This window comes from Hypanus sabinus, chromosome 4 (assembly GCF_030144855.1).
Source record: "Hypanus sabinus isolate sHypSab1 chromosome 4, sHypSab1.hap1, whole genome shotgun sequence".
Classification (NCBI taxonomy): domain Eukaryota; kingdom Metazoa; phylum Chordata; class Chondrichthyes; order Myliobatiformes; family Dasyatidae; genus Hypanus; species Hypanus sabinus.
In genome coordinates, this window is record NC_082709.1 from 3,636,198 (window position 1) to 3,924,555 (window position 288,358).

Genomic DNA, 288,358 nt, shown 5'->3' on the forward strand with positions numbered 1-288,358 from the left:
TTTGGAGAGACATAATCTGATTAAGGATAGTCAGCTTGGCTTTGTCAAAGGCAGGTCGTATCTTATGAGCCTGTTTGAATTCTTTGAGGATGTAACAAAACACATTGATAAAGGTAGAGCAGTGGATGTAGTGGATGTGAATTTCAGTAAAACATTTGATAAGGTTCCCTATGTGAAGCTCATTCAGAAAGTAAGGAGGCATGGGATCCAAGGAGACCTTGCTTTGTGGATGCAGAATTGGCTTGCCCAAGGAAGGCAAAGGTTGGTTGTAGATGGTTCGTATTCTGCATAGAGGTCGGTCACCAGTGGTGTGCCTCAGGTATCTGTTCTGGGACCTCTACTCTTTGGGATTTTATAAATGACCTGGTTGAGGAAGTGCAGGGATGGGTTAGTAAATTTGCTGATTACACAAAAGTTCTGGGTGTTGTGGATAGTGTGGAGGGTTGTCAAAGGTTATACAGTGACAGCGATTGGATGCAGAACTGGGCTGAGAAGTGGCAGATGGAGTTCAACCCAGATAAGTGTGAAGTGGTTCATTTTGGTAGCTCAAATTTGAAGACAGAATATAATAAGACTCTTGGCAGTGTGGAGGTCCATGCCCAAAGGACACTCAAAGCTGCTGTACAGGTTGACAGTGTTGTTAAGAAGGCATATGGTGTGTTGGTCTTTATCAACCTTGTGATTGAGTTCAAGTGTCATGAGGTAATGTTATAGCTATATAAGAGTTAGACCCCAGTTCAGTTCTGGTCACCTCACTATAAGAAGGATATGGAAACACCAGTGTCCTGGAATGGAAAATTCTACAAAATATGGCAGAGTCATTGTCATTGGAGAGAATCCAGAGGAGGTTCACAAGGGTTATTCCGGGATGAAGGGCATATGAGGAGCATTTTGCAGCTTTGGGCCTGTACTCACTGGAACTTAGAAGAATGTGTGTCATCTCATTGAAACCTACCGAATGTTGAAAGGACTACATAGGGTGGATGTGGAGAGGATGCTGCCTATGGTGAGGGTGTCCAGAACTAGAGGCCATAGCCTCAAAGTTGTGGGCAACCTTTTAGAACAGAAGAGGAATTTTTTTAGCCAAGGAATGTTGAATGTGTGGAATGCTCTGCCACAGACTGCAGTGGAGGCCATGTCTGTGGGTATATTCAAAGCAGAAGTTGATAGATTTGGTGCATTAAGAGATATGGTGAGAGGGTAGGTGTATGGGGTTGAATAGGTTCTGGGATCAGCCATGATGAAATGGTGGAGCAGACTCGATGGGCTGAATGGCTTAATTCTGCTCGTGGTCTTATGGGGAAAGCCCTCCCAACCATTGAGCAGACGTATGAAACACCATCGCAGGAAAGCACTGGGGACCCTCTCCATCCAGGACATGCTCTCTTCTGGTTGCTGCCATCAAAAAGAAGGTACAGGAGCCACAGGACTCACCCACCAGGTTCAGGAACTGTTATTACCCCTCAGCCATCAGGCTCCTGAACCCGAAGAGATAACTTCACTTGCCACAATTTATGGACTCACTTTCAAGTACATTTTACCTCATGTTCTTAATATTATTTATTTATTATTATTATTATTTCATTTTGTACTTGCAGTTTCTTGTCTTCTGCACTCTGATTGAATGACATAATTGGGCAGCCTTTAGTTGATTCTGTTATGGTTATTATTCTACAGATTTATTGAATATGCCCACAGAGAAATGAATCTCAGGGCTGTATATGGTGACATATATGTACCTTGATAGTAAAATTTGCTTTGAACTTTGAACAATTTGATATGTCACATGGTCCCTCCATTCTGATGTGGTGATCAAGAAAGCACATCAGTAAATTCACTTTCTTCTGTTTCTGAAAAGATGTAGCTAATCCAGAAGGATTTTACTGAACTTTTACAGATGCGGTACCGAAAATACTCTGATGGTTGCATCACAGTCTGGTTTAGTAACCACTCTACTCTGGACAACAAAATCTGCAGCTAATCCTTCACAGCCCATCTCAGCTGGGTTTGGTAACTAGTCTGCTCTGGACAATGGAACCTGCAGCCAGTCTATCTCTGTCTCATCTCCTCCTTACTTCAAGTCTTCCTTCACTGTGTGTTGCTTCAGGAAGATTAGTAGCTGTGTCAAGGATGCTTCCCACCCTGGCAGATCCCTTTTCTTTCTGAAATTCTGAGAGAAGATGCAGAAGCTTGAAAATCTGGATATCAAGATTTAAGAAAGAAAGAAGAAAGAAAAGCTTCTTTTCCACTCCTATCAGACTCCTGAATCATCTGTAGCAACATACACAAAGTGGTGGATGAACTCCCCAGGTCAGGCTGCATCTATGGAGATGAATAAACAGTCGACGTTTATTCAGACCCTCCTTCGGGTGTGGAAAGGAAGGGGAAGAGGCTAGAATAAAAAGGTGGGGGGGGGGGTTAGGAGGATAGGCAGACAGTAATAGGTGAAGCCAGGTGAAAGATAAAGGGCTGGGGAGAAAGGAATCTGATAGGAGAAAGGGAAGGAGGAGGGGCACCAGGGAGACATGATAGGCAGATGAGAGGAAGAGGTAGGAGGCCAGAGTGGGGAATAGAAGAAGAGGGCAGAGGGAGGGGAACATCTTTTTACTAGAATGAAACATTGATATTCATGCCATCAGGTTGGAGGCTATGCAGAAGGAATATAAAGTGTTGCTCCTCCACACTGAGGGTGGCCTCATCTTGGCACAAGAGGAAGCCATGGACTAATATGTCGGAACAGGAATGGGAATAGGAATTTAAATGCTTTTGCCACTGGGAAGTTCACCTTTGGCAGATGGAGTGGAGATGCTCAATGAAGTGGTTCCCCAATTTGCGATGGGTCTCACCAATGTAGAGGAGGCTCCATCAGGAGCAACAAACATATAGCTGAACCCAGCAGATTCACAGGTGAACCATTTACTCTTTCCCACCCCCTTCCCAGTGGAGCTGCCACATTTTTGTACTCTTAACTCATTTTAGTATTGTTACAATACTTAAGATTGCACTACAATCTTTGTAATACTTTGCCTGTTTTCAGTTGTCATTGTATTGTTTTTATATTTATTATTACACTTACAGTCTATCTTGCTTATTCTGTGAGCTTTATGTGAACAATGAATTTTCCTGCATCCTGGTGTTTTATGACAATACACCCCTCCAATCTCATCTATCCTGGCAACAGGAATGACTATTACATTTAAACTTCCAAAGTTATTAGTGACAGGAAAAGTAATCATTTTTTCTGGAATATAAATTAGAATTTCAGGATGAAATTGAGAGGGCCCATTTTACCTTTGTTTATTTCAACTATTACTTCTGGTAATATTACACATTCAGCATCCGATCCTTTTTTATGTCTTAGAAGGTACTACTTTTGAGTTTGTCTCCTGACCATGTAAGCAGGTGGTGGAACACAGTAAGCTGAGTGATTGGATGCAGCTGCGACCGTTACTTCTCAGTACCAGCGTTAAACACAAAATCGTTTGTACCATCACTAAATAGAGTGTCGGTGTTTCTCTCAGATTGTGTAAAATGACCAAGGGATTCTCAATGAAACTGCTTTCACATTTCCTTGTCTTTTATTGCTTGTCGTGAGCAATAATCTGACTGGTGACTCAGTCATTCAGGAAATAAATGCTTCAACACTCTCCTCTTTCGAGTCTAGGTTCCAATCGAGCCTGGACTGGTGGAATGAAAGGCATGCAGCTGGTTCATACTTGGCACCAAACCACATTCAATTCAGGTATGTTTCACATTTTGGCGATTAAGCAGACTCTGACTCTCTTGTGCAAGGTGAAATGTGAAATGTGAAATGGAACCGTTGACCCATTGTAGTGCATTGTAACAGATTCAACTTGTTCAAATAGCTCAACCTGCAACATTTCTTATTACATTTGGTGCATTGTAGAATTAAGTTTGCAATGCCATTTGAGAACTTACTGGTTAGTTGCTACAAGAAAACAAATAACGTACTGACCTACTGCAACACATCCATGCTGGAAGGAAATCGTGTTGCTCAGATTTCCAGCATCTGCAGATGATCTCTTGTTTCTAATCTACTGCAGGCTACTTGGTAACAACAGTGGTCACAGCACAGTATTTTGAAAGAGAAGAGTGAGTATTTCTGTACCTTTCTTGTCAGTTACTATTACTCCACACTCCCAATGTAAAGCATGATTATTCCTCACCCCTGTTCAGTCTTGCTCAGTTTGAACAAATTGTTTGCCTTTATTTCAAAGACAATCTATTTTCAGTCTGTATTGTCTTCAAGTCCTCAAATACAATCTGATCCATCAACTGCAAAAATCATTAACCATGTCATCTTGCCTGTGTTCTCTGTGACTGATGGACAGCTGTACATTCCAAGATTCCTCTGCTTTTAGTCTGTCTGTTAGATCACACTGATCCCTTTGCTCATTGGCTTCTAGTCACCTCATTAATGAACTTTAATCTGTCTATCTCTGTAACCTTCCTCAGATTTATCACATTTCCCCCTGAAATTCTCTTTTTCCCTGTTATTGGATTCTGTCAGGGTTCCTTAATTTTGTCATAGCCAGGATGGCAGTTGGGATAAGCTCTAAATACCGATTAAATGCTTCTAATGTGGTGTATCTCAAAGAGCTTCCGACGACCAAGTCCCGCTCCTGGCCTTCACATGTGGCTTAGCTACTAAGCCCGGTGGAACCGTTTCTACTGACTGGAGGAGCAAAGGCGAGTTATGGGCATCTGAAAAACAAGTTGCTTTGGAAAGATAGGGCTTCCAGCTATGGTTGGCAGCTCATCCAAGAGAAGGAAAACTCTGATCTCAAACCTCTGCTGTCTTGTGGCTGTACCTACTCATGGGGAAAGATTTGGAAATAAACCCCAAGGAAGAATCTAGAATGGGAGTCTTACATAAGACTCCTTAAGGTAGTCTTGAGTTCGATGCCACCTGGCAACTGCTGTGATGCCACTGGTGCCAAACTGTATTGGTCTCTGCTGTCCCTTAAGATTCATAGAACATAGAATAGTACAGCACATGTCAGGCCTTTTGGCCCACAATGTTGTGCCGACCCTCAAACCCTGCCTCCCATATAACCCCCCACATTAAATTCCTCCATATACCTGTCCAGTAGTCTCTTAAACTTTACTAGTGTATTTGCCTCCACCACTGACTCAGGCAGTGCATTCCACGCACTAACCACTCTCTGAGTGAAAAACCTCCCTCTAATATCCCCCTTGAACTTCCCTCCCCTTAACTTAAAGCCATGTCCTCTTGTACTGAGCAGTGGTGCCCTGGGGAAGAGACGCTGGATGTCCACTCTGTCTATTAATACCTTGTACACCTCTATCATGTCTCCTCTCATCCTCCTTCTCTCCAGAGAGTAAAGCCCTAGCTCCCTTAATCTCTGATCATAATCCATACTCTCTAAACCAGGCAGCATCCTGGTAAATCTCCTCTGTACCCTTTCCAATGCTTCCACATCCTTCCTATAGTGAGGTGACCAGAACGGGACACAGTACTCCAAGTGTGGCCTAATTATAGAGCTGCATCATTACTTTGCATCTCTTAAACTCTGTCCCTCGACTTATGAAAGCTAACACCCCAGAAGCTTTCTTAACTACTCTATCTACCTGTGAGGCAACTTTCAGGTATCTGTGGACATGTACCCCCAAATCCCTCTGCTCCTCCACACTACCAAGTATCCTGCCATTTACTTTGTACTCTGCCTTGGAGTTTGTCCTCCCAAAGTGTACCACCTCACACTTCTCCGGGTTGAACTCCATCTGCCACTTCTCAGCCCACTTCTGCATCCTATCAATGTCTCTCTGCAATCTTTGACAAACCTCTACACTATCTACAACACCACCAACCTTTGTGTCATCTGCAAACTTGTGAACTCACCCTCCTACTCCCACATCCAGGTCGTTAATAAAAATCACAAAAAGTAGAGGTCCAAGAACAGATCCTTGTGGGACACCACTAGTCACAACCCTCCAAACTGAATGTATTCCCTCCACCACGACCCTTTGCCTTCTCTAGGCAAGCCAATTCTGAATCCACCTGGCCAAACTTCCCTGAATCCCATGCATTTTGACTTTCTGAATAAGCCTACCATGTGGAACCTTGTCAAATGCCTTACTAAAATCCATGTAGATCACATCCACTGCACTACCCTCATCTATATGCCTGGCCATCTCCTCAAAGAACTCTATCAGGCTTGTTAGGCATGATCTGCCCTTCACAAAGCCATGCTGACTGTCCCTGATCAGACCATGATTCTCTAAATGCTCATAGATCCTACCTCTAAGAATCTTTTCCAACAGCTTTCCCACCACAGACATAAGGTTCACTGGTCTATAATTACCTGGACTATCCCTACTACCTTTTTTGAACAAGGGGCAACATTCACCTCCCTCCAATCCTCCGGTACCATTCCCGTGGACAACGAGGACATAAAGATCCTAACCAGAGGTTCAGCAATCTCTTCCCTTGCCTCGTGGAGTAGCCTGGGGACTTATCCATCCTAATGTATATTAACAATTCATCAGCTAAGTGGCGGAGAAGCTTGCTCTCCATATCTTGCTGTTCTGATTTGTGTATCACGTAGACAGCTTGGACGCAACATTTATGCTAGATCCTGAACAACAAAGAAATCAGAAAAGGATTCTGTCCAATTTCCTGCTATTTCCGTACAATTATTATCACTCACAAAGGTCTACTTAGCATTTCTATCTCCATAACTACCTCTCATCCTTTAATATTCCAGCATTACCTTGGCTTTTTGTCTAAGCATTATTGCACCTCTACATTTTTGTGAACTGGAACAAAGTACTTTTCGATGTCAGAGGATTTCATTTTAATGTTTATCATAATGATCACATGAATTCAAATGTATGTAAAACATAAATTTGATGTAAGAAAGACCTTTCAGGAATGAAAAAAAAGGGTTATTTGGAACTTTATATGAACCATTTTACTCCCAGCTTAGAATGCACTACTTATGCCAAAATTGAAGAAAGTTTAAAATTTTGCATACAATATTATTACAATCTAAATAGGCACCACCAGAAGAATGAAGAATAAATGAACTCACCATCAAAGAACTTTTCACGAATATCAGCTGTATATACATGTGTATATGTGTACAGCTGTATATCAGCTGAACAGAGATGATAGAAAGGACAGGCAGGAGATGAGGCATAATCACAGAGAGTGGGATGAGTTACAGGACACTAGAAAGGCGTGTCAGAATGGCAATGTTTTGATAATCGTTGGGAATTTTAATATGAAAGTGGATTGCAAAAACTAGGTGAGTACTGGAACACAAGAGAGAGAATTTGTGGAATGTCTAAGGCAGGGTCGGCAACGTTTACCACTGAAAGAACCAATATGGACCCATTTCCCACAGAAAAGAAAACACTGGGAGCCACAAAACCCGTTTGACATTTAAAATGAAATAACACTGCATACAACAGTTTTTTTTGCCTTTATGCTATGTATAAACAAACTATAATGTGTTGCATTTATGAAATTGATGAACTCCTGCAGAGAAAACGAAATTACATTTCTGCATGCAACAAAAACATTTTGAACACCGGAAAAAAGACGTTGGGTTGAAGGTTACTCCATAGTTAGCCTACCTTGGATCGAAGAATTAAAAGAAAGTGCGCACTGGCGGGTGTCAGGCATTGGCTGTGGTGATGTATATTCATAGCGATAAAAAACACGTTGTAGCGGTGTAGCGCTACACGCAGCGCTAAAATAAAGACACTGCAGTCAAAGGTAACTTTATTTGAACTAAACAGCCTTGCTTTAAAGCCTCCCTCAACCCGTCCCCGTGGGCGCGGATGCTCCAAATGACACGTCACAAACCCCCGTAGGCTATCTCCCTTAGCCGGAACGGTGAGCCGGTTCGGATGTGCAAGGAAATGGGGTCTCCACAACGTTCTTAGATTGTACAAGATCACCATAATCTTCAAATTTCGAATTACATTTCAAAAACTAACAAACCACGGGGAGCCGCAGCACAGAGATGAAAGAGGCGCATGCGGCTCCGGAGCCGCAGGTTGCCGACCCCTGGTCTAAGGGATGGCTTTTTAGAACAGCTTGTTGTCGAGTCCACTTGGGGATCAGTTGTGCTGGATTGGGTGTTGTGCAATGATCCAGAGGTAATAAGAGATCTTAAGGTTAAGGAACCCTTAGGGAATAGAGATCACAATACAATCAAGTTCATTTTGAAATTTGAGAAGGAGAAACTAAATTCCAATGTGTTGCTATTTCAGTGGAATAAAGGAAATTACAATGGCATGAGAGGGAAACTGGCCAAGGATGACTGGAAAGGGACACTAGCAGGAAGGACAGCAGAGCAAAAATGGCTGGAGTTTCTGCAAAAGATGAGGGAAATGCAAGACAGATATATTCCAAATAAGAAGAAATTTTCAGATGGAAGAAGGACACTACTGTGGCTGACAAGTGAAGTCAGAACCAAAGTAAAAGCAAAAGAGAGGGCACACAAGGAAGTCAAAGCTAGTGGGGAGATAGAGGATTGGAAAGCTTTTAAAAACTTGCAGAAGGAAACTAAGAAGGTCATTAGAAAGGAGAAGATGGATTATGAAAGGAAGCTGGTGACTAATATCAAAGAAGATACTAAAAGCTTTTTTAAGTATATAAAAGTTAAAAGAGAGTTGAAGATAGATGTAGGACCAATAGAAGATGACAATGGAGATATTGTAATGAGAGATGCAGAGATGGCAGAGGAACTGAATGCATGTTTTGCATCAGTCTTCATAGTGGAAGACATCTGCAGTTTACCAGACATCCAAGAGTGTCAGGAAAGTGAAGTGTGTGCAGTGAAAATTACAACTGAGAAGGTGCTCAGAAAGCTTAATGGTCTGAGGGTGGATAAATCTCCTGGACCTGATGGAATGCACCCTCGGGTTCTGAAGGAAGTAGTTGGAGAGATATCGGAGGCATAAATAATTATCTTGACATTGAAATAAAGATTCTGACATTGTACTGGATGACTGGAAAATTGGGAATGTTACTCTGATATTTAAGAAGGGTGGGAGAAAGGAAACTATAGACCTCTTAGCCTGACATCAGTGGTTGGACAGTTGTTGGAATCGATTGTTAGGGATAAGATTATGAAGTACCTGGAGGCACATGACAAGATAGGCCAAAGCCAACATGGTTTCCTGAAAGGAAAATCCTACCTGACAAACAGGGTAGAGAAAAGAGATGCAATGGATGTGGTGTACCTGGATTTTCAGAAGGCCTTTGACAAGGTGCCACACATGAAGCTGCTTAGCAAGATAAGAGCCCAGTGGAAACACAGGGAAGTTACGCGCATGGGTGGAGGGAGGATTGGTTGATTGGCAGAAAGCAGAGAGTGGGAACAATAGGATCCTATTTTGGCCAGCTGCTGGTTACCAGTGGAGTTCCACAGGGGTTGGTGTTAGGACTGCTGCTTTTTACGATGAATGTAAATGTTTGGACTGAAAGATTAATGGATTTGTGGCTAAATTTACCAATGATACAAAGACAGGTGGAGGAGCAGGTAGTGTTGAGGAAGTGGAAAGCCTGCAGAGAGACTTTAGATAGCTTAGGTGAATTGGCTAAGAAGTGGTAAATGAAATACAGTATTGGAAAGTGTATGATTGATGCACCATCAATAACTCTCTCTGAGACGTGAAGGTGAGATATCGGCTTTTATTGACCAGAAGAAAGAACAAGCAGTAGTTGACCACCATACTGCATCCTGGAGACTGAGGGCCGGGCTCAGGCCTCAATCGCCTTTATACTGGGGTCTGTGAGAGGAGCCACAGGAGCAGTCAGCAGGGGGTGTGTCCAGACAGGTATATGTAGTTCACCACAATGGTCATGCATTTTGGTGGAAGAAATAAGCAGGCCGTAATATTTAGATGGAGAGAGAATTCAAAATGCAGAGATGCAAAGGGACTTGGGATTCCTTGTACAGGATACTGTAAAGGTTAACCTCCAGGTTGAGTTGGTGGTGAAGAAGGCAAATACAATGTTGGCATTCATTTTTAGAGGTATAAAATATAAGGGCAGGGATGTGATGTTGAGACTCTATAAGGCACTTGTGAGATCACACGGAGTATTGTGTGTAGTTCTGGGCTCCTTATTTTAGAAAGGATATACTGACATTGGAGAGGGTTCAGAGAAGATTCACAAGAATGATTCCAGGAATGAAAGGGTTAATGTAGGAGGAACATCTGGCAGCTCTTGGGCTGTATTCCCTGGAGTTCAGGAGAATGGTGGAGAGCTCTTAAATACATTCCAAATGTTAAAAGGCCTGAACAGTTTAGATATGGCAAAGTTATTTCCTATGGTAGGGGAGTCTAGGACAAGAGGGCATGACTTCAGGATTGAAGGACGTCCATTCAGAACAGTGGTGTAGAGAAATTACTTTAGTCAGAGGGTGGTAAATCTGTGAAATTTGTTGCCATGAGTAGCTGTGGAGGCCAATTCATTGGGTGCATATAAGGCAAAGATAGATAGGTTCTTGATTAGCCAGGGCATTAAAAGGTATGGGAAGAAGGCAGGGGAGTGGGATGACTGAAAGAATTGGAACAGCCCATGATTGAATGGTGGAGCAGATTCAATAGGCCAAATGGCCTACTTCTGTTCATATATCTTATGGTATGTTGGAGTTAACATCTCAACATCCACCTTCAATGGCTTGGCCTTCACAGACATATTCCACAGAATTACTACCCTTTGGCTGAAGACATTTTTCCTCAATTCTGTTCTAAATGGATGTAACTCCATTCTCATTTGGGACATCATGTTACAGTTGATCAACATGATTGTTAGGCTGCGTTTGGAATAGAAACATTGAAACATAGAAAACATACAGCACAATGCTGTGCCAAACATGTATTTACTTTAGAAATGACCTAGGGTTACACATAGCTCTCTATTTTTCTAAGTTCCATGTACCTATCCAGGAGCCTCTTAAAATACCCTATTGAATCCACCTCCACCACCATCACCCACAGCCCATTCCACGCACTCACCACTCTCTGCGTAAAAAACTTACCCCTGACATCCCCTCTGTACTTACTTCCAGCACATTACACTGTGCCCTCTCATGTTAGCCATTTCAGCTCTGGGAAAAAGCCTCTGACTATCCACACGATCAATGCCTTTCATCATCTTGTACACCTCTATCAGGTCACTTCTCATCCTCCGTCGCTCCAAGGAGAAAAGGCCGAGTTCACTTAACCTATTCTCATAAGGCATGCTCCCCAATCCAGGCAAAATCCTTGTAAATCTCCTCTGCACCTTTTCTATAGTTTCCACTGTTACAATCCTGCAACAATGAATATATGATTGAAACAGGGTTTTTATAACAAATAAAACATTTATTAAACACTGCTAAACAAAACCCAAAAAGTAAACAAACAACTAACAACTGGAAGTCAGCTGCAATACGGTAGCTCAAACAGTTCAAACAATAATGCAAAAACAGTTCTCAGAAGTAGTAATGCGAAAGTCCAGAATGATTTACAGTCAATTAAAGGAGGGGCTTTCCTTGATAATAAATTCTCTTTCGTGGCGTTAATGCTGAGCCCAGTCGAAGTATGCTTCGATCAGAGGATTTATGATGAAGAAAAATGAAACGGTCCTTTCTTTGGCGAAACTTTGCACCCAGCTCTTTCTGCTCTTACAGCTGGGACTAACATGGGCACAGCTGACGAATTCCTTCCGAATGAGGATCAAACAAGGTCGAACTTGTTTCACCATCGAAATCAACTTTCATTGATCTTTCAGCTTCACGAATTTTGACGAATCTTCACTCTCCAACTTGATTTTAACTGGCAGTATTGTGGAAAAACTGCCGGCAATAACCTTTGACTTAAGGCAGAAAGTAAAACTCCACTTTTAAATAAAACTGCGTCATAACATCAGAATATGCAGCAGCATAGAGTCACTACCAAATTCAACCACGGACTGCCCACTTCACAGGGTAGGGTTCTCCTTTTATACCCGGTTGAAAAAACTATCACATGACCTCTCACTGGCAGGAAAATGACGTCACTCCCCCATCACAAGATCATTACCTCAGCTCCAGCATAGCTTCAGTTACATCATGGTCACGTGACAGGTCCAAGATACCCATGGGTAGTACGTAGCACCACATCCTTCATGAAGTGAGGTGTCAGAACTGAGCACAGTACTCCAAGTGGGGTCTGACCATGGTCTTATATAACTGTAACATTATCTCTTGGCTCTTAAACTCAGTTCCATTGAAGGCCAATACACATTATGCCTTCTTAACCACAGAGTCAACCTGCGTAGCTGCTTTGAGTGTCTTATAAACTCGGACCCCATGATCCCTCTGATCCTCCACATTGCCAAGTGTTTTACCATTAATATTATATTCTGCCATCATATTTGACCTACCAAAATGAACCACCTCACACTTATCTGGGTTGATCTCCATCTGCCACTTCTCAGCCCAGTTTTGTATCCTATCTATGTCCTGCTGTAACCTCTGACAGCCCTCCACACTATCCACAACACCCCCAACTTTGGGTCATCAGCAAACTTACTAACCCATCCCTCCACTTCCTCATCCAGGTCATTTATAAAAATCACAAAGAGAAGAGGTCCCAGAACAGATCCCTGAGAAACACCACTGGTCACTGACCTCCATGCAGTATAAGACATGTCTATAACCATTCTTTTCCTTCTGTGGGCAAGCCAATTCTGGATCCACAAAGCAATGTCCCCTTTGATCCCATGAATCCTTACTTTCTCAATAAGCCTTGCATGGGGTATCTTACCAAATACCTTGTTGAAATCCATATACACTACATCTACTGCTCTACCTTTGACTTTTCCACTGTCAAACTTAATTGTCCTATTCTCTCATGTCTTATCCTCTTGCTCTTCACATACAGAATGCCTTGGGGTTTTCCTTAATCCTGCTCGCCACAGCCTTCTCATGGCCTCTTCTGGCTCTCCTAATGTCTTTCTTAATTGTGGACACTACAGGACAGAAGAGATGTGTTTAAGCTTGGCAGATAGAAGAGAAGCATCAGATGAATGGGCCCTTGGTTAATGGGAAGAACTTATAATGGGACATTAAGACCATTAGTCATAAGAAATAGGAGCAGAATCGGATCATTCAGCCCATCAAGTCTGCTCCATTCTAATAACATGGCTGATTGTGGATCCCACTCTACTCCATACACCTGCCTTCTCACTGTATCCTTTAATGCCCTAGTCCATCAGGAAACTAGGAAACTAGAAAATTTCCATTTTAAATTTCCCTTCGAACCTAGCCTCCTTCGCAGTCAATGGCAGAGCATTCCACAGATTTACTATTCTCTGGCCAAAACAATTCCTCCTTGCCTCTGTTCTAAAAGGTCACCACTCAATTTTGATGCTGTGCCTTCTAGTTCTGCATACCCCACCATAGGAAACATCCTCTCCATACCCACCCTATCTCATCCTTTCAATATTTGGTAGGTTTCAATGATATACCTCTGCATACTTCTAAATTTCAGTGAGTACAGGCCCAAAGCTGCCAAACGTTCCTCATATGCTAAGCCCTTCATTCCTGGAATCATCCTTATGAACCTCCTCTGCATCTCTCCAATGATAATCCATCCTTTCTGAAATATCACAAAACTCCAAGTGTAGCCTGACTAGTGTCTTATAAAGGTTCAGCATTATCTCCTTGTTTTAGTATTCTATTCCCCTTGAAATAAAAGCCAATGTTGCATTTGCCTTTTTTACCACAGACTCAACCTGTAAATTAACCTTCTGGAAATCTTGCATGAGGACTCCAGAGTCCCTTTGCAGCTCTGATGATTAGATTTTCTCCTCATTTAGATAATAGTCTGCACTATTGTTCTTTTTACCAAAATGCATTATTATACATTTCCCAACACTGTATTCCATCTGCCATTTTTTTGCCCATTCTTCTAATTTGTCCAAGTTTTTTTTGCAATCGCTTTGCCTCCTCAGCACAAATTACCCCTCCACCTATGTTTGTATCATCGGCAAACTTTGCCGCAAAGCTATCAATTCCATTATCTAAATCACTGACAACTAGTGTGAAAAGTAGCAGACCCAATACCCTGAGGGATAACACTAGTCATGGGCAGCCAACCAGAAAAGGCTGCCTTTATTAGCACTCTCTGCCTCTTGCCTGCCAGACATTCCTCTATCCTTGCCAATATCTTCCCTGTAACGTTATAGGACTTTATCTTGTAAGCAACCTCATGTGTGACACCTTATCAAACACCTTCTGAAAATCCAAGTGAATGACATTAGAGAGGCTCGGCTTGTTTTCACTTGGGTGAAGGAGCTCAAGAGTTAACACAACAGTGATATAAAGAATAATATGATGTGTCAATTGGATAAATAGCCAAAGTATGTGTCCATGCTACTGATATCTAGACAGCAAAAGTTTAGAGTGACAGGGAGAATGTCCAAGGGTATGAATCTGAGATTAATGAGCTGTTCGCACTTTCATATTTAGCAAAGAGCTCAGGAATATTTTGAGCAAGGAACCAAAATGCCGATGGTCTTGCCTATATAATCACATTCTTTTGACTGTAATACTAAAAGCCTTGTCCATTAGGGCAAAGTATTTATCATTGTTTATACAATGCAAAGTAGACAATAATGTTAGTATCATTTAAGGATAACTTCTCTCAGCCGTGGTCAATCCCGAGCCCAATTGAAGCAATACAAACAGCAACATTAATATTTTATGAAAGTAATGTAACTACTGCTGTTGCAAATCTAAGATTAAAATACAAAGTGTTGGAAATGCTTAGTTCATTAGTCATGGTATAAGAGAACAAAGACATACCAAATGAAAAGGCAAATCACAGGCCAGTATCTGAGATGCATAATCCACCTCCTGATGTCCTAAAGCCTGTACACACTTTCTTGATGCTTGTTGGGAGTATCATGAGTTACTCTTTGTTTGGTTTGTTAAGTGCAACTTTCAAGAAGCTTGGCACAATCAATAAACGTAGAAACCTATTTGAGTTTATCCACCATCCTGGAGACTCATCGCTTTACCGACAATTCAAAAGTGCAGAGGGAAAAGTATCACCACAAAGACTATGACCTGATTCGGCCCATTGCCCATTAGCTTTGCTCCATCACTTCCCTCCACCATTTTATACTTATTATTTGCCTTCTTTCATTTCAAGGGCCTTGACCCAAAATGCCCATGATCCATTTCCCTGCATAAAAGCAGCTTAACCTGCTGAGAACCTGCCGCAGTCTGCAAGCTGCTGCAGTTTCCAGCATTCGCACTCTCTTAGCTCTCCATTATACTAATCAGAGGAGTTCAATTCTGGCCCAGGCAAGGGTGGCCTTCTGGATTTCTGAAGGAAATATTTTTGATGACATATTAGTTTTTAATCAATGACATGCTCATAAGACTTCACTTTTCAAATATATAACCATATAACAATTACAGCATGGAAACAGGCCATCTTGGCCCTTCAAGTCCGTGCTGAACACCTACTCTCACCTAGTTCCACCTACCTGCACTCAGCCCATAACCCTCCATTCCATTCCTGTCCATATACCTTTCCAATTTTTTTTTAATGACAAAATTGAACTTGCCTCGACCATTTCTACTGGAAGCTCGTTCCACACAGCTACCATTCTCTGAGTAAAGAAGTTCCCTCTTGTGTTACCCCTAAACTTTTGCCCCTTATCTCTCAACTCATGTCCACTTGTTTGAATCTCCCCTACTCTCAATGGAAAAAAGCCTATCCACGTCAACTCTGTCTAACCCCTTGATAATTTTAAACACCTCTATCAAGTCCCCCCTCAACCTTCTACGCTCCAAAGAATAAAGACATAACAATTTGAATTTTAAAAACATAGAACATAGAACATAGAACAGTACAGCACATTACAGACCCTTTGGCCCACAGTGTTGTGCTGACCCTCAAACCTTGCCTCCCATATAACCCCTCACCTTAAGTTCCTCCATATACCTGTCTAGTAATCTTTTAAATTTCCCTAGTGTATCTGCCTCCACCACTGACTCAGGCAGTGCATTCCATGCACCAACCACTCTCTGAGTGAAAAACCTTCCTCTAATATCCCCCTTGAACTTCCCTCCCCTTAACTTAAAGCCATGTCCTCTTGTACTGAGCAGTGGTGCCCTGGGGAAGAGGCACTGACTGTCCACTCTATTTATTCCTCTTAATATCTTGTACACCTCTATCATGTCTCCTCTCATCCTCCTTCTCTCCAGAGAGTAAAGCCCTAGCTCCCTTAATCTCTGATCATAATCCATACTCTCTAAACCAGGCAGCATCCTGGTAAATCTCCTCTGTACCCTTTCCAATGCTTCCACATCCTTCCTATAGTGAGGTGACCAGAACTGGACACAGTTCTCCAAGTGTGGCCTAACCAGAGTTTTATAGAGCTGCATCATTACATCACGTCTCAAAATCTATCCCTCCACTTATGAAAGCTAACACCCCATAAGCTTTCTTAACCACCTTATCTACCTCTGAGGCAACTTTCAGGGATCAGGGACATGTACCCCCAGATCCCTCTATTCCAACACACTACTAAATATCCTGCCATTTACTTTGTACTCTGCCTTGGAGTTTGTCCTTCCAAAGTGTACCACCTCACACTTCTCCAGGTTGAACTCCATCTGCCACTTCTCAGCCCATTTCTGCATCCTATCAATGTCTCTCTGCAATCTTTGACAATCCTCTACACTATCTACAACACCATCAACCTTTGTGTTGTTTGCAAATTTGCCAATCCACCCTTCTACCTCAACATTCAGGTCATTAATAAAAATCACGAAAAGTAGAGTTCCCAGAACAGATCCTTGTGGGACACCACTAGTCTCAACCCTCCAATCCGAATGCACTCCCTCCACCACAACCCTCTGTCTTCTGCAGGCAAGCCAATTCTGAATCCACCTGGCCAAACCTCCCTGGATCCCATGCCTTCTGACTTTCTGAATAAGCCTACTATGTGGAACCTTGTCAAATGCCTTACTAAAATCCATGTAGATCACATCCACTGCACTACCCTCATCTATATGCCTGGTCACCTCCTCAAAGAACTCTATCAGGCTTATTAGACATGATCTTCCCTTCACAAAGCCATGCTGACTCCCTGATCAGACCATGATTCTGTAAATGCCCATAGATCCTATCCCTAAGAATCTTTTCCAACTGCTTTCCCACCACAAACATAAGGCTCACTGGTCTATAATTACCTGGACTATCCCTGCTACCTTTTTTGAACAAGGGGACAACATTCGCCTCCCTCCAATCCTCCGGTACCATTCCCGTGGACAACGAGGACATAAAGATCCTAGCCAGAGACTCAGCAATCTCTTCCCTTGCCTCGTGGAGCAGCCTGGGAAATATTCTATCAGGCCCTGGTGACTTATCCATCCTAATGTATTTTAACAACTCCAACACCTCCTCTCCCTTAATATCAACATGCTCCAGAACATCAACCTCACTTATATTGTCCTCACCATCATCAAGTTCACTCTCATTGGTGAATATCGAAGAGAAGTATTCATTGAGGACCTCAATCACTTCCACAGCCTCCAGGCACATCTTCCCACTTTTATCTCTAATCGGTCCTACCTTCACTCCTGTCATCCTTTTGTTCTTCACATAATTGAAGAATGCCTTGGGGTTTTCCTTTACCCCACTCACCAAGGCCTTCTCATGCCCCCTTCTTGCTCTTCTCAGCCCCTTCTTAAGCTCCTTTCTTGCTACCCTATATTCCTCAATAGACCCATTTGATCCTTGCTTCCTAATCCTCATGTATGCTGCCTTCTTCCACCTGACTAGATTTTCCACTTCACTTGTCACCCATGGTTCCTTCACCCTACCATTCATTATCTTCCGCACCGGGACAAATTTATTCCTAACATCCTGCAAGAAATCCTTAAACATTGACCACATGTCCATAGTACATTTCCCTGCAAAAACATCACCCCAGTTAACACCCACAAGTTCTAGCCTTATAGCCTCATAATTTGCCCTTCCCCAATTAAAAATCTTCCAGTCCTCTCTGATTCTATCCTTTTCCATGATAATGCTGAAGGTCAGGGAGTGGTGATCACTGTCCCCCAGATGCTCACCCACTGACAGATCTGTAACCTGACCTGGTTTGTTACTTAATATTAGATCTAGATCTAGTATGGCATTCCCCCTAGTCGGCCTGTCAACATACTGTGACAGGAATCCATCCTGGACACACTTAACAAACTCTGCCCCATCTAACTTCTTGGAACTGATCAAGTGCCAATCAATATTAGGGAAATTAAAGTCACCCATGATAACAACCCTGTTATTTTTGAACCTTTCCAAAATCTGCCTCCCAATCTGCTCCTTGGTATCTCTGCTGCTACCAGGGGGCCTATAGAATACCCCAAGTAGAGTAACTGCTCCCTTCCTGTTCCTGACTTCTACCCATACTGACTCAAAAGAGGATTCTGCTATGGTACCCACCTTTTCTCTATCTGTAATAGAATTTACTAGAATTTCGTTATGTATGTATGGCATCCGTTAGTCTCACAAGACCATGGATCTGTGCCTGGAAAGTCTTCTCCAGGGTGCAGGCCTGGGCAAGGTTGTATGGAAGACCGGCTGTTTCCCATGCAGCAAGTCTCCCCTCTCCGTGCCACCGATGTTGTCCAAGGGAAGGGCAAGGGCCAATACATCTTGGCACCAGTGTCGTCACAGGAGTTGCCAGAATGAGGTTGAAGACAATGTCGGACTGCCTTAGGGACTCCAGCTCTGGATTTGTCCTCAGGGTTTACTCTCGAAGCCTTTCCCATGAGTGGGTATGGCCCCAAAGGCCGTGGAGGTTTGAAATCAGAGTTTTCCCTCTCTTAGATGGATTTCCTTCCCAGGCTGATGAGCTCCGTCTACCCGAATTTCAGTAATTCATTTGCTTTAGATCAGACAACAGTTAGGAGCAAAAAATGACCAAAAACAAATTGTGAAGCAAAGTGTCTATATATTGGTTGGTACTAATTTATCAGCTCAGCTCATAATGACGTAAATTTATCATACAAACCTTTTTTAATTCATTACAATTTGCAAAGTATTCCCATTACAATAGTAATGACAACTTATAAATTTTAATTATTCAAACTGATGTCCTGGAGGCAGATAGACGACTTCTAAGGGATGAAATTAAGAAGGAAAACAAATTTGTGACAAGTAACATAGAGCATTTCCACAGAGACTGGACGAGAGAAGAACTATTTTGGATTAGCCTACTACAAAACTATCTGAATATACAGACACAGGCTGAAGTAGGTGTAGGACAATTCATTTATTTTATCTGTTCTGTGGCTCAAAAAATCATGTGTGGTCGTTTACTTTTGTTCCACTTCCATTTACTTACACTTTCTACTTTCAATTCTATCTCTTTGTTGATTATATCCAGCTTCAGAATCTCTACAATCAATCTTGAGTAAAGAATTTCAAAGCTTTATGACTTTGATTAAGGCATCTCTGCTGACCTCAGTTCTGATTGGTTGACCCTTTATTTTAAGACCAAGATCCCTTTTCTTTTACTGCAACTTTCAGGGAAACGTTATCCCTGCTTGCACCCTATCAAGCTTTGAAAGCATTTCTTTGTTTCTAAATTCTTTATTTTGTGATTTCCAGACAGCAAAATAAGTTAATTGGGAGTTGTGGTCAAAAATAAGACCTACCAAATTTTGAAAGACCTTGATAGAGTGGATGTGGAGAGGATGTTTCCTATGGCAGCAGAGTCCCAGAGGACACAGCCTCAGAATAGAGGGACATCCATTTAGAATGGAGATGAGGAGGAATTTCTTTAGCTAGAGAGTGGTGAATCTGTGGAATTCATTGTCACAGGTGGTTGTGGATGTATTTAGATTCTCAATAAGTTAGAGCATGAAGGTTATGTGGAAGAGGTAGGAGCATGGTGTTGAGAGTGAAATGGATTAGACATGATAAAATTGCAGAACATACTTGACGGACTAATTCTGCTTATGATTTTGCATTAGTCATTGACATTATCATTGGCTGTTCTAAACTACAGAATTTACAGGCTTAACCTCTTCTCAGCAGACAAAGAATCAGCTTGCATGCTCTTTGTTAGACATACTGTATTCTTCCTTAGGCAGGGATAACACCGAAACACCGTATTCCAGTGTTTCTTCAGCAGGGTTTCATATAATTTCTCTTACATTCATGTACTCAAATTCTCTTGCAATAAAGTCAGCATACAATTTGTCTTCCTAATATTTTCCATTTTCTGCAATTTAACTTTCACTGATTCATTTTTCAAAGATATTCAATTCTCTTTGACCACACTTTTCAATCTTTTACCATTTAAAACTTAATTTGTACTTCTACTTTTCTTGCCAAAGAGGATAATATCACATATTCTGTAGATATATACATCTGTCATTTCCCTTTTCACTCTCCTAAGCCTTTGAAAATTCTCTGCATACCCCTAACAGCCCTTTCTACAACACTAGCTTGCATCATCTATTTTATCTATCTTTATAGATTTGAAAAATCAAGCCCAGAAGGTTCCTTTTCTTGCTTAAGGTTACAGTTCAATGCCACTAAATGCTAAGAATTAATTTGCCCCACAGTTCACAAAATGGCCACTCCATTCCTGTTCGCAGAATTGTAGATTGTTGTTCTTTCTGGCCAACATTACTGAAGTAATGAAGGTCACTGTTGGAAAATGTAAGGCACACATAGAAAAGAACCCAGGTATCTAGCAAAAGCTGAATGGCCTGGAAATTAGGTGTCATTTGCAAAGGTACATTAGATCAGCATTTCAGAATCTCTAATTACAGGTTAAAGAATCAGAAGCAAGATTAGTACCTGGGAAGGGGCAGGGTTGACAGGAGCTGTAAGATTTTAGGTGTGGTAAGGTAAATGGAATAATAAAAGAAGAGGTAGATGATATGGAGAACTATTCTAATGGTTTTATTCTGTGATCTGAGGTCAGCATAGGGAGATCTTTTTCTTAGTAGCTGTGGGTCAGATCTACAGGGTTTACATCCTACATGGTTTCTGATATATCTTACAGTCTTTCTCCAAACAATTGGAATGACTTTCTAGGACCATTATACGTTAAAATATAGGAGCAACATTAGGCCATTCAGCCCTTCAGGTCTGTTCAGCCATTTGAACTTTGCGGATTCATGTTCCCTCTTGACTCCATTCTCCTGGCTTCTCACTGTAACCTTTGACATATATACAAGTCAAGAACCTATCAACCTTCGCCTTAAATATTCCCAATTGACTTTGCCTCCCTAGCCATCTGTGGCAATGATTCACCACCCTCTGTCTAAATAAATTCCTCCTCATCTCTCATACCTCGTTTTTATATATTTTAGATACAAATACCATAGCAGGTAATTAAAAGAGATTCAGTAGTTATATAGTGTTGTGTACCTCAGTATTTTGGGTGTGGCCAAAAGGTTCAATAAAACTATGCATTTACAATTGGAAATGTATATTTCTTGATCTTTTATCAGAATTTGGATATTTTCAAACTTATGCTGCAAGCAGATAAGAGTTGTTTCATTTGCTGAGGAGTTGTCAAAATTAAACTGGGCACTGGTATGTAGGTTATTAACACTTCGTAATACTGTTGGTGACACATACAATCACTTTGTTGATGATTTAAACTAGTACTTTGAAACGTAAACATGTAAGTCAGTGCTTGAAGGCAGAGTGCAGTCTAACGAGTGATTGTCTTGGTTACTCTTGTGATCGCAAGACCCTCTTGGACATTGCAAGTCTGATTCACCGATTTATTGGTGAACAGCGGTGGAGCTGTGTGGCCTCACGCTGCGGTCTCACCTGTTTATATCTGCCAGGAGAGAAGCATCAGAGTCCGTGTACTCCACTGGGGATCCAGGCTGGAGTTGGAGCTGCCCACCCCACCTATGTTCCCTCTAAGCAGTGCGCATCTGCACGCACACACGCATTTTTCAACCAGCGCACAAAGGAAGTTAATGTGCACACAAAAGGTTAGTTATCTAAAGTAACGTAGTAATCAATAATTATACTTATTGAAAATAATCTTTTAGATAATTTTTCTGTTAACTGATTAGTTGATTTTTCAAATACCACAATGCACATCACTAATTAATGTCAGCTCACCTTTCCCATTCCGGTTTGTACAGCCGCATAACGGTGGCAGCCATCTTTGGCGGACAGTGTTCATATCGTAAAGTCCACATTTGGCGATGAACAAGTTAATGCCTTATGTCTAAAATATCATGATTTTCTAGCTGAAAATTCTGTAACAGTTAGACAGTTTAATGATTTCATATTTTCCATGCAAGAAAAAATTAAATCTAAACTGATTTCAAACTTTGCTCAAATGGTGGCATTTGTACTTCAAAATGAACAGTTTTGCGACCTTGCACAGTTGATGGACATTGGGGGAACCTTTCTTGCATCTAGTGTGGACAGTGAGTCAGATTTTAGCCTAATGAATCAACTCAAAAACAAGCTGAGAAACCGTTTAGGTGAATGTCATTTGGTTATGTTAATGAGAATCAAAAGCTATCATTAGCTTTTGAAATAACCATAACCATATAACAATTTCAGCATGGAAACAGGCCATCTCGGCCCTTCTAGTCCATGCCGAACACTTACTCTGATATAGTCCCACAGACCCGCACTCATCCCATAACCTTCCATTCCTATCCTGTCCATATACCTATCCAATTTTACTTTGAATGACAATACCGAACTTCCCTCCACTATTTCTACTGAAAGTTTGTTCCACACAGCTACCACTCTCTGAGTAAAGAAGTTCCCCCTCGTGTTACCCTTAAAATTTTGCCCCCTCTCTCAACTCATGTCCTCTAGTTTGAATCTCCCCTACTCTCAATGGAAAAAGCCTATCCACGTCAACTCTATCTATCCCCTTCATAATTTTAAATACCTCTATCAAGCCCCCCCCCCTCAACCTTCTACGCTCCAAAGAATAAAGACCTAACTTGTTCAACCCTTCCCTGTCACTTAGGTGCTGAAGGCCAGGTAACATTATAGTAAATCTTCTCTGTACTCTATTTTGTTGACATCTTTCCTATAATTCAGTGACCAGAACTATACATAATACTCCAAATTCGGCCTTACCAATGCCTTGTACAATTGGATGGAAGTTCTGTTAGTCTAGATGGAGTTTACAAAGAATGGGTGAATGCCAAAGACAGGAGAGAGAGAAAATAACTGAGTGACTTAAATATGTATGTTATTTTGTTGTTGTTCTGTGTAGTTTTATGTAAAATATTTTGTAAACCTACATAAACTGTGCCATGTGTGCATTCAGTGCGCACATACTTTTGTCACAGAAAAAAATTTGCACAACATAAGATTTTTGCGCGCACTGACTACTAAAAGTTAGAGGGAACATTGCCTCCCACCCCACCCCAGTATTTGCTCAGCAGATGATAAACCGTATGGTGGTTGACTACAGATTTCTGCAACGTTCATGGACTCAGGTTCTTGAACTATATATTTTTGTGTGACTGTATTTTAGAACATAGAACACTGCACATTACAGGCCCTTCGGCCCACAATGTTGTGCCAGCCATGTACTGTAGACAAACAGCTACTATAGAAACTGTCTAGAATTTCCCTACCACATAGACCTCTATTTTTCTAAGCTCCATGTACCTATCTAGGAGTCTTTAAAAAGACCCTATTGTATCCGATCCTCCACCATCACTGGCAGTGCATTCCACACACCCACAAGTCTCTAGGTACACATCCCCCTTGCACCTACTTCCAAGCACCTTAAAACTATGCCCCTCATGTTAGCCATTCCTCTGGCTATCCACAAGATCGATGCCTCTCATCATCTTTTACACCTCTATCAGGTCAGCTCTCATCCTCTGTCTTTCCAAGGAGAAAACACCAAGTTCACTCAACCTATTATTGTAAGTCATGTTCTCCAATCCAGGCAACACCCTTGTAAACCTCCTCTATGCTCTCTCCACAGTATTCACATCCTTCCAGTTGTGAGGTGACCAGAAATGAACACAGTACTCCATATGGATTCTGATCAAGGTATTGGTTACTTATATCTTGTATGTACTTTCTGTCTTAAATGTGCGATAACGTCCCTTGTGCTGGATGTGACTGTTGGTACTGTGTTTTGCACCTTGTTCCCAGAATAACACTGTCTCATTTTGCTGTATTCATGAAAATTCATGTATAATGTCCTGGTTAAGATTTTTACTGCTAATGGTGTAGGGTATTTCCTTTTGTAGCTTTCTGTACAAGCAGTGAGGCCTGCTGATATCTTTCGATTTCAGTTAAAATTAAGGGGCTGCGATGTCCAGCTTAGGAATCCTGTGTCAGCCAGTCAGGATGGTGGAACTGGAAGAAGGTTCTAGAGAAAGCTGAATGGAGAAATATTTGTCATGGATACTGGTGGAGTTCATGGTCTTTTATGGGGAAGATAGAGAGAGGAGAAGGTCAGGAGTATCACTGCAGGATTTGATCTGACGGGAAGATGTGTTTCAAAGGAGTCCAAGATAGTTTTATCAGTAATTGGCGATGAGAAGTCGGTGCCTTGAAAAACAGACACACCCAGCTTTTGGAAGATATGAGCTCCAATATACGAACGTTCAGGCTGGTTTAGTTATAATGGGCCTAGCCTTTTAATTATTTTTTTCTTTTTCTTTTGTCCTCTTAATAACTGTTAGATAAAGCTGAAATTAGTAAACACACCTCCTTTCTAATTGTATGTTGTGTGCGATCTGTTACTTCTTGCCGATGGATAATTGTATATGGTCAGTATTTACACAGCATTCACTCAAGTCGGGGTTCCTTTAATCATAACATCACAACTTCCCTGTTTGGTGGGACCCAAATCATACCAACCCTAGACATACATTGGTTGAAAAAGGTGGCTTTCTCACAGCTGAGTCCAGTGGCTGTTAGCAGAGCTGGATAATGAGACAAGTTGCTGTACAAGTCCGGTGAAGGGGCTTCACAGACATTGTTGAATGATTATTAAACTTGAACTTGAACTTTAACTTAAAGCTCAACATGTTCTTGGAAGTTCTAATAGTCAACAATAAACAAAAAGGATCCAGTGCTTTCATAGAAACATAGAAAATAGGTGCAGGAGTAGGCCATTCAGCTCTTCGAGCCTGCACCGCCATTCAGTATGATCATGGCTGATCATCCAACTCAGAACCCTATGTATATAGGTGTATATAACAAATAAACTCTTCTCGGGCTTCCAGCTGGATACAGGTATCGACTATAACCATGGCAGTTTTGTTATTAAGATGTAGGTTATAATCAATGTCTCTGTCTGGCTTAAAGCTCGAGAAGAGAGTATTCATCAATAAACAACAAATAAAAATTCAGTATTTTATCCTGTTATAATGTGCATATAACCAAATTATTAATAGCGCAATATTACTATAAGCATAGAATTTCACATATAATACATAAGTGACAGCTAGCATGAACAGAATTTTTCCTGCGATTCTACAGTCAGTTTCTGCATTAGCACCACTTGTCAGGAGAGCAATGGTAAACATTTTGTTTCTCTCTCAGCTTATAATCCATGTTAAAATTCAATGTTGCAATGGGGACTGCAGAATGGGAAACCTGTGGAAAGCTTTCCTCAACCCACTAAATGCAACCAAAATAAAACAAATCTCTAACAAAGTGTTTGATGGAATATTCACAGGATACCTGATGAAAAGAAGACACACACTACAAAGCTGACCTACTTATCTTGGGGTTGAGCTACTGTGCACAGTTCCCACGTGTCTCCTGGTTTACCAGATTTCACTGGATCTGTGTGTGTTCATCGTCCTGCCGAAGGGTCTCGGCCCAAAACATCGACTGTACTTTTTTCCATAGATGCCACATAGGCTGCTGAGTTCCTCCAGCACTTGGTGTGCTACTTGGACTCCCAGCATCTGCAGATGTTCTTGTCTTTGTGAATATTGGCACATTGAGAAGTTGTGAGCAGCAACAGCACAGGAGCTCATCCTTCTGATCTTCATTTCAGAAAACTCAAATTGCCCATTGCAGTGGGTGTTACAGACAGGCCAGGATTTACTGCTCGTTCCATTATTACCCTTGGGGAGGAGATAATGAACCACTTCATCAAATCAGCACACACAAAATGCTGGAGGAGCTCAGCAGGCCAAGCAGTATCTATGGAAAAGTATACAGTTGATGTTTCGGGCTGAGACCCTTCATTAGGACACTATGTCAAATATCTGCAATGTTTCTGGTGGGAATTCTCTTGCTGTACTGTTTGGGAAGGAGTTTTAGGAACTAGGGCTTGTGTGATAATGGAATGTGATGTACTGTATTTCTAAGTCAGGATAATGAAGCAAGACCAAGCAAGTAGCATTCACTCCACACAACTGCCAAGAAATTACAATAGCCAACAAGATACTATACAGCTACTCTATCACCCTGGAGGCAATGACATTTTCCAACAAGAGAAAATGCAATTATTAGCCTCTGACATTTGATGGCATCACGCACTGTAAATACCCTAGGGGTTACAATCACCCAAAAATAGAGAGCCACAATTACGATGCAGCTCCAAAAACAGGTCAGGACTAGGAAACCCAAGGTTCCACAATCACGATGATCTACAAGAACAGGTCAGGGACTAGGAAACCCAATGTTCCACAATCACAATGATCTACAAGAACAGGTCAGGGATTGGGACACTCAACGATCTACAATCATGATGAGCTCCATGAACAGGTCAAGGACTAGGAAACCCAATGTTCCACAATCACAATGAGCTACATGAGCAGGTCAGGAACTGGGACATGCAACGTTCCACAACCACGATGCAGTTACAAGAACAGGTCAGGGACTGGGACACTCAATGTTCTACAATCATGATGAGCTCCATGAACAGGTTAGGGACCAAGCCACTCAACATTCCCTCTATTTTTTTCACAATTGCACGAACCAATCACTGTTCTGAGCAGGAATTTTTGACATGGCCTGAAAACTGTGTGGCACTTTAATAAAACATTATTAAATATTTTCAACAATATTTTTGATATTTATTCTCTTTATCTCATCAGAATTTTTGCTTATGTATTATTTATCATTATTTATTGATTTTTGTATTAGTAGTTTGTTGCATTCTGCCCTCTGCCTGAATGCCCACGTTGGTCCGATGTCTCCTTGATCCTGTTTTGGTTATTTTATTATGGATCTATTGAGAATGCCTGCAAGGAAAATGAACGTCAGGGTTGTATATGGTGACATTTGATAATAAATTTATTTTGAACCTCAATACAACAGAAAATTCCAACTGCGTAGCAGCAAAGGCTATGTGTACAGAGCAGTCCAGTTACTCTATGGCCGCGCACTTGCCAACCCAAAGAGAATAGTGAGGACACCTGTGGGGGGTAATTCACTTCCTAACTGCTCAAAACCTCTCTACCATCCACAAGACCCACATTCGGGGTGTGATGGAGTACTTACCACTTACCTGAATGAGTAGAGTTTCATCAACAATCCAGAAATTCAACACCATACAGGAGATAGTAGACCAACGAGAGGCATCTTACTCACCACTCACTCAGTATTCCACTAGAGCACAATAGCAAATGGTTTCCATCTGCAGCAACTCACCAATACTTTATTCAGCATTTTCCAAATAAGACCATAAGATGAAGCAGCAGAATTAGGCCATTTGGCCCATCAAGTCTGCTCCATTATTTCATCATGGCTGATCCATTTCCCTATCAGCCTTAATCTCCTTCCTTCTCCCCATAGCCCTTCCTGCCCTGATTAATCAAGTGCCTATCTAAGTGTCTTGAATATACCCAATGACTTGGCTTCCACAGCAGCCTGTGGCAACAAATACCACAGATTCACCTCTCCCTGACTAAAGAAATTCCTCTTCATCTTCATTCTAAATGGATATCCCTCGATTCTGAGGCTGCATCCTCTGGTCTTGGACTACTCACCACAGACTTCATCCACTCTATTGGGACCTTTCAACATTTGAAATTTCGCAGTGAGATCCACCCCCTCCCCGATCCTTTTAAATTCCTGTGAGCACAGGCCCCGAACCTTCAAACTTTCCTTAAATGATAACCCTTTCATTCCTTGAATCATGCTTGTGAACCTCACCTGAACGCTCCCAATGTCAACATATTTGTTCAAAGATAAAGGGCCCAAAACTGCTATAATACTCCTCACCAGTGCCTAATTAATCTTTGCTTTTATATTCTCGTCTTCTCAAACTGAATGCTAAGTTGGCATTTGCCTTCCTCACTACTGACTCAACTGGCAAGTTAACCTTTAGGGAATGCAGCATGAAGGGTCCCAAGTCACTTTGCTCATCAGATTTTTAAATTTTGTCTCCATTTAGAATAGAGTCTATTCTAAAGTGTTTATTTCTTCTGCCAAAGTCATGACTATATACTTCTTGACACTGTGTTCCATCTGCCACTTCTTTGCCCAGCTGCACCCCAACCTGACTTGAAACATATCTCCATCCCTTCACAGTCTCAGGAACAAGATTCTGGGACTCTCTCCCTAACAGTGTTGTGGGTACTCCCACATGTCAAGGACTGCAGAGGTTCAGCTTATCACCAGCTTCTCAAATGCTGGCTCTGACCGCAAAACCCAGACTGATTTAATGACTAAAACAAATCTGTGACTTACAGAACCCTGCAGAGAGTGATGTTCCCATGGGCCAAATACCCTTATCTTTCTTGGTTGGAGGTCACAGGTTGGATTTAACAATCTTTCTATTTATCCATCTGTTCAGCTATCGTTACAGTATTTGGAGAAAATTTCTTCAAGAATATATATATGTTATGAAATATATGTAAAATAGACATGCTCAAATATATAAACCGTAACTGTTGAAACATTCAGATATGGCCCAAATGCAGAGAGAGACCGAAGTGGGTTGACATTTCGCTGACTTTAATAAGAACTGATGCAGAGTTTAAAGGAAAGTAAAACAATAAATGTTAGGCCAGCAGGACCGTTAACTGAACCTCTCAGACTGAAAGTTAACTGCTACCATCATGGCTGGAAGCAATAATTGAATACATGAATAGCGTTCCTTTATGGTGTCAGTCAAAACAGTAGTCCTCTTTCCCGGACAAGGACGAGGGCAATCAGGGATGCTGCTTCTGGTCAAGTCTCAACAAGACTAGAACAAAGAGAAGTGAGTTAAACACCATCATAATGAAACAGTAATTATCTGGAACGTGCATTCTCATGAATGTGATTGCCAAACCTTTTCTGTAGCAGAGTCTGTGGTGTCACAGTATCATTGACAAATGCATATCAAGATGCATAAATCTTTTAAAAACACAAATAGGCCATAGGAATATTTTCTATCAAAAAGTAGAGTGCAGAATATATGAGTCTTTAGAATCAGAAAAGTGAGCAATTGAAGAAAAAAAATCTACACAACTTTATATACAATTTGCTGAAATCATTTTCCTTCTGTTCTCTTTTCTGTCGTCATTTGTTTAACCTGCCAGATTTTCCATTTCCTTGAACAACATCAAATCGAAGAGTACTACTTTTGTGATCTGTCAAAAAGGAGAGTTCTTCTTTGCAGCAGAGGCACAGCACTTCTGTCCTGTGTCCCGGTTGGCTTAGTTCATGCAAGTCAGACTTCAGAGATGCTGCAAATAGCAATATTTGCTTTGTACACACTTGAAGATTATCAGTCATAACATAAAAATCAGGTTTAATAACAGCAGCAGTACATTGCAAGAGATAATAATAAAAGCTGTAAATGATATTGCAGATTAAATAAGTAGTGCAGTGAAATAGTGTTCATGGATTCAATGTCCAATCAGAAATTGAATCTCAGAGGGGAAGAGTCTGCTTTCTGGCTCCTGTACTTCCTCCCTGGTGGTAGTGAGGAGAAGAAGGCATGTGCTGGGTGGTGAGGCTCCTTAATGATGGATGACGTTCTTTTGAGGCATCGCTCCTTGAAGATGGCCTGGATGCTGGGGAGTCTAATACCCATGATGGAGCTGACTGAGTTTACAACTTTCTGCCGGTTACTTCGATCCTGTGCAGTGCCCCGTCCCCAATACAAAATGATGATAGAGTTGACTCCATCATGAACACTAGCATGGGAACATGATCATAGGTCTGGAGATCATGGATTTAACTTTGTCTAGCAGACTGGTTCATGCATTATTTTGAAATATCAGGGCAAAAGTTGCATCGCAGGTAATTTACTGTTGAGATAATCATGAAATTGATGGCATACTTTTAAATTTGCTTAGAAACATTGAAACACAGACACATAGAAAACCTACAGCATAATACAGGCACTATGGACCACAATTCTGTGCTGAATATGTACTTACTTTAGAAATTTCCTAGGGTTACCTATAGCACTCTATTTTTCTAAGCACCATGTACCTATCCAGGAGTCTCTTAAAAGGCCTATTCATATCTGCTTCCACCACCATTGCCAGCAGCCCATTCCACACACTCACCGCTCTCTGTGTGAAACGCTTGCCCCTGACATCCCCTCTCTGTCTACTTAAAACTGTTCCCTCTCATGTTAGCTATTTCAGCCCTGGGAAAAAGCCTCTGACTATCCACACGATCAATGCCTCTCATCATCTTTTACACCTCTATCAGGTCACCTCTCATCATTTGCCACTCCAAGGAGAAAAGGCTGAGTTCACTCAATCTATTCCCATAAGGCATGCTCCCCAATCCAGGCAACATCCTTGTAAATCTCCTCTGTACCCTTTCTATAGTTTCCATACCTTTCCTGTAGTGAGGTGACCAGAACTGATCACAGTACTCTAAGTGGGGTCTGACTAGGGTCCTATAAAGTTGTATCATTACCTCACGGCTTTTAAACTCAATCTCACAGTTGACAAAGGCCAATGCACCGTATGCCTTCTTAATCACAAAATCAACCTGCACAGCAGCTATGAGCGTCCTATGCATTTGGACCCCAAGATCCCTCTGTCTCTCCACATTGCAAAGAGTCTTACCATTAATACTACATTCTGCGATCATATTTGACCTACCAAAGTGAACCACCTCACACTTATCTGGGTTGAACTCCATCTGCCACTTCTCAGCCCAGTTTTGCATCCTATCAATGTCCCGCTGTAACCTCTGACACTCCTCCACACTATCCACATGGCCTCCAACCTTTGTGTCATCAGCAAATTTACTAACCTATCCCTCCACTTCCTCATCCAGTTCATTTATAAAAATCACAAAGAGAAGGGGTCCCAGAACAGATCCCTGAGGCACACCACTGGTCACCGACCTCCATACAGAATATGACCAGTAAACAACCACTCTTTGCCTTCTGTGGGCAAGCCAGTTCTGGATCCACAAAGCAATGTCCCCTTGGATCCCATGCCTCTTACTTTCTCAATAAGCCTTGCATGGGGTACCTTATCAAATGCCTTGCTGAAATCCATATACACTACATCTATTGCTCTACCTTCGTCAATGTGTTTAGTCACATCCTCAAAGAATTCAATTAGGCTCGTAAGGCATGACCTGCCTTTGATAAAGCCATGCTGACTATTCCTAATCATATTATGCCTCTCCAAATGTTGTTAAATCCTGCCCCTCAGGATCTTTTGCATCAACTGAAGTAAGACTTCTATAATTTCCTGGGCTATCTCTACTCCCTTTCTTGAATAAGGCAACAACATTCGCAACCCTCCAAACCTCTGGAACCTCTCCCATCCCCATTGATGATGCAAAGATCATCACCAGATACTCAGCAATCTCCTCCCTCAATTCCCACAGTTCCCTGGGGTTCATCTCATCCTTTGCCGGAAATTTATCCAACTTGATGCATGCCAAAAGCTCCAGCACATCCTCTTTCTTAATGTCTATACGCTCAAGTTTTTTAATCTACTGTAAGTCATCCCTATAATCACCAAGGTCCTTTTCCGTAGTGAATACTGAAGCAAAGTATTCATTAAGTACCTCTGCTATCTCCTCCGGTTCCATACACACTTTCCCACTGTCACACTTGATTGGTCATATTCTCCTACGTCTTATCCTCTTGCTCGTCACATATTTGTAGAATGCCTTGGGGGTTTCCTTAATCCTGCCCACCAAGGCCTTTTTGTGGCCCCTTCTGGCTCTCCTAATTTCATTCTTAAACTCCTTCCTGCTAGCCTTATAATCTTCTAGATCTCTATCATTACCTAGTCCTTTGAACCTTTTATAAGCTTTTCTTTTCTCCTTAACTAGAGTTTCAACAGCCTTTTTACACCACAGTTTGTGTACCCTACCATCCATTCCCTGTCTCACTGGAATGTACCTATGCAGAACTCCATGCAAATATCCTCTGAACATTTGCTACATTTCCCTGAGAACATCTGTTTCCAATTTATGCTTCCAAGTTCCTGCCTGATAGTCTCATATTTCTCCTTACTCCAGTTAAACACTTTCCTAACGTGTCTGTTCCTATCCCTCTCCAATGTTAATGTAAAGGAGATAGAATTGTGATCACTAACTTCAGAATGCTCTCCCACCTAGAGACCTGACACCTGACCAGGTTCATTTCCCAATACCAGATCAAGTACAGCCACTCCTTTTATAGGCTTGCCTACATATTGTGTCAAGAAACCTTCCTGAACACACCTAACAAACTCTACCCTATCTAAACTCCTTGCTCTAGGGAGATGCCAATTGATATTGGGGAAATTAAAATCTCCCACCACAACAAACCTGTTATTATTACACCTTTCCAGAATCTGTCTCCCTATCTGATCCTCAATATCCCTGTTACTAGTGGGTGGTCTATAAAAAACCCCCAGTAGAGTTATTGACCCCTTCCTGTTTCTAACTTCCACCCACAGAGACTCAGAAGGCAATCCCTCGATGACCTTCTCCTTTTCTGCAGCCGTGACACTCTCTCTGATCAACAGTGCCACGCCTCCACCTCTTTTGCCTCCCTCCCTGTCCTTTCTGAAACATCGAATGCCTGGCTCTCTAAGTAGCCTTCCCTGAGCCATCCAAGTCTCTGTAATGGCCACAACATCATAGTTTTAAGTACTGATCCATGCTCTAAGCTCATCCGCTTTGTTCATGTTGCTTCTTGTGTTAAAATAGACGCATCTCAAACCATCTGTCTGAGCGCGTCCCTTCTCGATCACCTGCCTATCCTCCCTCTCATACTGTCTCCATGCTTTTTCTATTTGTAAGCCAACAGCCACTTCCTCCATCTCTTCAGTTTGGTTCCCACCCCTCAGCAATCCTAGTTTAAACTCTCCCCAACAGGCTTAGCAAACCTTCCTGCCAGGATACTGGTCCTTCTCGGATTCAAGTGCAACCAGTCGTTTTTGTACAGGTCATGCCTGCCCCAAAAGAGTTCCCAATGATCCTGCTCCCTGCTTGAATCCCTCAGCCACGCATTTATCCTACACCTCACTCTTTTCCTATACTCCCTGTTGTGTGGCACAGGCAGTAATACTGAGATTACTACCTTTGAGGTCCTGCTTCTTAACCCTTACTAACTCCCCATAGTCTGTTTTCAGGACCTCCTGCTTATGAAATTGAAATGTTGAATGAGAGAAAGTTGTAAATTTTGCAACTCACTTCTGGAGTAGAATCTAATGGTGTCCTTACATTGACACAAATGACATGAAATTGCTGATTTTGTTGATGAGAAACAAAACATGCCTCCAGATATAAATGCATGCCATTTACAATTAATAATTCTCCTTTCAGAAATATCTCATAGTCATAGAGAAGTTCATCACAGAAACAGGCCCTTTGGCCCATCTAGTCCATGCTGAAACATTTTCAAATTTTATCTTATCCTAATTCAATATTATTTTTCTTTTTTAATTACCTCTGTCTATACCTTTTCTCACATAGTGCATGAACCCATGAATACTATCTCACTAGTTTGCTCTGTTTATACACTGATTTTAACATATTTATATATTTCTCATTGTAACTTATTTTTATGACACTGCTGTTGTTGGCAGAATCTCAGATGGTGATGAAGTGGCGTATAGGGGTGAGATAGATCAGCTGGTTGAGTGGTTTTGCAACAAAAACCTTGACGTAATGTCAGTATGACCACAGAATTGATTGTGGATTTCAGGAAGGGGAAATTGAGAGACCACAGAGCAGTTTGCATCGTGTGGTCAACATTGAGCAGGTTCAAGTTTCTGGATGTCAACATCTCTGAATATTTATCCTAGGTTAGAATTATTAATGCAATTATTTAAAAGGAGGTGCATCAGCAGCTGTTATTTGATTAGGAGTTTAAGGAATTTGGTGTTTCACGAAGGACTCTAGCAAATTTCTACAAATGTACCATGAAGAGTATTCTGACTGGTTGCATCTCCATTGCAGAATGTTGTAAACTCAGCCAACACCATCACAAGTGCTAGCCTCGCCACCATCAAAGACATCTTCAAGGTAACGACACAAGAAGTTGGCATTCATAAAGGGACTCTTGCCATCTAGGACATGTCCTCTTCTCTTTACTACCATCAATGAGGAGGTACAGGAGCCTGAAGACAAGCACTCAATGTTTCAGAAACAGCTTCTTCCCCTCCACCATCAGGTATCTGAATGGACAATGAACTCATGAACACTACATTTCTGTTCTGCTCTATTTTACACAATTTATTTATTTTTTTAAAAATATATTCTTCTTATAATTTATAGCATTTTATGTATTGCACTATGCTATTACTACAAAATAACAAATTTCATGACATATGCCTGTGCTAATGAACCTAATTCTGATATATTACATTGTACTGCTGCTGCAAAACAAAACATTTGAGACATATGTCAGTGATAATAAACCTAATACTGATTCTTATTGAAAATTTCTTCCCAGTTGTTCAGCCTCATTGGCCATGAAAATGCAGAGGTGTAGTGCTTGTTCATCCTGAGCCCAGATGTCATCGGCTCAAACTGCCAACAAATTGCAAGAGTGAAAAATGTGTAAAATCATATGCAAATGCTTTAAAGTCATTAAAGACTTGTTTTATTCAATGATGTAATGCAGCAAAATTTAGACAATTCTCCTGATAAAAGTGTATGAAATAAGGAAACAATATTATACTATTTAAAAATTCAGAAGTTGGAAATAAAAAATAAATTGAAAGAGACACTCAGCGGGTAGAGTTGAAAGCAATGTGATGCTGAGATAGAGTGCCTATAAAAAGTATTCACACCCCTTTGAAGTTTTTCTATTTTATTGTTTCACAACACTGAATCACAGTGGGGTTAATTTGGCTTTTTTGACACTAATCAACAGAAAAATCTCTTTTGTGTCAAGGTGAAAACTTGTCTTTACAAAGTGATCTAAATTAATTACAAATATAAAACACAAAATAATTAATTGCTTAAGTATTCACCCCCTTTAATATGACACATCAAATCACATAATTAGTCAAATGGAGATCATCTCTGTGCAGTCAAGGTGTTACAATTAATTGTAGTAAAAATACACCTGTAGTTGGAAGGTCCAATAGCTGGTGAGTCAGTATCCTGGCAAAAACTACACCTTGAAGACCAAAGGACACGCCATGCAACTCCCCAGAAAGGTTATTGAAAAGCACAAGTCATGAAATGGATGCAAGAAAATTTCCAAGTCATTGAATATCCCTTGGAGTACAGATTCATCAAGAAATGGAAAGAATATGGTACAGCTGTAAATCTGCCTAGAGCAGGCAGTCCTCAAAAGCTGTGTGGCCATCAAAAAAGGGACTAGTGAAGGACCTATGACAACTCTAGAGGAGTGGCAAGCTTCAGTGACCGTGATGGGAGAGACTGTGCATACAGCAACTGTTGCCCGGGTGCTTCACCAGTCACAGCTTTATGTGAGAGTGGCAAAGAGAAAGCCACGGTTGAAAAAAAAAACTCACATGAAATCTCTAGAGCTTGCCAGAAAGTACATGGGAGTCTCTGAAGTCAGCTGGAAGAAGGAACTATGGTCTCTGAAATTAAAATTGAGCTTTTTGGCCGTCAGACTAAGTGCTACGTTTGGCTTAAGCCAAACATCACACATCATCAAAAACACACTATTCCTACCGTGAAGCACGGTGGTGGCTGCATCTTGCTGTGGGGATGCTTCACTGCAGCAGGACCCGGAAGGCTTGTGAAGGTAGAGGGTAAAATTAATGGAACAAAATACGGGGAAATCCTGGAGAAAAACCCAATTCAGTTTTCAAGAAAATTGTATCTTGGGAGAAGATTTGTTTTCCAGCAAGACAATAACCACAAGCATAAAGTCAATGCTACGCAGGAATATCTTAAAAACAATAAAGTTAATGTCCTGGAGTGGCCATTGCAATTGAGCATTTGTGGCTGGATTTGAAAGGGCTGTTCACTCACAATCCCCATGCAGTCTGACAGAGCTTGAGCAGTTTTATAAAGAATAGTGGGGGAAAATTGCAGTGTCCAGATGTGCCAAGCCCTATCCACACAGACTGAAGGCATTAATTGCTAGCAAAGGTGCATTTACTAGATGCTGACTTGAGGGGGGTGAATACTTAGCCAGTCAGTTGTTTTGTGTTTAATAATTGTAATAAATTTAGATCAACTTGTAGAAATTTGTTTTCACTTTGGCACAAGAGTCTTTTTCTGTTGATCAGTGTCAAAAAGCCAAATTGAATCCACTGTGATTCAATGATGTAAAACAATAAAACACTGAAGCTTCTGGGAGGTGTAGTGGGCAAATACTTCTTATTGACACTGTGCATCCTTGCACATCATCAGTGACATAACCTGGGGTCACTGGGTGTTTCATCTTTCAACATCAGACCTACTTCCCAAGGTGATTCAACTGGGGAGAAAGAAACAGATACAGAGTGTGTTGTGGAGTACCAAATTCTATAAAAATATTAGATGAACTTGGAGCAATCCCAAGTGACACTTAAACTCTTTGTCTGCCTGCAGCATGTAAGGTGTTTGTACAAGTTAAACACTAGATTTGTTAATATCAATTACATTCTTACACTGTAATAGCCTCTGGATTCGTTCTTAGCCTCAGGCACTAATGGCATGATAACAAAAGTCCAATGAATGTATCCGTCTCTGCATGTCTCTCAATGCTTGTGGATAGAGCCCCTATTTATTGAATGCATATGTTGGGCCCAGGGTAGATGCTCAGAGATGTTGACACCCAGGTACTTGAAACTGCTCGCCCTTTCCACTGCTGATCCCTCTGTGGACAGGTATGTGTTCCCGATAAACCCTTACTTACTCAACCACATTGGCCTCAGAGCTGATTACCTGCAGAGGTTTCATTGTTACAGCTCTCAATTCAAAAATAGCAATCAGAGTGTGGAACTAAGCCTAGCTCTCATAGTTATCAACCAATGTACAATTTCTTCAGTGGAGCCCTTCTGTCAGATGTCAAGAGTAAATAGTGCGTTAAAAGAATGAAAAACCTCCAGCCCAGATGAAGTAGCTGGCCAAGTATGGAAGACACATGCTGATCAACGGACTGGAGTGTTCACTGAGATCCTTAACCCCTTGCTTCAGCAGTCTGAGGCTTCAAGCAGGCCTCAATTATATCGGTGCCTAAGAAGAACGCGGTGACCTGCCTCACTGAGTATCATCGAGCGCCACTTACATCCACAGTGATAAAGTGTTTTGAGAGATTGGTGATGCCTTTTCTCCTTGGAGTGACAGAGGATGAGAGGTAACCTGATAGAGGTGTATAAGGTGATGAGAAGCATTTGTCATGTGGATAGTCAGAGGCTTTTTCCCAGGGCTAAATGGTTACCACAAGAGGACACAGTTTTAAGGTGCTTGGAAGTAGGTACAGAGGAGATGTCCCGGGTAGGTTTTTTACACAGAGAGCGGTGAGTGCGTGGAATGGGCTGCTGGCAACGGTGGTGGAGGCGGATACAATAGGGCCTTTTAAGAGACTCCTGGATAGGTACATGGAGCTTAGAAAAGTAGTGGGCAATGGGTAACCCTTGGTCATTTCTAAAGTAAGTACATGTTCAATACAACATTGTGGGCGAAGAGCCTATATTATGCTGTAGGTTTTCTATGTTTCCATTCAAAGACTAAAGCCAATTTATTATCAAAGTATGTATATGATAACTCCACCATGGACAGTCCCAAGCCCAGCTGCAAAAAGATGAGGGCTGGTCATAGGGCTGTTAACCATATTCTGTTAAAAACCCAGAGCACAGAAATGCCAACAGAAGCTCTAAAAGCCTCATTCCTAGGAGAGGATTTGCCAAGAAGTCCTGAGGACAACTTGAAAAACTGGCCCAGGACCGAGAATGCAGGCGAGTAGTTTTCAGTGGTCTACGCCCCAGCAGGGGTGATGGGCTTAAGCGGAAGAATGTATATTGCTGTACACTAGCTTGAGAATCATTTTCTTGCGGGTATTTACAGGGAATAAAAGAAATACAATAAAATTTTATGAAAAAAATATATACCCAGTGAATTCCAGCTAATTGGTACATCATTTAATCAGGGTAGCCATTTACTTGGGACAACTCTTAAAGAACAAAATCTCATTAAGCCATTACCTGGGATTCCCTTCAATTATTTGGGACATTTTGCTGCTTAACTGGGCAGGAGACTGTTGCTGAAATGTTTCTAACAAGCAGGAGTTGTGTGGCTGTTAGACACGACATCATGTTTAGATGAGCAGTTTATAAATAGTGTTAGTTGCAAATGTTTGTGTTCAAAAAGTAGTGATTTTTATCATTGATATTTGGTGAGAAATAAGCAATGAGGCGACTCAGAACTGCTTTTCTCACTGTAGTTTCAAATGTTCAGCGTTGAGGATGCTAGAAACAGTCAGGATTGAAAATGAAACAATTTCACCATTTCAACAAGTTAGGAGCTACAAAGAATTTGAAGGTATTGACAACCATCTTGAACGTTACAATGAAAACGAAGATTTGGAGTATGCAGTCATTGAAGGCAGTCGATTATCTGCACTAATTTTGTTCATTTACAGTCAATTGAAAGAGAATGGCAGTGCGCTGGTATCCAATGCTGACAGTAAAACCCATGAGGGAGAGTTTATGAAATGGAAAAGCAGTTTCACTGGGACATTTCCACTCTTGATCTTGGAAGGCCAGATCAAGTGGTACAAGTAGTCATCACACACCAGGGTCTTCCTTGGTCACAGTGAATGATCATGAGTTCTGTGCCTTGTCATGCCCTTGGAGTGCTGCAGAACTGCCTTCCTGGCCGTTGGATCTCCATTTTGATCTCATCCACCCAGTCCACTGGAGCTGACTTCACATGCTAGGGCAGGATGTCCTAGGCTAGACTAGGACAGATATCTCTGCAGTATGAGGTCCTCCAGCTTACCTCAACTGGTTTAGCCTGTGTGTTGAAGCAGTGTACTCGAGTGTGGCCACTGTCACATGCAAACAGCTTCTTGGAGCCACAGATGAGAATTGAGAGTCTGGTGGGGACCAAAGGTGAATGAACTGCCCCAGAATGGCACAACACCAGAAATGCTACCCCTCCCTGGGTACTCCATACATGGCAGTACACTGGATGAATTCCTCTGTCAATAACTATTAGGAAATAACACGTAGTACTGTAGTTGTATCAGTAGCATTCGAATTAGATCTATATTTCATTTAAGTACATAACTTGTTCTACAGTTGAAAGGTGGATTGTCTTTTTTATATCTTTTTAACTATTGCCATGAAATTTCGGCTAACTTGAGCAGCCTCTTAATTGGGACAAATGCACTGGTCCCTAGGTGTGTCAATTAACTAGAGTCTACTGTAAAGTACTGTGCAGAAGTTTTAGGCATATACAGGATATAGCTAGGAGCGTAAAAGTTTTGCATGGTACTATAGTAGTTTTATGTATTGCACTGTACTGCTGCCACACAAAAAAAAACAAATTTCATGACGTATGTGAGTGATGATAAACTTGATTCTGTTATGAATCTCCATTGTGGACTGAGAGAGGGATGGGGACAGGGAGAGGGGAATCATGGTTGGAAAAAGTAGAAGGGAAAGGGGAGGGAGTATGAAGCACCAGAGAGACATTCTGTAATGATCTATAAACCATTTGCTTGGAATCAAATGACCTTGCCTGGTGTCTGCACCCACACCGCACCCTCGCCCCAGTACTCCTTCTCTGACCCCTTCCCACATGGTACTCCACCCTTGCCATTCCCAACGTCCTTAGCTTCTGCCAATTTTATAGATTTCCTCTCTGCTCCACATTGAGATAAATATACCTAAGACTTCACAGTATTGCATTTATAAAGTCTGACAAACACCAATGTACAAAAGAAGACAAACTGTAAATAAAATTAGCATTGAGTACAAGGCTCACTCCAATGCAATTAATAGTAAATGAGGTGAAATTTCAGCTGCAAAAATTGCCATTGGATTGCTGCTATGTTTTTATAGAATCATCTGTACAAGTTAGTGCCTTAGTTACATGTGTGCTGCACGGATTAAAACTTACTATGCACTACATCTAATATATCTGGTGTTTTGTGTGGATAAGTGTCAAAATTAACATTGTGTCTGACAGTAGCACTGAAGCCATCCATTACCAGCACTCTCTGGACCAGACACCCATTCACTAACCTGTCAGTACCATTTATAGAAAAATCCATTATTCAAGGAGCTAACATGCGCAACTCATTTTCATTTTGCAGAACGGCAATCAGTTGAAAGTCAGTGTCAGGCCTTTTTTTTGTATGTAAACAAATTGGATTTATTATCGTGGTGACATGCGGGTGAGATCTGTGAACTGGGAATGGAAGAGGGTTCTGCCAAATTTATTATATCTGATTAATTGTGAAGAAGGCCATTACAGCGCAGAAATCCTTAAAATGTCTGCTGCCATCCAAAATGAATTGTGCTTACCTTCTGAGCATTGGCATGTAATGTCTTTAGAAGTACTTATCTATGAGAGACAAAAGCAAGAATGTAATATTGAAGTTTATAAAGCACTGGTAAGGCCTCACTTGGAATATTGTGAGTAGTTTTGGGACCCCTATCTTAGAAAGAAGGGTTCAAAGGCAGTTTATGAAAATGATTCTAGGATTGAAAGGCTGGTCATATGAAAGTGTTTTATAGCTCTGGGCCTCTACTCACTGGAATTCAGATCAATAAGGGGTGACCTCATTGAAACCTATCGAATGTTGAAAGGTCTCGACAGAGTGGATGTGGAGAGGATGTTTCCTATGGTGGGAGAGCCTAAGATCAGGAAACACAGCATCAGAAGGGAGGAGTGTTCTTTTAGAATGGAGATGAGGAGGAATTTCTTTAGCCAGAGAGTGGTGAATCTGTGGAATTTGTATCCACAGGCAGCTGTAGAGGCCAAATCATTTGGTATGAAGTGGCGGAGCAGACTCGATAGGCCAAATGGCCTAATTTTCTCCTATATCGTATGGTCCTACGGGTTTATTATCACTGATATTTGTCATGAAATGTGTTGTTTTGCAGCAGCAGTATAGTGTAAGATATAAAATTACTATAAGTTAATTACACAGAAATAAATAGTTCAGAATAAGAAAGGCGAGATAATGTTCAGTGGTTGAGAGACCATCTGGAAATCTGGTGGAGGATGGGAAGAAGCTGTTTCAAGCACTATGTGTCCTTAGGCCTCCTTCCAGCTGAAAGTAATGAGAAGAGAGCATGTACCGAATGGTGATGTTCCTTGATGATGGATAAAGACTTCTTGAGGCACCATTTCCTCTATGGTGGGAAGAATTGTGTTCATGATGGAGCTGGTTATGTCTACAACTCTCTGCAGCCTCTTTTGATCCTACACATTGGAGCCACCATATCAGGACCATACTACCACAAGATATTGGAGGAGAATTAGGCCATTTGGCCCTTTGAGTCTGCTCAGCCATTTCATTATGGTTAATCCATTTTTCCTCTCAGCCTCATCTTTTATTTTCCCCCTGTAACCCTTCATGCCCTGATCAATCAAGAATGTGTTATTTTCTGCCTTAAGTATACATAAAGACTTGGCTTCCACAACTGCCTGTGGCAATGAATTCCACAGATTTACCACTCTCTGGCTAAAAAAATTCCTCATCTCCATTCTAAAAGGACACCCCTCTATTCTGGGGCTGCATCCCCTGGTCTTAGACTCTTCCAGCGTAAGAAACATCCTCTCCACATCCACTCCATCAAGGCCTTTCACCATTTGATAGGTTTCAATGAGGTCACCCCTCATTCTTCTGAATTCTAATGAATACAAGCCCAGAGCCATCATACGGTCTTCATATTACAAGCTGTTTTTGTGAACCTCCTTTGAACTCTCTCCAGTTTCAGCACATTATTTTTAAGATAAGGAGCTCAAAACTGCTCACAATACACCACATGAGGCCTCACCACTGCTTTATAAAGTGTTTTTGCATCTTTGCTGTTATATTCTAGCCCACTTGAAATCAATGCTAACATTGCATTTGCCCTCCTTTCCACAGACTCAACCTACAAATTCCCTTTCCTGCACAAGGACTCCCAAGTTCTTTTTGCCTCAGATTTTTTATATTTTCTCTCCATTTAGAAAATATACAATCCTTTTATTTCTTCTACAAAAGTCCACGACCATACAAGTCCTGGCACAGTATTCAATCTGCCTCTTTGCTCATTCTCGTAATCTTTTTAAGTCCTTCTGTAGCCTCTCCACTACCTCAAAACTACTGTACATGCCCCTCAATTTATCTGCTTATCATCTACAAACTTTGCAACAAAGCCATCATTTCCATCATCCAAATCATTGATGTATATTGTAAAAAGAATTGATCCCAACACAGACTCCTGTGAAAATCCACTAGTCACTGGCAGCCATTCCTTATTCCCACTATTTTCCTCCTGCCGATCAGCCACTGCTTTATCCAACATGCGAGAATTTTTCCTGTAATACCTCGGGCTGATAACTTGTTAAGCAGCCTCATGTGTGGCACCTTGTCAAAAGACTTCTAAAAATCCAAGTGAACAACATCAACCAATTGTCCTTTGTCTGTCCTGCCTGTTATTTCTTTAAAGAATTCCAACAGGTTTTTTCTTAGGTACTATTTTCCCTTGAGGAAACCATGCTGACTATGGCTTATTTTATAATATGCCTCCAAACACCCTGAGACCTCATCATTAATAATTGACTCCAACATCTTCCTAACCACTGAGGTCAGATTAATTAGCCTATAATTTCCTTCCTTCTGCCTCTGCCTTCTTGAAGAGTGGAGTGACATTTGCAATAATCCAGTCTTCCGGAACGATCCCAGAATCTAATGATTCTTGAAAGATCATTACTAATGCTTTCACAGTCTCACCAGCTATATCTGAGGGTGTACACCACCTGGTCCTGGTGTCTTACTAACCTTCAGACCTTTCAGTTTACTAAGAAACTTTTCTCTGTATATGGTAACTTCATACTCTTTCCGACCCCTGCCCCCTGGAAGTTCTACCCTATTGCTAGTGTCTTTCTCTATAAAGACTGACACAAAGTACATATTCGGTTTGTCTGCCATTTTGTTGTTCCCCCATTACTACCTGTATGTATTTGAAGAATCTTTAAATGTGCTCTTTAATATTATTGTATGGTTTAATTTTGTATTCTACCTTCAGCTCCTTAATAACTTTCTTGGTTGCCTTCTGTTAGTAATTAAAAGCTTCTCAGTTCCTTTTTTTCCCCTACTGATTTCTGCTCAATTATCTGCCCTCTCTTTGGCACTTATGTTGGCTTTGACTTCCCTGGTTTGCCATGGTTATGTCATTTTTCCTTTAGGATAGTTCTTCCTCTTTGGGTTGTATATATTCTGTGCCTTCTGAATTGCTTCCAGAAATTCCAGCCATTGCTGCTCTGTAGGTATCCCTGCCAGTGTTTTTTTTTCCAGTCAATTCTGGCCAGCTCCTTTCTCATACCTTTGCATTTCTCTTTGCTCTGCTGTAATGCTGACACATCTGATATTAGCTCTCCTTCTCACATTTCATGGTGAATTCTATCATATGATGATCACTTTCCCCAAGGGTTCTTTAACCTTAAGCTTTCTAATCAACTCTGGTTCATTACACAGCACCCAATCCTGAATAGCTGATCTCCTAGTGCAGGGGTCAGCAACCTTTACCACTGAAAGAGCCACTTGGACCCGTTTCCCACAGAAAAGAAAACACTGGGAGCCGCAAAACCCGTTTGACATTTAAAATGAAATAACACTGCATACAACGTTTTTTTTGCCTTTATGCTATGTATAAACAAACTATAATGTGTTGCATTTATGAAATTGATGAACTCCTGCAGAGAAAACGAAATTACATTTCTGCATGCAACAAAAACATTTTGACCTCCGAAAAAAAGACGTTGGGTTGAAGGTTACTTTTAAGTAAAATACTCGACGTCTATTTGAGTCCTTCTTGTATTTATGAAAAACGCCAAACTTAAATTTGCCGCCAGCAGCAAACCAAAAATAACGTCAGCCAGCTGTCAACCTGAAAAATAAAAGGACTATTTCACTGAACAATGAAAACATATGAATATACGTTAAATAATAGGCAATTAAAATATTTATCATCCTTGTTCAGGTTGACTCACACCTGACAATGCAGTCGTATTCAGTAGGGATGGATCGATGCTTAGGGAAGGATAATGAACTCTCTGAACTCACAGAAGCGTTTCCCAAACGATGTTTGCATTGCGATGATTGCAGAATGTAAATACTCCGAATTTATCATGTCGTGACCTTGTTTGAACTCTCTCAAATTGGGGAAGTGAGACAATGTGCCTTTCTGTAAATCTCTGGCAAGCACTGTCAACTTGCGCTCGAATGCCAAAACATCCTCCAACATGTGCAGGGCTGTACGTCCTTACCCCGTTGAAGAGCTGTGTTCAGCGTGTTCAGGTGCGCTGTCATGTCTACCATGAAGTGTAGCTTTTCCAGCCACTCTGGCTGTTCCAGCTCAGGAAAGGTGAGCCCTTTGCTGCCCAGGAATGTTTTCACTTCTTCCAGACACGCGACAAAGCGTTTCAGCACCTCCGCTCTGGACAGCCAGCGATAAAAACACGTTGTAGCGGTGTGCTACAAGCAGTCAGTAAACTGCAGTCAAAGATAGCTTTATTTGAACTAAACAGCCTTGCTTTTAAGCCTCCCTCAACCCGCCCCCCATGGGCGCGGATGCTGCAAAAGACACGTACTCACAAACCCCCGTAGGCTATCTCCCTTAGCCTGAACGCTGGCTAATTGTGAGCCGGTTCGGATGTGTCAGGAAATGGGTCGCCCGCCACAACGTCTTATTTAGATTGTACAAGATCACAATAATCTTCAAATTTAGATTTACATTTCAAAAACTAACAAACTAACATAAAATACATTTTAATTAAATACTGACCATGTAGCGGTGTGCTACACGCAGCGCTAAAATTACGACACGGAGTCGGTAACTGCAGTCGAAGGAAAAAACTTTATTCGAAATCTTCAGCCTCACTTTTAAGCCTCCCTCAACCTGCCTCCCATGGCGCAGAGGCTCCAAAGCTCTGTGCTCGCAAACCCCCGTAGGCTATCTAATTGTGAGTCGGTTCGGATGTGCCAGGAAAAGGGTCGCCACAACCAATTATTTCCCAAAGCAACAGGGAGCCACAGCACAGACGTAAAAGAACCACATGTGGCTCCGGAGCCGCGGGTTGCCGACCCCCGTCCTAGTGGGTTCAACTACAAGCTGCTCTTTAAAAAAAAATCTCATAGGCACTTTGGAGATTCCCCCTCTTGGAATCCAGCACCAACCTATTTTTCCCAATTTGCCTGCATATTGAAATTCCCCATGACTATTGTAACATTGCCTTTTGGCATGCATCTTCTATCTCCCATTGTAATTTGTAGGCCACATCCTTGCTACTATTTGGAATCTGTATACAACTCCCATCAGGGTCTTTTTACCCTTGCAACTCTATCCACAATGATTTAACACTGCCTAATTCTATGTCACCTTGTACTAATGATTCAATTTCATTTTTTTCCCAACAGAGCATGCCATTCCCTTTGCCTTCCTGCCTGTCCTTTTGATTCAATGTGTATCTTTGGATGTTAAGGTCCCAGTTATAATCTTCATTCAGCCATAATTCAGTGATGTCTACAACATCATTCTTGCCAATCCATAACTGTACTACAAGTTCATCGAGCTTACGTTCCAGGATTGGAGAGCATACGTTATGAGAATAGGCTGAGTGAACTTGGCCTTTTTCTGGTTGGAGCAACAGGTGATGAGAGGTGACCTGATGGAGGTGTATAAGATGATGAGAGGCATTGATCATGTGGATAGCCAGAGGCTTTTTCCCAGGGCTGAAATGGCTAACATGAGGGGACATAGTTTTAAGGTACTTGGAAGCCGGTCAGGGGTAAGTTTTTCACACAGAGAGTGGTGGGTGCGCAGAATGCACTGCCAGCGACAGTGGTAGAGGCGGAAACAATAGGGTTTTTAAAGCAAACACGAGGAAATCTGCAGATGCTGGAAATTCAAGCAACACACAAAATGCTGGTGGAACGCAGCAGGCCAGGCAGCATCTATAGGGAGAAACACTGTCGACGTTTTGGGCTGAGACCCTTTGTTGGGACTAACTGAAAGGAAAGATAGTAAGAGATTTGAAAGTAGGAGGGGGAGGGGAAAATGCAAAATGATAGAAGACTGGAGGGAGTGGGTCCCCTCCCCCTCCTACTTTCAAATCTCTTACTATCTTACCTTTCAGTTAGTTCTGACGAAGGGTCTCAGCCCAAAACATCGACAGCGTTTCTCCCTATAGATGCTGCCTGGCCTGCTGCGTTCCACCAGCATTTTGTGTGTGTTGCAGGGTCTTTTAAGAGACTTTTAGATAGGTACATGGAGCTTAGAAAAATAGAAGGTTGTGCAGGAGGGTAATTCTAGGCAGGTTCTTGAGTAGGTTATGTGGTTGACACAACAGTGTGAGCCAAAGGGCCTGTAATGTGCGGTAGATTTCTATGATTATTTTGTATTGTGCACACATTTAAATATATCAACTTTAGACCTGTATTGAACATTTTTGATTTTGTCCATCTTTTACATTGCAAATCATACAGCTGACTGCAATTTTGCTTTATAATCAGCTTCTCCTAGCTAGGAGTCTCACTACACATTGCCTCTGTAAAACAACTACCTCACCTTCAGCACTATCACTCCAGTTCCCATCCCCTGCCAAATTAGTTTAAACACTCCCAAACAACTCCAGCCAATCTGCCCAGAAGGATATTGGACCCCCTCAGGTTCAGGTGTAACCCACCCCTTTTGAACAGGTCATACCTTCCCCAGAAGAGATCCCTATGACCAATAAATCTGAACCCCTGCCATCTGTACCAGTTTGTCAGCCACACATTTACCTGCCAAATAATCCTATTCTTACCTTCACTGCAACTCCAGTTCCTTAATCCTCTCAGTGCACTTGGTGCAGATGTGTTTATTTGGGAGACTGGACATCTCCCAGACTTCCCACATCCCACACAGAGTACAAAACACTGCCCCTGGAGCCATTCTCAGTAAACTACTATGTATTAATGAAGAGGAATGAACAAACAAGAACAGAGACAGAGTCACTTACAAGACAATTTACCTCACCCAAGCCTAATCTCCCCTAAGCCTGATTAATGTCTAAAGACTGGCACACTCTGTGGTGAACTTTGTGCCTGTCTGGACACGCCCCCTGCTGAATGCTCCTGTGGCTCCTCCCACAGGCCCCTGTATAAAGGCGATCTGAGGCCTGACGCTCGGCCTCAGTCTCCAGGACATAGTATGATAGACACTCACTCCTGGTTCCTTCTTCCAGTCAATAAAAGCCGATATCTCGCCTTACGTCTCAGTGTGAGTTATTGATGGTGCATCACACTCCAAGAATGGCCACTCTGCTTGCACCAGAATTATTCTTATTGGCCCTTTCTAATGAATCCCTCTTGCTGATTGGTTGCCCCTCAATTCAGCAGAACTGCCAGAAAACTGTTTTCAAAAATCTCAAACACCGTCCTGATTAAAAGGGAGCTCTTTTCATGCACCCCAAAGTGGATTGTCCAACTCAGAGAAAAGTGGTTCAAAACCTGCTTTTTAAATCTCGAACACAGATCTGACTGAAAGCTTGGACATGATGAAACTCATCAGAATGTTCTCTACTGCACATAGAAACATAGAAAACCTACAGCACAATACAGGACCTTCGGCCCACAAAGTTGTGCTGAACACGTCCCTACCTTAGAAATGACTAGCTCCATGTATTTTTTTTTATAAGCTCCATGTACCTGTCCAGGAGCCTCTTAAAAGACCTGATGAAAGGTCTCAGCCCGAAATGTTGACTGCTCATTTCCGCGGATGCTGCTTGACCTGCTGAGTTCCTCCAGCTTGTTGTACGTGTTGATTTGACCACAGCATCTGCCATGTGCTTTGTGTTTCTTAAAAGACCCTATCATATCCATCTCCACCACCATTGCTGGCAGCCCGTTCCATGCACTCAATACTCTCTGAGTAAAAAAACTTACCCCTGATGTCTCCTCTGTACCTACTCCCCAGCACCTTAAACCTGTGTCCTCTTGAGGCAACCATTTCATTCTCTGGGTCAAAGCCTTTGACTATCCACATGATCAATGCCGCTCATCATCTTATACACCTCTATCAAGTCACCTCTCATCCTCCGTTGCTCCAAGGAGAAAAGGCCGAGTTCACTCAACCTATTCTCATAAGGTATGCTCCCCAATCCAGGCAACATCCTTGTAAATCTCTTCTGCACCCTTTCTATGGCTTCCACATCTTTCCTGTAGTGAGGTGACCAGAACTGAGCACAGTACTCCAAGTGGAGTCTGACCAGGGTTCTATGTAGCTGCAGTGATACTTCTCGGCTCATGAATGCAATTCCACGATTGATGAAGGCCACTGCATCATACACATCCTTAACCACAGAGTCAACCTGTGCAGCACCTTTGAGCGTCCTATGGACTTGGACCCCAAGATCCCTCTGATCCTCCACACAGCCAAGAGATTTACCATATATACTATATTCTGCCATCATATTTGACCTACCAAAATGAACCACCTCACACTTACCTGGGTTGAACTCTATCTGCCACCTCAGCCCAGTTTTGCATACTATCAATGCCCTGCTGTAACCTTTGACAGCCTCCAAACTATCCACAACACCTCCAACCTTTGTGTCATCAGCAAACTTACTAACCCATCCCTCCACTTCCTCATCCAGGTCATTTATAAAAATCACAAAGAGTAAGGGTCCCAGAACAGATCCCTGAGGCACTCCGCTGGTGACTGACCTCCATACAGAATATGATCTGTCTGCAACCACTCTTTGCCTTCTGTGGGCAAGCCAGTTCTGGATCCAGAAAGCAATGTCCCCTTAGATCCCATGCCTCCTTGCTTTCTCATTAAGCCTTTCATGGGGTACCTTATCAAGTGCCTTGCTGAAATCCATATATACTATGTCTACTGCTCTTCCTTCATCAATGTGTTTAGTCACATCCTCAACAAATTCAATCAGGCTCGTAAGGCACAACCTGCCTTTGACAAAGCCATGCTGATGATTCTTAATCATATTATACCTCTCTAAATGTTCATAAATCCTGCCTCTCAGGATCTTCTCCATCAACTTACCAACCACTGAGTTAAGAGTCACTGGTCTATAATTTTCTGGGCTATCTCTATTCCCTTTCTTGAATAAAGGAACAACATCTACAACGCTCCAATCCTTTGTAACTTCTCCCATCCCCATTGATGGTACAAATCTCCTCCCTCACCTCCCAATAGACAATAGATAATAGGTGCAGAAGTAGACCATTCGGCCCTCCGAGCCTGCACCGCCATTTTGAGATCATGGCTGATCATCTACTATCAATACCCCGTTCCTGCCTTATCCCCATATCCCTTGATTCCCCTATCATCTAGCTCCTTCTTGAAAGCATCCAGAGAATCGGCCTTCACTGCCTTCTGAGGAAGTGCATTCCAGACCCCACAACTCTCTGGGAGAAGAAATTTTTCCTTAACTCTGTCCTAAATGACCTACCCCTTATTCTCAAACCATGCCCTCTGGTACTGGATTCTCCCAGCAGCTGGAACATATTTCCTGCCTCAATCTTGTCCAATCCCTTATATGTTGCAATCAGATCTCCTCTCAACTCCTTAATTCCAGCGTGTACAAGCCAAGTCTCTCTAACCTCTCTGCATAAGATAGTCTGAACATCCCAGGAATTAACCTCGTGAATCTACGCTGCACTTCCTCTACAGCCAGGATGTCCTTCCTTAACCCTGGAGACCAAAACTGTACATAATACTCCAGGTGTGGTCTCACCAGGGCTCTGTACAAATGCAAAAGGATTTCCTTGCTCTTGTACTCAATTCCCCTTGTAATAAAGGCCAACATTCCATTAGCTTTCTTCACTGCCTGCTGCACTTGCTGATTCACCTTCAGTGACTGATGAACAAGGACTCCTAGATCTCTTTGTATTTCTCCCTTACCTAACTTTACACCATTCAGATAATAATCTGCCTTCCTGTTCTTACTCCCAAAGTGGATAACCTCACACTTATTCACATTAAACGTCATCTGCCAAGTATCTGCCCACTCACCCAGCCTATCCAAGTCACCCTGAATTCTCCTAACAACCTCATCACGTCACACTGCCACCCAGCTTAGTATCATCAGCAAACTTGCTGAAGTTATTCTCAATGCCTTCATCTAAATCACTGACGTAAATCGTAAACAGCTCTGGTCCCAATACCGAGCCCTGTGGCACCCCACTAGTCACCACCTGCCATTCCGAGAAACACCCATTCACCGCTACCCTTTGCTTTCTATCTGCCAACCAGTTTTCTATCCATGTCAATGTCCTCTCCCCAATGCCATGAGCATTGATTTTACCCACCAATCTCCTATGTGGGACCTTATCAAATGCCTTCTGAAAATCGAGGTACACTACATCCACTGGATCTCCCTTGTCTAACTTCCTGGTTACATCCTCGAAAAACTCCAACAGATTAGTCAAGCATGATTTGCCCTTGGTAAATCTGTGCTGGCTCGGCCCAATCCTATCACTGCTATCTAGATATGCCACTATTTCATCCTTAATAATGGACTCTAGCATTATCCCCACTACTGATGATAGGCTGACAGGATGATAATTCTCTGTTTTCTCCCTCCCTCCTTTCTTAAAAAGTGGGATAACATTAGCCATTCTCCAATCCTCAGGAACTGATCCTGAATCTAAGGAACATTGGAAAATGATTACCAATGCATCCGCAATTTCCAGAGCCACCTCCTTTAGTACTCTAGGATGCAGACCATCTGGACCTGGGGATTTATCAGCCTTCAGTCCCATCAGTCTACTCATCACTGTTTCCTTCCTAATGTCAATCTGTTTCATTTCCTCTGTTACCCTATGTCCTTGGTCCATCCATACATTTGGGTGATTGCTTGTGTCTTCCCTAGTAAAGACAGATCTAAAGTACTTATTAAATTCTTCTGCCATTTCTCTGTTTCCCATAACAATTTCACCCAATTCATTCTTCAAAGGCCCAACATTGTTCCTAACTATCTTCTTTCTCTTCACATACCTAAAAAAGCTTTTGCTATCCTCCTTTATATTCCTGGCTAGCTTGCGTTCGTACCTCATTTTTTCTCTCCGTATTGCCTTTTTAGTTAAGTTCTGTTGTTCCTTAAAAATTTCCCAATCATCTGTCCTCCCACTCACCTTAGCTCTGTCATACTTCCTTTTTTTTAATGCTATGCAATCTCTGACTTCCTTTGTCAACCACTGTGGCCCCTTTTCCCCCTTTGAATCCTTCCTTCTCATTGGAATGAACTGCTTTTGCACCTTGTGGATTATTCCCAAGAATACCTGCCATTGCTGTTCCACTGTCTTTTCTGCTAGGATATCCGTCCAGTTAACTTTGGCCAGCTCCTCCCTCGTGGCTCCATAGTCTCCTTTGTTCAACTGCAACACTGACACCTCCAAGCTACTCTTATCCTTCTCAAATTGCAGATAAAAACTTATCATATTATGATCACTACCTCCTAATGGCTCCTTTACTTCAAGATCGCTTATCAAATCCTGTTCATTACATAACACTAAATCCAGAATAGCCTTGTCCCTGGTCGGCTCTCGTACAAGCTGTTCCAAGAATGCATCCCGTAGCCACTCTACAAACTCCCTATCCTGGGGTCCAGCACCAACCTGATTCTCCCAGTTCACCTGCATGTTGAAATCCCCCATAACTACTGCGACATTACCTTTGCCACATGCCAATGTTAACTTCTTATTCAACTTGCACCCAATAGCCATGCTACTGTTTGGTGGCCTGTAGACAACACCCATTAGGGTCCTTTTGCCCTTACTGTTCCTCAGTTCTATCCACACAGACTCCACTTCTCCTGATCCTATGTCCCCCCCTTACAAAAGTCTGAATCTCATTCCTCACCAACAGGGCCACCCCACCCCCTCTGCCCACATTTCTGTCCCTACGATAGCACGTATACCCTTTTACATTAATTTCCCAGTTCTGATCTCCCTGCAGCCATGTCTCCGTTATCCCAACAACATCATAGTTACCCATTTGCACCTAAACTTCAAGCTCATCGGCCTTATTTCTGACACTTCGCGCATTCAGATATAGAATTTTTTAGCCCATTTCTCCTCTCTCTGTTTGAATCGCTGCCTATTGTGCTTAACCCAGCTCCCTGAACTCCCATCGGGCTATACGCCCCTAGAATTTTGTTGTCCTTCCTAAATTTACTTATTCTTTCTGCACATTTAACTCCATGTTCCGTCAGACCTTCCCACTGTACATGTGTCCTCCTTATCACTTGTTCCGCCTCACCTTTCTCTACTACACACTTAATATTCCGGAACCGTGTAGTCCCCCCCTGTCCTTTATTCTTCATCTTGCTATCCTCTCTCTGATTCTGGATCCCTACCCCCTGCAAATTTAGTTTAAACCCCCCCAAGAAGCACCAGCAAACTTCCCTGCAGGAATGTTAGTACCGCTCCAGTTTAGGTGGAAACCGTCCTTTCGGAACAGATCCCACCTACCCTGGAACAAAGCCCAATTATCTACAAACCTGAAGCCCTCCCTCCTGCACCATCCTCTCAGCCATGTATTAATCTGTATAATCCTTCTGTTCCTTGCCTCACTCGCACGTGGCACAGGTAGCACTCCTGAGATTGTTACCCGGGAGGTTCTGTTCTTCAGCTTCGCACCTAACTCCCTGAACTCCCTACACAGGACCCCCTCACTCATCCTACCCACGTCATTGGTCCCTACATGGACCACAACATCTGGGTTCTTGCCCTCCCTCTCGAGAATAACCTGCACCCGATCTGAGATGTCCCGGACCCCGGCACCAGGGAGGCAACATACCATCCGAGACTCCCGATCTTTCCCACAAAATCTCCTATCCGCTCCCCTGACTATAGAATCCCCTATCACTACCGCTTTCTTCTCTTCCCTCCTCCCCTTCCTTGTCGAGGGTCCAACCTCAGTGCCAGAGACAGGACCACTGCTACTTGTTCCTGGTAGGTCATCCCCACCAACAGTATCCAAAACGGGATACTTATTGTTGATGAGAATGGCCACAGGGGTGCTCTGCTTTCTCTGTCTACTCCCCCTGCCTCTCGTGACTGTCACCCATTTGCCTCCCTCCTGACTTTTCGGTGTGACTAACTCCTGATAACTCCTATCTATCTCTGCCTCTGCCTCCCGAATGATCCGTAGTTCATCCAGCTCCTGCTCCAACTCCCTAACTCAGGCTGATAGGAGCTGCAGCTGGATGCACCTATTGCAGGTGTGGTCATCAGGGACAACTGTGTTGACCCTGACCTCCCACATACTGCACACGGAGCACACCACTGCTCTAACTGTCTCCCCCATTACCTGATCCCAGATTAGTCAGAATAAATGAAAAAAGAACCTACTGACCTTTCCTTTTTACCTCAGCAAGCACGTACTCGGCTCACTGATTTTCTCTCACTGAAGTCCCCTTGCGCCGAAGCCCGCTGAGCCAAAGCCCAGCACTCTGCTCCCATGCACTCCGCTGTCCGCACCTACGCTGCCCGCACCTGAAAGTGGGCCTCTTTTTAAACCCTGCGCTCGCTGCTGATGTCACCCGCGCCTGCACAGTTTTACCTTCCTCCTCAGGTGCTCTCCCATAGTAGCCTGGGGTACATCTCATCTGGTCCCGGCGACTTATCCAACTTGATGCTTTCCAAAAGTTCCAGCACATCCTCTTCCTTAATATCTACATGCTCAGGCTTTTCAGTCTGCTGCAATTCATCACTACAATCACTAAGATCTTTTTCCATAGTGAATACTGAAGCAAAGTATTCATTAAGTACCTCTGCTATTTCCTCCAGTTCCATACACACTTTTCCAGTGTCACACTTGATAGGTCATATTCTTTCACATCTTATCCTCTTGCCCTTCACATTCTTGTAGAATGCCTTATCTGTAGAAATTTATAAAAGAGTCTTTGCTGACATACCAAATCTTGTCAAACTATAATGAAATATAGCACTGACATTCCTCCTTCATGGTTGCATTAATTTTTTGGGCTCAGGATAGATCCTCAGAGATGTCGATGCCCAGGAGCTTGAAAATGCTACCCTTTCCACTGCTGATCCCTCAATGAGGATTGATGTGTATTCTACTGAATCCCCTTCCCAAAGTTTATTTATTGAGATACAGTGTGGCGTAGGCCCTTTCAGTCCCTCGAGTTGTGCTCACCAGCAATCCCCTATTAAATCCTAGCCTAATCACTGGATAGTTTACATTTGCCAATTAACCTACCATCTTTGGACTGTGGGAGGAAACTGGAGCAACTGGAGAAAACTCATGCAGTCACAGTCTCCTTACAGACTGCGGTGGGAATTGAACCTACATTGCTGGTACTGTAAAGCATCATGCTATCCACTGTGCTGACATGCTGTCCGATGCACACAATGTGAATGGATTTGAACCACTATAAATAATAGCATGCAACTCACTTTAGGAACATGAGAAAGCATCCTTTCTCACTTTAGTTTCTCCAACAGTTCTAACTGTTTTCTTCCTACATCGCCTCCTCCACCACCTTTCCCTTGAATATTTGATTTGATGAAGTTGTCTCAGGTTGTGTCTTACCTAGTTTCAACTGCTGATCATTGTCATAATGTGGTATAGAGCTTCTAACTGAAGATTCAGGTTGGAAAGCTGTGGATTTGTGGCACATTTCTAAATCCTAGCATAAGAATCGGAAACTGAACTTCCTGTGTAATATTGGGAAACTGCACTGATGAAGATGCTGTTTTCAGATATTAGACATTAGGTTCCAGAAGAACAAAGTGACAAAGGTTGACATCCTTCAGTCAGTTACCAGAACTACTTCTTTTATGTCTTTGTGTTCTTTCAAATATGGTTCTGCTACTGTCAGAGCCTGTGATCTTCATTTTTGTGGAGTGCTTTTGGGCCGAATGAGTGATCTGGTGCTTTTCTGTCTCCCAGGATGATCCATGAGGAGTGCAGCTTTGAGGCCAAGTAGCCTGGAGGAGTGTGAGTCCACGATTGCCTCCATTTCTCACAGATTACGCACTGAGGAAGATTGAAATCATCGAGGCAAGTGTGGAAGACAAGTAAGTGTACTACCAGCCTCTCACTTACTGTTGCCGGATCAACACAAGTGTGTTCGAATGCTCCCTCTGTCCCTCTGTGCTGTTGGAGGATGGTGCCAGAGTTCTGGATTTTGGGGAAGGTTTAATCAACACTGCTTGTGGATTGGACTCTAGTTCATGTTATGATACGTTTCTAGTTTCAGGTCACTCTGTTTTTTTGTTTCTATTTTGGGCAATTTTGATTGGGGCAATCTGCAGATAATGAAGACTCAGCGCTAGATTGGAATGAACTGAGCTGAACTGAATATGCCTGTACTCTGTCAATTACTTTGTGTTTTATGTTCTGTGTTTTGCACTCATTTTTGTTGACGTTTGTGTAATTCATATTTTTTTTGCATGTGGGGAATGTGATGTTTTTCTTTGAATGAGTTCCATGGATTTCTTTGTTTTGTGGCTGTGGTGAAGACAAATTTCAAGGTACTGTATACATACTTTGATAATAAATATACATTGCAGCCTTGAATCTTTAGATCTAGCCTCAATATGCTTTCTTAGATAAACAAAACATCCCATATGATTATTTTGACGAAGATGGAGGAGAGTAATTTCTGGCATCTAGGGAAACAAAAAAATGATAGGAGGTAAATTAGATCAGCGTTCTCAAGCCTGCCCCATCACTCAATATTATCATCGCTAATCAGCTCCAGCCCTCAACTCTTCCTCAGAACGTCCTCAATTCCCTCCCATAGCATCATTAAAACAGTTCGTTTTCTATTGCAAGGAAAAAGGGAATGAAGCAATACTTAAGGGTAGGTGACAGGCAATGATGGAGTATAGATGTTAAAGCACTTTATAAAGCACTGGTGAGGCCTCACATGGAGTATTGTAGGCAGATTTGGGCTCCTTATCTTTAAAAAGATGTGCTGAAACCAGAGAGGGTTCAAAGGAGGTTCACAAAAATGATTCCAGAATTGAATGGCTTGTCATATGAAGAGTATTTGATAGCTCTGGGTCTGTATTCACTAGAGTTCAGAACAATGATGGGTGGCCTTATTGAAAACATTCAAATGGTATAAGGCCTTGAAAGAGTAGTGTGGAGAGGATGTTTCCTATGGTGGGAGAGTATAAGACCAGAGGACGCACAGAATAGAGGGGCGTCTTTTTAGAATGCAGATGAGGAGAAAATTCTTGACAAAGGCACGAAACATTGACTGCTCATTTCCACGGATGCTGCCCAACCTGCTGAGTTGCTCCAGTGTGTTGTGCGTGTTGCTTTGACCCCAGCATCTGCAGTGTACTTTCTGCTGAGGAGTTTCTTTAGCCAGAGTGTGATGGCTTAGTGGACTTGTTTGCAACAGGCAGCTGTGGAGGCCAGGTCTTTATGTATATTTAAGGCAGAGTTTGATAGATTCTTGATGGCATTGACAAGAAGGGATAGGGGAGAAGGCATGAGATTGTGGCTGAGAGGCAAAACGAATCAACCATGATGGAATGGCAGAGCAGACTCGATGGGCCAAATGGCCTAATTCTGTTCCTGTATCTTATGGTCTTATGGATTTTAAAAGTAAGTCATTACAGAGGATTTCATTCTTAAAGGTATCATGTATATAAATAAAATAGGCCCATGTTTATTGTGATGTTAATAATTTTAATTTTGCTTTAATCACCACCATGTTCATGACAGAAGAAATACACATGTTAAAGAAAGATATTATTTTTATTCTTCAACTTAGCTGGAATATTATTGTAAATTCAGCTCCATTTCTTCCACAAATATAATCACTTTTGAATCAAGAAGATTCCATGGAAATGACATAAAATAAAATGAGCTCCAGGAATTGAATATTTGGTCATAACATTAGAAATGTTGATACCCAGGAACTTGAAACTGCTCACCCTTTTCACTTCTGATCTCTCCATGAGGACTGGTGTGTGTTCCCTTGACTTCCCTTCCTGAAGTCCACAATGAATTTCTCAGTCTGACTGACATTGAGTGGAATGTTGTTTCAACACCACTCAACCAGCTGATTTATTTTACTCGTCTGCACCTCCTCATCACCATTTCAAATTCTACCAACAACAGTGGAGTGATTGGCAAATTTATAGATGGTTTTTGAGCTGTGCCTAGCCACACAGTTATGGGTGTGTGGAAAGAGCAGAGCAGTTGGCTAAGGATGCATCCTTTAGGTGGATCAGTTTGATTATCAGAGAGGAGCAGATGTCATTTCCGATCTGCACTGACTAAAGTGTCCCGGTGAGGAAGTGAAAGATCCAGTTGCAGGAGGAAGTACAGAGGCCCAGGTTTTGGAGCTTGTTGATTAGTACTGAGGGTACGATTGGTGTTGAACGCTGAGCTGTAATCAATAAACAGCAGCCTGACTCGATGATATACATCTTCTGTGATGCAAACGTCTGATCCGATGACTCTATGACATTGACACCATTAAGAATTTGCCAAGATTATAAACACACAAGTGACAGTAATCAACTCTGTCTGTAATATTCCAAAACATAAATTTAAATTGTGTTTACCAGATTGCTTTATAATTTGTACACAGCTCTCTAAATTGATTTTATCTTAAAAATATTATGTTTAGAGGCACTGCTACAGAGCAAGCATCCCTATTATACCATAAAAACATATAGATATTTCATTTGCCAAGGGGTTCTGTCAATTAGTTTGACTGGGTAACCTTTGTACACGTACTTTTACAGAAATTAATAACACAGAAGAAGACTTTTGAGCCAATCATTTTTGTGCTGGTTCTTTGAAACAAATATTCAATTAGTTACACTTTCTTTCTCTTTTCCATAGTCGAACAAGGATATTTTTTCAAGTATTTATCCAAATCCATTTTGAAAATTATGAGTGAATCTACTTTCATCATCCTCTCAGGCAGTATATTTCAGGTCATGATAACTTGCAATATAACCAAGATCTATCCATCAAATTATTTTGCCAATTGACCTAACTCTGTATCCTTTGGCAATTGAGCTGGGAGAAAAACCCCCAACAATCCTCTAATCCTCGCACCACCTAGATTGTCGCACTGAGATGATATAACTATACAGCCAATACAGTCTTCTGTATTTATTTTTATGGGCCTGTTCTGGTTACAGTAGTATATAAAGAATAAGAAGAGGATGTCTATGAAGAAAGGCAGAATTAATTTGGTCTTATTACTCCAGAAATAAGAAAGCTGAGAGGTGAGTGATGTAAAACTTTAAGATGATGAGAAGATAAAGTTGATGTTGAGAACATGCTTTGATATGAAGATGGATTCGATGAGGTTGTTGTGGGGACAGGAGGAGGAAATACATAATGATAAAAGTGCTTTAAGAATGGGGAATGTGGGACTGCAAAGAGCTGTAAAGATAATGAGCTGAGGTACACTTAAGGCAGGGGTTCCCAACCTTTTTAATACTATGGGCCAATAACATTAAGCAAAGGGTCCATGGACCTCAGATTTGGAATCCCTGACTTAAGAGAAATCTGGATATGCACTTTATCCAAATAATGGAAAAGAAGAATTGGAAGGAGACTTGTTGGGATCCTAATTGCTGACATAAAGCAGTTAGTACTATGTTCTGTTCTGTGCTGTAGGCTACTGGTGGCAAGTGTGGACTTTTTCCCCAAAAGTGCTGAAGGTCCAGAGACATTCAGTATTGGGTTGATGAGTGTGTGTGTTTTCGTAGAATGATTCATGGTGGATGATATTACTCAGGGAGTTGGTGTGAATGTCAGCTGCTAGAAACCAGATCTGACAAAATAGGCAGATCTCAATAACGGACAAAATACAACATAGATTCAGCATGGGTGTGACCCTTTAGGTGTCTGGCATTTGTTATAGAGTCATTGTGAAGTATAGCACAGAAACAGGCCCTTCAGCCCATCTAAACCATGCTGATGTATTTAAACTGCCTACTCCCATCGACCGACATTGGGACCATAACCTTCCATATCTCTACCATCCATGGACCTATCCAAATTCTGTTAGACATTACAATCAAGCTCATTCCACGATCTCACCACCCTCTGGGTGACAAACTTCTCCCTCTTGTTCCCTTTAAATTTTTTTTTACCTTTCACCTTTAACCCATGACCTCTGGTTGTAGTCCATCCAACCTCAGTGGAAAAAGCCTGTTTGAATTTACTTCATCTATACCCCTCATAATTTTGTGTACCTCTATCAAATCTCCTCTCAATCTTCTACGTTCCAAGAAATGACATCTTTGGGCAATCTGACAATACCAAGCCACAGGAAGAATTCCACTCACCATTGCTATTTAAAATAACACCAGCTCTTTATAATAGTTAATTGGTATTTTTCTGGCAGTTGTGTTTTTTTGCACAAATATTTTCTGTTCCCTCTATTCCACAAATTTACAGGGACTGATTTTCGAGGACCTCTTGGTGAAAACGTTACCTCAACATGGTCCATTTGTTTCCTCAGACCAGAGCAACATGCTAAAAAATAACAGAAACGACATTAGAGCTGGTCATACATCTAGAAGCTCAACATGGAACATAGAGCATAAAAATAAACATAAGCATTAACATGGAACATGGAACACAGTACAGGCTTTTTGGCCCACAATATTGGGATGATGCTAATATTATTTTGTGACTCTATGTGCAACTCTAACTATATGTAAGTGCTGGGTGGTGTGTGTGACCATGTTTTGCACCTTGGTCCCAGAGGTATGATGTTTCATTTAGTTGTATACATGTATATGCTTGAATGACAATTACACTTGAACTTGACCTTTTAACCTACTCCACAATCAATCTAACCTCCCCTCTCTACCTATATGCCACTGTCTCTATCTACTGGGTGCCTCTTACCTTGTACACCTCCATCAATTCACCTCTCATCCTCTTTCTCTTCAAAGAGAAAAGCCATAGATTGCTCAACATATTACGCTGTCTAATACAGGTGTCATTATGGTACCCTCTCTAAGGTTCCATATCCTTCTTATATTGAGGCAACCAGAAGAAATCAATACTCTGTGTAGTCTAAGCAGAGTTTTATAGAGACACAACATTACCTCATGGCTCTTGAACTCAATCCCCTAACTAATGAAGGCCAACACACCATACACATTCAACCACCTTATCAACTTGTGAAGCAACTTTGAGGGATCTATAGTCATGGAACCTAAGATTCCAGCTAAGCGTCTTGTCACTAACCCAGTATTCTGCCTTCACATTGGACTTTACAAATTACATCACTTCATACTTTGCTGGATTGAACTCTATATGCAATTTCTCAGCCCACATCTGCATCCTGTCAATGTCCAATTATAATTTGCAACAACCTTCTACACTATGCACAAAACCACCAACCTTTGTGTCATCAGCAAATTTACTAACCCACCCGCCATTTCATCATTCAAGTTGTTTATAAAATCACAAAGAACAGTGGTCCCTGAACAGATCTCAGTGGAACACCACGGGTCACTGCCCTCCAGACAAAATATTCTCCATCTACTCCCACACTCCGCCTTCTACGGGAAAGCCAATACCAAATGTAGGCAGCCAACTTCCTCTGGATCATATGCCTCGTGACTTTTTAAATAGGAACATTATTAAACACCATATTAAAATACTTCATTGTGGAAGACACCAGCAGTGTGCCAGATGTTGATGGGTTTGAGGAAAGAGAAGTGAGTACAGATACTATTACAAGGGAGAAGGTGTTCAAAAAGCTGAAAGACCTAAAGGTACGTAAGACACCTGGACCAGATGAACTGCACCCTAGAGTTCTGAAAGAGGAAATAGTAGAAATTGTCAACAAATTAGTAATGATCTTTTAAAAACCATGGTGCTGGAGGACAGGAAAATTGCAAATGTCACTTCACTCTTTAAGAAAGCCAGGAAGGCAGCAGAAAAAAAATATAGACCAGCTAGCCTGACCTCAGTGGTTGGGAAGATGTTGGAGTCAATTGTTAAGAATGAGGTTATGGAGTACTTGGTGACACAGGACAAGTTACAACAAGTGGTTTCCTTAAGGGAAAATCTGACCTGATGTACCTGTTGGAATTCTTTGAGGAGATTACAAGTAGGATAGAGAATGCGGATGCTGTGGAGGTTGTACAGTGGATTTTCTGAAGGCCTTTGACAAGATGCCACACAAGTGGCTGCTTAACACGTTAAGAGCCTATGGTATTATAGGAAAATTACTACATGGTTGGAGCTTTAGCTGAATCATAGGAGGCAGAGAGTGAGAATAAAAGGATCCTTTTCTGGTTGGCTGTCAGTGACTAGTGGTGTCCTGCAGGGGTTGGTGTTGGGACTACTTATTTTTATGTTGTATATCAATGATTTAGATGATGAAATAGATGGTTTGTTGCCAAGTTTGCAGACGATACGGAAATTGGTGGAGGACAGATAGCGTTGAGGAAACAGGTAGGATGCAGAAGGACTTATACAGATTAGCAGAATGGGCAAGAAAGTGGCAAATGAAATACAATTTTGGAAAATGCATGGCCATGCACTTTGGTAATAGAAATACATGCGCACACTATTTTCTAGATAGGGAGAAAATCCAAAAATCTAAGATGCAAGGGGACTTAAGAGTCATTGTGCAGAACACCCTAAAGGTTAACTTGCAGGTCAAGTCGGTGGTGAGGAAGGCAAATGCCATGTTAGCATTCATTTCAAGAGGCCTAGAATACAAGAGCAAGGATGTGATGCTGAGGCTTTATAAGGCAGTGGTGAGGCCTCACCTTGAGCATTATGAACAGATTTGGGATCATTACCTAAGAAAAGATGTGCTGGCGTTGCAGAGGATTCAGAGGAGGTTCACATGGATGATTTCAGGAATGAAAGTTTTACCATATGAAGAACGTTTGATGGCCTTGTGTCTGTACTCACTAGAATTCACAAGCATGAGGAGGGCTCTCCTTGAAACCTTTTGAATTTTGAAAGGCCTAGACAGAGTGGATGTGGAAAGGATATTTCTCATGGTGGCAGAGTCTAGGACAAGAGGGCACAGCCTCAGGATAGAGGGGTGTCCATTTAAAACAGAGATGCAGAGAAATAGACGGTTATGGGTAACCTTAGGTAATTCCTAAAGGAAGTACATGTTCAGCATAGCATTGCGCTGTAAGTTTTCTATGTTTCTAAATATCTTTAGTCAGAGAGTGATGAATTTGTGGAATTTATTACCACTGGCAGCTGTGGAGGCCAGGTGTATTTAAGGCAGAGTTTGATAGGTACTTGTTTAGCCACAGTATCAAAGGTTACAGGGAGAATGCTGGAGAGTGAGGCTGAGGACAGGAGAAAAAGGATCAGCCATGATTGAGTGGCGGAGCAGACTCGATGGGCCAAATTGTCTAATTCTGCTCCCATATCTTATGGTCTAAAATCCATATATACCCTATTCACTGATCTACTTTTGTCACATCCTCACAGAATACGATCAGCTCATGAGGTATGACCTGTCCCTTACAAAGCAAAGCTGACTGCTCCTAAGCAGATTTTACTTCTCCAAAGTCTGGTAAATCCTGTCTCTAAGAATTGCCACTGACATAGAAGTCACAGGTCTATAATTCCCAGTGTTACTCCTCGTGCCTTTTTTGAATGAAGGAATAAGCTTTCAATCTTCTGGCATATGCCTGTGGCCATACATCATTGCATTAAGCATAACAATCTATTCTCTCACATTCCACGGTACTAACAGCCAAAGGGACTTAATTATTCTAATGCTTTTCAAAAGTTCCAGCACATCCTCTTTCTTACATCCATTCCAGCATATCAGCTTGTTTTACACTGTCCTCACAATTGGCAAGTTCCCTCTCGTTGATGGATACTGAAGCAAAGTATTCAGTAAGAATTTCTCCTACGTCCTCTGAATTCAGACTCATGTGTCCTGCTCAGTCTTACCCTGCTCAATCCAGTCATGCTCCTGTTCTTCACATACTTATAGAATGTCTTGGTTTTTCGATAATCCTGCTTCCCAAGGCCCCTTCTGATGTCTCCTTCAAGCTCTCCTAACTCCCTTCTTCTTCTTCTCCTTCCTGGCTAGCTTGAAACTCTCTCGAGCCCTGTCTGACCCTTGCTTGTTAAACATTAATTATGATTCTCAAAGCTCAAAGTTGAATGTAAATTTATTATCAATGTACATATATGTCAGCATATACAACCCTGAGATTCGTTTTCTTGCAGGCATGCTTAGTAAATCCAACAACCATAATGGAATCAATGAAAGACCACACCAACAGGGTGGATAACCAGTGTGCTAAAGACAACAAACTGTGTAAGTACAAAACAGTAGAAATAATAACTGTGGGAACATATTAATGATGGGAAATGTGAAGCTGAATGAAGCTATCCCCTTTGTTTTAAGAGCCTGATGGCCAAGGGGTAGTAACTGTTCCTGAACCTGGTAGTGTGAGTCATGAGGCTCTTCTACCTTCTTCCTGATGGGAGCAGTGGGGTGACCACGTGACCTGGCTGGTAGTGTCCTTGATGATGGATGCTGATTTTCTGCGAAAGCATTCCGTGTAGATGTGATGGAGTGAGCTTTACCCATGATGGACAGGACCAAATCCATTATATTTTGTAGGATTTTCTGTTCAAGGCCATTATTGTTTCTATACCAGTCTGCGATGAAATCAGCCAACATACTCTCCAATTGCTGTAGGATCTCACTGGGTCAGGCAGCATCTGTGGAAAAGAGTACAGTCAGTGTTTTTGGCTGAGACCCTTCAACAATTGACTATACTCTTTTCCATAGATGCTGCCTGGCCTGCTGAGTTCCTCCAGCATTTTTTGTGTATTGCTTGGATTACCAGCATTTGTAGATTTGCTCTTGTTTGCAATGTACTCTCCACCACACATCTAAAGATGTTTGACACAGTTTTAGATGTCATGCCATATCTTGCCAAGCTCCTGAAGAAGTAATGGCACTGCCGTGCTTTCTTCATAATTGTACTTACGTGCTGGACGTTTAACTCTGTGCAACTTAAAGTTGCTGAAACTTCTCCACTTCTGACCCTCAGATGAGGACTGGCTCACGGACCTCTGGCTTTCTCCTTCTGACATCAATAATCAGCTCCTTGGTCTTGCTGACATTGATTGAGAGGTTGTTGTTGTGGTACCACTCAGCCAGGTTTTCAATCTCCTTCCTATATACTGATTCATCACCACCTTTGATTTGGCTTAAGACAGTGGTGCCATCAACCAACTTAAAATGGCACTGGAGCTGTGCTTAGCCACACAGTGACAAGTGCAGAGTGAGTAGAGCAGGAGGTAAAGCACACAGCCTTGTGGTGCACCTGTGCTGATGGCGATTATGGAGGAGTTGTTGTTACCAAACCGAATTGACAAGATGTTGCACATGTCTTGTCAACCATGGTTCCTTTACTCTCCCATCCTTTCCCTGCCACAATTGGACACACCTATCCAGAACCCCATGAAAAGCTCCAAGACAACCTCCATTGGGAATTTCCTTGAGTACATCTATTTTCAGTTTATGCTCTCAATTCCCCAACTAATAGAATTGTAATTTCCCCTCCCTAATTAAATACTTTCCCATACTATCTGCTCCTATCTCGGTCTAAGACTATGGTAGACTTTAGGGGGTTATGATAGCTGTCTCTGAAATGCTCACCCACTGAGAGATCTGTCACCCAATAATTTTCATTACCTTTTACCAGACCCAGTATGGCCTCTCTGCTAATCGGCATGTTTACATATTGTGTCAGTGATCCATCTTGGATGCATCTAACATATTCTGCCACACCTAAACCTTTTGCACTGAGGAGATGCCAATCAATGTTAAAGATGTTGAAGTCAGCCATAATAACAACCATGTTATCTTTTGCAAGGGAACTCTTACAAAGGAAATTAGAAAGACTAAAAGAAGACATGAGGTTGCTCTAGAAGACAAGGTGAAGGAGAGCTTCTCTAGATATATCAAGAGCAAAAAGATAGCAAGGGCCAAAATAGGTCCTCTTGAAGATCAAAGAGGTCTTCTATGCATGGAGCAATAAGAAATGAGGGAGATCTCAGTGTTGAGGAAGCATGGAGTCTGTAGAAGGACCTAGACAGACTAGGAAAATGGGTGAAAAACTGGCAGACAGAATATAATGTGGGAAGGTGCATGATCATTACTAAGATAGAAGGAATAAAGGCATAGACTATTTTCTAAATGGGGAGAAAATTCAGAAATCAATGGTGCAAAGGACTTGGAGTCTTCATGTGAGATTCCCTAAAGGTTATCTTGCAGCTTGAATATTTGGTAAGGAAGCAAAATACAATGATAGCATTCATTTTGAGAAGACTAGAATATAAGAGCAAGGATGCAATGCTGAGGCTTTATCAGGTATTATTCATCTGCTCTTGGAGTATTGTGAGCAATTTTGCTCATCTTATCTAAGAAATAATATGCTGGCATTGGAAAGGGTCCAGAGGAGATTCACGAGAATGATTTTGGAAATGAATGGGTACCATATGAGGAGTGTTTGACGGTTCTGGGCTTGTATTCGCTGGGGTTTAGAAGAACAATGGGAATCTCATTGAATGCTATCAAATACTGAAAGGCCATGATAGAGTGGATGTGGAGAGGATGTTTCCTATAGTGGGGGAGTCTAGGAGCAGAGGACACAGTCTCAGAATAGAAGAACATAGTTTTAGAAAAGAAGTGAGAAGTAATTTCTTTAAACAGAAGGTGATAAACCTTTGGAATTGATTGCCACAGATTGCTTTGTAGGCCAAGTCATTGGACATATTTTAAGCAGAGGTTAATAGGTTCTTGATTAGTAAAAGTGCCAAGGTTATGGGGAGAAGACAGGAGAGTGGGTCTGAATCATAGGGTCATAGAAAACACACAAAACAGGCTCTTTGGCACATATTGTCCATGCTAAAAGCATTTAGGCTACCTACTCCCAATGACCTGCACTAGCCTTCCATACCCCTACCATCCAAGTACCTATTCAAACTTCTCTTAAGTGTTGAAATCAAGCTTGCGTGCCCCACTTGTGCTGGCAGCTGCTTCCACACTTTCATAGTTCTCTGAATAAAGAAGTTGCCCCTAATATTCCCCTTCAAATTTTTAACTTTCACCCTTATGTTATGTACACCTAGGGTTCATTTTTTCTGTGGACTGTGGACTGTGAGGGTGAGTTTGTTTCTATTCGTCTATGAAATTGTGACTGTCACTTAGTTAATCCACAGGAATGGGTTCTCTGGTGAGGGAAAACCTTTGTGAATACCATGTGTGTGTTTACCCTTTGTCTGGGTGTGGCAGATCACTGAAGAAAGGCACCGCTGTGGCAAATCACTGTTGGAGTTATTTTGTATGTGGTGGAACTGGATAAGTGGCTCTCACGTTGTGTGTGATTGGGGTAACCTTGTGGAATCTACTGGTGTGTCGACCCTTGCCTGGGTGGTGGTTCCCTTGAAGGCGTCCCCTTTGTGATAAGCTACTGTTGGTGACAATCCATACGTGGATTCTGTTTGTGTATCCTGTGGCCACCACGTTGGGATGTCCCGTAGCTGAATTCTGGTGTGGTACCACTTGCATTGAAAGGATATTCATTGAAGATCACTGTCAGTGATAGTTCATGTGTGGAGTGGAACTACTTTGGAGATAAAACCTACTGCTATTGTTATTTTGTATTGCTGTCATGGAAGCTGGGGAATATCGACGTAATTGCCTTCTCACAACATTCGCCTTTTGGATTACTAACATCCTGCATTAATTAACATGTGCGTCTAAACTGAACGTTTCTTACGCACCATCGTAAGACCGTATCACTTATCACCTAAGCTTGAAGAAGTTTGAGGATTTATATACTTACACCTATATATGTATAACCGTTAACTCTTGATTTACCTGGTTTAAGTTACTATATTACTGAATTCCTTGGAATGCAGAAGGTTGACAGGAGATTTATGAGGGGTTAATGCAAGCAGGCCTTTTCCACTGAGGTTGGATGGTGCTGCAACCAGAGGTCGTGTGTTAACTGTTACGTACACACAAACCTGTAAGAGTAAATGGTATAATAAAATGGTATTTTTTAACATCAAAACCAGACTCCAGGTGTGTTCTGTTGCTGCTGATACTTCTACAGGTTTGCGTGTACGTAACACTTAACACACGACCTCTGGTTTCAGTACCATTGAACCTCAGTGGAAAAGGCCTGCTTGCATTAACCCCTCATAAATCTCTGGTCAACTTTCTGCATTCCAAGGAATACAGTCCTGACCTGTTCATCTTTCCTTTTAATTCTGGTCCTCCAGAACTGGCAACATACTTGTAAATTTTCTCTATACTCCTTCATCCTTGTTTACATCTTTCCTGTAGGTAGCTGACCAAAACTGCACACAATATTCCAAATTCGGCCTCATCAATCTCAACATAACATCCCATCCTCTGAACTCAAAAATTTGATTAATGAATGCCAATGCGCCAGAAACTTCATTTTCAATCCTATCCACTTGTGACACCACGTTCAACAAATTATAGATCTCTATTCCTAGATCCCTTTGTTCTACCACACTCCCCAGTGCCCTATTATTCACTGTATAAAACCTACCCTGGTTGATCCTACTGAGGTGCAAAGTCTTGCACTTGTAGGCATTAGAATCTATCTGCCATTTTTCAGCCCATTTTTCCAGCTGATGCAGGTCCCTCTGTAAGCCATGATGACTTCCCTTGCTGTCCACTACACCCTAATTTTGGTGTCATCCCTGCAAAGTGGCTGATCCAGTTATCCAGATCATTGATACAAATGACAAACAACAAAGGACCCAGCACTGATCCCTGCAGCACACCACTAGTCTCAGGCCTCCAGTCAGAGAGGTAACCATCCACACCACTCTCTGGCTTCTCCCACAAAGCTAATATCTAATCCAATTTTTTTACTTTATCTTGAATGCCTGGTGATGCACCATCAATAACTCACTCTGAGATGTAAAGGCAAGATATCGGCTTTTATTGTCTAGAAGAAGGAACAAGCAGTGGTTGACCACCATACTACATCCTGGAGACAGAGAGGCCGGGCTCAGGCCTCAATCGCCTTTATACTGGGGTCTGTGGGAGGAGCCACAGGAGCAGTCAGCAGGGGGCGTGTCCAGACAGGTATATGTAGTTCGCCACACCTGGCAATTGAAACTTTTTGAACAACCTCCCGTGCAGGATCTTGTAAATGCCTTGCTGAAGTCCATGTAGACAACATCCACTGGCTTGACTTCATCCACTTTCCTGATAAATTCCGCAAAAAAACTCTGTAACATTGGTTAGACATGAAGTACCATGCACAAAGCTATGCTGACTATTCTTAATCAGTCCGTGTCTATCTGAATACTTATATATTCGATCCCTTAGAATCCCTCCCAATAACTTTTTCACAACTAATGTTAGACTTGCAGGCCCATAATTTCTTTGTTTATGTTTAGAGCATCTTTAAACAGTGGAAAAACTTTGGCTTTCATCCACTCCTCAGATACCTCTCATGTCACTAGGGATGATTTAAATATTTCTACTGGGGCCTCGACAATTTCTGCATGCCTCCTGTAGGGTTCGAGGGAGCACCTTGTCAGGCCCTGGGGATTTATCCTCTCTGATTTGCCTGAGGAGAGCAAACACCTCTTCCTCTGTAATCTGCACAGGGTCCAGAGGGATAATAAATCAGCCGTGATGGAATGGCAGAACAGGTGCAATGGACAGAGTGGCTTCATTCCTCTCCTTTGTGTTAAAGTATTGTGGTATTACATGGTTGATCACACCATGGTACATCCACCACCCCATCCAGAGTGTTTAAACTGCGCTGTAGCTTGGAGTTCTGAATCAGCCTGCTAGTAGTATCAGGCCCTCCATGTTTGATGGTATTGGACTGCTTTATATTGCTAGCAATATCTGGGCATCTTCTTTATGTATTTTTCCAAGTTCCTCCACCACCAACACTGCCTGCAACTGTATCTCTTCCATTTCATGCATGTCTGCTCTTATCCCATTTTCCCACCACTCCACCAGAGATAGGGTTCTTTTTGTCATCATATACTGTCACACCAGCCTCCACATCCAGCACATAATCCTCCAAAATTTCCACCATCAAGCACATCTTTCCCTCCCCACCCTACCCCCACTTTCTGCTTTCCACAGGAATCGGTCCCTACGTGACTCCATTGTCCATTCATCCCTCCCTACTGGTACAGATCCTTGCACCTGCCACTACACCTCCTCCCTCACTACCGTTTAGAGTCCCAAACAGTCCTTCCAGGTGAGGTGATACTTCACCTGTGAGTCTGTTGGAGTCATTTACTGTGTTTGGTGCTCTTGATGTGACCTCCTGTATATTGGTGGGACCCAATGTAGATTAGGAGACTGCTTCGCCGAGCATCTACGTTCCACCTGCCAGAACAAGCACAATCGCCTAGTGGCCACCCATTTTAATTCCACTTCAGTATGTACATCCATCACCTCCTCCACTGTGGTGATGGCCGTACTTAGATTGGAGGAACAACGCCTTATATTGTGTATGGGTAGCCTCCAACCTGATGGCATGACCATCGATTTCTCAAACTTTCAGTAATGCCTCCAACCCACCATCCCTCTTCACCATTTCCCATCCCCTTTTCCCTCTCTCACCTCATCTCCTTGCCTGCCCATCACCTCCTGGTGCTCCCCCACCCACACCCCCCTTTTCTTTCTCCTATGGCTTTCTGTATCTTTCACCAATCAAGTTCCCTGGTCTTTACTTCATTCCTCCCCCTCCAGGTTTCACCTACCACCTAGTGTTTCTCTCTCCCCTCCCCCCGACCTTTTAAACCTATTCTTCAGCTTTCTTCTTCTCCAGTCTGCTGAAGGGTTTTGGCCCGAAATGTCGACTGTACTTTTTTCCATAGAAACTGTCTGGCCTGCTGAGTTCCTCCAGCATTTGTGTATTTCCCAGGGGCATATGAGGTGTCAGGGAGGGGTAGCACCTTTGGTGGGGGAACAAGTCACGTCCTTTTCAGGCGGGTTGTCCCCTTTGGTCCCCACCTGGCACTCAGCTCTCACCTGTGGCTCCTCATAGCTGTCTGTATGCAACAGCAACCACACCCCGGGCAACGGCTTCGACAAGCCGGCTAAACCAGGTGAGGGTAGTTGATGGGTCTCAAACCCTCGGTGAGATAGGGAGTTGTCTATCCCAGCATGTGAAGACAGACTCCAGCGGATTGAGCAGACGAGACCAATGGAAGGTCCAATGGTCAAGAAGGCGGTCTCTGCAAGCGTCATGGAACACGAAGAGCAGGACAAGACACAGAAGATGCCCTGGTCATCCCAAGCCGTCTCGACTCTTGTCTTGCCACTGGATCCAGATGGGAATTGGGGAGGGAGAGTGAGGCTGACTTTGCACAACTCTCCCTCACTTAAATCCAAATCACGCACTAGTCTTGACACCATCATCATCATCACCCTCGACCCTTGAAGTCCTGTGGCGATGGGCAAGCGACGAAGCAGCAGGTGTGGATACACTGGGTGCTGTAGTCACGGACCTGTACACAGGCGGCTCTGGTCTAATGGTCGTTTCTCACTGACCGAATCAGCAGTGAAACTCGGCGTCTACCTGGGCGACTGAGCAGCCCTCTTTAGGAACGCACTGCTCACCTCCATAGCATGAGGAAGGGGCTAGAAACGGTGCCCTAAACATTGCCTGCTTCATTACCCCCTGGCTGGTTTACCACGGCTGGTGGGGATCCCATCTTGGTGGTCGAACAAACACAACAAAACGCAAGGTGACACTGCTCACCACACAGCAAACAGACCAGAGAGAAGAACAGCCTTACTTGCCAGAGAGCTTGCAAGGTACAACACTGACATTGCAGCCCTGAGTGAGACTCGTCTTGCCAATGAAGGACAGCTGACTGAAACTGGACGTGGATACACTTTTTTCTGGAGCGGTCGCGGCAGCGAAGAGCATCGTGATGCTGAAGTTGGATTCATCGTCAGAAGTCACCTTGTTCGGAGACTTGCCAGTCTCCCCAAGGGTGTGAACGACCGGCTCATGACACTACAGCTTCCACTACAGAACAGAAGTCAAGCCACCCTGATCAGCGCCTATGCCCCCACAATGACCAACCCGGACGAGACAAAAGACGGGTTCTATGAAGAACTAGATGCCCTACTATCAGCAGTGAGCAGGACCGACAATCTGATCTTGCTTGGCGACTTCAATGCAAGAGTAGTGTGTGACTCTGCAGCCTGGTAGAGTCATTGGGAGACATGGAGTGGGCAAGTGGCCTACTCTTACTGAGGAGCTGTGCAGCACACGACCTCCTCATCACTATCACAGCTTTCCGCCTGCCTACCCGTAACAAGATCTCCTGGATGCAGCCCCGTTCTAAGCATTGGCATCTTATCGACTATGTCATTGTCAGGAGATAAGACAGGCAGGATGTCAGAGTGACCAAGGCCATGTGTGGTGCTGACTGCTGGACAGATCACAGGCTCATCGTCTCCAAAACGAAGCTCCACATCAGACTCAAGAGGCAACCACAAGGAAGCAAGGCTGTGAAAAGAATCAATGTGGCCAGGCTGAAGAACTGGCTGAAGACTTAGAAACGGAGCTTGCTGACTGACACCTTGCCGGCAGCGCTGTGGATCGCTCCATAAGGGGCTAGGGCCCCCTACCTACAAGCAGCGTGACCGCTTTGATGAGAATGATGAGGAGATACAGATCGTACTTGTTGAAAAGTACTGCCTTCATCATGACCATCAGAACAACCCATCATCAGCTGCCAAGAAAAACGCCTTTACCAGTGCTCGCAGGACAGTCCAGAATAAACTGCGTAAAATGCAAGATGCCTGGCTGAGCGCCAAGGCAGATGAAATACAGAGATATGCTGACAGAAATGACTTGAAACAATTCCATGGAGCCCTCAACGCTCTCTACGGACCTCGGTCTCTCAGGAGATCCCCCTCCTGAGTAGAGATGGTGCAACTCTCTTTACAGAAAAGGTTCAGATCCTGCAGAGATGGGCTGAACACTTTGAAGCTGTCCTCAACCAACCATCATCTATTAACGATGAAGCAATAGACAGGATTCCCCAGGTCACCATCACCAGCGCCATGGACGACCCACCAGTAGTAGCTGACGTCACGAAAGCTGTCAGCCAGCTATCCAGTGGCAAAGCCCCAGGGGCAGTCGACATACCTGCAGAGATCTGCAAAGCCAGTGGTCATGTACTTGTAGAGAAGCTCACCAAGTTTTTCCAGTCTTTTTGGGAGCAAAGATCCAGTCCTCAGGAACTTGAAGGTTCATCCATTGTACACCTCTACAAGAGGAAAGGCAATTGACCAATCTATAACAACCACTGAGGAATCTTGCTGCTCTCCATCGCAGGAAAAACTCTTGCACGAGTCCTGCTAAATCGTCTGGTCACTCATCTGGAGCTGGGCCTGCTGCCAGAGTCACAGTGTGGCTTTCACAGAGGTCCTGGGACTATTGACATGATCTTTGCTGCCAACCGACTTCAGGAAGAGTGCCAGGAACTGAACCGCGAACTCCACACAACTTCTGGTGACCTCACGAAAGCCTTCAACACTATCTGCCGACAAGACCTGTGGAGGATCATGTCAAAGTTCGGCTGTCCTGCCCAATTCATTCCGATGGTATGCCAGTCCCATGATGGCACAATGGCCAGAGTGCTGGATGGCGGAGAATCCTCTGAGGCATTCCCAGTCACCAATGGCGTCAAACAGGGCTGGGTGCTCCCACCCACACCGTTCAGCATGATGTTCACTGCTATGCTGAATGATGCCTTCCAGGACAGTGATGCTGGAATCAGCCTCGAGTACAGAGTGGATGGGAAGCTCTTCAACCTGAGGACACTACAAGCTATTACCGAAGTGAAGTAGACTGTTCTGAGAGACTTCCTCTTTGCCGATGACTGCGCCCTGTACGCTGGCTCAGAGACAGAGAAGCAAGTCAATATGGACAAATTCTCCACGGCTTGTGACAACTTTGGACTCACCATCAACATTAAACAGACCAAAGCCATGCACCAGCTTGCTCCCCGTGCACCGTACACAGAACCCAAAATCACAATCAAAGGACAGAAACTACAGGCCGTGGACCAGTTTACTTACCGTGGCAGCACCCTCTCCCAAGCAGTGACTATTGATACAGAAGTTAAACACAGAATAGCTAAGGCAAGCTCTGCTTTCGGTCGACTGCGCTCCACTGTATGGGAACGTCGAGGAATCGGCCCAGCAACACGACTGAAGATCTACAGAGCCGGGGTACTCACTCCCCTCCTGTGCGCCTGCGAAACGTGGATGATGGCATGCAGGACAGCTCAACCATTTCCACATGACTTGTCTTCGCAGAATATCAGGCATCAGATGACAAGACAATGTACAAGACACTGACGTTCTCTCTAGAGCAAGTCTCCCATCAGTCCACACACTGCTGATAAGAGCACAGACCTGGTGGGCAGGTCATGTATGCCAGACCAGCGCATACCCAAGCAGCTCCTTTTTGGGGAACTCTCTGCAGGAAGACACTCGTATGGAGGGCACAAAGACGCACTAAAGGACTCCCTGAAGATGCTTGACATAGACACGACCACCTGGGAAACGCTGGCACAAAACCGCCCAACCTGGCGTGGCCTCCTCCACAGGGGCTGTCAAGCTTACGAAGCAAGGCATGCTGCTGAAGCGCGAGCTGCGCAAGTCCAGAGCCACCAGCACAACAACTGCAGTGCCTATGCATGTCTGCCCAACACGTGCCAGGATATTCCGTGCCTGAATTGGCCTGACCAGTCATCTTCGGACATGCCGCATCCTGTCTCAAAGTGACGACTGGTGTCGAGGTCTTCATCGACGATGATGGACAAACCAGTGTGCCTCCCAAATTCTTAAATGTTCAAATGATCGTTTTATATAATTTATAGTATTTTAAATTAAGAGCATGCTGAATTTTAATACATCTTGAGTGTTTGTAAGTGTTTGAAATTGTCAGAGTTCTTAGTCATTTTCATATCTTTGCCCTTTAATTGAACCTGGATGCTTGGCTCAACTAGCTGACAGAGGGTTGATTCATGTCCAGTGCTTCACTGATCAGGAGGGAGAGAATTCTTGGAGGAATTGGGGACCATGAGGATAACTGAGGGCAAGAGAAGGTTCAGTTGGCAGGTGATCAGCGAGTCACTGCTCAGTCACATCAGCTGCTGAACATAAAGGGTCCGTGAAATGCCTAAGGCCAACTATAAATGCAATGAACAATTTGTGCTGCACACTTTATGTATGAAAATTAGGACAGAATATGTTATTTTTAAAACGTGGATGATTAATGCTTGAATGCTATGGTGTAGTTATTCTGCACACTGTAAGCTCACATTATCTCAAAGTGCAATATCGAAGCAGATCTCCGAGTTACGCATCAAATTCAAGAGAAAAAACACACTTTCTATGCAGCTCTCATTAAAGGTGCCAATCTTACCCTTCCTTGGTGAGTTGAACATACATATCCTCAACAGTAATCAAAATATCCAGAAGACAAATCTACAATTTTATTTCAAGATAATTTAAACTTTATTATAAATATTTTCTAGCGTTGCAATGTTATAGGTTTTTGTATAAAAGGACAGCCGAACAATGTCAAAAGGTCAAAATTGGGTTGTGACAATTCTTGGCTTGTCTTGCTGAATAGGACCTTGTCTTTGATAATCTACTGTGTACAAATTAGTGATGTTTTCCCCAGCTTCACTACTTTGGGACAGGTGGCAGAGGAGTGCCAGGTGCCAGGGGTAGCGTGGGTACAGACACACCCAGCCCTGAGACACTAGACAAGGTTATTTGATTACAAACATTTGGTTTATTGATCATTACAGAACGTCTCTCTGGGCTTTCCGCTCCCTCCCCTCTCCCTTCCCCCTTTTCTCAACCATGACTCCATCCTCCCTGTCCCCTTGCCACTCTCATAGAAACATAGAAAATAGGTGCAGGAGTAGGCCATTTGGCCCTTCGAGTCTGCACTGCCATTCAGTATGATCATGGCTGATCATCCAACTCAGAACCCTGTACCTGCTTTCTCTCCATACCCCCGATCCTTTTAGCAACAAGGGCCATATCTAACTTTCTCTTAAATATAGAGGATGAACCAGCCTCAACTGTTTCCTGTGGCAGAGAATTCCACTCTCTGTGTGAAGAAGTTTTACCTTATCTCGGTCCTAAAAGGCTTCCCCTTTATCCTTAAATGTGACCCCTTGTTCTGGACTTCCCCAACATTGGAAACAATCTTCCTGCATCTAGCCTGTCCAATCCCTTTAGAATTTTATACATTTCAATAAGATCCCCCCTCAATCTTCTAAATTCCAGTGAGTATATGCCTAGTCGATCCAGTCTTTCTTCATATGAAAGTCCTGCCATCCCAGGAATCAATCTGGTGAACCTTCTTTGTACTCCCTCTATGGCAAGAATGTCTTTCCTCAGATTAGGGGACCAAAACTGCACACAATACTCTAGGTACGGTCTCACCAAGGCCTTGTACAACTGCAGTAGAACCTCCCTGCTCCTGTACTCAAATCCTTTTGCTATGAATGTCAACATACCATTTGCCTTTTTCACCGCCTGCTGCATCTGCATGCCCTCCTTTAATGATTGGTGTACAATGACACCCAGGTCTCGTTGCATCTCCCCTTTTCCTAATCAGCCACCATTCAGATAATAATCTGTTTTCCTGTTCTTGCAACCAAAGTGGATAACCTCACATTTATCCACCTTAAATTGCATCTGCCATGAATTTGCCCACTCACCTAACCTATCCAAGTCACCCTGCATCCTCTTAGCATCCTCCTCACAGCTAACACCGCCACCTGGCTTCGTGTCACCCGCGAACTTGGAGATGCTGCATTTAATTCCCTCGTCTAAACCATTAATATATATCGTAAACAACTGGGGTCTCAGCACTGAGCCTCTCAGTCTACAATAGAGACTCATATCAGAATCAACTTTATCATCATGCTTATCAACTCTTCATTGAAAATGGAAGCATAAAAGTTTGGATATCTAGAACTTAAAAAACTAGTTAAAGTTCAAATTTGCTCCTCATGTTAATAATTTATATAGCTATTCTTTTAATAATGCATATAGTTATTCTTTTAAGAGCTTAAATTATGTACATAGGAAATGAAAAAAATATTTTTATTCAAATTTAATCATCGGCATGGGATTCTGCTTTCATACTAGAATATCGAAGCTATGCATTCTCACTTGCATGTAAGGAAAACAATTAGTGATAATGTGTTCCAATAAAGTAGTCGAATGTTTGCAGTGTCCTGTACCTAACATCACCATGTTTACGTGCCGTGTTGTATGACATGGGTGATCCGTGGTCTCATGACCATGATTGTTCTTGGCAATGGTTTGCCATTGCCTTCCTCTGGGCAAACAGTACACAGAATGTAACGTGTAGCAGTTAGCAGCAAAGTGGTGCATGTGCTGTTTCTCAGCAGTGGCAGCCTACATGAACCCTCCAGCAAGGTTTCAGAGTTCAAGAGATTCTGACTTTGACTTTGGGAACTGTGTGGTCACTTACGTCTGCCTGCTCCTTGAGATTGTTTAGTAAAAATACATGAAATCAAAGCAGAATAGACTTTGCAGCAGACCAGGCAGTGTATGTGAAAAGGGAAACTGATTTAATCTTGTAGGACCAAGGTCTCCATTAAAACTGGAAAGCAAAGATATGAATTCCTATGATTCCATAAACTATTTATTTAATTCACTTTTGAATCAAACCTGTTCCTATTATCCTTTTGGCTCACAAAGTGATTCCAAGATTGAAAGACTTATTATATGAAGAGCTTTTGATGGTTCTGGACCTGTACTCACTGGAATTGAGATGAATGAGCGGGGATTACATTGAATCCTATCAGATATTGAAAGGCCTAGATAGAGTGGTTGTGGAGAGGATGTTTCCTATGGTGGAGAGTCTAGGACCAGAGGACACAGCCTCAGAAAAGAGGTATGTCCATTTAGGATGGAGATGAGAGGAATTTATTTAGCTAGTGAGTGGTGAATCTTTCGAACTTGTTGCCACAGGCAGTTGTGAAGTCCAAGTATTTGGGTATATTTAAGGCAGAGGTTGGTAGACTCTTGATTAGTCAGGGTATGAAGGGATGTGGGAAGAAGGCAGGAGATTGGGACTGTGAGGGAAATGGATCATCCATGATGAAGTGGTGGAACAGACTCAATGGGCCAAATGGCCTAGTTCTGCTCCTATATCTTATGGTCGGATGGTCTTTAAACTGCTTAAAGATATATTCCATTTGCTGAATATATATATATTTTACTCATGACAATCTGTTATTTTGGCCAATTAAGTTAAATCTATTTTTTGACAACTGAATTTTCATACTTTATCCAGAATTCTGACTAACTGTATTAAGTTCTTCATCAGCTTTTTTCAACTGAAGTTTTTCAAGTCTGGTAATCTTGTCAATCTTCTCTGCAATATATTAAACACACGTGGAGTAATGTAAGCAGAAAGAATTTTGGGTTCTATTCCTTTACCATTTATTGGAGTATGTTAAGATTGCATCCAAACTGACTCTTTGAATGTCTGTCACTTAGGAATAAAGGAACTGAAAGCAGGGGATAGACACACGGCTCCTCACGTTTGCTCCATCGTCTGAGATCATGGCTGTTCCTGAACCTTGACAGCTTTTCCACTAGATTTCCATTTCTGCTGATTTATTTAGGATTTAAATCCTGAATCTCTTCTTTGACTGCACATCTATCATATGTCAAGTTAGAAAGTTTAAAAAATTTAAAGATCTGTCCATTATGGAAATTCTATATGTCTTCATCCTCAGTGCCTTTTCCCTTATTCTGGATTTGCGAGCGAGATGACATAGCTTAATAGGATTTGACCTGTCAATTCCTCTACAACCCTTGGAAGTCACAGAGAGATAGATTTTTTTAAGCCCTAGTGCCTATGAGCCAATCTTAGTCATTCCCTCTTCATTAGCAACTCTCTTATTCCAGAAATCAAAGAGGAGATACTAATTTTGTGGACAATTGCTAAATTTGCTTTTAATGAAATACATTTTCTTAGTTCAATCCAGAGCCTGATTCAGCACTATTCTCCTCCTCTTTGGATTTTAAAGGTTGTCTGCAGAAAGCAACTAGTCCTGATGATGTACTTGGCCATGTCCTTAAATCCTGGGCAGACAAGCTGGTGGACGTGTTTGCAGATATCTTTAATCTCACTCTGATTCAATCTGAGGTCTACATCTACTTTCAAAAGACCACTATCATTCTGGTAGGTAAGAACCAGAATTCAGTTCAGCATTCAACACAATCATCTCTCAGAAACTGATTGGAAAGCTGAGCCTACTGGGCCTGAACACCTCCCTCTGCAACTGGATCCTAGACTTCCTGACTGGGAGACCTCAGTCAGTCCGGATCGGGAGCAGCATCTCCAACACCATCACACTGAGCATGGGGTCCCCCAGGGCTGTGTGCTCAGTCCACTGCTATTCACTCTGCTGACCCATGTCTGTGCTGCAACACACAGCTCGAACCATATCATCAAGTTCGCCGATGACACGACTGTGGTGGGTCTCATCAGCAAGAATGACGAGTCAGCTTACAGAGAGGAGGTGCAGCGGCTAACGGACTGGTGCAGAACCAACAACCTGTCTCTGAATGTGAACAAAACAAAAGAGATGGTTGTTGATTTCAGGAGGGCACGGAGTGACCGCTCCCCGCTGAACATCGACGGCTCCTCGGTAGAGATAGTAAAGAGCACCAAATTTCTTGGCGTTCACCTGGCGGAGAATCTCACCTGGTCCCTCAACACCAGCTCCATAGCAAAGAAAGCCCAGCAGTGTCTCTACTTTCTGTGAAGGCTGAGGAAAGTCCATCTCCCACCCCCCACCCTCATCACATTCTACAGGGGTTGTATTGAGAGCATCCTGAGCAGCTGCATCACTGCCTGGTTCGGAAATTGCACCATCTCGGATCGCAAGACCCTGCAGTGGATAGTGACGTCAGCTGAGAAGATCATCGGGGTCTCTCTTCCCGCCATTACGGATATTTACACTACACGCTGCCTCTGCAAAGCAAATAGCATTATGAAGGACCCCACGCACCCCTCATACAATCTCTTCTCCCTCCTGCCATCTGGGAAAAGGCACCGAAGCATTCGGGCTGTCACGACCAGACTATGTAACAGTTTCTTCCCCCAAGCTATCAGACTCTTCAATACCCAGGCCCTGGACTGATACCTTACTGCCCTATTGTCTTGCTTATTATTTATTGTAATGCCTGCACTGTTTTGTGCACTTTATGCAGTCCTGGGTAGGTCTGTAGTGTAGTGTAGTTTTTTTCTGTGTTGCTTTTTATGTAGTTCAGTCTGGTTTTTGTACTGTGTCATGTAGCACCATGGTCCTGAAAAAACATTGTCTCGTTTTTACTGTGTACTGTACCAGCAGTTATGGATGAAATGAGAATAAAAAGTGACTTGGCTTGAGTAAAAATGATGACTTGAAAAGCAAGGCAACATTACTAATGACTACCATCCAGTGGCTCTTGCATCCACCATCATTACGTGCTTCCTATACCATTAACTCAAGCCTCCCAAACAAAGTTGACCAACTTCAATTCACCCTCTGCTGAAACAGACAGCATTTACTTCTCCTTGCACTCACCCCTTGAGCACCCAGACTATAAAGATCCCTGTGCTGGACTATTACTTACTGACTACAGTTCTATCTTCAATACAATAATTTCAAGAAAACTCATCTCTAAATCTAAACCTGAGACTCCACACTTCCGTTTCTAACTGGATCCTTGACTTCCGAACCAACATACGACAGTAAGTAAGAACAGGCAACATCACCGCTGCCACAACTACTCTCAAAGCTGGCACTCCACAGCTGTATCCTCAGCTCCCTCTCAATTCCCTACACACTCACAACTGATTCTGCTCTGACTCTGCATCGACAGTTTTGCAAATGATACCACTGGAGTAGGCCTTTTCTCAAATAATGCTGTCATAGTATAGAAGGAGATAGAGAGCTTAAAGCATGATATCATGACAGCAACGTTTCTTCAATGTTAGCTGGAAAGCTGGAGATTGGCTTCAGGAAGATGTGCTTGTGTACATGCTGTTGCGTACATGTCATAATCAAATTCATTGATGACACCACTGTTGGAGTCTGAATCAAAGGTGGTGACAAATCAGCCGGGAAGAGGGAGACTGAAAATCTGGCTGAGGGTTCCCCACAACAACAGCTGCTTACTCTGTGTCAACAAGACCAAGGAGCTGATTATTGACTTCAGGAGGAGGAAACTGAGAGGCCTCGGAGCCAGTCCTTAGGAAGGATCAGAGGTGGAGAGGATCAGCAACTTTAAATTCCTCAGAGGGTCTGTCCTGGGCTGAGCACATCAGTGCAGTTACGAAGAAAGCACAGCAGTGCCTCTACTTCCTTCAGAGCTTGTGAACATTTAGCATGACATCTAACACTTTGACAAACTTCTATAGATGTGTAGTGGAGAGTATATTGACTGGCTGCATCACAGGCTAGTATGGAAACACCAATGCCTTTGAACAGAACATCCTACAAAAAGTAATGGATATGGCCCAGTCCATCACAGGTAAAACCCTCTCCTGTCATGGTTATTATTCTATTATGGATGTATTGAGTATGCCCACAAGAAAATGAATCTCAGGGTTGTATATGGTGACATTGATAATAAATTTACTTTGAATTTTGTACAATAGTGATTCTGAGGTTGAGAGGGATAAGGGCTTCAATTTCCTAGGAGTGAACGGCATTCATAACTTGTCCTAGTCCAACCATATCGACCGCACGGTTAACAAAGCTCACCAACACTTCTTCTTCCTTAGGGATTTAGCATCTTTGATGATTACTGATTTTTATCAATGCACAATAGATAGGACCTTAGTGTGTCGCATGGCAGCTTGGTATGGCAATTGCTCTGCCCGTGACTGCAATAAACTGCAGAGAGTTGTGGCCACAGCTAAGCACATCATGAACAGCAGCTTCCTCTCTATGAATACTGTGTATACTTACTGCCTCAGTAAAGCTGCTAGCTTAATCAAGACCCCCACCCACCCCAAATATTCTCTCTTGTCATCTTACAGAAGACAGAACAGCCTGATAGCATGCACCACTCGTTCAAGGACAGCTTCTATCCCACTGTTACAAGGTTATTGAATGGCCTTCTGTAAGATAAAATGGAGTCACACTCAACCTTGTTGAGTCCTTGTACCTTACCATCTGTTTGGATGGTAATACAAGACAAGCTTTTCACTGCGCCTTGGTGTGGGCGACAGCACAGTTTACAATTTACTATTTACTCTACAGATTATTGAAACTCTTCCCGCTCTTTATTTGCCATACTGTTATTTTCTCATTCTGGACAAATGTAAATTAAGTCCTCGTTAGCTCCATTTTAGAGATCTGCCACCCTAACACTTTCAGATGAACAGCAAGCCAAAAGCTACTGAATTCAAATGAGTATTGGTCTGATAGTCCACGATGCATCTTGTTTCTCTTCCCAACTCAGCTCAATCTCCCTTCTTCCTCCAAGACCTCCATTGCAGACTTGAACTGGAAATTGCTGAGAATGTTATTGATGATTACTATTTGATAGTCCTATTGATGAGATCTGAACTGGGAATTGGTGAGAATGTTACTGATTACTATTTGATACCACGATTGATGGGATCTGAGCTGGGAATTGTTGAGAATGTTACTGATGATTGCTATTTGATAGCGCTGTTGAGGAGATCTGAACTGGGAATTGGTGAGAATGTTACTGATGATTACTCTTTGCTAGCGCTATTGATGGGATCATCCATCAGTCCGCTGATGATTGAAGAGGAAACAATATGCACTAAAATAGATTTGTCTTGTTTTTTTTTTTGCTAACAAAGGATATGTGGAAAATATTCCACATTTTCAGATAGATCAAGTCAAGTCAATTTTCTTGTCATTTTATTATACACCTGTGGAAAGCAACAGTGGTCAGGGGATCAAAGGATTTGGCAAAGAGGCAGCTGTATGGTGTTGAGTGCAATCTGGGATCAGCCATGATGGAATTGTGGAGTAGACTTGATGGGCTGAATGGCCTAATTCTGCACCTATGTGTTATTGTCTTATGTATACTGTGAAACATTTCTCTGGACCAGGATGCACAGCACAGTAGTACACATATAACACACAATAACTTAGCAAAGTAAGGATAAAATCTACAAATGAATTACACATAAATAAACAAAATGAAGTGCATAAAGTAAATATAGTCAGTTTTAGAACAGGTTAATTAGTGACACCTCGAATGCAATGCGGCAAGGAGTTCAGGATAGGGAAAAAACTGTTTCCTATCCTGACCATTCTTGTTTTTATGCATTGGAGTTTCCTGCTTTATGGGAGAAAGGCAGAGAGGATTCTGGATGGATGTGTGGGACCTTTGATAATACGAAGGCCCTGTGTATGCAGCGCTCCTGATAAATGTCCCCGATTGATGGTAGGGAGACACCCCTATGATCCTCTTAGCTGTTCTCACAGTCCTTTGTAGGGACTTCTAGTTCAGTGCCCACCTGCTCCCATATCAGATAGAGATGCAACTTTTCTGGATGCTCTCAATGGTGCTTTTATAAAATTATGTTCAGATAAAGGGGAGGGGTTAGGATCCTCACTCGCCTTAATCTCCTTTGGAAGGGGAAGCGTTTCTCCTTTCTTGTTAAGGGAGGTGGCAATGAGGATCCAGGTGAGGTCATCTGTGCCAGACGCCACAGAGGTAACTGTACCAGAAACACTTGTAAGGAGATGCAGCCATGTCTGGACTATATTCTTCAACACTACATTGAATTATCTGTATCCAGTGCTCTCAACCATTTCATGATATCCAATGTCATACATCCTGTAATAGTCCTTTTCACTATTCAGATAATTTTTAAATTATTTAACAAGATTCCCTTCTACCATCCCTTAATGCCAAAAAATTGCTCTGATTATTTATATTATTACATGTTTATCATGCCCCTTGGCAATCATTTTTGGTGACTTGGACAAAATTCAGTGCAATGTAATTTGTATATGAAAACACTTTATATTGCTCCACTTATAAAGGTGTTTGTAATGTGATGGCGGTGCGACACAGCTTGCAGCAGCCACTCCAAAGCTGATTATCTGTTATTTGTGAAGGGGGGTGCCGTGTGCAATCATAATCGGTTGAAAAATGGATGTGGGAGCACAGAGGAACATCTGGAAATCTCCAAGAAGACCTTCTTCGTTGCTGCTGCTGCTGTGAGGTCCGGGACTCTGCTGGGAAGAACAGGCCCCCTGTCCTCGGGGTTGCATTGACAATGGCCGTTGGCGGGTCCGTCTTAATACGCTCGGCAGAGGATGGTGCTTGGAGAAGCTGTGCCGGAGGGGATGGTTGGAGGCTTGGAGGTTCGACGGACTCGGAGTCTGCTGCGGTCAGGTCGCTTTTATTGTGTGCTGTGTCTGCCAGGCTGAGACAAGTGGCGCCGTGGAAGTCCATAGCGGGGGTATTCTCTTCAGACGCCGGTGTGGGTTGATGAGTCTGTTGGGACCCTGAGGACTTGTGGAAACTGTGTGGTGTTTTTTTTCGAACTTATAGTCTTTTAATATCTTTGGACTATTTTTACCGTGCCCATGGTCTGTATTTTTAAATAATTATTCTATTGTTTGCACTGTTGTAACTATATGTTGTAACTATGTGGTTTTGTGCAGGTCTTGTAGCTTTAGTTTTTGGTCTTGTTTTGTCTGGTGGAATTGGAGCTCCTTTCTGGGGAACGCGCTAAGGCTGTAGCTCAATATTAATACGCAGCAGCCTCTCTGGACTCTGGATTGGGGATTGCCAAATGTTATGTGGATTTTCTGGTGTAGTCTGTTTTGTCATGTGCTTTTGTGATATCATTCTGGAGGAACGTTGTCTCATTTTTTAATTGCATTCCATTTGTGGTTTCTGAAGGACGATAAACTGAATCTGATAATTGTTTTGTTTGTTTGTTTTTTTAATTTGTTTGTTCATTCATTTCTTCCATTGTGGTGTTTAAGAATCATTCATATATGTCAATTCTTGGGTCAAGTAGAAACATATTTATTCCACTGATATTTCATCTTCACGAGAGAGACTTTCCCTGATCACCTTATAGATGTGGTCTGCTCTCGTACTGTACTGACTAGGGCACTTTATGGATGTTTTCGAGATGAAATATAAGAAATCTACTAATGTACAGAGGTCTAACTACTATTTCTTAACTGACCAAAGAGGTGAACAGTCATTTACTGCTGACTTCACTTTTCCCAAGAGGCCATTGTGTACTTCAGAGTATCTGCCTAGTCTCACGGCAAAGTATCTTGTCGACTCACTCTATCAATGCTTGTGATGGTCTACGCTGTCTCCAATCTTCCTGTAGATGTTGTCAATGGTGAGATGGGCTGTGCCTGTTCTGAACTCTGCTGTCTTTATTTCTCTCTGAAGATTCTGTTAATGGGGAGGTGAGCTGTGCCTGTGGTGGACTAGGTTGTCTCCAGTCCTTCCGTAGATGTTCTCAATGGTGAGATGAGCTGTGCCTGAGGTGGACTAGGTTGTCTCCAATCCTCCTGTAGATGTTGTCAATGGTGAGATGGGCTGTGCCTGTGTTGGACTAGGCCAGGGGTCGGCAACCCGCGGCTCTTTCATCTCTGTGCTGCGGCTCCCCGTGGTTTGTTAGTTTTTGAAATGTAATTTGAAATTTGAAGATTATGGTGATCTTGTACAATCTAAAAACATTGTGGAGACCCCATTTCCTGGCACATCCGAACCGGCTCACAATTAGCCACCGTTCCGGCTAAGGGAGATAGCCTACGGGGGTTTGTGAGTACATGTCTTTTGGAGCATCTGCGCCCACGGGGACGGGTTGAGGGAGGTTTTAAAGCAAGGCTGTTTAGTTCGAATAAAGTTACCTTTGACTGCAGTGTTTTTATTTTAGCGCTGCGTGTAGCACACCGCTACAACGTGTTTTTTATCGATATGAATATACGTCACCACTGCCAATGCCTGACACCCGCCAGTGCGCGCTTTCTTTTAATTCTTCGATCCAAGGTAGGCTAACTATGGAGTAACCTTCAACCCAACGTCTTTTTTTCGGAGTTCAAAATGTTTTTGTTGCATGCAGAAATGTAATTTCGTTTTCTCTGCAGGAGTTCATCAATTTCATAAATGCAACACATTATAGTTTGTTTATACGTAGCATAAAGGCAAAAAAAAACCATTGTATGCAGTGTTATTTCATTTTAAATGTCAAACGGGTTTTGTGGCTCCCAGTGTTTTCTTTTCTGTGGGAAATGGGTCCATATTGGCTCTTTCAGTGGTAAACGTTGCCGACCCCTGGACTAGGCTGTCTCCAATCCTCCTGTAGATGTTGTCAATGGTGAGATGGGCTGTGCCTGTGCTGGACTAGGCTGTCTCCATTACTCTCTGAAGTCTCTGTATCCCTCTGTACTGGAATTGCTTCAATAAGCCATGGTGCATCCAGTAAGGATACTTTCAACAGTGTGTCAGTGGGAGCTATTAGAGTATTTGGTGATAAGCCAAATCTTCTTAAAGCTTCTAAGGAAGCAGAAGGCCATGGAGGAATGAAAAGCCGGTCATGAGCACCTTAGGCAGGTAAGGAGTTGAGGTGAAATGGGGAAAGGGGGATGGGAAATGGTGAAGGGGTGGCCATTACCGGAAGTTTGAAAGCTGATGTTCATGCTATCAGATTGGAGGCTACTACAAAAGAAAATAAGGTGTTGTTCCTCCAACCTGAGTGTAAACTGATCATGGCAGTAGAGGAGGCCTAGGATAGAGATATCAGAATGAGAATGGAAGGTGGAATTAAAATGGGGACATATCAGAATGGGAATTTATCAGGCAAGATTTCTCCTTAAGGAAACCGTGTTGACTTTGGCCTATTTTATCATGTGCCCCAAAGTACCCCAAAAATCTGGTAATTAATAATGCATTCCAACATCTTATCAACCACCTAAGTCAGACTAACTGGCCTATAATTTCCAATCTTCAGCTTCCCTCCTTTCTTAAAGAGTTGAGTGACATATGTAATTTTCTATTCCTCATGAACTATTCCAGAATCCAGTGATTCTTGGAAGATCATTACTAATGCCTCGACAATCTCTTCAGCTACCGCTTTCAGAACTCTGAGGTGTGGTTCATCTGGTCCAGGTCAGTTATCTACTTTCAGACCTTTTAGCTGTCCAAGAACCTTCTCCTTACACACACTTCTACCCTCTGATACTCTTAAATTAGTGGCATAGTGTCACAGTAAAGACTGATGCAAAATACTTATTAAGTTCATCCACAATGTCTTTGTTCCCCCATTACTATCTCTTCACCATCATTTTCCAGTGGTCTGGTATCCACTCTCTTTATATATCTGAAAAAAACATTTGATATCCTCTTTTATATCATTGACTAGCTTGCCTTCATATTTAATCTTTTTTCTCCTTATAGCTTTTTTTATTAGCTTTTATGGTTTTAAAAGTTTCCAATCCTCTAACTTTCCACTAATATTTGCTATATCATAAGCCTTCTCTTTTGCTTTTATGCTGTCATTGACTTCCCTTGTCAGCCATGGTTCCCTTATCCTCCCTTTAGAATACTTCATCTTTTTGAAGTATCTATCCTGCCCGTTCCACATTGATCATAGAAATTCCAGCTCTCATCCTTGCTAGGGTCCCCTTCTGGCTTTGGTCAGCTTTTCTCTCATGCCCCTGTAATTCCATTTACTTCACCAAAATACTGAATGTTAACATGAATTTATTGGCCTTTGGCCTATGCTGTTACCAATCCATGCTGATTGAGGTGTTCTGATGAGGAAGTCAAGGACCCAGTTGTGAAAGGAGATACTGAGATCCACATCTTGGAACTTGACATTTAACACTGAACTGTAGTCAATGAACAGCATATACGTACTTAATTAGAAAAGGGAAAAAAGATTATAAGAGAAAGCTGGCAGGGAACATAAAAACTGACTGTAAAAGCTTTTATAGATATGAAAAGAAAAAGATCGGTCAAGACAAATATAGGTCCTTTACAGTCAGAAACAGGTGAATTGATCATGGGGGACAAGGACATGGCAGACCAGTTGAATAATTACTTTGGTTCTGTCTTCACTAAGGAGGATATAAATAATCTTCCGGAAATAGTAGGGGACCGAGGGTCTAGTGAGATGGAGGAACTGAGGGAAATACATGTTAGTAGGGAAGTAGTGTTAGGTAAATTGAAGGGAGTAAAGGCAGATAATTCCCCAGGGCCAGATGGTCTGCATCCCAGAGTGCTTAATGAAGTAGCCCGAGAAATAATGGATGCATTAGTGATAATTTTTCAAAACTCCTTAGATTCTGGATTAGTTCCTGAGGATTGGAGGGTGGCTAATGTAACCCCATTTTTTAAAAGAGGAGGGAGAGAAAAACTGGGGAATTATAGACCAGTTAGTCTGATGTCGGTGGTGGGAAAAATGCCAGAGTTGCTTATCAAAGATGTGATAACAGCACATTTGGAAAGAGGTGAAATCATCGGACAAAGTCAGCGTGGATTTGTGAAAGGAAAATCACGTCTGACAAATCTTATAGAATTTTTTGAAGATGTAACTAGTAGAGTGGATAGGGGGGAGCCAGTGGATGTGGTATATTTAGATTTTCAAAAGGCTTTTGACAAGGTCCCACACAGGAGATTAGTATGCAAACTTAAAGCACACGGTATTGGGGGTATGGTGTTAATGTGGTTAGAGAATTGGTTGGCAGACAGGAAGCAAAGAGTGGGAGTAAATGGGACCTTTTCAGAATGGCAGGCAGAGACTAGTGGGGTACCGCAAGGCTCTGTGCTGGGATCCCAGTTGTTTACAATATACATTAATGATTTAGACAAGGGAATTAAATGCAGCATCTCCAAGTTTGCGGATGACATGAAGCTGGGCGGCGGTGTTAGCTGTGAGGAGGATGCTAAGAGGATGCAGGGTGACTTGGATAGGTTAGGAGAGTGGGCAAATTCATGGCAGATGCAATTTAATGTGGATAAATGTGAGGTTATCCATTTTGGTTGCAAGAACAGGAAAACAGATTATTATCTGAACGGTGGCCAATTAGGAAAAGGGGAGGTGCAACGAGACCTGAGTGTCATTGTACACCAGTCATTGAAGGTGGGCATGCAGGTACAGCAGGCGGTGAAAAAGGCAAATGGTATGTTGGCATTCATAGCAAAAGGATTTGAATACAGGAGCAGGGAGATTCTACTGCAATTGTACAAGGCCTTGGTGTGGCCTTACTGCACCTAGAGTATTGTGTGCAGTTTTGGTCCTCTAATCTGAGGAAAGACATTCTTGCCATAGAGGGAGTACAAGGAAGGTTCACCAGATTGTTTCCTGGGATGGCAGGACTTTCATAAGAAGAAAGACTGGATCTACTAGGCTTATACTTGCTGGAATTTAGAAGATTGAGAGGGGATCTTATTGAAATGTATAAAATTCTAAAGGGATTGGACAGGCTAGATGCAGGAGGATTGTTTCTGATGTTGAGGAAGTCCAGAACGAGGGGTTACAGTTTAAGGATAAAGGGGAAGCCTTTTAGGACCGAGGTGAGGAAAAACTTCTTCACACAGAGAGTGGTGAATCTGTGGAATTCTCTGCCACAGGAAACAGTTGAGGCCGGTTCATTGGCTATAGTTAAGAGGAAGTTAGATATGACCCTTGTGACTAAAGGGATCAGGGGGTATGGAGAGAAAGCAGGTACAGGGTTCTGTGTTGGATGATCAGCCATGATCATACTGAATGGCGGGGCAGGCTTGAAGGGCCGAAGGGCCTACTCCTGCACCTATCTTCTATGTTTCTATGTACTGTTATGCAGATGATCTGGAATTGAGGGGAGAGCCAGTGAAATAGTATCTGCTGTCAACTGGTTGTAGCAATAAGCAAACAGATGGTGATACATTGCACAAAATGCTGGAGGGACTCAGCGGGCCAGGCAGTATCTAGGAAAATAGTACAGTCAATGGGCCGAAGGGTATCGGCTCAAAATGTTGACTGTACTCTAGATGCTGCCTGTCCTGCTGAATCCCTCCAGTATTTTCTGTGTATTACTCCGATTGCCAGCATCTGCAGATAGGGATCCATGCTAGTCCGAGACTGTGGTCAATTTGTTCCATAACGAACCTGTTGAACTATTTCATTACAGTGGATGTAATTGCTACCAATCACTAAGTTCTCATTAAGGCAAGTCACCATGATCTTCCTAGGCACAATGGCTTTCTGAAGTAGGTGGGAACTTCAGACCACAGAGGCGAGGGTTTGAAGATGTCATTGATCTGCACAGGCTTTCAATACTTGGCCAGGTACACTGTCTAGCTTTTGTGGGTTGATCCTCTGATAGGCAGCTCTGATATTCATGCCAGATTAAACATGATTGCTTTCTTACTTTTCCTGGTTTTGATGAAGAGTCGCTAAGCTGAAGCAATAGTTCCAATTTTTCTCTCCACAAATGCTACGATTTGCTAAGTACTGCTGACATCTCATTTTCAGGTGACCGTTGTGTAGTTTAGAGATCTCTTCCTCTAATAAATACTGCTAATTACGTCTAGCATTATTGTCCTGCATAATATTTCCTTTCTCTACAGGATGCACTGTCAGTTTATCATCTAACTTAATTTCACATAACTCAGTGACAAGGGGGGCATAATTTTAAGCTGACTGAAAGAAATTATAGAGGATGGTGTCAGAGGTAAATCCTTCAGACGCAGTGCTGGGTGTATGGATCACACTGCTGGGGGTGGTGGTAGAGGCAGATACATTTCAGAAAATGTTAGATTGGCACATGACTGATAGAAAAGTGAAGGCTTATGTAGGAGAGAAGAGTTAAATAGATCTTAGAGTATGTTAAATAGTTAGCACAAGGCGGGATTAAGGGCCTGTGCTATGCTGTAATGTTCAATGTTCTGTGTATGAGGAGAAGCATATTAATGAGGTTTCTCACACATTTTGCAAGTATGCAAAAGGTTTAATTAAATAGTTAATAAAATCTGTAGTGTCGTGGGATTTATCAGAAGGAGGATAAAAAAGAAAAGCTTTGAATATATTATATCTTTAGGTAGGGCAAGAAAATTTTGGATCAGATAGAGAAGGGATTTTCTACAACATGGAATGAGTGATCACAGACACGTGACTAGAATAGAGAAGGCAGACTCGGTCAGAGTAAAACTGTCAGAATATAGAAGAGATTTGATGGAAGTATTTAACTAATGGAAGTGTTAGACTGAGTAAATCAAGATTTACTCTCCCCAAATGTTAAAGAATTAATAATACAGATTTAAAGTGATTGTTGAAATAACCAGCAGTGAATTGTGGAAAATACTTTTCAATTTTGGTTGGAATTTAAAGCATACTGCATGATATGATATTGAAAACAGATCTAATTATAAACTTCAAAAAGAAATTGGATTTCATATCTGAAGAAGTAACGAAGTAAATAACTGAGGTTGATATGTGGAGGAATTAGTAATGATCCTTCAAAAATCATTAAAGTCAGGAATGGTTCCAAAGGACTGGAAAGTTGCAAATGTCTCTCCGCTCTTTAAGAAGGGAGGGAGGCAGAAGATAGGAAATCATAAGAAATTATTAACACGAGAAATTCTGCAGATGCTGGTAATCTAGAACAACACACGCAAAACACTGGAGGAACTCAATAAGTCAGGCAGTATCTATGGTAATGAGTAAACACAAGAGATTCAGCAGATGCTGGAAATCCAGAGTAAAACACACATAATGTTGGAGGAACTCAGCAGATCAGGCAGCATCTGTGGAAATGAATAAACAGTCGATGTTTCAGGCTGAGATCCTTCTTCAGGACCGGAAAGGAAGGGGGAAGATGCCAGAATAAAAAGATGAGGGGAAGGGAAGGAAGATAGCTAGAAGCTGATAAGTGAAGCAAGGTGGGTGGGAAAGGCAAAGACCTGGAGAAGAAGGAATCTGATTGGAGAGGAAAGTGGGCCGTAAGAAGGAGGAAAGGACACAGTGGGAGGTGATAGGCAGGTGAGAAAAGGCAAGAGACCAGAGTGGGGAACAGAAGAGCAGGGGAAGGACAGGATTTGATTTTACCAGAAGGAGAAATCAATATTCATGCCAGTAGGTTGTAGGCTCCCCAGGCGGAATATAAGATGTTGCTCCTCTTCCTTGTGGTAGGGAATTAGCCTGACTTCAGTCGTTGGTAAGCTTTTAGAGTTCATTATTAAAGATGGTGTCAGGGTACCCGGAAGCACGTTATGAAGTCGGCATAGTTTCCTTGAGGGGAGATATTGATTGAAAAATCTGTTGGAATTCTTTGAAGACTTAGCATGTAGGATACACAAAGGGGAAACAGTGGATGTTGTTTACTTGGATTTAGTAATAGATACATGATAAGAGACTTTGGTATTATAGGAAAGGTACTAACATAGACTGAAGATTACCTGACTGGCGGAAGGTAAAGCGTGGGAATAAAGGGGAGCTTTTCTGGTTCAACACATCACAAAATGCTGGTTAAATTCAATGTGTCAGGCAGCATCTACAGAGGAAAATGAACAACACATACAAAATGCTGGCAGAACACAGCAGGTCAGGCAACATCCATAAGGAGAAGCACTGTTGACATTTTGGGCTGAGACCCTTCGTCAGGACTAACTGAAGAGAAAGATACTAAACATCTCTTAGTATCGTCCTATTCAGTTAGTCCTGATGAAGGGTCTCGGCCTGAAACGTCGACAGTGCTTCTCCCTATAGATGCTGCCTAGCCTGCTGTGTTCCACCAGCATTTTGTGTGTGTTGTTGTTTGAATTTCCAGCATCTGCAGATTTCCTCATGTTTGCGAGGAAAATGAGCAATACTATTTTGGGCTGAAACCCTTCATCAAGTCAGGAAAGGAAGGGGAAAGAAGCCTAAATTAAAGAATAGTGGAGGGGGCAGGTGCAGGAGCTGGTGGGGGATGAGTGAATGCAGCTGAGAAGGACAAGGCAGGAGGATGGGGGGCAGGAAGTAAAGGGAATAATGTGAGAAGCTGAGAGGTGATAGCTGGGGGAGCCAGGTTGCTGAAGCAGTAGGTGTCTAATAGGAGAGGAGAGTAGTCTATGGGATAAAGCAGGGGTTGGCAACCTTTTTGCCTCTGTGGGCTGGATTGTGTACTGATGAGCTGACAGTGGGCCAGAAAAATGCCATAAAAACCTGAAATATCGGAATTATCCATTTAAATACATCTAGTTATGTTTTGCTTCAAATTAATAAATAACGCATGCTAGAAAATCATTTGTGCTTAACCAAGGATGCCAATTAGTAATCAAAGAACTCAGTTTAGTTGCAATTATTTCAATCAAGGCATCTTTTGAATCTATTAAAAGGACACAAAGAATCTTTAAACATAAAATGTATGAACATGATGCACTGAATGGTGGTAAATTAAGTATAATAAAAAGAAAATTTTAATGCAAACAGTCGATAATTCAATGTGAAACTCCATGCTGTTTGTTGCTTGAAAGCTTCTCAATATTGGGTGTTAGACTTGTTGATGCCAAGAGCACGACATTATCCAGATGGGCATCAGTCAAACTTGTTCTCAAATGGTTCTTGGTGTGCTTCGTTTTTGAAAATAATTGCTCACACAGATAAGTGCTGCCGAGCAATGATGCCATCTTTTTTGCATGGTCCACTAAGTTAGGATGCTTCCCACTTGGAAGAATATATTTTCTATAGAAGTCAAGCACTGACACTTCTTCAGAATGAAATTTCAATCTCAATATGTCATCACCCTGCATCTAAATCAATTCAATTTGAAAAATTTCTGATGCAGTGTCTTGCACTTTGGAAGGAAAAACCAAGGTAGAACATACAAGGTAAATGGTAGGGCACTGAGGAGTGCAGTAGAACAGAGGGATTTGGGAATACAGATACAAAATTCCCTAAAAGTGGTGTCACAGGTAGATAGGGTAGTAAAAAGTGCTTTTGGTACATTGGCCTTTATAAATCAAAGTATTGAGTATAAGATTTGGAATGTTATGGTGAGGTTGTATAAGGCATTGGTAAGGCCAAATTTGGAGTATTGTGTGCAGTTTTGGTCACCTAATTACAGGAAGGATATTAATAAAGTTGAAAGAGTGCAGAGAAGGTTTACAAGGATGCTGCCGGGACTTGAGAAACTGAGTTACCGAGAAAGGTTGAATAGGTTAGGGATTTATTCCCTGGAGCGTAGAAGAATGAGGGGTGATTTGATAGAGGTGTAAAAAATTATGATGGGTATAGATAGAGTGAATGCAAGCAGGACTTCTTCCACTGAGGCCAGGGGAGAAAAAAACCAGAGGGCATGGGTTATGGGTGAAGGGCAAAAAGTTTAAAGTGAACATGGGGGGGGGGGGGGGGCTTCTTCACACAGAGAGTGGTGGGAGTGTGGAATGAGCTGCCAGATGAAGTGGTAAAAGTGGGCTTACTTTTGACTTTAAAGAAAAACTTGGACAGATACATGGATGAGAGGTGTATAGAGGGATATGGTCCAGGTGCAGGTCAGTGGGACGAGGCAGAAAAATGGTTTGGCACAGCCAAGAAGGGCCAAAAGACCTGTTTCTGTGCTGTAATGTTCTATGGTCCACCTCTACATCAAATGGAGTAACAAACAGCTTGAACTCATTTGCATGCAAGCGAAATTTAGCAAAACGAGATGAAAACTCTTTTCTCGATTCTTGGACCATATTCACAATAATGCCCGGATCTTTTGCTTTACTTTTTTGAAAAATGGGAAAATGTGCACAATTTCCCACAATTGCAGCTTTCTTTCAAAGGCCACAATATGCCCATACATCTCATGTATCAGCTGATATTTTCCTTGAAGTTGTAAATTCAAGTTATTTAAATGAGTGACGTTGTTTCTGTTTACAAATTTGAACAATCCCATCTGAAAACGTGGGCGTTCACGGAGAGTATCTAATATATATTAATAACGTGGTCTGCCTTCCCGTCATTCGTACGTACCAGTGTTTGGTTTGGAACAAAACAGAACCTGGGGCCAGTGTAACAAGATGCCATGCATGTCCATCAGTGTTGTCGCATGAAACACTCAAAATAAGGAAAAATAGGTTGCCTACCCCTGGGATAAAGGGAAGGAGCTGGGGAACCAGAAGGAGGAAAGCAAAAGTGATGGGGAAGTCATGAGGACAGGGAAGGGAAAGGGAAGGGCTAACAGGGCCACTTGATGTCGGTATCCGTATGTCTTGAGAGACGATGGTGTGACACTTTATCTGATGGTTCTTGGGGTTGTAGCCTTGGGGCTATTTACACATTGGCTGTCCAGCCCCACTCTAGAGGGACAGTCCCTTTCACAGCAGTTACAGGTGAAGGAGGAAGGTTCTCTGGCTTTTCTTCTTGTTCTCTTGTTGATGAGCGTGTTGGTCCTTGCTCTCTCAGCACGTTCTACACCACTTTTGACTGTGGCCCTCCGTGCTGTCTGGTCTTCAACCGTTTCCTCCCATGTGTTGAGGTCAATACTTGCCGGCTTCATGTCATACTTACAGACATCCCTGTAGCAAAGGCATGGTTTTCCTCATGGGCGGTAACCCTCACTCAGCTCGCTTTGCAGCATATCCTTGAGAAAGGTCCATCCGTTTGACCTGGCCCAACCATCTGAGGCGTTGATGGCTAAGTAGTGCACGGAAGCTGGAGGAGTCAGCCCACTGCAGAACCTCTGTGTTGGTGATTCTGTCCCGCCAGGAGATGTGAAAGATGTGCCTGAGGCAGTGCAGGTGGAACAAGTTTAGCCTCTTCTCTTAGCTGGTGTGTGGCGTTGAAGCCTCGCTGGCGTAGAGGTGCATGAGCACTCACAACTTTGTATGCTTTGTCAGCTGTCTGTTGCTCCACACTCTCTTGTTCGGTCTGGCTGTGGCAGCTGCAGCTTTGGCAATCCTGCTGTTCACCTCTGCTTCGAGGGACAGGCTGCTGGTGATGCTCGACCCAAGGTAGGTGAAGGAGTCGACTACATCAAGAGAGCAACCATCAGTGGTGATGCTTGAGGGAGATTCTGCACCTTTGCCCATGATGTTAGTTTTTTTCAGACTGATGGTAACCCGAGCTCCTCGCAGGCATGGGCAAAGTTGTTAATCAGTTGTTGGAGTCCGTCTTCAGTGCGTGACATCAATGCTGCATTATCTGCAAACAGCGTCCTGCAGATGAGGACTTTCCCAACTTGGGTCTTGGAGCGTAAGCAAGCAACAATGAACAGCTTGCCATTGGCTCCTGCATGAAGGTAGATACCTTCAGTGCAGTCTGTGAAAGCATAGTGAAAGAGCTTGAAGAATGTTCTAAAGAGAGTTGGTGCCTGGACACAACCTTGTTTTATTCTGCTGCTCACTGGAAAGGCATCAGAAGTTGCCCCACTGAAGCAGACAGGGCTGTGCATGTCCATATGGAAGGATGATGACATACTGTGCAGTCTTGGGGGGCAGCCAACCTTTAGCAGGAGTTTGAAGAGTCCGCTTCTGCTGACAAGGTTGAGCACCCTGGTCAGATCAATGAAGCCTGAGCACAGTGCTTCTGCTGCTCTCAACACTTCTCTAGCAGCTGGCACAGTGAGAAGATCATGTCCACTGTAGCCCTGCCTGCTCTGAACCCTTACTGGGACTCTGGGTAGACTCCGGATGCAAAGATCTGAAGCCATTCCAAGACGACATGGGCGAACACTTTCCCCACAATATGAAGTAGAGAGATGCCACAGTAGTTGTTACAATCATTATGGTGGCCCTTGTTCTTGTACACAGTGACAATGTTGGCATTTTACATGTCTTGAGGGACGTTGCCTTTCTCCCAGCAAAGACACAGAAGCTCATATAGATGATGCAGCAAGGCAGGCTTCCCACTTTTCAACACTTCGTGGGGAATTACTTTTCAAATCTCTTTATTATTGTTATTATTCAAAAATAGCACAAGTACATTGAAGTAACAACACTTACAATGCCTCAAGAAAGAAGAAATTATCTTAAAGATTGAAAATTTTTGTGAACAAGAAAAAAACCCTACTAAGCAAGAAAAGTGGGGAGAAAAGAGAAACCCATTGAGGGTACAACCCCGGAGCCATGTGTCATACAGAAAGCTTCTAAAAATAAACATCAAACCGACAACAAGAAAAAAAGATATATCAAAAAAACATTTACATTTAGATCGTGGAGGAAATCTATCAGTTAACTGAAATGATAGTATCGAGCAAATGAGCCCCATCTCTTCTCAAAATCAAATAAAGGTTCAAAGGTTCAACTAATTTTCTCCAAACTGAGACACAGCATCACTTGAGAGAACCATTGTGACAAAGTAGGAGCTGATATATCCTATTTCAACAAGATGGCCCTCCTATCTATCAATGTAACAAACGCAATAACTTGTTGGTCAGACACAGAAATACCATGGATATTTTGAGGAATTATTCCAAAAAGCACAATCAATTTATTAGGTTGTAAGTTGATTCTGAGTGCTTTAGAAATTGTTGAAAAGTTTGACTTCCAAAAACTGTTTTAATATAGAACATGACCAGACCATATGTGTCAGTGTAGCTATCTCAGTTTTACATCTATCACAATACTTGTCAACATTGGGAAATATTTTAGAAACTCTCTCCTTTATTAAATGGTAGCGATGTACAATTTTAAATTGAATCAGTGAATGACTAGCACAGATCAAAGAAGAATTAACCAGCTTCAGAATTTACTCCCTCCAATCCTCCCATATAAAATCCAATCCTCCCATATAAAAGTCAAATTGAGTTCCTTCTTCCAATTCTGTTTAATCTTAAGTAAAGGACGCTTGTCCCATTGTAATAATAAATTATAAATTCTTCCAATAGAACCTTTCAATGAGGGTTTCAGATTCATAATAGTATCTAACAATTCAGCCTCCAATATGTAAGGAAAATTACTTAACTATTTTTGTAAAAAATGTCTAACTTGAAGATATTGTAAAAAGTGAGAATATGAGAGAGAATACTTACCAACTAATTGTTCAAAAGACATCAATCTGCCTTGTTTAAATAAATCCAAAAAAGAATTAATACCTTTATTTTTCCAAAGTAAAAAAAAATTGGATCACTCCAAGAAGGTTTAAAAAAGTAATTACGATAAATTATACTACAAAGTTTACATTTTTAAGATTTAAAAAATTGTGGAATTGGAGCCAAATTTGTAAAGAGTGATTAACCACAGGATATAGGTTTAAATTAGCAACTTTAGCTAATTGTATAGGTAGAGTAACTCCTAATAAAGAAGTTAAATAAAACTGTTTCACAGCTCTCAGTTCCAGGTCTACCCAAATTGGCCGATCATTCCTATCACCCCAATATAACCAAAAGGACATATGCCACAAATTAACAGCCCAATAATACATTCTTAGATTTGGCAAAGTGAGACCTCCGTCCTTTTCAACTTTTGCGAATGACATTTACCAATTCTTGGTCTTTTATTATCCCAAATAAAAGATAGAATAATAGAATCAATCCAATCAAAAAACTTCTTAGTAAAAAAAAACAGGATTATTCTGAAATAAATATAAAAATTTTGGTAAAATCATCATTTTAACTTAATGATTATGACCAACAAGTGAAAATGTAAGTGGGCTCCATCTATTAAATGAATACTTCATAGAGTACACTAAAGGAGGAAAATTGGCTTTATAAAGATCCTTCTATTTTTTAGTAATTATAACACCTAAATATCTAAAAGAATCCATAACTTTAAAAGGAATATTATCATATATAGAGACAGATTAATTTAAAGGAAGTAATTCACTTTTACTAAAATTTATTTTGTATCCTGAAAAGTCTCCAAATTTGTCAAATAATTTTAGCAAAACAGGAATAGATTCTTCAGGCTTAGATATATATATACCAATAAATTATCAGTGTAAAGAGAGATCTTGTGCATGGTCTCATTCGCAAAAATCCCATGAATATTTTTGTCTTCACAAAGAGCAATAGCAGGGGGTTCTAATATTAAGTTAAATAACAAAGGGCTTAATGGACAACCTTGTCTTGTCCCCTGTGAAAGCTGAAAAAAAGGAGACCTACAGTTATTAGTGACACCAGTAGCAATAGGAGCTTTATATATTATTTTGATCCAATTATTAAAATTAATACCAACACCAAATTTTTCCAGAACATTAAATAAAGATTTCCATTCGACTTGATCAAATGCTTTTTCAGCATCCAAAGATACAATGCATTGTGGAGTTTTAGAAGAAGGCAAATATATAATGTTAAATAATCTCTGAACATTTGAAAAAGAATAATGACCCTTTTAAAGCCTGCTTGATCTTTAAAAATGATTTCACCCCATATACTCTCCAACCAATTGGTCATTATCTTTGAGAGAATCTTAGCATCAACATTCAATAATGAAATATGTCTATATGAGGCACAATCAGTAGGATCTTTATCCTTTTTGAGAATTAAAGAAAGCTTCATAAAAAGTAAAGGGTAAATCACTTTTCACAAAAGAATCTTTAAACATCTCCAACATATATGGAGAAAGCAATTTTCCAAATTTTTTATAAAATTCTACAGGATAACCATCAAGTCCCGGGGTCTTACCAGACTGCATTGGATAAATAGCATTATGGATTTCGGATTCAGTAATTTTTGCATCAAGAGTTTTTTGATCCTCAGCAGAAATTTTAGGAAAAGCAATCTTTCATAAAAAAGCATTCATTCCAGAAGAGTCTAATGGGCATTGAGATTTATAAAGTTCAGCATAAAAATCTTGAAAAATCTTATTAATTTCTTCATATTCCTGAGCCAGGGTACCATCCTTTCTACAAATTTTCAAAAATTTGCCTTTTGGCTCCAGCTGATTTTAATTGAGATGCAAGTAGTTTATTATTTTTTATCTCCAATCATATAAAATTAGCTCTTTTAACTTAAGTAGTAAACCTTCAATTGGATGAGTTAATAATAGGTTATATTGTGATTGAATTCCACCCTTTTTTAAATAAGTCAATATTAGGGGAAGTTGCAAAGATACTATCTAAATCTTTAATTTGTTTTGAAATTTTATCTGATTCTGCTTTAGTCTGTTTTTTAAGTTTAACTGAATAAGAAATAATCTGACCATGTAAAAATGCTTTGAATGTATCCCATATAATTAATTTAGACATACCTCCTATATCATTAAAAAGAAAAAAATATTTTATCTGGCTTTCAATAAAACTGATAAAATCCGAGTTTTACAATAAAGTCTGAGACATACGCCATGGTGGATGGGCAAAAATGACATCATCAAATTCAAAGGACAAACTCAAAGGTGCATGATCAGATATAGCAATAGCGTCATATTCAGTTTTTAACATTGGGCAAAAGGCAGGGATCAATTATAATATAATTAATCCTTGAATATTTTTATAGACATGCAAAAAAAGGAATATTCTCTGTTATCAGGGTGCAAATGCCTCCATAATTCGATCAACCCAAAATCAGTCAAAAAGGAGTTAATAACTGATGCAGAACGATTTGGAAGTCGCTGATTTGTTGAGCTCTTGTCAATCATAGGATTTAAATAACAGTTAAAATTCCCACCCATTATCAATATATATTCATTTAAATCTGGCAATAAATCAAATACGTTTTTAAAAAAAAGAAGGATCATCTAAATTAGGACCATACAAATTGACCAAAACAACCTTTCTATTACAAATCACTCTTTTAACAATTAAAAATCTACCATTAGAATCTGATTCAATATCCTCTTGAGTAAATATATTAGATTTAATAAAGATAGATACGCCCTTAGTTTTGCTCTGAGAAGTAGCGAGGAACTGTAATTCATTCCACCAGCAAAAAAATCTATTTTTATCTCCTGCCCTGATATGCATCTCCTGAGCAAAAATTATATCAGGTTGGAATCGATTAATAATTTTAAAAGTCTTGTTTCATTTAATAGGATGATTCCACCCGCATACATTCCAAATTATTACATTAATCCATTTAACTGCCATACTATAATTTTATTCCAATTTACTTTATACATGCGCAGAACGCATACCAATACAGGATTATCAAAGATGGCGGTGATGAGGAATACAACCATATAGAAAACACGCATGCTCTGGAACCACCCAGTGGAAAAAAACTCTTAACTCTAAACTCACCCACCCTCGCAAAAGCCCAAAAAAAAGGCAAGCAAACTAAGATAAATGTGAAGCCATGGGCCGCTCTGTCGGTCTCGTCTCTCCCGCCCCCCCAGCCAGAACACAAAAAAAATTACCTTGCAAGAAAGACAGTAACGTCTCAACAAAGTAGAGTGTGTACATTCCATCATGTATTACACAAAAAAAAGAACCAAAATAATATAATCTCTTAGAGGGAAAAACCAGCGCCATCTTAAGTTTAGCTTTAAATCCTTAAGAAAACTTTAAATTTGGTTATAGGACGCTGTAATAAAATAGATAAAAATAGGTTAATAGTATATTTAACAGAACTAAATTTACAAAAATATTAATTAGTAATATCATAGTAACTAAACCCTCCCAGATATATATATATAAAAAGAAACCTTATTAGTAGAAAAAAAAACTACCAGTTAGTAAGTTAAGAAACAACAAATAAAATCAAACCAAATATTAGATAAAAGGAACAAATCCTTTTATCTTCTTTTCCCAGTCAAATATGTAATTAACCATTTAAACAGTCAAACTTGAACCGTAAATCTTCTTTCCAAAAAAAAGATCCAATAGGTTTTAACGATGAGCAGGTTTTCTTACCTTCTTTTATTAATCGCTCAATGAAATATCCAAATAGCCTTCATATATCTTCTTTTCGAAATGTGAATAATATACAGATAATCAAACAGCTTTTCAGATAGTTCGTTCGGTAGTAACATCAGTGGTGGTGACAGGTATATCCTGAACAAAATCCAACTCGACTTTTGGGTCAAAGAAAGTACGTGGGGAAAACTTTCATTTTTGTCCGGTAACTTAAAGAGGGAAATAGTTTCTTATTATCTGCTTGTTTCATTACCAAAGCCAATCTTGATCTTTGTTCCATTACTTCTTTCGGATAATCTTCATAAAAACACAGCTCAGACTCATTGAATCTGAAAACTCTCTGTTTTCTTGCCTGCCGCATTATTTGATCTTTAATTTTAAAGTGATGAAAACAAACCAAAATAAATCTTGGTCTGTTTGAATCTCTAAATTTCAAAGTGGACAGTCTGTGTGCTCTTTCAATAGCAGGCGGCTGTGATAAAATAGTCAGAAATAGATCATGAAAGTAAACCATTAAGTCTCCATTTTCAGCTGTTTCTTGCAATCCAAAGATTCCTATGTTGTTTTGGCGAGATCTAGTTTCCAAGTCAATAATCTTATTACGATATTTTTCCAAATGGGTTGTAGTTTCAGACAGTTTTTGCTTAGTTGACTTCAATTCCTCTTCATGTTTAGTAACTTGAGTTTCCACATCTTTAAGTTTTCTCAGAAATAACTTCATTTCATTATTATTCTTTTCCAGTTGATCTTTAATTGGCCTATTCTGATCTTGAATTGAATTCAGTGTCCAAACGATATCTTCAGCCCATGCTGGCATTTCATCAGATCTTTCCTTCGGCATCTTTCCTTTTCCATTGCCTTTGTCAGTAGGTTCATGCAGATTCTTCCCACTTCTCGTAGACATAGACACATTATTCCCCTTCAAGAATCAGCAATTAAAAATTTTAAATTCAAAATTTTAGCGGGGGGGGGGGAGAGAGAAAACTAAGAGCAGCACAAAATTACTGCTACTCCAATGACAGACAGAGGCGGTCTCCTCCTTTGTGGGGAATTGAATCTTTCCCTGGGGCGCTCTCACTGTTGAGCTCCTCCATAAGTGGCAACCCATCAAGCTCTCCCATGTCTGGCAAGTCAGTCTGAGGCTCCAGGCTTCCAGACCACATTCCAGCTGGCATCCAGCTCCAGTTAGTGCTCTACCCAACGTTCAAGCTGCTTGCTCTGGTCCCCATTTTCCCACTTCAGTGGAGCTGTCTTGGTGGCTGAAGGCCCTGTTGCTGACTTGATGCCATCAAACGTCCATCTTGCATTCCTGCTGTCGACAGCTGCTTGGATCTTGCTGCACCAATTCAGCCAGTAGTTGTTTGTGCAACGTTGGGCAGTTTGCTGCGCCTTGTTTCTAACAGCTCTGAAGGCATCATGTGTGCTGGTGCAGGGGTTTTGCTTGCAAGTCAGCAGGACTTGTCACTTGGCCTCAGTCACTTGCTCTATTTCTTCCCAGTGCGCATTGTACCGGTCTGCATTCGTGTGCTCCTTTTTTCCGAATGCTGTTAAGTCTGAGCTGTAGATGGCATCGTGAAGTTGCCAACACTTATGGAGTCAATAGGGGTATAGTCACCAGAATTGTTCCTCATTGCAGCGTCAAAGGCGGCTGTGAACTGCCAGAGTAAGGCCCTTAGTCTTGGATTGATGGAGTCTCTACTGACAACAAGGGACTGGTTTGTGTCACAGTCTGCACTGTGGTAACTGCGAGTGCCAAGGACACTGTTCAGGTCCCTGCACCTGGTCGAACTGTTGTCAGTGGGAAGTGGATATCTCCAGGAGACCTTGTGCCATTCCTTACACTGAAAATATGTGTTGGAGATACACAGTCCATGATGACAGCACTGCTCTGGCAGACTCTGCCCATTCTCATCTATCTTGCTGACGCCATGGTGACCAAGGCAAGAAGACCATGCTTTGCGGCTAGCTCCAACTCTAGCATTGAAGTCTTTCAGCAGGTACAATCCTTCAGTGCTTGGGATTCTGGAGATTGCCTCAACCAGGGCCTTGTAGGATTGGTCTTTGGCTTCTGGTGAAGAATAAAGTGTTGAGACATAGATGTTCAGGAAGTTTACGGAGCCAGAAAGCAGTGATGAGAGGAGAGCAAGGATCCTTTATGTTCCACCTGTTGCTGGTTCCCTAGTGACATTGTCTGAGTTCTTCACTGTAAAACTAACTCCATACTGCCTTGGGTCTTCATGAGGGAGACCCTGCCAAAAGAAGGTGTAATTGGACTCACCGATGGAACTGTTACCTGCCAAACGTGTCTCCTGGAGGCAGGCAAATTCGATGTTCAGCCAAGTGAGCTTCCGGTCAATGACTGCTACGTTGCCTGCGTCGATGGTTTCTTGGACGTCATTAGTATGTGTGGGACACATAGTCTGGATGTCCCAGCCTGAGAGGCAAAGAACTGGCATCTTCCTAGTTTAGTCCTTCTACCTGGTGCGGTCTCTCGCATTGCCTGTTGAGGTGAACTGCAGGCCCTGCACACCCAGTGAGGCAGGCAAGCAGTGGCAGGACGGCACCTTACTGACGGGGGGCTGCCCAGTCTGAGGCATGCAGTAGATGTTCAGTGATATGTGATGATCTCTCCCACTGTCAGAAGTGGCCCCTGGGGCTCATTTCATACGAACTTATAACCAGTAACTGCCATGTCATGCTGATATGTTGTGACATCGATGGAGTGTCCTCTCCATAGTGCCACTGGCCTGGCTGAGGGGATTTGGAGGACAAGACCCCACTCCTGGAAAAGAAAGGAAGAAAATATGCAGTTGGTGGCAGCACTGCAACAGGAGGTGCCAGAAGCTGATGTAGTAACCAACCTATCCGCCTAGGACTCCACTCTACAGTTTCTGTATGGATTTCCTCCCCTAGACTTCGCACACACAAAGCAATGTGAATATTTATCCACAGCTTTGGTGGTGCCACAGGTGATGATTCCTTTGGCTGTTCCTCCATACCCTCTGGAAGCGATACTAGTGCATTGGAATTTGGTCCACGAATCATCAATTGCTGGAGCAATGATGCTGTTGGAGGCCGACGACACTGCTCCAGAGACAAGTCCTGAGTCTGGGCTGGCCTTGCCATGAGGTCACCACACCCTCCCACCGACCAGTCACCCTCCTCCTGGGTCGCAAGACCGACCCGACCAACCAGCTCCTGAGCCTGGGCCGGGCTGATAAACCCATCTCACTGGTGCATGCTGAGCTGCCTCCCGTAACTGTCCCTCACTGAAATTAGTCCCCTCTCCACCTCTACTGATCCCTCCACAATTTACCTGATTCTCTCCTCATTACCAATCTCACATCTACTGGGTTCTTCGCCATTCTTTGCTCAGCACAGACCATTTCCACTCAGGACCAACCTGTTGACTGATATCCTCCCCGGATCACAGTACCCTCCCCTTCCCCTCCATTACAGTACTCATCCTTCTGATCCCAGGATTGAAACGTCCTCCCATAACCAGTTGTTCTACCTGATACTGACCCTGAATACTCCTCTTTCCTGGGTAACTTCTCCGGCTATGGTACCTCCTTTCCTCCAAAACTGATCACCCAGTGCCGAACCATTTTACTCATTCCATACTCCCACCCCAGTCACTCCCCCGATCCCTCTTTCTCTCTACACCCCCCCCCCCAATACTGACTCCTTTCCCCATCAGGTACCAGATGCTGATCAATGAACTGACTTTCCAGTCTGTGCGGTCTCCACACCATCCCATGGGTGGGTCTGCATTGCACCCTCCACCTGGGCCACCGTGCAAAGGACCTTTGGAGTCTGTGAGCAGGGATTTCTCAAGGCCATTTTGCAGTTTGATTCTTTTGTAAGGGAGGGAAATCCAATCACAAACAAGAGAAAATCTACAGATGCTGGAAATCCAAATAACATGCATAAAAAACTGGAGGAATTCAGCAGGCCAGGCCCCATCTATGGAAAGTCTCATCAGATGTCTTTGGGGGCATTCAAGATTCTTGGGGAGGAATGTGTCTGGAATTCTGCAATGACATTTGACCTTACTAGCCAAATAGAAATTATTGGGGATGCATAAATTAGCAACCAGTTCCCCTTAACTCATGGCATGGAATGAGTTCATGCAATTTAACAGTGGGTAAGTCAAGTACACCCTCTCAACTTCCTCTACAGATCTTCGGGAAATAGGTCACAATGATATAAAAAGCAAACACGAGGAAATCTGCAAATGCTGGAAATTCAAACAACAACACACACAAAATGCTGGTGGAACACAGCAGGCCAGGCAGCATCTGTAGGGAGAAGCACTGTCGACGTTTCGGGCCGAGACCCTTTGTCAGGACTAACCGAAAGGAAAGATAGTAAGAGATTTGAAAGTAGTGGGGGAAGGGGGAAATGCGAAATGGTAGGAGAAGACTGGAGGGGGTGGGGTGAAGCTAAGAGCTGGAAAGGTGATTGGCAAAAGGGATACGGAGCTGGAGGAGGGAAAGGATCATGGGATGGGAGGCCTAGGGAGAAAGAAAGGGGGAGGGGAGCACCAGAGGGAGATGGAGACAGGCAGAGTGATGGGCAGTGAGAGAGAAAAAAAAGAGGGGGGAAAAATTAGATATATCAGGGATGGGGTAAGAAGGGGAGGAGGGGCATTAATGGAAGTTAGAGAAGTCAATGTTCATGACATCAGGTTGGAGGCTACCCTGCCGGTATATAAGGTTTTGTTCCTCCAGCCTGAATGTGGCTTCATCTTGACAGTAGAGGAGGCCATGGATAGACATATCAGAATGGGAATGGGACGTGGAATTAAAATGTGTGGCCACTGGGAGATCCTGCTTTCTTTAGCAGACAGAGCGTAGGTGGGTTAGATATGTGGGGTGGGTGAGGGGAAGAAGGGAGGGGATAGGCAGGAAAGGTGAAGAAGGAATGTAATGGGAAAGCACTATGGGTAGTAGAAGAAGGCAGAATCATGAGAGAGGTGATAGGCAGCTGGAAGAGGAGGCAGAGTGAAACTAGGATGGGGGAATGGAGAGGGAGGGAATTATTGGAAGTTGGAGAATTCAATGTTCATATCAAGGGGCTGGAGACTACCCAGATAGTATATGAGGTGTTGCTCCTCCATCCTGAGTTTGGCCTCATCATGGCAGTAGAGGAGGCCATGTATGGACATATCTGAATGGGAATATGAAGCAGAGTTGAAGTGGGTGGCAACCAGGAAATCCTGTCTGTTGTGATGGATGGAGAGGAGGTGCTCGACAAAGCAGTCCCCCAATCTGTGTCGGTTCTTGTCGATGTATAGGATGCTGCACTGGGAGCACCAGATACAATAGATGACCCCAACAGACTCACAAGTGAAGTGTTGCCTCACCTGGAAGGACTGTTTGGGGCCCTGAATGGTGGCCCTGAATTCTTCAGACAGATCTTGAGGTCCGAGTCCACAGGACACTCAAAGCTGCTGCGCAGGTTGACTCTGTGGTTACAAAAGCATAAGGTGCATTGGCCTTCATCAATCATGGGATTGAGTTTAGGAGCCAAGAGGTAATGTTGCAGCTATATTGGACCTTGGTCAGACCCAAACTGTGCTCAGTTCTGGTTACCTCACTATTGGAAGGATGTGGAAACCATAGAAAGGGTGCAGAGGAGGTTTACAAGGATTTTGCCTGGATTGGGGAGCATGCCTTATGAGAAAAGGTTGAGTGAACTCAGCCTTTTTTCCTTGGAGAGATGGAAGATGAGAGGTGACCTGATAGAGGTGTATAAGATGATGAGAGGCTTTGATCATGTGGATAGTCAGAGGCTTTTTCCCAGGGCTGAAATGGCTAGCACAAGAGGGCACAGTTTTAAGGTGCTTGGAAGTAGGTACAAAGGAGATGTCAGGGGTACATTTTTCACACAGAGAGTGGTGAATGCATGGAATGGGCCTCCGGCGACGGTCATGGAGGCGGATACGATAGGATCTTTTAAGAGACTCCTTGACAGGTACATGGAGCTCAGAAAAAAAGAGGGCTACAGGTAACCCTAGGTAATTTCTAAGATAACGATGTGTTCGGCACAGATTTGTGGGCCGAAGGGCCTGTATCGTGCTGTAGGTTTTCTATGTCTCTATAGACAAAATGAGTGAAGATAGTGGGCATCAATTATGCACAGAACTACAAATAACAGAATTTGGGATACAACTGGATTAGTCAATAATGCAAAACTATGAGGCATATGTGCAGTTTATCAAAAATGGAAAAGTTTATGAAGAGATTCTATTTTGTCAGAAGTTGAAAACAAATGTCAATGAAAAATCAATCTATGACAAACTGAAAATCTAAATTGAGGGTAAAAGTATTCCGATTAGGAAAATGATTTCTTGTGCAACAGATGGGTCACCGTATACGACAGGTTGCCATACTGGTTTAATGGCATTTATGAAAAAAGAAATTCCAAGTCTATTTGAAATCCATTGTCTAGTTCATCATCAACATCTCGCAGCCAGAAAACTCAGCCAGTGACTTCTATCAAGCATGACTCTTGTAATATCTGCTCTGAACAAAATTAAAACTCATCCATTAAATAGCAGAATATTTACCAGTTATGCCAAGGTAATAAGGAAGAGTTTGAATGCTTGTTTCTTCACACTGAAATGTGTTGGCTGTCAAAAGGGTGCTGCTTAAAAGGTTTCTTTGATCTTTTTGACACTGAGGTTGTTTTTTGTTCAAAATAACATGAGCTTGAGAAGCAAGGTTGAACTTCTACATGGAGATGTGGCATACCTAGCTGATCTGTATGACAAAATAAACAGTCTAAATATGAAACTGCAGGGTGAGAATTTCAATCTAATTCAGGCAAAAAGTGCAGTGACCACTTATATCAGAAAATTGGAAATATGTAAGCAAAACATTGGGAGAAGAATATTCTCTTTCACAGTCGGTAATTTGAAAGGGTATTGCAGTCACTGAAGAAGGATTTACAGAATTGCTACAAGGAAGCTATTTCTTTGCAAGGTGGAAGAACAGGAAGAGAGGAAGAAAGCAAGAAAGCTTTTCAACGTTGTCAGCTTTTGTGGGATGTGGCTACATTGTCATACGAAGTTTCCTGGACTTTTGAGAAGGGCCAAACTGCTCTTCACTGCTTTTCCAAGCTCCTAGCTGGTTAAAAGAGGGTTCAGTGCAGTGACCACTGTTATGTGTGCTGAACAAACCAGATGGAAATGGGGTCCAAAGTTGCCCCCCACCCCCCTGGGGAACCATGCTGCTAATGGGAGAGAATGGTGAAGAACAGAGGTAGAGGCATCTGCTACAGATAAGAGAGAGAGAGAGAGAGAGATGGATGATTTATGTATTATAGCTTCTTCACTGATTGTTTACCTTTTACTACAGGGACAACTTCTTTGCTCATTAACATTCTTGCTGAGACAGCAGGGAGTGGACTAGTTTGATGGATATGGACATGTGGAGTTGATGGATGGCTGATACCCCATCAGTGGGGATAAAAGATGAGTCTGGGGAGACACCCTCAGACACACCAGCGGACACTGAAAGAGTGTTGGGCACCCACAGGAAGGTGGGGACTGGAGGATCGGTTCAGGAGAATCGGTCCAGAGCTCGGTGGATGAAGGCAGACCAGTGGGGACTTGTGTGTGTGTCCACCCTTGCCTGGGTGATGAGTCCATCACTGAAGAACGGTCTAGCCTGGAACGGAAGGGTCATAATCGGTGACACCAACGGTACAACGGAACAAGAAAACGACGAACGGTTTGCCTGCTGCAGCTGCTCATCTCTTGCTCGCTCGCTCTCTCTCTCCAACATTGCAACACAACAACAACAACCTCAACACGAACTGAACTGAACTCTATATTCTCTTATGACAATTCATTTACCCCTAGACTTTGACAGAGCTCGGTTTTGATTCTTATTCCTACACTTCTGTATTTATCATTGCTAACCTGTTTTATATGTATATTTTCATTTTTGATACTGTAATGTTTAGTTTACTGATAAACACCTTTAGTTACAGTACCACCAGACTCCAACAAATCATTCCATTCCTGCTGGTCTGTTAACGCAGTTACGGGGTACGTAACTCCACATACTCAGAGAAAAACGGAACCTGCTTGGATGTTGTCACACGTGGGGACTTAAGGCTTTTGTTGTCACAACTTGAACCAGATATTTCAACTCCTTCTAAAAACCATCAAGCTCAAAGACCACAAGGATCAAAGACAAGTAAAAATTTAAAGCAGAATCGTTTTCCTCATGTTAGCATATGGAAGACATGTTTTTACACTGTAGGGGTGCCAGAAAATGTATTGTGCCTATGAGGAGCATTGGCAAATGTGGAAATGCTTTAGAGAGATGTTGGGGTAAAAACATTTGGGAAACATCGGTTTAAATTAATTTACATTTTCTGTCTTATTTGCATGAAAGTTATACTCAGCAAATTCCTTTGGCCACTCTATTGAACAAATTAATTATGCTCTCAGTCGTCTCTCTGCCATTGTTTCAAACATGTAAAAGCTGTTCAGGGATGAAGTGCTGATCACATTTTCTTATTTGATATTTATATCTATTTATGTTATGCTACTTGCAATTACATTTGCTGGCTACCTGCACTACAAAGGTGATATTAGAATATTGTTAACCTTATGGAATATTTTCTGAAGAGAGAATGCTTAATTGTATATGCACCAAGAAAGCACAGGGCAGGTCAAAACTCGCAACTGGCCACTTCCAGTATAATTTTTGTGTCCTCTGGATAAGTGTCGAAATTAACATTGCATCTGACAGTAGGACTAAGGCTTCCTATTACTTGGAATTTCTACACCAGGCATCCATTCTCTAACCTGTCAGTAGCATTTACAGTAAAATGAATTACCCAAAGAACTAAAATGCATTTCATGTTAAGCAAAAGCCTCTCTTGAAAGGCTACATAATTCTAGTTTGTTTCACACTGGTGTGTGATTTTTTTCAATGACCTTAAACCTACCAAGGAAGTTAATGGCTCCTGATTAATGAGAATACTAAAATTGCATGATTGCATAAGACACAGATTCTGCAGCCAGCTGCATGTCTGTTCACTATCTCACTCTCATAGATTGGTATCGGTCGTAAAGCAACTTTATTCTTTCCGATGCTAGAAATGTTCTGTATGACCAGACAACTTGAGTAATGAATTCCAATGTACATGTAGAAGAATTTATTCAATAATGTTAAAAATTGCAAAACGTTTGACCAGATAATATTGAATTTGTAAGCAGCACACATAAAATGCTGGAGGAGCTCTGTAGGTCAGACAGCATCCACAGAAATAAATAAACTGTTGATGTTTCAGGCTGAGACCCTTCCCCAAGAACTCTTTGCACTTTTAACTTTAAGATTTTTCAGGAAAAACTTTGACATGAGTATAGAACATCCATATTCTTGCAGCATTAACAAGTTTTAAAGCTAGAATGCAGCAGTAATACTGGTGCAGTGTCTTCTCGTACACTGTAACTGTGGCATCATCTTTTTGTATTGTCTACTGAACCTCAAGTCAGGCATAGCTGCTAATAGCCTCTTTGCTAAGGAAGAACTGTTATTTAAAGAAGTAATGTAACAAGGATTTCACCCAATCAATGAGTTGTGTGTGGTAAAATTGTTAAAGTGGAAAAAATTAACATCATGTTTCTCACAGTCATTGAGAGTCCAATAATAAGAAAACTGATCAAAAGTTCAAAGTAAACCTATTATCAAACTACCTATATACCAACAAACACAACCCTGAGATACATTTTCTTGCAGGAATTCTCAATAAAACCATAACAGAGATCATGCTGCATCTTCGCAAACTCCAAAGGAAGTAGAGATACTCCCATGCTTTCCTCATAGTTAGCTGTGATATTAAAAAGAAATTGTTGAGTGCCCCCACTTTTAACCAGATTTTGTAATTTTCTTTGAATGATTTGTTTTTTTCATCAGTGTTAAAATTAAGTAGTAAGGTGGGAAAACATATTAGTAGCAAAGATTGTGTTCTCAAGTTGAATAAATATGTATGAGGTGATTTAAATGCATAATTGCGTAGAAGCTTGTTAGAATTATATCATACTATTAGTCAGGAGATAGGCATAGAATGATCTCTGCTTGTGGCAACAGATCTGTCAAGGTTGCAATGAGTAATAAAGGCAAAAAGAAGAATTGGTGCCAGCATGTAATTGCCTGTGTATGCTCACAGTGTCTTGCTCAACTGAACACCGCATACTTTAATTGTGAGGCTTCTTCTAATTCAACGTTTGGACATATTTCAAATCAATTATAAAAAGTGCCACTATCAACATTTACATCACTCATTACAAGTTCTTTTTGTTATTTTGTTGAATATTTTTATTAAAGTACTGAATACTGATGATAGCATCAATGTGCTGCAAATTTATCTGTAGAGATACATTCATTAATCTAGCAGGAACAATGATAAGCATATTTTCCCGGGCAATGGGGGAGGGTGGGTGAATGGAACTAAAAGCTTTGTTCTGACATGTGCTGGTATAAAATCAATAGTTTAATGGCTTCTTGCACACACCAGAGCAGTTCCATGATCCCATTCTGTGATTTGCGGATGGAACCTCCCCAAATTCAACAGTTCAAAGACGTTTTTTCTACTAAAGTTAATTCAAATGGAGCTGAATGAAGGATGCTATAGGTCAGTATTATTTTTGTCTGAATCTTCTATTTAAGAAGGGAGAAAACCTAGTAGCAGTTTTCAATGACATGCCTCATATTGCAAATATGTTTGTTAGTAGTTTCTAAGATATGCCATGAGGAGGAGATTCTTAAATGTTGTTGCAAAGTAGATGGTAAGTTGCATTCTCTGTTCTCTCCAGTGATTTGGTGATGATTCTTTCCCAGTGATGATAAAGGAACAAAGATATATTTCCAAGTCAGAATAACGTGTGACATGAAAGGAATGTGCTGATGGGGCATCTGATGCTTTCACATTTCTAGACAGCAAAATTAGTAATTTGGGGGTTGTGGTCAAAAGTGAGACATCAAGTTTTGAAAGGCCATGATAGAGTGGGTGTTTCCTGTGGCGGAGGAGTCCCAGAGAAAACAGCCTCAGAATAAAGTGACATCCATTTAGAATGGCGATGCGGAGGAATTTCTTTACCCAGAGAGTGGTGAATCTGTGGAATTCGTTGGCACAGGGAGCTGTGGAGGCCAGGTCATTGGGCATATCTAAGGCAGAGGTTGATAGATCCTTGATTAATCCAGGCATGAAGGCTAATGGGTAGAGGGCAGGAGACAACGGCTGAGAAGGAAACGGACCAGCCATGATGAAATGGAGGATCAGACTTGATGGACAAAATGGACTAATTAAAATTCCTATTTCTTATGATACTATGGTCTTATGGAGACAATCCTGGCTAACTGCTCCAGTGGAATTTTCTCAAATGTCTCTCATACATATTGGCATTCTGTATTTGCCTTCCCCCCGCCACTGCAGTTAATTATACCATATCCTTGCAATGCACATCATAACAGTGCATACATTCTGGAGAACTTAATAACTGAATTCAGTCCTCATCATTGTACAACCCATTAAAGACATACTTATGTAACAATGCATTGCACCTTTCAGAAATGTCATTGCATGTGATCAATCCTAGGAAGGTTCAGTTTTCTGTCAGATTCTTCATTAAACTGGATAAATGATGAGTACACTCGGCTCTGTCTGGACAGTCAACTCTATTTGGAAGTAGATGGCAGTTGTACAAGATCAATCATTTGCAATCTACCCCAGGAATTGTAAGGTTTTAGAGTCTGGGTTTGTGATTATCTAATAATAATTCTGATGAGTCTTCATAATAACAGATAGGTTAGGCTGAAACCTAAAAGGGATCTCTTCTTCCTTCTTTATCAATCTTTTTATTATTTAAATAAAAAAGTTCACACACACACACATATGTATAAACAAGAGTAGAATTATCACAAATATCTATATCAATAACAGTTCGAATAAAGAATGTAAAATAATTTTAATAAAGAAATTAGAAAAGCTAAAAGAAGATATGATGTTGCTTTGGCAAGTAAGGTGAAAATAAATCCGAAGGGTTTCTACAGTTATATTAATAGCAAAAGGATAGTGAGGGATAAAATTGGTCCCTTAGAGAATCACAGTGGACAGCTATGTGTGGAGCCAAAAGAGATGGGGGAGATTTTGAACTATTTCTTTTCTTCAGTATTCACTAAGGAGAAGGATATTGAATTGTGTAAGGTAAGGGAAACAAGTGGGGTAGTTATGAAAACTGTAATGATTAAAGAAGAGGAAGTACTGTTTCTTTTAAAGAATATAAAAGTGGATAAGTCTCCGGATCCTGACAGGATATTTCCTAGGACCTTGAGGGAAGTTGGTGTAGAAGTAGCAGGGGCTCTGACAGAAGTATTTCAAATGTCATTAGAAATGGGGATGGTGCCGGAGGATTGGCATATTGCTCATGTGATTCTATTGTTTAAAAAGGGCTCTAAGAGTAAACCTAACAATTATCGGCCTGTAAGTTTTACATCAGTGGTGGTTAAATTAATGGAAAGTATTCTTAAAGATGGTATATATAATTATCTGGATAGACAGGGTCTAATTAGGATCAGTCAACATGGATTTGTGCCTGGAAGGTCATGTTTGACAAATCTTATTGAATTTTTTGAAGAGGTTACGAGGAAAGTTGACAAGGGTAAAGCAGTGGATGTTGTTTATATGGACTTCAGCAAGGCCTTTGACAAGGTTCCGCATGGAAGGTTAGTTAGGAAGGTTCAATCATTAGGTATTAATATTGAAGTAGTGAAATGGATTCAACAGTGTCTGGATGGGAGATGTCAGAGAGTAGTGGTGGATAACAGTTCGTCAGGTTGGAGGCTGGTGACTAGTGGTGTGCCTCAGGGATCTGTACTGGGTCCAATGTTGTTTGTTATATACATTAATGATCTGTATGATGGGGTGGTAAATTGGATTAGTAAGTATGCAGATGATACTAAGATAGCTGCCGTTGTGGATAATGAAGTAGGTTTTCAAAGCTTGCAGAAAGATTTAGGCCAGTTAGAAGAGTGGGCTGAAAGATGGTAGATGGAGTTTAATGCTGATAAGTGTGAGGTGTTACATTTTGGTAGGAATAATCAAAATAGGACATACATGTTAAATGGTAGGGCATTGAAGAATGCAGTAGAACAGAGTGATCTAGGAATAATGGTGCATTGTCTCTGAAGGAGGAATCTCATGTGGATAGGCTGGTGAAGAAAGCTTTTGATATGCTGGCCTTTATAAATCAGAGCTTTGGGTATAGGCATTGGGATGTAATGTTAAAATTGTACAAAGCAGTGGTAAGGCCAAATTTGGAGTATCATGTACAGTTCTGGTCACTGAATTATAGAAAAATGTCAACAAAATAAAGAGAGTACAGAAGAGATTGTTATCTGGGTTTCAGCATCTAAGTTACAGAGAAAGGTTGAACAAGTTAGGTCTTTATTCTTTGGAGCATAGAAGGTTGAGGGGGGACTTGATGGAGGTGTTTAAAATTATGAGGGGGATAGATAGATTTGACATGGATAGGTTTTTTCCATTGAGAGTAGGGGAGATTCAAACAAGAGGACATGAGTTGAGAGTTAAGGGGCAAAAGTTTAGGGGTAACACGAGGAGGAACTTCTTTACTCAGAGAGTGGTAGCTGGGTGGAACGAGCTTCCAGTAGAAGTGGTACAGGCAGGTTCGATATTGTCATTTAAAAAAAATGGACAGGTATATGGACAGGAAAGGAATGGAAGGTTATGGGCTGAGTGTGGGTCAGTGTGACTAGGTGAGAGTAAGCATTCGGCATGGATGAGAAGGGCCGAGATGGCCTGTTTCTGTACTGTAATTGTTATATGTTTATAAAAGGAAAAAAAACATTATCAAGATCAAACAAAGTGTTAATCTAGTAGTATATAATAAAGAGAAAGGTAATTGATTCTCCTCTTATGCATAAAAAAATAAAGAAACTTTTATAATTGAAATAAACAGGAAAAAAAACCCAAAACACAAAAAACAAAACCAAAAAAAGAACTGGGCAGCTCAAACTGAGAGTGAAAGCCAAAAAAACAAGAAAAAAACTTTCTGATCAAATCCAAAACTTCAAAATGGTAACTGGAAGGGCCATAAGTCAGAGCAATTGAAAATATTGAATAAAAGGTTGCCAACTTTCCTCAAATTTCGAGGATGTATCAAATGTCCGACTTCTTATTTTCTCTAAACTTAAAGAGGATGTAGTGGAGGTAAGCCAATGAATAACAGTAGGTGGATTCGAATCCTTCCATTTAAGCCAAGTGGCTCTCCCAGCCAATAAAGTTGTAAAAGCTATCATCCATTGAGCAGAAGCAGGACTATCTCCTAAATGGGATTTCTTAATAGATCATCAGTTCTGCATTCCAAAGCCACACCCCAAATCAAATAAACACTTGTGTTCAACTTGTATCTTTTCCTACACTTGCTATCAATTCAAATTTGTGTTTCTGAGCCATTGAAGCAACAATCATTTGGTCAGTTTTCTTTCAACCAGAAGGTGTTTGGGGATAATCCTGGAAAGCAATAGGTAAACCAAGTTGCCTCCAGCCTTCTTGATTATCCACTCAGAGATTTATTTAAATTTTTGGACTAATATACAGAGATCTTAACCCAGCTGTGCTACCCAGACAGGTGTTGGGTGTTAACCAAAAATGTCAACCCAGTTGCAGGATCTCAACCCAAAACATTGACCAACAACCATCCCGCTCCCTTAACAGATGCTGCCTGACATGCTGAGTTCCTCCAGTAATTGGTTATTTGCTTGAGGCTCTAGCATCTAGTGTCTATTGCCCCATCCGTGCTGCTAATTTTCTTGGTTTTGCTCAAAGTATTATCTATTTTATGCTTAAAATAAAGAAATAAATTTTGCAGTGCCGTTTCACGTACTTGGTCAAAGCCCAGCATTGTGGGTGTTTCAGAGAATGGCTGGAGAGAGCAGAAGTTCTATTCTAATCTTGGCTGTTCAGTCAAAATCATTGCCTCTTTGCTCCTTTTGGTCACCAGGTGGCAGGCAGAGAATTTCCCAGTTCATTATAAACCATTTGGTGATATTATCAAATGGTTTTCTTATGATGTATATGTTAAGACCATAAGATATAGGAGCAGAAGTAGACCATTCAGCCCATTGAGTATGCTCTGCCATTCAATCATGGGCTGATCTAATTCTGCCAGTCATCCCCACTCCCCTTTGATGTTCTGGCTAATCAATAACCTATTTATCTCTGCTTTAATTGCACCCAATGACTTGGCCTCCAATGCTGCTCGTGGCAAGAAATTCCACAGATTTACCACCCTCTGACTAAAGTAATTTTTCTGCATCTTTGTTCTAGATGGACATCCTTCAATACTGAAGTTGTTTCCTCTTGTCCTGTACTCCCTACCATGGAAAATAACTTTACCATATCTAACCTGTTCAGGCCTTTTAACATTCGGAATGTTTCTATGAGATCCCCCCTCATTCTTCTGAACTCCAGGGCATACATCCCAAGAGCTGCCAGATGTTCCCCATATGGTAACCTTTTCATTCCTGGAATCATTCTCTTAAACCTCTCCAAGCAGCATCCATCATCAGAGATCCTCACTACCCAGGCCATGCACTTTTCTCGATGCTGCCATCTGGAAAAAAGGTACAAGATCTCCTAGACTCACCACCAGGTTCAAGAACAGTTGTTACCACTCAATCATCAGGCTCTTCAATAAAGGGGGATAACTACACTCACTTGCCCATCCATTGAGATGTTTCCACAACCAATGATCTCACTTTAAGGGCTCTTTGTCTTGTTATTTCACGTTCTCGCTATTTATTACTATTTATTTATGTTTGCATTTGCATAGTTTGGTGTCTCCTGCACTCTGGGTGATCTTTCATTAATCCTGTTATAATTACTGTGAAGACCATAAGACCATAAGACATAGGAGCATAATTAGGCCATTCAGCCCATTGAGTCTGTTCTGCCATTTCATCATGGCTGATCCCGGATCACACTCAACCCATATATCTGCCCTCTCACTACATCCCTTGATGCCCCGACCAATCAGGTATCTATCAACTTCCGCTTTGAATATACCCACAGATTTGGCCTCCACTGCAGTCCGTGGCAGAGCATTCCACAGTTACAACACTCTTTGGCTAAAAAACAATCTATTCTATAAATTTGCTGGGTATGTCCTCAAGAAAATTAATATTAGGGTTGTATGTGGTGACATACGTACTTTGATAATAAAATTTACTTCGAATTTTTTGAAATTTGTGAGGAGCAGACACTAGTTTTGTTTTATAATTTCTTTCCTGCTTGATAAGCATTGGGGACTCAACTAACTCAAGAGTGTGAATTTGTGCTTCAGCTGCATTGCAGAATAGTTGCTCCTGAATCAGAAGCCTATTTTACATGCCTACTAATTTTATTTTTCATTAATTGATTGAGTCTGACAAATCTTCAACACTTGTTTTGTGCTACCATCGAAGGATAATTTCTCTGATAGTGATTTTACATCTTCATATTTGCATCTATGCCTGGAATTGATATATCACTTTCGATTTGAATCTACTTATTAAAAATTTATCAATTTTCTGACAGATTGTTTTATTAGAGGCAAATGCATATTTGGTTTTGCAGCATTTGGGGCAGAGTTTGGAGTCTAATTGTACAGTGCTAGAAATCGGTCTTCATGTAAACGACACAAACCCTCATTAGGAGTACTCTGAAATATCGGACTGGTGGCAACCGGCAGTCTCCTGGAACCAGTGACTGCCCAGGTGACACTATTTATAACTCAGTTGTTGCTTTCTGTAAAATCAGGCAAATTGACTAGTAAAATTTGATAAAGGTAGAAATGCTACAGACCAGCTACTTTGTTTTTATCCACAGCATCAAGGACAATTGATACAATCTAAAACTGATGCTACATAATCACAGTTTTTCAGTCCCCTTTATTTAAGTTTGAATCAGATTCGGGTTTAATATTACCGGCATATGTTGTTTAATATGTTAATTTTGTGGCAGCGATACATAATAATATAGAAAAAAACTGAATTACAGTAAGTGTACGTAATTATATATATAATAGTTAAATTAAATAAGTCATGCAAAACAAAAATAAAAAAAGTAGTGAGATAGTGTTCATGGGTTCACTGTCCATTCAGAAATCGGACGGCAGAGGGAAGAAGCTGTTCCTGAATCACTGAGTGTGTACCTTCAGGCTTCTGTACCTCATTCTCAATGGTAGCAAAGAGAACAGTGCATGAGAGGTGATCTGATAGAGGTGTATAAGATGATGAGAGGCATTGATTGTGTGGATAGTCAGAGGCTTTTTCCCAGGGCTGAATTAGCTGCCACAAGAAGGCACAGGTTTAAGGTGCTGGGGAGTAGGTACAGAGGAGATGTCAGGGGTAAATCTTTTATGCAGAGAATGGTGAGTGCGTGGAATGGGCTGCCAGTGGGGGTGGTGGAGGCGGATATGATAGGGTTTTTTAGGAGACTTTTAGATAGGTATATGAAGCTTAGAAAAACAGAGGGCTATAGGTAAGCCTAGTAATTTCTAAGGTGGGGCATGTTCGGCACAACTTTATGGGCCGAAGGGACTGTATTTTTTCTATGTTTCTATGTTCCTATGTCCTGGTGATGAGAGTCCTTAATGCTGAACACTGCCTTTATGAGGTACTGCTCCTTGAAGGTGTCTTGGGTACCAAGGAGGCTAGTACTCATGACACAGCTGACTAATTTTACAACTCTTTTCAGCCTACTTTGATCCAGTGCAGTAGCTTAACCGCATACCAGACAATCATGGCGACTGTCAGAATGCGTATGTGACTGATCTGCTAATTGTTGGTTGCTCATGGCTGTTGGTACTATTGTCTTGTAAATTGTTGGTTGCTGTTGTGTTGTCTTTTATGATATCGACCTGTGCTCTATGCTTGGCACTGAACCACTTTGTTGAGCATTTCCTCTCCATCCACCACAAGTGATAATTCCTGGTGGCCAAACATTGTAATTCTGATTCTCAGGCCAACATGTGCATAGGACACTCAAAGCAGTGGCGCAGGTTGACTCTGTGGTTAAGAAGGCATACAGTGTATTGGCCTTCATCAGTCATGGAATTGAACTTAGGAGCCGAGAGGTAATGTTGCAGCTATAATAGGACCCTAGTCAGACCCCACTTGGAGTATTGTGCTCAGTTCTGGTCACCTCACTACAGGAAGGATGCTGAAACCATAGAAAGGGTGCAGAGGAGATTTACAAGGATGTTGCCTGGATTGGGGAGCATGCCTTATGACAATAGGTTGAGTGAACTTGGCCTTTTCTCCTTGGAGAGATGGAAGATGAGAGGTGACTTGATAGAGGTGTACAAGATAATGAGAGGTTTTGATCATTTGGATAGTCAGAGGCTTTTCCCCAGGGCTGAAATGGCTAGCACGAGAGGGAATAGTTTTAAGGTGCTTGGAAGTAGGTACAGAGGAGATGTCAGGGGTAAGTTTCTTACACAGAGAGTGGTGAGTGCGTGAAATGGGCTTCCGGCAGCGGTGGTGGAGGCAGAAACGATAGGGTCTTTTAAGAGTCTCTTGGATGACTTCATGGATCTTAGAAAAATGGAAGGCTATGTGTAAAGACTAGGCAGTTCTAAGGTAGGGACATGTTTGGCACAGCTTTGTGGGCCGAAGGACCTGTATTGTGCGGTAGGTTTTCTATGTTTCTATGTCAGTCCATGGCCTCCTCTTGTGTCAAGATGAGGCCATCTTCATGGTGGAGGAGAAGCATCTTATATTCTGTTTGGGTAGCCTCCAACTTGATGGCATGAATATTGATTTCTCCTTCCAGTAAGCATATTTCCCCTCATCACCTCCTTTTCCCATATTTCCCATCTTGAACTTTTAAGTACAAAGTTCAAAGTAAAATTTATTATCAATGTAAAACCATGCGACCATATACAACCCTGAGATTCTATTTTCTGTGGGCATACTTAGCAAATCTATAGAACAGTAACTGTAAATATCAGGAACTCTTAACTGTAAACAAACTGTGAAAATTCAGGTATAAGTAAACAGAAATAAATTAAGCGCATAAAATAACAATACAATGGAGTCCTTAAATGAGTGTACTATCCCCCTTTGTTCAAGAGGCTGGTGGTTGAAGTGTAGTAACTGTTCTTGAAGCTGGTGGTGCGAGTCCTGAGGCCCCTGTACCTTCCACCTGATGGCAGCAGTGAGAAAAGAGCATGGTCTGGGTGGTGAGGATCTTTGATGACTGATGTTGCTTTTCTACGGCAATGTTTCATGTAGATGTGTTCAACAGTGATGTACTGGATAGATTTCACTATCTTTTGTAGGATTTACTGCTCAAAGGCATTGGTGTTCCCATACCAGATCATAATGCAGCCAGTCAGTACATTTTCCACCACACATCCATAGAAGCTTGCCAGGGTTTTTGATGACATGTCAAATCTCTGTGGACTCCCCAGGAAGTAATGGCACTGTTGTGCATATTTTGTATTTATATGTTGGGTCCAGGATGGTCTGTGATAGTGACAGCCAGGAATTTAAAGTTACTGATCCTCTCCGACTCTGATCCTCCAATTATTACTAGCTCATGGACCTCTAGTTTCCCTCTTCTGAAGTCTACAATTCATTCCCTGGTCTTATTATCATTGAGTGAGAGGTTGCTGTTATTAGACCACTCAGCCAAGTTTTCAATCTCCCTCTTGTATCTTTGATACATCCCACAACGGCGGTGTTGTCAATAAACTTGTACATGGTGTCGGAGCTGTACTTAGCCACACAGTCATAGATGTAAAGTGAGTAGATCAGGGGACTAAGTACACATCTCTTGGTGCTCTTGTGCTGATGGAGATTGTGGAGGAGATGGGGTCGACAAGTGAGAAAATCCAGGATCTAATTGCACAAGGGGATTGAGACCCAGGTCTGCAGTTAATGATTAGATCTGAGGGGATGATGGTGTTAAATTCTGAACATAATTAATAAAGAGTATCTTTTCTGTCTAGGTGTTCTAGGGTTGGGTGAAGAGCCAACGAGATAACATCTGCTGTAGACCTGTTGCTTCACTAGGTGAATTGGAACAAATCCAAGTTGCCACTCAGACAGGAACCGATAAGCTTCAACACCAGCCTCTCAAAACACTTCATCACAGTGGATATAAGTGCCACTGGATGATAGCCATTAGACTGGTGTACCACACTCTTCTTGGGCACCAGTATGATTGAAGCTTGCTTGAAGCAGGTGGGTATCACACATTGCCATAGTGAGAAGTTGAAGATATCCATGAATGCACCAGCCATTTGGTCACTGCCAGGTCATCAGTGCTCAGCCAGGTACTCCCATAGGGCTGGATGCTTTCCTTGGATTTGGTCTCTTGAAGGCAGCCCACATGTCATCTTCAGATACTGAGACCAAAGGATCATTGAGAGCAAATGGGGGCATGTGACAGTTCCTCCTTGTTCTGGTGGTCAAAGTGAGCATAGAAGGCATTGAGCGCATCTGGAAGCAAAGCTCTGCTGTCCCCTATGTCACAAGATTTAGCTTTGTAGGAGGATATGGCATTCAAACCCTGCCACAGCCATTGAGTATCCCTCATTGATTCCAGTCCAGTCCAGAATCTCCACTTTGCCTGAGAGATGGCTTTCCGGGGATAATACCTCACCCCTTGTAGTGTTCTTGATCTCCAGGCCTGAATGCCTCTGATCTGGCTCTCAGCAGTTTCTGGATTTCATTGTTCAGTGGGGAAAACCCTGAATGATTTTGTGGGGGCACAACCATCCATTTAAATAAAGTCTGTAATGACCCTGGTGTAATCATTCAGGTCTTCAGATGAGTTCTTGGACACAGCCCAGTCCACCGACTGAAGGCAACCCTGTAACCTCTTCACACCTGCCTATCATCTCCCTGGGACTGCTCCACCTTCCCTTTCTCCTATGGTCCTCTCTCCTCTCCTATCAGGTTCCTTTCTCTCCAGCCCTTTACCTTTCCCACTCCTCTGGCTTCACCATTCAGCGAGCCTCCTTTCCCTCCACCAATCTTTTTATTCTGGCATCATTCTCCATCCTTCTCAGTCCTGATGAAGGGTCTCGGCCTGAAACATCAACTGCTTGTTCATTTCCATGGTTGCCACGTGACCTGCTGAGTTCCTCCAGCATTTTGTGTGTGTGGCAATCAATTCTGGCATGTTTGACATTTTGGCAATGAGATGATCCTGATTCTGATTCTGAATAACAACCTATGAATTTGGGAGCAGGGAAAGGTCAGTCTGGCTCTCAAGCCTGCCCCATCATTTGTCAGTCAAATGCTCACAAAAAACTTTTGATCTCCAAACCTATCATTCAATGTACTTTCCTTGTAGCTACAATGCTGATTCTCTTTTTATTAGTTCAGTGTATTTATGAAAGGTATGGTCTGTCTGAATGGCAGACAAACAAAAAAATTTTCACTGCATGTTGGTCAGTGTAATAGCAATAAACCTACACAGCCTGCACAGGCTTGGATAAAGATCAAAGACCAGTCAAATACTGGTACATGAGACTGCTTGATCTAGAGCCAGAACTCACCTCAAATCCAAAGACACAGCACTGAATTTTTAGGATAAGTTAGGATGTGTTTTATCTCTGCTTCTCAGCAAGAAGATTCTTCCATTGTTAATCAGCCTATTCGGTTTTGACAGAATCTGCATCTATTTCCAGAGATCTTGAGTATATCCAGCAGTTTCTAAACACAAGAAATTCTGCACGTGCTGGAAATCTAGAGGATCATACACATAACAGGCTGAGTTGTTTGGAAAGGTTAGGACTTTATTGCTTGAAATGTAGGAGCTTAGTGGGGAGTTATGGAGCTGTGTAAGATCAAGAGGGACATAGATCAGTTGAATGGCCTTAGTCTGTTTCCTGGAGTTGGGGATTGAAGAACTAGGGGGCAATATGTGGATTGGAAAGGTTGCGAAGGTAATGGGCAAATGGGACTAAATTGAATGGACCACCTTAGTCAGAAGGAACAGAAGGGATGAAGAGCCTGAACCCATGGGTTTTCTATGGATTTCTTGATTTCCAGCTACTCCATACTTTATTCATTTGAGTGATGGGGGTGGGAGTGAGTGACAAAGTCAGTATGAAAAAGGCATTTGATTTATTTCTATTAATAGTTATGAACATTTTACAGTGTTTTGACTATAATTTTTCAAAATAACTTTTGTTTCAATTATTTTAATCTATTTAAATAGTTTTCTATATCTCTAGTAATCAGTGTTTTCTAAAGTCAGCTCAAAACCCTATGACAGCAGTGAAAAGTCAAAGGATGTCAAAGCATTTTGGGTGAATGGTTAGTGTTTGCTGCTCAAAGACTATTCTAAACTGTGGGTGTGGAAACCTATCCCATCCAGAAAATCTAAGTGTGAGGCATGAATGCTGTAGGCAGGCAACAAGTCTGAATTCTGGGTCATGTCCAGAATAACCCAATAATCAACTTCTTCGATTGGCTAAACATGAAATGTGTATACTGAGAGTTTTCGAACACATTGCCTGACTTTCCACATGATGTTATTTATGCTTAAACCAGTAGAAACTGGAAATAGAAGTGAAATGAGGTGGAAGATTGGAGCCAGTAGCTGGTCATTTGGGAAGAGGAGGGAAAATGGGCTGGAGTTTTCCAAAAAATCAATGAAGGTTCTCTTTAATGTTTGAATCCATGACTTGGATATTAATCCACAATGTGAATTGATCCAGGACAGGAAAATTAGCAGTAGCATTCTAAAATCCTCTGAGATGGACAAGTTCATATATAATACTGTAGTATTTCAGCTGCAAAAAATTCAAATTTCATGACATATGTGAGTGATGATAGCGCTGATTCTGATACATGTCTCTATTGTGGACTGAAAGTTAGGAGGGGGCAGGGAGTGGGGAATCATGGTTGGGAAAAGGGAAGGGAGAGGGGGTGGAGTGGGAAGCACCAGAGAGACATTCTGCAATGATCAATAAACTTATTTTTTGGAATCAAATGACCTTACCTGGTGTCTCAGGCCTGGGTGTGTCTGTATCTGCACCACTCCCACCTGGGCACTCCTTCCTGTCCCACAGCCCTTCAATGGTGCACCTGCCCGATTTACAAAGTTACTGCCCGCTTCACATTGACAAATACAGAACTGTCTTATCACCCTAGCTATATATATGTACATGCCTAAGGCTTTTGCACAGTACTGTATCTGGTCATGGACCCATGAGATTCTTGTTAGGGATGCAGACTGATGCATGCTGGGAGAAATATAAATGACATGTATAATTTAGTACATTATTAACGAAAGTACTGTAAGTTATTTTGGGATTGCTGTTAGACTTCCATCTTATTAAGTATTGAAATTAAATTGGGATAACACGACTGAGCACCTGAAAAACCACTATGAAGTTCACTAAATTAGAATAATGTATTCCAGAAAAGGAATTTGTAGTCTCCTATTAATCTCATTAATGTGTTATTAATCTACTCTGAACTGTTGATTATCAATAGATTGAAATACCTAAGCAAATGACTATTAATGTAAGTGTGTCATGAAAAAAAAGAGAAGTCTGATCATACTGTCCATTTTTCCTTAAAAAAGCAAGAAACATCAATAATATTATAACACAAAGCTAAAGATAAGTTTAAAATGAATCTAGATATAGTTATATGTTCAACAATAATTCGCTAAGTCATTTTGGAGAACAGTCCAATAAAACAAATGACTATCTGATACTGCAGCAGATATAAATTAGAGAATGTCTGTCTAAATGTACTCTGATCAGATGCTTCACAATTAATCATGCCCAGTAAACACTACATGGAAATCAAGACTCTGATCTTCAGCACCAGAGAGGAGTGACAACGTAGCTGGAGTCAATGGAATGTTGTGATCTTGACAGATGGTCACTGAAAGACAAGTTTGTTAAAAACATCAAATGTGAAAAAAATACTACAAAGGCAGAATCTAGAAATCTAATGAGGTAAAACATATATAAAGACAGCAGATACAACACAATAATATCTTCACTGAAACAGTAAACAACAATTTTGAATGGATTTCCCAATAAAATAAAGGATATAAAATCTTAAAAGCATTTCAGGAATGCATGAAAATATTTTTCTTTCCAAAAATGAAAGTGTCTGCATTTAGATGAGGATCCCATAAAATTAGCTTTTGTACCTATTTCTGCAGATGCGTTAAACATGGGCAAGAGAAGTCAGAACTAAGCTGATGTATTCTGCTCATCAGTCTAATGCCAATATTTTGTAAGTTTGCTCTTTTACCATGAAGTCAATTTATCATTACCATTTATTTACTATGGTAGGTGTTAGTATGTTGACTAAATTTAGGATCTCTCAGTAGTTCATTAAACATCCATTAATGTTCTTTCTTGCATTTGATTCTTAAATGGCTTTTATTGTTACTGAAACAGCCAATAGTCTGATAGTGGAAGTTCAACAGGGCAGGTTGCATCTGTGAAGGAAATAAATTGAATGTTTTAACCTGAAACATCAACGTTTCATTCTCCAGCTACAGATGCTGCTCAGGCCATTGATTTCCCCCCAGTAGATTTTTTATTGCCCCAGATTCCAGCATCTGCAGTTTCTTGAACTTGAATTGTGATGTGGCCTGACCTGCTAAGTATTGTGTTTGGCATTGATAAGGGCACTGGTGAAGCAGGTCGCTGGAGTGTGCTGATTTTTGGGGGAGTACAGCAGATGTATGCTGGCATTGAACCTCAGAACCCTTGCATCTCTGTAAGAGAAACACAGGAGCAATATGACACTTTAAGGAGAACATGAGGGGACACTTCTTCATTCAGAGGGCCATGAGAATATGGAACAAGCTGCCAGCACAAGTAGTGCATGCGAGCTTGATTTTGATGCTGAAAAGAAGTTTGGATAGGTAGATGGATAGTAAGGATATGGAGGACTATGGAACAGTTGCTGGTCGATGGGAGTAGGTATTTTAAATAGTTCGGCATGGACTAAATGGGCCAGTCTGTGCTGTACTTATCTTTGAATCTATAACTCTATTCTCAACAACAACAATATCTAATATGTGACTTAGGTAAGCGGACTAAGAAGTGAACATTACACATTGCTACCAGTCTGACAAGCAAGTTGAAGTCACTTCAAAGATTCTGTTGAACACATAATATATTAGGAAGGAAAATCAGAAAATTTGTGGCTATAGTTGAACTTTTCCCAACCAGAATCTTGAATACATGAATAAACAATTAACATTCTGATATATTCCATGTAAGAAAAATCTCATTTCATAGAAAGAAGCAGTTCTACCTGTTTCAGGAAATGTAAGACCCGGTTACTCTCATCACTCCTCAATGGAGATGCATTGGAAACTGCCAAACATGTCAAAAGCAGATGAGACTTCTAAGCACAATGGTGTGAAGTGTACATTGGATAAGCATTGCAATCTGTCAATCACTACTATGAGAAAGGTTGGTGATTTGTCGCAGCTTTAAAATATCCATCCTGGAGTTGGAGAATTTCTTTGTAGTATTCTGAGTGAATCAACATATCAGCTTTGGTTTTATTCTCTATCAAAAACACTTGTAGGTGTTCTGTTTTGTAACTTCAAAATATTAAACTGATTGGAAAAAAAACCAGAGAGTGGGAATGCGAGTCTGACTCTGCGTTTCACTGTAAGTGAGGCGTGAGCATATCACATGATTGCATGTTCACATATGCAATTTACATGTTTCAACATATACCTATAGCAACAAGGCATGCTTAGTCAAACAATATACATACATGATTACTCAAATATTTTTAAAATATTAAATACACAATAGAAGGATCTGTTATTTATCCTGTACAAAAAAAAGATATTCTATTTATGAAATAGCTCACCCTGCCACCAGGTATTCTTACAATTAATTACCTTCAAACATGCTCTCTGGAACCCTCTATCCTCAAACACTGTTGTAATATTACTCATATGATTAAGTTCTTAAAGAGGGGTGACAGCATGAGAGGAATAACATTTGGACATGGACCAATGCTATATAATGTATATCCACAAAGCAACACAACTGGGTCTTTGTAAAGGTTAAGTAAGATGAGGAGGAGGTAAACTCTTGAGTGACCTCCTAGTCAGAACTACATTACATGTAGCCCCAAAATATGTCACTCAATACTGCCCCCAGTGTTTAGACAGTGAAAGAACAAACTGGATCAGGACAATAGCACTCAGGGACTTGAGCTATGTATTTTTCTCTCTTTGTGACTACATCTTGATCCAAAATTGTAGCCATATGTGCTAGATGTACTATCTGCTGCTTGCAGTGTGCAATGTGCTGTTGGTAATGTGTTTTGCTGCTTGGCCCTAGAGGAATGCTGTTTCATTTGGCTATGTTCATAAATGGCTGAATTATAATTAAACCTGAATTTGCTCTTAAATATTGCAAGTGGTCTCTACTTAAATCTAAATCAATCACATTGATAGTGGTTGTGACTTCAATCCTTTTAAATAATTCAAAACACTTTTCACTGAGTTTTTTTTTTGAACATTTTCCATTGATTGTATCATGTCTTACTATTATGATCTCCCCTGTTCCTCGCTGGCATTCTTACGCAGACCCACTGCTCTCCCATGTGTGTTAATTATACTATGCTGAACACCATTAATTGTTCTTCTCAACCAGCAAAAGACCCAAGTAATTAGCTTCCATCTTGGGTGCAGGGTGATTTAATGTTACTAATGAGAAGTAAATTACTTGTGCTTTCTAGCAGAGGACCCAAAATGAGATTGAAATCACTTGAGTCTAAATAAGACACCCTAAATCTGAGGAAGAGTGTACAGGAAAAAGTGAAGGAAGAAGCTTTGTCCTACTCAAGAAATGTCATTACATTTCCTTTATTCTCCTGACAGAGCTTCAAGCTTATTGCTTTTTTTTTAGAAAATATTGTTACAAGTATAGAATAAAGGATATATTAAATTCCATACATTGTAATTATGTGTGGTAGGATGGATATATGTCTCTGCCAAAGAATGATTAAGATGCTCCTTTCCTTTGCTAGCATGCAGGTCCCCCTTGGGCAAGGTGTAGTATCTGCTTAGCTCCCCCTTCCCACCCCATCTAGAAGAAGGCAATGGTAAACCATTCTGTAGAAAAAATTGCCACAAACAATCATGGTCACGGAGAGACCACGATCGGCTACATCATACAACAGTGAACATAATGAATGAATGAATGAAAAATATTGTTTTGTTTTCTAGTGAATATATTGTCATGGGTGTGTGTTTTATTGTTTTTATCTCATTTCTGAATGCTTGACAAAAGCCTCAGAATAACACAGACCTGCACACAAACACAACACACTCCATCCACACACCCAACACATGTGGAACCTGCAGGGAAATCCAGTTCCTAGTCCTCAACTAATCCAACATCCTGTTGCCTTTGCCAGTTCAAGCCAAGCTCTGCAACAAGTCATTGGGTGAACCTCTTGATTAATGGGAAAAGCCATTGGAGCTACAGTGTCTGCTCAATGGGTTTTGGAGCAAGGCAGGTATACTGAGGTGTTGTATTATCTCCCAAAAGCAGAATGTCAACACAACCCTTCTCCATTAAGCAGCTTCATTGGAACCAAAAAGTGGATCAGGTGAGGTCAGAATGCCTCTGAATGAAAAAAAAGACAATCACATCAGGTTGAGGGTCATCTTTACTAGGAGGAAGCTCAGGAAATTCCTGTGAATAGCCGCCTGCCAAATATCTCAGATCTTCGTGCCTTAGACAAAACACAAGTACTTAGAAATTGGATTGCATTTATTTTTTTCTGTGCTAAAAGGGAGCTGTGTACTAATGCCCAATCACGTATTCATAAAAAAATCATAAAATTGGTGAAAATGCAGTTTGAAATAGGGTGCATAATCAAATGCTAAATGAGGATCAGTACATTCTCTAATGAGACCAGGGCAAACTGCCAACATTTAGTATCCTAATCAGTGAGAGATGTCAGCCTGCATTGCTACATACCCTGCCAGGATTCACATAGGATTCCTAATGCCAAACTGTAATATGAGGATTCTCAAGCTGCCTGAGGACTGACTTGAATTTGCTCCAATTTGCCTTTCATCGCAACAGGTCAACAGCAGATGCCATTTCATTGGCTCTTCACTGAGCCCTGGAGTATCCAAACAGTGAAGATGTACAGTATACATCAGGATGCTCTATATTCAACACCATCATCTCTTAAAGTTAACCTATCAGCTTCAAGACCTTGGCCTCAATACATCTTTGTGCAATTGGATTCTCCATTTCCTCACCTGAAGACCCCAGTCAGTTCGGATTGGCAGCAACATCTCCTCCACAATCTCCATCAGCACAGGTGCACCCCAAGGCTGTGTACTTAGCCCCCTGCTCTACTCACTTTATACTTATGACTTTGAGGCAAAGCACAGCTCACAAGTTTCAAAAGCACATTTAATGTCAGAGAAATGTATATAGTATACATCCTGAAATGCTTTTCTTCACAAACATCCATGAAAACAGAGGAGTGCCCCATAGAATGAATGACAGTTAAATGTTAGAACCTCAAAGTCCCCCCCATTTCCCCTCCCTCCCGCATATAAATGGCAGCAAGCAACAATCCCCCCTCCCCCCACCGGCAAGAAAACATCAGCACCCACTATTGAGCACTTAAGTCTGAGCAAAGCAACAGTAAAGACACAGACTTGCCCTTCTCCAGAGGCTTCATTGTTCACATTCAACATACCGAGGGCTCCTTCCCTAATAAGGGAGAAAGAGTTGTCTCCATTTCACAGCGAGAGGGGAGACATAACAAACAACTCGCTGGTTTATGATGTTAAGAGTCTGTTACATTGCCTTTTTCAAGCTCTGTGCCCAATGATCTCTGGTCTCTGGGCACAGATGTAGATCTTCCATCTCCCCTAATGACATATGGATCTCTTGCCGGGATACCAACCTTCTATCTGCCCATCTCCAGAGCCCCAAGACCTTAGGCGAGTTGAACGCCAAAGTCATATTCAAGTTTGCTGATGACGTCACTGCCGTTGGCTGAAACAAAGACGGTGATAAAGGAGAGAGGTTGAAAACCTGTATGACTGGTGTCACAACAGCAACTTGGTCAAAAAGAGCAAGGAGCTGATTATTCAGCAGAGGAGGGGAAACCGCTCTTGTGCACAGGAAATGACAGGAAACAACCTTGAACAAGGGGATCAGAGGTCAGTCCATTTCAATTCCTAGGAACGACCAATGTAAAGTGTCAGGCCTCGTCCTAGCATCGAAGTGCCTTCACAAAGAAGGCACAGCAGCACCTCTCTGTTTCTGGAAGTTGGTGAAGATTCAGTATGTCATGCAAATCTTGGAGACTTGGTGTTCCCATACCAGGCCGTACTGCAGCCAGTCAGCATACTTTCCACCACACATCCACAGAATTTGCCAAGGTTTTTGATGACGTGCTGAAACTCTGCAGGTCTCTGTGGAAGTGGCAGCAATGTTGTGCTTTCTTCACAATAATATTTATATAGTGAGTCCAGGACAGATCCTCTGAGATAGTGACTGCTAGGAGTTTAAAGTTATAATCTACAATGAGTTCCTTGGTCTTATTGACATTGAGTGAGAGTTTGTAGTTATTATACTACTCAGTCAAATTTTCAATCTCCCTCCTATATGTTGATTCATCCCCGTTTGATGCAGTCCACAACAATGGTGTCGTCAGCAAGCTTGTATATGGTATTGGAGCTGTATTTAGCCAAGCATTCATAGGCATAAAGTGAGTAGAGCAGGGGGCTAAGCATACATCCCTGCGGTGCTCCCATGCTGATGGAGATTGTGGAGGAGATGCGCTTGCCCATCCAAACTGACTGGGGTCTTCGAGTGAGGAAACCCAGCATCCAATTGCACAAGGAGGTATTGCGGCCCAGGTGTTGGAGTGTACTGATTAATTCTGAGGGGATGATGATGTTAACTATGAGCTGTAATCAATAAAGAGCAACCTGATGTATCAATTTTTGCTGTCCAGATGTTCTATGGTTGTGTGAAGAGTTAACGAGATACCATCTGCTGTAGAACAGTTGCTTCAGTGGGTGAATTGGAGCAAATCCAAGTCACCATTCAGACAGGAGCTGATATGCTTTAACACCAGCTTCTCAAAGTACTCCATAACTGTGGATGTAAATGTCACGAGGCATAGTCATTTAGACAGGTTACCACGCTCATCTCGGGCACTGGTACGATTAAAGCCTGCTTGAAGCAAGTGGGTACCACACACTGCCGGAGGGAGAGTTTGAAGATATTCATGAATACACCATCCAGTTGGTTGGGACAGGTCTTCAGTACTCAGCCATGTACTCCATCCAGACCGGATGATTTTCTTGGATTCTCTCTCATGAAGGCAGCCCATCTTCAGATACTCAGACCAGAGGATCATTGGGGGACATGGGGGTTCATGATGGTTCCTTCCTGTTCTGGTGGTCAAAGCATTGAGTTCATTTAGAGCGAAGCTCTGCTGTCTCCTATGTTGCAAGAATGTGCTTTGTAGGAGGTTATGGCATTCAAATCCTGCTACAGCTGTCAAATATGTAAAATTTGTTGTCTTTTTCATATTAGTTCTTTTTATCTGTCTTTGTGTGTAGTTTTTCACTGATTCTATTGTGTTGTATTAATTCTGTATGCCAGCAAATGCATGTCAGGGTAGTATATAGCAACGTATATGTACTTTGATAATAAATTTACTGCCAACTTTTGAAAGTTTACTACTTTGAATTTTTTGCAGTTCCAGTCTAAGCCATGATTACAACTGGACACGATGTGACTGTTGCGTTTTTCTGGCAATGATAGGTTTCCAATCTCCCTTGTAAAATTTCTCTTCAGCTTTCTCCACTCTTACTAATGATAACTTTGAGGGATGACTCATCTGAGAAGCAGAGAAATATAAGCAAAGTTTCCATCAAAGTGAAACCAATTGCCCATAAGAACAGAAATAGGTCTTTCAGCCCATTGAGAATGCCCAGCTATTCAATCATGGATAATTATTTTCTCTCTCAATCCCATTCTACTGACTTATTCCAATAATGTTTCTAATCAAGAGCCTATCAATCTCCACTTTAAACATAAACAATTGTTTTATTTTGTTCCTTCTCTGGATGGGTGGCGCTCTATGTAAGATTACAACGGCAGGATTCAATGAGCCAGTGTGAGGACAGGAGAAAATAGAAAGAATAGAAAAATTAACCTGCTTCTCAATGCTGCCCCGCCTATTCTTGTGACCAGAATAATCTGTGCTAGGCCTCAACTCCTCTTCTGTGCCCGTTCTCTGTAAGCATTAATTCCCAGATCTACCTGCTCTTCAGATATTCACAATTCTCTCTGGACTTAAGAGTTCAATAGATGCATTACTCATAGTTATTGTGGCTACATTGTTGAGTTGTCACAGAAGAAATCACAGAACTTGTCACAATGAACCAAAGGGGTTCAGATCTTGAGTGATGTTGAAGTTCAAATTTAATCATCATTCAGCTATACATGAGTACCCACGAATCGAGCCAAATGAAACAGCGACAGATCTAGAGAGTGGAACTGATCCATATAAATTATGTTTTATTTGGTGTTTAAGGAAGGTGTCACTCATCTGGAACTACAGAATTTTTGTTACAAGCTAGTATCTGCATTTTCCCTCATATCTCTTTGCCTTTCATAGGAAACCTTCCTCCAGAGATTGCAATATAACCGTTGTAGAAGCTGAGCAAGTTGGGGAGAAAATTCATAACACAGTAACTTCACATTAGGAACTACCAGAATAATAACATGCTAACTTGTTTCTCAATTTTTCAGAATTCAGAGTTCAAATTAAATTTATTATCAAAATACATATATGTCACTATATACAACCCTGATATTAATTTTCTTGTGGGCATAGTCAATAAAATTATAGAATGATAAAAATTATTCCGGCGGGGCATGGTATTTCAGAGGTTAGCATGACGCTTTACAATCCCAGTAAACCAGGTTCGATTCCCGTTGCTGCCTGTAAGGAGTTTCTACATTAACCCCAGGACCACGCGGGTTTTCGCAGGGTACTTCTATTTCCCCCCACAGTCCAAAGATGTAGTGATTTGTATGTTAATTTGTCATTGTAACTTGTCCCGTGATTAGGCTATGGTTAAAATGGCGGTTTGCGATTCAGTGTCGCTCGAAGGACTGACAGGACCTATGCCGCGCTGTATATCAATGCATAAATAACAGGATCAGTGAAAGACTAACCAGCATTCAACAGCTGTACAGAAGACAACAAGCCGTGCAGATACAAAATGGAAGAAATAATAATAAATAAGCAATAAATATTGAGAACATGGGATGAAGATTCATTGAAATTATATGATCTGTTGAAATTAGAATATAATTTGTAAGGGAGTGTGAATCATTTGTTGAAAAGTAGCAGAGAGCACAGCAGGAGGTGAGGGGGTTTAGGGCCCTGCTCATCAGTTGATTGTTGGTGTTTGGCTCGGTGTTAAGGATCATATTGTTTTGAGGGGTGACTTGTTTTGCATTAAGGAGTTCTAGTTCTCAGGCTTGTTATGAACTATTATCCCGGGAAGTCTGTTTTATTTGGTGAAGCCTAAAGCCACCTGCCTGTTCCCCTCCTCCCACACAGCAGGGAAGCAATGCTGAGCTTGCAGCCCACTCCTCTTCACTCAGCTCCACATCAATGTCCACAAGCTTCAGGGTTTCATGCTCCTCTCCCCCTAGCAACAGCTGCTACCCTTGCTCAGTGAGGAACATTGAACCAACAAACAATACCTCATTACTTTTAGTGACTGATACTGTATAGACTCCAAAGGAAATTATGGTGTCACAGTAGCATGACAAGTGCACCGATATTAGATATTAGAAGAGTAGCAGAAATAATAAAAAAATAAGATACCTCAAATAGTCTAACAGGAGGGTGGGGTCATCACTTCTCCGGGTATAGAGCCTAATGGCCAAGGGTAGGAATGACCTCATATACCACTCTCTGGAGCAGCACAGTTGTCTTAGTCTATTAGTAAAAGTGTTTTTAACAAATTTCACGTCACATGTCGGTGATAATAAACCTGATTCTGATTCTGATTTCTGTTCAACCAAGGTGGCATGTAGAGGGTGAGAAATATTGTCCAGAGTTGCCAGGAATTTTTGTAGGGTCCTTTGTACTAGCACAGCCTCCAGTGTGTCCAGTTTAAAATCTGTAACAGAGCTGGCCTTTCTAATCAGTTTATTGAGCCTGCTGGCATCACCCATGCTAAGAGTTCTAGAACTTAGAACAAAGAAATCTACAGCATATCACAGGCCCTTCGGCCCATGTAACCTACTCTAGAAATTGCCTAGAATTCCCCTACCACATAGCCCTCTTTTTTTCTAAGCTCCATGTAACTATCTAAGAGGCTCTTAACAGACCCTAATGTATCTGCCTCCACCAATATTACTAGCAATGCATTCCACGTACCCACCAATCTCTATGTGAAAAACTTACCCCTGACATCCCCTCTGTACCTACATCCATGCACCTTACAACTATGCCTCCTCAGGTTAACCATTTCAGCCTGGGAAAAAAGCCTCTGGCTATCCACACTACCAATGCTTCTCATCATCTTATACACCACTTTCAGGTCACCTCCTATCCTCTGTCGCTCTAAGGAGAAAAGGCCAAGTTCACTCAAGCTATTCTCATAAGCATGCACTCCAATCCAGGCAACATCCTTGTAAACCTCCTCTGCGCTCTCTCTATAGCATCCACATCCTTCCTGTAGTGAGGTGACCAGAACTGAACACAGTACTCTATGTGGGGTCTAACCAAGGACTTATATAGCTGTTACGTTATCTCATGGCTCTTGAACTCAATCCCACAGTTGCTGAGTGAGAACACAGAATGAAAATCTCAGAAAATAATTTGCCTGGAAAGGGATCATTGTTGGTAGTAACACATTCTTTAAATGCTGACTCAGACCCAAAGTTGCCCAGCCATCTCTTCCAATGTCCTGTTATGTAGCAAGGCAAGCAAAACTCTGTATTTGCTCCAATTCTTCTGAGACCATTGTGGATTGTAGCTTTCTGCAGAATGTCAGTACAGATGGAATTGGGTGTTATGTGAATTACATCAACTGGTGCAAACCTAATTCTTTGCAGGTTTCATGTGCACTGACATGAAGAGTACACAAAAAAACAGCCAAATTTCCCCTCTTGGCCCAATTTCATTTGAGAAAACCTTCCCAGTTTTATCTACCTTGTAATATTGATATTGAAATCTAGCCTGTCCATAATTCGTTATGTGCCATGTCATATGACATTGGGCAACATGGCCTTTCCATGACCATGATTATACTTGACAAATTTTTCTACAGAAGTGATTTGCCATATCCTTCTTCTGGGCAGTGACTTTACCAGACAGGTGACCCCCAGGTATACAGGTGACCCCCAGCAATGATCAATACTCTTCAGAGATTGTCTGCCTGATATCAGAGGTCACATAACCAGGACTTGTGATATGCATCAGCCGTTTATACGATCATCCACCACCTGCTCCCATGGCCCTGATTGGTTGGTTGGTGGGGGGGGGGGTGGTGCTATGCAGGTGCTACACCTTCACAAGAGTGACCTGCAGGCCTGCAGAGGGAAGGCGTGTGTTACTCCTCCTTTGGTAGAGACATATCTCCACCCTGCTCCCCCAGCATGCCAACCACATACTCCAAAATCTAGGCTGAGTTTCGTTAATTGAGAAGAAACAACATCCACTGGTAATCAGGGGGAGATGTTTCATACTGTGCTGGTTTCGCAGAAATGTATTTGTACACCAAAAAACATCCAGAACTTAGACACAAAAAAGATGCTGGAAATCCAAGCAACCCACACAAAATAATGGAGGAAAACAGCAGGCCAGGCAACATCTACAGAAAAAAGTACAATCAACATTTAGGGCCAAAACCCTTTGGCAGGACTGGAGAAAGTTAGTTGAGGAGTAGATTTAAAAGGCGGGTACAGGGGACAGAGAAACACAAGGTGACAGGTGAAACCTAGAGGGGGAGGGATGAAGTAAAGAGCTGGGAAGTTGATTAGTGTAAGAGACAGACGTTCATGGAAGAAAGATAGGAGGGGAGGAGCACCTGAGGGAGGTGATAGGCAGGCAAGGAGAGAGTGTGAGAGAAACAAAAGAGGGTGGGAAATGATGCAGGGGGATGGGGCATTTCTGGAAGTTTGAGAACTTGATGTTCATGCCAACAGACTGGAGGCTACCCAAGCAGAATATAAAGTGTTGTTTCTCCAACCTATTGCGACCTCATCATGACAGTGGAGGAGGCCATGGATGGCCATATCAGAATGGGAATGGGAAGTGGAATTAAAATGAATGGCCACTGAGCGATCCCACATTTTCAGGCGGGTGGAGCATAGGTGCTTTCCCAAGTGGTCTCACCAATATACAGGAGGCAACACCCGGAGCACTGGACACAGTAGATGACCCCAACAGACAATAGACAATAGGTGCAGAAGTAGACCATTCGGCCCCTCGAGTCTGCACCGCCATTCTGAGATCATGGCTGATCATTCACTAGCAATACCCAGTCCCTGCCTTGTCCCCATATCCCTTGATTCCCCTATCCATCAGATATCTATCCAGCTCCTTCTTGAAAGCATCCAGAGAATTGGCCTCCACCGTCTTCCGAGGCAGTTCATTCCACACCTCCACAACTCTCTGGGAGAAGAAGCTCTTCCTCAACTCTGTTTTAAATAACTGACCTCTTATTCTCAATCCATGCCCTCTGGTACTAGACTCTCCCAACATCTGGAACATATTTCCTGCCTCAATCCTATCAAATCCTTTAATTATCTTAAACGTTTCAATCAGATCCCCTCTCAATCTCCTCAATTCCAGTGTGTACAAGCCCAATCTCTCCAATCTCTCTGCGTAAGACAGCCCTGCCATCCCAGGAATCAACCTAGTGAATCTAATCTGCACTTCCTCAATTGCCAGAATGTCCTTCCTTAAACCTGGAGACCAAAACTGTACACAATATTCCAGGTGTGGTCTCACCAGGGCCCTGTACAAATGCAAAAGAACATCCTTGCTCTTGTATTCAATTCCCCTTGTAACAAAGGCCAACATTCCATTTGCCCTCTTCACTGCCTGTTGCACCTGCTCATTCACCTTCATTGACTGGTGAACTAGGACTCCTAGGTCTCTTTGCATTTCTCCCTTACCTAACTCGACACCGTTCAGACAATACTCTGCCCTCTTGTTCCAGTTCCAAAGTGGATAACTTCACATTTATTCACATTGAATGACATCTGCCAAGTATCTGCCCACTCACTCAGCCTATCCAAGTCTCCCTGTATTCTCCTAACGTCCTCTTCGCATGTCACACTGCCACCCAGTTTAGTATCATCAGCAAACTTGCTGATATAGTTTTCAATGCCCTCATCTAAATCATTGACATAAATCGTAAAGAGCTGTGGTCCCAATACAGAGCCCTGTGGTACCCCACTAGTCACCTCCAGCCAGTCTGAGAAACACCCATTCACTGCTACCCTTTGCTTTCTATCTGCCAACCAGTTTTCTATCCATGTTGAAACCCTGCCCCCAATGCCATGAGCTCTGATTTTACTCACCAATCTCCTATGTGGCACCTTATCGAATGCCTTCTGAAAATCTAGGTACACAACATCTACTGGCTTACCCTCGTCTAACATCCTTGTTACACCCTCAAAAAACTCCAACAGATTAGTCAAGCATGATTTGCCCTTGGTAAATCCATGCTGGCTCGGCCTAATCCTATTACTGCCATCAAGACATGCCACTATTTTGTCCTTAATAATGGACTCAAGCATCTTCCCCATGACTGACGTTAGGCTAACAGGGCGATAGTTCTCCGTTTTCTCCTTCCCTCCCTTCTTGAAAAGTGGGATAACATTAGCCACTCTCCAACCTTCAGGAACTGATCCTGAATCTAAGGAACATTGGAAAATGATTACCAATGCATCCGCAATTTCCTGAGCCACCTCTTTTAGAACCCTCAGATGCAGACCATCTGGACCTGGGGATTTATTAACCTTCAGTCCTATCAGTCTACTCATCACAGTTTCTTTCCTAATGTCAATCTGTTTCAATTCCTCTGATATCTTATGACCCTGGCCCATCCATACATCTGGGAGATTGCTCGTGTCCTCCCTGGTGAAGACAGATCTAAAGTACGCATTAAATTCTGTTGCCATTTCCCTGTTTCCCATAACAATTTCTCCCAATTCATTCTTCAAGGGGCCAACATTGTTCTTAACTATCTTCTTTCTCTTCACATAGCTAAAAAAGCTTTTGCTATCCCCTTTTATATTCCTGGCTAGACTGAGCTCATATCTGTTTTTTTCTCTCCGTATTGCTTTTTTTAGTTAAGATCTGCTGTTCCTTAAAACTTTCCCAATCATCAGTATTCCCACTCATCTTAGCCCTGTCAGACTCACAGGTCAAGTGTTGCCTCAACTGAAAGGATGGTTTAGGGCCCTGAATGGTAGTGAAGGAGGAGGTATAGGGAAGGGCCGCTTCCCCAAGCACCTACACTCTGTCCACCAGAAAAAAGCGGGATCTCCCAGTGGTCACCCATTTTAATTCCACTTCCCATTCCCATTCCTTCTTTACTCCATCCCTCAATCTCCAGGATTCACCTATAATCTTGTGTTTCTCTCTCCTCTCTCCCCACCTTTTAAATCTACTCCTCAGCTTTTTTTTTTCTATCCAGTCTTGCTGAAGGTTTTCGGCCTGAAATGTCAACTGTACTTTTTTCCATACATGCTGCCTGGCCTGCTGAGTTCCTCCAACATTTTGTGTGTGTTATTCAGAATATAGAGTTTCATGGAGTTTGATTTATAAGATTGTAGAAGGAAGCACTGGCTACTGCTTAAATTAGTGCTACAAAATTTGGTGCTTTACCGCAGTAGGTTAAGTGAAATGTTAGTAATAAATATTCTGCTTTTTCTTGAAATAAACTGGTGAGCAGTTGAAGTTCCTGACTTCATTATATGATCATCACTGAATCTTGAGATGGTCACTCTGTTAGAAAAGGTAGTTATGATAGGACAATAGTGCTCTCCCTTTCAAATCATGTATAGAAAGCATTGGGTTTATCCGGTAGTGAAGCATAAGTCATTGGTATCGGATGAGATATACCCCAGGCTACTGTGAGAGTTGAGGGAGGAGGTTGCTGAGACTCTAGCAATGATCATTGCATCATCAATGGTGACAGGAGAGGTTCTGGGGAATTGGAGGGTTGCAGATGTTGTCCCCTTATTCAAGAAAGTGAGTGGAGATAGCGCAGGAAATTATAAAGCAGTGAGTCTTACTTCAGTGGTTGGTAAGTTGATGGAGAAGATCCTGAGAGGCAGGATTTATGAACACTTGGAGAGGCATAATATGATTAGGAATAGTCAGCATGGCTTTGTCAAGGGCAGGTTGTGCCTTACGAGCCTGTTTGAATTTTTTGAGGATATGACTGAACACATTGATGAAGGAAGAGTAGTAGATGTCATGTATATGGGTTTCAGCAAGGCATTTGATAAGGTATCCTATGCAAGGCTTATTGAGAAAGCAAGGAGGCATGGGATCCAAGGGGGCATTGCTTTGTGGATCCAGAACTGGCTTGCCCACAGAAGGCAAAGAGTGGCTGTAGACGGGTTATATTCTGCATGGAGGTTGGTGATCAGTGGTGTGCTTCAGGGATCTGTTCTGGGACCCTTACTCTTCGTGATTTTTATAAATAATCTGGATGATGAAGTGGAGGGATGGATTATTAAGTTTGCTGATGACACAAAAGTTGGAGGTGTTGTGGATTGTGTGGAGGGCTGTCAGAGATTACAGCAGGACATTGATAGGATGCAAAACTGGGCTGAGAAGTGGCAGATGGAGTTTAACCCAGATAAGTGTGAAGTGGTTCATTTTGGTAGGTCAAACATGATGGCAGATTATAGCATTAGTGGTAAGACTCTTGGCAGTGTGGAGGATCAGAGGGATCTTGGGGTCTGAGTCCATAGGACGCTCAAAGCAGCTGTGCAGGTTGACTCTATGGTTTAGAAGGCATATGATGCATTGGCCTTCATGAATCGTGGGATTGAATTTAGGAGCCAAGGGGTAATGTTGCAGCTATATAGGATCCTGGTCAGACCCCACTTGGAGTACTGTGCTCAGTTCTGGTCGCCGCACTACAGGAAGGATGTGGAAACCATAGAAAGGGTGCAGAGGAGATTTACAAGGATGTTGCCTGGATTGGGGTGCATGCCTTATGAGAATAGGTTGAGTGAACTCTGCCTTTTCCCCTTGGAGCGATGGAGGATGAGAAGTGACCTGATAGAGGTGTATCAGAAAATGGGAGGCATTGATTGTGTGGATTGTCAGAGGCTTTTTCCCAGGGCTGAAATGGATGCCACAAGAGGGCACAGGTTTAAGGTGCTTGGGTCTAGGTGCAGAGGAGATGTCAGGGGTTAGTTTTTTACTCAGAGAGTGATGAATGCATGGAATGGACTGCCGGCGACCATGGTGGAGGTGGATACGATAGGGTCTATTAAGAGACTTTTAGATAGGTACATGGATTTTAGAATAATAGAGGGCTATGGGTAACCCTAGTAATTTCTACGGTAGGGATATGTTCAGCACAATGTTGTGGGCCGTTGGGCCTGCATTGTGCCGTAGATTTTCTAGGTTTCTATGTTTCATTGCCGTCGTTCATTCTATTGGGTTTTGCTTTGATAGAAGTAATGTCTTGCAAGCCTTACCAGAGTGTCCGTGCATATGATGTCACCTCCAGCCTTGTTTGAAGTTGTCTCTTCACCCTTGAAATAGCCCTTCATAAATCATACCTGGTTTTCTGGTACAGGCCTGGGTTGCCGGACTTGAATGCCACAGATCCAGCCTTCAGTAGATGATGTACTTCTGGGGTCATCGACGGCTTTTGGTTTGGGAATGTACAGTAAGTCTTTGTGGGCACACACTCTTCCACACAGGTTTTAATGAAGTCAGTAACAACTGCAGCATACTCATCCAAGTTCGAAGATGAATCCCTGAATACAGTCCATTCCACCGATTCAATGCAGTCCTGTAGGTGCTCCTGTGCTTCCCTTGTCCAAACCTTCTTTGTCCTCACTGCTGGTTCTGCAGTCTTCTGTCTCTGCCTATATTCAGGGAATAGAAGTACAGCCAGGTGATCAGACTTCCTGAAGTGAGGGCATGGAATAGCACGTTAGGCATTCTTGATAGTGGTGTAGCAATGGTCCAGTGTGTGGTTTCCTCTAGTATTGCAAGTGATTTATTGATGGCAATTGCTTAGTGATTTTTTCAGACTAGCCTGGTTAAAATCTTCCAAATAATGGTGAAGGCAATAGGATGTGCTGTTTCATGCATGTTGATCCCATTGCTCAGATCATCTAAAGCTTGATTGACGTTGGCCTGAGGTGGAATGTATACTGCTACCAAAATGACCATGGAGAACTCCCGTGGAAGGTAAAAAGAATGGCACTTTACTGCTAGATATTCCAGGTCTGGTGAGCAGAATTGGGACAGCACTGATATATTTGTGCACCAAGAAGAGTTGATCATGAGGCAAACTCCTCCACCTCTGCTTTTGAGAGACTCTATAGACTTATCCTGATGATGTATAGTAAACCCGTCAATCTGGATCGATGCATCCAATACAGAAGGGGTTAACCAGGATTCCGTGAAACAAAGGACACACGCGGTCCTATTGTCCCTCTGATTCAGCACCCTAGCTCTGAGATCATCAATTTTATTCACCAGAGCCTGCACATTCACTGGCAAGATAGTCGGTATAGAGAGTTTAAAACCCCGTTTCTTTAATGCACTTGTAGCCCCAATCTACACCTGTGCCTGTTCCGAGGCGCCCTCCATAGTCTCCTCCGACCACAATCGGTGCTGTTTCCATTGATTTTAAGCAGCAATATTTTGTTTAAATGTATTAAGACATCTTTGTTGACTGTACTGACCTTGGAAGCAGTTGTGCTTTTTAGCTGTATCAGGATGAAATGAAAATATTTAATCATGTCCTTTGAGAGTACTGCTGCTACCAAGTTGTGGCTCGGCGCCCTGGAAGTAGAAACCATTTGCTTAACCGTTCCATGTGTAGCCACTAGAACAGGTTACAGAGATATCAGAGACATCTCTGATCTATACTCCTTGATCCATAAGTGATTTAGTAACTGAAATCACACTCTTTTATTCAATATCCACCTTCTCAGGACTTCTAAAATAGAAGTCTTGTGCTTTTAAATAGAACTTACACTTCTGATCTTGAAAGTAACAATGAGACTTCAACAAATAGCTGTCTAATGTATGAACCTATTTTTATACAAATTACTCTTATTTGTATTGAAATCTACTATTAGAAAATGAATGATTTTGACTTCCCTTCCTCTTTGAGATAATGACATCTTCACACTGGTCCTGACAGTCCACATCAATTACACCCAATTGCTCCACTTATGTACCTGTTGAACCTATTGGAATGAGATGACAAACTGCTTTTTCACTTACCAACACAAGGTGGCCTTTCAAAGTCTAATTGAGTAGTCTGTGGTTAACTAACTGTCCAAAGATGTACCACTTAATTCATAATCCCATGCCTTTCATGGAGAATAGGTTTAGCTCATTTATAAATGTGGATGCCCTGAGCAAAGAGCCTGCAATGAACAAAAGTGACTGATAACTCCCTCATGTTTTCCAAATGCTGCAATCCTTGCTTAATTTCACAGTAAAAGTCACTGTTTGGAATGCCAAGACAAGTGCACATAAATTTTTACCTTGGACTTTTAAAAATTAAATAACTGTATGACATTAAATAGGATTCAAAGTACATTTATCACTGAAGTATGTATACAGAATACAAATCTGAGATTTGTCCTCCCACAGGCAGTCACAAACCAAAGAAACACCATGAAACCAGTTCAAGAAAACATCAAATACCCAACGTGAAAAAAAACAAACTGCGCAAACTGCAAAAGTGAGCAAACAACCCATAGAATATCAAACATCAAAGCAGGAGTGTTCAGTTCAGCGTTGTGCCGCTGGCCGACTGCAGGCAACAAAGCCAGCCAAGCTGCTCAAAAACAGCAAAAGAAAGATTAAACAGAATCCAGAAACACACACAATATGAATCTCAAAGTTCCCCAAACTGAGAGCAGAGCCACAAGGCTTACTAATTAATCCTTGTAGCATGAAACCCACGTCTCCTTCACTTTCCTCCACCAGCAGCTAACAAGAGGGAGAGGAAGACCATACTTCACTGTCATCTTCATTGACTTCAACCTTACTCGACATCTCCATTGGAGGGAAGCAATGGAGTCAAACTGGGCTCATGACCAGTCTCCAGGCTTCCAACCCAGCAGGCTACACACTTGGCTTCCAAGCTCACCAAACTCTGTCGGAGACAGCAAAGTGCCAGATCAATCAATCGGCCCCCAAGGCATACCAAAAAAGAATGTTAGTCACAGGTTCCAATCGCATGCAGCTTGGTAGGAGAATCATATTTGAAAGAAGTTAAAGAAGTAGTTTTGTGAACTCTGCACGACTTTGCCATTGCCCACGTTGTTTGCTGCCTCCATCTGGAAAATCATTGGAAATAACATGAGCAAATGGCATTTAGTAATATTGGTACGCTGTTCGAAACCGGATCATCCAAATACCACCCATAAATTTTAGCAAATTATTCTATTCCTTTTCAAGGATCAATTTATTGTAATTAGTTACATTACAGTTTAAATGTACATTTATATTTAAATATAGAAATTAACTTTTAAAAACTCTGGCTGAATTTTCATTACTGTATTTTGATTGATGGTTGGATTAAATCAAAATCCAAAATATAGATTAAAAGTTACTTTTTGACTCTTCACTTCAAATACTGTGTTCTTTTTTCCTTTCAAATGTTTTTTTATATAATTGATTTTAACAAAATATATTTCTTTGAGCAAAAGAAACATTGATCAAGTGTACTTCGAGGATGGACTACTGTAAGAGCCTTTCACCCAATTTTCCATGGTGGATTGCGGTCACATCGCTTATTCCTGGGAATGACAACTTTTTTTTTTGAGCTGGCCTTCACTTAAACTGTAAGGGAGGCTCCTCATGTAATTGTCCTTTGTAAAGTTGGCCTGCTGCTGAATTCATGGTACAGGGCAAACAGTTCACATCTAAATGGGATGTTCACATATTTGCCTATGCATAAGGGTTCTAAAGATTGCTACTGCCCTTTGCTGAAGCTTTTCCCTGATTTTCTTTGGGAAAAGCAGTTAATGCCATGACATAAATTAAAGAAAGTTAAGTACTTAATTAAGTATTCCGCTACTGAGAGCTATAATCTAATCGGTCCATAACAACATGCAGAATCCTTCCCCTCCAACAATGTCTTTGGAGCTGCAATCTTCTGATCTGATATCCCATGAACTCAAAAGATAGATTCTGAGGGCCATCCATTTCTTCTCTATAACCCTAATTTTCAGCCAATCATTGGGATTAACATCTACCACAGCAGCGTTTACATTACAGTGAGGTCTGAGACCCAAATTCCAGGGCTCTGTCGATCACTTCACCAGAGACATCCTGAGATTTATTACCTATGATCTGCAAAGATCTTCTATTATAGATTCAACCTTCCTTGGATTTTTAGAAAGTGCAAAGAAAAATGAAACATCATTTTGAATTTACCGAATCTAATGTAAATTTATGTTTTGATTAACACCAACCTGAAGTGGGACTACTCAGTCATAAAAGTGGGTATATGGTACCCATATAAGGAATATAGTTCTTTTACATTACTCATTGAAAGAATGAAATCAACTAATTTTTCATGAAACATTTAGATATTTAGTGAAGTTCAAAAAAATGGAGAACTGATGTTCTACTCTGCTGAATATGTTTCTCACTAATTCAATCTAATTTGCTTGCACCTTAACAGCAGGTAGTTATTATTACAGTAATTGCTTTTTATTGACTGTTTTAATCAAATTTCTTTTAATTTTTAAAATGTTCTTCTGTTCCCTATAATTGACAGAGGTCAATTTTAATGATATTCATTGTTCATGAAATAAAAATTACTTATATGCCTGAAAGACTTCTACATCTTCTTTATCATGGTCTGATTTTGCTGCCTGACCTCAACATACAGCTGCAAAATGGATAATTGATGCATGAGAAATTTGCCTTGATGTTTGGGTAATGGCAAAATGAGAATGTTGCTGAAGTGTGTACTTGCTTTTCCGGTTTTTACTTCACATTTTTAAACACAATGAAAAGAAATGTACATTTATGTAGAATCTCATAGACATTCCAGAGATGATTACAACTGCTGACATATTTTGTAACGTAATTAATGTTGTATTACTGCAGTCAATTTCGAACAGCATAGAACTTTATTGTCATTGCTCAAGGCAATGAGATTGCAGTGCTGCTCCAGTCTGTGCTGAACAGATATTGTAATACATGCATATGGTGCGATTTAAAAAAATCCCATATTAACATGCAACATGTAACTTTGATAGTCCACAACACTCAGAGGCCATTTGCAAGCCAGGGTGTAGCATTATTCAGCTGCATAACAGCCCTCAGAAGAAGCTGTTTTTCAGTCTTATTTTCTTGGCTAAGATGTTCCTGGATCTCCTACCAGATGGCAGGAGATTGAACAGACAATGTCCAGGACAGGATGGGTCTTTAATAATGTTAGGAGTGCACTGTGGCATCCAGGTCTGGTAGCTGAATCCCAGTGATGTGCTGAGCCATTCCAATCACCTTGGAATGCTTTGTGATCTGTCTTGCTGCAGCTAGAGTACCACACTGTCACTCCGTATGTTAGTATGCTCTCTATCACACATCGATAAAAGATTGCCAGCAATTTTTGGGGCAGATTAGTTCTTCTTAAGCCCCTTAGGTTGTATAGTTGCTGTTGTTCCTTCCCTACTATCAAGGTTGTACCAAGAGATGGACCAAGAGAGTCTTTGGTGATATTCATTCATAAAAACTTGAAACTGGAGACCCTTTCCACTACCTCACTATTTATGAATAGTAGGTCTTGATTGAGACCTCTTTCCTTCCTGAAATTAATTATCATTTCTTTTGTTTTCCCGATGTTGAGTGATAAGTTGTGGATCCCAGAGCAAACGGACCATTTCAGTACCTCCTCTCTATATGCAGATTCATTATGTTTGTGATTAAGCCAATCACAGTTGTGTCATCTGCAAGTGTATAGAAGTCTGGAATGAAAAAAAAAACACCATGTATTTTATGAATCGGTTGAAAGGAAAAGATGGACTAGGACATCCGTGTAACAGTCTGATCTTCAAACAGCAGAAGAGGCTCTTTTGCAGTGGCCTGAGAAGTAAGATAGGGTTTTGGCTCAGCATTTAGATTATTGTAATGTGAACAAAATTACTAGAGAGAAACTGAAGCTTGTAGATACAGAAGTGGTTTATTCAACAAAGACGAGCAGCAGACATACTGAGACCCTTTTGGAGGAAGACCTTTTCAATCCAACATCACATGACATTTTATATGCTAAAGATCAAAGGACAATCCTATATTTACAATCTATCTACAATGCTTCCTTGGAATAACATGTAACTTTCACACCTCCTTCTTCACACCCACACTCTAGACACCCAAAATGAATATTAATCAGCATTGCCTGATTTTTAATTAACTGCTGTTCACAGCTCTAGGAACCCATTGTACAGGACTGCATTTTAAATTTAATCTACAGCCCATGTTCAGGTCCAAAAATTGAATGCTGAAGTTAGTTACTGAAGTTAATATTTTGCTATATACCCTAAGTCCAAATATGCCCTAATATTGTCCAGTAGCACAGCATTCCCTCAGTGCTGTACTTAAGTGCCTGTTGAAATTACGTGCTCAGATCTCTGGAGTACAGTTATGCTGTTATAACAAAATATATTACAGCCACAAGGAATCTAAAAAGTAATTTATTGCTGCCAACCTTGCTTTGATAGACACGGTGAGTGGTCTGTTTTCTCATGCTATTTGATTGTGCTGCAGAGCTACACCCAGAACTAATTTCTTTCCTGTCACTTTCCTCTGAACAGATCAGATCCTTGGAAAACTGGTAACAGTCTCTGATTTAGAAAATGAGGCAATTCTGTTTTTTTTTCCACGTGTTGTAACAATCTTCTTTCCAGAGTTGCTTCAGAGATTACTTTCATGTTTTTTTATTATTAGGCATTTGTTCTCAGTGAATCTCTTCTTACCAATAATCTGGTTGTGTCAGAAGTATCTATTCTCAGTTTATCATTTGAATAGCATCCCTGATTGTGATGAATTATAGCAGCCTGAATGTCCAAAATGAAAATATTAAAGTGATATTTAATGTGGAGAAGTTACAGAATAAGCACATGTTAGAAGTGGAGGACTCAGCAACATTCCTAAAGTCCATGACATAATAGAAATTGTTTCATTATGGAAATTTGATCAAAATGAAAATTTGACTCCAGCAACAAATCTGACATGATACTGCCCCCAATGGTTTGCATTAACATTTTCACAGATATTAGAAGCAATTTTAAATAGCTTAGTGTAAATTACAATATAGTTCAACAAATTTTAAGTTTACTAGCTTCACGTTGACTTAACTACTAAGAATTTGGAGGGAAAAGTGGATGACTTTTATAAGCAAAAGACACAAAATACATGGTGTTGTTTGCCATACCAGTACCAGAGTTAGCAATTTCATTTGGTGGTAAAATATTCATTCCTTTCATGCCGCTTGAAAGGACCATTCTTTATGAGAACAAGAAGGGGACACCAGCAATATACCCTGGTGTTAAGATTGACTGGACTAATTACCTTTGTAATTTTAAAGAGGGGGGGGGGGGATAATTCTTCCTTCTCCCTGGAGAAGAATATCCATAAAAAGATAATTGCATGCTATGAAATATTCTGTTCCAGATAATAGAGGTAACAAGTTAACGAGAAAAGATTTAATAAAATCTACAGAATGGTGAAGCCAGCTATAAAGACCAATGAACAGTAAAAAAACACCAACTCCAGAAAAGCAGATGACTGTGGATTGATATATGTTTCAAATCTTGGAATAAGAACTGTAAAAGAATTAGTAATTCCTGGTTTTGAAGAATAGCGAGACAGTAGGCACATTTGATTTAACTTTTATTGAAAACTTTCTGCTTCTACACCTCCACCTAATTTTCAAAATATCAAGGGCTAGTTGAGGCAGGAAGTTATTCAAAAGTTTGCTCCAACTTCCCTTGTTGCTTTCCCCTTTCTTCAAGGGAGAATGCTTTTTTTTGGCCAGATGCAGGCAGACCAATGTAAGTTGGTTGTAACTGACAGGAATACTGTTTCGATGATATTTGAGACCATTTGCAGTACCAATATTGAATTCCACATTTCTCCAGAATGGAAATTCACCAACAAAGAGAAAAATTCTCCAGCTTAATAAATATCATTATTTTTTTCCATTCATCTTTCTTTTACTTGGAGCAGTGACAATCCTCTATTGCTTAAGACATCATGGGATCTTACAAATGAATACTACTGAATTAAAGGACTTAAATTACACTAATAGATTTTCACAAATTAATTAAAACTATGACATTAATAACTGAAGACTGTTATTGTTATTATTACTGAATTGTTAGTGTAGATATGTTCCAAGAAGATTTAGTTGAGCATCAATATTGCAAAATGTATTCTGTGGGACACTTTGATTGGAAAATGTGATTGTATCAGTCTCTTCAGGAGATTGAGGCTGAGAAGAAAATTGGATCAGCCATGATGAAATGGAGAAGCAGACTCAATGGGCTAAATGGCCTGATTCTGCTTCTATATCTTATGGTTTTATTGTCATATGGTCACTTTTCAACTAACAAGGAAAAATGGTTCTGAGGCTGTAATAACACAAGCTTCAGAGAAAATAATGCATCTTTACTTTCCTGAAGCCTTTGCTGGTCATGTGAACTTTACTATTAAATCTACCTTCAGCTTCTCAACATATTCCCACCAAATAGATAACCATCAATTTCTTCCTCAGTTTCAATGCTTGATGTTATTATTTACTGTTCTGCCACATTATTTACCATCCTCCTTTCATTATTGGTCCCTTTCCCATATAGTACAAAGTTCACTTGCCCGTTCTGCTCCATTTCCACACATGATTTTTTCTTTGAAGTGCTTCATCCAGTTTTTGCCTTTCAAATGCAAGACAGAGTTTAGTACAACCACTTGAATAAAATCAGAATCAGGTTTATTATCACTGGCATGTGACGTGAAATTTGTTAACTTAGCAGTTCAAAACAATACATAATATAGGAGAAAAAGAATAATAATAATAGCCATAAATAAATAAGTAAATCTTATTCAATATACTTAATAGAATATAGTATATTGAATAGATTAAAACTCATGCAAAAACAGAAATATTATATATTAAAAAATTGAGCTAGTGTCCAAGGGTTTAATGACCATTTAAGAATCGGATGGCAGAAGGGAAGAAGCTTTCCTGAATCGCTGAGTGTCTGTCTTCAGGCTTCTGTACCTCCTACCTGATAGTAACAGTGCAAAATGGGAATGCCCTGGGTGCTGGAGGTCCTTGATAATGAATGCTGCCTTTCTGAGACACTACTCCTTGAAGATGTCCTGGGTACTTTGTAGATTAGTACCCAAGATGGAGCTGACTAGATTTACAAGCCTCTGCAGTTTCTTTCGGTCCTGTGTAGTATCCCCCCTCCCCCATACCAGACAGTGATGCAGCTTATCAGAATGCTCTCTGTGGTACATCTATAGAAGTTTTTGAGTGTATTTGTTGTCATACCAAACTCCTTCAAACTCTCTTCAAATTCCTAATAAAGTAAAGCTGCTGTCTTGCCTCTTTTATAACTTTATCAACATGTTGGGATCAGGATGAATCCTCAGAGATCTTGACACCCAGGAACTTGAATCTGCTCACACGCTCCACTTCTGATCCCTCTACGAGGATTGATATGTGTTCCTTTGTCTTACCCTTCCTGAAGTCCACAGTCAACTCTTTTGTCTTACTAACACTGAGTGCCAGGTTGTTGCTGTGACACCATTCAACTAGTTGGCATATCTCACTCCTGTACACCCTCTTGTCACTACCTGAGATTCTATCAATAACGGTTGTATTGTCAGCAAATTTATAGATGGTATTTGACCTATGTCTAGCCACACAGTCATATGTATATAGAGAGTAGAGCAGTGGGCTATGCTCATTTCCCTGAGGTGTGCCAGTGTTGATTGTAAGCGAGGAGGAGATGTTATCACCAATCCATACAGATTGTGGTCTTCTGGTTAGGAAGTTGAGGATGCAATTGCAGAGGGAGGTAAAGAGGCCCAGGTTCTGCAACTTCTCAAATGGGATTGTGGGAATGATGGTATTAAATGCTGAGCTATAGTTAATGGACACCATTCTGACATAGGTGTTTTTGTTGTCCAGGTGGTTTAAAGCCGTGTAGAGAGCCATTGCGAATGCGTCTGCCGTTGACCTATCATGGCAATAGGCAAATTGCAGTGGGTCTGGGTCCTTGCTGAGGCAGGAGTTCAATCTAGTCATGCCTAACTTCTCGAAGCATTTCATCACTGTCGATGTGAGTGCAACCGGGTGATCGTCATTAAGGCACCTCACATTATTCTTCTTAGGCACTAGTATAATTATGCCTTTTTGAAGGAAGTGGGAACTTCCAACCATAGCAGTGAAAGGTTCAAAATGTCCTAGAATGCTCCCGTCAGTTGGTTGGCACTGGTTTTCAGAGCCTTAAAAGATACTCCATCGGGACCTTCTGCCTTGCAAGGGTTCACCCTCTTTAAAGGCAGCCTAACATCAGCCTCTGAGACAGAGATCACAGGGTCATCAGGTGCAGCAGGGATCTTCATTCATAGCTGTAGTTGTGTTCTTCCTTTCAAAGCGGGCATAGAAGGTGTTGAGTTCATCTGGTAGTGAAGCATCACTGCCATTCAAGCTATTGGCTTTTGCTTTGACCCCCTAAAACAGGTTTCCAGCTTTTCAACTGTTGAAAAAGATCAAATCCTGATGGTGACTGTGCTCATCTCACTCTTCACTGTCTATGATGTGTTCAACCATACAGTTCTCTGATCTCCTCCCTTGTCCAATTGAATCGATGTGTTCTTGCTTGGTTCTCTTATCATTTGCCTATTCACAGAAATGGTTGGCAGGGTGGAGGTACATCACTACCAAAGGAGATGTAGGATGTTCCTTCTCTCTGCTCGCCTGCAGGTTACCTTGGGCAAAGTGTAGCACTTGCTTAGCCTCCAATCAGGGTTCCATGAAGCCATGGGACCTGGTGGTGGATGGTCATATGAGCAGACAGTACATAACATGTCCAGATTATGCAACTAGTGATACCAGGGAACCAATATTTGAAGAGTATTGATAATGGCTGGGTTCACCAGTCTTTCAAAGACAAAAGCAATGGCAAACCTCTTCTGCAGAAAACTTTGCCAAGAACAATCATTGATCATGGGAAGACCAAAAAGGGCTTTCACCAGCTGCAAATCTGGACATCGGACATCAGACATCAGAAGTTTGAAGAGGAAGATACTTCAATCAGGTCCACTGCCTGAGCACAAAATACAGCAGTGAAAATACAGTGAAAGAGAACTATGTTCAACAACCAATTGGCATTTGTGATGGATTAGCAAGAGTAAATTGAAAGAAGGTAGGGGCACGCATTATGACTGTCATCGCAGTGGCCATCATCTTAGTAGACAGAGTCAGAGTGGTGACCTTGAGACTTTAGTTCTTCATGGCTTCTGAGAAGAGAGGCTGCAGTGAGTGAAGCCAAAAGAAAAGTTCAAGATTACATTTTTTTTTTCTCCTTCCATTTTTTATACATGCTCAGCTAGGATAGTTGAGATGTCAGGCAGGATAGTGGAATGCTCCTCTTGTGATATGTAGGAAGTTAGAGAGATCTCCAGTGTCCCTGACACCTGCAACTGCGAGAAGTGCATAGAAATATAGAAACATAGAAAATAGGTGCAGGAGTTGGCCATTCGGCCTTTTGAGCCTGCACCGCCATTCAGTATGATCACAGCTGATCATCCAACTCAGGACCCTGTACCTGCTTTCTCCCCATATCCCCTGATCCCTTTAGCCACAAGGGCCATATCTAACTCCCTCTTAAAAATAGCCAATGAACTGGCCTCAACTGTTTCCTGTGGCAGAGAATTCCACCGAATTCCAGCTGCAGCGTCTAGCAATCTGTTTTAAAGAGCTGCCATTGAAACTGCATGAACTCCGGATCATTCGGGAGGCTGAAGGGATGACAGATAGGACGTATAGAGAGGTAGTTATATAACCATATAACAATCACAGCACGGAAACAGGCCATCTCGGCCTCCTAGTCCGTGCTGAACTCTTAATCTCACCTAGTCCCACCTACCCGCACTCAGCCCATAACCCTCCACTCCTTTCCTGTCCATATACCTATCCAATTTTACCTTAAATGACACAACTGAACTGGCCTCTACTACTTCTACAGGAAGCTCATTCCACACAGCTATCACTCTCTGAGTAAAGAAATACCCCCTCGTGTTTCCCTTAAACTTCTGCCCCCTAACTCTCAAATCATGTCCTCTCGTTTGAATCTCCCCTACTCTCAATGGAAACAGCCTATTCTCGTCAACTCTATCTATCCCTCTCAAAATTTTAAATACCTCGATCAAATCCCCCCTCAACCTTCTACGCTCCAATGAATAGAGATCTAACTTGTTCAACCTTTCTCTGTAACTTAAGTGCTGAAACCCAGGTAACATCCTAGTAAATCGTCTCTGCACTCTCTCTAATTTATTGATATCTTTCCTATAATTCGGTGACCAGAACTGTAAACAATATTCTAAATTTGGCCTTACCAATGCCTTGTACAATTTTAACATTGCATCCCAACTTCTGTACTCAATGCTTTGATTTATAAAGGCCAGCGTTCCAAAAGCCTTCTTCACCACCCTGTCTACATGAGACTCCACCCTCAGGAACTATGCACTGTTATTCTTAGATCTCTCTGTTCCTCTGCATTCCTCAATGACCTACCATTTACCCTGCATGTTCTATTTGGATTATTCCTGCCAAAATGTAGAACCTCACACTTCTCAGCATTATACCCAAGGTGCAGGACACAGGAAACTGGGTGACAGGAAAGGCAAAGGGGTTAAGAAATGAGGACAGAGTACCCTTGTGGTCATCCCTCTCAACAAGAGATATGTCACTTTGGATATTGTCAGGAATTACCTAATGTCACAGGGTTGGGCCACTGGCTCTGAGTCTGTGACTCAGAGGGAAGGGCAGAGAAGAAACACTCTGGTGACGGAGGATTTGTTAGTTAGGGACCAGAAAGGAGGTTCAGAGGGTGAGAACAAGATTCCTAGATGATATGTTGATTCCCGGGTGGGCTCCAGGGCCTGAGGTATCTTGGATCAAGTCCTCAGCATTCTTCAGTGGGAGGGTAAACAGCTAGAAGATGTTGTATATGTTGTTACCAAAGATGTAGGGCAAGTGATCTGGTTCTGCATATGGAGTTCAAGGAGTTAGGTGCTAAGTTAAAGTGCAGAAACTCCAGGGTTGGGATCTCAGGAATGCTACCCATGCCAGATGCCAGTGAGGCAAGAACGAGGAAGATTACCAGACACCAGAGGGCATATGTACAAAATTAAGGGAAGGAAGCTTAGGGGAGATATCAGGGGTAAGTTTTTAAACAAAGGGTTGTGAGTGCCTGGAATGACTTGCCAGCGATGGTGGTGGAGGCTAAAACATTAGGGGTATTTAAGAATCTCTTGGACAGGCACATGGATGAAAGAAAAATGGAGGGTTATGGGGTAGTGTGGGTTTAGTATGTTTTTTAAGGATTATATGAGTCAGCACAACATGGAGGGCTGAAGGGCCTGTACTGTGCTGTAGAGTTCTATGGTTCTATTATACAATTTAATTTGTGCTAAGGAGTTGGTGTAGGAGGGAGGGTATAAGACTTATACCCTCCCTCCTACACCAGTGGGCTCTCTTCCAGGGATGGTGGGACCTGTACAGAAGTGATGGTTTGCACTTGAACTGCAGGGGGACTAATATCCTAGTGGGAAGGTTTGTTAATGCAGATGTTGATAAGACCTCAGACAAAGCTAAGAATTCAAACATTGAGCATGGTGTGACTAGTGTCCTGATCTGCCTGTATTTCAATGCAAGAAGTATCGTAGGGAAGGCAGATGATAGTGTTGAAGATGAGGTCACTGATGTACAAACAGGGGCAATGTGCATTGAGGAGAAGCTGTTGCAAGGACAAAATTGCTGTCAACAAGATGAGTTGCAATGTTAAAGGCAGATAAAATTGAAAAGGGTGAATACAGGACTGAATATGTTACATTTGAATGTGCGCAAAATTCAGAATAAGCTCAATGAACTTGAAGCATAGCTTCAGATCGACAGGCATGAGGTTGTAGGTATCACTGAAACACGGCTGAAAGGAGATTATAGCGGAGAGCTTAATGTCCAAGGATACTCATTGTATCAAAATGATAGGCAGGAAGGCAGAGGGGTTGGTGTTACTCTGGTGGTAAAAAAAAATTGGAATTAAATCATTCGGAAGAGGTGACATGGGATTGGAAGGTGTTGACTCATTGTGGATGGTGTTAAGGAACTGTAAGAGAAATTGCTTTGTGGATCCAGAACTGACTTGCCCACAGAAGGCAAAGAGTGGTTGAAGGTGGATCATATTCTGCATGGAGGTCGGTGACCAGTGATGTGCCTCAGGGATCTGTTCTAGGACCCCTGCTCTTTGTGATTTTTATAAATGACCTGGATGAGGAAGTGGAGGGATGGGTTAGTAAATTTGCTGATGACACAAAGCTTGGGGGTGTTGTGGACAGTGTGAAGGGCTGTCAGAGGTTACTGCGGGACATTGATAGGATGCAAAACTGGGCTGAGAAATGGTAGATGGAGTTCAACCCAGATAAGTGTGAGGTGGTTCATTTTGGTAGGTCAAATATGATGGCAGAATATAGTATTAATGGTAAGACTCTTGGAAGTGTGGAGGATCAGAGGGATCTTGGGGTTCCAGTCCATAGGACACTCAAAGCTGCTACACAGTTTGACTCTGTGGTTAAGGAGGCATATGGTGCATTGGCCTTTCTCAATTGTGGGATTGAGTTTAAGAGTCAAGAGGTAATGCTGCAGCTATATAGGACCCTATTCAGACCCCACTTGGAGTACTGTGCTCAGTTCAGGTCGCCTCACTATAAGAAGGATGTGGAAACCATAGAAAGGGTGCAGAGGAGATTTACAAGGATGTTGCCTGGATTGGGGAGCATGCCTTATGAGAATAGTTTGAGTGAACTCAGCCTTTTCTCCTTGGAGCGACGGAGGAGGAAAGATGACCTGGTAGAGGTGCATAAGATAATGAGAGGCATTCATCGTGTGGATAGTCAGAGGCTTTTTCCCAGGGCTGAAATGACTAGCACGAGAGGGCATAGTTATGAGGTGCTAGGAAGTGAGTACAGAGGAGATGTCAGGGGTAAGTTTTTTATGCAGAGAGTGGTGAGTGTTTGGAATGGGCTGCTGGCGGCGTTGGTGGAGGCGGAATTGATATGGTCTTTTAGGAGACTCCTGGATAGGTACATGGAGCTTAGGAAAATGACTGGCTATGGGTAAGTCTAAGTAGTTCTAGGATAAAGACATGTTCGGCACAGCTTTATGGGCTGAAGGGCCTGTATTGTGCTGTAGGTTTTCTGTGTTTCTAACTCACTTCCAATGGCACTACTCTTTGCTCACTGGCACTATCACCCTCTCCCACTGGCACTATCACCCTCTCCCACTGGCACTATCACCCTCTCCCACTGGCACTATTTCATTTCCACTGGCACTATCACCCTCTCCTTGACACAATTTCATTTCCACTGGCACTATCACCCTCTCCTTGACACAATTCCTCTTCCATCGACACTATTTCATTTCCACTGGCACTATCCCTCTCCCACTGCTATTATTCCTCTTCCATCGACACTATCCCTCTCCCACTGGCACAACACCCCCTCCCAATGATGTTATCTCTCTCCCACTGGCACTATCCCTCTCCCACTGGCACTATCCCTCTCCCACTGGCACTATCCCTCTCCCACTGGCACAACACCCCCTCCCAATGATGTTATCTCTCTCCCACTGGCACTATTTCATTTCCACTGCTATTATTCCTCTTCCATTGACACTATCCCTCTCCCACTGACACTATTCCTCTCTCACTCTCCCATTGACACTATTCCTCTCTCACTCTCCCATTGACACTATTCCTCTCTCACTCTCCCATTGACACTATTCCTCTCTCACTCTCCCATTGACACTATTCCTCTCTCCCTCCCATTGGCACTATTCCTCTCTCACTCTCCCATTGACACTATTCCTCTCTCACTCTCCCATTGACACTATTCCTCTCTCACTCTCCCATTGGCACTATTCCTCTCTCACTCTCTCACTGACACTATTCCTCTCTCACTCTCCCATTGACACTATTCCTCTCTCACTCTCCCATTGACACTATTCCTCTCTCACTCTCCCATTGGCACTATTCCTCTCTCACTCTCCCATTGACACTATTCCTCTCTCACTCTCCCATTGACACTATTCCTCTCACTCTCCCATTGACACTATTCCTCTCTCACTCTCTGACACTATTCCTCTCTCACTCTCCCATTGACACTATTCCTCTCTCACTCTCTGACACTATTCCTCTCTCACTCTCCCACTGACACTATCCTTCTCCTATCCACACTTCCCCTTTCCATCAACACTTTCCCTGTCCCGTTCCATCACTCCTCACAAGACAACTGACAAATTTCAAGTATGAAACTGGTAATCCTTTTTATGAGTTGCTCCCAACACAACTAAAGCAATACACAATGCTCCAACTGTAGTTTCATCATTATCTGATGTAATTTAAATATAACCTCCTGCTTTTTTATTCAAAGGCAACACGAGTGAATCTGCAGATGCTGGAAATAAATAAAAACACAAAATGCTGGCAGAACTCAGCAGGCCAGACAGCATCTCTGGGAGGAGGTAGTGATGACGTTTCGGACTGAAACCCTTCATCAGGAGTGAAGTAACATGGGATGGTCGAGGGGGGATAAGAAGTGGGGGGAGGGATGAAGTAGAGAGCTGGGAAGTGATAGGCTGGAGGGAAATGGGCTAGGGTGAAGGTGGAGAATAATGGGAAATAAAAGAGAAAGAAAGGTAGGGCTGGGGGAGATTATAGTGAGGGGGGAAAAAGAGAGAGAAAGAGAACCAGACTAAAATTATAGATAGAGATGGAGTAAGCAGGAAAGCAGGGGTATCAATGGAGGTCAGTGAGTTGGATGTTCATGCCGGCAGGTATTAGGCTACCTAGGCAGGAGATAAGGTATTGCTCCATCAACCTGTGTGTGGCCTCATCTTGACGGTAGAGGAGGCCATGGACAGACATATCGGAGTGGGAGTGGTCTGTGGAATTGAAGTGTGTGGCCACAGGGAGATCCCGCCACTGCTGGAGGACTGAGCGCTGGTGTTCGGCGAAACAGTCTCCCAGTCTGCGGCGGGTCTCCCCAATCTATAAATGGCCACATTGGGAGCACCGGATACAGTATATCACCCCAGTTGACTCGCAGGTGAAGTGGTGCCTCACCTGAAAGGACTGTCTAGGGCCTAGGATGGTGGTGAGGGAAGAAGTATGAGGGCAGGTGTCTAGGTTGGTGGTGAGGGAAGAAGTGTTCAACTCACAGACCTCCGTTGATACCCCTGCCCCCCCTTGCCCCATTCCTATCTATGATTTTAGTCTGGTTCTCTTTCTCTCTCTTTTTCCCCCCTCACTATAATCTCCCCCCAGCCCTACCTTTCTTTCTCTTTCATTTCCCATAATTCTCCACCTTCCCCCTAGCCCATTTCCCTCCCCCCTCGACCATCCCATGTTACTTCACTTCTGATTTAGGGTTTCGTCCCCAAACGTTGTCACTACCTCCTCCCAGAGATGCTGTCTGGCCTGCTGAGTTCTGCCAGCATTTTGTATTTTTTATTTGCTTTTTTATTCAATTTGCCTTTCAGTGAGCAATAGTTTTTAATCACTTGCTGTTCTTCCATGTTGGCCTTTTACTAATTCTGCACTGCCTTGTCTACATTGCTGTCCATCTCAGGTTCTGTAATCTCAGTATTCAGATCATCTGGATTATATTTCTCTTTTTATCTTGCCTATAGTGGACAATTCCACAGTTTTTCATAGTATGCTCCATTTGCCAGTTTTTGCTTATTCACTTATGTAACCTATAACTCCTTGTAGTCTCATCATTTCCTTTTCACAGCAAGCTTGCCTACCCACCTCTGTATCACTCCCAAAGTTAGGAGTCGTTCTTTAAATTCAACTGTAAAATGCCAAAGCCGCAGTTTTCATCTCTGAGACACACCACTCATTACTTCATGCCAGCCAGGGAAAGAGCTATTAACACTTTTTTTTGTTTCAGCCAATTTTCGATTCACACCAATATGTTACCTCCTACGTCAAGTGCTTTTATTTTTGCACAATTGCCTTTAATGAAGCAATTTAACAATTGCCTTCTGGAAATCAAAATGTAATCTATCTATTGATTCCTCTGTATCCATAGCACAGAAACATTACTTCTTCAACAGATTCCAGAAAAATAATCAGACATGACTTTTTCTTCATGAAACCATGCTGACTTGGGCCAATTGTCTTGAATTTTTGATGTTTCCTGTAAGAAAAACTTGATGTCTTTTTGCCTCATTAATTTTATTCTCTTCACCATTAGCAATCATATCCTTAAGCGTAAAGGTCTCACAGTTCTTCCTTTCACCTCTGCCCCTGCTTTGTCAATTTTTTCTCTAAAATTGAACTACTCTTACTTTGTTTGCTAATGATACTTTAGAATGCTTGAATGAGGGAGACTACAACAGGATGAGGGAGGAGTTGGCTAATGTGGATTGGGAATGCAGGCTATTTGGGAGGACAGTTGGGGAACAGTGGAATACTTTCAAAGAAATTTTTCACACTGCTCAACTAAAGCATATTCCTGTCAAAAGTAAGGACAGTAAGTGTGGGGAGAGCCAGCCTTGGATAACTAAGGAAATAAAAGATAGTATCAAATTAAAAGCTCATGTGTACAAAGTCGCAAAGAGTAGATGGAGACCGGAGGATTGGGAAAACTTTAAAAAGCAACAAAGAGCAACTAAGCAAAAATAAGGAAAGGGAAGATAGAGTATGAAAGTAAATTAGCATAAAATATAAAAACAGATAGCAAAAGTTTTTATAAATAAATAAAGGGGAAGAGAGTGGCTAAAGTCAGTGTAGGTCCCTTGGAAGACGAAAAGGGGAAATTGATATTGGGTGACAAGGAAATAGTTCAGGCATAAGGAATGGCTATTGAATGACTATTTTGTGTTGGTCTTCACGTTGGAGGACACTTCTAATATGCCAAAAAATGATGTTACGGATGAAATGGGAGGTGACGACCTTGATAAAATCACTGTCACTAAAGAGATAGTGATGAGAAAACTAGAGGGCCTGAAGGTAGGTAAGTCCCCTGGTCCTGATGGGATGCATCACAGGTTGCTGAGGGAATTGGTGAAGATTATAGTAGACGCGTTGGTAATCATTTACCAAAATTCTCTGGACTCTGGGCAGGTCCCGGCAGATTGGAAAAGAGCAAATGTCATGCCACTTTTTAAAAAAGGATGTTGGCAAAAGATGGGCAACTATAAGCCAGTTAGCTGAACATCTGTAGTCAGGAAAATACTTGAAGCTATCCTTAAGGAAGAAATAATGAAACATTTAGAAAGGAGTGGTTTCATTAGACAGATGCAGCATGGATTCAGAAAGGGCAGGTCCTGTTTGACAAACTTACTGGAGTTCTTTGAGGACATAATGAGTGCAGTGAATAGAGGGAAACAGGTGGATGTCGTATACTTGGATTTCCAGAAGGCATTCGATAAGGTGCTGCACAAGAGACTTATAAATAAGATAGAGTTGGAGGAAGTGTATTGACATGGATAGTGGAATGGTTAACCAATAGAAGGCAGAGAGTTGGTATAAATGGGTGTTTCTCTGGTTGACAGTCAGTGGTGAGTGGGCTGCCGCAGGGGATGGTGCTGGGCCTGCAGCTGTTTACCATTTACATTGACGATTTGGAAGAGGGGACTGAGTGTAGCGTAGCAAAGTTTGCTGATGACACTAAACTGAGTGGAAAAGCAAATTGTACAGAGGATGTGGAGAGTCTGCAGAGGGATATAGATAGGTTAAGTGAGTGGGCCAAGGTCTGACAGATGGAATACAATGTTGGTAAATGCGAGATCATCCACTTTGGAAGGAATAATAGAAGAGCAGATTATTATTTAAATGATGAAAGATTGTAGCATGCTGTTGTGCAGAGGGACTTGGGAGTGCTTGTTCATGGATCACAAAAAGTTGGCTTGCAGGTACAACAGGTTATTAAGAAGGCAAAAGGAATGTTGGCCTTCATTGCTAAAGGGATTGAATTTAAGAGCAGGGAGGTGATACTGCAACTGTCCAGTGCACTGATGAGGCTGTACCTGGAGTACTGTGTGCAGTTCTGGTCTCCATACTTGAGGACAGATATACTGCCTTTGGAGGCAGTGCAGAGGAGGTTTACCAGGTTGATTCCAGGGATGAAGGGGTTAACCTATGAGGAGAGATCAAGTTGCCTGGGACTATACTCTCTGGAATTCAGAAGAATGAGAGGGGATCTTATGGAAACGTTCAAAATTTTGAAATGGATTGATAAAATAGAAGTAGGAAAGTTGCTTTCATTGGTAGGTGAGACTAGAACTAGGGGACATTGCCTCAAGATTCAGGGGAGAAAATTTAACATAAGAATATAAGAACATAAGAGATAGGAGCAGGAGTAGGCCAATCGGCCCCTCAAGCCTGCTCCGCCATTCAACAAGATCATGGCTGATCCAATCTTAACTCTAGTTATCACCGAATCTCACAAGGCAACAGTGCCAACCAACAGGGCACCATGCCACACATTTTATTTTATTACTCATCCCGCCCAAACCCATGTGATCACCCAGGGAAAAAAAAATGATTTGCCAATTGACGGAGATGAGGAGAAACTGGTTTTCCAAGAGAGTGGTGAATCTGTGGAATTCTCTGCTCAAGGAAGCAGTTGAGGCTTCTTCACTAAATATATTTAAGATACAGTTAGGTAGATTTTTACATAGTAGGGGAATTTGGGTTTGTGGGGAAAAGGCAGGTAGATGGAGTTGAGTTTAGGGATAGATCAACCATGATCTTATTGAATGGTGGAGTAGGCTCAATGGGCTGGATGGCCTACTCCTGCTCCTATTTCTTATTTCTTATGTTCTTAATAAGTTGGAGAATTTACTTATTTTTGGTTAAAGGTGATATGCTTCCAGTCCACCTCTGGAAGTTCTGGGGTAGATAATGAGCTCTAGGTGGAACCTACAGAATTCCTCACAGGATGTGTTTGATGAAGCAAGGAAAAGAACAGTTAGGGAGGTGCTGCATTTCTTTGTTGTATGTGCTGGACGTCTCTGAGCTCCGTGTGCATGCTCCTGAATGCTCATCCTGCCCTTTGAGTAGCCATGGGTCAGGGATACCCATGTGTCATTAAAGATGTTGTACTACTCTCAAGAAGTTTTGAGAATCCTGAATTATTCCTTTTATCAAGCTAGTACTTGGAATGATGTTCATCTCAGTAATCTGGTATCAGACAGAGAAGGAACACATTTTCACAATGGAACTATTGGAGCCAGCTGAGAGTAATTAGTTGCCTTGATGTGGAAGATGTTTTCCTGTGAGATCAGAATGATGTAGGTTCACTTATTCTAGAGTTCCAGTTTTGAAGTATTGATCTTTAAGCTGTCTGTCTCTCAGATAGTCTGTGAAATTTGTTGCTACAGGTCACCATAGAAGCCAAGTCTTTAGTCATTTTTAAGAGATTGATAGATTAATGATTATTCAGGACATGAAGGGATATGGGGAGAAGGAAGGAGATTGGGGCTGAGCTGAACAAAGGATCAACCATGATGAAATGGTGGAGCAGACCTGATGGGTCAAATGGCCTAATTCTGTTGCTAAATCTTATGGTCTTATAACTAATAGCTGTACTGGCTCATTGAAAGCAATGGTGAATTTTATCATCACTATCTGCCTCCACTGTGAGGTGAGGGCTGAGGTACACAATGTGGACAGTATTTTCCAGAGTCCTTGTAATGTTGAAGCTGGTTCGTGGGTCTGGCAGCTGATACAGAAAGCACTCTCTGCAAGTAAGTGTATTAATTATTTACTTACAAACAGAAAAAATTCAAACATTCATGTTCACCAAGTTAAAGACACTATAAGCTGAAAATTCAAAAAACATACTTCGTTAGAAGTGTGCATAGAGAATACCTTCTCAATCATCATATGCATCTTTGCCTTAAACAAAGGAAGATGAGAGCAAGCCATTCCATGTTGATTTTATATACTCAGGATATTTGGACACAAGGCATCTATCCAATGGAAAAGCAGCTGCAGCATCTAAGCTAACCAATCACAACAGAAGCGACTTTCGACAATCAGAGTAAGGGATGCCCCTAGGACAGTCTTGTTATGGAGTATTATTGTTCTGGGATGGTGTTGAACTAATGGAGTGACTAGTGACTAGTGAAGCGCCGCAAGGATCTGTCCTGGGATCCCTGCTCCTTGTGATTTTTATCGATGACCTGGATGAAGAGGCGGAAGGATGAGTGAGTAAGTTTGCGGATGACACGAAGATTGGAGGAGTTGTGGATGGAGCTGGAGGTTGTCAAAGTTTTCAAGAGGATATAGACAGGATGCAGAGTTGGGCAGAAAAATGGCAGATGGAGTTCAATCCAGACAAGTATGAGGTGATGCATTTTGGAAGGACAAACCTGAAGGCTGTGTACAGGGTTAATTGTCGGTTACTTAAGAGTGTGGATGAACAGAGGGACCTTGGGGTATAAATCCATACATCCCTCAAGGTCGCTGCACAGGTTGATAGGGTAGTTAAGAAGGCCTATGGGATGCTAAGCTTTATTAATAGGGGGATTGAGTTCAAGAGTATAGAGGTCATGTTGCAACTCTATAAATCTCTGGTGAGACCACACTTAGAGTATTGTGTTCAATTTTGGACACCTCATTATAGGAAGGATGTGGAAGCTATGGAGAGGGTGCAGAGGAGATTTACCAGGATGTTGCCTGGATTGGAAAACAAGTCTTATGAGGCAAAGTTAGTAGAGCTGGGGTTTTTCTCTTTAGAGCATAGAAGGATGAGAGGGGTCTTGATAGAGGTCTACAAGATTATGAGAGGGTGGATAGCCAGCACCTGTTTCCCAGGGCACGAATAGCAAATTTCAGAGGGCATATGTACAAATTTAAGGGAGGGAAGTTTAGGGGAGACATCAGGGGTAAGTTTTTTACACAGAGGGTTGTGAGTGCCTGGAATGATTCGCCAGTGATGGTAGTGGAGACTAAAACATTAGGGGTATTCAAGAGCCTCTTGAACAGGCACACGGATGAAAGAAAAATAGCAGATTATGGGGTAGTGTGGGTTTAGTACTTTTTTTTAGGAATAAGAGAAAAGGAGAGATATCAAAGATAAAAATTAAGTTGTTTTCGTAGGTGAATGCAAAGGAGTCGCAATCTAACACTTTTATGACTTCGCCTACAAGTCCTACAAGGAGAGAGATTAAGAAAATAATTAAGATTTAACTTCGATATAATTATATTTTTGTTTTGGAAAATGATTACTCCTTTAAAATAACAAATTAATTAAAAGAATAATAACATTGTGGAGCGAGAAATGTGGCCTTGCTTCTTCAGGTGGCAGTCAGAAAACGGAAGTTGTTTAAAACTTCACAACACATTTGTCTAATTAAGTAGAAAGTCAAGGTATAGATGACAAAGAAGATGGAAGAAAAATGAATGGAAATGGAAAAGATATTGAACATAAGGTCATTAGCTAAGTATTATCAATAACATTTCAGAAAGCCAGGAAGCGGTTGATGTGAAGATTTATTATACTGACTAAGCTGGAATGTTAATTTACTCTGACCTATTCTTCAAATTGTTTTCTGAAGTCAAAGACTGATTGCTACCCTATACAAGGTAGAATGCTAACTCTCAAAGACAGAGGAATTTGTGTTGGATCAGACATTAAAAATCAACAAAGTAAAAGAGGAATCAAACTTGTACAAGCACAAAACAGTCCCGTTGAGCACCTCTGCTCTATTGGCCAAGAGCAGAACATCCCAGAAGCCAACCATTTAATTTTGATTTCCATTCTGATATGTTGGTCCATGACCTCCTCTTGTGCCATGATCAGACCACTCTCAGGGTGGAGAAGCAGGACCTTATATTCTGTCTGCATAGACTCCAACCCTGATGGCATGAACACCAATTCTTCCTTCTGGTAAAAAAAATTCCTTCACTCTCCCCTCTTCTTTTATTCCCTTCTCTGGCCTCTTACCAATTCTCACCTGCCTATCATCTCCTCCTGGATCTGCTCTTCCTTCTCTTTCTCTAATGATCCACCCTCTTCTTCTATCAAGTTCCCTCCTCTTCAGCCCCTCTCCAGATATTGTGTTTGCAATATCTGAAGTAGAGTGTTTTGAAGCACCTGTACATTTGGAGGAGGAAACACAATTAAAGACTTTTGATGTTTGACTCCATTACCACAGCCTTTCCTCCACTGGATGGAGATTAGGTGAAACCTTCTGCCTTTCTATTGGTTTAAGAAGCTGACAATTTACATCAGTTGTAGTGTTCAGCTCTTTCTCTCTCTCTCTCTCTCTCTCTCTCTCTCTCTGCCTCTTCCTAATGACTATATGGTTCAACCTATTTTCCACTAACAATCGTAAGACTATAAGGCAAAAGAGCAGAATTAGGGCATTCAGTCCATCTGCCACTTTTTTGCCCTTTCTTCCAATTTGTCTAACCCTGCTGCAATCACATTGCTTCCTCAGCACTACCTACCCCTCCACCTACCTTTGTATCATCTGCAAACTTTGCCACAAAGCCATCAATTATTGAAAAACAATATGAAAAGAAGTGGTCCCAATACTGACTGCTGAGGAACACCTGTAGACACTGGCAGCCAACCAGAAAAGGCTCCTTTTATACCCATTTGCAGCCTCCTGCCTTTTATTCTGCTATCCATGCCAGTATCCTTTATGTAACGCCATAGGAATTTATGTTGTTAAGCAGCCTCATCTACAGAACTCTATCAAATGCCTTCTGAAAATCCAAGTAAGTGTCATCCACTACCTGTCCTCTGTCCACCCTGTTTGCTTCTTCCTCGAGTGAACTCTAATAGATTTGTCAGGTAAGATTTCCCTTTATGGAAACAATGCTGATTTTGACTTATTTTATCCTAAAACCTCATCTAAAATAATAGACTCCAACACTTTCCCAAGCACTGATGTTCGGCTAACTGGCCTATAATTCCCTTCCTTATGTCTTCATCCCTCCTTAAAGAGTGGAGTGACATTTCCAATCTTCCAGTCCTCCAGGACCATGCCAGAATCGAGTGATTCTTGAAAGATCATGACAAATGCACTTGTTATCTCTTCAGCAACTTCTCTCAAGACCCTGGGATGTAATCCATCTGCTCCAGGTGATTTATCCAACATAAGACTGTTGAGGGGGGGGTGACCTGACAGAGGACGACCACGGCGATCAGATCTCTGGCACTGAGCCTGGTTCTGTGGTACAGAAGGGAGAGAAGATGATGAGGAATGCGGTAGTCATGTGATTCCATAGTGAGGGGAACAGACAGGAGGTTCTGTCAGCCTGATAGAGATATCCACATAGTGTGTTGCCTCCCAGGTATGGGATGTCTTGGATCAGGTGCAGAGTATTCTGAAGGGAGACGGTGAACAGCCAGACGTCTGGGTACATGTTGGTACCAATGACATAGGTAGTAAAAGGGAGGAGGTCCTGAACAGAGAATTCAAGGAGTTGAGAAGGAAACTGAAAAGCAGGGTAATAATCTTAGGATTTCTGCCTGTGCCATGTGCTAATGAGCGCAAGAATAGCATGATGAGGCATGTTACTGTGTGGCTGAGAGACAAGAGCAGGGAGCAGGGCTTGGGGTTCCTAGATCACTGGGGCCTCTTCTGGGGGAGGTATGAGCTGTACAAAAAGGACAGGTTACACCTGAACCTAAAGGGGTCCAATATCCTTGCAGGTAGGTTCAATAGAGCTATTCCGGAGGGTTTAAACTAATTTGGCAGGAGGATGGGAACTGGAGTGATGTGGCCCAAGGGGAAAACAGAAATAAATCAAAGATAGCATGCAACAGAAATTATAGAAAGGACAGGAAGGAGATGAGGCTTAATCACAGCCAACGGGATGAGTTACAGGGCAATAGAGGCGTGGTCGATGCCCTCATTGCCATCAGCCACTAGCCAGCTGGTGGCGTAGTGGCATCAGTGCTGGACTTTGGGGCGATAGGCCCCAAGTTCAAATCTGGCCGGCTCTCTTGCACGCTGTCCATCCATGCCTGGGTTGAGTGTTGAGCTAGCAACTTGACCTCGTAAAAATAAAACCTGGAGAGGGATCAGCTCCGCCAGGTTACAGATGCCCAAGACACGCTGAACGATGAGCAATCACCAAAAAGATTGGTGCAAAAAGCTTGTCATGACAGCGTCCTGATGACTCCACCAGGAGTTAATGATGCACGTGCACACGGAGGCATGGCATGGCATGGTGCACTTAAAACAAAATGCAACAAATATTGGATTAAAAGTGTTATGTTTGAATGCACGCAGCAGAAGAAATAAAATGGATGATCTTGAAACTCAGCTACAGATTGGCAAATATGATGTTGTGACCATCTCTGAAACTTGGCTAAAGGATGGCTGCCACTGGGAGCTGAACATCCAAGGATATCCGGTGTATCGGAAAGATAGGTTATAAAAAACATGCAAAAAAACAGAAACCATATATATTTAAAAAGTGAGGTAGTTTCCGAAGGATCTATATACATTTAGGAATCGATGGCAGAGGGGAAGAAGCTCTTCCCGAATCACTGAGTGTATCCTTTCAGGCTTCTGTACTTCCTACGGATGGTAACAGTGAGAAAAGGGCATTCCCTGGGTGCTATTTTCCTTAATAATGGATGTTGCTTTTCCAAGACACTGGTCCTTGAAGATGAAAGATGGCCTGGGTACTTTGTGGGCTAGTGACCAAGATGGAGCTGACTAAATTTACAACCCTCTGCAGCCTAGTCGTAGTTACAGGATGTGTGAGCAGAGTGCACAGCAATGGGCTCAGCACACGGTCCTGGGGGAGAGGCATGGGGAGGGGGGAGTGATTGTGCATCTTGACTGTCCAAGTCCTGTTGGTCAGGAAGTCCAACGCCCTCTTGCAGTGTATTAAGACTGAGGAGTAGGAGTTAGTTCACCATAGTCTGTAGGAAGACTGTGTCGAATGCTGAACTGAAATCCAGAAGCAACATTCTGAAATAAGTGTTCTTGTTTTCTAGATATGTCAGGGTTAGGTACATGACGGATGTTGTAGAGCAGTGAGTGATTTTATCTGTCGTGGGAGATTTCCACCAACAACCTGGTAGGGGTGTACATTCCACCTCAGGTTAACATCACACAGGCACTGAAGGACACGGCACTGTGATCAGCAGTCACAGGACAGCACGCCCTGAATTTCTTCCCTATTATTGCCGAGGATTTCAAATGGGCCAGCTTGGAGAACTCTCTGAACAACTACCTCCAACTTGTCAAGTGTGGAACCAGAGGAGCCAACACACTTGACCAGTGTAATATCATCATCGGGAACTCTAACTGTGCCATCCCATGCCACACTTTGGAAAGTCCGCTCACCTGGCTGTACTTCTGCTCACAGCATACAGGCAAAGACTAAAGACTACAGCATCTGCGGTGAGGACCAAGAAGATATGGTCAAGGGAGGTGGAGAAGGTCTTACAGAATGGCTATGTCTTGATCGACTGAACAAGATTCATCTTCAGAGCCAAATGAATATGCCACAGTTGTTACTGACTGGTGTGTCACCAAAGACACACAGATTTCTACAGATGTACTGTGGAGAGATTTCTAACTGGTTGCATCACCATCTGGTATGGAGGGGCCACCGCACAGGATCAGAAAAGCTGCAGAAAGTTGTAAACACAGCCAGCTTCATCATGGGCACCAGCTTCCCCAGCATCAAGGACACCTTCAGAAAGGTGATGCCTCAGAAAGGCAGCATCCATCAGTAAGGATCCCCTTTTCTCTCCGCTACCATCAAGGAGGAGATACAGAAGACTGAAGGCATACACTCAATGTTTCAGCTTCTTCCCCTCTACCATCTAATGTCTGAATGGACAATGAACCTAAGAAAACTACCTCATTATTTTTGCTCTCATTTGCACTACTGAGCTAATTTTTATTAATAATACAGTGGATTCGAGTTAATTGGGACACATCTTGGCCCATTTAAGTTCCTGCCCTAATTAACTAAAGTTTCATTGAAATATTTAAAAAGATATTAAAAAGACAAACTACCATTTAACTGAGTAACAAAGTATGCATTTAAGTGAAATACAGAACAATTTAGAATGCTACTAAAGCTACTAGAGTACTGTAGAATTAAGTATTGGTTCATTATAGTTATTGTTGGAGGAATTTACCCATACAGCCTTCTGGGGACATCATATTAACCAATGCCACAGCTGCCCATACAGAAAGTGCATGTATCAGGCCAGCGGCATGTTGCCCGGAGATCACGGAGTGCTTGTGGCACCTTTGGCCTGCCCAGCAGGGCAAATCCAATCTTCACCGTCTGGCAGCAATTCATTAACTGCTTTTATGTTCTTTTGATTGACAGTAAATAAACAAATTCAGCATAGACACCTAATGTAGATAATGGACTGCCTTCATACAATGCTCTTGATTGCATCCTCCAAGTCTTCATTTTCATTGCAACTTTCAAAATGTTGTTGAAGCCTTCTAAGACTACATAGTTCTTAACTTGTTGAAGGAATGAAATTGTTTCATTTTCATAGTGTTTCATACCCCGTGGGTATCTTGTGACTGTCTCATGACCATGATGTAATTGAGTATCTAGTGAGCATGATGTAATGGTCTTGTGATGGTGAGGTGATGTAATTTCCTGCCAGTGTGAGGTCATGTGATGACATGTTCCAACAGGTATAAAGCGGGAAAGCCTTTTATGTTGAGTTTTATGTTGAGTCATTGTTTAATTCATCAGTTATTCCGTTATGCTGCGTATTTGTCTCGTGACGCAGTTTCGTGTTAAAGTGGAGTTTTACTTTCTACTGTAAGGTACAGAATCGTTGTGCCAACAGTTTAGCTAATTTCTGCCAGTTTTGTTTAATGTATCTTGGGTTTAATTTTAAAGTCTAAGTATTGGAGAGTGACGAATTTACTGAAGTACGGGAGCCCAAAAGATTGAGTAAAGTTGGTGTCATCTGGTGGTATAATACAGGATCGACCTTATTGAATCTTCATTCAGGAAATAGTGACCTACATCTGAGATAACCCTCCCTGTAAGAGCAGAAAGGGTTGTGCAGTGTTATTCACCAAGAAAAAAGGTCAGTTCCTTTAAGCTCTTTATTTCCTTCATTGTGAATCCTTTGGATAAGGCATATTTTGGCTAAGATTACCAGTACCATCACGTCGTCAATGAATTCATTACTTCAGGAAATGCTCTCCTAATTGACTGTATAAATTACTTGGATTTTCGTATTTATCACTTTAAAGACTGTGTTCGCATTTACCACTTTAAAAACTGTTCCAGAGTTGCCGTATAGCAGTTAACTTCCGGTTAAGTTGGTTGTTTGTTTACTTTTCATTTTTGTTGAGCAGAATTTAATAAATGTTTATCTGTTTATAAAACGTGACTCAATTCAATATTTATTGTTGCCGGACACGTAACCATAGAAACATAGAAAACCTAAGGCTCTTTGGCCCACAATGCTGTGATGAACATGTGCTTACTTTAGAAATTACATAGGGTTACCCATTGCCCTCTAGTTTTCTAAGCTTCATTTTTACTCATGGCTGTTTCTGGCATCTCCAAGTCTGAAAGCTTGAAACCACTGTGAGCAAAGTGGTTTTGAATTGTCTTATTGCTTATTTCTCACCATCAGTGACAAAAATCACTGTTTTTTGCACACTCAGAGGAAACTCTATTTAAAAATTGATTACTCAAAGCACCATGTAGTGTCTAATGGCCACACAAATGTACATACCTGACGCCAGTTAGACCTGTTAAACAACAATGTCCTGTTCCAATTTAGCAGAATAGTGTCCTAAATAAATGAAAGGAATCCTGTCTATTTTCTTGATTAGTTTTTGTTCTTTAAGGTTTGTCCAAAACAAGTGGCTGCCCTGTCTAACAATTAACAGGAATCCACTGTATTTCACCATATACTGTACTTTTTATTCCAAGTTTTTATTATTAAGCATTGCATTGTCCAGCTGCAGTAAAGCTACAAATTTCACATATTGACATAAGCCCGTGACATGAAACCTGATTATGATTTTGATCTTGGAAGTTGAATAGGTCAGGACTTTATTCCCTAGAAATTAGGAGAATGAGGAGAGATTTAATAAAGGTATTCAAAATTATGAGGGGTATAGATAAGATGAATGCAAGCAGGCTTTTTTCACCCAAGCTGGGTGAGACTAGAACTAGCGATCATGGCTTAAGGGTGAAGGGGGGGACCTTATTCACTCAGAGGGTAGTGAGAGTGTGGAATGAGCTGCCCGAGGAGACGGTGGATATGGTTTCAAATTCAACATTTAAGAAAATTTTGGATAGGTATGTGGATGGCAAGGATATGGAGGGCTATGGTCCGGGTGCAGGTTGATGGGAGTAGACAGATTAATAGTCTGGCATGCACTAGCTGGGTCAAAGGGATTACTTCTGTGCTACAATATACAATGACTCTCAGGAAACGCGGTGTAATGCCCTGGCGGATATTTTTACTGTTATACTGTATGTATTTCAGTTAGCGGTTCTGTAAGAGCAGTCTGTTCTGTTTTCAGCTTGTTTGGGTTATAGTCGAGGATGAGGAGAAATGTGTGCCATCCAATTAGGATGGTGGGGTTCAGGGGAGGTTTCTCTGGTGAGGGACACTAAGGCTGGGCTTGGGGCTTTTGTTAGAGAGGAGGTGAAGATGGAAGATGCAGGAGAGAAGAGGACATAGGATTTGACCTGGAGCAGGGCCCAGATTCGACAAAGCCAAGGGTGAGATTGATTGAGGATCGGTGACTATGGAGAAACATTGAGCTCCAACTTGTGCATATTTAACTGTTTAATTAAAATGGGCCCTTTTCTTTTTTGTTCTTTTCTCTACTAACCCTTTAGTCAAATTATGATTCATAAATATAATCTTCTAATCGTATGCGGTGTACTGTCTCCCATTTCACGGCACCAATTTGTAACAGGGTAGCAAATCACACAGCGTCCACACAAACTGGGGTTTGGGGTGGGAGAGCATCTCACTCTCACGAGTTTGGCAGGGACGGAGGTTGTCTTCACTAGATATATGTAGCCAAGGAAACCAGGGAATTTCAACTGTGACTTCATTCGGAGCACATGACAGTGTGGTGTGCAACATCTTTAGAAAATCCAGGCAGTTGTTATTTGTTCAAATTGCACGAACCTCATTTCTTCTACAGCTTTAATTTAATGTCTTTGATAAATCTTATTCTGTTCCCACAAGGACCTCACTGGGCATGCAGAAAGAGGTATCATTATTGATGTAATTTAACTGTAAATCTGTATGTGTCAGCCTCACCTCAGTTTTCACAGGGACAGGTGTCTACTGCACTCTGTGCCATCTGGGATGGGCAGTTGCCTCTTGAAGACCCAGTAGATGTCAGTAAAATAACTTCAGAAGCCATCAACTCCCGCCCCTGTCCTCTTACAGTAGACTCATTTACTGACCACCATCACAGCCCCCAGCACTGGTGAATATCCCTCAGTTCACAATCAGAAATGTCCCTGGGCAATAGCACCCCAATTCCCAATGACTAACTGAGCAACACTATTAGAGCCCCTACACATTTGCTACATGTAACATGAGGTCCGTTTGCCTTTACACATGATCAGCTCACCCCTATACTATAGTCAACATACCTCACCATGATTTCTAATACATGACTCCCCCACAAACATCAATCTTTAGATGTCCCATCAGTTTCCTTGTAATGTAGACTTTCTTGCTAGCAGAATTGGTGCCTACGGCTCTGGTTGTCAGCAGATATGAACCTGCTGGGAAAACCTTTGGTGTCAGTGAAATATAATAGTTAAAATACTGCAACATTCGACTTCCACATTCTTCCACGTACCCTAACTCAAATCTGCCCTTCTACTCAGTACCAACCTGCAGAACAGATGTCAGTTTATGGTTCTGCAGCTGGTCTGGCATTGAAACTAACAGAGTGTCATCTATGTGCACACAAAGCCACACACACACAAACACACTTCCAACATCCTCACCAAGTCCTTTGTTCATGGAAAAGAAGAAAGGTAATTTTAGAAAATTAGGGGATAATTCAGATTCAAATAAGGATTTAAAAACATGGAGCAACATATGTTTAAAATTGGTCAACTTGCTTGAAATAATCACACAGTCAATGAGTACCAGTAGGTGATCTGGCCTGTACCAGCTGAGCAGAATCCTGCTGTAGCAGCACATTACAATTTGCTTCAGGCTGTCAAGCACGCAGATGTCTACAGAATAATATGTCATATTAAGCAAGAAAGGGATATTATTTAGCCTGAAAAGTAATAGAATGTTCTAGGTATATTACATTGAAAGCCAAAATTTGATTGTATTGACTAAAATGGCCATGAATCTGGAGCCGTTTATTACTGTATATTAAAAATGCAAGAAAAAAATCGTAGACTTCCTAATAATGTGTGCAATTGTTCCACATCCTACTTATTTCTGCAGTATAGTCACAGTACTATGCTTAGGTTCTTGAGATGTGTTTCATTAAGTTCTAGTGCCACCTCTTTGCTTTTGTAACAGTGGTCATTATGTGCCATGTCATATGACATCATTATGTGCCATGTCATATGACGTGGGTGATCACAATCTTTGATCATGATTGTTCTTGGCAAATTTTTCTACAGAAGTGGTTTGCCATTGCCTTCTTCTGGGCAGTGTCTTTACAAGACGGGTGACCCCAGCCACTATCAATACTCTTCAGAGATTGTCCACCTGGTGTCAATGGCAATATCACTAGGATTATTGATATGCACCAGCTGCTCATGCAACCATCCACCACCCGATCCCATGGCTTCACATGGCCCTGATTGGTTGGGGGTGGGGGGGAGGCTAAGCAGGTGCTGCACCTTTTTCAAGGGTAATCTGCAGCCTAGCAGAGGAAAGGAGCTCCTTACACCTCCACCCCACCACCTGTGTAATTGTGGTGTTGACCGATAAAAAAAATAAATTCTTAATCATCTTATTTACCTTTACTACTCCCTTCGGGTTTCTTCTCAGTATGCATCCATTTATAATCAACTACATTGCCTTGTTTGACATTTCAACCTTCAATATCTCACACCTCTACAGATTGAATTCCACTTTCTTCTTCTGTGTTCACCTCATTGCTATACGTGTACCTTTCTGCAGTTTAAAACATTCTTCCGCATTGTCAACAGCGCAGCCAATTATGACACAAAAGCTTCAGTATCAGGACCAGAATCAGGTTTGATCTCATTGGTATATTTTATGAAATATTTTGCTTAGCAGCAACAGCACATTGCAACATATAATAATTTTAAAAAACTATAAATGACAATAGAAAATATATAATAATAATTTAAATAACTAGTGCATAATGAGAGCTAAAAAGAGTCAGGCATCATTCATGGGTTCATTGTCCTTTCAGAAATCTGATGACACATGGGAAGAAGACATTTCTGAAACATTGAGAGTGTGCCTTCAGGCTTCTGTGCCTCATCCTTAATGCTACCATCAGGACCCTGAGGACACACATGCAATGAGGAGAGGACATGTCCAAGGTGTGGAGGTTTTTAATGATGGATACCATCTTTTTGGGACTTCATTTTTTTAAGGTGCCCTCTGTGCTTGAGGGGCCTGTTGGACAATCCACACCAGGGGTGTGAGAGAAGAGCTACTTTTTTTTATCAGGGCAGTGATTGGATTTTGAAGGCAGAGTTTCACAGCAATGTTTCTGATTTGGGGAGTAACCAATCAGCAAGATGCAGTGCGTAAAAAGAGCTAAGTCAGGTCCACGTTCAAAATTTAAAAAGCAGAGCTTTAAGCCAGTTTTCTCTGATTTGGACAATCCACACCAGGGGAGTATGAAAAGAGCTACTTTTAAATCAAAGTGGTGATCAAGATTTTGAAAGCAGAGTTTCATGGCAGTTTTTCTAAATTGAGGAGTGACCAATCAGTAAGCAGGAATTTTAGAATGGTCCAATAAGAATAATTCAAGTGAAAGCAGAGCAACCATCCTTTCCACATTACATGATTTGTACCAGCAAGCCAACCTCCAGAGCACCAAGTAACATCAAAGGACATAAGCGTTCTGCATGTTGCTCAGGATTGGAAAATGGACGTGGCCTTGGAGAAGAAGCTTGTGTTTCCCCCAGACATTGTGGCTACAACACTCCGGCCAGACATAGTTCTGAGGTTCAGAACAGCTAAGCTGGCATACGTTGTGGAATTGACAGTACCATGGGAAGATGGCGTTGAAGAAGCTTATGAGAGGAAAAAGACCAAGTACTCTGAACTGGCAACTGAAGCTGCTCAGAATGGCTGGAAGACCAAGATTTTCCTTGTAGAAGTGGGATGCAGCGGATTCGTTGCTACATATATGGCCAGTCTATTGAAGAAGGTGGGGGTGAGGGGTGTCTCCTTCCAACAAGCAATCAAGTCCTTGTCAAATGCAGCAGAGGAAAGCAGCAATTGGATTTGGATTAAAAGAAAAGACAACAACTGGGCTGCAAGATGAAGACAGGAGGGTACGAAACTGAGGGGGTGTATCTGGGATGCGAGGTAGCACCATTGAGCCTCTGGAGACGTCGTGGGCTTGTCAACGAAACATCAAAGAAGGAGGGTGCCCACCTGATGACCCTGATGACGTAGCTACCCTCCTCATCACCACTCAAAGCCTACTGCCAATATCAAGAGTGCCGACTTTATCATTGGGATTGAAACTGCTCTGCTGAGTGTGCCAATCTTAAGAGTGGCTTTGGCTCTTCAGGTTTGAGTGAGATAGATTGCCTTGTAAGTTACTCTGTCTTTTCTTATTTGTTCATTCCTCATCTGTTAGGGCATAGTAGTTTAGTGAGAATGGCTCCAAGCACTGTGTTTGTACTCTGTGTGGGATGTGGGAAGTCTGGGAGACATCCAGTATCCCAGATAAACACATCTGCACCAGGTGCACTGAGCTGCAGCTCGATGACCTTCGAATCATACGGGAAAATGAGGAGATAGACAGACAGCAGACATTATTGATCCCGAGGGAAAATATCATAAATAATTAAATAATAATAAGTAAATTATGTCAAGTTGAAATAAGTCCAGGACCAGCCTATTGGCTCAGGGTGTCTGACACTCCGAGGGAGGAGTTGTAAAGTTTGATGGCCACAGGCAGGAATGACTTCCTATGACGTTCAGTATTGCTGATAGACAACAACACTGAGCTGATGCTGATAGACGATAGACAGCAGCTATAGGGAGGTAGTTACCACTAGATTTCAGGAGACAGGTGACTGTCAGGACAATGAGGGGAAATGCATAGGCAGTGCAGAGTACACCTGTGGCCATTCCCCTCAATAGTAAGTATACAACTTCAGATACTATTGAGGGAGATGGCCTAGCAGTGGCGAAGCTACAGTGACCGGGATTTCCGCATTGCGTCTAGTGTTGTGGCTCAGAAGAGCAGAGAGGTGAGGAGGATGCTGTATTGACAGGAGATTCCCTAGTCAGAGGAACAGAGAGGGGATTCTGTGGGTGCCACAGAGACACCCGGATGGCATGTTGCCTCCCTGGTGCCAGGGTCTTGGATGTCTCATATTGTGTCCAAAGCATTCTCAAGGGCAAGGGTGAGTGGTCTTGGTACATAGTGGCACCAAAGACATTGGTAGACAAGGGGAGGAAGTGCTGAAGAGAGATTTTAGGGAGCTAGGTAGAAAGTTGAGAAACAGTACCTCCATGGTAATAATCTCTGGATTGCTGCCTGTGCCACATACCAGTGAGGGCAAGAATAGGATGATTTGGCAGGTAAATTTGTGGCTAAGGAACTGGTACAAGGGGCAGGGGTTCAGATTTATGGATCTCTTCCAGGGAAGGTGTGACCTATACAAAAGAGATGGGCTATACATGAACCTGAGTTGGTCCAATATCCTTCCGGGCAAATTGGCTAGAGTTGTTTGGGTGTGCTTAAACTAATTTGGCAGGGGGATGGGGACCAGAGTGATAGTGCTGAAGATGAGGTGGCTGGTTTACTACCAGAGGCAATGTGTAGACTCTTAGCAAGGAGAGGCTCATTCTAGGGCAAAATATCAGTCAACATTATGAGTTGCAATAGAAGATCAAAAAAGGTGACTATAGGTCTAAAGGTGTTAAATTTGAATGTGCGTAGTATACGGAATAAAGTCAATGAATTTGCAGTACAGTTACAGATTGGCGTGTATGATCTTGCAGGCATCACTGAATCATGGTGGAAACAAAATTGTAGCTGGGAGTCTACTGTCCCAGGATACCCATTGTATCAAAAGAACAGACAGGGAGGCAGAGGGGGTGGTGTTGCTCTATTGATAAAAAATTAAATTAAATCATTAGAAAGAGGTGACATAGGGCTGGAAGGCGTTGAATCATTGTGGATAGAGCGGAGGAGCTGCAAGAGTGAAAAGGCCCTTATGGGACTTATATACAGACGGCCAAAAAGTAGTAGGGATGTGGTCTACAAGTTACAATGGAAAATAGGGCAATGGTACAATAGTCATAGGGGATTTTAATATGGATGTAGATTGGGAAAATCAGTTTGGTGTGGGATTCCAAGAGGAATCACTTCTAGAATGCCTACAAGATGGGTTTTCAGAGCACCCCATGGTTGAGCCCAATAGGGAATCTGCAATTCTGGGTTGGGTGTTGTGCAATAAAATGGAATTGATCAGAGAACTTAAGGAAAAAGAACCCTTAGGGAAAAATGATCATAATATGATCAAATTCACACTGAAATTTGAAAAAGAGAAGCTAAAGTCAGATGCATCAGTATTACAAACAACACACACAAAATGCCGGTGGAACACAGCAGGCCAGGCAGTATCTATTGGGAGAAGCGCTGTTAACGTTTTGGGCCGAGACCCTTCGTCAGGACTAACCTAAAGGAAAGATAGTAAGAGATTTGGAAGTAAGAGGGGGAGGGGGAAATGAGAAATGATAGGAGAAGACCAGAAGGGGTGAGATGAAGCTAAGAACTGGAAAGGTGATCTAAGATCAAAGCTCAAATGATTGTTATATGTCACAAAGAGTGATGAACCTGGCGCTCAACCCCAGACTGCACACCGAATAGGATTTCAATTGCAATAAAATCATGTTAATCCTCACCTTTTGTTTCTGGTAATCAGCCATACATTTGTTCAATTTGACCCTCTTTCTAGTGTTTTTTTTCCCATTTGGGTCGACATCAAACACCTTGCTGAAACCAATGCAGTCTTCATTAAATCCATTTCAAAAACTAACCAGAAACAACATTTACTTAATAAGTATGGATTAACCTGTATCTCTGAATGCTGTCTCTTAGAATTTTTTAAATTAGTTTTTCATTGGCGCTTAGTCAATCTATTCATTTTGATCTTATTTTAATGAGCTCCCGTGAATAGTAAGGATTCTGTTTAGCATACTGTTGAGAGTGATGACCTATTTGAGGGAAGCCGCTGCGACTGGGTCTCTGCTACTGTCTTCTGTGACTCCGAAGAACAGAAGGATGAAGAGGACTGCGGTAGTGACAGGGGGTTTCTTAGTCAGAGAAACAGAGATGAGGTTCTGTGGGCATGACAGTGATACCCAGACGGTATGTTGTCTCCCACATGCCATGTTCAGGGATGTCCTGGGTTGGGTCTACAGCATTCTAAAGAGGGAGGATAAGTGGCCTAAGACTTTGTACATTTTGGCCTCAATTACATCAGTAGAAAAGCTGAGGGGTCCTGAGGAGAGAATTCAGGGAGCTTGATAGATAGCTCAAAAGCAGGCCCTCCAGGATTCCTCTCTGTGCATGCACGAGTGAGGTTAAGAATAGGAGCACCTGGCAGATAAATGCATAGCTGAGGAACAGGTGTAGGGGGCAGGGACTCAGATCTCTTGACCTTTGGGTTTTCTTCTGCAGAAGGTATGCCCTGCGCAAAAGGGACAGGTTAGACCTGAACCCAAAGATGATCAATATCTTTGTGGGCAGATTTGCTAGAGCTGTTGGGTATTGTCTAAACTAATATGGCAGGGGGATGGGAACTAGAGTGATAGTGCTGAGGATGAAGTAGTTGGTTTCTAAACAGTGATACTGTCAGTGGGATGTAAAAGGGGGACAAGGTATTACATTTTAGTGCATGCAATATATGGAATAAGGCAAATTAACTTGTAGCACATTTACAAATTGGCATGTATGTCATTGTGAGTATCACTGTATCATGGCTAAAAGAATATTACAGCTGGGAGTTTAACACCCAAGGAAATGAGTTGCATTGAAAAGATACTTCAGTAAGCAAAAGGGATAGGCTGATTGTATTGGTAAAAAATGAACTCATATCATTAGAAAGAGGTGACATATGATCAGAAGGTGTAGAACCCTTGTGGGTTGAGCTGAGAAACTGTAAGGGTAAAAAGACCCTGATGGGAGTTTTTAATAGACCTCCAAAGAGTGGAAAAGATGTGATCTGCAAATTACAATGGGAGATAGAAGGTGCATGCTGAAAGAGAAATATTACAATAGTCATGGGGGATTTTAATATACAAGAAGACTGGGAAAATTAAGTTGGTGCTGGAGAGAGTGAGCAGTTTCAATTTCGTGGGTGTCAAGATCTCTGAGGACCTAACCCAGTCCCAACATATCAATGCAGTCAGAAAGAAGGCAAGACAGCAGCTATACTTCATTAGGAGTTCGAAGAGATTGGATATATTAACAAATACACTCAAATACAGTTCTATAGATGTACCGTGAAGAGCATTCTGACAGGCTGAATCACTGTCTGGTATGGGGGGCGGGGCTTCTGCACAGAACAGAAAGAAGCTGCAGGAAGTTGTAAATCTAGTCAGCTCCATCTTGGGCACTAGCCTACCAAATACCCAGTACACCTTCAAGGAGCGATGTCTCAGAAAGGCAGCATCCATTTTTAAGGACTTCCAGCATCCAGGGCATGCCCTTTTTCTCACTGTTACCATCAGGTAGGAGGTACAGAAGCCTGAAGGCACACACTCAGCGATTCAGGAACAGAATTCAGAATTCCTTTTCAATCGAAGCAAGAGGCTGAGAGTGGAAGACTGAAGGCATCACAGAGAGAAGGTAGTTTTTCTTTAACAGACAGACACACTTTATTGATCCCGAGGGAAATTGGTTTTCATTACAGCCGCACCAACCAAGAATAGTGAAGAAATATAGCAATATAAAACCATAAATAATTAAATAATAAGTTAATCATGCCAAGTGGAAATAAGTCCAGGACCAGCCTATTGGCTCAGGGTGTCTGACACTCCGAGGGAGGAGTTGTAAAGTTTGATGGCCACAGGCAGGAATGACTTCCTATGACGCTCAGTGTTATATCTCGGTGGAATGAGTCTCTGGCTGAATGTACTCCTGTGCCTAACCAGTACATTATGGAATGGATGGGAGACATTGTCCAAGATGGCATGCAACTTGGACAGCATCCTCTTTTCAGACACCACCGTCAGAGAGTCCAGTTAACTCATGTAGTTCCGTTGTGTAAAAAAAGGCTCAGAAAGTAAGCCGGGAAATTATAGGCCAGTAAGTTTGACATCAATAGTAGGTAAATTATTGGAAGGAATACTAAGAGATAGGATCTACAAGTATTTGGATAGACAGGGACTTATTAGAAAAAGTCAGCGTGGCTTTGTGTGCTGTAGGTCAAGTTTAACCAATCAGAGTTTTTCGAGGAAGTTACCAGGAAAGTGGATGAAGGGATGGCAGTGGATGTTGTCTACATGGACTTCAGTAAGGCCTTTGACAAGGTCCTGCATGGGAGGTTAGTTTGGAAGATTCAGTCACTAGGTTTACATGGAGAGGTAGTAAATTGGATTAGACATTGGCTCAATGGAAGAAGCCAGAGAATGGTAGTGGAGGATTGCTACTCTGAGTGGAGGCCTGTGACTAATGGTGTGCCATAGGGATCAGTGCTGTGTCCATTGTTATCTGTCATCTATATCAATGATCTGGATGATAATGTGGCAAATTGGATCAGCAAATTTGCTGATGATACAAAGATTGGAGGTGTAGTGGACAGTGAGGAAGGTTTTCAAAGCTTGCAGAGGGATTTGGACCAGTTGGAGGAATGGGCTGAAAAATGGCAGATGGAGTTTAATGCGGACAAGTGTGAGGTATTGCACTTCGGAAGGTCAAACCAAGGTAGAACATACAAGATAAATGGTAGGGCACTGAGGAGTGCAGTAGAACAGAAGAATCTGGGAGTACAGATACATAATTCCCTAAAAGTAGCATCCTAAAAGGATCCTGGTAGACATTAAGAACGTAAAATACTGCAGGTCCACCCAATCAGCAGACTGCTCATTGCTGGAAAAACGAAGGAGCTGGTCTTGGTGAAGATTGCATTGCTGCCTGCTTCAGGGAGGGGCTTTGGAGGAGTCCATGTGCGAATATGATATGCAGTCTAACAGCATTTTAGTCACAAGTCCAACTCACTCATTTATTGGTGGACAGCAGGTGTGGAAGGTGGGGAAGTTGACTGTCCTTGGTCATAGCAAGAACTAGGCCTCAAGCCGTGGTGTCTATTTACAGCTGATAAAAGAGAGGTGTTGAAGTCAGTGCACTCCACCAGGGATGGTGTGGGGTGGCATCCAGGCTGGAATCCAACTTGCCCCGCAGTGTTCACTTAGCAGAACACAAGCATATTGTGATCCACTGCAGATTTTTGTGGCATTCATGGAATCGGGGTCTGGACTATTTTTTTATGTGGCTCTATTTTACTGATACCTTTCTGCGCTTGCTCTGTGTATTTTGTGCTGTGTGTGACTATTGGTACTCTGTTTCATACCTTGGCCCTGGAATAATACTGTCTCATTTGGCTGTATTCCTGTATGGTTGAATGACAATTAAACTTGAGTTCAATTGTATGTGTGAGTACTGCAGTGGAGGAAAGGGAATTGAAGAGGCATGAGAGAGGAGCTGGCTGATATTGATTGGAAGGGGACACTAGCAGGGATGACAGCAGAGCAATAATAGATGGATTTCATGTGTGCAATTCGGAAGCCACAGAATAGATATATTCCAAAACAGAAATTGTTTTCTAATGGCAAGACGACAAACTGTGGCTGATAAGAGAAGTCAAAGCCAACAAAAAATCAGAAGTGAATGCATATAATAGAGTAAAAATTAATGGGAAGTTAAAGTATTGAGAAGTTTGTTTTTTAAAAAACCAACAGAAAATGACTAAACAGTCGTAAAAAGGGAAAAGATAAAGTACAAGTTAAGCGAGCTAATATCATTAAAGAGGATACCAGACATTTCCTTTGTTACATAAAGAGCACAGAGAGGTGAGAGTGGATATCAGACTGCTGGAAAGTGAAGCTGGAGAACTAGTAACGGGGAACAAGGAAATGGCAGACAAACTAAATCAGTATTTTGCAATCATAAACAAGGAAGATCTGCAGATGCTGGAAATCCAAGTAACACACACAAAATCCTGGAAGAACTCAACAGGCCAGGCAGTAATTAGGAACAGAGTACAGTTGACATTTTGGGCCGAAACTCTTCAGCAGTGTTTTGTATCAGTCTTCACCATGGAAGACACTAGCAGAATGCCAGAGATTCAACAGTGTCTGGGGGCAGAAGTGGGTGAAGCTGCCAGTACTAAGATGAAGGTGTTTAGGAAACTGAAAGGTCTGAAAGTAAATCACCTGGATCAGAATATATACACCCCAGCGTTCTGAAAGAAGTAGTTGAAGAGATTGTGGAGTCATTAATAATGATCTTTCAAGTATCAATAGATTCTGGCATGGTTCTGGAGGACTGGAAAATTGCAAATCTCACTCCACTCTTCAAGAAGGGAAAGACGTAGAAGAAAGGAAACTATAGGCCAGATAGTCTGACCTCAGTGGTTGGGAAGATGTTGGAGTTGATTGTTAAGGATGAGGTTCCGGAGTACTTGGACACAAGATAAAATAGCTCAATGCAAGCATGCTTTTTGATGGGGAAAATCTTGCCTGACAAATCTATTGGAATTCTTTGAAGAAATAACAAGCAGGATTGACTAAGGAGAGTGGGTTGGTGGTGTGTATTTGGATTTTCAGAAGGTCTTTGACAAGATGCCACACATAAAGCTGCTTAACAAGTTAAGAGCCCATGGTATTACAGGAACGATTCTAGCATGGATAGAACAGTGGCTGATTAGCAATAGACATAGTGTAGGAATAAAGGGAGCCTCTTCTGGATGGCTGCCAGTAACTAGTGGTGTTCTACAGGGTCTATGTTGGGACTGCTTCTTTTTCATTACATAGCTGTGGAAGCTAAGTCATTGGGTATATTTTAGGCAGAGGTTGATAGATTCTTGATTGGCCAAAGAAGGGATATGGGGAGAAGGCAGGAAATTAGGGTTGAGAGGAAAATGGATCAGCCATGATGAAATTGCAGAACAGGCTTGATGGGCCAAGTGGCCTAATTCTGCTCAGATATCTTATAGTCTTATTATATACAGTAAACACCCTCTGCTATTAATGCTTTGGGTAAATAGGAAATTAAAAAGATTATTGTTTTCACTTTTCCTAGTCCAACATGATCATTAAACTTCATGCAAATCTGAATCTAAGAGCAGAAGATCACATTCCTATTATTCAAAACCTGTCAACATTCCTAATTATTTCACTGGTAACTTCTTCCTCTCAGCTCTCAGTAGACAGCATTATGAGTGACATATCCTTGGATCTTCCAGCAGGGTATCCAGTATGTGTGGCTTGGTCCATCTCCTGCTGAATTCTGTGCAGGCCTCTCCAGAATCTGGTAGTAATGTGCCTTTAAACACTTGACACATTATTATGATTGATTGGAAAATCTAAAATAAACAGTATGTATGGATCATGGATGTTCTCACAAATGTTCTGCTACCATAACAAGGTTTCCACTGCAATGCCATCATATGCAGAGCAGGAAGTAAGCAGCACAGAAACTAATTTCACACTGTTTTAGTATAAAAAATACAAGCTGTAACCTGCTGGATGGATCATGCCCTTGTCCATGACTCAGAAGGTTCAGCTTCCTCCTCCCAAAACATGAACGCACAATGCTGGTTCTTTTCTGCAAGATCCAAAGCCATTCTTTTGTAGGGAAGCAGAGAGTTATGCCTAGTATTTGAATTAATATTGTTCCTGTAGCGAACACTTGAACAAATCAAAACCACTTAGAGACCATGCATGGGGGCAGGAGAGTTGATACTGTATGACATGCTATCTAATCCAGTAATTAAGTTCTAAGGTTGAAGAATATATTCAATCTTTTAAGACACTGGCAAATCAAACAATCTTAAAACAATAAATCTAATGAAACTGAAGCTAGCGATATAACCAAATAAATTGTCTTAGTGTAACAAACATACTTAAGCTAAGCGTTCTTAAATGTATTTAAGAATATTCAAACATATATAAGCAATTTTAAGCTCAATAAAATAGCTATCATCCTCTAGCTCACTCCTTTAGCTCTACCCAAACTAGACTGACCTAAAAAACAAAGCATGAATGTGTAACTAAACTCTTTGCTTCTACCACACTCTAAGCCATGCAACTAACTCCCCATAATAAACAATAAATGCGCAACACAAAATACTATACAGTAGAGAACAGTGGCTCCTACAGATTAACATTTCAATTTTCTAGTTTGCTCAGTTTGAAACTCACCTTATGAAAATTAGCAGTTATGCTAACGAGCTTGTTATCTATAACGATTTTCTAAGAAATATGATTTCAGTACGTTCTTCTTTTATAATGTGATCTGCAGTTCTAGTTTTAAATTTAGATAGCAGGTTGGAAATCTAATTCCAGTTATGATCTTCTGATAAAGGAGTTCAGAAGGTCACTGAATGTACTACTCAATGCAAAGAAATATGCTCAATTTATATTGAACTTTAACTTTATAGAGTAGATTCAACAGCAAAACAACAAAAAAAGTGACTTTGAAAGTTCTGATAATTGGAATCCCACCATTTCCACAGAGGAAAGACTCCTCACAAAACATTTGCCAAGAGTCTGCAGACCATTCAGAACCGTAGAAACCAGGAAGAGATGATGGTAAGTGGAGATGACAATTGTTCTGTAGAACCTAACCTCACTAAATGGTGGTGTATGGCTGAGATAGCCATGGGGGACCAAGAAAGATACTTGAAGACCAGAGGTGCAGAACTTGGATGTGATTCCATTACAGAAGGTTGGCTATGATAGATGAGGGCAGTTTGGAGAGATTCAGTATAGTTAATTGTTGGCAAAGTCTTCACAGGTGCCAATATGTGCAAGCTAATGAGTGGAAAATGAATTAGGTAGTAAGACAGAGGGTTTGCTTCAGCAGAGTTTCTTGTGTTTATGATTTCTGCCTAATCTGTGCAGTTTTTCCAGAATTGTCTGTACTTATTTCAGACTTCCAGCATTTATAATTTTTAATATAATTTTTCATAGCAAGGAGGGAGTATTTTGCCAATATGTTGAGAATGTTTTTTTTAATACTGAAGATATGTTCATGATTCCAGATTTGAAGGGGAAATAGTTTGCAACATTAGTGGTGTGGGAGTATGAGAGGAACTTGAGTAGTCAGCGCTTTAGTGAAAACAGGTTCAAGCAGACCTGGTAATCTTATTTATATATTTTGTTTAAATCAAGTGTTGACGACATCATTGTTGCCAGTGGGGGAATGGAATGATTATGTCTGACAGAATGATAGTGTCAGTTTAAACAGTATATTTATTGACCTGAAGCAGTTTAAAGAACTTGTCATTCTTTTTATTACATATTCAGAAGTTTATTCTTGTCACTTCAACTGAGCATGTTCATTCAGCTCCCACACACGCTGTCAAACATAATCATTCCTGCAAGCTATTTTCTCTAAATTAGGCACAGAAATAATAAGGACAGATTGGAAAAAGAAATAAGAATATTTAACATGATCCCATTTATTTTTATAGTTTGATTTTAAAAGGGGTGCTGCTAATAAAGCTTCCTCAGTGCATTGGTAGTGTCATTATCCTGAAGCATTATGGTGCATCCTGCTGAAAAATGTGGGCAGTGCTGTGACAGGTTGTCATCACAAACTTCCTTAAGTGCCTGCATGACTTCTGTGCCTGCACATTCAATGCGAAAGTCCTGCGCTTCCTGGCTGACTACAGCTGGTATGTCTCTCAGTGTGCTTCCCTGCTGAAACTGATAAGGAATTCTAATGAAGAGGCACAAATTGACTGAAACTCCATGCACTGAGAGTAATAGACAGCGAAGAATTGGCTCAAATGCAAATTGAGAGGGAGGAAATACTTGCAGACTTGAAGCACATTAAGGTGGGTGAATTCCCATCCCTGACCATGTCCACCATCAGACCTTATGGGAGGTCAGGGAAGAAATCTCAGAGGCTCTTGTGGAGATATTTACTTTATCATTAGCCACTGGTGAGGTTCCCGAGGGACTAAAGTTTTTCCATTGTTCAAGAAGGATGGCAAGGACAATCCGGAGAGCTACAGGCCGATGAGTCTGACTTCATTTGTAGGGACGTTACTAGAGAGAATTCTGTGGGGCAAGATCTACCTTCACTTGGATAGTCAATGTCTGATTAGGGAGAGTCAATTATGTCTGACAAACCTTTTATAGTTCTTTGAAGAGGGGATATAAGAAGATAGAGCAATGGATGTTATCCATATGAACTTTAGTAAGGCTTTTGATAAGGTTTATGGAGATGTATGAAATCATCAGGGGCATAGATATGTTGAATATATTCAGACCTCACAGGGAAAAAGAGACAAAAACTGGAAGGAGATAAGATGAGAGAGGGAAACAGGAGAATGGTGAAAGGCGGGGGCAGTTACCAGTAGAGGAGGCCATGGACTGACATGTCGGAATGGGAATGGGAAGTAAAATTGAAATGAGCGGCCACCGGGAGATCCCACTTTTTCAGGCAGACAGAGTGAAGATGCTTGGCGAGGTGGTCTCCCAATCTATGTTATGTCTCACCCCAACCACTTGCTCCCCACCTGAGGTTTTGCTCACACTTTGCAATGTTTACTCCACTCTCCAGGGTGCTGGGGCTTTTGCTGATCCATTGTTTGATGAATTTAAGTGGCAGCCCAGGTAAACTGAAAAATAAGGTGTTGGGATACAAGGTGAGAGCTAATTTCACTCAGTCTCCATGGTGCTGAGACGATGAAAACTAGCCCAGCTGCTGTGCTCCATGGCCGCTAAAATGATGAACTGATAAGTTAGGCTTTGGGCCTACTCAATGTCGAGTCTGCTTTTGGAAGCTTATTTATATTGTTGTGTAACAGTGACAGCAACAGGGGTTCCCAACCTGGGGTTCTTGGACCCCATTGTTTAAGGGTAAGGGTCCATGGCATAACAAAGGTTGGGAACACCTGGCTTAGAAGGAATGCATCTTCAAGAACATGTGCTTTAGAAACCTCTTTGGTTTCGGAGAATGTGCAGCTGAACAAACTAGTGTCATTTTCATTGTACTATCATGAAATTACAAATGAAATAATGATAAACTTCAGAACAACTTACACCATTTCATCATCTATTAGTAAACAAGTCTTGCTTGACACCATAGAACAATGCTATTCTATTTTCCATAACTTTTTACATTCATTATCAGCGTCTCCTCCGTTTTCCTGCTTATATTTTTATTTTCCTATGGATTTTGTACCTGGCACAATAATTTATATTTTCTTTCTCTTCAAAAGGTTATAACTTATATCAGGATAAAAAAGAACTGGTTTCTCAGCTATCATCAACGGACCTTTTCTTCTTTTAGCACCCTGGGCAGCCGCCCTCAAAATCTTTTCTTTATCCTGGTATCTTAAACATCTTATCAAAAGTTTTTTCATACTTTGTAACCATTTAAAAATGCAATAAAAAAGTTTAAAAAAAAATAATTTATATTTGTATTATTAACTTGTACAACCCTATAGCATTGTTATCTATTAACTATTTATTTATTTATTGAGAGAAGTGCAGAGTAGGCTCTTCAGGTCCTTTGAGCTGCGCTACCCAGTAACCCCGATTTAACCCTCACATAATCACAGGACAATTTACAATGACCAATCAGCCTGTACATCTTTGGACTGTCAGAGGAAACTCCATCACCCAAAGCAAGCCCATGCAGTCACGGGGAGAACATACAAACTCATTACAGAGAACGTACAGTGGCTATATTTTATTATGAGCTTGAGGAGATTTGGTATGTCATCAAAGACTCTCACCATTTTTTACAGATGTACTGTGGAGAGCATTCTAACTTTCTACGTCACTGTCAGCACTACTTTTAAAATTTAATTACATGTATATTTCTTAATGTACTTTATAATTTATTTTACTATGTATTGCAATGTGCTGCTGCTGCAAGAGCAACAAATTTCATGACATCTACCAAGGAGATTAAACTTAATTCTGATTCTGATTTTAATACCAAAAGCTTCAATACAAGATTCCCCTCCATTGTTTTAGAATTAGAATCAGAATCAGAATCAAATTCAATCTCATTGACATGTGCCATGAAATTTGTTGTTTTTGCAGCAACCTTTTTATTCTAGAAACATCGAAAACCTACAGCACAATACAGGCCCTTTGGCCCACAAAGCTATGCTGAACATGTCTTTACTTTAGAAATTATCTAGCTTACACATAGCCTTCTATTTTTCTAAGCTCCATGTACCTGTCCAGTAGTCTCTTCAAAGACCCTATTGTATCCGCCTCTACCACCGTTGCTGGCAGCCCATTCCACGCACTCACCACTCTCTGAGTAAAAATCTTAACCCTGACATCTCCTCTGTACCTACTTCCAATACTTCCAAGCACCTTAAACCTGTGCCCTCTTGTGCTAGCCATTTCTGCCCCGGGAAAAGCCTCTGACTATCCACACGATCAATGTCTCTCATCATCTTGTACACCTCTATCAGGTCACCTCTCATCCTCCGTCGCTCCAAGGAGAAAAGGCTGAGTTCACTCAACCTATTCTCATAGGTATGCTCCCTAATCCAGGCAACATCCTTGTAAATCTCCTCTGCACCCTTTCTATGATTTCTACATCCTTCATGTAGTGAGGTAACCAGAATTGAGCACAGTACTCCAACTGGGGTCTGACCAGAGTCCTATATAGCTGCAACATTGCCTCTCGGCTCTTAAACTCAATCCCATGACTGATGAAGGCCAATGCAGCATATGTCTTCTTAACCACAGAGTCAACCTGCACAACAGTTTTGGGTGTCCTTTGGACTTGGACCCCAAGATCCCTCTGATCCTCTGATTCTGGTATCTTTCCCCTTCTTTCTCAGTCCTGGTGAAGGGTTTTGGCCCAAAACATCAACTGTTCGTTCATTTCCATTGATGCAGCCTGACCTGTTGAGTTCCTCCAGCATTTTGTATGTGTTGCTCTGGATTTCCAACACCTGCAGACTTTTTGTGTTTATAAACAAGAATGCATACTTTATTTTGGTTAACATTAATGCTTACTGTCCTATGGAAATTAATTAATTTGTATACATGAATGTATCATTACATTTTAAGTCCACATGATATTTACAAACTATCACAGGCCTCTCTAATGCTGAATGGAGACCATTTATAGAATTAGACTCTTCTTTGGTGGTTGAATTGAAGCAAAGTGTTTATCAAGGCTAGTCACGGTGCAGTCATAGTCCCAAAATCCAGCTGGAAAGCAAAATTTTGTTCAGATGTTGTTATCCTATCTTAACTGTGACATTTTCACATCCTTAACACAGAAGGCAGGGTTTTCCTATGCTTATTCTGAATCTCCACAGGCTTTTTCTAAGATGCTTAGATTTGCTTCATCAAAAATGGATGATGCTGAAAGGGCATAATCATTGATTTATGCTCTCCTCTACCCCAGGGTCTCCAGGGTATCTGTTTCTTGTTGTTGCTGAAAAGATAGCTACTTATTTTTAGTTTATCTTTGTGTTGCTGACGGTTTTGATTCATGATCTATTTCAAATTTCATGTGTTTTATATTTTCTTTATTTTTGTGAAGAAATAGGTTATTACTTGAAGTCACCAAAATAATTTTTAGGTAACATCGCCTTTGCATAATATCATTAAAATTCATACAATAACCATAGGATGATGAGCAAATTTAAGGATGCTTGCTCTTCAGAATAGCCATATTTGCTTTTGAGAAGGAAAAAAAAATCTCTAAAACCACAATAAGATATTAGTTTTTAAAGATCAACACTTTTGTTCAAGTCTGAAGCCATCAGAATTCTCTGAAATGAAAGATTGTTGATGCAACAGTTCAATAAATTTATGTTTTTCCATGCACAAGCAAGAGAAGATTTGCAGATGCTGGAAAACCAAGCAACACACACAAAATGCAGGATGAACTCAGTAGGCCAGGGATCTGTGGAAAAGAGTAGTCATCATTTCGGGCTGAGACCCTTTGGCAGGACTGGAGGGGAAAAAAGATGAGGAGTAGATTTAACAGATGGGAAACACAGATGAAACTGGGAGGGGGAGGGTTGAATTAAAGAGCTGGGAAGTTGATTGGTGAAAGAGATGCAGAGCTGGGGAAGGGAGAATCTAACAGCAGAAGACAGAATGCCATGGAAGAAAGTAAAGGGAGGAGGAGAATTAGAAGGAGGCAATGGGCAGGCAATGAGATAAGGTGAGAGAGGGAAAAGGGAATGGGGAATGGTGAAGGAGAGTTGGGAGGTGGGGGCATTATGGGAAGTTCAAAAAATCAATATTCATGCCATCAGGTTGGAGGCTACCCAGGTGGAATATGTGTTGTTCTTCCAACCTGAGTGTGGCCTCATCTCGATAGTAGAGGAAGCTATGGATTGACATGTCCGAATGGGAAGTGGAATTAAAATGGGTGACCACTAGGAGATCCTGTTTCTTCTGTCAGATGGAGCGTAGGTGCTCAGCAAAGCCGTCTTCCAATCTATGTCGGGTCTCATCGATATAGAGGAGTCCACAGTAGGAGCTCCAGGCACAGTAAATGACCCTAACAGACACACAGGTGAAGTGTTACCTCACCTGGATGGTGTGCTTGGGGCCCTGAATGGTAGTGAGAGAGGCAGGTGTGGCACTTGCTCCACTTGCAAGGAATAAGTGCCGGGAGGGGAGGGATCAGTGAGGAGGGATGAATGGTGAAGGGAATCATGAAGGAGCAATCCCTGAAGAAAGCAGAAAGTTTGGGGGGGGGGGGGGTGAAGATGTGCTTGGAGGAGGGAACCTGTTGCAGATGGCCTGTTTTTCCATAGTTTGCTTAGGGGAAACAGTAGATGCACAGTATCTAGATGTTACAAAAACTAAAAAAAAAATTGATGAAAGCATCAAATGAAATTGAAAGGAGGCAATTATTGAAAAATTATCAGAAATGTGATTGATAGCTGAATGTTCATACTTTTAAGCTAGTGAGGTATCTGTAGAGTCCTGGTGCGAATCAGTGATGAGGTGGCATGGTAGCATAATGGTTAACATAACACTTTACCATCTGTAATGAATTTGTACTTTCTCCCCGTGACCACATGAGTTTCCTCTGACAGTCCAAAGATGTACAGGTTAGTAGGTTGATTGGTCATTGTAAATTGTCCTGTGATTATGTGAGGGTTAAATTGGGGTTACTGGGTAGCGCAGCTCAAAGGACCTGAAGAGCCTACTCTGCACTTCTCTCAATAAATAAATAAATAGTTAATAGATAACAATGCTATAGAGTTGTACAAGTTAATAATACAAATATAAATTATTGTGCCAGGTACAAAATCCATAGGAAAATAAAAATATAAGCAGGAAAACAGAGGAGATGCTGATAATGAATGTAAAAAGTTATGGAAAATAGAATAGCATTGTTCTATGGTGTCAAGCAAGACTTGTTTACTAATGGCTGATGAAATGGTGTAAGTTGTTCTGAAGTTTATCATTATTTCATTTGTAATTTCATGAAAATGACACTAGTTTGTTCAGCTGCACATTCTCCGAAACCAAAGAGGTTTCTAAAGCACATGTTCTTGAAGATGCATTCCTTCTAAGCCAGGTGTTCCCAACCTTTGTTATGCCATGGACCCTTACCCTTAAACAATGGGGTCCAAGGACCCCAGGTTGGGAACCCCTTTTGCTGTCACTGATACACAACAATATAAATAAGCTTCCAAATGTTGATAAAGCCACTGCATGCGAATAATGGATTCACCATTCTCATTTGAAAGAAGGTACTTTGGAAAAGGAAGCTGAGGATAATGAAAGTGCATTTGAAAAGTTAATATTACTGGGATTAGCTTCAAGCCACCAGCAGGATGTTTAAATATCAATCACTTAAGGTATTTTAAGAAATATACATTAAAATTATACATTAGATTATGCATTGATTACTCATGTTCTTCAGTCTGGAGGTCAGAGTTGGCCTTTCACAATAAGTATGAGATTGTATAAAAGGAAATTGAATGCAAATTGCTTCTAATGCCCAAAATCTTTCACATTGAAACTTGATGAATCTAGTTTTTAAAATAGCAAGAAGGTTCTGTGTATGCTGCTAAGTGAGGAAGATTCCATAAATTCCACAAATGGTCACATTTAATTTTACATTGTTAGCAAAGGCATGACCCAAATGTCCAAGATTATCAATGCCTTTCTTAAGATCTCTTCTCTTGCCACATGCATGATTGGAAGTCTAACTGTTTCCATGGAAACTCTACAGCTTGAATGAATTTGTTTTTATCCTCAGGTACCAGCAATCTGCTTTCACACATGTAATTGGCTGGGGAATGGTTCAACTTAGTTTTAGCTTTATATTGTAATGTTAGAGCTTCTAATAAACAATTAAAATTGAATTTCAATGTGGGGATATGAAGGCTTAATGGTATTTTATGAAATTTATTTTCTTTTTACTTCTCTTTTTGCTAATAGATTAAAACACTGAATACTACAGGAAAGAATGCAAGAAACGTTAAATATTTGTGGATCAGCAACCTGAGTTCAAGACTTCAAGAAGATTCTTGGAAATAATTTATCTTTAACATTTTATTTTACACAAACCTTGATTTTCTATTTTTTTTTTTGAATATTTTAAGCCCATATTTTCTTGGAAAAAATATAGTTGAACATTTCCTGCTAGGAGAAAAAGACTGGTAATTTCATCTCTTTACTTCCAAAAGAAAGCCAGTAGGGTACAATCCCTGTGCCTGAGCAGATAAATCTTAGGTACTACAAATATTGGGCATTGGGCATTACTATGATTAAACTGAGAAATTTGGACTTCATAGTGTCTAGCTATAGAGAATAGGTGAGGCTTTGAAAACCTTCTTGTTGTTTACTGATCCTTAGATAATTTATTTGGGTCTAGAGTGGGATTATTAATTGCAGGAAGAGGACATGCAATCAGGATGGCTGTGAAAGGCCAAGGAGGGCAATTCATACTCATGCAATAGATAAATCGAGGTTCTGTCAATTCTGAAGAACTTTATCCTGTGCAAAATGCCAGCTTAACAGAAGATGATGTGTTCTGACGGTGAATATATCATGTGGTGACTGGAGCTAGTATAAATAAAAGGGTGTTTATTCAGCTCAACATGCAGGCATTTCTCAAGGTAGTCATAGGTGGTGGTGGTAGTTCAAACTTCAAAGTTCAATGTAGACTTTCTTATCAGAGTACATATGCAACTCTGAGACTCATTTTCTTGTGGGCATACTCAGTAAATCTGTAGAATAGAAACCATAACATGATCACTGAAAGATTAACTAGAGTTCAGAGCAAGAATAAGATCCCAATATCTATTAAATGCTTCCAATGTTGTGCGTCTCAAATAGCCTCTGACAATGAAGTCCAGCCCCTGGCCTTCATGTGTACCTTAGCTCGTAAGCCCGTTTCTACTATCAGGAGAAAGGGCAAAGGCAGGTTACTGGCATTTTAAAACCAGTCGCTTTGGGCAGCTGGGGCTCATCAGCAATGGTTAGCAGCTTACCTAGGAGAAGGAAATCTCTGATCCCAAACCCACGCTGCCTTGTGGCTACACCCATTCATGGGAAAGGCTTCAGAAGTAAACCCTGAGAAAAAATCCAGAGCTGGAGTCCCTGAGACAGTTTCACTTTGAGTCCAAAACTGACTGGCAACTCCTACGATGCCATTGGTACCAAACTGTATTAAGCTCTACCATTCCTTTGGATGAATCAGATGCATGGAGAGAGGGATACTGCTACATAGGCAACAGCTTGCTACCCCTGGCTTGTGAATCATGTAGGCAGCTGGGATGCAACATCCATTGTTGACCCCGCCCAATGGTGGGGCACAATTTCAAAGTTCTTAGTTTTATACTCTTCACAGCAAAGATAACAGCAGAAGATTCAATACAATTTCAGCAGCTTCAATGAATTTGCTTACTTTAATATTTTGAATCCAAACTTCTTGATATTTGAATAAATTTTACTGGTGAAATCTAGAATAAGATTTGCCAAATTATTTAACTCTGAATTGCGCTAATTTCTTCTGACATTCGCAATGCATGTTGTGTTTGGTTATATCATGAATTTGTATGAGATTTTATCTCTTCATAATATCCATAAGCCAGAATCTATAGCCCAGAGATATCAAACTGATGCAGAAAATTAACAACTTCCTTCTAAGGATGTATTATGTAGAGCCAAGCATATTTCACTTTATTTGATAAGTTCAGGCAATGTATTCAGGCTTCATTTACATGATATCTATTCTCTAAAAGAAGAGATGTCGTTGTTCATTTTAACCACTTACTAACTTGTGTCATTTATAGTACATTTCAGAGCCATTGTCATTAAAGATACAGCACAGAAACAGGCTTTTCAGCCCATCTAGAGTACTGGCAGCTCATTCCACAGTAATTAGACCTGACCTGAATTCTGAGATGGTGATTTACTGTGCCTTTGCAGTTGACAATGGAATTCCAGGCCATTTTATTTTATTGAGATACAGTGGGGAACAGGCCCTCCTGGCCCTTCGAGCCATGCCACCCAGCAACCCCTAAATTTAACTCCAGCCTACCAACCAATATCTCTTTGAATTGTGGGAGGAAACCAGAGCACCCGGAGGAAACACACATGGTGACAGGGAGTACGTACAAACTCCTTACAGATAGCAGAGGGAATTGAACCTGGATCTTCTGTACTGTGAAGTGTTATGCTAACAACTATGCTTCCATGCCTTGCTTTATATAAATAAATGTTTTAAACCAGATATGTTATGACTATCCTCATCTGATTCAATAACATTGCTTACCTTTTATCTTCTACTGCAAGCTTGATCATCCACTTATTAAGCTGCCACATATTCCAGAAATATAGTGTGAAATCTCCACCTAATGAAGTGGATATTAACTCACCTCACCAGGGGTGAATCAGGTGAGCAGGTCTTCATAAAGATAATGGATTTGTGCTGTGTCCCTGACTTGTTTCAGCTACTTGTATTTTAACTTGACTCAAAATGGATAAAGAGGAACCTTTCTTAAGAGATACTGGAAGAGTCACCATATGGTTAAAATTTTAACAAAAGACTCTCACATGCGGTCAATTATCCAATGGGTGGCCATTAAGTTTACTTTTGAATATAAATGAACCTTGAATGTACCTTGAGAATTTAGAAAAGATGGAATATTCCTTTCTTCTCTGCTCTGATTTCTTGCAACTAAGCAGATCTGACCCTACCTTTTTCAATCCCTGACCTGGTTAAACTGGCAAACTATGGCCTCTGCACCACACTATTGAAATCCACCTCTCAGCCCAGGTCCAAGCAGAAAACATATGTTTCCATAGAACCTCAATCTCCAATCTTATAGTCTATTCTACAGCTGTTTCTAAGGTCACCAGATGATGGCTGGCAGCAGAGGGGCAGAAAGCCAGAAAGAAATGGCCGATCAGTACTTTTTAATCATGTTAGGGATGCAGACATATGATCAATTGTGTACCATTTGTGCCTGTTCATCCACCCCTCTAAAAGCAGTCAAATTTAAGTCTTGTGCATAGTCTTGGATGGAACCTCTTATCAGGAGTTTTGCTATCTCAGTTGGAGCTGTCAGACCATGGACAAGAATTTCATACTCTGGGTGGGACAGCAGCTACCAAACAGCTTCAGCCACTTAGCTTCTAACCAGTACTGCTGCCTGTGTGAAGTTTGCATGTCCTCCTTGTCACTTGAGGAGTTTGTGCACATGCATTGTACGCATGCCGATAATTAGGCAGCAAGTAAGAGAATGGGATTGGGCAAGGGGTTGGTAATGGGTGTGAAAAGGAATAGGTTGCAGGGAAGTAAGTGGATAAAAGAATGGGATTGATGGGGTTGCTCTATGTATGTCAATGATTTGCACTGAGGGATTAATGTATCTGTGGCTAAATTTGGTGATGATACAAAGATAAGTGGAGGAGCAGGTAGTGTTGAAGAAACAGAAAGCCAGCAGAGAGACCTAGATAGTTTAGGGGAATGGGCAAAGAAGTGGCAAATGAAATACAATGTTGGACAGTGTATGGTCATCCACTTTGGTGGAAGAAATAAACAGACAGACTATTATTTAGATAGGGAGAGAAGTTGAACTGCAGAGATTCAAAGGGACTTGGGCGTCCTTGTGCAAGATATCCTAAAGGTTAGCCTCCAGGTTGAGTCGGCATTCACTTCTAGAGGTATAGAATATAAGAGCAGGGATGTGATGTTGGCACTCTATAAGGTAATCGTAAGACCACACTTGGAATATGGTGTGCAGTTTTATTTTCAAAAGGATATACTGACATTGGAGAGGGTTCAGAGAAGATTCATGAAAATGATTCCAGGAATGAAAGGGTTACCATATGAGGAATGTCTTGGCAGCTCTTGGGCTGTATTCCCTGGAGTTCAGGAGAATGAGGGAGGATCTCATAGAAACATTGTGAACGTTAAAAGGCCTGAACAGATTAGATGTGGCAAAGTGATTTCCCATGGTAGGGGAGTCTAGGACAAGAGGACACTACTTCAGGATTGAAGGACGTCCATTTAGAGCAGAGATGTGGAGAAATTACTTTCGTCAGAAGGTGGTAAATTGGTGGAATTTTTTGCCATGAGAGGCTGTGGAGGCTAACTCATTGGGTGAATTTAAGACAGAGATAGATAGGTTCTTAATTAGCCAGGGCATCAGAGCAATGGGGAGATGACAGGGGAATGGGGATGACTGGAAGAATCGGATCTGCCCATGATTGAATGGTCTATAAACCCAGGGTTCCCAGCCTGGCTCCATGGATATCTCGGTAAGGCCACATAGCATAAAACGTTTGGGAACCCATGCTCTAACAACTGGGAGAGACTACATGGTTCGAATGGCTTACTGAAGGTCATAAGGAAATAAGAAAGCACAACTGAAGGAGATGTAGAGAAATTATTTCACAAAACATTTCCTATTTTCATTAGTGAGGTCTGATTTAGCACTTTATGAGCAATCCCGGACATCATGGGAACATGGTGTGATGAATCAGTTAAACAGGCTAGAGATTGTCATTTTGGACTTTTTGTACAAACCCTGATTTTGTTCAAGGCTTAAAGAAACTGACTTATGGATGCTACAGAAAAATACTTTGCCAACCAGAACACTGAATTCTTCCAAATTACAAGGGCAGAAGTATGAATTATAAGCTTTCATGGACCCATTCAGTACATCCCCAGCTAACAAACTTTAACCTAAACACAAATCATTGAAGATCCTGTTTAAAATCAATGGCATCATTCAAATCATGCTGCAGAGTGTGATGCGGACAGCCCAGCGCATCTGCAGTTGTGAACTTCCTGTGATTCAGGACATTTACAGAGACTGGTGTGTAAAAAGGACCTGTAGGATAATTGGGGACCCAAGTCACCCCAACCACAAACTGTTCCAGCTGCTACCATCTGGGAAACGAGGACTAACAGCTTCTACCACCAGGCCATCCAACTGATTAACTCATGCTGATTTGAGTGTATTTCTATGTTACATCAACTATTCTATTTATTATAAATTATTATAATGTATGTGAAGAATGTAAGAAATAAATTCAATTCAATTCAATCCCTGTGATGCCTTTTGTCAAACTAGATTTAGATTTGTCAGCGAACAACAGATAAACTTGATAGGGTTGAACTTGTCCCTCAGCTTTCACTTGTTTCAGGTTTATATAATTCCAGCTAACCTCCAGGTAGATTACTTAATAGCTGTGGCATCAATTGCAAGTGATGTATAGTAAATAGTTACTTACTTATTGTCTATCATGCCACTGGCCTTTAGGGCAACAATGAAGGTCCCGATCTCTGTCTGAATAGAAGGATTCTTTATTGCTGTTTCAGTAACAATTTTATTTTGACCATTTAGGGTTGTTAGCCCTGAGCTGAACTCCTGAAACTAAAGTACCAGTGGGCCACTCTTAATCTGGCCCACGTCCTTTGGCCTGTTTGCATGGATGACCCTCCCAAGAACCAAAGCAGAAGGTCCTAACTCCAGCCGGGTCATTGAAGGACACAAGTCTCCAAATCCTATGACAAGGTTGTGGTCCTTTTGGAAGAGTAACTAGTTAATCCTACACCATAATGTTAAAATGGAAAGTACCTTTTTCTTTCATAGTAATTTGCAAAATTATGCCAAACAGAACTTGCACCAATGTAAATTTTTCTGAGTTTTTCCTGTCAATTAAGTTCCAGGTAATTACAGCAAAATTGTAGCACTCTCAGCTATCCATAAAATTGATCGTTCTGTTAAGAAACTTAAATTATAGATGAAAATGTTGAGTCCTGGAATTTAAAATAATCTCATCTGCATAATCGTGCTAAATGATTTGTCTGTCGCTTCTTAACCCGAACTGTGGTGTCTTCCAGGATTCTACAATACTTCTTGAAGCATTGGAATTTTAATTTAACAAAATCCATGCCATCATTGCTTCTAGGGACTTTAGTCACCAGAATATTTTTAATTTCCTTGAGAGGCTTTGAGAGATAAATATTTCTCCCCTTTGAATACTATTCTGGGTACATATGTTAATAATTAGATTCAATTAATATAACCAAGAAAATGTTGATTATTAAATATTTCTTTTTCTTCCATGGGGAAAGAAAAATATTCCATTCACTTTCAAACAGAATGAGATTTACAGTATGGACCTTAATGGTACGAGAAATTAAATTCTATTTGTTTGGGGTTTGATGAATGCTGCTACAATTTATGAAAAATTCAATCTTTTGCTACCTGCTTGTCCTTTTCTTATACATTAGAGCCCTTCATTTGCATAATTTCTATTTTACTGCTATGTTGGCACTGTCTCTGTATCAATTCCCTGGATTTACTGATTCCTTATTGACGATTCACCAAGTAAAACAAAGATTTAATGTAATCTGACAGCAGGCAGCTGCCCTTGCCTATTGAAGATTAAGTGTGCAGTGCTTTGCATTTAAATTAGCTTTCCTAATGTGATTAATATTATAGAGTCAGATAAATTCATCCATTTGAAGGAGAATTAAGTAAGTGTCAGTTCTTTGCTTTCTAAGATATATTATTCCCATGTGCAAAGTAAAAATAAAATCAAAATAATTTAAAATTAAAAAAAAATAACATTTCAAAAGTATATTAGTATGCTTTTTTGCATTAGGTTCCAATGCAGACAATTTTCAGAGGATCCGAGAGAAACAAGTTTTAATCAGCCTCATGCCTAATTTGGAACACAAGAAGTCTGGTGCTGATCACTGAAACTACGTCCTCTGATACATCAACTGCTCGAAGGGCTTAAGTGGTTGCAACTCTTACTCAGGGGGAGCTTGCTCCCAAATCCTTTCTGGGGGCTTGTAAGGATTGATCAAGGATTCTCATAGGCCCACATTTCTATGCCTGTGACTTGTTACCAGAGTTACATTGAATTATGAATAGGCCAAATGTCTTCTTGCTTCATATTTGGGAAGTAAAGTAATTTAAAATTGAAAGTCCAAATTTCAAAGTAAGTTTGTTTTCAAAGTAACTTTGTTATCAAAGTACATATTTTGCACTGTATACAATCCTGCGATTCATTTTCCTGCAGGCATGCTCAGCAAATCTATAGAATGGTAACTGTAACAGGATCAATGAAAGATCAACTAGAGTGCAGAAGGCATCAAACTGTGCAAATGCAAATATAAGTAAATATCAATAAATATTGAGAAAATGGGATAATGAGATAATGTCAGAAGAGAGTAAGAATTTCGGGTTGTGTACTGTATCTATTCTCTGATATCAATTGGAGCTGTTGAACTGCTGAAGAGTCCTAAAAGGAAATCAAATGTTGGAGGAATATTGCAATGGATGGGCACGTGAGTGTAGCTATCTCATCACAAACAAGAGAAAATCTGCAGAGGCTAGAAATCCAAAGAACACACACAAAATGCTGGAGGGCCTCATCAGGTCAGGCAACATCTATGGAAAACACAAAGTACACTGCAGATGCTGTGGTCAAATCAAGATGTACAAACAAGCTGGAGGAACTCAGTAGGTCGGGCAGCATCCGTGGAAACGAGCAGTCAACGTTTCAGGCCATCAGGACAGATCCTGTCAGACCCTGTCCTGATGAAGGGTCTCAGCCCAAAACATTGACGCTGAGTTCCTCCAGCTTGTTTGTATGTATCAACATCTATGGAAAAATGTACAGTTGATGTGGACTCTTTTCCATAGATGCTGTCTGGCATGCTGAGTTCCTCCAGCATTTCGTGTGTGTGTAGCTATGTCATTTTGTTCAACCTCTGATGGTTGAGGGGTAGTAACTATTCTTGAACCGGTGGTGTGAGTCCTGAGGCTCATTATCAAAACAAGAGCATGGCCTGGGTGGTGACAATCTCTGATGGTGGATGCTGCTTTCCTTTGACAGTGTTTCGTGTTGATGTGAACACCTTTTCAACTTATATCACAAATGTACATCTCCTTAGATGGGAACAGGGTGATACATATGAAATCATATTTTAAATAATTTTCTCTCTGCTGTCAATTTGATCAAATAGTGTATTGAATAGATGTTAAGAAATGGCCAATGGATTTTGATGAGGTATGTTTTGCTGAGCTGATGAGAAGAAGGGAAGCATGACAAAGTTTTACATTGCGACTAGCACTGCTGGAACGACTCAAGGAAACTCGCTTAGTTCAGAAAGTTGCTTCCCTCGATGGATTTCAAGAAATGATATTTCTCCACCATTTTACCAAGACATCCTATATTTATACATACTAAGACATACTATATTTATATTATACTTATACTATATAAGCCTACAGACTTTCACAGCTACCTGGACTATTCCTCTTCCCACCCTGTCTCTTGCAAAAATGCCATCCCCTTCTCACAATTCCTCCGTCTCCATCGCATCTGCTCTCAGGATGAGGCTTTTCATTCCAGGACGAAGGAGATGTCTTCCATTTTTAAACAAAGGGGCTTCCCTTCGTCCACTATCAACTCTGCTCTCAAATGCATCTCTCCCATTTCCCGCACATCCACCCGCCACCCCACTTGCGATAGGGCTCCCTTTGTCCTCACCTACCACCCCACCAGCCTCCAGGTCCAACATATAATTCTCCGTAACTTCCGCCACCTCCAACGGGATCCCACTACCAAGCACATCTTTCCCTTTCCCCCCCTTTCTGCTTTCCACAGCGATCGCTCCCTATGTGACTCCCTTGTCCACTCGTTCCCACCACCCCTTCCCACCGATCTCCCTCCTGGCACTTATCCTTGTAAGCAGAACAAGTGCTACACCTGCCCTTACACTTCCTCCCTCACCACCATTCAGGGCCCCAAACAGTCCTTCCAGGTGAGGCGACACTTCACCTGTGAGTCAGCTGGTGTGGTATATTGTGTCCGATGCTCCCGGTGTAGCCTTTTATATATTGGTGAGACCTGACGCAGACTGGGAGACCATTTCGCTGAACACCTACGCTCGGTCCGCCAGAGAAAGCAGGATCTCCCAGTGGCCACACATTTTAATTCCATGTCCCATTCTCATTCTGATATATCTATCCATGGTCTCCTCTACTGTCAAGATGAGGCCACACTCAGGTTGGAGGAACAACACCTTATATACCGGCTGGGTAGTCTCCAACCTGATGGCATGAACATTGACTTCTCTCACTTCCGTTAATGCCCCTCCTCCCCTGCTTACCCCATCCCTGACATATTTAGTTGTTTGATTTTTTTTCTCTCTCTCTGCCCATCACTCTGCCTGTTCTCCATCTCCCTCTGGTGCTTCCCCCACCTTTCTTTCTCCTGAGGCCTCCCGTCCCATGATCCTTTCCCTTCTCCAGCTCTGTATCACTTTCACCAATCACCTTTCCAGCTCTCAGCTTCATCCCACCCTCTCCGGTCTTCTCCTATCATTTTGGATTTCCCCCTCCCCCCACTACTTTCAAATCTCTTACTATCTTTCCTTTCGGTTAGTCCTGACGAAGGGTCTCGGCCCGAAACGTCGACAGTACTTCTCCTTATAGATGCTGCCTGGCCTGCTGTGTTCCACCAGCATTTTGTGTTTCAGTTTCCAGCATCTGCAAATTTCCTCATGTTTGCTATATTTTTTGTGTCCCTTTATTTGGTTAGGAGTTATCCTACGCTGACTTTGTTTTATGTTTGAAATGATGATCACCGATTAATATTTTTGAAGACAGTTTTTAGCCTTTTCATAGATCATGAAATTGAAAACAAGATGAAAGCAGTCACATAGAAATGCTAAGTACTGCAGATGCAACTAGTGGGTCTTCGGCTGGCCCGTGATGTGGTGGCAGCTGTACCGGGATCTTAAAGCGAGTGGTCCCAGCTTCGAGTACGGCCAGCTCCTTGCACGCTTTCCATCCGTTCTGAGTTGAGCATCGGACTAACAACTGGGCTTTGGAAAACATTGACAAATGCTAAAGAAATGGCAAGTCTGCCGCCTGATGTGTCTCAAAGTGTGGAAAGGAACAACTACAAACAGTGGGTCTAATATACCCAGGCCAGAGTACTGTGAATGTGAAATATGGTCCATAGGCTTTAATCCTCGTTTTTTTAACTAATTAAATTGGATTGAATTTCTAGCTTTGCCTTGCCAGTGTTTGAACCAAAAGGAGAATAACGCTATTTATCTTGAATGCAATTATTAGATCCCCGTGTACTAGTACTGTTATGTTTTGTAACTCCAGAAACTAATCAAATGCTAATCACAGGAGCTGAGATATTTCACCTGCTTGGTTTTTCTTTCCCTTCTTTTTAGTGAGGCACACACATATGATGAGGTAGTGTAACCAGGTACAACATTCACATACTTCTTACGTGATGAATTCTATACACAATGAATGTTTAATCAAACAGTATATTAATAATATTACTGCAATATTGAATACACTACAAGTACAGGCTTGGGAAAGCTGCTTCCAAACAAGTAAAGGATGGAAAAAGGATGGAGAGCATTCCCAGTGATTATGACGAATAAACTTTCCTCAGGCTTCCAGGTTCAGGTATTGATTATAACTGACGTTTCGATGACAAACTTTGCTATTTTCTGATCATCCCTGAAGAAGATGGCAGAGCTGGTCATCGAAATGTTAATTATAATCGATACCTGTTCCCGGCTGGAAGTCTGAGAAGAATTTATTCAAAGTAAACAGTGGTTTCATTGAAGTCACCTTGAAACATTAGTCTTTGTACTGGTCTTAAAATTTAATACAAAAGATTAAAAAAAAATTCATCCTTAGAAAGAATAGTAAAATACTGAAGATTTGGCAAACAATTCCCTATCTCATTGTCCTGAAATGGCTTTTCTATTTATATATTTAGAGGTCAAGTAGAGATGTTAACAACCATGGGAGAGCTATAGTGATAGGGGATTCGATTGTAAGGGGAATAGATAGGCTTTTCTGCGGCCGCAAATGAGACACCAGGATAGTATGTTGCCTCCCTGGTGCGAGGGTCAAGATGTCTCTGAGCGGCTGCAGGACATTCTGGAATGGGAGGGTGAACAGCCAGTGGTCGTGGTGAACATAGGTACCAACGATATAGATAAAAAACGGGATGAGGTCCTACAAGGTGAATTTAGGGAGTTAGGAGATAAACTAAAAAGTAGGACCACAAAGATAATAATCTCTGGATTACTACCAGTGCCACATGCTAGTCAGAGTAGAAATAGGAGGATATTTCAGATGAATACGTGGCTTGAAAAATGGTGCAAGGGGGAGGGATTCAAATTTCTGGGGCATTGGAACCAGTTCTGGGGGAGGTGGAACCGGTATAAACAGAACAGTCTGCACCTGGGCTGGACTGGAACCAATGTCCCAGGGGGAGCGTTTGCTACTGCTGTTCAGGGGGCTTTAAACTAATGTGGCAGGGGGATGGGAACAAGTGCAGAGAGACAGAGGGGTGTAAAATGAGGGTAGAAGCAAAAAGTAGTAAGGTGAAAGGTAAAAGTGGCAGGCAGGCAAATCCAGGGCAAAAAGCAAAAAGAGCCACTTTTCAACATAATTGTATAAGGGCTAAGTGTGTTGTAAAAACAAACCTGAAGGCTTTGTGTGTCAATGCGAGGAGCATTCGTAACAAGGTGGATGAATTGAATGTGCAGATAGTTATTAATGAATATGATATAGTTGGGATCACAGAGACATGGCTCCAGGGTGACCAAGGATGGGAGCTCAACATCCAGGGATATTTAATATTCAGAAGGGATAGACAGGAAAGAAAAGGAGGTGGGGTAGCATTGCTGGTTAGAGAGGAGATTAGCGCAATAGAAAGGAAGGACATTAGCCTAGAGGATGTGGAATTGATATGGGTAGAGCTGCATAACACTAAGGGGCAGAAAACGCTGGTGGGAGTTGTGTACAGGCCACTTAACAGTAGTAGTGAGGTTGAGGATGGCATTAAACAGGAAATTAGAATTGCGTGAAATAAAGGAACAGTAGTTACAATGGGTGACTTCAATCTACATATAGATTGGGTGAACCAAATTGGTAAGGGTGCTGAGGAAGAGGATTTCTTGGAATGTATGCGGGATTGTTTTCTGAACCAACATGTCAAGGAACCAACTAGAGAGCTGGCCATTCTAGATTGGGTATTGAGCAATGAGCAAGGGTTAGTTAGCAATCTTGTCATGCGAGGCCCCTTGGGTAAGACTGACCATAATATGGGGGAATTCTTCATTAAGATGGAGAGTGACATAGTTAATTCAGAAACAAAGGTTCTGAACTTAAAGAAGGGTAACTTTGAAGGTATGAGACGTGAATTAGCTAAGATAGACTGGCAAATGATACTTAAAGGGTTGACGGTAGATATACAATGGCAAGCATTTAAAGATTGCATGAATGAACTACAACAATTGTTCAATCCAGTTTGGCAAAAGAATAAACCAGGGAAGGTAGTGCATCCATGGCTGACAAGGGAAATCAGGGATAGTATCAAGTCCAAAGAAGAAACATATAAATTACCAAGAAAAAGCGGCACACCTGAGGACTGGTAGAAATTCAGAGACCAGCAGAGGAGGACAAAGGGCTTAATTAGGAAAGGGAAAAAAGATTATGAGAGAAAGCTGGCAGGGAACATAAAAACTGACAGTAAAAGCTCTTATAGATATGTGAAAAGAAAATGATTGGTCAAGACAAATGTAGGTCCCTAACAGTCAGAAACAGGTGAATTGATCATAGGGAACAAAGACATGGTAGACCAATTGAATAACTACTTTGATTCTGTCTTCACTAAGGAGGACATAAATAATCTTCCGGAAATAGTAAGGGACCAAGGGTCTAGTGAGATGGACTAACTGAGGGAAATACATGTTAGTAGGGAAGTGGTGTTAGGTAACTTGAAGGGATTAAAGGCAGATAAATCCCCAGGGCCAGATGGTCTGCATCCCAGAGTGCTTAAGGAAGTAGCCCAAGAAATAATGGATGCATTAGTGATAATTTTTCAAAACTCCTTAGATTCTGGATTAGTTCCTGAGGATTGGAGAGTGGCTAATGTAACCCCACTTTTTAAAAAAGGAGGGGGAGAGAAACCAAGGAATTATAGACTGGTTAGTCTGACATCGGTGGTGGGGAAAATGCTAGAGTTGGTTGTCAAAGATGTGATAACAGCACATTTGGAAACAGGTGAAATCATCGGACAAAGTCAGCATGGATGGGTGAAAGGAAAATCGTGTCTGACGAATCTTATAGAATTTTTTGAAGACGTAACTAATAGAGTGGATGGGGAGAGCCAGTGGATGTGGTATATTTAGATTTTCAAAAGCTTTTCACAAGGTCCCACACAGGAGATTAGTGTGCAAACTTAAAGCACACAGTTTTGGGGGTATGGTATTGATGTGAATAGAGAATTGGTTGGCAGACAGGAAGCAAAGAGTGGGAGTAAATGGGACCTTTTCAGAATGGCAGGCAGTGACTAGTGGGGTATCGCAAGGCTCAGTGCTGGGACCCCAGTTGTTTACAATATATACTAATGATTTAGACGAGGGAATTAAATGCAGCATCTCCAAGTTTGCGGAAGACACAAAGCTGGGCGGCGGTGTTAGCTGTGAGGAGGATGCTAAGAGGATGCAAGGTGACTTGGATAGGTTAGGTGAGTGGGCAAATTCATGGCAGATGCAATTTAATGTGGATAAATGTGAGGTTATCCACTTTGTTTGCAAGAACAGGAAAACAGATTATTATCTGAATGGTGGCCAGTTAGGAAAAGGGGAGGTGCAACGAGACCTGGGTATCATTGTACACCAGTCATTGAAGGTGGGCATGCAGGTACAGCAGGCTGTGAAAAAGGCAAATGGTATGTTGTCATTCATAGCAAAAGGATTTGAGTACGGGAGCAGAGAAGTTCTACTGCAGTTGTAAAAGGCCTTTGTGAGACCGCACCTAGAGAATTGTGTGCAGTTTTGGTCCCCTAATCTGAGGAAAGACATTCTTGCCATAGAGGGCGTACAGAGAAGGTTCACCAGATTGATTCCTGGGATGGCAGGACTTTCATATGAAGAAAGACTGGATCGACTAGGCTTATATTCACTGGAATTTAGAAGATTGAGGGGGGGTCTTATTGAAACATATAAAATTCTAAAGGGATTGGCAGACTAGATGCAGGAAGATTATTTCTGATGTTGGGGAAGTCCAGAACGAGGGGTCACAGTTTAAGGATAATGGGGAAGTCTTTTAGGACCGAGGTGAGGAAAAACTTCTTCACACAGAGAGTGGTGAATCTGTGGAATTCTCTGCCACAGGAAACAGTTGAGGCCAGTTCATTGGCTATATTTAAGAGGAAGTTAGATATGGCCCTTGTGGCTAAAGGGATCAGGGGGTATGGAGAGAAAGCAGGTACAGGGTTCTGTGTTGGATGATCAGCCATGATCATACTTAATTGCGGTGCAGGCTCAGAGGGCTGAATGGCCTACTCCTGCACCTATTTTCTATGTTTCTATGTTTCTATTCTATTGGGGATGAGGAATATTCACCAAGTCCACCAGGTTTCTGCAGTCTAGTGGGATTCCTCTTTCTAAATCTCAACACAATTTCACCTCAATGTGATCAATATAAGGAGAACATTAATAGAGATACAGTTGCACACCAGCAGGATCAGGAACAGTTATTACCCTTTAACCATCAGGCTCTAGCTTCCTTAGGGTTCATATAGGTGGGGTTGGTAAAAGGGATAAGCTCTCAATACCTACTAAATGCTCCCAATAGTATGTGCCTCAAATACCCTCTGACAACCAAGTCCAGCTCCTGGCCTTCATATGTGGCTTAGTTACTAAGCCCATGGAACCATTCCTATTGACCAGAGAAGGGGCAAAGGCAGGTTATTGGTGCCTTGCCCTGCTTTGGACAGACGGTGCTCATCAGCCATAGTTGTTAGCTCATCTAGGAGAAGGAAATCTCTGATCTTAAACCTCTATTGCCTTTCAGCTATATCAACTCATGGGGCAGGCTTTGGGTGTAAACCTTGAGGGAGAAATCCAGAGCTGGAGTCCCTAAGGCTGTCCTACATTGAGTTCAATGTTAATTGGAACTCTTGAGACACTGGTAGTGCCAGAATGTATGTTCTCTGCCTTTCCTTTGGGTTCATCAGATGCATGGAGAGATGGAGCTTGCTACATGGGCAACAGCTTGTTCTTCATATCATACTGCCCAGGCTTATGTATCTAGACAGCTAGGACGTAACATCCATGGTTGACCCTGACCAAGGCAGGCCTCGTTCATCCTATAGAAACATAGAAAACCTACAGCACAATACAGGCTCTTCGGCCCACAAAAAGTTGTGCCGAACATGTCCCTACCTTAGAACTACCTAGGTTTTACCCATAGCCCCCTCTATTTTTCTAAGCTCCATGTAGCCATCAAGGAGTCTCTCAAAAGATGCTATCGTTTCCACCTCCTCCACCACCGCCGGAAGTCCATTCCACGCACTCACCAATCTCTGCCTAAAAATCTTACCCCGATGTCTCCTTTGTGCCTACTTCCAGGCACCATAAAACTGTGTCCTCTCCTGCTAGCCATTTCAGCCCAAGGGAAAAGCCTCTGACTATCCAGACCATCAACGCCTCTCATTATTTTGTACACCTCTATCAGGTTACCTCTCAAATTTCACCTCATAATTTCACTCACCTGACAGCTGAACTAATTCTACAATTTACAAATTCATTTTCAAGGACTACAAGTTCTTGATGCCAGTATAACTTATTTATTCACTTACTTTGATTTCTGTCTTCTTTTGAACATTGGTTGTTTGTCAGTCTTTTTTTATGTATGGTTTTTCATAAATTCTATTGTATTTTAAAATTTCCTGGAAATACCTACAAGAAAACAAATCTGAAGGTATTATATGCTGACATACACACTCAGTGGCCAGCTGTACAACTGCTCGTTAACTAATCAACCAATCATGCTGTGGTAACTCAGTGAATAAAAGCATGCACGCTTGGTCAGGAGGTTTCATTGTTGTTCACAGCAAACATTAGAATGGGGTAGGAATGTGATCTAAGTGACTTTGGCCATGGAATGGTTGTTGGTGCCAGATGGGGTGGTTTGAGTATCTCAGAAACTGTTGATCTCCTGGGATTGTACGCACAACAGTCTCTGGAGTTCACAAAGAAGGATGCAAAAAACAAAAAAAAAATCAGTGGGTGCAGGAAAAAAATTGCCTTGTTAATTAGAGCTGTCTGATGAGAATGGCTAGCCTGGTTCAAGTGGACAAGAAAGCAAGAGCAACTCAAACAACATACACAGAACGCTGGAGGAACTCAGCAGACCAGGCAGCATCTACAGAAAAAAAGTACAGTTGACGTTTCAGGCCGAGACCCTTCAGCGGTAACACCCATAACCACTTTTAAGCGGTGGTGAGCAGAAAAACATCTCTGAACGCATGACATGTTGAACCTGGAATGGATGAGCTGCAGCAGCAGAAGACCATGAACGTAGACTCAATAGCTACTTTACTAAGTAATGGAGAGAACTAATAAAGTGGCAACTGAGTGCATCTACTTCGATAATAAATTTATGTTGACTTTGAGATATGGGGCAGTGACTGGAAGTTAATGCTAAAATGACAGTATCAGATGAGCTGCCTGACTTAATTCAATTGCAGTCCATTTTGCACCACTGCCTGAGGTGAATTTTGATTTCTCCTTCTGACTAAAACTTTAGTGCACCCTTGCTTTCCCTCAAGTGTTTAGCTTTGGGAGTAGTTTGTGCAAGTTGACCTTATAGTGGTATGTAATTTCATGAAGTGCAAAGGTGAATTAACACATTTTTTTGGCAGAAAATAGAAATAAAAACTAGGGGGCATAGTTTTCAGGTGGAAGGGGAAAGATCTAAAAGGGAGCTGAGGGGCAACTGCTTGCTTCAGGGAAGAGTGCATATATGGAACAAGCTGTCAGTGAAAGTGGGTGGTCAGGTATGGTACAATGATACCATGCAAAAGGCATTTGATTAGGGAAGGTTTAGAAGGATAGCAATCAAACCAGCAGAAAGGAGTAGCTCAAATAGAAATCCTGGTCAGCATGAATGATTAGGCTGAATAACCTGTTTCTATGCTATGAGTCTATGACTAACAGTGATGGTAAAAGGCCTAGAGCTGGGATGAAAATAAGCATTCTGGAAATCATGCTGTGTCCAGTGAATATGTTGATACTTCCAACGTCACCTTGGTAACAATCATGGTCTTTTAGTCTTTGAGCTTGCTCCTTCACCTCTGACCAATGAGCCTCTTGTAGCAATTCATCTGTATATGTGGATAGTTCAGCCTAGGTTCAATTCTTCTGCTGACTTAGTATCCACTTGCTGAAGGCTAATTACCTTCACCTCTCTATAACTGCAGTGCATCTTCCTCTCCTTGTCTCTTGTCAGAGCATCAAGTTATTTGTTTTTTGAGATACAGCCAGAATAGGCCCTTCTCTCCCTTTGAACTGCGCTGCTGAGCAACTCCCCCCACCATTTAAACTAGCTTAATCATAGGATAGGATGTCAGGGTGGACAGGGATACGTTTCTATCAAAGGAGGTGTAAGGTGCTCCTTCCCTCCACTAACCTGCAGGTTACCCTTGGGAAAGGTATAGCACCTGCTCACCTCCCCCCACCAGATCAAGGTCACATGACGTCATGGGAGCAGGTGGTGGATGGTCTTATGAGTAGCTGGAGCATATCACAAGTCCTGGTTGTATGTCCAGTAACTCCAGGCAGACAATCTCTAAAGAATATTGATAATGGCAGTGGTCACCTGTCTTAAAAAGTCATTGTGCAGTAGAAGGCAATGACAAACCACTTCTGTAGAAAAATTTTCCAAGAACAATCTTGGGCGTGGGATGATGAACATCCATGTCATTTGGCATAGTACATAATGACGATAATGATAAATCACGGAAATCACCAAACGGTACGTCTTTGGATGGTGGGAGGAAACTGGAGCACCCGAAGGAAATCCACGTGGTCACAGGGAGAATGTACAAACTCCTTACAGACTGTGGCAGGTGTTGAAACAGAGGAATAGAATCATAAACCAATAAGTAGCTCTGCGTGCCCACTTGCCAGTCTGCAATTACAAACTTTGATAGTGAGGATAATTTTAGGCTATGCAGTTATTTAGATCATCTGGTAGTCTAGGTGGGGCAATAGCAGATGAAATTTGATTCTGATAATTGTGAGGTGGTGTTTGTTATCAAGTTAAATGACAAAAATGTAGCGATTACTCGAACAAACAAAACCAAGGCTTCAGGTATAAAAGCAGGAAGAACTTGTGTGTTGGCAATAGAGAGAGTGCAGAAGAGATTCTCAAGGATAGTGGCAGAGATGGGATGTTTTAGTTATGAACAAAGAGTGGATAGGCTAGCTGGGCTTGTAGCAAAGGCAGCTGATGGAGAAATACAATATTACATAGAAGATTTTTATGTGGCAGATGTGTCTTAAGGGCACAGGTTCAACATTAGGAGTAAGAGAGTGAGAGGGTACCTGCAGAATATTCATTTTCACCCAGAGATTTGCTACAATTTAGAATGCGCTACCTGAACAGGAAAAGGAGGCACATATTCTCACAATACTCAAACAAATGGATAAAAGGTTACACAAACAAAATGCTGGAAGAACTCAGCAGGCCAGGCAGCATCTATGGAAAGAGTAAATAGTCAATGTTTTGGGCTAAGACCCTTCAGCAGGACTGGAGAAAATAAGATGAAGAGTCAGTATTAGAAGGTGGGGGAGTCATATGACATGGAATACAATGATGATGATGATTTATGAATGGACCATAAGGTGTTGTACGTTAGTAGAATGGAATTTAAGGAACAGGACCAGGGCTGGAGAGATATCAAAAATTATAGCTAAGCTAGCTTTGAAAGTGATTAAGATCAATGCTGGAACAAACGTAAAAACAATTTAAAAGTAGCCTCATCTCTGCTGGGATAGCTGTTATAAAAAGACTAGAGGAGCAAAATTACCCAAGAGTTTATAGAGCATAACCACATCTAAATTATTATGATGAAAAGTTGTCTGTCAAAATTGGTAACCTAAGTTTGGATAGTTTACTTGCTTTGGATATAACTTTAGTCATCAGTGTAGCATTTAACCATGGAAGTTGACTGCATTTAGATGTAGCTCTTCTTTTATGAGAATAGTAAGAAGATTCTAAAATATTTAGTTAAAATATTTACCTGCAGTAACTCATGTTCATATGGCAACATATTTCACTTTTGTCACCAATATAAAACCAAACATTTTCAATGATGTCACAGTGAGCTCTCTGTGTCACTAATTGTGCACGATTGATAAGGTCACTTGAAGAATAGGAAGATAAAGTTTTATCAGGCTCTTTTCATTCCTACATAACAAGAACATTTTTGTTATAGATAGTTGATAGAATAGGGAGCAGTACAACCTATCAAAGTGCTCCTTAGGTGCCTCAGTCATACTGTATCTGACTCCAACACTACTTCTACCAGTACATTCCAGGCATCTACAACTCTCGATAAGAATAATTTGCTTTGTTTTCTTCTTTGAAATTTCCTCCCTCTCATACAAAATACATAACCACTTCTATTAGACATTTTGATCCTCAGAGAAATATATTGACTGTCCATCTATGCCTCTCATAAACTTATATAATTCTATCAGTTCCCTTCACAGATTTGGCTGCTTCAGAGAAAAAAATGTAGTTTGACTAACAATGTCACTCGCCCACCTCTTTTACCTGCTTCCCTATCCCTTTTGAAACAGCTAAACCCAGAAGATCCAGCTGTTATTCCAACCATATGACAGCACTATCTTTGTAATAGCCACAGCATCAAGTTTGCAAAGATCCGGCATGATCTTTAAAACTTTGACAAACTTCTATAGATGTGTACTGTAGAGTATATTGACTGTCTGCATCACAGCCTGGTGTGGAAAAACCAATGCCTTTGAACAGCAAATCCTTTAAAAAAAGGGGATGTGGCCCAGTCCATCACAGGTGGAGCCCTTTCCACCACTGAGCACACCTACACAGCATACACCATCTGGGGCCTCCACCAACCAGGACATGCTCTCTTCTCACTGCTGCCATTGAGAAGAAGCTGCAGAAGCCTCTGGTCATACACCACCAGATTCAAGAACAGTTATCATCCCTCAACCATCAGGCTCTTGAACTAAAGGGGATAACTTCATTCAACTTTACTTGCCATAAAATAGAAATGCTCCTACAACTAATAGATTTGCTTTTAAGGACACTTCATCTCATGTTCTCAATATTTATTGAAATATAGAAACATAGAAAACCTACAGCACAATACAGGCCCTTTGGCCCACAAAGCTGGGCTGAACATGTCCTTACTCAGTTTTCTAAGCTCCATGTACCCATTCAGGAGTCTCTTAAAAGACCCTATCGCTTCATTCTGCCTCCACCACCATCGCCAGCAGCCCATTCCATGCACTCACCACTCTCTGTGTAAAAACTTACCCCTGACATCTCCTCTGTACTACTTTCAAGCACCTTAAAAGTATGCCATCTCGTGCTAGTCATTTCAGCCCTGAGGAAAAGCCCCTCGCTACACACATGATTAATGGTTCTCATCATCTTATACACTTCTCATCCTTCATCACTCCAAGGAGAAAAGGCCAAGTTCCCTCAACCTATTCTTGTAAGGCATGCTCCCCAATTGTTTGATTATTTTTTTTTCATTTTGTATTTGCAGAGTTTGTTATCTTCTGCACTCTGGTTGAATGCCCAGGTTGGTGCGGTCTTTCATTGATTCTGTTATGTTTCTTATTCCGTTATGAATTTATTGGGTATGACCACAAAAAAGTGAATCTTAGGATTGCATGTAGTGAAGTATATGTACTTTGTTAATATATTTACTTTGAGCTTTGATTATCGTAGTACACCCTGCTCTATGCTCATCACCCCTGCTTCTGATACTTCTTACATCAAAGTAAGCACATTTCATCCCATCTTATCACTCTGGTATCCAACTCTACCTATCTCAATTAAACCCTCTCCAACAGATCTAGCAAACTTGCCTGTGAGGACACTGGTCCCTTTCAAGATCAAGTGTAACACATACCTTGGTACACATCATATAATCTTCAGAAGAGATCTCAGTGATCCACACATCTGAAACCCTGCCCCCTACACCAATTCCTTAGCCACACATCATCCTATTCTTAACCTTTGACAACAACCCCAAGACTACTCTGCTTGTGGTCTAGCTTTTAGCTTCCCATATTCACTCTTCTGGATCTAATTATTCTTTGTACTTATATACTTGAATTGATCAAAGTAATTTATTTAAGAAAGGTTATCCAATGATAACAGGAGATCTTTACAGGAGAGTTTTTAAAGAAGACAGTTCTACTTACTCGACTCAGAAGACCATTTCCAGTGGTACAAACAAACATCACAAACTGGGGTTTTCCTTGGTTGTAGAGGATGACCATGATTTCTTCTGTGCCTTGTCATGCCCTTAGCCCTGCAAGGAGCATTGCCTTCCTGACTGTCGAATCTCTCTGTAGATCTTATCTGTCCAGTCTGCCAGAGCTGAACACGTGCTAGGCATGCCGCAAGCTTAAGAATACATAATGTATAATTTCATCTAAGGTTGGTGGCTTGACTCTTGCAGGAATTTGTTAAGGTACAGAAGAAGATTTTGTGACTTTGCTGGTTGACTGTTGAATAGTTTGGATAGAAGGTCAGCAACTGACTTGCAAGTCTATGTACTTCTCAGAACAATAATATGAAATGGGGAAAAATAGCTCTAAGTTTAATTCAGATCAATATTTCACCAGGAGTTATTGGCCAGAATTTCTAAGTTATACATGAAATGGAATAAAATACTGCCAACTACATGAAAAATCATTATGGCAAAATAAAAGAAAGTTTTACAACATTTATATGCATACCAGCTGCAGATTTTGTTTTAAACTGGAGTGAAATATCTCTCAGAAGAATGTAAGTATAAAGATTTAGTGGAATTATGTAGCCTCTTTCTTCAGACATTAGGTCAACTCAGGCTTCTCAAATTTGTTTTGAAATAGGCGCATACTTGCACAGTAGAGAAATATTTAGCTTTAAAGAAAATACACATTTGTCCAAAGAATTTCTGTGCAGTATCTGTTGCTGAATAACATAGTGTGATTTATTTCTTCAAGATGAACCACAAGATAAAAGCCCATTGTTATCTGAAGCGTTTCAGGTTCAATCTCACAGGCGTATGCTGTGAAATTTGTTGTTTTGTGACAACAGTACATTGTAAAACACAAAAAAAATAAGTAACATGCACAAAATGCTAGAGGAACTCAGCAGTCCACGCAGCATCAATGGAAAAGAGTACAGTCAATGTCTTGGGCTAAGATCCTTCAGCAGGATGGGTCTCAACAAAAGGTCTGGGCTCAAAACATTGACTCTGTTCTTTTCCATAGATACTGCCTGGCCTGCTGAGCTCCTCCAGTTTTTTGTGTGTGTTGCTCAGAATTCTAGCATCTGCAGATTTTCACTTGTTTATGACATATATATATATATATATGTATATGTATATATACATATTTTACATTAAAAATGCATATGTATATAAAATTAAATTAAGTGAGTAGTGCAGAAAGAGAGCAAAAAAAAGTGAGGTTGTGTACATGAGATAACTGTCCATTCAGAAATCTGCTGGCAGAGGGGAAGAAGCTCTTGCTGAAAAGCAGATTGTGTGTTTTCTGGCTCCTGAACTTCCTCCTTGATGGTAACAATGAGAAGAAGGAAAGTGTTGGGTGATGGGGGTCTTTAATGGCAGATACCACTTTTTTGAGGTATCACCTTTTGAAGGTGTCATAGAAACATAGAAAATAGGTGCAGGAGTAGGCCATTCGGCCCTTCGAGCCTGCACCACCATTCAGTATGATCATGGCTGACCATCCAACTCAGAACCTTGTACTTGCTTTCTCTCCATACCCCCTGATCCCTTTAGCCACAAGGGCCATGTATATCTCCCTCTTAACTATAGCCAATGAACTGGCCTCAACTGTTTCCTGTGGCAGAGAATTCCACAGATTCACTACTCTCTGTGTGAAGAAGTTTTTCCTCATCTCGGTCCTAAAAGGCTTCCCCTTTATTCTTAAACTGTGACCCCTCGTTCTGGACTTCCCCAACATCAGAAACAATCTTCCTGCATCTAGCCTGTCCAATCCCTTTAGAATTTTATACGTTTCAATAAGATCCCCCCTCAATCTTCTAAATTCCAGTGAATATAAGCCTAGTCGATCCAGTCTTTCTTCATATGAAAGTCCTGCCATCCCAGGAATCAATCTGGTGAACCTTCTCTGTACTCCCTCTATGGTAAGAATGTCTTTCCTTAGATTAGGGGGCCAAAACTGCACACAATACTCTAGGTGCGGTCTCACCAAGGCCTTGTACAACTGCAGTAGAACCTCCCTGCTCCTGTACTTGAATCCTCTTGCTATGAATGTCAACATACCATTCGCCTTTTTCACCGCCTGCTGTACCTGCATGCCCACCTTCAATGACTGGTGTACAATGACACCGAGGTCTCGTTGCACCTCCCCTTTTCTTAATCGGCCACCATTCAGATAATAATCTGTTTTCCTGTTCTTGCCACCAGAGTGGATAACCTCACATTTATCCACATTAAATTGCATCTGCCATGAATTTGCCCACTCACCTAACCTATCCAAGTCACCCTGCATCCTCTTAGCATCCTCCTCACAGCTAACACCGCCGCCCAGCTTCATGTCATCCGCAAACTTGGAGATGCTGCATTTAATTCCCTCGTCTAAATCATTAATATATATTATAAACAATTGGGTTCCCAGCACTGAGCCTTGCGGTACCCCACTAGTCACTGCCTGCTATTCTGCAAAGGTCCCGTTTACTCCCACTCTTTGCTTCCAGTTTGCCAACCAATTCTGTATCCACATCAATACCATACCCCCAATACCATGTGCTTCAAGTTTGCACATTAATCTCCTGTGTGGGACCTTGTTAAAAGCCTTTTGAAAATCTAAATATACCACATCCACTGGCTCTCCCTATCCACTCTACTAGTTACACCTTCAAAAAATTCTATGAGATTCGTCAGACATGATTTTCCTTTCAAAAATCCATGCTGACTTTGTTTAATGATTTCACCTCTTTCCAAATGTGCTGTTATCACATCTTTGATAACCGACTCTAGCATTTTCCCCACCACCGATGTCAGGCTAACCAGTCTATAATTCCCTGGTTTCTCTCTCCCTCCTTTTTTAAAAAGTGGGGTTACATTAGCCACCCTTCAATCCTCAGGAATTAATCCAGAATCTAAGGAGTTTTGAAAAATTATCACTATCACATCAACTATTTCTTGGACTTGGGCCCAAGACTACATGTCGTCAACACTAGGGAGGCTAGTGCTTATGATTATGTTGAACGCTAAGCTATAATCAATAAACAGCTACTTGACGTAGGTATTGCTACTGTCCAGGTGATCTAAGACTGACAAGAGAACCAATGTGATTGCATTTTCTGTAGACCTGTTGTGGTGATAGGCAAATTACATTGATCCAAGTCCTTGCTTAGGTAGGATCTAATTCTGGCCCTGACCAACTTCTCAAAGCACTTCATCATAGTAGATGTGAATGCAGCTGGGTGATGGTCACTGAAACATCTCACCTTGCTCTTCTTGGCACTGGGAATCCCTGCCTGCAGCAGTGAGAGATTGAACACTCCTGCCAGTTGGTTGGCACAGGTTTTCAGTGCCCTCCCAGTGACTGCATCAGAGCCTTATCCCTTGCAAGATTAACCACCTTACAAGATGTTCTGATGTCAGCCCCTGAGACAGCGATCTTAGAGTCACCGGATTCTGCAGGGATTCTCCCTTTCAAAGCATAGACAAAATGCGTTGAACTCATCTGGTAGTGAAGCATCACAGCCATTTGTGATGTTTGGTTTCACCTTGTATGAGGTCATGGCCTGCAAATTCTATCAGAGCTGACATGCATCTGATCCTTGTCTCCAACCTCAATCAGAATTGTTTTTTCATTCTTAACATAGCCTTATGTAGGTCGCACCTTAAAAGCAAGATGGCAGCACAACACAGTATGCAGCGGCCTCTCCGGAGTTGATATCTGTTTTTGTCAAGCAGGGTGCTGTGCACAATCCTGATCTGATGAAAAATGGACATGGGAGCACGGAGGAGCATTTGGAAATCTCCAGAAAGGCCTTCTTTGTTGCTGCTGCTGTTGTGAGGTCTGGGTCTCAGCTGAGAAGAACATGTCCCCAGTCGTCGGGGTCATGTTGCCGGTGGATGTTGGCAGGGCATTGTAGTGCGCTAGGCAGAGGATGGTTCTCAGAGAGGCTGTACCAGAGGGGATGGTTGGAAGCTCGGAGGTTCGAAGGACTCAGAGTCCGCTGCGGTCGGGGCACTTTCACTGTGTGCTATGTCTGCGAGGCTGAGTCCGGCATCGCCTTGGAAGTCCATAGCAGGGGTATTCCCTTCTGCCACCTGCGTGGGATGACGAGTCTATTGGGACCCTGAGGACTTGTGGAAACTGGGGGTGGTTTCTATTGAACTAATAGTCTTTTAACATCTTTGTACTATTTTTACTGTGCCCATGGTCTGTTTTTTTAATCAATTATGGTATTGTCTGCACTGTTGTAACTATATGTTGACTATAACTATATGTAACTATATGGTTTTGTGTAAGTCTTGTAGGTTTAGTTTTTGGTTTGTTGGGTGGTAGAGTTGATCTCCTGACTTCATGTGTCTGGGTAGTCTTGTTTTGTCTGGTGGATTTGGGGCTCCTTTCCGGAAAACACGCCAAGATGGTAGCGATGTTAATATGCAGCAGCCTCTCCAGACTCTGGATTTGGGGATTACCAAATGTTATGTGGATTTTCTGGTGTACTCTGTTTTGTTGTGTGCATTTGTGATATTCTGGAGGAACATTTTCTCATTTTTTAACTGCATTGCATTTGTGGTTTCTAAATGACAATAAACTGAAACTGAACTGAACTGAACTGAACTGAACCTGGACTTCTTGTATGGTTCTGGATCAACGTGAAAACCAAACAGGGAGCTTATAATAGAGCAAAAATTAGTGTGAAGTTAAAGGATTGGGAAGCTTTTAAAAACCAACAGTCGGCAACTGATAAAGTCATTCAGAAGGTAAAGATGGAATATGAAAGTAAGCTAAGCAGTAATATTAAAAAGTATAAGAAGGGGAGTATACAAGAGTGGATATTGGACCCCTGGGAAACGATGATGGAGTGGTAGTAATGGGGGCCAAGGAAATGGCGGATGAACTGAATAAGTATTGGTGGAATTTCCAGGTGGCAGGGGGCACGAAGAGTGTGAAGTTACCATAGCTAGACATAAGCTTCTCAGGAAACTGAAAGATCTGAAGGAAGACAAGTCACCTGGACCAGATAGTGTACACCCCGGAGTTATGAAAGAGGGGGCTGAAGAGATGGTGGAGACATTAGTAAAGATCTTTCAAGAATCACTAGATTCTAGTATGTTTCTAGAAGACTGTAAAATTCAAGAAGGGAGAGAGGCAGAAGGAAGGAAACCAAAGGCTAGTTAGTCTGATCACAGAGGTTGGGAAGACGTTGGAGTTGATTATCCATCATCAGCAAACACATGTAGTCGAGTATGATTCAACTCCAGGTGGTTGGTCTGGTCACTTGTGGGTCTTGAAATGACTGAAGAGGCCAGTCCGTGATCCACAAGTCCTATTGCAGTGTTGACAGGTGTAGGTTATTGAAGCAGTAGTGGAGCTGTGCAATCCACTCATCGGCAGACCTTCTCCAGCTATTCCTAATTTTTCCCATCCATTCAGGTTGATGTGTCACTTCCTCAGGTACATCTAGAATATTGTCCTTTTTCTGCCCTCCAGGAGTGCGCTTTGCATCCTTGAGTTAGCCGAACAGGAGCTGTTTAGCGAGACAGGAGCCAGGTATACGGATGATGCACCTATTGCAATTGGTGTTGAGTCATGATTACAAGATCACAAGACAAAGGCGCAGAAGTAGGCTATTCGGTCCATCGTGTCTGCTCTGCCACTCCACCATGAGCTAAACGATTCCAACTTCCAGCTTTTTCTCCATATCCCTTGATACCCTGACTAATTAAATACCTATCAATCTCCTCGAACTCTTATGGCTATAAAGTTAATGTTACCTTCCTCCAGGATGCTGGAATTAGTGCATTTGTTCTTCCAGCTAACTCTCAGAATCTTTTGGAGGCATCTTTGATCGTAAGTTTCATGGATTTTATGTGCCTGCTCTATGTTGTCCATGACTCCAGTCCATATAGCAAGGAGGGAAGGACTTTAGCTTTATAGACCAGAATCTTTGTGTTGGTCAAGATATCCTGATTTTCAAAAGCAATCTTTCTCAGCCTGGCAAAAGCTCCAGTTGCACGGACAGTTCTGTGATTTATTTTAGGGTTGGCTCTTGAAGTAAAAAGGCTGCTAAGATGTGAAATGATCAGTGTTCTCCAGAGGGATGTTGTCTGCTTGGATGGTTGGAGGTTTAGGAGCTTGATCTGAAGCAGTTTGGTGCATGAGTCTGGTTTTCTTGATTTTTAGATCAAGTCCTAGGAGCTTGTATGCTCTGGCAGAAGTATCCATTATACACTTCAGATCCTCCTCAGAGTGAGCTACGGAGGCATATTGGAGCTCTGCAATGGAAATAGTGATACCTTGCTCTTTGCCTTGAATCCCTTCCCCCACCATCAGTCCTATGGAGAATCTGGGCTCCTCGTGGGACATCTTTGCCAGTGAGGTGAAGAACGGTTGCAAAGAAAATGGCAAACAGATTTGGTGTGATGATGCACCCCTGTTGACCCTGGTCATTGAGATGCTGCTTCAGAGCCACTGCTGAGTTGTAGGATCTTGTGGTACTTCTGTGGGCACCAGATTTTGGACAGTACCTGCCAAAAGGCAGGACAAATTACATAGTCAAATACTTTTGTAAGGTCCATGGGGGATTTTGTTTCCAAGCTTTCTCCTGCAGTTGATGTGCTGTAAAACTCATGTCAGATATTCCTCTGGCTAGACAGAAGCCACACTGAAACTCAGGCAGAAAATGTTCTACCAGAGGTGAAAGCCAATCATATAAAATTTGGGTGAGCACCTTTTCTGTTGTAGAGAAGAGGGAGATGCCACCATGGTTTCTGCAGTTAGCTTTGTCAGCCTTTTTTAAAGTGTGACCATCAGGGCATCCCTGAGTTCAACTGGAATCTTCTCCTGGTCGCAGATCTTGAGAAGCAGGACATGAACGTGATTTAAAGCTCTGTGCCACCTTCCTGAGCATTCTGTTGGAATTCTGTCAGGCCCAGTGGCCTTGTTCTTCCTCAGTTTTTTGCAAGCCATCTGCACCTCTTTGATACTAGGAGGCTTACTCATGTCCTCCTCCATGGGCTGTTGTGGGAGATGGTTAATAACTTCAATGTCAACAGTGGTGTTATGATTAAGAAGCTCCTGAAAGTGTTCCTTTCATCAAGAATTGATGGCATCATTGTCCCTTTAGCATCTCTGGAGCAAAGGGGGTTTAGGTCTTGATGGTTTGGCTTTGGTGGTAATAAAGAAACCCCTGATATCACCAGAGTCAGCAAGCTGCTGTATTTCTAGAGCCCTCTCAGTCCACCACTGATTCTTTATTTCTCTTACTCTACGCTGGACTTCTCTTTTAGACTTGCAATTAATGCTCTTCTGCCAGGCACAGAAAGCTTTCCTTTTTTTATTGATTAGCTCTTTTATTTCATTGTCACTTTCATCATACCAATCTTTGTTTTTCCTGGTCTTGTACCAATGATGCTTTTACAAGTATCAAGTATAGTGTGCTTCAGTGTGGTCCAGTGTGCTTTGATGTCCTCTGGATATTGCTTTCAGAAAGGGCAGCCTGGAGATGTTATACTTTTGCTGTGTCTTCTCGGCTCTCAATGTTGAACCTGGGACGACTCATTTTCTTTTGCACTCTACTCCTCCACATGATCTTAATGGTCATTTGTGAGTAAGTAAGCTGATGGTTCATCCAGCCATCGTCAGCACTGGTCATGGTTCTTGTATTCTTTACGTCTCTGCGATCCCTCCTCCAAACAGTGACATAACCTATAAGGTGCCAAGTCTTTGAAGTGGATGCATCTGTGAAGTTTTCTCTTTTTTTCTCCAGCAGAACTGGGTGTCGGTAATGGTCAGGTCATGTCCACCACACTTGGAGAGTAAGAGCACTCCACTGGAGTTGATGTTGCCAATACCTTCTTTCCCAATTGTGCCTTTCCAGGATCCACTGTCCCTGCCAACTCTAGCACTGAGTTCTCCAAAAAAATGACCTTATCTGCCTTGGGAATATCTGATAGTATAGGGTCTAGGTTAGTATAAAAGGTCTCCTTAACATCATTTAGTGAGCCTAGAGTCTAGAGTTGGAGCATAAGCACTCACAGCTGCAGCTATTTGGTTGTTAGTGAGCTGAAGGCGCGTGCTCATGAGGTGTTCATTGATGCCAACAGGCAATTCGGAGAGGTGACTGATGTTGCATATCTTTATGGTAAATCCAACTCCGTGGATTCTGGGTTCACTGCTGATTTCCCCTTCCAAAAAAAGCTATATCCACTCTTTTCCTCCTTCAGTCGTCCTTCCTCGGCCAATTGTGTTCAGAGAGGGCAGCAAGGTCAATTTGGCATCTACTCAGCTCTCTTGAGATGATGACAGTACATCTTCCGGGACGATCGCTGGTTTCGCTCTCCATAAGTGTCCACACATTCCGGGCTCCAAAATTCATACGCTTCCGTTTCAAAGCAAAGTTTGGTGATCCCACTTTGGTAATCGAGTCAGGAATGAGGCTACTTTTTGGGTTCCTTTTCTAGCCCCTTCCTCACGTGGCATGAGTAAAGCAGTCTTGAATAGGGCTGCTGAAAAGCCCCAACTGTCTCAGTCCAAGATCGAGACGACTGTATCTTACACCCACCACCTGTGTGCCAGGTTGTGGCTGGGAACTCCCAGACTTCACTGTCCTCCTCCTCTCACCACGTCCTAATCGCCACAGAGCTTTGTCCGAGTAGGTCAATTGGATTACCAAACCAGGAGAAACACCTGTGTGTCAGGTCTTTTAACGTGGAGACTGCTGTACAAACAGCCACCACACAGTCCTTGACAATTTGATTATTAAGTCGAGTATTAAGGATGAGGTTTCGGGGTACTTGGAGGCATTTACAAAATAGGCCCTAGTCAGCATGGTTTCCTGAGGGGAAAATCTTGCCTGACGTATCTGTTACAATTATTTGAAGAAATAGCAAGCAGGATAGACAAAGGAGATTCGGTTGATGTTCTGTTCTTGGATTTTCAGAAGGCCTTTGACGAGGTGCCATACATGAAGCCTCTTAACATTCATTTCAAGAGGACTAGAATATAATTATAAGCATGTAATTTTGAGATTTTATAAAGCAGTGGTAAGGCCTCACTTGGAGTATTGTGAGCAGCTCTGGTCCCTACTCTTAGAAAGTATATGCTGAAATTGAAAAGGTTTCAAAGTGGATTCATGGAAATGGCTTGTCATATGAAGAGTGTTTGATGGACTGGGCCTGTATTCACCAGAATCCAGAAGACTGAGAGGTGATCTCATTGAAACCTGTTGAATAGTGAAAGTAAAGTGGATATGGAGAGGATGTTTCTTTTGGGAGAGTCTCAGACCAGAGGACATGGCCTCAGATTAGAACATCATCCTCTTAGAACAGGGATAATGAGGGATTTCTTGAGCCAGAGAGTGGTGATTCTGTCTAATTCTTTGCCACAGGGAGCTGAGGAGGCCAAGTATTTCTGTATATTTAAGGCAGACATTGATAAATTCATGATTGGTCAGAGAATGAAGGAATTCTGGAAGAAGGGAGAAGGTTGGGGCTGAGTGGGAAATGGATCAGCCATAATGAAATGGTGGAGCAGATTCATTGGCCAAATGTCTATTTCAGTTCCTATAGTTTATAGTTTTCTGGTAATCTCTGAATGTTGTCATGAATAAGAATATGGAAATAGAATGGAGAACTATTCTGAAAGAAGGACTTCAGATGCATATTTATTACTCCTCCTGAGTTGTACAGCGAAGGGTGGTGGTATGGTGCCATTAAGAGTCAAACACATTGAGAGCTGTAGGCACTCATTGGATGATCAGGAAAGGGCAGTAGATTTGCCTCCTTACGGGCATTAATGAACAAGATGGTTTTCTATAACATTAGTGAACCATAGTCAAGTCAAATCAAGTCCCTTTTTATTGTCATTTCAACCATAACTGCTGGTACAGTGCACAGTAAAATCGAGATAATGTTTTTCAGGACCATGGTGCTACATGAAACAGTACAAAAACGACACTGAACTACGTAAACAATGCAAAAAACTACACTGGACTACAGACCTACCCAGGACTGCATAAAGTGCACAAAACAGTGCAGGCATTACAATAAATAATAAACAAGACAATAGGCACAGTAGAGGGCATTAGGGTTAATTCAGCAAAAATTGTCAATGGGATAAAATGGTGAAAAGTGTAAAATCTGTGCAATCAGCTTTACATTTCTTCCTGATGAAAGGTCTTGGCCCAAAAGTTCAACTGTTTATTTATTTTCATAGATGGTGCCTGACCTGCTCTGAATGCCTCCAACATCTTGAATGTGTTGCTTTCCTCCCCTCTGCTTTTAGGCAAATATTATATATGTGATCACTGCATGTGCTGCACACAACTGTTTATAGATTACGATGTGTAAAACTCCATTATAATATACATGTGATGGTGATTTTGATTGTGAATTGTAGTTTACTTTTTATCCAGTCAAAGTTCAGAAATGTTTAGTCATTGGTGAGTTTTACTTGGACTGGATGTAACAATTTCCTGATATAGGAAAGTGTGCAAGAAATCGATTGCTTTACTGGAACATTCAAACTTTAATTCTTTTTTCTCCATGCAGATAAAATGTGGAGCTTAAAAAACTAGAAACAGCCCCAGGCTGTTAAATCGGAATACATGACTGTCATGGCCGTTAAATCAGAATACATGCTTCCTGGTAAATTTGTAGAAATTTCTTCATATCCTATGCACTCTAAAGAAAACAGTGATATATATTATTAATAATAAGCCTCATGCATAATACCATGGAACTTTAACCAGATTTGTCCTGTAATAATCAGCATCACTGGAATATTGCATTAAAGAAGTATCATTAAAGTTCTCTGGAAAAATAAATCTGTAGGTACATCTCATTGATATTTTGCCCTATGGAGCCTGCATGAGCTTTCAAAGAACAAATAGTCACCATTTAGTGGTGGGTAATCAGTGTTTGGGATTAATTGGCAAGAGCAAACTAAAATAAGGCAGCAACAAGTGGAATGGCTATTGTAGGGGTGATCAGAGTTAGAGTGGAGATATTTTTAGTCTTTTGCTGTTTGAGCCTTCAGTGAGAGAACACAAAAAAGCTGTTGCTAGAGCCCCCCCTCCCAGTTTATTGTCCTTCCTTCTCTCTATTTGCTCAGATAGAACAATTGGGATGACAAGTAGGATAGTGGAATACTCCTCCTGAGGGATGTGGGAAGTCCAAATTTCCTGTTGACTACACCTGTGAGAAATGCATCCAGTTGCAGCTTCTAACATGTTAAGGAGATGCAGTGAACTGGATGAACTCCAGATCACTTGGGAGGCTGAGGATAGATAGGACATAGAGAGGTAGCTACAGCCAAAGTGCTGGACAGCGGAAATTGAGTGAAAGTGCTTAAAAAGCCAGTGCAGAGTATCCCTGTGGTCATCCACCTCGACAACAGGTATACCACTTTAGATACTGTTGAGGGGTGAGGGATGATCTAGCAGTGGAAAGTTACAGTGGTCAACTCTCTGGCACTGAGTCTGACTCTGTGACTCAGAAGAGATGGAGAAGAGGTGAGCTGTGTTGATCGGGGATTCATTAGTTAGTAGAACAGAAAGGAAGTTCTGTGAGCAAGAACGAGATTCCATAATGGTATGTTGCCTCCTGAATGCCAAGGTTGGGACATGTCAGATTGAGTCCTCAGCATTTATAGGTGGGGAGAGTGAACAGCAAGAAATTGTGGTCCATGTTGGTACTTATGACATTGGTAGGACGGTTCTGCAAAGGGATTTGGGGAGTTAGGGGCTAAGCTAAAGGGTAGGACTTCCACAGCTGTGATCTCAGGATTCCTACTCAAGCCAGGTACTAATGAGACCAGAAAAAGGAAGATTACACAGTTTAACATGTGGGTAAGGGGATGGTGTAGAGGGAGGTTATAAAATTTTTGGATCATTGGGCTCTCTTCCAGAGAAGGTGAGACCTATAAAGAAGAAATGTTTGCACCTGAACTGGAGAGGGGCTAATCCTAATAGGAAGGTTTGCTAATGCTGCATGGTGGATTTAAACTAGAATTCCAGGGGAGGAAACCAGACTGCTAGAACTGTTAGTGGAGAGATTGTGGAGACAGATTTTGTTAAGACCTCAGACAAATTCAGGAAACAGAAGGTTGAACATGATGTGACTAATGTCCTAAGCTGCATATATTTCAGTACAAGAATGATCATAGTGAAGGCGGGTGAGATCAGGGAATGGATCAACACCTTGAATTATGATGTTGTAGCCATTATGAGACTTGGTTGCCGTAAGGGGCAGGACTGGCAGCTCAGTATTTTGTGTTTCTGGTGTTTTAGGTGGGACAGTGCAAGAGAGGCTAAAGGAGGAGAGGTGGCGTTACTAGTTAGGGAAAATGTCACGGCAGTGTTCCATCAGGACAGACAGGAGAACTTGTCCAGTGGGTGGAACTGAGCAGTAAGAAAGGTATGACCATGTCAGTGAGGCTATATTACAGACCACCCAATAGTCTGCGGGATTCAGATGAACAAACTTGTGGAAAGATCACAGACTGCTGCAAGAAACATAAAGTTGTTATAGAAAGTGATTTTAATTTCCCACATATTGACTGGGAATCCCATACTGTAAAAAACCTAGATGGGATAGAATTTCATAGTATTGAGTTCATGCAGTACAAAATTTGAAGTCAAACCCTTCTTTCAGTGATTGTTTTCCTAGATAAAATAGGTCCAATGGATAATGATTTTCTAATCTTAACATTTTTAATGAGACTTCTAATGAAAACTAATTATATGGGGACAGATGTTTTCATCTCTGTTTGATCAGAAATTTACTTAATTAAAATATTTTCTTTTATGCAGGTTGTTGCAAATATACTAAAAGACCTCAATAAGTAATATTTTAATTGTTAACTTTCCTAAAAGAAAGACTCACTGTGATTTGCTGAAGCGATCTGATTTTCAGATGTAGGTATTGAAGAAATTTTAAAAAACACATTACATTTAAATCAACAGATGCATTTAAATAACAAATACATTTTATACTGTTACGTACTCGTGACACATGACAGTGGTACCCTTGTCACGTGATTGGGGTTGAAGCTATACTGGACTTGAGGTGATGGTCTTGTGATGGTGGAGTGACGTCATTTTCCCGCCAGTAGAGATCATATGACAGGTTTTTTTTTACAGGTTATAAAAGGTAGACCCCACCCTGTGAGGAGGGGCAGTTCGTGGCTGGATTTGCCAAGTTGACTTCATGCCACTGCGTGTTTTAAGTGATGACGCAGTTTAGTTGAAGGATGAAGTTTTTATCTAATGCCTAAAGTTTAAGAGGTCATTGCCAGCAGGTTCTTTATGATTCTGTTAGTTCGAGGAAATTAGTGGAGAGTGAAGATTGAAGTTCTGAAGTTAAAGATCGAGGAGAATTGCTTTCTACGGTGAAACGGAGGTGACCTTTGTTTGATCCTTATTTGGAAGGATTTCGTTGACTATCTTCGTGTTAATCCCTGGGTTTAACCAGAAAGGATTGAAGGTAGTGGAGAAGGAAAGGTCAGTGCCTTTAAGCCGTTCTGTTTCATAAATTCTTCGTGGGAAGTTCGACGTCGGGGATCGAAGCAAGCGAAGTGAAAGAGAATTTAAATCGTTTTATAAAGTCTCTCCTTTTTTTTAAATGGACTGTGGGCATATCGAACTTTTGGCAATACCACTTTAAAGAACTGTTTTTGCAATATCGCTTTAAGAACTGTTTGAGCTGCTGCACCGCAGTTTGTTTCCGGTTACGTTAGTGTTTGTTTACTTTTTGGGGGGTTTGTTTTTTGTGTTTAATAAACGTGTTGTTTGTTATAAGAAACCCTTGCCGAACTCACATATTTATTGTTGCCTGAATACATAACAATACAATAAAATGAACATTACTTTTAAAGAAATATGTATTATTAGTATCTTCCACAGCTATGAGGATGAGATGAGCTAAAAGGTTGTACAGTTATGGAGCAGAGCCATGGGTGATCAATGGCAGAATGATATGATGACAGTGGTCACCATGACCACTTTACAATACATGTACAGATGACAGTGAACTCAATTTTGACCTTAATTTAATATTCACTGTTATGAACTTTTGATCACAAATCTGCTCCGTAACTAAATCTACCTAATTGTTCCTCAATGTCATCGGCCAAGTTTGTTCCTGCTTTTGCTCATTTTCTTTTAAGATCTTTAGCTTTGCCTTCGCTATTTCTAGACAGGGCTCTTTCATGTCTCCATTCCCACTGCTTTCAGATTCTAACTTACTGTGAACCTGAGATGAGTGAAGAACATGGTCTGCAGAAGTTATGTTGTATCAGCTCCTGGTTGCTGACTACTATTGACCCAATTATAACAATATTTCAGTTTGGAATTATCAATCTTATTTTCAAATTCCTCTAGACCTCTGTCTCTCCCTGTAATTACTTCCATCTTTCTGTGAAATACACGGTTCCTCCAATTTGTCTGTGAGGGTTCTCAGTCATCCAGGTCATTATATAACAAGCAGTAGTAAATCAAGGCAACTGGACTTGCTGTGTTGTCTGGAAGTCATTTCACCTCTCATCCAAGAGGATTCTTCAGTTCTGATCCATGGTGGGTAGTTTTCTGACTTATAAACGCTGAGTTGTTTAAAAGTATAGTAATCACATGAGGGTCATTAAGAGTCATAGATGTAATGAGAGGGTCATTATTCTTATCTTTGCAAGAATGGAGGTGCGGAGATGCTGGGGTAGAGATGTTAGGACTGCATTGTAAGTAGCTGATAGGTGATGTTGTACTCCACCCCCTCTGTTCAGGGATGGGTTTTCTAGTTTGACAAAGATGGCTTCTTTAACCCCTTTTGCCTAAAATGTGCACATTGTTATCATCAAAGGAATGACCCTTGTTGTTCAGGTGTAAATACACAGCCAAGACTTGACGTGAGACATTGGCCGTCCTATATTGGGCCATTTGTTTCAACCTCCAGTTCTGGTCTTTGGAGCCTTGATTTTATCCTTGATGAATATTGAATGGAAGATCTTCAGCTACCAAGATCCTTAACATTAGAAGTTCTGCAGATGCTGGAAATTGAAAGCAACACAGACAAAATGCTAGAGGAACTCAGTAGGTCAGGAAATGAATAAATAGTTGACATTTCAGGCTGAGACCCTTCTTTAGGATATTACCATTAGAATTCTTTCCTTTAAACTAGGTTACCAACTTTTTCTTTTGACAAAGCTTTTTTTTTCACTTTTTAAAAAAAAATATGCCCCTAAGAGACTGACAGTTTAATTTTGTTGATAAATTTCCTAATGAAATTAAGATGATTTCATATGATTGTATACACACACAATGATAAAAAATTAGACACTGTCTTCACAACTCCCCAGATGCTGGTGACCTTTCCAGCACTTTCTGATGACAAAGATCATGACAAAGATCAGTATTTCTTGATTGTGCTCATTTGTAGCTGATAATGTTGAAAAATATTTGTACACGATCTACCATGTCTTCATATTTGTCTATCCTCTGTTAATTTATTTCAAGTGTGACTGTCTGGCATTCAGTTGATTTGAGATACTTACAGATAAAAATGAAAGCGAACCATGGGCAGCCGGTATGATTCAACAAATGCCTATGGCTTAAGGTGACAATTCTCAAGGAAGAAACAATCTCACATAGACCATTTTTCCTCAGCATTATGACGCAAGTCATTCGATCCATGTACAAAGCTCTTTCATGTAGGTATTAGTGATTTTAAGGCTTTATACTATTTGGAGAGGCAGGAATCCCTTTTGCTGGACAGGAATTTTTTGGCAGAGCCTATGTCAATGTTAGAATTTGTCAGATGTTAGAATTCCAGTGAGCTATTCTAAGCAGAATGGACAGAAACAAATACAACTCCAGTCAGAAGTCACCAATTCCTTCAGAAGCTGTATCTAAAATCCTTAGGGACAGGTTCTTCAAAAACAGCTCAAAAGGTCCCTTTCAGATCAGACAGGAAGATGGACTTTGAACTTCATAAAATATTCTATAAAATGGTGCTTAGTTTGGAAATAGCTCAATTAGAACAGCTGTTAAATTCATTTCTGAGCTAACAGCTCCCTGTGCTAATTTAAATTATTACTAAGGGTTTTATGGAAGTTTGCAGATAATTAAGCCACTAAATGTTCTAAACCAAAAGTCGTAAATTACCTAAAGTCAAAAAGGTCCCAGGTAATGAACTCAAAGAATTACAACATTAATACAGAGACAACACTTCAAAGGTATTGCCCTGTTGATGTTCTGGAGTCTTACATACATGCATGTTGTTCCTACTCTTCCGCAATAAAATCAGCACTTGTCCCCTTTTAGTGTAACACCCTCGAGGATCAGAGAATGGAAGTGAAAGCCTTTAGATTAACAGAGGTAAAACAGGGAATAAACTAATAAAGCATTCCAAAATCAGAATCAGGTTTAATATCGCTAGCATACAGCATTATATTTATTGTTATGTGGCAGTTCCTTGTGGTACAAAATAATAAAGCTGCAAATCACAGTAAAGCACGGTAAATATATATATATATATAATTAAATAAATAAATAGTGCAAAAAGAGAAAAAGAGATGTAGTGTTGATGAGTTCAATTTCCATTCAGAAGTCAGATGGGAGAACGGAAGAAGCTGTTTCTGAAACATTGAGTGTGTAACTTCTGGCTTCTGCACCTCCTTCCTATTAGTAACAATGAGGAGAGGGCATGTCCTGGGTGATGGGGGCCCTTAATGATGGATGCTGCCTTTTTGAAGATTGCGTCTTGAAGGTGTCTTAGGGGCTGGGGAGTCTAGTGCCCATTATGAAGCTGACTGAGTTTACAACTTTCTGCAGTTTACTTTATCCTGTGCAGTCCCCACCCCCACCCCACCATACTTGACAGTGATGCAGCCAGTTAGAATGCTCTCCCATCCTGTAAGTGAACTCCGTACTTACTACTTAAGGATTGAACATCAGAAGGTGCCTTCATTTGATCTTCAAAGCTTTCCAGTCAATTAAATACAGTAAGAGTGTTTTTCAGATGCTTGGATTGCATTCTAGTTACGATATGGAATAGGGAAAAGACTTACAAGAACCTTGTCGTGTGTATCTAATTCAGAGGAAAATGGGTTGGGATGACAACAGTACTGAAGGAGCAGCTGAACTTTGTTTTCAGATTGCTACAGTTTTTATTGTCATGCTTCAGTGTGGGAACTTTTATTGCTGAGTTGGATGTATGGCCTATATTAATTCATTTAGAAATTACAGTTAACTTGGGAACTAATAATAGGAATTACAGGACGCATCCTAGGACTAGACGGACATTTTTTTAGAACGGAGATGAAGAGGAATTTCTTTAGACAGAGAGTGGTGAATCTGTGGAATTCATTGCCAGGCAGTTGTGGAGGACAGGTCATTGCATGTACTTAAGGTGGTGGTTGATAAATTCTTGATAAGTCAAGGCGTGAAATGTTATGGGGAAAAGGCAGGGCATTGGGGCTGAGAGGAAATGGATCAGTTGTGATGAAATGGCAGAGCAGAGTCGTTGGGCTGAATGGCCTTATTCCATTCTTATTGTCTAATTGGTAGATTCTAGATTATTAATTTTAGTTCTAGTGATAGATGATTAAAAATATATAAACCCTAATAATAATACATAATTAAGAGATGATAAGAAGTGAGAAACTTAAATCGGTCTTTGTCATTAGAAAGAGATTGCAAGGTAAACTCATTGGGACTACAGGCGAACCGATCAACTGGAGCTGGTGACCTGATTTGAAAGAAATGGCAACAGTAACAGTGGGTCTATTTGTTTCAATCTATGAAAACTCCTCTGATTCTGGAGAGATGTCAGTCGATAGAAAAACTGCCAGTGCAACACCATCATTCAAGAAAGAAGGGAGACAGCTAGAAGTAATAAGGCAATTCCCCATTGTCTATAAGGAAAATATTCCCAGCTATTCATAATGTGGAAAATATTGGATTTTATTATTAAGATGATAACGACAGGACATTTAGAAAGTCTTATGAGAGTTCTTTGAAGATATAACCTGCAGGATGGATAATGGAGAACAAATATCTAGTGACCTGGGTTCAATTCCTGCTGCTATATGTAAGGAATTTGTATGTTGCTCCCCTGACAGCATGGGTTTCCTCCAGGTGCTCAGGTTTCCTCCTGCCATCCAAAGACATACTAGTCAGTAGCTTCATTGGTCATTGTAAATTGACCTGTAATTGGGCTAGAATTAAAATTGAGGGAAGCAGGGATTGCTGGGTGGTCTGCCTCAAAGGGCCAATAAGTAAATAGGTGGAGTATGTTGTATTGCTCCAGTAGGAGTGTCTTGTTATAACTACAGGTTATCAGGGAACCACATCTGTACAACTGCGCATAGTTTTGATTTCAGTAAATACGGGTAGCACTGGGCATGGGGTACCCATGTAAGGAAGGCCCGTCACAACTGTATGGGATCCTGGTGATGTAGCACATTTGGAATTCCACGAGGTAATCAATAAATTGACCCATAAACAGTCAGTGCACAACATAAGAACTAACTCTTATGTTGTGGATAATAAATTAATATGTGTCGGAGATTGGTTATTGAAAACAAAAATGACTCAAGGTAAATGAGCTCTGCTTGGTAACAAGCAGGCTGCCACAGAGATCAGTGTTATGGCCTGATCTATTTCCAAGTTCAAAGTTCTGAGTAAAATTTATTATCAGAGTACTTACATATCACCACACACAACCCTGAGATTCTTTTTCCTGCAGGCATACTTAGCAAATCTATGGAACAGTAACTGCAAACAAGATCAATGAACAACAAACTGCAAATGCAAATATAAATAAATATCAGCAAGTAACATGTATCATCATCATGATGTCTAAGAGAGATAATAGTATGGATGAAGGAATCAACTGTAAAACAGAAAAACTTGCTTATAATACAAGATAAGTCTTTTGCAACTTGTAGACAGATATGACAAGCCTATGAAAGGAGTTGAACAGATTAAGTCAATGGTCAAGAAGCTGGAGGATGGAGTATTAAGAGGAAAAACATTTATCTGTCTTCCTGGAAGGAAGGATGAAAGGGCAAATTTGTACATAAACAGAGAAAAGGGACACAATATGGGGTGTAAAGGGTTCTGTGGTCCTTGTGTATGAAACACAAAGCTTTGGTATACCGGCACAGTAAGTAATTAATAACATTGATGGGACATTGGGCTTCATTTTAGAAGGCATGGGGAATAATGATAGATTTACATGAAAAGGATGAGACCACACCTAGGCCATTTCCTATAGTTTTGATTCTCCAAATTTTGGGAAGAATATACTTTATGTTTGAGTCTGCAAAATGTTATTACGATATATCATTGGAAGTAGTGAGAAGATTCATTATGCTTTTTTCCTGGGGTAAAAGGGTTGAAATATGATGAGACATTGGATCCTTGATTTAAAGGACTGAGACGTGAGATTATTGAATCACAGTAACATCAAAGGAGTACAATTAGGCCAATTGATCTATTGCATCTGCTCTGACATTTCATTATATCTGATCCATTTCCCTCTCAGCACCAATCTCCCTTCATGCTGTAGGATGATACAGAAATAGAATCAAATAAGATTCATACAAGTATTGATAGGATGGATGTTGAGAGGATGGTTTCCCTAATGACCATATTTCGAATAAGAGGGTGTAGTTTCAAAATACGGGATTGCCCAATTATGATGGAGAAAAACAGCACCTCTTCCCTCAGAAGTACATTTTGGAATTTTCCAATCCAGAACCCATGAAGGTGGATCATAGAATATATTCAAAGTGGAGACTGGCAGAGATTTGAATTACAAGGAAGTCAAGAGGTATGGAGTTAAGGAGGGAAAGATTGAACCATTCCTGATTTAATTGAGAGTGTGCTTGAGAAATTGAATAGCCTACTTCTGTTCTTCCTTTTTTATGTCTTATACTTACAATACCCGAGATTAAGTGAAGAAAGATCAGCCAAAGTGTTCTGTTGTTGGTACTGATGGCATGTGATGGAATGAGCTATTGGGATAGTGAGAACTGGTTAGGGCTTGACATATAGAAACACAATGGGACAAGTTACAACCAGGAGGAGGCTGTATATTGGATTAGACATTGGCTTTGTGGAGGAAGTCAAAGAGCTGTTGTAAATGGTTTCTCCTCTGACTGGAGGCTGTGACTAGTGGTGTGCCGCAGGTTTCGGTAATGGGACTATTGTTGTTCATCATCTATATCAACCATTTGGATGATAAAGTGGTAAACTGAATCAGCAAATTTGCAGATGACACTAAGATTGAACAGCAAAGAAGGCTTGCAGTGAGATCTCGACCAGCTGGAGAATGGGCTGGGAAATGGCAAATGGAATTTAATGCAGATAAGTGTGAGGTACTGCACTTTGGGAGGATAAACCAGGGAATGGTAGGGCACTGAGGAGTGTGGTAAAATGGAGGGATCTGGGAATACAGATCCATATTTCCTTGAAAGTGGCATCACATGTTGATAGGGTCATAAAGAAAGCTTTGGAACATTGGCCTTCGTAAAACTAAGTATTGAGTACTAGAGGTGGGAGTTATGTTGAAGTTGTATAAGACATTAGTGAGGTCCAATTTGAAATATTTGTGTGCAGTTCTGGTTATTTACATTTGGGAAATATATCAATAAGATTGAACAAGTGCCTAGAAAATCTACAAGGATGTTTTTTGGACTTGAGAACTAGAGTTATAGGGAAAGATTGAATGGAGTAGGACCTCATTCCGTAGAGCATAGAAGATTGGGGAGGTTTGACAAAAGTATACAAAATTATGAGGGGTTTGATAAGGTGAAGACAAGCAATCTTTTACCACTGAGTTTGGGTGAGACTAGAACTAGAGGTTATGGGTGAAGAGTGAAAGGCTCTTTAAGTAAGGGGAACATGAAGAGAAACTTCTTCACTCAGAAGTAGTGAGTGCGGTACAAGATGCCAGAGTAAGTGGTTGATGCAGGATTGAGCTCAATGCTTAAGAGAAATTTGGATAGGTACATAGATGAGAGGGCCACAGAGGTCTATAGGCTGGGTGCAGGTCAATGGGAATAGGCAGTTTAAATAGTTCAGCACAGACTCGATGGGCCAAAGGGCCTGTTCCTATGCTGTAGTGTTCTATGATTCTATTGCAACAGATATGACTATTCAACATAAAATTTGCATGAACCAAGATACTGGCAGTTTATTGTTCAGCAAAGTGTATCATAGGATTTGGCACACGCTTTAGCCAGGAAGTGGGAAACTGAGGGAAACGTCAAAACCATGGTGTAAAAAGTACGGCTTTTACCTTTGTCTTATAAATAAGGGGGTGTATGGGGTGTCGGTGGAAGGATAATACCTCTGGTGAAGCGGCTTGTCATGTCCATTCTGGGGCAGCTCGCTCACCTTTGGTCCTCACTAAACACCAGTTCTCACCTATGGCTCAAAGCAGCTGCCACACCCTGGTACACCATTCTGACAGTTGGGCTAAACCAGGTGAGGGTAGCCATTAGCTTCATTTCCTGGTGAGACAAGGACATTCCAGTCCCAGCATGTGGTCAGCTCTGGTGGACTGGGCAGATGATGTCTACAGTGAGATCCAGTGGCCAGGAGGGCAGTGCTGCAATGCTCCATGGAGAGTGAAGGGCATGACAAGGCACAGAAGACATCACGGTCATCCACTGTAACCAAGGAAGCCCCCAGTTGGTGATGCTTGTTTGTACCACTGGACACCAACTTCTGAGGTTAAGAGAGCACACCGCCCCTTTAAAAACCTCTCCCACACAGGTCTCCTGTCACTGTTAGACATGTCGATCAAACCCCATGAGATCACAAGATATAGGAGCAGAAGTAGGCCATTCGGCCCATTAAGTCTGCTCCGCCATTCAATCATGGCCTAATACAATTCTTCCAGTCATCCCCACTCCCCTGCTTCCTCCCCATACCTCTTGATGTCCTGGCTAATCAAGAACTTATCTATCTCTGCCTTCAATACACCAAATGACTTGGCCTCCACAGTCGCTCGTGGCAACAAGCTCCACAGATTTAACACCCTCTGACTAAAGCAATTTCTCTGCAGCTCTGTTCTAAATGGACGTCTTTCAATCCTGAAGCTGTGCTCTCTTGTCCTAGACTCCCCTACCATGGGAAAAAAACTTTGCCATATCTAATCTGTTCAAGCCTTTTAACATTTGCATTGTTTCTATGAGATCCTCCCTCATTCTTCTGAACTCCAGGGAATACAACCCTAGAACTGCCAGATGTTCCTCATATGGTAAACTTTGCATTCCTGGAATCATTCTCATGAATCTTCTCTGAACCCGCTCCGATGTCAGTGTATCCTTTCTAAAATAAGGAGCCCAAAACTGCAGACAATACTCTAAGTGTGGTCTCACAAGTGCCTTATAGAGCCTCAACATCGCATCTCTGCTCTTATATTCTATGCATCTAGAAATGAATGCCAACACTGCATTTGCCTTCTTCACCATTGGCTCAACCTGGAGGCTAACCTTTAGGGTATCCTGCACAAGCACTCCCAAGTCCCTTTTACATCTCCGCATTTTGAATTCTCTCTCCATCTAAATAATAGTCTGCTCGTTTATTTCTTCCACCAAAGTGCATGACCATACACTTTCCAACAATGTATTTAATTTGCCACTTCTTTGCCCATTCCCCTAAGCCCCTCTGTATGCTCTCTATTTCCTCAACATTACCCACTCCTCCACCTATCATATAATCATATGACAATTACAGCACAGAAACAGGCCATCTTGGCCCTTCTAGTTCGTGCCAAACGCTTACTCTCAACTAGTCCCACTGGCTCACACTCAGCCCATAACCCTCCATTCCTTTCTTGTCCATATACTTATCCAATTTTACTTTAAATGACAATATCGAACCTGCCTTTACCAGTTCTACTGGAAGCTCGTTCCACACAGCTACCACTCTCTGAGTAAAGAAGTTCCCCCCGTGATACCCCTAAACTTTTGCCCCTTAACTCTCAGTTCATATCCTCTTGTTTGAATCTCCTCTACTCTCAGTTGAAAAAGCCTATCCACGTCAACACTATCTATCCCCCTCATAATTTTAAATACCTCTATCAAGTCCCTCCTCAAACTTCTATGCTCTAAAGAATAAAGACCTAACTTGTTCAACCTTTTTCTGTAACTTAGGTGCTGAACCCAGGTAACATTCTAGTAAATCTCCTCTGTACTCTCTATTTTGTTGACATCTTTCCTATAATTCGGTGACCAGAAGAGTATACAATACTCCAAATTTGGCTTCACCAATGCCCTGTACAATTTTAACATTACATCCCAACTCCTATACTCAATGCTCTGATTTATAAAGGCCAACGTACCAGAAGCTTTCTTCACCACGCTATCCACATGAGATTCCACCTTCAGGGAACTATGTACCATTATTTCTAGATCATTCTGTTCTACTGCATTCCTCAGTGCCCTACCATTTACCATGTATCTTCATATCATTGGTAAATTTAGCCATAAATCCATTAATCCCATCATCCAAATCATTGCCGTACATCATAAAAAGCAGCAGTCCTAGCACCAACCTCTGTGGAACTCCACTGGTAACTGGCAGCCAGCCAGAATAGGATCCCTTTATTCCCACTCTCTGTTTTCTGCCGATCAGCCATTGCTCCATGCATGCTAGCAACACCACTGTAATTCCATGGGCTCTAATCTTGTTTAGCAGCCTCATGTGCAGCACCTTGTCAAAGGCCTTCTGAAAATCCAAGTACAGCATGTCAATTGCATCTCCTTTGTCTACCTTGCTTGTAATTTCCTCAAAAATTTGCAGTAGGTTAGTCAGGCAAGATTTTCCTTTCAGGAAACCATGCTGGCTTTGGCCTATCTTGTCATGTGCCTCCAGGTACTCTGTAACCTCATCCTTACAATCGATTCCAGCAACTTCCCAACCACTGCTGTCAGGTTAACAAGTCTATAGTTTCCTTTCTGCTGCCTCCCACCCTTCTTAAATAGCGGAGTAATATTTGTAATTTTCCAGTCATCCGGTACAAAGCCAGAATATATTGATTCTTGAAAGATCATTGTTAATGCCTCCGCAATACTTCCTTCAGAACCCGAGGGTGCATTCCATCTGGTCCAGGGGATATATCCACCCTTAGACCATTAATCTTCCTGAGCACCTTCGCAATCATAATTTACACAATCTTCACCACCACCTTTAAATGAGAAGTATGATATGCAAAATAACTTATGTTAACTTTCAGAAGGAAAAACATCCTCTTCATAGTGACAGATTAGCCTGCAGATCTAGGAAGTAAATAACCTTGTTTATTAGCAGCTATGAACGCCCTTTCTCCGCAATGTTCACAGTGATCAGGAGTGGTGCCAATACATCACTGAATGCAGCATGCAAGTCTCCTCAGGTGAAAAAGGCTGCTTGCACCTGAACAGAATTCCAATGTAGTACTGCTTCTGAGTCACCAGGGAATTGAACTCTCTTGGTAAAATAAAACATAGAGTGCCTATCTTGTTGTTTTGCGTGGCAGGTGTTTTTCTCTTCACACTTCTGATTGTCTTTCGTCAAGCCACTCCACTAGCATGTGACCTCAATGGACCGTGGCAAGGCCGTCTCAGATCTTGGTGAGAGGGCCTCTTTGCACCAGGTGGAGGACATCCTGCGTTGGGGCACCACAGGGACAAGCTGGTGTTCTCGGGTGCCCATCGGGGTAGTGTTGGTACTGTCTTGACATGTCAACTTTTGAGTTAATTTGCGGCTGTCCAGTGTCCAGTAGATGTAGTAAAGTCCGAGAGCACAAAGGCCATAAGATCATAAGATGCAGGAGCAGGATTAGGCTATCAGTCCACTGAGTTTTCTCAGCCATTCCATCACAGCTGATCCTGGATCCCACTCAACCCCATACACCTGCCTTCTCACCAGATCCTTTGATGCCCTGACCGATCAGGAAATAATCAACTTCCACCTTAAATATATGCACGGACTTGGCCTCCACCACAGTCTGTGGCAGAGCATTCCACAGATTCACTACTCTCTGGCTAAAGTAAATCCTGCTTACATCTGTTCTAAAGGGTCGCCCCTCAATTTTGAGGCTATGCCCTCTAATTCTGGATACCCCCACCAGAGGAAACATCCTCTCCACGTTCACCCTATCTAATCATTTCAACATTCTTTAAGTTTCAATGAGATCCCCCTGCACTTTTGTAAAGTCCAGAGGGTACAGGCCTAAAACTGCCGAATACTCCGCATATGTTAACCCCTTTCCTTCCTGGAATCATCCTCGTGAACCTCCTCTGGACTCTCTCCAATGACAACACATCCTTTCTGTGATATGGGCCCAAAACTGCTGACAGTACATGAAGTGTGGCCTGACTAGTGTCTTATAAAGGGTCAGCATTATCTCCTTGCTTCTATACTCTTTTCCCCTTGAAATAAATGCCAACATTGCATTTGCCTTCTTTACCACAGACTTGACCTGTGAATTAATCTTCTGGGGGTCTTGCCCGCAGACTCCTAAGTCCCTCTGCACCTCTGATGTTTGAACCATCTTCCCATTTAGATAATAGTCTGCACTATTGTTCCTTTTACCAGAATCCATTATCATACATTTCCCAACATTGTATTCCATCTGCCACTATATTGCCCATTCTTCCAATTTGTCTAAGTTCTGTTGCAATCGTATTGCTTTCTCAGCTACCTACAACTCCTCCTACCACCTTTGTATCTTCCACAAACTTTGCCACAAAGCCATCAATTCTATTATCCAGATAAATGATAATGTGAAAAGCAGCAGTCCCAATACAGACCCCTGAGGAACACCACTAGTTACCAACAGCCAACCAGAAAAGGCCCCTTCCATTCCCACTTGCTACCTGCTGCCTGTCAGCCATTCCGATATCCACGTCAGTATCCTTCCTGTAGCGCCGCATGTGTGGCACCTATCAAATGCCTTCCGAAAATCTAATTAAATGATATCCACTGCCTCTCCTTTGTCCTTGAACTCTTAACAGATTTGTCAGGCAAGATTTCTCTTTACAGAAACCATGCTCACTTTGACTTATTTTATCATTAGTCTCCAATTACCTTGAAACCTCATCCTTAATAACAGACTCCAACACTTTCCCAGCCACTGAGGTTAGGCTAACTGGCCTGTCATTTCTTTGTCTTCTTCCCTTCTTGAAGAGTGGAGTGACATTAGCACTCTTCCAGTCCTCTATTACCATGACAGAATCAGATGATTATGAAAGATCATGATCAATGAATCTGTTATCTCTTCAGCAACCTCTTTCAGGACTCTGGGATGTAGTCCACCTGGTCCAGGAGACTTATCCACCTTAAGACCTTTGAGTTTGCCTAGCACTTTTTCCTTTGTAATAGCAATGGAATTCACTCCTGCTCCCTGACACTCACGGACCTCTGGAGCACTGCTAGTGTCTTCCACAGTGAAGACTGATGCAACATACCCATTAAATTCATCTGCCATTCTTTTTTTGTCCCGCATTACTACCTCACCACCATTGTTTTCCAGTGGTCTTGTATCAACTCTCACATTCCTTTTACTCTTCCTATAACTGCAAAAACCTTTGGTATCCTGCTTTATATTATTGGCTAGTCTGCTCTCATATTTCATCTTTTTACCCTTGTTATAACTTTTTAGTTGTTTTCAGTTGGATTCTAAAAGTTTCCCAATCATCCAATTTCCCACTCACTTTTGCTACATCATTTGCCCTTTCCTTGGCTTTTATGCAGTCCTTAACTTCCTTTGTCAGTCATGGTTGCCTACCCCTGCCATTTGAGAAGTTCTCCCTCTATGCGGCAAATTATCCTGCACCTTTTGAACTATTCCCAGGAGTTTCAGCCATCTCCATACTCTGCCATCATCCCTGCCAGTACTCTACTCCAATCCAGCTGGGCAATCTCCTCTCTCACATCTCTGTAATTCCCTTTATTCCATTGTGATACGGATACATGTGAGTTATGCTTCTCCCTCTTAACTTGCAGTATGAATTCAATCATATTATGATCACTGCCTCCTAAGGGTTCTTTTACATGAAGCTGCATAAGATCTGGGTTATTACACAACACCCAGTCTAAGACGGCCTTTCCCCAAGTAGGCTCACACCCAAGCTGCTCTAAAAAGCCGTCTCATAGGAATTCAACAAATTCACTCTCTTGTGATCTGACACCAACCTGATTTTCCCAATCCCCTTGCATATTGAAGTCCTCCACTACAGTTGTGTCATTACCCTTATTACATGCCTTTTCCAGTTCCCTTTGCAATCTTAACATCATATCTTGTCTACAATTTGGAGGCCTATATATGATTCCCATAATGTTTTTTATTAAACTTGCAATTTCTTAATGCCACACACAAAGATTCACCATTCTCTGACCCTCTGTCACCTTTTCTAAGGATGTAGTTCATCTCTTACCAACAGACCCACACCACTGCCTATGCCTTCCTGCTTGTCCTTTTGATACAAAGCATACCCTTTGATATTAAGCTCCAAACTATGGCCTTCTTTCAGCCACAACTCAACGATGCCACAGTGTCATACTGAACAATCTCTATTTGCACCATGAGTTTGTCCACCTTATTCCAAGTGCTATGCACATTTAAACACAGCACCTTCACTCCTGCATTCTTCACCCTTCTGAATTTTTCTTCTGTGATAGAATTTAACTCCTTGCTCTACCTGCATTCATACCCAATCATTGGTACATTCATGTTACACCTGTCATCTGCTTGAAGACCTGCTGGCTCATCCACAGCTCTATTATCCTAGTTCCTATCCACTGTCATATTAGTTTAATCCATTCCTAACAGCTCTAGTAAATCTGCCCACAAGAATATTGGTCCCCTTTGGATTCAATTGCAACCCATCCCTTTTGTATAGGTCCCACCTGCCCCAGAAGAGGTCCCAATTATCCAGAAACCTGAATCCCTGCCCCCTGCTCCAATTCTTTGGCCATGCATTTATCTACACTTCATTCTATTCCTATCCTCAATGTCGCGTGGCACAGACTTCAATCCCAAGGTTATTACGGGGCCCGACTCAGTGCCAGAGGTACAGCCACTCTTGCTTCCCTGAGGTAGGTCAACCTCCCCCTGCACTCAAAATGGAGTAATTATTGTTGAAGAGGACAGCCACAGGGATGCTCTCCACTACTTGATTTTCCCCCTTCCCTCTTCTGAGAGTTACCCATTTTTCTGTCTCCTGTAGCCTTGGGGTGACTACCTCCCCGTAGCTCCTGTCTATCACTGCTTCACTTTCACTAACACACTGAAGGTCAACGAGCTGCAGCTCCAGTTCCCAACACGGTGTCTTAGGAGCTACTTCTCGAAGCATCTGACATAGATGTGGCCATCCAGGCGACTGGAAATCCCACATCTGACACCCAGAACAGAACACTGGCTCGGTAGACATACCCCCTATTCTCTCTGGAGTTATATATGAAATAAGGAATGAACTTACCTCACCACCACCTGTTCTAGCTGGAGCCCTGTTTGAGTCAAAGCCTTCCTATTCTGCCTCAGACTACTCCTATGTCGACCACTCCCACGACAACTGCTCTTTTGGGCAGTACCTCTCTTTTACAGAGACTTTGTCAAAAATCAAGTTGATTAATGGATCTCAAGAGAGTGAGTTTGTTGAATGCCCAGTAGGTGGCTTTTTAGAGCAGTTTGTTGTTGAGCCTACTCGGGGATAGGCTATACTAGATTGAGTGTTACTTGACTTTGTCAAACAAAGATGCTCCTGTTGCGTCTGTGTAGTACTCCAGCGGCTTTTGCTGATTTTGTCCTTTGCAAGTGGATTTTACTTTGGCTGTTGTTATTGCAGATGTGAGTGTATTATCATCTTCTGTCATGCTATTGTAAGGTTTTTGGTATTCGTGTCTGAGTTGTGTTTCAAATTTATGATTAGGAGTGTGCTCTTTGTTTGATGTGTTTTGCTACTGTGACTGCACTCACTGGATAATTAGATGCCCTCCAAGTAACTTGCGTTACTGAGACCTCTGCTCTTTCTGGAGATAGGATGGATACTAGGATATAACAGGGTGACAGCTGTATTCCACCCAAAACATTTGTCAGTTATTTATGCTATAAACTCATTTACTTCTAGTTCAGTTACCAGCTCTAACGTCACACCACAATGTCCACAAAATTACTCTTCAACTAGATGAAAATCTAATTAGTAAATATCTATAAATCTCCAAATGAGGAATGTCCAAATCCACTGTTACCAAAAACCAAGCTCACAGCACTATTCCTCTGAGACTTTAACAGGCACCATACAGATTGGGGATAATCAGAAAACAACACAGCCTGAGAAGCATCTAGTCATTGGGCACTTAGTAACAACCTTTAACTACTATACGATCCTGAAGATAAAGAAAAATTCTTCTCAGCTAGATGGCAACAAATTTACACACCAGACCCCTGTTTTGTAACAACAAACAGTCAGGTTGAACAACCACCAGCTGCTTCAGAAATCCTTGGTGATTGTCGTCATAGTCAGCACAGACCCGTTGGTTGGTTGGATTGCAAAACCCAGTTGTAACTTCAGAAAAGCGAACTGGGAAAAATTTACCTCGCAAGTCAACAACACGTATAGAAGAATGCCATCCACTACCAAAAATTTCCACCGATTTCATCGACGCATGCTCAAATGTGTGAAAAGTCAGCAACAAGAATACAGTGGCTATAAAAAGTATTTACCCATCAAGAAATTTTTGTGATTTATTATTTTACAACATTGAATCACAGTGGATTTAATTTGGTTTTGTTTGACATTGCTCAACAGAAAAATACTTTCATGTCAAAGTGAAAACAGGTCTTTACAAGTGATCTAAATTAATTACAAATATAAAACACAAAATAATTGTTTGCATAAGTAGTCATCCCCTTCAAGTCAGTATTTATTAGATGCACCTTTGGTAATAACTACAGCCTTGAGTCTGTGTGGATAGGTCCCTACCAGCTTTGCACATTTGGACACTACAGGATTTCCTCCATTCTTCTTTACAAATCTGCTCAAGCTCTGTCAGCTTGCATGGAGATTGTGAGTGAACAGGACTTTTCAAGTCCAGCTACAAATTCCTAATTGGATTGAGGTCTAGATTCTGACTTGGCCACTCCAGGCCAAGACATTAACTTAGTTGTTTTTAAGCCATTCCTGTGTAGCTTTGGCTTAATGCTTAGGATCACTGCCTTGCTGGAAAATAAATCTTCTCCCAAATCACAGTTCTCTTGCAAACTGCATTAGATTTTCTTCCAGGATTTCCCTGTATTTTGCTGCATTCATTTTACCCCCTACCTTCACAACCCTTCCATCCCTTGAAGCATCCCCGCAGCATGATGCGGCCATCCCCTTGCTTCATGGTAGGGACGTAGTGTAGTTGATGATGTGCAGCATTTGGCTTATGCCAAATATAGTGCTTAGTTTGATGGCCGAAAAGACCACAGCACATAGAAGTAGAATTAGTCCATTTGACCAATCATGCCTGCTCAGCCATTCAGTCATGGCTGACCCTTTTGATTTCCCCTCCTTAGCCCCACTCCTTGGCCAGCTCCTTTGATGCTGTGGCCAGTAAAGAACTTATTAATCTCTGGCTTAAATACACACAATGCCCTGGCCTCCAAAGCTGTCTCTGGTAATGAATTCAACACATTCACCACCTTCTGACTAAAGAAATTCTCAGCAACTCTCAATCCTAATGCTGTGCCCTCTTGTCCTAGATTCCCCCACCATTGGAAACAACCTTTTCACATCTACTCAGTCTCGGGCTTTGAAGAATTGAAAGGTTCATTGAGGCCCTCTTTCATCCTCCTAAATTCCAGTGAGTACAGACCAAAGCCATCAAAAGTTCCTGTATGATTCCTGGATACTCTCCAGTGGAAGCATCTCTTTTCTTAGAGGAAGGCAGCAGAAAGAAAATTATAGACCAGTCAGCCTGACCTCAGTGGTTGGGAAGATGTTGGAGTCAATTGTTAAGAATGAGGTGATGGAGTACTTGGTGATACAGGAAAAGATAGTACAAAGTCAGCATGGTTTCCTTCAGGGAAAATCCTGCCTGATGAACCTGTTGGAATTCTTTGAGGAGGTTACAAGTAGGATAGATAAAGGGGATGCAGTGGAAGTTGTACATTTGAACTTTCAGAAAAGTTACTACATGGTTAGTGCATTGGCTGATAGGTAGAATCAGTGAGTGGAAATAAAAGGAACCTTTTCTGGTTAGCTGCCAGTGGCTAGTGGTATTCCGCAGGGGTCGGTGTTGGGACCAATTCTTTTTATGCTGTATTTAAATGATTTAAATGATTGAATAGATGGTTTTGTTGCCAGGTTTGCAGATGATACAAAGATTGGTGGAAAGGTGTCAGATTTTCAGATTTTTGTGCACCTTCTGCCTTTTAGTAGTAACTGCACTCATTTCTCTTCCTTCACACACTACAACATCAGATGTACTGATAGTGTCTTCCACAGTGAAGGCTGACGCAAAATACTCATTTAGTTCATCTGCCATCTCCTTGCCTCTGTTATTATTTCTCTAGCCTCATTTTCTAGTGGTCCTATATCCACTCATCCACTCTCATCTCTCTTTTATGTTTTTATATATTTGGAAAAGGTTTTTCTATCCACCTTGATATTGTTTGCTAGCTTGCTTTCATATTTCATCTTTTCCCTTCTGATGATTCTTCCAGTTGCTGTCTACATGTTTTTAAAGGATTCCCAATCCTCTGTATTCCCACCAATTTTTGCATTGTTTCATGTCCTGTCATGGAATTATCATGTAGTTGCCATTACAGCGACTTCTCAATGGATTCTCAATATTCCTGGATTTCAGTGCTTTAAAAGGGATAGAAAGGGGGGAAAAGGGGAGGAGGGGTGGCATTACTGGTCAGGAATACTATTACAGCTACAGAAAGGGTGGGTAAGGTAGCAGGGTGGGTGGAAGTCAGGAACAGGAAGGGAGCAGTTACACTATTGGGGGTATTCTATGGGCCCCCTGGTATCAGCAGAGATACCGAGGAGCAGATTGGGAGGCAGATTTTGGAAAGGTGCAAAAACAACAGGGTTGTTATCATGGGTGACTTTAACTTCCCTAATATTATTTGGCACTTGATTAGTTCCAAGGGTTAAGATGCGGCAGAGTTTGTTAAGTGTGTCCAGGATGGATTTCTGTCACAGTATGTTGACAGGCTGACTAGGGGGAATGCCATACTAGATCTAGTATTAGGTAACAAACTGGGTCAGGTCACAGATCTGTCAGTGGGTGAGCATCTCGGGGACAGTGATCACCGCTCCCTGGTCTTTAGCATTATCATGGAAAAGGATAGAATCAGAGAGGACAGGAAAATTTTTAATTGGGGAAGGGCAAATTATGAGGCTATAAGGCTAGAACTTGCGGGGGTGAATTGGAATGATGTTTTTGCAGGGAAGTGTACTATGGACATGTGGTCGATGTTTAGGGATCTTTTGCAGGACGTTAGGGATAAATTTGTCCCTGTGAGGAAGATAAAGAATGGTAGGGTGAAGGAACCATGGGTGACAAGTGAAGTGGAAAATCTAGTCAGGTGGGAGAAGGCAGCATACATGAGGTTTAGGAAGCAAGGATCAGATGGGTCTATTGAGGAATATAGGGTAGCAAGAAAGGAGCTTAAGAGGGGACTGAGATGAGCAAGAAGGGGGCATGAGGAGGCCTTGGCAACTATTGTAAAGGAATACCCCAAGGCATTCTTCAATTATGTGAACAAAAGGATGACAGGAGTGAAAGTAGGACCGATTAGAGATAAAGGTGGGAAGATGTGCCTGGAGGCTGTGGAAGTGAGTGAGGTCCTCAATGAATACTTCTCTTTGGTATTCACCAATGAGAGGGAACTTGATGATGGTGAGGACAATATGAGTGAGGTTGATGTTCTGGAGCATGTTGATATTAAGGGAGAGGAGGTGTCAGAGTTGTTAAAATACATTATGATGGATAAGTCCCCGGGGCCTGATGGAATATTCGACAGGCTGCTCCACGAGGCAGAGGGAAGAGATTGCTGAGTCTCTGGCTAGGATCTTTATGTCCTCGTTGTCCACAGGAATGGTACCGGAGGATTGGAGGGAGGCAAATGTTGTCCCCTTGTTCAAAAAAGGTAGTAGAGATAGTCCAGGTAATTACAGACCAGTGAGCCTTACGTCTGCGGTGGGAAAGCTGTTGGAAAAGATTCTTAGAGATAGGATCTATGGGCATTTACAGAATCATGGTCTGATCAGGGATAGTCAGCATGGCTTTGTGAAGGGTAGATCGTGTCTAACAAGCCTGATAGAGTTCTTTGAGGAGGTGACCAGGCATATAAATGAGGGTAGTGAAGTGGATGTGATCTACATGGATTTTAGTAAGGCATTTGACAAGGTTCCACATGGTAGTCTTATTCGGAAAGTCAGAAGGCATGGGATCCAGGGAAATTTGGCCAGGTGGATTCAGAATTGGCTAGCCTGCAGAAGGCAGAGGGTCGTGGTGGAGGGAGTACATTCAGATTGGAGGGTTGTGACTAGTGGTGTCCCACAAGGATCTGCTCTGGGACCTCTACTTTTTGTGATTTTTATTAACGACCTGGATGTGGGGGTAGAAGGGTGGTTTGACAAGTTTGCAGACACACAAAGGTTGGTGGTGTTGTAGATAGTGTGGTGGATTGTCGAAGATTGCAGAGGGACATTGATAGGATGCAGAAGTGGGCTGAGAAGTGGCAAATGGAGTTCAACCCAGAGAAGTGTGAGTTGGTACACTTTAGAAGGACAAACTCCAAGGCAGAGTACAAAGTAAATGGCAGGATACTTGGTAGTGTGGAGGAGCAGAGGGATCTGGGAGTACATGTCCACAGATCCCTGAAAGTTGCCTCACAGGTAGATAGGGTGCTTAAGAAAGCTTATGGGGTGTTAGCTTTCATAAGTTGAGGGATAGAGTTAAAGAGACGTGATGTAATGATGCAGCTCTATAAAACTCTAGATAGGCCACACTTGGAGTACTGTGTCCAGTTCTGGTCGCCTCACTATAGGAAGGATGTGGAAGCATTGGAAAGGATACAGAGGAGATTTACCAGGATGCTGCCTGGTTTAGGGAGTATGGATTATGATCAGAGATTAAGGGAGCTAGGGCTTTACTCTTTGGAGAGAAGGAGGATGAGAGGAGACATGATAGAGGTGTACAAGATATTAAGAGGAATAGACAGAGTGGACAGCTAGCACCTCTTCCCCGTGGCACCACAGTACAAGAGGACATGGCTTTAAGGTGAGGGGAGGGAAGTTCAAGGGGGATATTAGAGGAAGGTTTTTCACAGAGAGAGTGGTTGGTGCGTGGAATGCACTGCCAGAGTCAGTGGTGGAGGCAGACACACTAGTGAAGTTTAAGAGTCTACTAGGCAGGTATATGGAGGAATTTAAGGTGGGGGGTTATATGGGACGCAGGGTTTGAGGGTCGGCACAACATTGTGGGCTGAAGGGCCTGTAATGTGCTGTACTTTTCTATGTTCTATGTTCTTTTGTTTTTACATTAGCTTTGTATTCCCTTGTCTGCCAGGATTGTACTATTTTGCTATTTAAGTATTTGTTTGTTTTTGGAATACATCTATCCTGCACCTTCCTCAATTTTCCCAGAAACTCACACCATTGTTGCTCTGCTGACATCCCTGCCAGCATCTCCTTCCAATTTACTTTGACCAACTCCTCCCTCATACCACTGTAATTTCCTTTATTCCACTGAAATACTGCTATGTCCGGTTTTACTTCCTCCCTATCATGTTTCAAGGTAAACTCAATCCTATTATGATCATAGCCTCCCAAGGGTTCTTTTACCTTAATTTACCTAATCACCTCTGGTGCATTACGTAACACTCAATCTAGTATAGCCTATCCCCGAGTAGGCTCAACAACAAACTGCTCTAAAAAGCCACCTACTGGGCATTCAACAAACTCACTCTCTTGAGATCCATTAGAAACTTGATTTTCCCAACCGACCTACATATTAAAATCTCCCATGACTATTATAACATTGCCATTTTGATATGCTTTTTCTATTTCCCTTGTAATCTGTGGTCCACATCCCAGTTACTTTTGGGAGGCCTGTATACAACTACCATCAGGGTCCTTGTACACTTGCAGTTTCTATCTATAACCCACAAGGACTCAAAATCTTTCAATCCTACATCACATCTTTCTAATGATTTGATGCTATTCTTTGCCAGCAGAGCGACAGCTCCCCCTTTGCCTATCTTCCTGTCCCTCTGATACAATGTGTAACCATGTACGTTCAGGTCCCAACTACAACCATCCTTCAGCCATGATTTAGTGATGGCCACAGCAACATACCTGGCAATCTGTAAAAGTGCAACAAGAACATCAACTTTATTTCTTATACACCGTACATTGAGTACTATATTTGCTACCTTTTTTGATTCTGCATCCCTGATGCATAGTTACTCATCCTGCTGGCTGCAATTTTGTCCTATTATGTGCCTGCATTTCCTGACAGTCCGACTGCACACTATCTTTGCTTTTTTACCATCCATCCTATGCAGAGTCCCTTCACTCCAAGTCCCATCCTCCTGTCAAATTAGTTTAAACCCTCCCCAACAGGTCTAACAAACAGCCCGCGAGAAGATTGATCCCTCGGGTTCAGGTTCAACTTGTCCCTTTTTGAACAGGTCATACCTCCCCCAGACAAGATCCCAATGAACCAAGAAGCTGAAGCCCTGCCCTGCAGCAGCTTCTTAGGCATACATTAATTTGCCAAAGTATCCTTTTTCTATCCTCAATTGTGCATGGTACAGGTAGCAAACTAGAGCTTATTACCCTAGTTCTCATCTTTCAACCTAACTCCCTAAATTCTCACAAAATGCTGGTAGAACACAGCAGACCAGGCAGCATCTATAAGGAGAAGCACTGACCCTGACAAAGGGTCTCAGCCTGAAACATCGACAGCACTTCGCCTCATAGATGCTGCCTAGCTTGCTGTGTTCTACCAGCATTTTGTGTGTGTTGTTTGAATTTCCAGAATCTGCAGATCTCCTCGTGTTTGCTCCCTAAATTCTCTCTTCATTGTTTTTCCTTCTTTTGTCACTGGCACCAATTTGTATAAGAAACTCAATTTTGGTTTCTTCAGACCATAGAACCTTCTTCCATCTGACTTTAAAATCACGTACCTGCCTCATGACAAATTCTAGCTGAGATTTCATATGAGTTTTTTTCAACCAATGTCTTTCACTTTGCCACTCTCCCACAAAGCTGCAACTGGTGAAGTATCCAGACAACAGTTGAATGCACAGTCTCTCCCATCTCAGCCACTGAAGCTTGTAACTCCCCCAAAGTTGTCATAGGTCTCTTGGTGGCCTCCCTCACTAGATCCCTTCTTGTACGGTCACTCAGTTTCTGAGGACAGCCTACTCTATACAGATTTACAGCTTGCCATTTTCTTTCCACTTCTTGATGATTGATTTAACTGTACTCCAAAAGATATTCAGTGACTTGGAAATTTTCTTGTCGCCATCTCCTGGCTTGTGCTTTTCAACAACCTTTTCATGGAGTTGCTTGGTGTGTTCTTTTGCCTTCAGTATGTAGGATACACCAGGATACTGACTCACCAGCAGTTGGATCTTCCAACTGGTGCACCTGTTTTTTTACCGTCAGTTGAAACACTTTAACTGCACACAGGTCTGCAAAATAGATCTCCATTAACTAATTATGTGACTTCTGAAACCAATTGGCAGCACCAATGATGATTTGGTGTATCATATTAAAGTGGGGGGGGGGTGGTGAATACTTATGCAATCAATTATTTTGTTTTTTATATTTGTAATTAACTTAGATCAATTGTACAGACCGCTTTCACTTTGACACAAAAGTCTTTTTCTCTTGATCAGTGTCAAAAAATTCAAATTAAATCCACTATGATTCAATATTGTAAATCAGTAAAACATGAAAACTTCCAAATGGGGTGAATACTTTTTTATTTTCGGAGAAGTGAGGATTGAATGTGATATCTTGTACCAATCCAATCCTTTCAACAAATGCTTTACACCTGAGACTAATTTTACTGGAAACAATTAAGTCATCACTGGTGCAAAACCATATGCAATTGTATGACTGCAGAGCAAAGTCTTTTAGAAAATGCTGTGCTGCCAATACAACACATGAATACTAAAACAAATATTGCAGATACTGGAAATCTCAAATAAGACAGGAAAAGGTGAAGATACCTGAAGCATCAAATTGGATCAGGGAATTAAAAGTACCATTTCCAAGTATGCAGACAACAGAGAGTTGGGTGAATGGGAAAATGGGAATTGTATGGAGGCACAGAAAGGCTATAATGTGACTTGGTCAAGCTAAGTCTAGGGCTCTTGCCCTAGAGAGAATGCAACAAGATTTCACAGCTGATTCGTGCAATGGCTGTTCCAGCGTATGTAGAAATATAGAAAAACCTACAGCACAACACAGGCCCTTTGGCCCACAAAGCTGTGCAAACACAAAACACCATCTCACTATTTCGCTCTCTTTTTGCACTATTTACATTTTATATATTCTTATTTTAATTAACAGAATTTTTAAGCATTGCTCTGCACTGCTGCCACAAAACAACTGATGTCATGATGTCAGTTATAATAAAGCAGATTCTGAAGCCTCAAGTCCAGATTCCCGGATGGATAAGGCATTTGTCTTTTAACAGGTGCACCTTGACCTCAAAAGTTGAGAAGAAAAAGGTGTAGTATTACAGTGAGATGACATCATAGGCAACAGAGGTGGTTATCAAAGTGACAGGAGGACCTTGACCTGATGGTAACTGGGCGGAGGAATGGCAAAAAATGTTCCATTTAGACAACTGCAAGTTAATGCCTTTTGGGAAGTCAAGCTAAGGTAAGGTTTAGGTAGTGAATGGTCAGGCCCCGGGGAGAATGTTATAGAACAAAAGGACCTAACAGCACAAGTACATGGTTTCCTGAACGTGCCTTCACACTGGGAGATTACAATGGAGTCCTTACAGGAGGAAGCATTGTCAAGATGGCTGTGGGAACCTGTACTTAACCTTTGTGGCTAGTTAAAGGGTGAGACAATAATCCAGGAAATTAAGAGAAGATTTGGAGATGGACCAATTGGTACAAAAGTAATAAAATCTGAAAGCTCACCCTCCAGCTGCCTCATTGATCCAGTTCACCTGGTCTCAGCAATCAGACATTCTTTTACCCTAACCGAGGTGCAATTACTACATGCGTTACCAACTCCCAATCACAATAAACACTGCAGTCACATCAAATCATAACCAGTTGTCTAGAATGCTGTCAAATAGTGGCAGTGATAATGCATTTTCAGTAGCATGGTTATTGGATAATAAGGCAATGACTGACTCGACCCACTGAAAATTGCTCCAAAAGAATCTCATACTTCGAACAGAACAAATCAGTACAGAATAAAAGTAGCTGGATATTCAATTGTGTTGCAACAAAGTACAGCAAAGCAACACACAAAATGCTGGAAGAACTCAGCAGGCCAGGCAGCATCTACGGAATAAAGCACAGTTGATGCCCCGGTCCGAGACTCCCCGACAGCTGAAGGGTCTCGGCCAAAACGCCGACTGCACTCACCTCACAGATGCCGCCTGGCCCACCTGGCCCCAGTATATATAAAATAATAATCTTTTATGTTTATACTCACACAATATAAACTTCAGCCCATCTAGTCCATGCTGAATAATTTAAACTGCCTAGTCCCATTGATCTGCACTTGGAATCTCTCCGATTCGTGTTCCTATCCAAATTTACCTTAAACATTGAAATCATGCTTGCATGCACCAATTGTGCTGGTAGCTCATTTCACACTCCCAAGTCCCTCTGAGTGAACAATTTTCCCTTCATGTTCCACTTAAACATTTCACCTTTCACCCTTAACCCATGACCTATATGTTATATGAATATGTAAGAATAAGCCGGGACCTTGCAAAAATCTATAGAATTCTAACATAACTAGATAGATTAGGTGCAGAGAAGATGTTGATGGTTGAAGAGCCAGAACCAGTGGTTACCACCTCACAGCCTCAAATACTGGGAGCACCATTCTGATTCAAATAGTAATGAAAGTAAAGGGCTGTGGATTTTTAAGCACATCAAATTACTCTTGCATGTTTTATTCACAAAATTCTACACACCTAATTAAGTGCTTTTGAAATGAAACTATTATTGTAAGTTGCAAGAATCATGGAGGTTGAAAATGACTTCTTTTCAGCTCGCTTTCATCATTATTCTTTCTGGTTTTTATCCCTTAATCTAGAGATCTGCATTTTGTTGTTATTTTTTTCAGCTGATGTTGCCAACATTCTTAATAACTCTGCTATAGCAAAGAATTTTTCTCAGACAATATTGCTGCACTAATGAAAAATGTGAAAAAGATTTCTAAATATTTTGTCTCTGTCATCAATAGAGTGCAGCCATTACATCAGATCATTCTCCCCATTATTGTACAAGGATGGAAGCTGGGAAGCTAAAATGATTTCTGGAAGGAAAACTGCCATCCCTATCCAGTATATCCTGTACTTGACTCCACTAGGCCCATTGACGCAGTTGAATATTAACAGTACCTCTAGGTCAGAGGCAGTTCTGGATGAACAGGGAATGGCATGATTACAAATGACATCCATATCTCAGTAATAAATACATACACTTAATCACCACTTTCCATTAATAAAGTGGCTACTGAGTGTATGTTCATGGTCTTCTGCTGTCGTCTATCCACTTCAAGGTTCAACATATTGTCCACTCAGAGATACTCTCCTGCACACCACTGTGGTAATGAGTTACTGTCACCTGCCTGTCAGTTTGAACCAGTCTGGCCATTCTCCCGTCTTTTCTCATTAACAAGACATTTCTGCCTACAGAACTACTGCTCACAGGAAGTTTTTTTTTGTTTTTAGCACTGTTCTCTGTAAATGTGATACAAAAGTCTCAGCCACCCTAGATATGTATATGCACCTGAGACTTTTGGACGGTACGGTAAGTACCTTTGCTTTGAATGGCTTGTCTGATTTTCTCAGAGGAAGTTACATGGAATGGGCCTGGAGTCACATATAGGCCAGACCAGATGAGGTTGTACTGGACGGGATTTTACAAGCAGCGAGATATTTTTGCACACTTCATTACTCAGTTGTTTTTATCCCTGAAGTCCAGATTTCTGACCAAAATTCAATTCCACATTTGAACTCATGGGATTTGAACTGAAGCTATTGAATGTTAATTGAAGCATCTGGATTGTAGTCTGGTAATTTAACCATTGCAGGGCCGCTAAATCCATCCTGTACACTCTGACTTCAAAAATTTATTCTTCACAAAAGCCCCCCTCCAAAATTCTCTGCTGTTTTAGGCTCAGCCTGTAATTTCAGTCTGGGCGCTGCTTGGTTGCTCCAAGTATCCTCAGGAATGTATCTTAGAGAGATATCAGCTTTTCTGATATATCTGAAGATGGGAGGGATATGTGGGTGAGCGCAGATTAAGCTGGGGTTTAAAGTTGCTCATCACATTGGTGATCAGCAACAGAGAGAAGCAGCAGCTTTAAAATATTTATTTATTAATTTATTGAGATACAGCAAGGAACAGGCCCTTCCAGTCCGTTGAACCACGACACCCAGCAACCCCCGATACAGACAGCAGAATCACAGGAAATTTACAGTGACCAACTAACATATCAACCAGTACACCTTTGGAATGTGGGAGGAAACTGGAGCACCTGGAGAAAACCTAAGCTGTCCATGAGGGAGAATGTACAAACTCCTTAGAGACACCTTCGGGAATTGAAACTGGGTCACTGGTACTGTAAAGCGCTGTGCACACCACTACGCTACTGTGCCTCCCTGAGCATTAACATAACATATTGAGTGACCTGACCCACCACATGATGCAATCATAAAAGAAGTGAACTGTAAGAACCTTAGGAGGTTCAACTTATTAACAAGCTTCTCTGGAAGTATCCTGACTGGTTACATTGTGGTCTGCTACGGCAATTTGAATGTGCAGGAGCGTGAGAAACTGCGGGGAGTATTGGTCATTGCCCAATACATCGCAGGTGCATCCCTCCCCACCATCAGCAATATCTTCAGAAGGTACTGCTTCAAGAAGGCAACATCAATCACCCAGACGCCCCAGCATTTGGGCCAGGGCATCCTTTCACAGCAAGAGCAAAAGAAGCCTGAAGTCTACACGACCAGATTCAAGAACAAATCCTTCCATTCAACCATTTAGTTTTTGAGCCAGCCTGCAAAATTCTAATCACCACAGCTTAGCAACACTACGAAGACCTTGACCACTTTGCACTAAAATACTCGTTGTTTATTTTTAGCTCTAATTGTGCTTTCTTGTAAAAAACACTGTCTATAATTGGTATTTATATTTTGTTGTGACTGCTGCTTAAATGATGAGATGTGCCTGTGATGCTGCTGCAAGTACATGTTTCTTCATACCTATGTACTTGGGCAGATGAGAATAAACTCTCATTTGACCTTGATTCACGTCGTTAGACACATTAATGCAGCGAGGCTCTGTTAATTGTCACTGAACTCATTTTGCATTAACTCAACACCTATAGACTGCTACAGGAAACCTGAAGAAAGAATGTCTCCAATTATATTTTAATTGCAAAGGAAACAAATGGAATAAGTTACAGATTAGATAAACAATATGGGGTCACTCTTTTGGAATTGTTGATGACTTGGAAAATATTTACTGAGATGACAGAAGCTGAAACAAGGACACCTACTCAAATAACTTAGTACTTCAGAATCAGAATCAATTTTAATATCACTGGCATATGTCATGAAATTTGTTTTCTTTGCTGCAGCACTAAACATGAACTGCAGTAAGTATCTATTAAACAGTTAAATTAAATAAGTAGTGCAAAATAAAAGAAATAGGAAAACAGAGAGGTAGAGTTGATGGGTTCAATGTCCATTCAGAAATGGCAGAGGGGAAGAAGTTGTTCCTGAATTGTTGAGTGTTTACCTTCAGGCTCCTGTACCTCCTCCCTTATGGTGCAAAGTTCAAAGTACATTTATTATCAACGTATGTATAAATGATACAACCTTGCGATTCATCTGCTTACAGACAACCACAAGAAAAAGAAAACCAAAAAAGCCCAATTTAAAAATAGACCAACACCCAATACACAGACAGAAAAAAAACAAATCAAAGCAAATTATGCAAACAATAAAGCAAGCATCAGATTCAGAATAAAAGTGAGTCCAGAACCCAAAGCCAGGAGCAGCAGAGTAGGCTCATAGTCTCGGTCCAAGACACAGAGCCCAGTCTTGGACCGAAACTATGGGCCTACTCACAGACACTAAGCCTGGAGCAGCCAGGGCATGACACAACCTCAGTCACAGCACAAGGAGAGTGGACTAAAACATCATGGAACAGAACCAACTTGACCCTTGCCTCCAGTCTTGACATCTTGCCTTTTCAATTCATCTGGCCCAGAAATTAAATTGTCCAACCACCAGGTCATCCCTGACTCTATCACATCGATATGCTATGGCCTGCTTCCAGCCCATTCTCGACCTTTCCAAGATGGTGCAGTGTTTCAACGCATCAAGCCTCACTCCCTGTTTAGGTGACGGGCTCCGAAGCAGCACTGCTTCAGCTTCTCTCCAACTACATCTCCAATTCTAACTGTGACTCCATCTTCTCCTGGAACATGCCTTGACCTCACTCCAGTTCGCTCTTGCACCTGTACACCTCGACCCTCACATCAACCTTGCCTTTGCTCGCCTCTTCATTGTTCGTGGTGATCGTTTGCCAAATCTTCCATACAAAAAGTGTCATTAATAGAGTAGTTAATTGAGTTTCTTGCTTTGAGAACCACCAGTAAGCTGTCACCCGTGTTCCATTGTGCCATTTTTGAAGCAGTAATGATGATAACAAGGCATGACCTAGGTGATGTGGGTCCTTAATGATGGATGTCGCCTTTTTGAGGCATCACTCCTTGAAGATGTCATGGATACCACGGAGGCTAATGCCCATTCTGGAGCTGAATGAGTTCACAATGCTTTAAGTTTTAATGTGCACAAAGTTAGAAAACATATTAAAGCCTGCCTCTGTTGGTGTGTGTGCCCTGTAAAATTTATAAACTTGTAACTGAAAACAATTATAGGAGGTGGCAGGTAAGTGAACGATAGCTTGTTAATGATGTAACAATAGGGAATTAATTTGCTCTCTACAACTCTATCGTATATCTCCCCATACAACCATAAAACATCCTCTCCACTCATCAATACCAATAAAGAAAATCCAAGAGTTAATATTTTGAATGCTGGCCCTTCATCATAACTGTTTTGAAGACTCTATACATGAAAATTTAATCCATCTTTTATTTTTACAGATGCTATTGATCTGCTTTGTTTCCAGCATCTCATTTTTATTCCTTTTATCAAACCAACACTTAATGCTTTATTGGCTGCTCCACTGCATTTATTATTGATGATTTAGTTTGACTGTTAGACTTATAAACACCCAGGACGGACAGAATCAACTCAATTAATTTCAACTAGATGCTTTCTAAAATTAAATCTACTCTTAACTTTGTTAGTTAATTTGAATGATCTGATAATATGGATGGTGTTAAAACATTTACAGTGCTACTTATCTTGCTAAATACAAATTATTGCATTATTTGAATACATAATGAAAAGACCTTTGCATGTTTCTACCCAAAACTATATTTATCCTGCTTAATTCAGTGTTAAGACTTAATGGATGAATTATAATGAAAATGTACAACTTTTTGGGTTGAATATGAAACCTTTAAAAAATCATTTTATAAAGCTGTATGTGCTTGTTTTGCATTTCTACCTTGTCAAATCACACAGTTTTATATGAATGGAAACGTAATTTGTGTTCATCTCCTGCTGTCATAGTTTGCTCAGATTGTCATGTTTGTAGAAGCTCATGATGGTGGCAAAATAATAACATCTTCAGTGGACATCTTCAAACAAGGTCCAGTCACTCCCACCATTGAGCTCATCAACATGGAGCACTGTAGCTCCATCATCAAGGATCCCCATCACCCAGGAAATGCTCTCTTCTAGATGCTGCCGTCAAGAAGAAGGTACAGGAACCTCAGGAATCATATGACCAGGTTCAGGAACAGTTATTACCTTTTACAAACTCTAAGCTTGTAAATACAAAACATAAAGCTAATTAAAAGAAAAACACAGAGCCTGGGATGACTCATGTATATTTAGTTTTGACTTTAGTGAGGTGTGTCCATATGATACGAGACTTGCGGCTGTGAAAAGATCTCATGTTCTTGGGCCTCCTCTGTGGTGGTTGTAAGAGTTGACTTTGGGATTTCAAGAAGAAATTCTAACAAATCTGGACACCTTTCTTCTCTAGCAGTTAACTCTGCTCTCAGTTGATTGATGTGTCATTTCCAGATGACATCAGACACGATCTCTACTATGTAGGAGATGGTCCAGTCTGTCCTTAATCTTTCCGAGTACCCACTTTTGATTCCATCTGCAGTCCATCATCAGGACAGCTTGTCCAGGAATGAAACATCGAACCTCCTCGATTGAGGAACCCTCAATTTGTCTCAGTTGTTTGTGCTTCTGAGATTGGGCTTGAGGTGTTCCAAGTGTGAACACAATGGACAAACCAGGGACAGCATAGCTGGGGCGTTGCTGGGTGTGGGCTGAACTACGTTGTGATATGCATGGAGGAAGTTTGCGAGCTTCTGGTTCAATGTCAGTGGAGTGCAGACTGCTGACCGTGCTGGCAGTGTGTTCTTTACACTCTGGACAAAGCTTTCAACTAAGCCATTTGTAGCTGGGTGATGCAGTGCAGATGTAATGTGTCTTATTCCATTCATTTTCAGGAATAACTGAAACTGTTCCTCAACAAACTGTGGTCCATTGCCACTGACTAAGTATTCTGGAATGCCAGTCCTTGAAAAGAAGCTTCTCAACCCAGCAACAGTGTGCGAGGCTGCAGTGGAGGCTACTGGGAACACTTCTGGCCACTTTGTGGCTGCGTCCACAGTTACCAACGAATTTGTACCCATGAATGGTCTGGCAAAATCCACATGAATCTGTGGCCCGGGCAATGCAGGTCATTCCCAGGGAGAGAAAGGCTCTGCTTGTGGTATCTTCTGGATTTGTCAGCATCGTGAACAGTGCATGGCAAACTGCTCGATCTGCTGATCCGTCCCAGGCCATTAGACAAAGCTTCAAGCCAGCACCTTCAGACAGACAGACAGACATAGTTTATTGATCCCGAGGGAAATTGGGTTTCGTTACAGTCGCACCAACCAAGAATAGTGTAGAAATATAGCAATATAAAACCATAAATAATTAAATAATAAGTTAATCATGCCAAGTGGAAATAAGTCCAGGACCAGCCTATTGGCTCAGGGTGTCTGACACTCCGAGGGAGGAGTTGTAAAGTTTGATGGCCACAGGCAGGAATGACTTCCTATGACGCTCAGTGTTACATCTCGGTGGAATGAGTCTCTGGCTGAATGTACTCCTGTGCCTAACCAGTACATTATGGAGTGGATGGGAGACATTGTCCAAGATGGCATGCAATTTGGACAGCATCCTCTTTTCAGGCACCACTGTCAGAGAGTCCAGTTCCACCCCCACAACGTCACTGGCCTTACGAATGAGTTTGTTGATTCTGTTGGTGTCTGCTACCCTCAGCCTGCTGCCCCAGCACACAACAGCAAACATGATAGCACTGGCCACCACAGACTCGTAGAACATCCTCAGCATTGTCTGGCAGATGTTAAAGGATCTCAGTCTCCTCAGGAAATAGAGACGGCTCTGACCCTTCTTGTAGACAGCCTCAGTGTTCTTTGGCCAGTCCAGTTTATTGTCAATTCATATCCCCAGGTATTCAGTTTGCCCATGCCTGGATAACTGGCATGTAGGTCCTCCAAAAATTTAGCTCTCAGCTCAGATGGTACAACAATTCTCAATCCCCACATAAGGCAACCCCTGTCAAGGGCAAGCTGTTCCCAACACTGGTAAAAATGGAGGAACTGGAATTTCTGCTGCACCTTCCAGCTATTTTGAGTGGCCATGTAGACCTGGAATGGTGTGGGATCTTTTTATTTTTTCCCTTTTGATGATCTCTGCAGTAATAGGGAAACTTAGAATTTGCATTAGTGAGAATATGTCAAGAGGAGTGTCCTTTGGTAAACTTTTCAGGTATTTCCTTCTCCAAAGGTAAATGGGACAATCCATCAGCATTTTCATGATTCATTGTCCCCTTGAATTCAATCTTTTAATTGTGTCCTCCAAAGAATAAAGCCCATGTCAGCATTCATAGAGTCATAGAAAAGTGCAGCGCAGAAACAGGCCTTTTGGCCCATCTAGTCTATGCCAAAAACATTTAAACTGCCAACTCCCATAGACCTGTACTAAGATCATAGACCTCCATACCCCTTCACCTACTCCATACAAACTTCACTTAAACATTGAAATCTAGTCAAATTACTGTGTGAATGAGTAGTCTTTGGGGTGCTGCAAGTCTGTGTCTTTGCTGATGCTTTGATGCACACTGGAGTGCTCGGTAGAGTGCGCAGATGTTTTTTTTTGTGCTGGTGGGGGAGAGGGTTTGCTGCCTTGCTGCTGCTTGTGGGTGCTTGTCTGTTTTGTGGATGTTTGTGAAGAAAAAGAATTTCAGGGTGTATATTGCATACATTTCTGGGACAATACATCTACCTATTCAACCTATTGAAATCCAGGTCTCATGCACCGCTTGGGCTGGCAACTCATTCCACACTCTCACTTCCTCAGAATAAAAAATCTTCTCTTCATGTTCCCATTAAGCTTTTTACCTTTCACTCTTAACCCATGACCAGTTAGCCTGACCTCAGTGGTTGGGAAGATGTTGGAGTCAATTGTTAAGGATGAGGTGATGGAGTACCGATGACACAGGACAAGACAGTGCAAAGTCAGCATGGTTTCCTTCAGGGAAAGTCCTGCCTGATGAACCTGTTGGAATTCTTTGAGGAGATTACAAGTAGGATAGAGAAAGGGGATGCAGTGGATGTTGTACATTTGGACTTTCAGAGAAGTTACTAACAAGGTTAGAGCATTGGCTGATTGGTGGAACCAGTGAGTGGAAATAAAAAGAACCTTTTCTGGTCAGCTGCCAGTGATTAGTGGTGTTCCACAGGGGTCGGTGTTGGGACCACTTCTTTTTATGCTGTATATAAATGATTTGAATGATAGAATAGATGGCTTTGTTGTCAAGTTTTCAGATGATATGAAGATTGGTGGAGGGGCAGGTAGAGTTGAGGAAACAGATAGGATGCAAAAGGACTTAGGCAGATTAGGAGAATGGGCAGGAAAGTGGCAAATGAAATACAATGTTGGAAAATGCATGATCATCTATTTTGATAGGAGAAATAAATGTGCGGACTATTTTCTAAACTGAGAAAATCCAGGAATCTGAGATGCAGAGGGACTTGTGAGCATTCATTTCAAGAGGTTTAGAATACAAGAGCAGGGATGATGCTAAGGCTTGATAAAGCACTGGTAAGACCTCATCTTGAGTATCGTGAACAGTTTTGGGCTCCTCATCTTAGAAAAGATGTGCTCACATTGGAGAGGGTCCAGAGGAGGTTCACAAGGATGATTCCAGGAATGAAGGTGTTATCATACGAGGAACATTTGATGGCTCTGGGTTTGTACTCGCTGAAATTCCGAAGGATGAGGTGGGGGGATCTCATTGAAACCTTTCAAACATTGAAAGGCCTAAACAGAGTAGATGTGGAAAAGATTTTTCCTATGGTGGGAGAGTCTAGGACAAGAGGGCACAGCCTCAGGATAGAAGGCCCCCCCCCCCCTACAAAACAGATGTGGAAAAATTTCTTTAGCCAAAGGGAGGTGAATTTGCAGAATTTGTTGCCACATGTATTATGAACGCCAGGTCGTCGGGTGTATTTAAGGCAGAGATTGATAGATACTTGATTGGACATGGCATCAAAGGTTATGGTAAAAAGGCCAGGAACTGGCGTTGAGGAAGAGATAGAGAAAAAGATCAGCCTTTATAGAAAGGCAGAGCTGACTCCATGGGCTGGATGGCCTAATTCTGCTCCTATATCTTATGGTCTTATGGCCTTATTATGGTCTCTTGTTGTAGTCCCACCCAACCTCAGTGGAAAAAGCCTGCTTGTATTTACTCTGTCTATACCCCTCATAATTTTGTATCCCTCTATCAAATCTCCTCTTAATTTTCTATGTTCTAAGGAATACAGTCCTAACCTATTCAATCTTTCTTTGTAACTCAGGTCATCCAGATCCTGTAATATCCTTGTACTATTTTCTCTGTACTCCTCCAACCTTATTTACATTTTTCCTGTAGGTAGGTGACCAAAACTGCACAAAATACTCCAAATTAGACCTCATCAATGTCATATACAACTTTAACGTTACATCCCACAATCAGTACATTGATTTATGAAAGCTAATGTGCCATAAGCTTTCTTTAAAACCCAAGCCTCAAGTCTGAGAGGAAACCATCTACTACCACTCTCTACTCTCTACATTTTGGAAGTGTTGACTGCTCGTTTCAATGGATGCTGCTCAACCTGCAGAGTTCATCCAGCTTGTTTGTACATGTTGATTTGACCGCAGCATCTGCAGTGTTCTTTGTGTTTACCACTCTCCAGTTTCTCCCAGAAAGTAATTGTATAATCCAGTTTACTACCTCATCTTGAATGCTGAGTGACTCAACCTTTTTGAACACCCTCCCACGTGGGACCTTGTCAAATGCCTTGCTAAAGCCCATGCAGACAATATTGACTACCTTGCCTTCATCCACTTTCCTGGTAGCTTCCTCAAAAACTCTGTAAATTTGGCTAGACATGACCTGAAATGCATGAAGCCATGCTGAGTATCCAGTATCAGTCCATGTGTATAGAAATACTGACATACCTACCCATTCCAATAACTTTCCCTCAAATAATGTCAGAATCGCCAGCCAGAGGACCTAGGGTAACAGAGGAACTGAAGGAAATTCACATTAGGCAGAAAATAGTGTTGGGTAGACTGATGGTATTGAAGGCTGATAAATCCCCAGGGCCTGATGGTGGCTCTAGAAATTGTGGATGCACTGGTAATCATTTTCCAATGTTCCATGTGGATTGGAGAATAGCTAATGTTATCACACTTTTTCAGAAAGGAGGGAAAGCGAAAACAGGGAATTATAGACCAGTTAGCCTGACATCAGTGGTGGGGAAGATGCTGGAGTCAATTATGAAAGATGAAATAGCGACACATTTGGATAGCAGTAACAGAATCGGACCGAGTCAGCATGGATTTATGAAGGGAATATCATGCTTGACTAATCTTCTGAAGTTTTTTGAGGATGTAACTATGAAAATGGACAAGAGAGAGCCAGTGGATGTAGTGTACCTAGACTTTCAGAAAGCCTTTGATAAGGTCCCACATAGTAGATTAGTGGGCAAAATTAGAGCACATGGTATTGGGGGTAGGGTACTGACATGGAAAGAAAATTGGTTGGCTGGCAGGAAACAAAGAATAGGGATTAATGGGTCCTTTTCAGAATGACAGGCAGTGACTAGTGGGGTACCGCAAGGCTCAGTACTGGGACCGCAGGTATTTACAATATACATTAATGATTTAGATGAAGGGATTAAAAGTAACATTAGCAAATTTGCAGATGACACAAAGCTGGGTGGCAGTGTGAAATGTGAGGAGGATGTTATGAAAATGCAGGGTGACTTGGACAGATAGGGTGAGTGGGCAGATGCATGGCAGATGCAGTTTAATGTGGATAAATGTGAGGTTATCCACTTTGATGGCAAGAACAGGAAGGCAGATTACTATCTGAATGGTGTCAAGTGAGGAAAAGGGGAAGTACAATGAGATCTAGGTGTCCTTGTTCATCAGCCACTGAAAGTAAGCATGCAGGTACAGCAGGCAGTGAAGAAAGCTAATGGAATGTTGGCCTTCATAACAAGGGGAGTTGAGTATAGGAGCAAAAAGGTCCTTCTGCAGTTGTATAGGGACCTGGCAAGACCACACCTGGAGTATTGTGTGCAGTTTTGGTCTCTAAATTTGAGGAAGGACATTCTTGCTATTGACGGAGTGCAGCATAGGTTCACGAGGTTAATTCCCGTGATGGCGGGACTGTCATACGTTGAATGATTGGAGCGACTGGGCTTGTATACACTGGAATTTAGAAGAATGAGAGATGACCTGATTGAAACATAAGATTATTAAGGGTTTGGACCTGCTAGAGGCAGAAAACATGTTCCCGATTTTGGGGGACTCCAGAACCAAAGGCCACAGTTTAAGAATAAGTGGTAGGCTATTTAGAACGGAGATGAGGAAAATCTTCTTCAACCAGAGAGTTGTGGATCTGTGGAATGCTCTGCCCCAGAAGGCAGTGGAGGCCAATTCTCTGGAGGCTTTCAAGAGAGTTAGATAGAGCTCTTAAAGATAGTGGAGTCAAGGGATATGGGGAGAAGGCAGGAATGGGATACTGATTGTGGATGATCAACCATGATCACAGTGAATGGCGGTGCTGGCTCGAAGGGCTGAATGGCCTACTTCTGCACCTATTGTCTATCCAGTGCTTTGTTGTCTCTGAGAGGATTCCAGGAAGCGAGTGCGTATTCAGACACCTCGAGGTGTAGAAACTTAGAGATAGGGTGGGAGTCAATATTTGACTCTATCTCGCCATTTAAAGTGTCCATTGATCACCGATTAGAGACAGATTGAGACATTGAGGTGAATGTGGAAGCAAGTGAGAGTCTCAGTGGCTTTAATTGCTGCCAGAGAAGGAGTCTATGAGTGGCCTGTCGCTGTGTTACTCACCATGACAGGCGACTAGGCCTCTCTGCCACATGTGGTGCCCTTTTCTTCTCTTTTGATGAATGTCAGTGATATCAGTGATAACGATCCTTTATCTGGATCTTTAGAAGCTGCAGTTGGATGCACTTCTTGCAGTTGTAGTCATCAAGAACACTGGAGATCTCCCTGACTTCTCACATCCTTCAGGAGGAGCATTCAACTATCCTGCCTGGCATCTAACTATCCTAGCTGAGCAGATCTAAAAAAGGGAAGGAAAGACAAACATAATCTTCAGCTTCTCTACCCTGTGCATTCTCCGATATTTCCCAAATATCAATTGGTATCTCCCCAGAGTGAGGGATTTAGATGGGGTGGAGTTTGTTAGGTGTGTTCAAGAAGTTTTCTTGACATAGTATGTAGATACGCCTACAAGAGGAGAGGCTGTACTTGATTTGGTATTGGGAAATGAACCTGGTCAGGTGTCAGATCTCTCAGTAGGAGACAATTTTAGAGATAGTGATCACAGTTCTATCTCTTTTACAGTAGCATTGGAGAGACATAGGAACAGACAAGTTAGAAAAGGGTTTAATTGGAATAAGGGGAATTATGAGGCTATCAGGCAGGAAATTGGAAGCTTAATTGGAAACAGATGTTCTTAGGGAAAGGTACGGAAGAAATGTGGCAAATGTTCAGGGGATATTTGTGTGGAGTACATTCTAATGAGACAGGGAAGCTATGGCAGGGTACAGGAACCGTGGTGTACAAAGGCTGTAATAAATCTAGTCAAGAAGAAAAGAAAAGCTTACAAATGTTTCAGAGAGCTAGGTAATGTTAGAGATCTAGAAGATTATAAGGCTAATAGGAAGAAGCTTAAGAATGAAATTAGGAGAGCCAGAGAAGCCTTGGTGGACAGGTTTAAGGAAAACCACAAGGCAATCTACAAGCATGTGAAGAGCAAGAGGATAAGACGTGAAAGAATACGACCTATCAAGTGTGACAGTGGGGAAGTGTGTATGGAATAAGAGGAAATAGAAGTGGCACTTAATGAATACTTTACTTCAGCATTCATTATGGAAAAGGATCTTGGTGAATATACTGATTGCTTGCAGCAGACTGAAATGCTTGAGCATGCAGGTATTAAGAAAGAGGATGTGCTGGAGCTTTTGGAAAGCAACAAGTTGGTTAAGTCACTGGGATCGGATGAGGTACCCCAGGCTACTGTGGAAGGCAAGGGAAGAGATTGCTGAGCCTCTGCCATTGATTTATGCATCATCAATGGGGATGGGAGAGGTTCCGGAGGATTGGATGGTTGCAGATGTTGTTCCCTTATTCAAGAAAGGGAATAGAGATAGCCCAGGAAATTATAGACCAGTCAGTCTTACCTCAATGGTTGGCAAGTTGATGGAAAAGATCCTGAGAGGCAGGATTTATGAACATTTGGAGAGGCATAATATGATTAGGAATAGTCAGCATGGTTTTGTCAAGGGCAGGTTGTGCCTTACGAGCCTGACTGAAATTTTTTGAGGATGTGACTAAACACATTGATGAAGTAAGAGCAATAGATGAGTTGTATATGGATTTCAGCAAGGCATTTGATAAGGTACTCCATGCAAGGCTTATTGAGAAAGTAAGGAGGCATGGGATCCAAGGGGACATTGCTTTGTGGATCCTGAACTGGCTTGCCCAAAGAAGGGAAAATGTGGTTGAAGACGGGTCATACTCTGCATGGAGTTGGTGACCAGTGGTATACCTCAAGGATCTGTTCTGGGACCCTTACTCTTTGTGATTTTTATAAATGACCTGGATGAGGAAGTTGAGGGTTGGGTTAGTAAGTTTGCTGATGACACAAAGGTTGGAGGTGTTGTGGATAGTGTCAGAGGTCAGATGTTTCAGTGGGAAATTGATAGGATGCAAAACTGGGCTGAGAAGTGGCAGATGGAGTTCAACCCAGATAAGTGTGAAGTGGTTCATTTTGGTAGGTCAAGTATAATGGCAGGATATAGTATTAATGGTAAGACATTTGGCAACGTGGAGGATCAGAGGAATCTTGGGGTCCGAGTCCATAGGACACTCAAAGCAGCTGCGCAGGTTAACTCTGTAGTTAAGAAGGTGTACGGTGTATTGGCCTTTATTAATCGTGGAATTGAATTTAGGAGCTGAGAGGTAATGTTGCAGCTATATAGGACCCTGGTCAGACCCCACTTGGAGTACTGTGCTCGGTTCTGGTCACCTCACTACAGGAGGATGTGGAAGCCATAGAAAGGGTGCAAAGGAGATTAACAAGGATGTTGCCTGAACTGGGGAACATACCTTATGAAAATAGGTTGACAGAATTCGGCCTTTTCTCTTTGGAGCGACGGAGGATGAGAGGTGACCTGATAGAGATGTACAAGATGATGAGAGGCATTGATCGTGTAGATAGTCATGGCTTTTTCCCAGGGTTGAAATGGTTGCCACAAGAGGACACAGGTTTAAGATACTGGGAAGTAGGTACAGAAGAGATGTCAGGGGTAAAATTTTTACTGCAGGAGTGGTGAGTGCATGGAACGGGCTGCCAGTGACGGTGGTGGAGGCGGATACGATAGGGTCTTTTCAGAGACTTTTGGATAGGTACATGGAGCTTAGTAAAATAGAGGGCTATGGGTAAGCCTAGTAATTTCTAAGGCAGGGACGTGTTCGGCACAACTTTGTGGGCTGAAGGGCCTGTATTTTGCTGTTGGTTTTCTATGTTTCACTGACTGAAGCCTCTCTGCTGAAGTGTCGAAGAGCTGAAGGCTGAAGGTGACCACTCTGATGATGGCTGCTGTGCTTGCCCTGCCTAACTTTAATTTGTTTCTGCTAATCAATCCCAAACGCTGACTGGTCGTTGGTAAAAACTCTTTTTCACCGTAGTGAAATGCTGCTGGCTTCTTTACTCGGGCAGTGAAAATGAGTGAAATTCCCTTCTTCCAATGTCCAGGTTACTGGTCAAACCTTTCTTTTGCTGTAGTGACCTCCTTCAGGCTTTTTATTCAAGCAGTGGAACTGATTGTAGTCCCCTCTGGATTGGATCTTTTTTTTTGGGACTTGGGAATCCTCGTGCAGGATACCCTTAAGGTTAACCTCGAGGTTGAGCCGGAGGTGAAGAAGGCAAATGCAATGGTAGCATTCATTTCCAGAGGAATCGAGTATAGGAGCAGGGATGAGATGTTGAGGCTCTATAAGGCACTGGTCAGACCTCACTTGGAGTACTGTGTACTGTTCAGGGCTCCTTATTTTAGAAAGGATGTGCTGACGTTGGAGAGGGTTCAGAGAAGATTCACTAGAATGATTCCGGGAATGAAAGGGTTAACATATGAGGAACGTTTGACCGCTCTTGGACTGTACTCCTTGGAGTTTAGAAGAATGAGGGGGGACCTCATAGAAACATTTCTAATGTTGGAAGGCATGGACAGAGTGGATGTGGCAAAATTGTTTCTCATGGTGTGGGAGTCTAGTACGAGAGGGTATGACTTAAGGATTGAAGGGCACCCATTCAGAACAGAGATGCGAAGACATTTTTTAAGCCAGAGGGTGGTGAATCTGTGGAATTTGTTGTCACGGGCGGCAGTGGAGGCCAAGTCATTGGGTGTATTTAAGGCAGAGATTGATAGGTATCTGAGTAGCCAGGGCATCAAAGGTTATGGTGAGAAGGCAGGGGAGTGGGACTAAATGGGAGAATGGATCAGCTCATGATAAAATAGCAGAGCAGGCTCGATAGGCTGAATGGCCATCTTCTGCTCCTTTGTCTTATGGTCCTTTTTCCAATAGTGACATGTTGCTGGCTCCTTGGACAGTAGAGCTGAGTAAAGTCCTCTCCTTGCAATGTCCAATTCATCTCTGGTCAGAGCTCTTTACCACATACAAGTGCAGTGTGGCCTTTTTTTGTTGTATTTCACAGTTATGAATGTCATTCCAACAGAAGTTATCTTTCCTCCGGTATAACAGTCAGCATGGATTTGTGCGTGGAAGGTCATGTTTGGCAAATCTTATTGTATTTTTTGAAGTGGTTACGAGGAAAGTTGACATGGGTAAAGCAGTGAATGTTGTCTACATGGACTTTAGTAAGGCCTTTGACAAGGGTCCACACGGAAGGTTAGTTAGGAAGGTTCAATCATTAGGTATTAATATTGAAGTAGTAAAATGGATTCAACAGTGGCTGGATGGGAGATGCCAGAGAGTAGTGGTGGATAACTGTTTGTCAGGTTGGAGGCCGGTGACTAGTGGTGTGCCTCAGGGATCTGTGCTGGGTGCAATGTCGCTTGTCATATACATTAATGATCTGGATATGGGGTGGTAAATTGGATTAGTAAGTATGCAGATTATACTAAGGTAGGTGGTGTTGTGGATAATGAAGTAAGTTTTCAAGGTTTGCCGAGAGATTTATGCCAGTTAGAAGAGTGGGTTGAACGATGGTAGATGGAGTTTAATGCTGATAAGTGTGAGGTGCTACATTTTGGTAGGAATAATCCAAATAGGACATACATGGTAAATGGTAGGGCATTGAAGAATGCAGTAGAACAGAGTGATCTAGGAATAATGGTGCTTAGTTCCCTGAAGGTGGAATCTCATGTGGACAGGGTGGTGAAGAAAGCTTTTGGTAAGCTGGCCTTTATAAATCAGAGCATTGTGTATAGGAGTTGGGATGTTAAAATTGTTAAAATTGTACAAGGCATTAATAAGACCAAATTTGGAGTATTGTGTACAGTTCTGGTCAATAAATTATAGGAAAGATGTCAACAAAATAGAGTACAAAGAAGATTTACTAGAATGCTACCTGGGTTTCAGCACCTAAGTTACAGGGAAAGATTGAACAAGTTAGGCCTTTATTTTTTGGAGCGTAGAAGGTTGAGGGGGGACTTGATAGAGGTATTTAAAATTATGAGGGGGATAGACGGAGTTGACTTGGATAGGGTTTTTCAATTGAGAGTAGGGGAGATTCAAACAAGAGGACACGAGTTGAGAGTTAGGGGGCAAAAGTTTGAAGGTAACACAAGGGGGAACTTCTTTACTCAGAGAGTGGTAGCTGTGTGGAATGAGCTTCCAGTAGAAGTGGTAGGGGCAGTTTCGGTGTTGTCATTTAAAGTAAAATTGGATAGGTATATGGACAGGAAAGGAATGGAGGGTTATGGGCTGAGTGCGGGTCAGTGGGACTAGTTGAGATTAAGCGTTAGGCATGGACTAGAAGGGCCGAGATGGCCTGTTTCCGTGCTGAAATTGTTATGTGGTTATAAGTTCTTAGTTGGATATCTGCAGACTTCAGTTCAATATCTTTGAAAGCTCAGTTTATGGAATGACTGAAATAGCTGAGCCAGTGTCCAATTCTATTTTAATTTATTTGGTGTTCACTTCTGGTGTAAGCCACATTGCTTGTCTCTTGTCAGTTTTCACATTGTAAATCTCAAGTCTACCCTTCCTGTGTCGCTCTCATCATTATCAGATATTCCACCAACAGCCTGCAGATTATGCTATTTTTAAAGGGCAACTTTTCTTTTTATCTTTATCTCTTTCCTGTGCTGTCCATTTGTATTTGTCTGCTTGACATGCCTTTGTATGTGCCCTTTGTTGTATTTTCTTGAAGATTTACTGTTAAGCCTGCATTGTTCTGGTGTGTGCAAGTCCCTGGCCACAACAGGAATACAGTTTGTTTGGCCAGCCAGGTTTCTGTTTGGACTTTGGAATTTTGTCCACATTCACTTTCATTCCTGACTGAAACTCAATTGTGTCTCTGGCTGCTGTATCCTTTGATGCACCAATTTCAACTGCAAATTGTGATTTAGTTAGGAGCCATTTGTGGATTCTTTCTCATTGGATTCCGCAAACTAGACAATCTCTCAGTGCATCATTATACCTATCACTGAACTGATAATGCTTAGACAATTTATTTAATTCAACCACCCATGCTGAAATGGGTGCCCCTACCTTTTGATTCTGGTTATGAAACCTGAAATGTTTTGCAATATACAATTGTTTTGGTTCTAAATGCTACTGTCATTGTATTAGCAAAACTCATTTCAGCTGGAATCTTAAGAAAGAGATTAGAAAAGCTAAAAGAAGATACGAGGTTGGATTGGCAAATAAGGTGAAAGTAAATCCGAAAGGTTTCTACAGTTATATTAAAAGCAAGAGGATAGCGAGGGATAAAATTGGCCCCTTAGAGAATCAGAGTGGTCACCTATGTGTGGAGCCGAGGGAGATGGGAGAGATTTTGAATGATTTCTTCTCTTCAGTATTCACTAAGGAGAAGGATATTGAATTGTGTAAGGTGTGGGAAACAAGTAAGGAAGTATTGGTTCCTATGACAATTAAAGAGGTGGAAGTACTGGCGCTATTAAGAAATTTAAAAGTGGATAAATCTCCAGGTCCTGACAGGATATTCCCCAGGACCTTGAGGGAAGTTTGTGTAGAAATAGCAGGAGCTCTGATGGAGATCTTTAAGATGTCATTAGAAACGGGGATTGTGCCGGAGGATTGGCATTTTGCTCATGTGGTTCCATTGTTTAAAATGGGTTCTAGAAGTAAGCCTAGCAATTATAGACCTGTCAGTTTGACATCAGTGGTGGGTAAATTAATCGAAAGTTTTCTTAGAGATGGTATTAATAATTATCTGGATAGACAGGATCTGATTAGGAGTAGCCAGCATGGATTTGTGCGTGGAAGGTCATGTTTGACAAACCTTATTGAATTTTTTGAAGAAGTTATGAGGAATGTTGATGAGGGTAAGGCAATGGATGTAGTCTATATGGACTTCAGCAAAGCCTTTGACAAAGTTCCACATGGAAGGTTAGTTAAGAAGGTTCAGTCGTTAGGTATTAATGCTGGAGTAATAAAATGGATTCAACAGTGGCTAGATGGGAGATGCCAGAGAGTAGTGGTGGATAATTGTTTATCGGGATGGAGGCCGGTGACTTGCGGGGTGCCTCAGGGATCTGTTTTAGGCCCAATGTTGTTTGTAATATACATAAATGATCTGGATGATGGGGTGGTAAATTGGATGAGTAAGTATGCTGATGATACTAAGGTAGGAGGTGTTGTGGATAATGAGGTGGGTTTTCAAAGCTTGCAGGGAGATTTATGCCGGTTAGAAGAATGGGCTGAATGCTGGCAGATGGAGTTTAATGCTGAGAAGTGTGAGGTTCTACATTTTGGCAGGAATAATCCAAATAGAACATTTAGGGTAAATGGTAGGGCACTGAGGAATGCAGAGGAACAGAGAGATCTAGGAATAACAGTGCATAGTTCCCTGAAGGTGGAGTCTCATGTAGATAGGGTGGTGAAGAAGGCTTTTGGAACGCTGGCCTTTATAAAACAAAGCACTGAGTACAGAAGTTGGGATGTAATGTTAAGATTGTACAAGGCATTAGTAAGGCCAAATTTGGAATATTGTGCACAGTTGTGGTCACCAAATTATAGGAAAGATATCAATAAATTAGAGAGAGTGCAGAGACGATTTACTAGGATGTTACCTGGGTTTCAGCACTTAAGTTACAGAGAAAGGTTGAACAAGTTAGGTCTCTATTCATTGGAGCGTAGAAGGTTGAGGGGGGATTTGATCGAGGTATTTAAAATTTTGAGAGGGATAGATAGAGTTGACGTGAATAGGCTGTTTCCATTGAGAGTAGGGGAGATTCAAACAAGAGGACATGATTTGAGAGTTAGGGGGCAGAAGTTTAAGGGAAACATGAGGGGGTATTTTTTTACTCAGAGAGTGATAGCTGTGTGGAATTAGCTTCCTGTAGAAGTAGTAGAGGCCAGTTCAGTTGTGTCATTTAAGGTAAAATTGGATAGGTATATGAACAGGAAAGGAGTGGAGGGTTATGGGCTGAGTGTGGGTAGGTGGGACTAGGTGAGATTAAGAGTTCGGCATGGACTAGGAGGGCCGAGATGGCCTGTTTCCGTGCTGTGATTGTTATATGGTTATATGGTTTGGCTGAAGCAGTTAAACTTCTGAGCAAACTGTGTGCTTTTCCATCCAATGCACCCAGCAACAATGACACGCACTTTTCAATGGCTATTTCATTTGCTTCAAAGTACTACTCAAGTCGTACAGTATACAATACCAGTAATCTGTTGTGCAATCGATCGTGTCTATCTTTCTGATATAGCCAGTCAGTTCTGTTTTATTTATTCATTAATATAATCACCTGGTACTCTCTGTTTATGAACCTGTAAATTTCATCCTTTCTCTGCCTTTTTCAAAGTCAAACATCTTGCTGTGCTTCTGAAGAAACATATGCTATGCTTTTTTTTAACTCAATCATCTTTCTGTCCAACTTTTGAAGAAAGAAATGTGCTGTGTTTCAACAGGTAGTTGTCTTGAGTTAATTTTAAAATTTACTCATCACCACAGCAATGTTTTGTAACTGCAAAACATAAAACTGATTGAAAGTAAAACACGAAGTCGGGGATAACTTGTGTACACTTAGTTTTTACTTCAGTGAAGTGTGCACCAATGATGTGGTGACATAATGACATAAGCCTTTGATGTACTTTTACATATAATCCATAATAAATTATGTATAAAACAAACAGTGCTTAATCAAACAATCTGCTTCTTCTTCAGCAGCTGACCATCGATTTTCGATGATGACTGAGGCTTGGGCAGGGTTGTATGGAAGACCTGCAGTTGCCCATGCTGCAAATCTCCTCTCTCCATGACACCGATGTTATCCAAGGGAAGGGCATTAGGACCCATACAGCTTGGCACCGGTGTTGTCGCAGAGCAATGTGTGGTTAAGTGCCTTGCTCAAGGACACAACACGTTGCCTCAGCTAAGGCTCGAACTAGCGACTGTCAGATCACTAGACCGACACCCTATCCACTTGGCCACATGCCACACAATCAAACAATATGCTTACAGTATCACTCAAATAGTACTGAAATATTGAAAACAACAGCATCCTTGAACCAGAGAAGATAACTTCACTTGCCTCATCACTGACCTGTTTCCACTAAGTATGCACACACTTTCCAGGACTGTTCATCTCATGTTCTCAATATTTATTGCTTACAAATATTATTTATTTTTGTATTTGTACAGTACATTGACTACTGCACTTTGGTTGTTTGTCTGTCCCGTTGGGTGTGGTCTTTCATTGATTCTGTTGTATTTCTTTGTATTTACTGTGATTGCCTGCAAGAGCATGTACCTCAGGCTTGTATATGGTGATATGTATGTACTTTGATAATGAGTTTACTTTCAACTTTGACCACGAAAATACCAGAATAAAAGACAAAATATGTTCTTTCAAATCTACAATTGAGTATAAAAACAGGTATTTATCATTTTCAGAGGGCTCAGGAACAAATAACATTTGAGTTAAATGTGGAGACTGCTGATATAATTGACGCTTCGCATCAAAGCACACTTTAGCCTAGGTCAAATTATACATTCATTAACTTGAGTTAATTATATCAGCAGCCTACTACAAATAGATGAAAATCTGTGCTACAGCCATGTTAATCTTATGAAATTCCTGCTGTTGCATTATTTTTAAATCTGCTTGTTACTGCGTGTAGAATGGGTCGGTAGGAAATCACTTCACTTTTTCTATGATAGAGTCTAATTTATCTATTTCTTTTCTTTCAGAAATATACATTTCTGTTCGCTGTGAAGAGTTCATCTTTTAGTTGACAGGGTCCATACTACTTGTTAAAATGAGTAAAGGCAAATCCTAGCAAGTCTTTATAGATCTCAAGAGTTGCTAACTGTAAGCTTGGCACTTTAGTCTGCTCATCTATATTATATGTCACATTTTAAAAAAAAACAAATTGTACTCTAAAAGTTAAATGTATTATAATTCATTTCTTTTCATAACTGTCAGTCTGCACTTACTTTAAATTTAATCATGGAACTAATCTATTTAATCTGTTCTTGGCTTTCACTATGCTGCACGATTTTATATCTGCCACATTTATAAGGGAATAATGAGATGATGCTAATCATAAGGCTTCCACAAGCCCCCAAATAAGTTAATTAGGATGTAGGTAGCCTTTTGACATATCCGTCATATGCTGATTATGATAATTGATTTCAATGGAAATTAATTTCATGTGCACTAGAGTTTCACTCGCCATCACAAGCATGCTGTATAAATCTATAGTTTTAGTATTACCAACTCGTTCGGCTTGTCTTCGAGATAAATTGTAATAACTATTTTCCATTCAGAATAATGTGTTACTGATCATAAACTAATTAAAACAAAGTCAGGACTGTGGCCTGTCAAACCTTTTCCTGCTTTCTTTGACTAAGCATTAAATACTTTTACAACTCTTCCAGTTGTCTACTATAAAGATTCTATTTCATTTTCATGTTTTCATCACAGCTGTCTGATGATGCCATCTGCTATCCTACTGCCTCTGATGTTCATTGACAGGATTATTAAAATCAATCTCAGAGAGGTAGACGATTCAACATATTGTATGCCTGCTAGCAAAATAGTTTCTATTTGTCCTCAGTTGAGGGTCTTGCTCTGCTATGGTTAATGGAGCCCTAAATTGCTTCCAATCCATTTCCTACATTTCTGCTACAAATCGTTTCCCTTCACCTCTAAACAGAATAAGAGTCCCACCCAACCTTGACATTTATACAATTTCTGATGCCTCCAATGGAGATTCTTTCAATAAACAGTTCATTCCTTTTCAGTCTTTTAGAGCATTTCTGAGAGGCAATTCCCAGAAGCACACTTGTACACTTTGCGCCCCTTCATCAGGACAGGCTTTTAACTCCTTTGAGGAGAAACTATTTATTTCTACTTTGCTCTATTTCCTCACCTCAGTGCTCTCTTTCTCTGGTCAGGGTTGTCACAGATTGGTTAATGCTAGTTTAACTGTATTTTTGTTCAAAGGCCATTGACTTGGAATTCCATTTTTTTTCTTAAATGCAGACAGAAGTGTACTTTCTACTTTTGTACACACAATGAGTACTTCCCTTTTCTCAAGAGTGAAAGATTACAAATGAAGGGAGGGGTAGCACAGAAATACAGGATAATTTTAGACGAGGGAGCAGCATTGAAAGATAAAAAAGAAATAGGAAGTCACCAAGCCTTTGTGGAAGTTAGTTGGCATATTGTGTCAGGTTTTGGCCAATCATTATCATCATCATCATCACCATCATCATCATCATCATCATCATCATCATCATCATCATCATCATCATCACCATCATCATTATGTGCCATGTCTTATGATGAGGTGATCGTGATCTAATTTCTGGCAAATTTTTCTACAGAAGTTGTTTGCCATTTTCTTCTTCTGGGCAGTGTCTTTACAAGATGGGTGACCACAGCCATTATCCATATCCCTCAGAGATTGTCTGCAGGTATCAGTGGTCGCATCACCAGCAGCTGTGATATGCACCAGCTGCTCATATGACCAACCACCACATCCTTCCCTGATTGCAGATGACCCCAATGGGGTTTGGTTCTAAGGGTCTAAGCAGGTGCTACACTTTGTCCAAGAGTGACTGGCTGGCTAGCGGGGGGAACAAATGCCTTCCACTTCCTGTGGAAGAGACATACCTCCACCCTACCACCCACTGTGAACAATGCCATTGAGAAAATACTGGTGATCCTCTGAGAAAATCTTTCATCATGAGGAACCGCTGAAAAGCTTGAACCTTACATTAGAAAAATTATCATAGTGAAGCATAGACTGGTTGTCAAATAATTAATTATAAGGCATAAATATAAGAATTCCATCAGCCTATGGAATGGGGATATCAGGTAAAGCTCAGTCACGTGAAAACTCCAGCCAAAATATTCTTCGATAGGCATGGACATGAGTCTAAGTAGATACAATTCCAGAAGATTGCAATAGCTGAAATAGACTGAATCTTCCACCTGAGTAAAATAAATATAGGATATAATGAACAAAATCAGTGTCTTCTCAGGGTAACATTTTCTCACTAATTTTGCAATGTTTGGCACAGCCATTTAAATGAATTTCATACAATATTCAATCACTAACTGAGTAAAGTAAAACAAAATAAACTGGAAGTCATCATATTGGTGATGTTGGTAACCATCAGGTTAGTGGTGTTGTGTACAAAGTGTAGAAGGTTGTCATAATTTACCATGGGTCATTGATAGGATGCAGAGCTGGGATGAGAAGAGGCAGGTGGAATTTAATCACTTTGGAAGTTTACTCTTGAAGTACAGCATTAATTGTAGGTTTTCTTAGCAGTGTGGAGGAACAGAGGGATCTTCTGAAGCACTTCATGGATTCCTCAACGTTGCCATGCAAGTTGTTAGTGTGCATGAGAAAGAATATGTTATTTTGGCCCTCATTAATCTGGGGACTGAGTTCAAGAGCCATGTAATAATGTTGCAGCTCTATAAAACTCAATTTAGACCATATTCTGGAGTATTGTGTTCAGTTCTGATCAGCTTAATATAGGAAAAATATGAAAGCTCTGGACAAAGTGCAAAGGATTGTTATCAGGATCCTGTCTACATTGGAGAGCATGTCTTGTGAGGATAGGTTGACTGCACTAGGGCTCTTCTTTTTGGAGTGAAGGAGAATGAGAGATGACTTGATCGAGTTGTATAAGATGATAAGAGGCACAGGTTGAGTGGACAACCAGCGAGATTTTGCCAAGGAGGAAATGGATTATACAAAGGTGCATAATTTTAAGATGATTGGTGTAAAGTATATGGATGTCATAGTTAGGATTTTTATATGGATACTACTGCGATACTTGGAATGTATTGCCAGGATCATGCTAGAGGCAGATGAGTTTAACAGATTGTTAGATAGGCAGATGGATGAAAGAACAGTGGATGGTTATGTGGAAGGGAAGGGTTTGATTGATCTTGGAGTAGGTTTAAAGGTCAGCACAACATTATGGGGTGAGGTGCCTGTACTGCGCTGTACCATTCTATAGTCTATATTTTATTTTCTGTGTGCTTTGTTAAGAGAGCATTCGATTGTGGAAATATCTAAAGTTAATTTCAACTCTCCCTCTGGGTAAAATTATATTCTGAACATATTCTAGAGTTTACATTGAAGCTTTTGCTCTTTAGTATTGTTTCATTACTTTCTGCTTAAACCAAATTCTTTAACAGAACACAGGTTGACTGGCCTTATGTAGGATGCTGATATGCTGGAAAAGTAACTTGAAAGTGAAAATTTAATTATTTGAAGTGTTTTGATGTGTTGGCTATCAAGATGCCTTTTCACTGGTAGGAAGGTCAGTGTCTAAAGGATAAAAATTTAATTTAATTGTTGAAAGGGCCATTGGGGTGTTGAAGATGATTTTCTTCATGCAGCTAATGGTAATGCTCCAGAACTTGTTGCTTATCTATGTGGTGGAAATCAAATTAATAGTAACTTAAAATCAAATTTTAATATTGTAAAAATTCAGAGTATGGAATTAAACTGATGTATTGGTATAATTAGATACCCTTGTCAAGGAAATGAACGAATACAGTGGACTGAAAGACCTTCTGTTTGACTCCTTATATCTTCTGAACAACTTTTTCTTTCGTCTTCAGGGTTTCCCTGAGATTGTGGATGATTCTGATTCTGAGACGACAGATGTGACAGTGGTTGATCTGCAGTCTGCACGAGATATAGGGTAGAAAGTGGCAAATGAGACAATACACTTACGTCGCACTCCCTCTACCATATGATCAGGGTTCTGTGTTTTCTGGACACATGGACTTGAAGTTTCCAGCAACAACATGAATGTTCCCTTTCCACTTTGAGTAGCTATGGGCCAGAGATGCCTAGTATTCAGTAGGTAGTTTCAATTTTTAAGGAAAATTGAGGGATGAGATGAGGATGCATATACCCACTATCTTGTTACCAAATGTTAGCAGGAGAACAAAATTGACGGCCTGAGAGCAAGACCTGGAGGGAAATGGAGGACTGTTGTATTCTATGTCTGAGCAGACATGGCTTTTGCCCAGCTTGCCAGGTACACTGATCAGATCAGAAAGCTTCTCAGTTTACAGAACTGCTGATTTGGAAAAGACAAAAAGTGGAGGTGTGTGTTTCATGATAAACTGTCAGAGGAGGTTCGATGTGGCAGTTTTGTCAAACTTGTATTCTGCCAGCCTTGAAAACCTAACAGTCAAATGCCATCCATTCTATTTGCCAAGGGAGTTCTCCTGCATGATCCTGATCACAGTTTACATACCAGTAGTGGCCGACTATAAACAAGCTCTTGAGATACCGCATGATGTCGTCTCCAAACAAGAAGCAGTTCATCCCGACATATTTCATATCTTAGTCGGGGACTTCAACCAGGTTTGTTTGAAGAGAACCCTGTCCAAGTACATAAATGTAGCACCAGAGCTCCCATCACACTAGACCACTATAACGCTAAGATAAGGAATGCCTACTGCTCCAAGCCCTGACTGCATTTTGGTAGATCTGATCACTTCATTATCCTTCTCCTACCTGTCTAAAGGGCAAAGCTCCAGAGATGAGGATAACCAAGAGGTGGCTGCAGGATTGCTTCAGGTCAGTGGACTGGATTGTGTTCAATGACTCATCTGTAGATCGAAATGAATGCTCCATGGTTGTCAGGGACTTCTTTAAAACAGTCGTAGATGAGTGTGTCCCCAAAAAATCAATCAACCTTCTTCAACCAGAACCACGAGATCTGCAGTCTGCTGAGAGAAATCCACTCCAATTTGCCTATCATAGCAACAGGACCACAGCAGATGCCATCTTATGGGCTCTTCATTCAACCCTGGAACATCTAGACGACAAAGATGAATATGGTAGGACGCTCCTTATTGACTACAGCTAAGCATTTAAAGCCATTATCCCCTCAAAATTAATCAGTAAGCTCCAAGACCTTGGTGTCAATACCTTCTTGACCAATTGGATCCTTGATTTCCTCACTTGCAGACACCAGTCAGTTTGGATTGGCGACAACATCTCATCCGTGGTCTCCATTAGCAAAGGTGCACCACAAGGCTATGCTTAGTCCCCTGCTCTACTCACTTTACAGTTATGACTGTGGGTCTAGACACAGGTTCACTGACATATTTAAGTTTTAACTAGAGGTCCATGGGCCAGTTCTCTTTAGAGGATCAGATGTGGAGAGGGTCAGCAACTTTCAGTTCCTCAGTGTTTTATTTCAGAGGACCTGTTCTGGGCGCAGTACGTAAGTGCAATTACAAGGAAAGCACAGCAGCACCTCTACTTACTGGCATGGCATGGATTACTGACAGGCAGGAGGCTGTGAGTAGGAATAAAAGGGGTCTTTTTTGGCTAGCGGCCAGTGACTAGTGGTGTTCCTCAGGAGTCAGTATTGAGACCGCTACTTTTTACATTGTTTGTCAGTGATTTGGATAATGGAATTGATGGCTTTGTGGCAAAGTTTATGGATGATATGAAGATAGGCAGAGGGGTAGGTAGTGCTGAGGAAGCAATGTGATGGCAGCAGGCCTTTGACAAGCTGGAAGAATGGGCAGAATAGTGGCAATTTGAATGCAGTGTTGGGAAATGTATGATAATGTGTTTTGATTAAAGGAACAATAGTTTGGACTTTTATTGAACTGGAGAGAAGGCTGATACTTAACAGTCCGTGCAAGACTCCCAGAAGGTTAATTTACAGGTTGAGTCTGTAGTAAAGAAGGAAAGTGCAGTGTTGACATTAATTTCAGGGAAATAGAATATAAAAACAAGGAAAACCAAGGAGATCTGCAGGTGCTGGAAATTCACACAACACATGCAAAATGCTGATGGAATGCAGCAGGTCAGGCAGCATCTAAAGAAAGAAGTACCGTCAACGTTTCGGACCAAGACTCTTCGTGAGAACTCAAAAAGATAATGCTGAATAAGACAATAATCAGGCCACACTTGGAAAATTGTCAACGGTTTTGGCCATATATGTCTCAGAAAGGATGTGTTGTGATGATTCTGGGATTGAAAGGGTTAACATCTGGGGACCATTTGGCAGCTTTGGGCCTGTACTCACTGGAATTTAGAAGAATGTGGAGGTATCTCATTGAAACCTACTGAATGTTGAAAGGACTAGATAGGGTGGATGTGGAGAGAATGTTTCCTATGGTGGGTGTATCCAAAACTAAAGGGCAAAGCCTCAAAATTGAGTGGCGACCCTTTAGAACAGAGGTAAGGATGGATTTTTTAGCCAGACTGTAGTGAATCTGTGGAATGCTCTGCCACTGACTGTGGTGGAGGCCAAGTCCATGGGTATATTTGAGGTGAAAGTTGATAGTTTCCTGATTGGTCAGGGCATCAAATGATAAGGCGAGAAGGCAGGTGTATGGGGTTGAGTGGGATCTGGGATCAACCATGATGGTATAGCAGAGCAGCCTTGATGGGATGAATAGCCTAATTCTGTTCCTATATCTTATGGTCTTATGTCTTACTTCCTTAGGAGTTAGCAAAGATTCAGCATGACATCAAAAACTTTTGCAACCTTCTATAGATATGTGGTGGAGAGTATATTGACTGGCTGCATCACAGTCTGCTATGAAAACACTGATGCCTTTGAATGGAAAAGCCCTCAAAAAGTAGTGGATAGAGAGCATTTCATCATAGGAAAAGCCTTCCTTGCTATTAAGCTCACCTATATGGAGTGTTGTTTCGTGAAAGCAGCGTCCATCATCAGGGATCCCCACCACTCAGGCCATGCTCTCTTCTTGCTGCAGTCATCAAGAAAAAGGTACAAGAGCCTGAGAACTCACACCACCAGGTTCAGGAACAGTTATTGCCCCTCAACCATCAGGCTTTGAACCAGAGGAGATAACCTCACTCACTTTCACTTGAAATGTTCCAACAACCTATGGTCTCACATTCAAGAACCCTTCATCTCATGTTACACCATTGGACCATTGTTACACCAGCATCATGCTATTCCACGTCCTCACTTCAGGAAGTCTGATCACCTGACTATAGAATTAGTAGTAAGCACCAAGAAGGTATGGACAAGGAGCGCCTACAGGACTGCTTTGAGTTGGTGGTCTGGACTGCATTCAGGGATTCATCTTTGAATCTGGATGAGTATGTTGTAGTTGTTACCAGCTTCATTAACACCTGTGTGGATGAGTGTGTGCCTACAAAGCCTTACTGTACATTCCCAAACGAAAAGCCATGGATGAGTCAGGAGGTACGTCATCTGCTGAAGGTCTGGTCCGGAACCCGCCTTCCGGGTCTTGCTCCGGTCCGCCCACTCTGGACTCCGGGCCTTGCAGCCAGCCCTCCTGTCACCCGGAGCCATTGGATCATCTTTGGCTTAAGGAGGTACACCTGTCGCCTATTAGGGGGCAGGTGTTTATAAGGGGCTTGGGGAGTGAGCCTGGTATGGCAGTTGTCCTGCTCTTTATTAGTTCTGTTCAGGTTTGTCTTGTTTTCCTGCTTCTCTTATGTGTGCTGGTCCTGCTGTATTTGCCTTGCCTGTGCTTGCTGCTTCCTATTTATTGGTGTATCCTGGTTGTCCCGCTGCTCACCCTGGACCCAGCTCCCTTCTGTTCCCTTGCCTCTGTTGGGTAAGCCAGCCTGTTGCCATTACCCCTTGGGTAGTTCTGTCCCTTCCTGTTCCTTGCCTCTGTTGTGTTATCCAGGCTGTCTGCTGTTGCCTGGTGAGGGGACTTGGTCCCCTTCCTACCCCTCACCTCAGATGGGTTGTGCCCTGCATCTGCCCAGGTGTCTGTGTCTTGCCCAGGCCTCTGTTTCTGCCTGAGAGGTGTCCCTGTCCAGGAGTTATGTGCCTGCCCCAGGGGGCTCTTCTGTCTGCCTGCCTGAACTCTGGGACCCTCCTGCCCTGTGTGCCTAAACTCTGGGATCCAGCCCCACCTGCATTACCCCTTGCATGCCATGGCATCCCCATCCTGTCCTTCCCCTAGTACTTCAGTGCCTGCATCCTGCATTTGGGTCCATTCCATGTCTGCTCCTGACAGAAGGCTAGATCTGTGGCATCCAAGTCTGGTGACCCAGGTCTGTACCAGAAAACCATGTATGACTTGCAGAGATCTATTTCAAGGGTGAAGAGACAAATTTGAATGAGGTTGGTGACATTGGATGTATGACAACTCTGGCAGGGTTTGCAAGACATTACTTCCTACAAAGCAAAACCTAATAGCATGAATGACTATTACTTCACTACCAGATGAACTCAATGCTGTCTATACCTGCTTTGAAAGGGAGAACACAACTACAGCTGTGAATATCCCTGCTGCACCTGATGACCCTGTGATCTCCGTCTCAGAGGCTAATGGTAGGCTGCCTTTAAAGAGTGAACCCTTGCAAGGCAAAAAGTCCCAATGGTGAACCTGGAAAGGCTCTGAGAACTTGTGCCCACCAAATGGCAGGTGTATTCAAGGACACTTTCACTGCTACAGGTGGAAGTTCCCACTTGCTTCAAAAAGGGAACAACTGTACCAGTGTCTAAGAAGAATGATGTGAGCTACCTTAATGACTATTGCCTGATAGCATTCTCATCAACAATGATGAAATGCTTTGAGAGGTTGGTCATGACTAGACTGAACTCCTGACTCAGCAAGGAGCTGGACCCATTGCAATTTGTCTATTGCCACAATAGGTCATTGGCAGATGCAATCAAAATGGCTCTTCACATAGCTTTAGACCACCTGGACAACACACATATCTATGTCAGGATGCTGTTCATTGACAATAGCTCAACATTTAATACTATCATTCCCACAATCCTGATTAAGAAGTTACAGAACTTGGGCCTCTGTACCTCCCTCTATCACTGGATCCTCAACTTCCTAACTGGAAGACCACAATCTCTGTGGATTGGTAATAACATCTCTTCTTTGCTGACATTCAACACTGATGCACCTCAGGGTTGTCTACTTAGTCCACTACTCTACTCTCTATATATCCATACTGTGTGGCTAGGCATAGCTCAAATACAATCTATAAATTTTGCTGATGGGACAATGATTTTTGGTAGAATCTCAAGTGTTGATGAGAGGGCATACAGGAGTGAGATATGCCAACTAGTGAAGTGGTGTCACAACAACAACCTGGCATGCAATGTCAGTAAGACAAAAGAGCTGATTGTGGACTTCAGGAAGAATAAGACAAAAATTGCATATCCTTCCTCATAGAAGGATCAGAAGTGGAGAAAGTGAGCAGCTTCAAGTTCTTGTGTGTCAAGATCTCAGAGGATCTAACCTGGTCCCAAAATATTGATGCAGTTATAAAGAAGGCAAGACAGTGATCATACTTAATTAGGAATTTGAAGATATTTGGTATGTCAACAAATACACTCAAAAACTTCTATAGATGTACCATGGAGAGCATTCTGACAGGCTGCATCACTGTCTGGTATGGGGGGGCTACTGCACAGGACTGAAAGAAGTTGCAGAGTGTTGTAAATTTAGTCAGCTCCATTTTGAGAATTAGCCTACAAAGTACCCAGGACATCTTTAAGGAGCGGTGTCTCAAAAAAAGCAATGTCCATTATTAAGGGCCTCCAGCACCCAGGGCATGCCCTTTTCTCACTGTTACCATCAGGTAGGATGTAGAGAAGCATGAAGGAAGACACTCAGTGATTCAGGAACAGCTTCTTCCCCTCTGCTGTCCAATTCCTAAATGGACATTGAACTCTTTGACACGACCTCATTTTTTTAATACACATTATTTCTGGTTTTTACACAATTTTTATTCTAATGAATATATGTATACTGTAATTTACTTTAATTATTATGATTACTTGTTTTTCTATATATATGTTGCATTGAACTGCTGCTGCTAAGTTAACAAATTTCACGACGCATGCCAATTATAATTATAATTATTAATTAAAAGCTATTTCTGATTCTGATATCTATTGGTTATTTATTGCTAGTATTATTTCTTTTTGTATTTGCACAGCTTATTGTCTTTTGCACTCTGCTTGATGCCCAAGTTAGTGGGGTCTTTCATTCATTCTATTAATGTTGGCATTTTATTATGGATTTATTAAATATGCTTGCAAGAAAGTGAATCTTAAGTTTGTCTATGTTGACCTACAGTATACTATATGTACTTTAATTATTCATTGCTTTTGAACTTTGGCAATATCCTTGAAACATTTTGTCTATGTACCCTGTGATTTCTGCTCAGAACTGAGCTCCTATTTTGTGTGTCTGGTGTTAAGTATGAAAATAGCATATCTGTCCAGTTAAAAACATCTGAGTGTAATTCAGTACTGAGTTTATTGGCTTGGGAGAGGACAATCACATTGGTGTATTTATCTTCTCAGTAGACAAGGATTTCTTGGAGGATGTTTTGGTGAAATTTCTCTAGTGTTTGGGCATATCTACTGATGGTAGTCTTAAACCCATGGGCAAAGATACTGCTTCTTTTAGTATTATTGTTGTTTTTTGCCGCATCTCAGGTCTTCATAAAAATAACCTTTGAAGATCATGAATTCCTTGCAACCAACACTCTTCTGAGAAAGGTGCATACCAGTTAATCTCCATAAAGATTGTTAGTAATCTTCAAAATGTAAATTATGTCTTCCTCTTTGGCACTTTGTTACTAGTTCTTCACAGCTGAACAGTTGACTAGGCTATGTCGTGTAGTACGTCAGTTCGAGTCAGGTAAGTTAAGCAGGGTCTTACAGAAAATTAATGACCACATTGCATGTTTATAACAATCTGGAGGCATTCATGCTTATCTTTTTCATGGTGCATTTGAACTCCGGATACCTAGGCTGTCATTAGAAACTCATTGCTACATTTAATACAATATTTACAATATTTTTATATATTATGACCAAATAAGTCTCTGATTTGGAAACTTAGTAATATATCAATTTAGTAACCTGCTTACATTATAATGCTTTCATCATCATTATGTGCCTTGTCAAATGACATTGACAATCATAGTCTTCCATTTGTTTTTAATCTGAGAAGTTCTTAAAAAGTTCAAGACTTTTGCCTGTCTGTCCTTTGATGCAACTCATGAATGTCATGTGTTGTCGACCATGACTTTTTCTTCTATCACTTTCCCCATCACTGCAAGACGTTTGAGCTTCTTTCTTCAGTGCATGCTTTAGAATTTCAAAAAAACTCTGTATATTAATACCAGTTTCCCTATGTTGCAACACCTTCCCAACATTTTCAGGAGAACTTTCTGGTCATGTTGAAAAGGTGCAGAAATGTCAGTGGGGCTTATCTTGCCATACAATTCTTCACAGCTGCCAGCATCATCAATAATGTGTTTCTCATCTATTGGCATGAAGAATTATCAGGGGTATGTGTAGTCTTTAACATTGATTTTGTTTGTTAATATTAAAGATTTTTGAGTTCCTGTTCCATATACCTTGGGGATGTTGGCTAGAATGCTGAATGGAATTATTCCTTTTGGCTCTGGTTTGCTAAAAGGTGTTGTTGCTGTGTGGGAGATCAGATAAAGATTTGTTTCCCTTCATCTTTATCCCTTTAGGCAATAATAATGGAAACTAAGCACAAAGGAGATGTAGTGGGTTGGGTAGTACTAGAGGAATAGATCTTGTCTGTCTGGGAGTTCGGGCTGCATAGAGTGGGAGGGGGGAAAAGGAAAGAGAAATGACTAGGTAGAGAACTGAGCTAATATCAGAGATCAGTGATCTATAGCAGATTTTCCCAATTCTGAATTGTTAGGGTTGGAAGTGGAGATACAATGGATGGTGCTGAGCTATGAGTGTTGGAATTGCAGTCATCAAGGCAATTTTTCCGTCATTCCTTATAAATGAGAACAATTTCATCAATGGAGCAGTTGTAATGAGATGCTCCCAACCACACCAGCTTCTGGGATTTAGACATTCTAACTGTCCAGAGTATGGAGAGCTGGTGTGGTCCCTTAAAGAGTTCAGGGTGGTCCTGCACCAAGATTGAGAATTTAAAGAGCACCTGAACTGAAGTTCAGTAAGCCCTACTGGTTATATCGTCTAGCATTTGTTTAATATTCAGTTCTTGATCCAGTTTGATGCCATGTCTCGATCCTTACCTCAGATACTCCAGCATTTGGGTCCAAACCATCAAGGACTTTTGTTACAGAAGTGGTTAGGTCTCTGGAATAGTGACTGGCTTTAAGGCTCAGAGGGGCTGGAACAGTGAGACTCGACAACATTGATAGGAGTCTCATTAGTGAGGGGGACAGACAGGATGGTGTGTTGGCATCTGGATGCCAGGGTCAAGGATGTCTCTGAGCAACTGAAGAAAAATCTCATGCTGGAGGGTGAATAGCCAATGGTCAATATATATGTTGGCACAAACAACATAGATACTACAAGGGATGAGGTCCTGCAGATAGTTAGATAAGAAACTAAAACCCAGAACTTTGAGGATAGTGATATCTAGATTACTGCTGCTCCCATATGCTATCAGACTCATAAATAGAAGGATAGGCAATGTGGATTTGTAGCTAAGGAGCCTGCACAGGGACAGAGATCCAGGTTCTAGAACCACTGGGATCTCTTCCGGTGTCGAGGCAACCTGTACAAAAGGGAAGGGTTGCTTTTAAACCAAATTGTGACCATTCTTCCTGCAGAGACATTTGTTAATGCTACTTGCGAGGTTTTAAACCAGCTTGGAAAGGTTGGGAGATGGAGTAAGACATGGGACAAAGCAATAGATGGCAACAACCATTCCACTAATCTGGATAGTGAGGAATACCAAGGATAGAGTAAAAACAGGAAAGGAATACTCAGTTGAACAGCATTTACTTCAATGCTTGAAGTTTAACAAACTCAGAACATGGATTGACTCTGAGGACTGGGGTGTTACAGCCATTACAGAAACACGGCTGAGAGAAGGGCAGGACTGACTGGTCAATACAGACAGACATACTTTATTGCTCCCGAGGGGAAATTGGGTTTCGTTACAGCCACACCAACCAAGAATAGTGAATACAGGATGCACTATAATGCACAATACACTCTCCAGGATACAGATGCTGCAGGTGTGATGGTGGTATGAGTAAGCAAGGAGGCGTTTTAGCCCTTTTGATGTGGGAGGATGGAACACGTGCTTAGACCTGACAGTGTTGGGGGGTTATCCAGTGTTGCTATATGGGTATAATTTAGAAATAAGGGGAGGGTCATATTACTGGGACTGCATTATAGACCCCCTATAGTCAGAGAGAACTTGAGGAGTTGACTTGAGAAATTGCTGTAATAGGATTATACTGGTAGGAATTTTAATTTCCCTAGCATTGACTGGGCCAACCAGAATGTTAAAGGTCTGGATGAGGTAGAATTTGGGAAATGTGGCTTAAAAAGTTCCTGAGTCAGTATATAGAGGGTCCTAGTAAGGAGGGTGCAATAATTGACGCCTTTAGGGGAAGAAGGCAAGGCAAATATCTGAAGTGGCAGTCAGGGAGCACATTGGCTCCAGTGACCAGAATTCTTTCAGTTTTAAGGTGAAGTGGAAAATGATAGG